A 286,319-nucleotide genomic window follows, 5' to 3' on the forward strand; every position below is an offset into this window, starting at 1 on the left:
ATTGATATACTATTATAGTTTTTAATATTTTGAATTAGAAAAATATATATTTTCAGTTAGTAAAAATGTTTTGTAATTTTCATTAGATGTAAAATATTTCTATAATTTTATTAAGTTTTAGTTTTTACATATTTTAGTACTTCAACTTAAACTATACAAATATTAGAACTTTTTTTAGATTTTATTTCAGTTAATGTTTATTTTATTTGAAGTAATTAAAATGTTTTATATGATTTTAGTTTTAGATTTTACTGTTGATCCTGATTATTTTGCAATAATGAATGTCTGACTGAACTTCATCCTTTATATGTGTACTATCACAATTTGATCAACACAGAGATGACAATTGTCCTTTGGTATTTCTCTCTTAGACCCTCAGGAGTTGTTTGTACCTTCCTCTGATTATTACGAGGTCATTCAGCTTCGCACTAACTGGCCCACCGTCCTGCCCTGTCAGGTGACTTCTCCGCTAGCAAAGGTTAATTTACACCGGGAATTTCCTCCAATGGAGGTGAATGTGGATGGACAAGAGATCTCCTTCGACGTTAAGAAGGGCTTCACCATTCACAGGCCGAAACAGTATCATGCTGGCTCTCTCTACTGTGTGGCAAGCCTGGGGAACCTTCGCCAGAGCTCAACCAAGTACATGCTCATCTATGTCAACTGTGAGATTTTTGTCTTAATGCAGTATATTGCACGTTACTATATAAATCAGATTGCAGAAATGATTTCAGAAAGCCTGTATATACCCTTGCAGATCCAGCCGCCCCTCCGTCTCCTGCGATCCAGACCTCCTCTGACACTGTGGCAGTGGGACAGAATCTCCAGGTGACATGCACTGTGGTGGGAGAGCAGAACGTGGTGGTGGACTTAACCTGGGAATATCCTGGACAAAAGGTTATATAATAAGTAAACCAAATAAGTACACACAGCCTCACTATATTTAATAATATTTTAAATATTTTTTGTATTGACAAAAACAGTGATTTTTAAATAAACCCTATAAAGCCTGATATTTTCAGGAAAAATAAAAATTATTGAAGTTTATAGAACTTTCAGCCAAAATATATAATAGATAAGAGGGAAAAAACACCTTAATGACCTTAGCAAAATATTCAATTATAGGTACAGCTTCTGCTGATATTTATATGGCCAAAAGGTCAAATTGAATTCTGATAGCTTGTAACGTATATCAGATCTTTAAAACAGTATAGCAGACTTTACTTTCATGAAATGCATATATAAATACAGTAAGTTCAGTTGTCACTCTAATAAGTCTTAGTAAGATGATATTTAAATGCTTAGTTTAAAAGCTCTGTAATTTTATATAATGCAATGCAATGCAATAATGATTGAGACGTACAAACGTTCCTCTTAAGCCTGATCCATCATATTTTGATACATTTCAACATGACCCCCCTCCCCCCCAAGCAACTTGCTTAAAATAAAAGTATAGTTTTTCATTATGTTGATTATGTTTTTAGCATGTTGATAATTTAGATACTTTTTTGCATTGTGCAATCAAATATTATACAGCAAACTTTTGTAAATTAAATAAAAAAGAAATACAATTTTAAATTGAACCCATTATTTAAAAACATTTATTTTAAATGATTCTTTTTATTTTTCATTATCAGATTGGGCGCCCGATGTACACCCAGGACAGCGTGCAGACAGTGCAGGTGGACGGGCAGAACCGACAGCGAACTCAGGCGGTTCTGCTGGTGGATGAAGTCAGAGAGGTTGACCAAGGAACGTACACCTGCACAGCTCAGAACCTACAGGGTTCACGTTCTGCATCCACCTCTGTCAAAGTGCAGTCAGCACGAGCCAACACCAAGCCTAAAAGAAACCACGAAGCCCGTCAGAGAAGTCCCACAGAAACCTGAAAACCTGGATATTCTTTCTTAGTCATAACATGCACTACTAAATGGCTGTAAATGAACAAGAATGTTCCTCACAGAACACTGTATTTTTACTTCTGTGTAGACACAAGCCAGATGCAACAGTCTGTTTGTTTATTTTTAACGCCATGCAAGCATCAGGGCAATTTTAATTATTATAAAACATTTTAACTTGACATAAGATAGAAAATCTAAAATACATTCGGGTGATACATAAACATAATAAACATGTTTCTGAATAAAAGCATTTTCTAGCAGTATATCATAAAAATTACAGTCCGCAGATGCAACAGAGCAAAACGGTAATAGTGCTTAAATTTGCACTACCACGGTTTCACTGACCCTGCTGCAAGAAAGCAAACGGGATTGTATATGTGAGAATAAATATCATCTGAGCACAAATTTACAATCAAACATGCAACTATAGAAATGCTGGCATTAATGGATAAATACAAAAGAGGGTCTAGAGTCTTTTTTAGAGTCTATTTAACAACATAGGCAAACTAGGCTATTTACACATTTCTAATATTGTGCAGTTTTGAATCCTGTACCTACATATGTTTTTATACTATGAAAATAAAACACATATGCCAGCTTCTGTTTTTTTTGTGTTCAATATAAACTATTACTGTTATAATCAGACTTTATAAAGCCATTGTTTCTGAATCAAACTGAATCCCAGAAATAGCACAGCTGTATAACATTACCATCAGAGGGTGATTGTGATGTTGAAAACACAGGACAGATGCTGAATCCGCAAAAGCAAAGTGTTCGTATCATCACAACAACCACTGGCATTACAGCCCATTAAACCCCTGACTGTATTTTAAACCCCCAAGTATTGATATTCATAATGGGTTAGCAAGCCATTGTTCAAAAAAAGAAAACATGTTTATTCGTATTTTCTTGCATAGGTGCACAGCACTTTAATAATACATTGTAAGTTAAAGTTGCTGAACTTCAGTAAGCTAGAAAGCTAAACCTCAGCGTATTATAATGATTTCTGAAGGATCATGTGACACTGAAGACTGGAGTAATGATCCTGAAAATACAGCTTTGCCCTCATCTGGAATAAATTACATTTCAAGATAGGCCTAGAAACAGCTCTTTTAAATGGTTTTACTGTATTTTTGATCAAATAAATGCAGCCTTGGTGCTTGGTGAGCATAAAAGGTCACCTTTCAAAAAGGTTTCTTTCAAAACATTAAAAAATCTTAACTAATCCAAACTTTTGACTGGAAGTGTTGTAATCCATATTCTGTGCAAATAGGTAGTCGTAACGAACCAGATTCCCCAGTAGCTGATCTCCTTTCACTCATTTACTGTTCCTTAAATGAAAGCATTCAGGACGTCTGTCTTCTATCCTTAAAGGGCAGGAAGTATAGTGTGCACTCAGGTGTGTGCCCGAAGGCTATAGAGTCATCAGAGAGCAGTAATGACAGGCCGCTTGTCAGCCATACTCGGTATAACAAGGTCTGGGGGCCAGATATGAGTCTGTGTCTAGATGCATCTGATTTTGTAAGAGTTCTGTGAATAATTATAACAACCAGATGTGTCAGGGCTTAGGATACACCTCTTTGATCATGTCTATTCTGTTTATTCCCATCGGAAGTGCATTATCTGTATAAACTTTTTATAAAGCTGATGCAGCTCTTACACAGCACAGCCTTAGCTCTCATTTGTGCTTCAAATTACAGATAAACAGCAATAATGAAGGACGCTTTACCATACTGGGTCTGCCTTTTCATATTACTATATATTACTACATTTTATACCATTGGTTTGGGGTCAGTAAGATTAATAAATAGGCTACTTTTATTCAGCAAGGATGCATAAACTTTCACATTGTTGTTACACAACATTTCAATGTCACATAAATCCTGTTCTGAACTTTCCATTCATCAAATATTAAGCAGCACAACTGTTTTCAACACTGATAAAAATAAGAAATGTTTCTTGAGCACCAAAGCAAATACTAGAATGATTTCTGAAGGATCATGTGACTGAAGACTGGAGTAATGATGCTGAAAATTCAGTTTTGCATCACAGGAATAAATTACATTTTAAAATATGTTCAAATAGTTATTAATTACAGTTATAAATTATATATAAAAGTAATAGTACTTTTTTTTACAGTAGCTTATGTTTGATCAAATACATGCAGCCTTGCTAAGCACGCAGTCTTCTTTCAAAAACATTAAAAAGCTTACTGACACCAAACTTTTGAACGGTATATGCCTAAAGAAAGAAAGAAAGAAAGAAAGAAAGAAAGAAAGAAAGAAAGAAAGAAAGAAAGAAAGAAAGAAAGAAAGAAAGAAAGAAAGAAAGAAAGAAACATCCAGCAGTTCCTTTATGTAGTCTCCAGGTGGCGCTATAGAGTCGCTGTGATAAATGACTGAAGCCTCTCCAGTGTGGATTTAAATCTCAGAGAGGGAAACCGAAGCGCAACATTACGCTGTGAAGGACTCCGATATCAGATCATCTCCGCCGCGTCTCTACAGATCACTATCGGCGCCGAGGAACATCTCTCTATTGTTTTCTTCTAAAGCAATCTAAAAAAATCTCTTGCGATCCAGAAGGCAGTCTCATTTGTCTTGTGACTGAGCGCGAGCAATTATGGTGAGTTCTGCTGTGATTTAAGAGTGTGTTTGCACTTGCTGCAGTGTCTCTATATAGACCGCCACATATAGGCTAGGCTGTATGCACAGCTTAATGATGCACATCGCTGATCTTTATTATATATAGAAAGAGAGTATGTATGTGTGTGAGTGTGTATATATATATAATCGGAGTTTACAGGTGTCTTCAGGTGGCTTACACTGAAGATTTGCAAAAGAATTTCACGTAGCCTACTATGCGTAGGCTATGTTAGAACATCTCATGTAGGCTAATAGTACAGCATAATTGGACAGCAACAGAAAATATTAAGAGTTTTATATATATTTACTTTTAAACAAATGCATGAATCAATTCATGTCATATATCTGTTTAAAATAAACATAACAGTATTATTTCTTAAGTCATGGTAGCAAGTTGTTATCTTCTCAGAGATTCTTACAGATTGGTACGCTCTTGTTTGAAAAACAATTGCAATGCATTCCTAGCAGGTCAGTTCCATTAGAGTAAGGTCACTAAGAAGTTTTCTCAGCACTTAATAGGTTGCCACAAACCATAAAAAGGCAATTTGCATAGCTGGAGTGCAGGCTGCCCGTTCCTGTCATCTGCTTTGGTGGTCGCGTAGCACTTGGACCCCCATCTCACTCACTCTGCAGTGTGCGATGTGTTTGCGGGCGACTGTTTTGAAATGTTTGGGTGGGAGCCCTTTCTCTAGACTCCAGCTCTGCTTTTGATGCCCTGAATTTAGGGACAAAAGGTTCTTCTCTGCTAGTCAGTAACCTTGGAAACCAGGGGCCATAATAGGACCCCTGACCTATGGAGTCACTGCCCATTGTGGGAGTGGCTCTCAAGTGGAGCTGGTCAGAGGGCGTGAAGCTCCTCCGCGGGTCTCAAATCTCCTTTCAGTTGCAGAATGTACAAACGGGGTGTCTAACAACATAAAACTGCACTTAGGGTGGCTTTTAGACAAGGCGGTTGGACGGCTGTCAATGGATTGCTTCTTGTGCAATTCACTGAATGTTCTCAGTGCATATGCAAACAGAGCAACCTAAAGAAGCCACTATAGGTATTTATTTTTAGGGGTTTCAGCTGTTCTGATTTTGCAGCAAACATGCATGACAGCTGTCAAATGAGACGCAGAAGCTCATGTCCTGGCAAAGAATCTGGCACAAACTGTCATGCCATCCTTGACCAGCACTGCTGAATTTATCATTGTTAAGTAATTGCTCTGCTATTCTGGGCAAGACATAATAACATTGGCTCAAACAATGGTGTGAATTTGGGGTGGAACTATTTGTCTGACAAATAAACAAAACAAAAAAGCCAAGAGGAGTGTTTGAAACATGTTTAAAAAGTCTTCTTTTTTTTTTTTTTGCAATTCTTCTGGATGACACTAGTGGCGCAGAAATAACACAATTCACTGAATGATTCTGGCTCTATAATGATTCGAAATGAATCTGCAGCAGTCAGGTGGTAGCTCTGTACGTTGTTGATGTTCATTATTATTGTAATGTTATGTGCTTTAAGGCATGACTCTACTAATTTGTCGTAAACATTAAGAGAGCAGGTGTGCAGCGAGGAAGGCGTCATTCAACAGTATCAGAAACTACACCTTGCTGGTCCTGCAGGGCTTTGGCTCAGCAGCTAAACCGTTCATTAGCATGCCATCACTTCACCTTTTTATGCTTCTACCCTGTAGCCCTGTTGTTTTTTATAGGCCACTTAATACTTGCTTTGCGTCACTGAAACCTGTAAACCTCAGTAGCATTTTGGGAATTAACTAACTAAAAAGTAGCAACAGTTGACAGTAGTTTATCTATTTTCAGAATACCGTAACTTATCCAGTAACAAACTACTTTTAGTAGTGTAGTGCAGCAAAACAGCACATCAGTGTTTTGAAATATTACAATATTTCGCATAAATATTTTGCTATAAAAAGGCCTCAAATACCACATTTTTGAATCTCTTACACAAGTCGCTCAAATGAATGTTTAAAAAATTTGTGGATTTCTTCTTCTTCTTTCTGCCCTCTTGTTTTTGTGCCAAAAAGTAGCTTGAATGTAGTTAGCTAGTAGCTACTTTTTGTTTGTAGTCCTTAGTAAGACTTTATGAGTAGCTACCGTTTCAAAGTTGCTTCCCTAACAGGGTGTTTCAGGTTACTCATAACTACATTCTGTAGATACCTCCAGCCACAGGACTTTGGTGAGGACAGTGGGTAGCATAGCTGAACCCATGGAAAATGAGCTAATCAAGGTTGTAATCACCCTGGTGATTTTTTCCTTCTCTTCACCTCTGCTTGCTGGCCTGCCCCGGTGGCTCATCTGACACTGCGTAGAAAGTCGGATTAGTCAGCTTTCTTTCTCAGGACAACATCACACACGCTCACACTTACCACTGAGATTCTCCTTTTGCCTTTAGATCCTTTTATCCCTTGAGAGAAGCGTCTGCCGTTGTAATTAAAGATTTGTGGCTTTGGAGAACAAATAGAAACTCTGATCCTGCACCATATTACCTCTGATGCAAAATGATGAGGACGTCATTAAAATGTACTCTATTTTAGTAATGTATCCTGCTTGGCCAAAAGTCATCTGGACTATGTTCGCCTTTAAGCACACACTGTAGCTTTGTGCTGATTCTTTTGATATCATAAACAAACCAAGTGCTGATTGTGCTCTTGTAAAGTGGTTCCACAACAATCTTTTGGTTTCACTGACAGTGCGAAACATTTCATTGGCACTATCATGTCTATCCAGCGATCTACCGCTTAGAAAAATGGTTAGTTTCACCTTCACTGCCATTGTGAACCTTTTTTGCTTAGAGGTTTTGTTAAAGTTTGATGGCAAAAAGAACAGTGTAAAATAGTCTTGACAGCCAATGTTTATATCAGGTTTCAGTTAAGAACATTTGTATGTGGGGTCTATTGTGTACTGAGAAAGAAGAATGCAGTAGTAGTTTTTTGTGGCTGTTGTATTGACATAATTATGTAGGCTAATAGTCCTTTAGGTTGCTAACACAAAGGATCAGTTTTATTCGCAATAAGAATTTGATTTGGCTTAATTTTGCAACCTATATAACAATTAATAAAAAAATACAACAAGGCCTGTCACGATTATTGATTAATCAGTAGTCTGATGGTTGTCAGCTATTAGCCTACCTAATTATGTCAATCTAAACACGATTATTTTAGATAACCGCAATAATTTCGCAGTTTCAATTTCAATCATATTTTCCTATCCAAATAAGGAAAATGTATGTACTTTAATGCCATCGAATACATGATATTGTGTCTTTTTTGGTGTGGTAGGGAGAAGTATATATAAATATATCAAATAAATGATTTAGTTCCATTTTACTTGTGTGCAAAACATTTAACCCCAGGTTACTCCAGGTGGACTTTAAGCTGCAATTAGAGTACTACATGTTATTTTGGATGAAATTTCTGCACTAATGAGGAAGTAAATAATAATTTGTGTGAAACTTAGTTGATATGGTTTCATTTCCTCCTCATCAAATCTCATGCAAATCATAAACAACAGAAACCATGTCAGGGTAATATCGATTACAGCACTTTGTTTCCATCACTCAAATATTTTTCATAGCATTAAACCGGTTGTAATTCAAAACTACCTGGAAATCAGTTTGCCGTTTTTGTCTGAAGGTATGTTGGGCTGAGGAGTCAAACTCCTGTACTTATTGTTTCTTTTTATAGCTGTCTAATGGCTGCTCTCTAGAAATGTTGTGTAGTTTTGAAGAAGTTTGTAGTTTCTGAACATGCATCTAGTATAGAAAAAGTATAGTGTTTGTTTGGGTTTGGAGTCTGTTTGTTTTTCCACTTGGTTTGTAGGTTTAGGTTTAGGTAGGTTTAAAATTACTCATATTTGCTGATGAAAGAGGTGCTATGACTTTTCTAAGCAATTAAGCTAGCTTTTCATATCTATTCGAGGTTACATTTCTTCTAAGGAACACAAAATTTTGGTTTGATGATGGGCTGAGGCTGAGGAAACAGGTCTGGCTCAGTTGTCTCTCATCAGGAGTCAGATAGATAACTGAGAGCAGGCTTAGACTTGTCTACCTTACCACACTACACATCCTCATCCTCCCTGTGCTCTCTTTCTTCGTTTTCATTTGGTACTCCTCCTTCTTCTGTCATCTCGGGAAGGTCTTCTCCTGCCAGCCCTGGCAATGGTTCAATTTATGGAATCTTCTAGACTGACAAGCCTGGAGGGGAGAGCATATGCAACACTGTATTTAAGAAACATGACTGGGGCACAGTAGTGTTTACTCATGATAAAGTCTGCTTCGTCCTTCAGTAGCTATTTATTTTTATGTTTGATCTCTCAGCCAGCATGCCAGTGAATTAACCCTCATGTAAACATGGCCTTTCCAAAAATCTCCCTCCCAGAAAGAACATGTTTGTCTAGTTGATTCTTGGCCAAGAGTGACGTACTGTACTTTGTTTAAAGTGTATCATAAAAATCAGCTGAGGCATTCTAGAGGTGAGATTTGCCCTTTCTGAGACCTGTAACAAACTCCCTTATGAGATCGACTGATAATGTATCCACCAATACCAAATAGTTTTTCATTTGAATAATGACGAACATATATAAGAATGTATGTTATATATATATATATATATATATATATATATATATATATATATATATATATATAGTCTAACAGTAATTTTCAGGTACAGAAATCTAATATATTAAGCAAATGTAAAATAACACTGTCTTCACTGTATAAATTAAACATCATTATTAATGAATCCTTATTAAAGTTACAAAAGTCATTCAGTCAAAAGCAGTGAGTGATTTTTCTTAAAAACAGATGTTTGATTTACATTAAAAACAGACAGCAGCAATATTAGGCTGCTGTCACTTTAAGAGCAAATGCACAGATCTAATATACTGATACACATGCACGTTTTCCACTGTTTACATTCACTTAGACATAACCGACTATGTTTACCTGGATACTGTAATATAGTCCACTGAAGGCGAGCTTTTTTTTACAAAAACGTGATTTAACAGAAAACAAAGGCATGACATTGCATGAACCCAAAACATAAACATGACGCTTACCAACAGAGGTTACACGAAACAATACTTGACAATGACAAATGGTAAACATGAGGGCTTAAATACACAAGGACAAATGACAAGACAAGGGACCCCTGTGAGCAATGAACCAATGACAACACAGAACACATGGCTGGATCACATGAAACAGGAACATGAAAAAAAAAAAAAATCGTGACATATCCCTATATGGGCGGCTCCCGACGCCCAACATGAAACAAAACATTATAAAGTCCAGGAGGGCAGTCTTGGGGGAGAGATGGCGGGGCGAACAGGGCTCACGTGCTGCAGCCGATGTGTGTGCTGCCCACACAATCAAAATAGCCGTGGTGACTATGATGAGTGCTGTATCTTCCGGAGCTGACTCAGGTGCGGCGGCCATCTTGTCCGAAGACTCAGGTGCGGCGGCCACTTTGTCCGAAGACACACGCACGGCAGGCATGACGTGAACAGTCTCTGGCTCGGTAGGCATGACATGAAGAGGCTCAGGCTTGGAGGATACTGTGGGATTGCGGGGCTCCTCGTCCGCAAAGCCTACAGTAAATGACTAGCCGAAAACAAAAGGGCGAAGTCAATATATTCCTCTAGGGAAAAATGGGTTGTCCCCCCAGACATCTGTGAACCCACTCGCTATTTTTGACTATTTTGTGTGAATTTGTCCGCTCAAGTGCAATAAGACCTGAAAGAGAGCTCAGTTTAGTATTCGCTAAATATATATTAATACATAACAGGTACTGGTACAGAACTATATATAAATTCAAATGAATGGGTCTCTAGTCAGTCACGTGGATACCACAAGAAACTGATTCATTTGCCCCACAACATTCTCATGTAGAACAAGCCCCCCATTTTATTCAAGTGTCTCCCACCAGCATGATGTAATTTGACGCTGTGGAGAGCTTTCCAAGGCTGCCTGCATGGTGTAGTGCGCAAAGCCTATTGTTTAGACACATTGCAAGATGACAACACAATGTGTTTCCCACGAGTCACCAGGTTTTGCAGTGATCCTCTGAACTTTTCCATCACAAACAATGTTCTATTCTTTGGTCTAAAGCACTTTCTGTATTCTAGTTGGTTCCGCATTAGCAGCATTCAATATCGCTGTCCATAGCACAAGTAGTGTCCTTCACATTAGTCACAGAACAAGGAGAACAGGTTCTTCCACACCGGCACCATAGAAAGGCGTGCTTTCTTTACAAAAGGGAGAGAGGGGTGATCCGTGTAGCGGTGGCAGGAGAGAGTAACCAGAGACATTCCCAGTGGTTTTCCTGGCCCTAGTCTGGCAGCAGGTCCGTGGGAGTGAAGGAAGAGATGTTTAACTGCTGATGGGTAATTTGGAGCTCTCCTCAACGGCATTAGGAGGAAATCAAATATATGTGCATTGACTGGAAGAAAATAGAGCTACGGCAGAAAGCAGTCCTCAGGTGAACATCTTGTTTTGCATTTTATTTTATGTAGCCTTATTTTATTGTATATATATATATAAAAAAAAACTTCTCTTTATAGTGTTTGTACCATCATTAAATAAGAACCGGAGAGGTTGTTTGTCTCCAAACACTGCCTCGCTGTGACATTCAACTCTCTCTGCCTCACAGAAGGCTCTCTGCATCATAAAGGATCCTCTCAGCATACAAACCTATTATGGTTCGGTTGATTAACTTACATTCTGTTTACTGTCAAGAAAGTTGTGATGTGAGACTCTTTGTAGCCTTTGGGAAGCTTATTTGCAATTGAAATGCAATGCACCAATTTCTTTAATACTGACATCAAATGAAAAAACAGGATTTGCATTGTTGTTGCTTTTTTGCCAGTACAAGTTACATTCTCGTTCCCTGCAGGGGAAAAATTGTAATTCTAAAAACTATTGCGCAAGCGTGGCATTGTTACGATCCATGCTTTGTGTTTAGAGACCACTGACAGGGTTTAATTCTTCCACCTCATGGTGTGATAGATGTGTAAAGTCATAATTAAAGGCTACATACAAATTAAATTAAGTTATGGCATGAAATAAAATAATTCTCATTCTCATCCTTCAGTTCTAAAAACAAAACAAAAATCATGTTGACATTAATGCACTTACAATGGCAGTCTATGGGGCGAGACACTGGGATAAATGCTACAATTAGCACTGCTTGGAAGCAATACTTAAACATAATACATGTTAACATGTTAATTCACTCAATAATAGTCTAACTTTCACATAGAAGGCTACCAAAAAAGTTTACAAATTACATTGGTCCCATATAACAGTTCATCTGCCTTGAACTGTCCCATCTGTCAATTTGGACAAAATCACATTTTCATATGAGTAATTTGTATAATTGAAAAAAAAACAAGCTCCTCATTTTTTATTTTATGTTTGTAATGCCTTGCCCCATAGACTTCCATTGTATGTTCATTACTGTAAATCAGAATCAGATTTATAACTAGAGACCCATAATTGTTTTACATATATTAATAAAGATAATATGGATATGATGTATTAATATTAAAACTTGATATGGGTTGATACGATTTTTTTTATGTTTTTGAAAGTCTCATGCTCACCAAGGCTGCATTTATTTGATAAAAAAAAACTAATATTTTGAAATATTATTACAATTTAAAATAACTGTTTTCTAAATCTTGCTTTTACATACTGCGGGAGTTTAAATGGTTTACTGAGGTTATTGACAGGATGTCACAGATCTTTTCAATAAAGCTTAATATTTTAGCTTGTATTTTAACCCATAGCATTCCTTTAAAAATAATCCAAGATGATGTCATGACCTTGAGCGAAACAAGGAACTGATTGTACAGCGAATCTCGGACATAGTAAAAAATACATAAAGTGTTCATTTCTAAGAAATCCAATGCAGTTTTGTCAGTCAATTCAGTCTTAAACCAGATGGATGTGTCATTTAATATAATCCAAAATGTTTTTCCAAAGCTTTACCTCATACTGTGGTATCTCAACATCCCAGTCAGCCATAAAACCCATATTAATTATTACCTCCACAGAAATGTGAGGAATGTCCGTTTTTTTACCCACTTATCTAACTTACTTCTCGTAAAGAATGTACAATTCGGCTCAGGGAGCATGAATCCCACTGAAAAGGGTCAGATAGAAAGAAAGAGAGCAGGGGTGGCTCACATGAGCTCAATGAGAAAAGTAAACAGAAAAAGAGCTGGTTAAACAATACAACTGGTGCCCCTCCTCACCACTGACCTATTACGACACCGCCTGGACTGTAGATATAGTTGTTCATTTTGAAATGTTTGTTGGTACCTGTAAAGATGAAGGCTGATTTCAGAAGCATAGCATTGTTGTTATGCTTACTAGGCCTACATGGATTATGTGCAGGCAGAATTGAATTTAATAAATACTTTGTTATCATGTTATTTTGCCTAAAAATAAGTGTAGAAAATGCCAAGCAATGCCAAAAAAGAAAAGAAATAAATAAACATCAGTAAAACGAGTCTCGGCCTGCTTATGAAATATGACACACTGGACATATGGAAAATCTGAAAATATAAAAGTGATTTCCAGTCCTGGAAAACTCATGGATAATTATAATAATAATAATAGCCTAATATCTTAAGAAAAGTTCTGTACTAAATATTTCTAGTGGTACTCGGTTATAAGACATGAAAATATTCTAAATATTTCATAAAATGCTCTTTGTTATCTTTATAACATTAAAATCCTTATTTATTAATCACAAACTACTAGAAAAGTCATGGAAGTTTATTGGTGAAAAAGTGTGGCAAGCAACCCTGACCTACATTGGATTAATTTTAATGTGATTGCAAGCAGGGACATTTTGCATTTATTAGTCCAATTAATTACACAAGCTAGATTGCTGTAATATATTTGCAGATACTTCTTTTCCGCACCCCCTTTGAATGCTAATCAACCCTGCTGCATAATTTAAAAGCAGTGTATCATGCATTAAATACTTGTAGGTGTTAACAGGCGAAGCACATCCCGGCTATATTTACTGAAAGTTTTTAAAGGTAGGTGTGAAGTTTCCATTCAGTTGCCATAGCGACTGGCCAAAAACGCAGACAAGTGCTCTTAAAGTTGCATGTTGCAGTCGAGTAATGGAAAATCTGAATCTCTCGTTGCACTAATAGTTGTTTGAAAAAGTGCTTTGGGTCAGTATTGACAGCACTCAGCAGGTGGCGGACATGGATTCGGTCTGTTAAAACAAACCTGAACAGTTCAGGTCTGTTCAGGGCACTTCACAGCATTAGGGCTAATACGATTTAACACTCTCAGAGTGACCTCCACAAAGCCTCCTCGCAAGCTAATCTTCACTACATTAACGCACGTGCGGGATTTGACACCTCCACATGGCTTTGGTCCTGCTTCAGATCACATTTCCTAATTTTCTTTCTTGTTTTAGATGCATGAATCAAGTGGTAATTGCTGCAGTTTGTTAGATCAACCTGTGTATTTTGCGTACTGGATGTAAATTTAGATTTCCTTTTTATATATGCTAACCAACAGTTCCTGTGATATTGCGTGATAGCATTTCTTTAACAGAACAGATTCAATTTAATTTAATTTTAAACACATTATTGCCCGTATCTTTGTTTTTGCTCCGCCAATGAATATAAACGAATTCACAACAGAACTGTCGAGCGTCTTTGAGAAACAGTGTGGTTTATCGTTCTTAAATTAATTCGTGTTTCAAGTGAATGATTCAATCACTCACTTAGCCAGTTGCTTTGTTTCTGAATGAATCAGTGTTTTGATGCTCAAGAAACATCTCTTTATTATCAATTTTGAACATGTAACATGTATAATCTGTTTAGGTTTAGTTTAATTTTAAGTTGTGTTGCTGTTTGCCCATGTTCCCTTTGCTTGTCTGTCTCCATGTTTTCGAATTGAGTTTCTGGTTACTTTAATTATCCCTGTGTGTATTTAAGCCTTGAGTTCTTTCTGTTCATGGTTGTCTGAGTTTTAGTTGTTGCTATTTCCCCATGAGTGTTATTGTTTTGGATTATTGGATTAAAAGACTGTTTTTGTCATATTCTCCTGCGTCGTGCGCTTCACTGCAGCAACATCTGCCAGAATACAGTTGTGCAGTTTTACGGAGGCGCATTGCTGCCATATGTATTTTTAACGACATATTTTCTTGTAATAACGATGTTATGTCATTAAAACAACGTATTTTCTCATAATAACGATGTTATGTTGTTAAAATGCCATATTTTTCTTGTTAAAACAACATATTTTCTCGTAACAAGGCCATATGTTGTACAGTGACGTGTAATATGCCTTTATCCACATTAAAGATAATTGATATAACATATCGTGCTTTTATCACACTTCCACATTCGAAAATCAGAAGCAAATGGCATACGTAAAATACCTTCCACTGCCTGTATCTATGGCAGTGCCCATAGCACGAGATTGTTGTGATTTATTGATGTACAGTTCATCATAGATTGCCAACTTCATGTAAACCAAACTCAAACTTAACTTTTTGGGGCCATGGACTCAGAAAGTAACAGTGGTCATTCTAAATTTAGCTTTAATTTTTTAATTTGAATTTTTTACCAGATTCAACCATAGGTACTAGAGCAAGTATGCACATGCACTCTTCAAAAAACAATGCTTTACATCTCTTGACAAACTAAAAGACGTAAATTATATTTGTATATATTCTTTTTTTTTTATAATTTTTTTTATTGAAGGAAGAACAAATTGAAGTATCACATACATAAAGAGTTTAACAATACTCCTTGTTTTTACATTTTTTCCCTTTCCCACAACCCACCCACTGAACAGAGAGAGAGAAAAAAAATAAATAAATAAATAAATAAATAAAATAATAATAATAAAAATAATAATAATAAAAAATAAATAAAAAAATAAAAATAAAATAAAATACAATATATAAACGATGTAAAAAAAAAAAAAAAAAAAAAAAAAAAAAAACATTTCAAAGTTCTAATATTATAAACAGTGAGAAAATAATTGACAACATTGTCAGCCAACTGTGTCGGATTACGTCAACCAACCCAATGTGCACAAGCCTTTTAATAATAATTAGTTTTAGTTTGGGGGGAGAGTTTCATCCTTTTCAAAATAAGAAATTATTGGGGACCATACTGAATAAAAACGTTTGGTGGATCCTCTAAGAGAATATTTAATTTTCTCCAGTTTCAAAAACAGCATCACATCACTAAGCCATAGTGAAACTAAGGGTGGTTTACTTGACTTCCAATCAAGTAATATTCTTCTACGAGCCAAAAGACATGCAAAAGCACATGCGTCCTGACACTTTTTGGACATGACCGCATCTTGTTCAGGTACTCCAAAGACAGCCATCTCAAAACTAGGCCTGATATCCTTATCATATGCCTCAGACAAAATTTTAAATATAGCTGTCCAGTAAGCCAGCAGACTGGGACAAGTCCAAAACATATGAGCAAGGTCTGCTTTAGCAGAGCGACAACGCTCACATGTATCAGCCACATTTGCGTATATCTTAGACAGCCTAACCTTGCTGTAATGAAGTCTGTGGAGGACCTTGAACTGGATTAAACCCAAGCGTGTACAGGAGGTTGTTCCATTCACTCTAGATAATGCATTATTCCAGGTTTCCTCTGAAATATCCACTGCCAAATCTTTTGTCCACTCTGCACGGATTTTATCTAGATTAATATTTTTTATTGACATTAAAATATTATATATATTAGAAATTATTCCCTTCAAATGTAAGGGAATGTTTAAAATTGCATCTAATTCTGTACTGGGAGGAATGGATGGATATGTGGGACAAAGATTTTGAATTAGATGACGAACCTGAAAATATCTAAACATGTGTGAACTTGGCAGATTATATTTTGAGGAGAGGTTGGAAAAAGAGGCGAAAAAATCCTCAATGAAAAGATCACTAAATTTGACAAGACCTGTCTGCTGCCACTGACTGAAGATCGAGTCCAATTGAGCTGGAAGGAATAGGTGATTTTTGCATATAGGACTGGCTATGAGGAAGTCTTTAAAACCAAAACATTGTCTAAATTGAAACCAAATCTTGAGAGTATTTGCGACGACTGGGCATTGAGTATACATAGAAATACAAAGGGGCAATTTAGATAAAGCTAAAGCAGGAAGGGATGATGAGGTACAGGAGTTTGCCTCTGAGATACACCAGACATCTTTGGGGTTCTGAAGCCAATAAAGTACTTTCGAGATATTTGCAGCCCAATAATAGTACCTGAAATTAGGAAGCGCTAAACCACCTTGAGATTTCTGTCTCTGGAGAAACTCCTTCCTAATCCTAGGTGTTTTTCCACCCCAGATAAATGATGAAATAAGTCTGTCTAAATTCTGAAAAAAGGATTTTGTTAAAAATATTGGAATGCATTGAAACAAGTACAAGAATCTTGGTAAAATGTTCATTTTTACACAGTTAATTCTACCTGCAAGAGAGAGAAATAGCAAATTCCATTTTTTGAGGTCTAATTTTAACTTGTCAATTAGAGGGACAAAGTTCTCTTTGTAAAGGTTAGGGAAGCCCTGTGTGATGTTTATACCTAAATATCTAAAACCCGATGTAGACAACTGAAAAGGTATATTTGTATTCGAAATCTGGAGGCCCTTACTGTTTATGGGGAAGCAAACACTTTTCGAAAAGTTCAGTTTATAGCCTGAGAAAGTTCCAAATTGTTTCAAAATTTTAACTACCTGTGGAATACCTAAGATCGGATCTGAAAGATACAACAGCATATCATCGGCATATAAGGATACTCTATGTTCTATGCCCTTACAGATGATGCCAGTGAAATACTGTGAATGTCTTAATGCTATAGATAGGGGCTCGATGGCTAAAGTAAAAAGTAAAGGGCTAAGAGGGCATCCTTGTCTTGTACCCCGTGATAGGGGAAAATACTTTGAACATACTCTATTTGTAATTACAGATGCTTTAGGGGAAAAATATAATAACTTAATCAATGAGAGAAGAGATGTATCAAAACCAAATCTTTCCAGCACAAAGAATAAATATTTCCACTCCACCCTGTCGAATGCTTTTTCAGCATCTAACGAGATGACTACTTGAGGAACAGGGTTTTGAGAAAGTTTAGACGAGTGTATTACCCCTAACAATCTCCGGATATTACTAAAAGAGTGTCGACCTCTGACAAATCCTGTCTGGTCTTTTGAAATCAAATTCTCTATTACTGTATCTAATCGTAAAGCAAGGATTTTTGCCAAAATTTTTACATCTGAGTTTAAGAGAGAGATTGGCCTATACGAGTTACATTTCAGGGGATCTTTTCCAGGTTTTAGTAAGAGTATAATGTTTGCTTCATTCAAGGTTTGTGGAAGGCTACCCTTTTCCAACGAGTCCTCAAACATATCAAGAAGAATAGGGGCTAATTTATCTGCAAATTTTTTGTAAAAGTCTATTGGATAACCATCAGGGCCAGGAGTTTTTTTGCTCTGCATTAATGTGATTGAGTTTAAAATCTCTTCAATTTGTATTGGCTTATCCAAATTAGTTTTCTGCACAGAATTGAGGATGGGTATATCTATATTGTTTAAAAATTCTAAGATTTCAGAGTTAGATTCAGGGCTTTCAGAAGTATACAAATTTGAGAAGTAGTTCTTAAAAGTGTTATTAATTTCAATTGGATTAACTATTAAATCATTATTACTGTTTGAAATTTGAGGTATAAGTTGAGAGGCAGCTTTAGATTTTAATTGGTGGGCTAGAAGTCGACCTGCCTTTTCTCCATATTCATAAATATAACCTTTAGAACGTGATAAATACCATTCAGTTTTATTTGTTGATAACAGATTGTATTGAACTTGAAGGTTTAACCTCTCTTTATAAAGTTCAGGTGACGGAGACGTAGAGTTGAGGCAATCTACCCTTCTTATAGAATCAATTAGATCGTCCAGTTTTTGTTTACGTTTTTTATTGAGAGTTGAGGTATATGAAATTATTTCTCCCCTAATAACTACTTTAAGTGTCTCCCACAATGTAGATGCTGTAATAGATTCGGATCTATTGTGTAATAGGAAATCGTCTATAGCTGTTGATACGAATGTACAAAACGCAGGATCTGATAACAAGGCCGTGTTTAGTCTCCACAAAGGCCGTTCGTTATACCTCAAGTTGCAAATAAGGTCTAATTGCAATGGAGCATGGTCTGATTCCACAATAGGTAGATATTCAATTTGTCCAACAGAAGGAAGGAGAGATTTATCAATAAAGAAATAATCAATTCTTGAATAGGAGTGATGAACATGTGAAAAATAGGAATATTCTTTGCTGTGTGGAAATTGAAATCGCCAAGGATCAACCGCCCCTACTTGCTCTATAAATGTAGATAAGGCTTGGGCCATCTTAGAACGGGATAAAGATTTGGGATTAGAGCGGTCAAGGGACGGATCCATTACGCAGTTTATGTCACCACCAAAAATCATAAGATGGGAGTTTAGGTCTGGCAATAAAGAGACTAGCTTATTAATAAAACTCACATCATCCCAGTTAGGCGCATATACATTAACTAATACAACAGGAACATTGTATAATATCCCAGAGACTATAACATATCTTCCTTGAGGATCTGCAATAGAAGCAGAGGCAGTAAATTGAATGCTTTTGTGTATCAAAATGGCAGTACCCCTTGCCTTAGAGTTAAAGTTAGAGTGGAAAACTTGCCCCACCCATGATTTCCTAATTCTGAGATGATCAACAATGCGTAAGTGGGTTTCCTGTAAATATATTATTTCAGATTTTAATTTTTTTAAGTATGCAAAAATTCTGCCTCTTTTGATTGGGCTATTTAGGCCTTTGACATTCCAGCTAACGAATCTTACTTTCGACCCCCCATGAGATTTAGTTAAATCGGCCATATCAGACATGAACAAATATACATTTAGTCAAGAGTTCACTGATCAAAAATGCAAACAACAGCATAAATGTTTCCTCACTATTCAGTTTGTATAAAAACATAACATAAAACAAAACTTTCCCAAAACTTTTTAGATAAATGAAACTTAAAACCAAACTTCCCAACATTTTCCTAATGCTTGCTTCCCCAACTGAAACAAGCCGCAGAAACCTATAACTTGCATGGCTCCCGATTATCCAGTCTTTACCTCTCGATCTTCTTGAGAGACTTCAAACCACAATATTGACGTTGAACAGCATAGCGTCAATTTTACGCAATGTACTGAATGAGCTTTGAGAAAATAAACAAAAACAAACATGCCGTCTTTTCTTGAAGTTTTAGATAAATTTGCGATAGAAGAATAGGTAGAGAAAGTCACCTTATTACTTGAAGTATATTGTCTGTGCCATTTAAGCTCATAGACAACATATTAAGTTATGGCCAGAGTTGTCTTTAGTCTTGTACAAGGACACGTTGTTTGTAAAAAGCCTCGGCCGCCTCAGGTGAATCAAAAGTGTGAGTTTCCTCTCCGAATTTCACACGGAGACGTGCAGGGTGCAGAAGTTGAAACTTTATGCCTTTTTGATAGAGGGATTGTTTGACTTCTTTGAATCCGGCGCGTTTTTTCGCTAAAGCTGCACTCGTATCCGGGTATAGCCGCAGTGACACTCCGTTGAATTTAGTATCATGTCTTCTGGCCCAGTGAAGTGCTTTTTCCTTTTCCTGAAATCGGTGGAAGCAGACAATGAATGGTCTTGGAGATTGCCCTGCTCCAGGTTTGGGGCGAAGCGCGCGATGCGCTCGCTCAAGTTCAGGAGGTTTGTCAAACACGCTCTCCATGGTATCTTTAAGCAGCCCAGATATAAATCCGATGGGGTCTTTTCCGTCCTCAGCGCCTTCCGGAAGGTTGATAATACGCAGGTTAGCCCTTCTGGATCTATTCTCAAGATCGTCAATTTGGTCGAGAAGAGATGAATTCTGTGTCTTCAAGGATTTAATCGTCGCTTCCGCGGCGGCTAGCCTTTCAAAGTTTTCACCGGCCAGTACTTCAGTAGACGTAAGTCGGTGCTGAAACGAGCCGACTGTCTCGCGTAGCGTCTCGAGGGAGGCCTGTAACGGCTTGATTGAATCTTGAATTAAACTTGCCATGTCCTCTTTTAAACTGGCCCGCTGTTTTGACAGTTCGGAGACTAGTTGACTCATTGTCAAGTTATCCGTATTGTCTTTTACAGGTATATCCTTGTTGCTAGTAGTTGTGTCGTTAGCCGCCATTACTGCTAGTTTACTCGCTAGGGTTGCACCTGACCGTGTTGCTGGTGCGGTACTTTGCTTCTGTTTAGAGTTGCTCATTTCGCTTTCTGGGCTAGGTGTAATACTTATATGTTATGTTGCAAAGCAATTAGATTAGAAAAAGAAGACGCATAAATATGTTTTAAAGGAGTGTGGTTAGGAGGTCCTCGCCTCTGCTGCCCTCTCTTACATCGCCAAACCGGAAGTCCTATTTGTATATATTCTAAACAAAAAATATAGATTGTACTGAATGTCAGCTTGCTTATTTTGCTCAAGATTTTGCTCAAGATACAGGTTTATTAAGTTTACATGTCATGTAAACAAGAAACTATGCTTCAAACCACAGGTCGAGAGCTGTCGTTCCACTTCCAACCACACAACTTTGCGCTGCTGTTTGCGAATGTTCGTTGGAACTATGGTTTCGGGAAACATAGACTCGTTGAATGCTGATAACGACGGCACTTGCAACCACAGTTGGCTAGCGATGCTTTTGGGAATCGCACCCCTGGCTGATGTATTCAGCTCATTAACTCAAAATATTAGCACCATATCACAGGAGAGAGGACTTGCAGTGTGCTGAAGGTCTCTGTGGGGCCCTAAGGTCATTATTTTGTGATAAGACATCCACTTTCCTCTTTGCCCTCTCTGTCTGACCTCTTACCCTGAAGGGGAAAGTTTATGGCGCTTTCCTAATGACTAAATGGCCTTGTACTCTCTGAAGAGAATGTCTCCAGTGTGCGTGCCAGTGAAAAATGAATGGTGCTCCTATGCCAAAATAAGACCTCTAAAGAACTTGATGCAATCCCTATAAAGAGGGCTAGTGTTACATTAGGGCCTTTTCGGTGAATGAAGTCGCCACCATTTGACTCATGTCATATTTCACAGAGTCATATTCAACCAAATGACTGTGGTGCTAAATTGGTGAATAATGAAAGGGGGCCCAGTGTCACCTTGGGTCTTACATTTCCAGCAGTTTTACCTCAACAGACCTATTACTTACATTAGTAAACAATAAAAGAGACTGTTGTTATGTGCCCATAATTAAGTGAGCTGTCTATGGAAGCAGAATTCAAGAGACTTTTGATGCAAAAGCTGTTCCAAAAAGTAGGGAGAATAATTAAGCATTATCATTCTTTGCCGGGGGAAAACAAAACAAACAAAACAATCCAAGATGGCGAACAAGGCAAGAGAAATTTTGATTATAAATATACTAGGGACACTGATATTAAAGTTTTGGCCAATATAAGACAATTATATTCATGCTTTGATGAATAGATGACTGATAAATGCTTGATCTTAAAATGTATTTACTATTTTGTCTAATTCAATTTAAAAAAAGAATTAAAAACACTAAAAAACGAAATCATTTTAAATGCTACAAGTGAATTTATGCATCATAGCATTATAATGTACGGTATGAAAAGGCATATTCACTTTGGGATTTGCTAATGATTATATTTAGCAGTGTTATTAAATTGTTAGAGTTCTAAAAGATTAACTTTAAGTGAGCATTAGATGATATCAACTATCATCTAAATAGAAACAAATATGAAAAACAAGCAAGCACAATTAAATATTCAATACTGACCAACAAATATTCAGTAAGCCAAAGTGAACAATATCAATAAATAAAAAATTCTCTAATATTAGCCCATAGTCAGTAGGTACTGATATATTCTGCATCCCTACTTCTGTGCAAATAGTCAAAAATGCTGGTGCTGGCTGACACCTTTTTTTTTTTTAAACGCTGGAGGGGAAAGAGTTAAAGTACATTTAAAGTTATATTTCAAGTGTACAATTTAATATCTAAATATAGGAACATAGTAGAATCATAACTAAGTAGCATCATAACTAAGTATGATGTTAAGTTCGCTTGAAGACAGCATACAAGTATACAGTATAAAACTACTAAACAAGTAGTTTACTGAGAGTAAGTGTACTTTCATAAACTAAAAAATGTGCTACAAGTATTTGACTAAACTATAAGTTCACTTGTAGTATAGATGCAGTACAAACGAAAAAACGTATTTTTAAATTAGTGTGCTCAAAATTTACTACTGTTACACTTAAAGGACACTTAAAAGTATACTTTTATACACTAAAAAGTGGACCAATTCAGTCCCAATAGTATTGAAATAGTACACTTACAAGTATACTTCTAGTATATTAGTAGCCTACTACATAAGTATACTTAAATATACTTGAATTTTACTTAAGTATACTTAACAAAAATGAACTTGAAATATACTACTTATTTTTTTTAAGGTATCCCTGAAATAAACTTCAAATTCAATTCAGTATAGAAATGTACTAATTAATTGTACCCATTTTTTTTGTTTCTGCCTGTAAAGCACTGCAATGAGCAATGAGGTTACTAGACAGTGAGTTTGTGTAATGTTTGTGCCCTCAAGACACACTTGTCATGTTCATTAATGCAATGATATGCAGAAGGGTTCATGTCTAGGTTTGTCCATGGTCTCTGGGTAAATGATACTAATCACAAAATGGCTCCTATGATTTAACATAGATCATTGACCAGAAAGCTGTGAGTGAATAAATAGTCCTATGGTTTTTGTGTGTTTTTTTAATGCCTAGTTGAATAAAATGTGTCATTTCCTGTGACTGCCAGCAGACCAGCCCCTTCAAATTCAACAGTTTATGGGATACCAGTCATTTAAATTGTACATTTTTGTATTATTTTTTAAAAAAATATATTATTATTAATGTTAAAAATAATATTAGGCTACCTTAATATTAATATTACCCTTCTTAAATATTTTTGAGAAAACTGCATTGTGGGATACATTACACACACTACAGCAATTTTCTTTTTTTGCCAAACGTAGGCTCCTATAATGAATGCAGAAACTTCATGCTGCATATTGCAGAACTATTAAGAGTAGTATATGCTAGTCTGAACATAGCCTGCTTGCCTGTGCTGGAATAAGGTTGTGATGGTCTGTGCACAAAAATGTGCAACAAAGCAAGAATAAGGCTGTATTAATGTTTAGAGCCAAAGAAGGAAGTAAACTTCTGATATATTTAGAGATTCGTCCAGCTAGACAGGGAACAGTCTTCATGAGAGAGACTGCAAGTCTTAACTTGATTTTTAGAAGTATGATTGGAATTTGAAGGATCTTTGAGACCTGCTAGCTTTATCTTCCTCACTTGTGCACTTCTGTACTGAAGCTATTTAGCCAACATGTATGTGTTATGCCAAATAGTTGGACCAAATAATAGAAGAAAAGAAAGTATATTGGTTCAGAAACAGTTACATTAGAGAGAGTTGTAATTTACTTGAAATATTACATTAAGAAGATTTTACATCCTCTCATCTTTTCCAAATTTGTACTTTTATAAAAAGCATCCCGGAAAAATTGAGTCCTCGCAGAGAACACCAGATTTTGTCTCATGATTTTTTTGTATGTATGTAACATTTAAAACAGCATGGTGCTCTTTAAACAAATGAACTGATCACTCGCTGTGAGGTAGACAGGCCTCTAATTAAAGCTTTTCCATTGGGGGGAATGTGTGTGTGTGTGTGTGTGTGTGTGTGTGTGTGTAGGGCCACTGGCTCTGAAGGGCCCGACTAGGCTGTAAATCAACTTCGGTCTCTCAACCCACTCCGGCTGTTCAATGTCTGAAGCAATTATAGAAAAAGACTGGATGCAACATTTTTCCTGTCCTTCAAGATTTGTGGACACTTTCAAAAGGGTTTCGAACCCTAGCTAACCCTTCATAAAAACTCAGGCTTTTTTAAAACAGACCACAGACGGCTGTCAATCAATTAAAAATGCAATTGAATTAATTACATAGCCTATTATAATAATGAACTAATCACATTAAATCATTTATTAATAATAGTTCAAAAAGGTTGTCACCTTTATTTAAATAGCGCTTTATAGAATACAGATTGTTTCAAAGCAGCTTTACAGTGATAAACGGGAATATAATGATCAATGATGCAAACAGAATTCAAATCTGTAAAGCGTTGCTTAAAAAAGACAAGTGTTGTTATTCAGCAGAAGTCAGTGTTGATTCGGTTCAGTTCGATAACTGTATAAAAAATAAGATCACCAATTACGAAACAAGTTCAATTAAGCTATAAAGCAGTTCTGATGTCATCATCCAGGGGTGCGTTTCGCGAACAACGACGTAACTCGTTGAAGAAATCAACTAGCTAGTCACGACTGTTTCCCAAAACCATATTGTCGCAAATTGGTCGTTCAACCACGTTGGTTGATGTCACGCATGTGGAGTAATAATAACTTCTTTTAATGTAGCTGTTTGAGATCGAATTAATGCTAGATGTTTTGCTATAAATTACAGACATCTGAGGACTATTTCTCATTTTTCTCATTTATTTTGCTTTATTTATTGTGCTTTTTTAGAGCACATTCGCACTATTCAAAAACTACACTTTAAATCTCTTGACAAACTATATAGGCCTACTGTATGTATTCTAAATAAAATACATAGATTGTAGGCTACTGAATGTCAGCTTGCTTATTTGACGATAAGGATTTATTGACTCCACATGTCATGCAAACAAGAAACTATGCTTCTAACCACAGGTCGAGAGCTGTCGATGGTTTCGTGAAACACCGACTCGTTGAACTCCAAAATGAAAATAGGGTGAATTCGGGTAATGTGGGACACTTAAACTCCTGTTTATTTCCTGTTCTAACTTCTTGTTCTTAAAGTGTTGAAAATGTGTTTTAGTTTTTTTTATTTCAAGCATTTTTGTTGTTGTCCCACTCTATCAGATATGATTGAGAATGTGGGTCGGCATGCTTTGGGTAATCTGGGACATTCTTCAAATGGGGGAAATATGCAAGGGCATAGGCTAGATCTCATTAAAACTAAGGGGTGGACCACTTTAAAATGAACTCTAATATAAAGCTAATCAGGGTTTGAAATTAACACCCGCCAAATGTGGGTAAAAATCAACGCTGTCAAATCACAAGCCAATTTGGCGGGTTACTTATTAGGTTACTTTGTTGAGTCTCTCACCTGCAAAGAGTGTTTGTTCCCTGGGTAACCCCAATTTAAATAGAATGGAGAACTTAAATGAATAACCAAATGAATACTCCGTTAATCAAATTGTTGCTTGCTGTTGTTTAAATTTAAGTTGATTTTTTTTATGTTAAATGTTTAAAATGAATTTAAAGGGATTAACAGTAGACGTAATCCTGGATAGAGATGGAAATTATTTTTCCTGATATTGGAACACTCTTTATGAAAAAATATGACTAGCCTATGAGTGTATATTAATTAACTTGTCATTTTTTCATAATGCTTTTTAAAAATGGGTGATATTGTGTTTAAGGCATGCATAAAGTATGGTGAATATAGGCTTTTTTTAGGCCTAATACACATGTCCCAGATTACAAAGTGACCTGTCCTAGATTATCAAATTTAGGCAGAATTTTAGTTTTTGGCACAAAAACGCTAATAAGTGTGGCATGTCTCCTCTAATATCTACATTCTTTCTTCTGGTGTGGTTAGAAAACATTTTAGGGATTTCAGAAAAGCCTAATGTGTTGATCTTATGTGTTAGATAGATATCGAAATACATTACAGAAGTCAAAATTGCAAAAAAAAATTACCCGAATTCACCCTAATTCAAAGCCGTTACTGTAGGCTAAGTAAATCATTCAATAGACGCTACAATGTATTGCAAAAACATTGTGTATATATTAGAATTTTTCACAAAATTAATTAATTATCAGCATAAACTTTAAGTGCACTATACAGAACTGTAAGCTTTGAAATATATTAATCAAGCTGGACATCAGTTTCCTGGTTCTGTGTCAACATCACTTTGATTTGCCTGACTGCGTTTTAAAAGGAAGTATGGCTATCTGAACATAATTGTGTTCTTCACTACACAGGGATATAAAGATATCAGTCAGTGTTTACTCATGTTGTGACGCAAAGCGCCATGTTCTATATATATCAACCCTGAAATGAACTCGACTCAAAATGTATTTCCCGAGTCCCGACATGCCCACTTCCTTTCACATTCAGAGTGTAGTCACCTAAGTTTCCCCATTAGAATACTTTTATCCAACCTGTCAATCATAAACTAAAGTGGCACTCCAAGTCATGGCATATTTATAATCGGCGCTTGCGCAGACGCAGGTCTTTTGCAGTAAGTGTTGTAGTTAGCTGAGTGCTGGGATGGCATAAAACAGAGGAGAGTCCAGCCACATCTCATGCATAAAATCATGAGGTGCTTTTTGATCTCTCTATGGGTAAAAGCCAAAACTTAAGTGCCATACTTTTTTGCCTCTTCTACTACTATTTGCATAATCACTCGAGCAGCATTAGGCTGAATTTGGTAGGCCTAAATTATCATTTTGTTGATATAAGGAAGATCCTGGAGGGAATGCTGTGCTTAACTGTAAGCGTAATGTAATGGCATCTGGTGAAGCTGTTATTGCTCCTTTTAAAACGAAGCTGTATTTTGTCAAATTTTTCAGGGAAACCAACAACACTTGTTATCAGAGAATATATCTTCCGATAAGTATTTGTCTTTCTTCATTGGCAAATATTAAGTATAAACAATATTAAGTTAAGTTCACCAAAATTAAGTGGTGTTTTTGTCAAATTTTTCATGAAAACATAAAAAAACAAGACTTGTTTTCAGAGAATATAACTTGATATAAGATACTGTATCGGTACTATTTAGTTTGAAACTTACTTTGCTTTCTATGTATGCAATACATATGTATCTCTCCCGTTGCCTTATGGGATAGTAAAGTGACCATTGAATGTGCACTTTAGACTCTCGCCGGCAGTAGTAGGTCATCCAGGTACTTTTCGACTACTGTGAATACTATGAATTCGGACATACTACTCGGCTCACATACTGTTTTTCGCCTACCATATGAAATAGACATATTCAGATGCAGCGTGTGGGCTTCAAAAAACAGTTTACACTGGCTACTAATCACAGATATTGTTATGCTCCAGCAGGAGGGTATTAATTATTTTATAAAGTGAGCAAATCATAAGAATGATTAATTCTTTGATCTTTTGGAATAAAACAGCTCAGTTTTTATAAACCCATCCTGTAACTAGGACAGAGAATCGAGAAGGATGGGCTTATGTAGAAGTCTTAAGCACAGCAGAAAACAACAACAACAACAACAACAACAAGGGTCAGAAAGAGGGTTGAAAAGTTCATTAGAGTGTTTAACAAATAATAATAATAATAATAAAAAACTTTACTATCACTATAATTGGTCTTCAGGAAACAAAAATCAGATAAAAAAAATTATAGCATGACTCCTTACCCTTTCACACGTAAGTTTTATTCTGTCTAACCCCCCAGCCGCGTGAATTTTTCAAGGCGACCGTTATTCAGAACGTGTCACTTTATGGTTTCCATGGTGACGCGTCATTGCTTGTCACGTGACACACCGCAGTAACAGCCGAGTAACAGTGCTGAATGAATGATTATCTGCTTTTATGTCATTTTTCCTTTTTTTATTCAAAATATTCCTAAATTTGTTAGCTATGGCATGAAATATCTGAAATTCCGATTGTCAATTATATGCAAGTGGATGTGTTTTGTTGTTGTTTAAACACCTTTATAACGATCGCGTTAGTTGAGCTGAATGCGCATGTTAGTTTGAGTCGGATCTGTTGGATTTACAACACGTGAATTCACCCACTTCTCCCGAAATACATGAAAGTAAGTGGACGGTGAACAGGGAGAAGAACAGAGTAAACTTTAAAGTTACTTAACTTACACAATGTGTATCTGATATGAATAAAACGTGTCTAATTATTATGGAAATGATTATTATTGCCTCTTCTATAGACATCGGTGTGTATTTTACAAACTCTAAATGTATTGTTCTTTTAGTACTTATGTGAATGTATATGTCTGAAACTTAAAATAAACATTATGTGTTTGAAAACACTGAAAAGTTGTGATATATGACAGCACTGAGCGCGCCTGTCTCTGGCTCAGCGCCAGCCAAGTGAGCCAACGCGCGAAAAAGCACATTTGAATTTAGCAGTTGATCACGTGATGCACTGACCGTTATAGAGAGCCTAAGTCCCGCCCCTCCGCTTCCGGCTCATGGGACCTTACTTCGGAAAAAATATGTATGGAAGTCAATGGCGAGAGATAACTTATCTTTTTATTCCGTCTGAACTGTGCCCTGAACTACAGATATGATGTTTGTCAATTTAAAAGGTAATTATGAAAGTCAAGAAAGTCGCAGTTTGTCATAAAACAGAAGAGTAACGTTTAGTTTTATGTGAAAATCGCTCAATGAACTACATCTCTCGTCTCGCACTATGTACGTCACAAGATCCGTTGCTCGTATGTGTGTATTCTGGCCAAGCGTGCCGCACAAGCTTTGAAAAGTGAAGCCAAAACGTCTCGATCGCCCCCCGGTGACTGGTCCTAGTATAGGTTATAAGCCCCGCCTCCCCGTGTTATTCAACGGGACGCGAGACCAACTAAACAATTAAAATTACACTTCAAATATCTTTTTCCAAAGGTGGTTTCTTTCATTTGCTGTCGTTTTTATCACGCTGATGTAAGTTCAAGTGTCTGTTTCAAAAATAAGTTGGTTTTTAGTTAGTTACGTGATGCGGTGGTGTATCGTCATGATTGACAGCTGTGATTGACAGGTTCTCCGAGTGAAGTAGTCACTGAAGCACCAACGGACATTTTTTTCGGGATCTTCGGAGGACTGAGGTGATTGTATTTACTTTATTTTAATAAGCCTCTTGTCGTACTGCAATCAATTTTTAAAAAAGTGTGCAGAATGCACTTTCCCTGCGAGAGTGAGGGCGGAGTGTTGATTTCGCGGCTTTACTTCCTGCTCACTACTGCGCAGGTCTGGTCCCGAAATCGCTACTGCGCAGACTCAAGTTCCAATATGTCAGCGCCATATCGGGACTCTGGCGGCTTCAGTTCTCATCAATGGAAGAGAGCGAAGGGGCGTCGTCCATCTTTTTTTACAGTCTATGATTCTGGCTCAAAACACTCAGGCATGACGGCGTAACGTTACGATTATAATGTAAGACTATAGAATAAAATGACAGACGTTAGCTTCAGTAAAGTTAGCTTCATTCATTGAGAGAAAAGGTATGACGTCGCATGTGCGCCTTCTGGGTTTGTAGTCTTTGTAATTACGTATTTTCACAGTCTTATACCTCAGCAGTTTTACATCAAGCTGCGACTTTCTTGACTTTAAAATGTATCTTTTAAATTGACAAACATCATATGTGTAAATCAGGGCACAATTCAAACGAGATCAAAATATTTGTTGTCTCTCGCCATTGACTACCATACAATATTTTTCCGAAATAAGGTCCCATGGTGGTCGACCGGAAGGGGAGGGACTTAGGCTCTCTATAATCACAACGGTGTCCTGTGATCCTACCTATTGTTTACAGTCTATGGATCATACCCAGGGACCAGCCTAGACTGATCCCACCAGTGTGATCGTACTGTGCGAAAGGGTTTTAATAGCCATAGGGGGAATGGTGTCAATGTTTGCTTTGAGTGAGATGCACTAGACAAAAAGGAAACTCTCAGAGACGCTCTCAACCTGACCCAGAGGTGCTGAGTAGCGGTCTGGCAAAGTGCTGGAATATTTTAGGCCTTCAAGCAGATCCATTTCTCTGTATCAGCTTGACTGCAAGTCAGAATCATATGCCTAAGTGTTGTTCAAACAAGGTCATTATATCATTTATGACTTTTTCAGACTCAGGTTTTTTCAGTCTTATTATTAGTTACAGAAATGAGTCCTACATGCATATGAGAAAGTGAGAGTATATTCACACTGGATGTGCCTGTAGAGGAGTGTATACAAACGCAGAAACACTCAAGGTCATTGTATTTTATCTTTACAGCTGTTTGAGGCCAATAGCCTACTTTTACAGAAATGAGAGAGAAGGTTGTTGAAGTGAAATCAATACAGCCTCTTAATGAGGTTCTCTGGAAAGAGAAAATTGATTGAGAGGGAGGGTTCGAGAGAAACAAAGAGAAAGCAAGAGGGTGGCACTGCTAAACAGATATATTGAAACCGTTTGGAAGCAGGGCAGCACTGAGCGAATAAGTGGATCAACCTCACTTTGAGTGAGTTTTTCTTAGTAGGGAAAGATTAGTGATTACCAGAGGACATTGATTAATGCAACAGTGTGGCAGTGTAAATTAAAAGTAGTTTTTTTTGCGGTGCAAATGCATCTGCCCTCATTTTCAGTGTATTTGGCTCATGGGATGATTCCCAGCTTGTATCATCTCAGTTATATAACAGACTTGTGAACTTCTGTGTGTACAGTAGTTCTCATTTCAAAGAGGAAAGCAGATGCTTTCGACCCATTTTCTTGTTAGACTACATAAATAATCAAGTGCTTATGGTGGCTGACATTTTGACATTATTGTTTATACATTGTTTTATGAGCTTATATTTAGAGCCTACAAACAACCTGCAACAGTATAGACTAATGGTCTCAGACCTTTGAACCCCTATCGCAGGTATTTGTATAAAAAATTTTGTTTCACGCACACCTGACCAAATGCCCCCACAATGTCAAAATGTTCACATTTTACTATCTTTGTGTGGACATTTGGTCTTCTCAATGTAGGTTAATGTAGAACACACACACACACAGATACACACACACAAAAATATATATCTATATATATATATGTGTGTGTATACTGTTGAAAATAAGTTGGATGGTTAAAGGAATATCTTAATTCATGATGTCCAACAAGAAGATGGATGCAACCAAAACAAGAATATTCTGCAGAAGGATTCAGGTTTCATATTTGATCCTCTGAAGGGTTCTTCATTGTTTTTCCTTTCTCTTCCTTCAATTTAGAGATCCCAGTGGAGCCATTTGAACCAGTAACCAATGGCAACAGTCCAGGCCCTGTCCTTGAACCAGGACCCCAGCAAAAGCATCTGTGCCGTTTATCCGACATCCTCTTTGGCATCAGGCCGCTGCGTCATGGGAAGTGTAGGCAGCCTAATCGAGAAATCAGACGTGTCACCAACCAAGAGCAATAGAGCAGTTCCACAAGTACCAGGACGTCATAACCACGGCCTGCTCAAGAAGGGTTTCAACCAGAGAGAGCTGCTTAACTATCTGAACATAACCAAGAAGGAAGCGAAGGGCAGCAAAAACATCATCTCTGGCACATCCTCCATCAAGAGAGAGCACAGGAGCGAGGAGAACGACATCTACACTAAGGTCTACCACCGAGATGGAAAAGAGCTTGATTTGGGAAAGAACTCACTTCCCATAGGTGGCAAGTTTGATAAGGTAAACGACTGTGAAAAAGTTATGCTTTGCTCATTTCATGTCAGAATTACAGCATTTGGCAAACCTGGCTGAAAACAGTTACTAGTTTTGCTACAGTGTTTAATTATGCTAGTGGTGAGAAAATTATGCATGACCAGTAATATAATCTGAAAAATAAAAAATTAAATAAATATATTTGTTATATTTAAGACTAGTGACAAATTATTTTTTTACTGTTTACTAACTGTACTAACAGATTTTTTTCCAGTTACAACTTATAGTACACAACTGAACATGATCATGAATGTATTCTAATTTTGTGTAAAACCAGCTAGTAAAAAATATATAATTAATATAATATTTGCTACCATCAACAACTAAGCACCAATCTAAAAATAAAAGACTGATTTTTAAAAATTTTGAGACTGTGTTGAGACTAAAGATCTGACTGCAGATTTATTTCGAAAAAGACCTGAATGCAGCAAAAATATTATTTCATTAAGAAATAAAAAAAAACTTTTGCAGAAAAGTAAGGGTGAATTCATCAAAGTTATAGACTTTTTTTTTTTACCCAGTAAGTATTCAGCAAATCTCGGAAGGAGCAGGTATTAAAAACACACTTCACAATGACTGGATGAAAACAAGATGAATACGTTACTCGTTGTAGTTTGTAGGTGAAATGCAGAAATTGTGACAGTGTTTCAAGTCCGGCTCCATATTTCTTCCTGAGGCAAGTGTAATTTATTGATAGGTGGGCTACTCCCCCCAGTCGCAAATGGAAATAAATCATATAAACTGTTCGGGCCAGCAGCGTGTAGGCTAACTGACTGGCTAAATTTATCTTTGTAATCAAATATGGTCCCCCTCAGGTGATGTTATTGAGCAGGAAACTCAGCGAGACAGAAGAAATATGGAAGTAAAAGTGGTCTACATTAAATTACTTTATGTTGTTTGGCATGGCTCCAGGATTTAAGTGTAGAGCTTATTCTCCTGATGCTCATGCTGCAATTGACTTATCCCTGTCATTTCACAGCCACGTTTCAGGCCTTCCGCCTTTAAACCGGTCACCCCCAAAAACTTCAGTTCCATGCAGAACCTCTACCCTTCCAAGTCGGAGGAGCTAGAGAGCGGCTTAACCAACGGCATGCATCTGTCCTATGCCAAAGCAGCGCCCAAATCGCTGTCCACCTCGTCCTCGTCCTCCTCCCCTTCACGGCCAGGCACGAGCACCAGAAAAGGAGTGCTAGCAGCAGCAGCCCGGGGCCTCAGCCAGGAAGAGGAGAACACGTCGGACTCGGGACACAACTCCATGAACAGCCTGCCGCCCTATCGGCCGCCGTTCCGCCCTCACTTGGGACAAATCAGCGCCTCTATGGGTCACATCAACCACATCGGCTCACTGGATCGCAGTTCGCTGGGCTCCAAAGGAGCCGCTTCCACAGTCACAGACGTGTCCTGTCACAGTATGGCTACGCTGAACCGCCTGCAGTGCTACGGAAGCGAGGCCCCGCCCCCCTACGAGCTGTCACACTCTATGGAGGACGTGGTGAGGGACCTGGAGGAACGTCTGCAGGAAAAGGAGCACGAGCTACGTCAGATGAGGAGGAACTTGGATGAGAGCGAAGATGCCATTGCACAGGTCAGCATCTGCAAGAACGCATGATCTATTAAACATACACTACCGTTCAAAAGTTTGCGGTCGGTAAGATTTTGATGTTTTCAAAAGAAGTCTCTTATGCTTACCAAAGGCTGCATTTATTCGATCAAAAATACAGTAAAAACAAAAACATTATTACAAGTGTGAAATAACTGTTTTCTATTTATTTTATTTATTTAGTTTTTAACTGAGAGATTTAGATTTTATTCTAAAAACATATATTTCTTACAGAATGATGTTTAAATCATCTTAAATACAGACCTTAAAGGGATACTCCACTTTTTTTGGAAATAGGCTCATTTTACAACTGCCCCAGAGTTAAACAGTTGAGTTTTACCGTCTTCGAATCCATTCAGCCGATCTCCGGGTCTGGCGGTACCACTTTTAGCATAGCTTAGCATAGATCATTGAATCGAACAGGACCATTAGCATCTCTCTCAAAAAAATGACCTTTGATAATGATATTTTTCCTATTTAAAACTTGACTCTTCTGTAGTTAGTTACATCGTGTCCTAAGACCGACAGAAAATGTAAAGTTGCGATTTTCTAGGCTGATATGGCTAGGAACTATACTCTCATTCCTGCGTAATAATCAAGAAACTTTGCTGCCGTACCATGAGTCCAGCAGGCGTAATGATATGACGCAGCGATATCAGCCATATCAGCCTAGAAAATCGCAACATTTCATTTTCTGTCGGTCTTAGTACATGATGTAACTACAGAAGAGTCAAGTTTTAAATAGGAAAAATATCAAAACTCTTTGGTCATTTTTTTGAGAGAGATGCGAATGGTCCTTTCCGATTCAATGATCTATGCTAAGCTATGCTAAAAGTGGTACCGCCAGACCCGGAGTTCGGCTGAATGGATTCGAAATCGGTAAAACTCAACTGTTTAACTCTGGGGGAGTTGTAAAATGAACCTATTTCCAAAAAAAGTGGAGTATCCCTTTAAAAACATCTAAAAGATGTTTAAAAAATAACACTGAAAAACTAAACAAACCTGAAAACACTGAAAAACAAAAACTAACAATCTTAGAGGCTGTCCACACAGAGCGGGTTTTTCCATTCCAATGCGCTACTTTTCCATTGTTTCTCTATTTAAAGGAACCGTTTGTAAGAAATGTATTTCAATTAATCATAAAATGGCCCTGATATGTCACTAGACATTAAGAAATCATGTTCATTTCAAATACTTATATCACTGACAACAGTAGTCCGGCCAGGATATTGTCATTTAAAAGTGAAGTTGCAGCCCTCAACTGATGTTGATGTTGTCATGTTGTGTTTTGGCCTGATGCGCCACCCTCCACCTATCTACTAATCACGAAGTCAGTAGTGTTTCGGCATCTGGGTTGCCAGCTCTGCTCTAGTTACCACAGCTGCAGCTACAAACGTGTCGGATAAAAAATGTCTAACGTTACGAATTACTTCGCAAAACATCTCTCATGAAGCATAAACATAATTAACAGAAAAAAACTTACTGTGTAGGACTCGTCACTTGCCATTGGAAGCTCCTTGGGGGAGGGGGAGGGGATACACCGCTCTACAGTAATTTGAAAGTGATTGCAGTACCAGTTTTGGCCACAATCTTACATACGGTTCCTTTAAACATTTGCTAGACGGATGTGTATAAACTGTTGCACTCGCGTCTTTTGCAGCGTCTCACACATGACACAGCGTTCTAAAAACGAGGCGCTCAAGTTAAAATCAGTTCAATCTTTTTTCCCGATTCCACAGCCCGCATCTCGCATTTCTCAAAGCAAAAAACGCGTTCTGTGTGATCCAGCCCATAGAATGTACACAAAATTGGAATGACAAATAAAGCTGAAACAAAAAAATTCAAAACTGTGTTTGTGTGCTCTTGTAGGTTTTTGAAGGGAAGCAGCGGCTCTGGGAGAAGGAGGTTACAGAACTGAAACACCTGTACACCGCCAAACTCCGCCAGGTATCCCAGCAGTCCCAGCGTTCCCAGCGAAACCTGCAGCTGCAGCTGTATAAGGTACAGCAGGAACGCAACCGGCTGCAGGAGGAGCTGGATTCTGTCAGGCTGGAGTGCCAGACCCTGAAAAGTCAAAGCCCAGCGGGACAAAGCCAGAACATTAATCCCCAGCTGGAAGAGACCCAATGGGAGGTATGCATTAAGTCAGAGCTATCTGTTCAGAGCTTTGGGGATTTCAGAAAACTTCGGAGGAGATAAAAGAAAAAAGTAACCTTTAGTTGGATGATAAATGAAGGAACGCATCATGTATTGCTTGTTAGTTTGTTCACGCTGACCATACTGAAAATCTAAATCAGATGTTTAGAGCTGACCGTCCACACTGTCATTTTACAAGCAACCAGAGCTGTTTGTTCAAACAGTGTAGCCAATATCTGATATATATCAGTTGCCATAGTAATGACTTGAGACGTAAATGCAAAAAAAAGAAATTAAAAAGTCAATATCTTTGTAGAGACAGAGAGAATGACGAACGATAGAAATTTTGCCTCTGAGATTGTATGGGAATCTCGTCACAGAGATGATAAACATTCAAAAAAACAATTAAATTGTTTACAGATCACCACATACATGTAGGGGCTGTTTACACGACACCGTTTTCAACTAAAAACGTAAAACATTTTGAAAACGATACTGTTATCGTCTCCGTGTAAACTACAAAAAACGCAAATTTGGGAAAACGATGCGCATGCATCAGTCTATAGGTGCGTGGTGTTGCTTTACAAAGTGACATCGCCATCTATTGGCCTGGCATGCATAATACAGCGTTTTTAATCGTTTTCGCTGAGCCTTGTGAACGGAGATCATTTTGACAATGGTCTCTCTACGCAAAAAATGCAAAGGAAAAACTTTTGTTGTACTAGGGTTAGAAAACATACGTAAACATATGTAAACATACCCATAGTTAATCACATAAAAAAAAAAACGTTGTCATGGAATGACTACTTGATTACTACTATTACTACTATTACATAAAAACTACTTGAAATATGATCTGACTGTTGAGTATTTAAATGCAATTCCAAAAATCAGACTTTAATCACATTTCTAACCACATAACTTCATATGGATGTGGTTCAGATTTGATTAGTTCAGACATCAAACAACTAAATGGATTTGAATGAGTGATAGAAAGAGAGATTTGTATTGCATATCTGGACAAACCCCTAATAAGCCTAGCATTATTAAAACAAAGGATAGGAACTATCACTGACAGCCTCTTGTGAACAATATTCTCAAATAGTTTTTTGACTATGTATATTTGCGAGAATGACTCAATTTTATTGATTTAATAGGTCTGCCAGAAGTCTGGAGAAATCGCTTTACTGAAGCAACAGTTCCGGGACTCTCAGGCAGAGGTCACTCAGAAGCTGAGCGATATCTTCCTCTTAAAGACTCAGCTGCACGAGGCGCGCAATCAGATTCAGAGCAAGGACGGCCAGATCGACATGCTACAGATGGCCCTACAGGGCGCCCGCCGGAAATGCCCCTTGCCTGCTTTCGAGGACACTCGAGCGGATGCGGGTGAGACTGGAGGAGCCAGTGCCACGGAGGAGCGTCTCAGAGCTGAACTGCTGCTGGAAAGACGCCAGAACGAGGCGCAGACTTCAGCTTTTGAAAATGAGAGAAGCACATGGCAGAACGAGAAGGAGAAGGTGATACGCTACCAGAAGGAACTGCAGGCCAGCTACCTGGAGATGTACCACAAGAATGAGGCCTTAGAGAAAGAACTGGCAATGCTGAGAGGGGGCTGGGCCAAAGTGGAAGAGGGGGGAGCAGGGGGCGGAGAAGAGGAAGCAAAGCCGCCCACCGGTCTGCCCTGGATAGAGAGGATTGAGTCCTCTGAAATCTGACTTTGCAAATGATCTTTGGCATCTGAGATTAGATTGACGACAACAGCTCTGGATCCCGTTTCACTTCTGAGACAATGAATAAACTATAAATAAATAATCTATACAAGTTTGACCAAAAAGTGTACCAAATAGAGGCGCAAGCTGAATATTATGTGCTGTTTTGTATGACAGAAGGATTTAAATGAATTTTGTTGAAAAATCGGAATCATCAAAACTATTCTTTTGGCAAAAATTAAATGATAAATAATCTCAGATTTTATTTTAAACACAATATTTGTTTTCAGATCCTAAATAATTTACAATTGTGTTTAATTAAAAACCAATAGATGCTTTAAATTAGCTTGACTGGAGTGTTCTAGCACTATTATTTCATTGATTCTATATTTTGGGCTTTAGGTACCGGATAATACGAGACATCTTATTATTCAAAGAATGAAATCAGTTAAGTGTGCATTCCCTAAAACGCATGATGCACTTTAAATGCACACAACTTGTGCAAGTTGTCCTTCGCATTGGAAAAAATGTCAACAGCTGATCCATATAGAAGCATTTCTGCTACTATGTCTTATTGATGTGCGCTGCTGGGTTTTTCTGTTCTTTTGACCCAAGATGTTTATATCTGCATGAATGTGAAATGAAAATTCTGGTAAGTTTGATGCCATTGTGTGCACAGGACTGTCGAAAAGTCTTCAGTAATCGTAAGAGTAAGGTTAGATCCTACGGTATTAAATCTTCACATAGACAACTATACTGTGACTTAATTGTTAAATACTACTGAATTTCATATTATATTTCATGAACTAATTGTATAGATTTGTACTATACACGTATGGTGTTCTTTACCTCAAAGTTGCATAAACCTTGCCATTTCCTTTAAATTGACTGAAGATTATTCCCCCCCTTGTTCTGTAAAAAAGCTCTAAAATGTGTCTTCCAGTTAGTGTAAAATAAAAGTGTAAAATGTGTCTTCCAATTAGTAGTTTCTTTCACATACACTATATTTTATTGGGCTGGACTCCAAGCCCAGACAGACACTGCAGAATATGCAGAAAAAACCTGCAGATTCAAATTGAGTCCAGCCCAATTAAAAGATTTATTTTACTTTTATAATCAGATTTTGGTGGTGAATACGTCAACGTATGTGCAATACATTTAAAGATAGACTATGCCACACCGTTTTATAACATCTGCCGGATTAGACACGCCCCCTCTTTACAAACCTGCCGCTTTGGTGTAACCAAGCGGGAAGGAAGTCGACCGGAAGTTGAAGTCGGCGGGGTGCCGCCATCTTGAGCGGAACTTCACTTGCGTTAGCAATCCCATTGACTTCCATTCATTTTGGCGTCAATTTGACAGCGAATAACTTTACATCTGAGGCGTTTGAAGACTCCATTTGTCCATTTTTTATTTCTAAAGAAACACGACAATGTATAAAATGCTCCATTACCTTGTAGCTTATGTTATGGCCCCGTAGAAGCAGTTTTTGTAAAAGTAGGCTAACAATTGCGTCATAACCAAGCGACTCTTTGTCGCACATTAGAGAGATTACCGTATGGACAGGAGGAGAAGCTCGCGGGCAATCGGGGGGACGTAGAGGCAAAATGACAATATAATTAATCAGAATACTTAGCAAAAGTTTCTCCTGCTCCATGCTCATGGACAATTCCTACTCACGCTCTCCATCTCTGCAAGATTCGGAAGGGAATGATTCCGATTTCTCTTGGCACAGCTACTAGAAGACAGACGGGTTGCTCACGTGGACCGTGTAACGCTTTGCTCGGTTTGAGTCTGCGCGTCAGGAAAGGAAGTGCTAAGAAATCGCTAAAAATGGGCTTCACTTGTCTCAATTGAGTTCCAATGGGGTCGCTGTGTCCATTTCTTTTACTGTCTATGGGTGTAACCAGGGGCGTAGCTAGGGACGTGTGCGTTTCGCTCTGCTTCTGTTTTCAAGCGATTTTCACTTTTAAAGGTCCTGTTCTTCGTGAACCCATGTTTCAAACTTTAGTTACTGTGTAATGTTGTTGTTAGAATATAAATAATATCTGTAAAATTATAAAGCTCAAAGTTCAATGCCAAGCGAGATATTTTATTTAACAGAAGACGCCTACAGCGCACGGCCGGTTTGGACTACATCCCTCTACTTCCTTCTTTAATGACGTCACTAGAACAGTTTTTTGACTAACCTCCGCCCACAGGAATACACAAAAGGGGGGCGTGGTCTTGTTGCGCTCCCACGGAGAAGAGGAAGAGTTGCGTTTGTAGAGTATGTTTGTCGCCATGTCGTCGAGACGCTGTTATTTTCATCCCGAGTCAAATCCCCTTTGTTTGGCCTTCCCTGAGCGCATGCATCTCCACATTATGGTAAGAGGCGTGACCTTTCCGGGCAACGTGCGCTAAGCTGCTGTCGAATCACAACCATAGAGGAACCGCTGGCACAATCAGAACTCGTTACGTATTTTCTGAAGGAGGGACTTCATAGAACAAGGAAGTCATCAGCCCGTTCAAAAGACAGTGAAAACAGCGGTATACAGATAAGTAAATTGTGTGAAAAATACTGTTTTTTTACACGCGAAACATGAACACATGTTATATTGCACACTGTAAACACAATCAAAGCTTCAAAAACACACGAAAAACGGGACCTTTAAAGCTCCCTCCAGCTGTAAATGTTTTACCGATTTTTTTTTTTTACGTCGCTGTGTTCTCTTTATTTTTCTCTTTTTCTTGCGAGCATAGACTTTAAGAACTCACGTAAGACCAAATTCATCTATCGCGCTTCCGGCTTCCCATATATGGACAGCCCACTTACGTGCAAAATGATTGACAGGCAGAAAACGCCTTCTGAGTGGCAAAAAATAAGAATTTCATATTTTATTTTAGGTAGGCTACTAGGTCTACTATTCTGCGTGATATCTCAGGACAGGTATCTCCATATGATAAGAAATTAGCCAAAAAAAAATTTTTATTAAACAAACATGTAGGGGCAGTTGTGGGAATCCATGTGAGCCAGCCCAGCTCTCAGAGGAAGAATGTGACACAGCCTTGCACACCTGCACATCAGATCCAGCTTTTACCGAGAGGAATTTTGTGCTTCGTGGATCAGAATGGGCCATTGTCAATCGGACAATAAGGAGTCTGTCTATTCTGTCTTCAGGTAGAGACTTAAGTTGCTCCTTCACTGGTATTAAAAGTGTGAGAAAAGCAACAGGGCTGAGTTTAAAAACAAGCTTTTGAGAAAAAAAAATAAAAATAAACATGGAACTTATTTTCAAAAAAGGAAAAAATACTGCTTTTATCTCATCTATATTCATAGCTTTGCCCCCTAGGGTTCATTATCTTCTTAAGCTCTCTTTTTTATGCACCATGACCAGATTTAAGAACCACTGCTTAAAGGCGAGAACCTGTAATTTTTTTTATAAAGGTTTGTGAGAGTTAGATCCTTAATGGGAAAAACATAAACTTTGCTGTACGTTATTGTCACAATTTCAAAGGAAGTTTTTAACAGATTGTCAACTTTTTTATTACAACAAAGATTAAGCTTTAATAGTATAAAAAGAATCTAAACAACTTCTGCAAGTCTTTTTTTTTTTTTTCATAAATCCCAGTAAATATCCTTCTGGCCATTGTGACTGTAGGATGTCTTGACATGGTGAGCCCTTATAGCATCTCCAGTGAACTGAGGTTTCCCTCTTGTGGGAGTAAAGGGTCAACATCTCATTTAAAACAGTTTGCTGGCTATTGTTTTCAAGTTTCAGTAAGGAAGTATTTTTATGCCCTTAATATCAACAAATAAATCAAAGCCAGTTTATAGTGAAGCAAAGAACATGTCATAAACCATTAACCTACAACAATTATGAACATACATTATGAACCGTTCATAACTGTTTTTAAAGAAGTCTTTTATGCTCACCAAGTCTGCATATTTGATCAGCAAAACAGTAATATTATGCAATATCACTGCCATTACTCCAGTTTTCAGTGTCACATGATTTTAATGGAAATCGTGATGCATTTTTTAAATATTCTTTGAAAAAGGAAAAAAGAACAGCATTTGTTTGAAATAGAAATCTTTGTCAACAATGTAAAAGTCTTTTATCCTATATAATCATTGCATTTGCATTATTGCATAATAATAGATAGTAAAAAAGATAAATGATTGCATAATAATATTCGGTATAATGATGGTTAAAAACTGCATCATGCTTCAGAGGACTAAAAGAAGACTGTAAAATGCATTCATTTATAAAACTTGTTTGTAGAGGCAGACAGAAAACTCAAAAGCTGAGTATAAATCTTTTTATTATTTAGATGCAAGTATAATAAACATACTGTACTGTTAGAAGATAAATATTTACAATAGTTGCCTTGCAGTAGTTAGTAGAGAAAGCAGAGTCATTTCTCAATCACTGAATGAAAACACTTCCTTAAACTCACAATACTCTGCTTTGATCTTACAAATTTCAGGGAGGTAATAAATGATTGTCTACTAAAAGAAATAACAGACAACGTTTATTATCAGCACGTCAGTGGCCACACAGCACTCACACACCTCTTAAAGGCTTTAAACAAGAGGACAGCCTTTGCCTTTACCAAAATAGAGGGGGGCGGGGGGGAATCAGACATCGTTTGCTGAAGAACATAGGTGTGCTGGTACATGCCCGACCTTCGAGAATGTCAAAGAGCTCTGGGAAAGGTTCTCTCTCTCTGATAGGTGACTGAGTCTCGGGTCTGGATCACATCTGTCAGAAAAGCTTGAGGTGGGCAGGGCTTTGAAATGTCATTTTCATTCAATCATTGTAAAAGAGCAATTTACAAACCACACATTCCGCTTCGGCATGCACATTTCCAGATATCGATCTCAAAGTGGAACGGGACAATTAGCAGTTGCATTGTGCTAAAGCCAGTGAGCATTTGATGAATATCCTGAGGGATACAATATTATTCAACGGTCTCCCTTCACCTATACGGATATAAACAGAGAACTTTACATTCAGGGATAATGCGAAACATCTGGAAAGTCTCATCTTTATGGGGGAACGTCAAAACACAGTCAGTCTACCATCAAATGTACATTAACGGGCATATAGTTTCATTACGTTATGCTGGCAAAGATTCAATCGCTAATGCAACTGTCTGCAGAGGATGCATTTCTCGAATCAGCGTGTGTGTTTGGATTATGTAAGCAGAGGAGCCCAAAGCTGTGAGAGCTAATGTAAGCCCAGTCCAATCTGTGTGTGTTTAAATACATTACATATGTAATTATACTAATGAAAAGTTATACCATCACAAATCACTGCTTTATATTTATTCAATTTAAAAAAAAAAAAAAAAACAGAGCAAGACACATAGCTTGGACAAAGAGGTTTCCTCTGACATCCGACCAGCGCAAGGAACAAGATCACAATCTGCACGCACAAATCCTCTGATCTCTGATGAATATTCACACTGATGCACTAATCAAAACGCCATTCACTCCAATTACAGCCTTTATTACATTGGGAAGAGAGACGTCATTTGCTTAGAATCAACAGGCACCCGTTCACCAATCCTTATTTTTATTCTGTCATTCTTAATATACATACTGAAAACCCATTTCAATCACGTACACGTGCAAAGAATCCCCGTTCATGAATTTAAATGTGATCTCAAAAGAGGAAACTGTGGATATTTTCTGGCAAGAAGTCACCCACACAGATGCATCACGCCCATTCGCTTAATAAAAGTCACAAAGAAAGAAAAAGAGAGGTGATATATCATGGAAACTTAAAAATACTCTGCAATTAAAACAAACGAAGAGGAAGCGAAATGCGCGCACACATACATACTCATAAAAGCCTGTTTATACTAGGCCATGTTAACAAATGAATGATCCGCACAATCTTTTCCTCGTTAGGTACACTTACTGACTCGGGTTCTACAGGTATGTTGCCATGGCCACCGGCCTCTGTCAACTAAAAGCTTTGGAGAGGGAGGTGGCGTCACGGGGGAGAAGCCGCCACAGAAGGCTCGTCATGCCAGTGAATGAGGATCATTCTAACCGCGGCTCCAAGAGGCCTTCAACACGTCATTCGGCTACGCTCCGAAAAAATACATCAGAAGAAGATCTGTTTGGCATCTGATGGATTCTGCTCCATAGGACAATATGGACATTTAAGCCTGGGAAGAGAGTTTAAGACATCGTCAGTGAGGAAAATAATACATTTATAACTGAAAACATTGAAGAACAACAATGAAATTGGTTCAAAAGGTGAAGTGTGATTAATAGCACCAAACAATGGATTGCTATGTGGTTGCTAATAGGTTCTCATGCTTGAATGTTCAGAAAACACCTTATTCTTCATATTTTTTACATTGTTGCCGCACCTCTCTTCCCAGTCTGTCACTAACACTGTTTAGTTCCTGTCTCTACAAAGTCCTTCCTCCCAAAAAGCGCAATGTGTTCAGATTAGTCAGCTGGACCAGCGTGTTGTAAGCTTCAAACGCGTTTCGTAAATGTTACTCCCCTTACCATAAAAGCGAGTTTCAACACACTACTAACGCAACTCAACCCTGCATCATCTCTTTGTTTTGCATTGCCTTGGGCGGGAATGATTGGAATGAGGAATATTGTGACGTGTACAATCCCGCAAGAAAACTCAATGGAGGCGTTTCAGGGAGTTCAGAAACAGTGTTTACTGATATAGAGAATAATTCGCTTAGGAGTGACTGTGTTTTGTGACTTTGCAGACCTTTTTCATGCTCAAACAGCAACATTACATACTAAAGAAAGTTGAAATGTAAGAAAAGCATAATAGGTCCTTATTAACATTGACTACGTTTACATGCAGCCAATAACCCGTTCAAAACCGGGATATTAGCAATAACCCGGTTGCGCACGGCCATGTAAACACAGACAAAAACCCGAATATGCTCATATCCCGGTTTTTAAAAACCCGGATATGATCCCTGGGGTACCCCTTTTCTAACCCGCATATGTGGTCATGTAAAGGTGTATCGGCATATCCCCATCAAAAGGAACATTGATTTGTGTTCTGCGCATGTTCTATTCGCAAGGAATCTTGGTCTTTTGAGTACAGACGGCGCATACAAAAACCCGCGTGCAGTATACCGGAAGTAAACAAGAAGTAGAGGTAAACATGGCGGGACGCAGCACAGCAACACACTTTTGGAGCGAGGAGGAAAGCGCAAACAAAGGCGATCGCTATCTGCCCCCAACTATTCATTATCTGCGTGCTGCTGCTGCTGTTATTGTTGTCTTTGGATACAGGAAGAAGAATCGGAAATGACGCATATTGCGTCTTAAGGTTGTCCGTACGTCCAGACGCTAACCGTGCGTCGCCGTTTACATCGGGATATTACCAATTGATTACAAATTCCATGTAATACAGGAGTAACTCTCTCTGCTCACGCATGTAAACGGGTTATTCCGAATGTTTCAGAAACCCAAATAGTGACCTTAACCCGACCATAACCCGATATTTGACAGCTTGTAAACGTAGTCATTAAAAGAATGACACACTTCATCTTTAAAAAGTGCAGAAAAGCTTAATCTGTCAATTACCGCTACTGCTGGTAGCAACAACTGCAGAGTGCAATTTTTAAATCATCAGGTATCAGGATTGGGGTCAGTTTGCCAGCACAGATTAAACTTTAAAAGTAAATGTAGAGTGAAGTACACTTCGTTTGTGTCTAGGTGATGCACAAGTCAGAGTCTTACTTTCCAGCATTGGTGAGTTTGTTAAGAGCGTCTCTGGATATGACATGTCCACAGATGAGCTTCATTGGTGGATTGCTCTCTGATGTCTGCTGCCTCAGGATAGGACAGGCAAACACAGAGTGATACCAGCACTTCTTCCCCAGGTCTATTTCAATCTAACACACACAAACAAACACAGAGAGCAGGGATGAATTGATAAAGCATTAATGTCTTTGAAATTACCACAATTATTCATTATTAATTAGCAGATGTATTCGCCAATCATTGGCCAAGCACATATCAGACATGGATATAATTAATTAATCCAGTTTATTTTATGTTTCAGTATTTTCTGTTTATAATAACTTAGAACAGTCTGAATAAGGAGATGAATAGAATGTGTTAATTTATCAATCTTAATTTTAGTAGTCCATTGGTTTAAATTTGTCTGCCATATACAAATGAATATCACTTTATTTTCCATATCTCAGCTGGTCATAAAAACATACTATAGAGATTATTTGATTTGATTTTATTGTGTAAATAATCATTTTAATAAATTATTTGTTTTGTATAATTAAAGGTTGTATCAGCGATTTCAGACCCAAACATAAATGATCACATTCATCTAATCTTTCCTAACGATCCGCTAGCTGCCCGCCCCATAAGCGGGCCGTCAAAAAAACGCGTCTCTGTAGGCAGCCTAGGCTCTGAGATCTGCACACAAAAACAATTGGTTTCACCAACCACTCAAAACCAAAATAAATAGTGTTCCAACCAATCACCGACAGGGGGAGGGTGTTGTGAGGTTGATAGACGCTGGCTTCTTCTTCAGCTCCGACTTCGTGTGCACGAGCGCAAAACCTCACAACACCCTCCCCCTGTCGGTGATTGGTTGGAACACTATTTATTTTGGTTTTGAGTGGTTGGTGAAACCAATTGTTTTTGTGTGCAGATCTCAGAGCCTAGGCTGCCTACAGAGACGCGTTTTTTGACGGCCCGCTTATGGGGCGGGCAGCTAGCGGATCGTTAGGAAAGACAGGGTTTCTGCAGGTTTCAGTAAGTCAAATTTAAGACCTTTTTAAGACATTTTAAGACCATAAAGATTGAAATTTAACACCTACACGACGCACTATCCAAGTTAGATAGATAGTTACCTCGGGATCATTAGAGTATCTATCTATCTATCTATCTAGAATTATCTGATGTGTGTGTGTGAGAGAGAGGGAGAGGTAGATATTTTTTAATAGAAAATTGTTCTTTTGCATATTATACTGTAAAAACACAATTATTGTTGATTTTAGTTGATCATAGTTGATCATAACTAGAAAGGAAATGATGGGATGATTAAAGTGACCAAAATGCGATATGTGAACGGCCTCTGGCGAGCTAACGTTAGCTCATATCAAGCCACGAGCTATTGGTAGCACGCGAGCGACGCGTTGGAGACCCCTGCTAGAGCTCCGCTTTGTAGGCTACAACTCGATACTTTTTTGCTACTTTGTAATAACTTTCTGCGCCAGCGTTTCTGGAAATGAACGAGGGTAAACACTTTTTTAGACCTGACTAAATGAAATTTAAGACCTAGGATGAAAATCTGGCCATTTTTTAAGACTTTTTAAGGCTTTAAATTTAAAGTTCAGAATTTTAGACTTTTTAAGACCCCGCGGAAACCCTGGAAAGATTAGATGAATGTGATCATTTATGTTTGGGCCTTTTTTGGGCCTGAAATCGCTGATACAACCTTTAATTATCAGGGTTTACAAAAACTGTTGGTATCAGTAAATCTTGTTCCAAGTCATTAGTGCATCCCTAATTATACTATAAACATTTCACATTACAATTCATACAATTCAAGTAAAATATTTAAAGACATTTAGACATTTAAAACCTTTAGATCAAACATTAAAGGTAAAGAGAAAGACTTACTGGCAGCTCATCCTTGTGTGTCCAAACACCGCTGCACTGTCTCTGTTCAATAACCTGTTTGATGTTCATGAGAACAGGCAGCGCCATACAGCCGGAAGCAAAACTGATGGAGAGTCAGAAAATCAAAACAGGATTTAGTAATAAAGCATACATAATTCATGCAAAGAAAAGCTTTTACTGTCAATACAAATAGCAAGTAATTGCCTAAAACAGAGTACGACTGTAAGTCGATAAATTTTAATCTAATTAATTACATGACGTGCCGAATTGCAATCGATCATATACATCAATATTTACAGAGAAAAGCCACCCATGGAGATAGATAAACTGCAAAAGTTTAAAAGTTTTACAAAAGATTTCCATTTCAAATAAATGCTGTACTTTCTTACTTTCATTTCAACAAACAAGAATATTAAACAGCACAACTGTTTTCAACATTGATAATTAGAAATGTTTCTTGAGCATCAAATCAGCATATTAGAATGATTTCTGAAGGATCGAGTGACACTAAAGACTGGAGTAATGATGCTGAAAATTACATTTTAAAATTTTAAATGCAGTAATTTTTCACACAAGAGACTTTCAAAAACAAAATCTTACCAATCCCAAACTTTTTAACATTATGTACATTATGCAGATGAGTAAAGCACTGAATAAACACTAAAAAAGTGGCCTTTCAAGTTAAACCTTTTTAACGTTAAACTTTTAAAAGCTTGCCTCAAGACCCTTGCGTTTTGTTCCATTCTATTGATCTCCATCTAAAACTTGTATAAAGACTTGAAGACATGAATGAATTCAGACGTTCTTCAGAAGGCTTGATATCCAAGTAATCATTGGTTAGGGCCTACGTTTAAAATCCTACACGATGAGGAGAGATTTAAGACTTTTGTTCTGACCTGACACTGAGTGGGGACTCCACAGAGAGTCCAAGCAGGGCGCAAGCATCCCGTGTGAAGATGTTACAGATCTCTGCCCACTGATCCGTCTCCAGCAGACTGCGGTACGGAGAGTTCTCGATCCCATGGCGGAGGTACACTAGACTACCCATTAAGATCTGAATATCTAGAGAGCACACACAAACAACGCTCAGATGTCATCTCAGACTTTGTTCATAACAATGAATCAGGTAGTGTAATACAGCTGTCAATTCATTAAGAACTTTAAAATGAACAAAATAACTGCTTCAAGTAATGACATTACTGGTAAAACAGCCTCAATTGTGATTTGGTTCCACCCACATGTTTACATAAAAGCCTTGTTGAGGTTAAAGTTTTTCATCAATTAAGGGCTGAACCTTTCCTCACCTCTCTGATGCTGTGAGGCAAACGGTTGGAAATGGCGTGCGTACTGTAAAGCTTCCTGCTGTTTGCTGATGCCCCCGTTGAGCAGGCTGATGAAATAGAGTCTGTGAAGCTTGAACTCAAGGGTGCTGTTCAGATCCAGCAGCCTCTGACGGTTTGTCACCGCCCACCTACCACAGCAATCATACAACCAAAATAACCATTAAACTACTAACCTGAAATATACAACAACAAACCAATCTTGTAAACCACACCCCATCCAATGCAATGTTCTGAAGGAATCCAGGGTATGAGAGGATGTGCATAGATAAACTACCATAAAAGTTTGGGGTCAGTATTTTATTAAAGGATAATTCCGGTATTTAACACTTTGAGTCTATTTTGTAGTTGGTTTTGGATGAACAAGAGTGGTGGACAAAGAAATTTTGACAATGGTTCCTGTCTCGACTTTTTGACTATTTTAGAATTGCCCATGACCGCTTTAGAATGGGAGTCTATGGCCATGCACGAACATGTCCTTAAAACAACCCTTAACGTTCGTTTTCAAAACTGTGCAACTCACCGAGTGGTTAGTGGTGTTCGTTGATGATTAAAAACAAATATATTGGCGCAATGTACGATTTCAGTCCGTTTATTTTTCTATGGTGGAACTATTTTTTCATATACCTCACAACCGCGTATAAACTTCCGATCGATATTTGAGTCTGAAGCGCAGTAATATCAATAGCAATGAGTAATAAGTAATAACGAGCAATGAGTCCTCCAACAGAAATCAATGGGATTTTACAAAATGCCAAATAAAACACGACAGAAACTGTATTTCGCTACGCTACTTGTTTTGGAACATCAACGAACACCACTAACCACTCGGTGAATTGCACAGTTTTGAAAACGAACGTTAAGGGTTGTTTTAAGGACATTTTTGTGCATGGCCATAGACTCCCATTCTAAAGCGGTCATGGGCAATTCTAAAATAGTCAAAAAGTCGAGACAGGAACAATTTTCAGAAATTTCTTTGTCCACCACTCTTGTTCATCCAAGACAAACTACAAAATAGACCGGAATTATCCTTTAACATATTGAAAGAAATCTCTCATGCTATCCAAGGCTGCATTTTTTTTTATAAAAAAAAAATTGAGTAAAACAGTAATATTGTGAAATAGTATAACTATTTAAAATAACTGTTTTAAAATGTAATTTATTCCTGTGATGGTAAATCTGAATTTGAAGCAGCCATTAGAAATCGTTCTAATCTGCTCAGTTGGTGCTGGTTTTATTATTATCAATGTTGAAAACAGTTGTGCTGCTTATTTTGTGGAAACCATGATGCCTTAGAAAAATATAAAAAATAAAAAGTTTAAAAGAACAGCATTTTTTTTTTAAACATAGATGTCTTTACTGTCACTTTTGACCAATTTAATGCATCCTTGCTGAAGTATTAATTTGTTAAAAAAAAAAATAATCTGTACTGACCCAAAACTTTTGAAATGTAGTGTACATGAGGATAAAATAAAAAGTAAAAGGGGGCAGTAGAAAACAGACAGACAGGACACATACTCTAAAGCTGGTCTGAGATCTTGTGTTCTTAAAGCCTCTAAAATGCGGTTGAGCTCCAGAAATGGCTGTTTCATGCTCATGTCGATTACTACACCAGACTCCTGTGAAGTCAGATTGAAACACTCAATGTCAATGCCAGGATCAAATTTTCAACAAAATACAAGCACTTATACATCCAGAAGTTAACAGAAATATGAAGTATAGCAATGTTTACAGAAACACACACTCATTTTTAGAATAATATAAAAGAAAATCACACCTGGCAGAGGTCCTCTGCAACGCTCAGCATGCCTTGTCGATACAGGTGCTCTACGATAGTTTCACTGAGGTATTTCTGCCTCTCTGGAGAGTCCCAGACATTCTCAGCTACAACTGCACTCACCTCCGCATCAAAGTTCTGGACAAGAGAACACAGCATTTAATACACATTTTCAATCACACATGGTAAATCATACTACAAGGCAAATTTCATTATCAATGTAGTACAGAATTTGAGCAGTTCTTTATTATTTTTAACAAAGAAAGTAGAAAGCAGTCAGAAACTACTGGGAAAAGAGAGGAGGAATGGGATTGGGAATGTCCAAAGCAGTAATATTTCAATAATTTAACAACATATTTTCATGTTCACGGTTCTCTCCTGCCAGATAATGGTCACATAAACAAATAAAATATTTATCCTTTTATTAGTAAGTGATTTATTTCAGCATTTTTATGGTTTAATTATTTATTAGCTTTCATCAATCAAGAACGACCTGCAGTTCCCTCACGAAACTCCTAGGGGTTCGCAAACCCCCGTTTGGGAAACCTCGACTTAGATAAACTGTTGAATGTGCTGTTAATATTGATGTAATTTAACAACATTAACAATTCAGATAGCAAACTCTTACTCTGTCAATCGCTTTTCCCACTTTCGACACACTGCCATGGATGTCCTTATGCCTTGAGGCGAGCATCTGCACAGTTTCTTTGATTTCCTTGCAGCACTGGGCCATTGTTTGATGGAGCACTGACAAATCCGCATCTTGTACACCTAGGAATGGAAGTTCAATGAAATATAGCAGCTAAGCGAACTTTGATCTAAACAGACATTTCTACTGTGACTCATCTATGTAACAGAGTTATGCTTATATAACCATCTACAAGCGTAAAGTGTGGGCTAGGAGGTTATTCAGCTAAACATTGCATGTTTGTTTGCACTGCAGGCTATTATTTATGCAGGCATCTAAAGTACACCTATTGTTCCTGACTTGATGTCACTGAATAGGCTTTTTTCAAAGCTGAAAAGGCACTTGGTTGACTTCCTCCTCCTCCTCCTCTTTAGACTTGTTTTCATATATAAGCACTGACATATGAATCACTCTCTCACAAGTTGATAACAGGCTATAACAGTACCACTGTACCACAAATTTACCAAAGTATGATAACATCATTTAGCAAATTTCAGTACGAATGTGGCACTATTCAGCGGATGAGGCATTGTAATTATTGTCTATCACGAATGAAAGGAGGAAGGAAATTAATGAAATACCATATTCTTCTACAAATTAACTTTTGTCCCTTGTCTTTATACATATGCACATATAGGTAACACTTTGTGTCCTTGTTACACGTTACATGTAGTTAACACAGTAATAACTATGAATTATGCATAATTACATGGGTAACACTTTACAATAAGGTTTCATTTGTTAACATTAGTTTATGTATTAACCAACAGGAACTAACCATGAGCAATACATTTGTTACTGTATTTGTTAACATTAGTTAATAAAATACAGATGTTCATTATTTGTTTATGTTACTTCACAGTGAATTAACTAATGTTAAAGTTACCCAGTAGTCAATCATTTTATCCCTTAAAATTACATATTTAAGCGTTTTTTTTTCAATGAAAGAAAATTCTTTATGCCTTAAAGTAGCTTGAATCCAACTCTACACCCTTGCTTCATTTAGTATACGCGGAACCATGAATATGCTAATTAGCCCCGCCTCCACTCACGCCAGCTCACAGATTCACTCGGCCAACTTACTGAGGTAAACGCTGCACAATGATATCGCTCTTTACAATGTCGGACACATAACAGTAATTAATATGATTAGCCTTTTGCTTGACTCTGTTATCAAACAGCTAATAATGTGTTGCTAATGTTACACAAACTATGTTCCCATTCGCCATCTCAGTCTGCCTTCTAACAATCATTTGAATAACTCAGAACGTCAGTGGAGAAAGGCATTTAGTTCATAATAACATCATAATATACTTCATACACCCGCTACATTACTAAATCTACCCGGATTTTCATATAAACAAAGAAATATACCGGGATAACCTGGCATCTTTTGAGACTCCCCTTCTAGTTCGCTGTTAATGTTTTACTAAAGCCCGCTGGCACGTTGATGTGATTAGTTGCAAGGTAGTTTGTGACGTCAGAAACACCAGCGATTTCAAACCTCGTCTTTTTTAAACTGCAGTTTAAGGAGAAAATAATCAGCAATGGCTCAGCATATTAAAAACACCACATATATTGACATATAAACAACATTAAAAACTTGATTTTGACCACAGGGGGACTTTAAACACAACTTTTGATTTTAATAAATGCATTAGTAAATGTTGAAGTTTTTAACATTTAGAAAGATTAATAAATGATGTAGAAGTGCAGTTCATTATTAGTTCATGTTAACTAATGTAGTTTAATAATGTTAACTGATGAAACCTTATTGTAAAGTGTTACCATTGCATGCAACCAACCCTAAATCAAACCCTAACCCTATAGCATGTACATGTAGTTTATTAAAATAACTCACTTCTACACTCTAACAAGGACATCTTACAATAAAGTGTAACTACACATATATTCTGATTGATATCTGACTGATGTCACATGTGTGTCATTCAAATGAATCTCCAAGAATTGATTTCATCAGTCACCAATAGCTGTTTTGTTGCCTAAGGTATAGATATCGAACTACCAGAGGCTCATATTGTACCAAAGCACAAACGATGGTGTCCAAGCAGACTCAGAGCTCACCGTAGGCAACCAATCGACTCCTCAGCTCACAGACGTTCCTCAGGAGTTCATCCAGCCGTTCTTCTGACTGATGCCCATACGTGACAAACCTGTGTAGCACCTTCTCGAGCTCCCGTTCCACACACGCACACTGCTCCATCAGCACAGCCGTAACAGCTTACACACACACACACAACGTCCTGCAAAACAACATCAAATAAAAGTCAACCTCAAAATACATAATACACACCTACCACATTAGGTGTCTACTAACACATATCTAGGTTGTCCGTTCCAGGAATTAGTTGAATAAAACACAAAATGCAATAACATAAATTTGTTAATCATCTGGTTCAGTTTGGTATGATGGAACTTAGGACTAATATATATGTATATATATATATATATATATATATATATATATATATATATATAGTATGACTGAGTGCTGATTAAATCAAGCCAATGGGTCAGTAAATGGATTCCAGGGAAGGCAAGATTGCCAAAAAAAATCAGACTGACACCTTGAGTAAAATATATATATATATATTTTTTTACATAGAATCTAGAGAATCTAGTACAAAAGCAATACTGTATCAATGCATAACTAAGCAATGATAAACAACAGTGAATTTCTCGGTTTAAAACAAATGTATAAAAAGCCTCTACCGGGGTCAGGGTTATGCAGCCCAAACACTGCATAATGATGAGCTAAAATAGCCAACATCTATCATTCTCAGTTTATTTCAACTGTTTGAGTAAGCCACTGCAATGGCATTTATGTCAACTTGAAGTAAACTGTGAAAATTTTGAAATTGTAGGTTGACATTAGATACTACAGAATCAAAACAATCAGTTAGCTTGTTAGCATAACCGGGACAACATCAAGCCATTGGAACGAGTCTAAAACTCGCAAATTCAACATATTCTTTGACGCTAACGATGGTATTTAAATCATGTCAGCCTAGTACTGACCTCGAACGAATTTTAGAAGGTTGTATCAAACGCGTAAATTAAATAATACATGATGTTCTTGCCTGTTTTGACACCACTTGACCAGCAGACGTCCCTGAAGCGAAGCAGTGGGTCTGTTCTTCTGGAGTGATGTGCGTGTTCGGCGCTCTGCTGCCACCCGCGGCCTGGAGGTGTAAATGGATTTACCTCAAAAGTAAGATCAACAAAGCACAAACACACTTTCGATACATGTGTACAAATCACAACTTTGGCCAGCTTGATGGTCTTGGATGGTTTCCCAGTCTTACTAGTTTAAAAGTTGTCTATAAAACCAGGCACCACACTGGAGACCTTTTAAAAGCAGCAAACTAGAAGGGTTTAGTGTAAAACAAACATATGAAGCTGTAATAAACAAATTTCTGAGAAAACATGCCTGTACCCAGGGACTTAAATGATCTAAACTTATGGGGGTACTAGTATAGAGGATTTTCACTGGACCTATTGCAAAATATTGTATCGTATAACAGCTCTTTACAACTGAGATGCAAGTTTTATTTATGGTATGCAGATGCTTGTTGGTCTTCAATAACATGCCAAGTTAAAAACAAGAGAAATGTCTAGGATATATGCAAATAAGTCTTTGACTTTTGATTTTGTCATTTCGACGACATTGTCAGCAATCATTATTGAGCATTTAAAGTTCAGCATTTATAAACTACTCTCTGGTGTGATCCACATATTCCCAATAAGGACAGTTGAAGAAAAAAAAACATGGCAAACTGGTTTCTATTGTAAAATTTTACTTATAATATTTATTATGCACAAGGTACAGTACAAAATCATGGGTCTCTAACATGGCAGCAATCTTTTTGCCCAAATGTCCTCAGGAAACTGTCATCTGCATTTCGTCCTCTTCATGGTATCAAGGGGGTACAGCGCTGAAACACAGCAGCAGATTTAGCAAACATACAAGAAACACAAAAATGAGTGAAAAAGATTATACAAGGTCCATAAATACAGCGACAAAAAGCACGACTTTGAAAGAAACACAGCTAAGAAAACAGAAGTACAAAGGTCGATGATGATGATGATGATGATGATAAAGATTTAAAAAAGCTTTTTAAAAAAGCATCTGCATGATTAGATTGCAAAAAAAGAGCTATAGAACCAGAAATGAGTTAAGGCCTAAAGGCATTGAAACATAATCCATTGGAACATATCTCTGTTTCCAAACATGTTCTGTTAATACAAACATTACTTCATTATATGAGGCAGTTTTTCAATCAGGGATTGTACCTGGTGCACAATGATATTGCAAAAAAAAGGTGCTTTTATCATTTTTGAGAATAAAGTGATGGTGAAAGAAATTTCAATATTTATAATCCTAAATCATACTGTTGCAAAAGTTAAACCATGATATGACTACTGGAAACAAAAATGGGTTCCAGTATGAGAATATCATAAGGGGAAAGACGGCATTTATTTGTCAAAATATGCATTTTTAAGGGTCATTTGCATCCCTCAAACATTAATGCATATATTACAGCTTACTTGAGTTTCAATGGAGGACGACCAAGCAGCCACAATGAACTTCCATAATAATTTTCATCAGCCAGATCTACAGAGAATGTTGAATGAGCTTTTAGCTTGGAATTATTAAATGGCAAAAAAAAAAAAAAAAGTTACGGGCTTCATGAATATAATTGACGCTTTGAGATTTCTCCTGATCTCTGAAAGAGTGCAAAACATTCAGAGGCATCTTTTAAAGTTTACCAGACACATACAAACATGACTAAACAGAGCAGATCATATCCCGCAAATTTGTAACAACGTGTGTGTGTGTGTGTGGGGGGGGGGGATTTCTTTGACATTCAAATCTAAATGGATACCGCAATGAGGCATCTGAAGATTTTTGATCAGTATTTTGAGACAGTGGTAGAACTAGGGGAAGTACAGATAGGCCTCGTGTAACATCCATCTTATCTAAGAAGTACAAGCTCATCTTTCCTAAAAGAATCAAGACTCAAAGACATGGCACAAGCATGGAGAATGAAAGGTGATACAATCACTTCTCTAGACTTAACAAAAAGTTAAAACTAAAAGTTTCTTTAGTTTTGAGAATTTTCTGAGAAGTTAAGAAAAAAATGACAGGTTTCACAAAAACAAATGCAACAAGTGCATGACTGAAATCAAGCAGGGTGCTGGGTATGTCACACTTTGTCCTTCTTTGACAGTAGCACTTTTTTTTTATTCACAAATCAGCTGAAACGATGTACTAGGACTCCTATTACTCATTCTCATGTAGCCACTCAGCGATACTAACAGACAGACCTGAAGAAATCATTTCAAGCACCATGACCCGTGGAGCATAAAGCCTGATGATGTGGCTATGTCATTGTAATCACACAATTAAGGGTCTGCTGCTTTGGGGGGGGTCTGTGTTTTCTTTTTTAGAAATGATCAGACATGTTCTTGAAAAACCAAATTGGTTGGTCAATGAAATGTAATCAAAATCTATGCATGGCAGATTTCGTACGCAAGACACAGCAATATGGTTTGTGGTGCCCCATTTCAACCCCTGTGAGGTCATCCTTCTGTTTAGGATCAGAGAATGTAAACAAGTCGAGGAGGAAAATGTAAAAAAAAAAAAGCACAAAAGAGCACCAGACACTATATACCAACAAAAGGACTGTGAAGCCACAGTCCCACAGCACCAGGTCCAACCCTCTTTATGGACTTTTCCAAGAGGACTTGGGTTAAGAAGGCTTAAGAATGTTGCACATGTCCATCTTTCTCAAAAGTTGCTCTGCATTTAGCTGGGCATCGACAGAAAAAAATGGCAGCTGACTTTCCCTGCAGGTCACCCACTGAGTTTGTGTGTTCGTGAGATGGATGTCTAGCAAAAATGCAGGAGAGCTCACTTTTCTCCTTCAACAGACTCATCCCATGATGATTCCTGGTCATCCTCCTCTACTTCCCCTAAGTCCTCAGTGCCTTCAAAGTCATCATCCACATATTCATACTCCTCCTCAATCTCGCCTCGGACCACCTCCTCTTCACCTTCTTCCTCAAACCCCATCTCTGCGTAGTCTATTTGTTCATCATCATCATCATGATCATCATCATGATCATCATCATCATCATCATCATCATCATCATCATCCACGACCTCAAGGTCTTCATCTTCTCCCTCATCCCCGATCACTCCTTCCACCACCTCGCCTTCATCGCTCATATCTTCCTCCTTGATGTCCTTAGAAGGGGAAGAGGGTGGCAAAACCACATTGTCCACTACCTCGTCTGTGTACGTGTCTCTTTGGGCTTGGAACGCGGGTCTGTTTGGGGCAGGAATGAAGAGCGGAGCAGCAGGCGGTAGGGCAGGCTGGGGTATCCTGCCAGATGCCGCCATATTGGGAAGTGGGGTAAGGATGCGCGCACCGGGCACATACTCTCGAATCTCGCCCGGTTCCAGAGGATCGGGGCCACACGGGTCGTGCTCGCTGCAGGACAGCTTGCCGTCCAGTTTGGATATGAACAGCATTCCCTCACGGTGCTGTTTGCAGTAGGAGTTGGGACACATCTCGCAGTAGGACGCTGCCTCCCTCCCGCACTCGTTACACTGATGCCACGGACACTCCCAACGGCCTAAAAAAAATTCACATGAGGCAGATTCAATCATGATTCAGCTTGAATAAAATCCTGAAAAGCTGATTCAGCCACATTCTCAGATGTAAATTTATAAATAGCTGACTAAATAGCCAGTAGCGGAAGAGTTTTTTCCACTATTTGGCATTACAAAAGCAAGAAAATTCCTTTAAGTGCTAAATTTTTTTTTGAAACATTCAACAGTTTGTAAAAAAAAATATTTTTTTCTGTTTGTTTACAAGACAAAACAAATGTTAAGTCATATTTAAAGGTATAGCGGAGGATTTTTTACTTCCAGGTGGATCACCTATACTATTGGTCCTCCTAATTGTCAATCATTCTGGTGAATCAATCAAACTTTTCAAAAAGTGGAGAGGGCGGGTCTTATCTAAAATTCGGAAAGATCCTCCACTATACCTTTAAACTTTAAACTGCGGCCCAGGGACCCCCGGGGTGCCACAAATAGGTGTGTAGAAAATTAGAAAGAAAAAAAGCATATTTCACTAAATAATATATTTTTAGAGTTCACATTTTTATATATTAAGCATGTTAACAATTTATTAAAACATTTAAATGCTACTGTTTAATACTTCTTTCTAAAGACTGGTCGGAAACCAGGAGATTAATTATGAATATTTTACTCTTGACAGCCATAGCCATAGAAATAAATTAATCTGCATACTACCTCTTTTCACAAACTAGTAATAGCATGCAGAAAATTATTATTTTGTCATTCTGTAACACACAACCATTTGGGGTCAGTAAGATAAAAGTAAAAATAAAATTAAGACTTATATTCCGCAAAGACACATTAAACTGATCAAAAATATCAGTGCTCTATTTCAAATAAATGAATTTACTTTCATTCATCAAAGAATTCTGAAAAATATATTACGGCTTCCACAAAAATATTCAACAGCACAACATTAATAATAAAAAGAAATGTTTCTTGAGCAGCAAATTAGCATATTAGAATGATTTCTGAAGGATCATGTGACACTGAAGACTGGAGTAATGATGCTGAAAATTCATCTTTGCATCACTGTAAATGACATTTTAAAACATATTAAACTAAAAACAGTTATTTTAAAATATAACACAATAATATTGTTTTTACTGTACTATTCAATAAATCCAGCCTGGGTGAGTATAAGAGATTTCTTTCAAGAGCTTACTGACCCCAGACATTTGAACGGTAGTGTAACGTAAAGGATTTCATCTATTTTTCATCACATTTTTCCCCCAAAACATATCAACAAGGAAGAAAAAAGGGAGCCTACCATGAATGAAAAGCATCACGATCAAACTTCAGAGCAAGGTATAATAACATAAGACAATGAAACAAGTTAAACAAGTTAGATACAAGAGGCTCGTGCTGTTTGAAAATGAGTCACTCACCTGCAGGTCTCTTGGACAGATTCAAACAGTCGGCATGATAGACCTTAGGACAGCCGGGCTTCTTACAAGACACAATCTGTCCTCCATCACCACAGTAGAAACATTCATCCTCTCGCTCCTTGGTGACCGCCAACTGACTCTTCCGCTTCACAGCAACCTTCTTCTTCAGTTTCCGTGCCTTGTCGTCAGATGTGGGCTGATTCTGAAGAGAAAGTTGTCACATGGAGTATGATGGAATAGGTAAATAATGAAGTACAACATACAAAAAGTGCTCAACTTTGATCCTGATTATTCCTTTAAAAACAAATTTATAGTAAATGCAGAATGCCATACCTTAGGTCTGACACCAAGGAATCCGCTGCAGTTAGATGCCCCACATTTACACACCGTCTTCCCGTTGCCCAGACACTCCAAATTATAGTTGAAAGTGAGTTCAACACCTGAGAACAGCCGCCAAACCTATTAAATATGCATTCACCCACTTTCTAGTACCATATTATATACTTCAGATTTGAACACACCTGTAGGAATGTCCTCTAACGCAAACAGTCCGACCCTGGTGTCTCCATTCACCGTCCACTTCTGTGTCTCACAGTTTGGCTGGCAGCTGTGGTTCATAAAACGAGCTTGGTTTCCTTTCGGCCCGGCATCTATGATGCGATCCTGCACGTACGTGGAGAACACAGTCCGGTGTCAAGTTAAGAGGAGAACATGTTATCAGGAAGATTGAGAATCGACTCAGGTGACTGACCTTATCCAGTGTGAGCATGTAGAAGTTACAGATGTCGTTTTCCTGTGCGTGTTTGATCCTGGCTCGACACTCCTCTTCGTCAATGACCTCTCCAACATATTCGTTCACAAAAGCTCCCTATTGGTGAAATTATGCAATTAAATGGGGAAGTGAGACATAATGTGCACAAATAATGTAAAAAATATAACAATGATATATACATGCATATTAGTGATGCGCGGATCGCGGTAATACCCGCGGAACTCATTTTACAGTAACACTTTTTTTGAAAACACTCTTTTTAAAACTCAATCTTTTACTTTAGTTTTCAACAACTATGTATATCTCTTCGGGGAAAACCAGGGATCAATCAAGTGCTAGATATGCGATATCTAAAGGCTGTAAAGCTCTGTATATGACTTATAAAGCATATATCCAGCCTTTGCTTGGGTTGAACATATTTAATTTCTTGTGTGTGCTTGGGAAGTTGCAGTGACGGAAACAGTGACATTCCAATTCAAGTTTGAAGGAAGAGTTAGAGAATTAGTATAATTGCAATGTGACAATCGTGTGCAGATGTCTGAATCAGAGAAAATCATAGGTTCGGGTGGATGTTAGGCAGATGATTTATTTTCAACAGCGGATTCGGGTGACGTAAGAGCTGATCCACGTATCTCTAATACATATACACACACATTTATATTTATATAAAAAACAGTTTGGCAACAGTTCTTCTAAACCTAATTGATTGAGAGTGAAGCTTTTCCTTTCTTAAACAAACATCATAGCCATATTCCAGGATGAAAAAGCCAATATTCATCAGGCTCAAAAAGTGAAAGAATGGGCGGGAGGGAGCATGAAGAATCATTTTCACACATGAATATTGGCACCTCTGAGTTCAAACTCATTGAAAGTCTTTGGGATGTGCTAGAGTAGACTTTACAGAGCGCTGGACTATTGCATTGTCAATACAAGATCTTGACCAAAAATTGATGCACCTCTTGATGGAAATAAATGTTGTGATGTTATTTCGAACAAGAGGTGCATAGATTTTTGGTCAATTCCCGACCCCAAAGGCAGGACGACCTTAGCCTAGAAATCTAGACGCACCCTAGCGGCAGCAAAATGTATTTTGCAGCCAGGTCAGTCTAGCAACTCTCCATTGACTTTCGTGCTGGAAAAACCTAAATTGGGTCAGGCCAATCACATCGTGTATAGAGTAGGCGGGGCGGGCTTAACATAATGACGACAGAGTTGCAACGGTTCACTGCTACTTGAAAACAAAGAATGGCTGCTGCTGGCGAACATCTTTCGAATCGGCTTTGGCCGCGACTCTGGAGGACTTGGAGTTAAGTTTTTCTTTGAGAAAAGAGCAGCACTTAAGTCATCGTAGTTTTGCCGGCCAGATTCAAAAGTTGAATCTATCAACTAACGTTAGCTCCACTGTTGGGAAAACGCTCTGGTTACTTGAAGCGCTGTTCTATTGCGTGCAGAGGGAATCTGAAAGACAGCCGTTTATCCCGCCCCTCGGATTGAGTCGTGTCTATGGTGAGTTGCCAGACCTAACATCTTGATGTGGGTCTGGCTTGCAAGGCTAGGATGACCTGTCACTCACATAAGATTTTAAATATATCATATGTCAGTGACAGAGTGCAAGCATATTCCTCTAAAATAATTCTGTATTTTCAGCTTCAGAATCATGAATATTTTGATTCTGGAGTTACCAATGTCCTGTGCATTGGGTTACCAGCACCAAGTCCAAACCTATTCATTTACACCAACAATGTAATATGCCGTTTCACTTGGATATACAGGGCCGGTGCTAGCCATTTGGGTGCCCTAGGCACAAATGCTTGGTGGTACCCCCCCTCCCTCCCCCTCGCGACACGAATGGACCAATTCTACAAATAAATAAATCTCCAGTTAACTGACAGAGCATTCATTTCGTTCGTTTTTTAAATAAGATACTAGCGCTGAAATGTGTTTTTTTAAATCAAGTGCTCGTTGCCGCCGCGATCAGTGGCACTATGGATACAGAGTTTTCTCGCGTGGCTCGCGCACACACCGCACTGTTTTCACTCGACGCGCGCTTCAATCGCAACGCAACGGATTGAAGCGCGCGTCGAGTGAAAACAACTTGCGAATATAGCCTAATCGTTTTGATGAGAGAAAAAAAAACTATACGAGAAAAAAAAAACCTATACAAGAGCGGATTTGAACCCACACCCTCTGACACGGCTGGCGAAAGCTCTACCACTGGACCATTGAGATACACGTTAATGTTGATGGCGGATCTATATATTGTGACTGACAACATGTATTAGGCTACATCTCATTAAACGACAAATTAAACCCCATGTAACCTACTATTTAAATCGATTGCTGGACATCGTAATGTTATTTGCGTCCATCGTCATTGAATTTTGAAATCAGATAGAGCCGGCCAGAGCGCTGCATAATAAGTAGCCATGCCGGCTTATTCAGTGGAAATACACACCGACAATGACACGCCCCTACTGCGTGCTAGAATCTCCGAAAAACAAGCCGATTTCAAAATCAAAATGTACGCTTTTAAATATACCAATACTGCTATCTCAAACATACAGAGGCTTGTAAAACTAACAGATTCTGCAAAAAAACGAAAATCACCACCAAAAAAAAAAAAAAAAACGCTTCTTTTTTTTCACGACCCAGATTTTTTGGTGCCCCCCCAAGCACTTGGTGCCCTACGCGCAGTGCGTGATGTGCGTGTGCGGAGCGCCGGCCCTGTGGATATACATCACAATAGGGAAGAAAAGACAATCGCAACTTAATTTTTTTTCAAAAGCAAGTAAAAAATGCCCACCTTCTTGATGTCAGACACACTGCGTAAACCCCACCCACGTGACAGTGTCCTGAAGATCTCCACCTCGGTGTATTGCCGTTTGGTGAAGCTCTGGTTCTGACAACTCTCCCCTGCTGGACACACTTGAGGATGACACTCATACAACAGCATGCGATTGATGCACTCCGAGTCGATGCCGCACGGGTTCTCGTCTGAACCTTTGCAGTTGCAGCGTGGTATCTCTGACTGATCTGCTGTGATTATTTGCACCTTCCCTATTGGTCTGTTCACCTGAGCGAAAATTCGATCAGTGTACATGAGATCAGTTTTACTATCTGAGAGGGGAGTATTATACATTTTATTAACACAAAACATGTCTTAAAGGAATAGTTCACTCTCACCTTTATGCCATTCAAATGTTTTTTTTTTTTTTTTTTTACATTCAACACAAAAAGAGAATTTGAGTAATAAGGACTTGAGTAAAATGTTCCTTTTTGTCATCAAGAAACTGTTGCTTTATGGAAAAGAGCTACAAATATAGTTCTTTAAAAAAGTCTAATTTTGTGTTCCAAAGACAAAAATAACAGCATTTGGGTTAGAAACGACATAAAAGTGAGTAAATAATCAAAACTTTGATTAAATAATAAGTTTTGTTAACAAATGATTTAATTTAATTCATTATTGTCATTACCTTAATATGTTTGTATGGAGGAGGTTTCTTGTCGTTCTTCCTGTCTTCTTGAAGCTGTCTCATCTCTTTCTCTGCTAGCAGTTCCCTGAATCTTTCGGCTGCTTCATTTAAAGCTAAGAAAAAGAAAAAAGAAAATTCTTTAAACCAATTTTCTCTCAATATCGAAAGAATACATATTTTAAATCAATCATAACATTAACTAAAATGACTCCTAATGTTCACTCAAAAAAAGCAAATTTAGAAAAGCATTCTGACTCTGTCTAAAATTAACCATTTTTGAGGGGCGGCTCTTTCAAGGCATGTCAATAAATGGCCACTGTTATGATTGGCTAACATCAATGCATAGGAAAAAGTATCCAAACAAACATATAATCCTCCGATACAATCCGGAACACATTAAAAATAAAGCATCCACAGAGACGCAAACAAGCTGTTTAAACAGGACTTGTCGAAGCAAACATTCTTTTACTCTTCCCTTTGTCCTGTTGTCGATAGACTCGAGCGCATAGAGTACATCAGAAATTGAATGGGAATCTGTATCCACCTTATTTTTCACGCAAGAGTGGGTGGGGCCATTTGTAAATTTAATGTGTCTTGCTTCTGGTCTCATCCACTTCCAGTTATTTTTTGCTGTACAAAAAATCTTGTAATGCTGCTTGATACTGCAATTCACAGAAAATAGCTTACTTCTGCTTTGAAAAATAAGGAGGATATTATATCCAGTGTAGACAGTGTCAGTGATTATAATGGGTTATATTTGCTTTTGGCCCGACGCTTGCATCCGGTGTAGACTGATGTCAGCCTTTAAGCATCTGAATTCCTGTGGGCGGGGCCTATTGTGCAATGATTTAAAACGATTTGTCGATGTCTTGCTTTAGAGGCAGTCATATGCAGATTTATTTGCCTGTGTGATGTCTCAGAGATACCACAAAATTACCATCAAAACAAGCTGCTTTTGGAGCTTGATTACATAAATGTTTTTTTTTTAAATAATGGAAGACGTTGAAACTTGCTGTTTTATTGGTACAAAGACCTCTTATTGTCAAAAGATCAAGGAATTGATTAGATTTCTCATGTCATGACCCCTTTAAAATATAATCAACTGGCATCCTCAACACGATATGGTAGCATACAACTTCTATAGTGACTTCAACTTTTATGTTTTCCAACTAGGGCTGTCACTTTTGTGAAAAAATCCTGTTCGATTTTTGAGACATATGTGTTCATTGAATTGATTGTAAAATCGATTTTCCATGTCTGAAGTTGTTTCCATTTTAAACGCCAAATATGGGCAAATCCACGGACAACTAACAGGCATTAGGACGAATGCATTAGGACGCGCACAAGTCAGCAATATTCCTGTTGATTTATTGGAGTGAAGTTTCGTGCACAATGACAAACAGGAGTGCAACATTCTCGAAAAACAATAAGCAGAGTGGACTGCCATAACATCAACGAAAAGAGCAAAATTTGAAATGTATAATTTAAAAAAAAAACTATATATATTGATCAAAATATATGAAATATTACTATCATTGGGGTGAAATAATTTTTTTTTTTTTTTTTGACAGTTTTGTTTCCTGACTCATGTGGAAGGGAAGGCAGAACGTCCTCGGTTAAGTTACTTGCGTAACCTCGGTTCCCTGAGAGATAAGGGAACGAGTATTGCGTTGCAAACGCTATGAGAAAACTAATTTTATCGAGAAAAGAACGGCCAATATGTAAAGCAGAAACAGCCTGGCCAGCGGCGCAGTATGCACGATCCGCGAGTGCTGAAGACGCTCTGCACGGCTTTTTTGGGGCGACCGCTTCTTCCAGTGGCGGGAGCTTCACATATCCTTTTTCCTCAGCGCCGTCAACAGATAGAGCATTAAACTGTACGTACACACCGCCGCCGACTTGAGCTGCAAAGAAGCTCTGTCAAAAAGTACAGGAAAGCTTGACGCTTGTCCGCTCTGAATAGTGAGTGCGCGCGCGCGGCCGGGGCTCACTCACTCGCGCTCTCTCTCTCTCTCTCTCTCTCTTTGCTCGGAGGCAGAAGAGCGCGTGCGCGCTTACAATTTTATTATTTTGGTATATGAACATTCACCCGCCACTGTGGCGGATAGCCTTTTGAGATATACTCGCCAAACGGAAAATCTACCCGCATTTGGCGCTTGGCGGGTGTTAATTTCGGACCCTGAAAAGACCGTTAAAATCGATTCCCTATTTTCGTTTTCGAAACTTGTGTTGGTTAGTCTGATTGATTGTGCAATCGATTTTCGAACGTAAAGTGACAAACACTTTTGAAATCAGTCAAATATCATAAGATAATAAGACCGATTTCTTCCACATTACAAAAGGATCCACGTCAAGCTTTTGTCCAAACCAATGTCATCATGTCATATATCTATTATTGGTCCAAAATCCCTCTCCACATAGCTTTATTTTAGTCATCAAATATGTTCTGACTGGTTGTGATGGTGTGGAATCATTAGCATTAGCACTCAAAACATGTGATTTAATTAGGACACTGTGTTAGATAACTGCTAGAACGTAAAACTACCTTTCTTATAGATGGCATCTGTACCCTTTCCCATTTTTTCCTTATTGTTGGCATCCCCTTCCATGTAGGGAAAACAGCGAGCCTGATATGTCCACACATAGTCTTTGGAGCCAAAGAAGTGTACAGGAAACTCCCCCACCTCATGCCTCATACGGTGGATGTTCTCAGGAACGTTTTTCGGTTGAGTCACTTCAGCAGGCCACCACCTGGCACAAATGCATCAGTAAATATCATCAATTTTGCACTATAATTTTTTGAGGAAAAATTAGTGAAACACACACAAACCTGTAGCGGCCCACTTTCACCCACAGAATGTCCTTGTAATGGGGTTTCTTTCCTGCTCGACAGTCGTTACAAAACCAGCTTCCCTGGGGCATGTCAATGTTCAGACACTCACGGTGAAAGGCAGCAGGGCAAGATTCACAGCAAAGCAGACTTCCTCCTAAAGAAGTAAGGGCCCATTTTTTGACCGTTTAATCACCAGCCAGGTAAATATTGTAAGTCTTGTTAAGCACCACTGATAGAATAGTGAGAGAATAGTTAAGAGTGATGTACGTACCTTCAGAACACACAAAACACCAGCTGACATTAATGTGTTCATGGTTTTTGCACCCTTTGCGTGGAGTGAAGTGATTGGGGCACAGGAAGCTGTTATTGGCCAACGGAACGCTGCCAGCAGCCATACAGTAGTCATTGGCATGGTAGGCCACAGGGCAGCGCACACAGCGGGTCAAACGGCCTGTGAGATCAGCAAGTTATGATCACTAACACATCCTTTTGTTATATTTGAAACAACAGATTTTTATTTCTTTAAGTCAGTGAGTTCTTAATCTTTGCATATGTAATAGCTGAATGATGGGCACCTTTGGAGATACCAGGGTTGGCGGGGTTGGTGATGTAGCAGGACAGACAGACGTGGAGGGAGCAGCGGAAGCCGCGGTTCTGAGCGATGGTGGGGGAATGTTTTAGTATGCATTCCATGTGATAAAACTTTCCACACACAGGGATCATACACCTCCTGACCTCCTTGTCAGGCTTTTTACACACAAAACATGTGTGCACACCTACGGGAAGGAAAGACACAGACATGCAAATCAGGATGTTACAACTCTTAAAGTCACTATGAAATCAAAATTGACAATTCTCATTTTTCTTTACAGAATACTGCAGTATTTATTTATTTGTTTATCCGTGCACATCTTTTTTTTTTTATTCATGCGCCCTCGTAAATCTTTAATCGAAATAAGTTCCCCTCCCTCTTGCAGCAACATCTCTTCTCTGATGACGTCTTTACTAGCGTGAGGGTGGGACAACCTCTCAGATCACAGCAATAGCAAACCACAAACATCCAATCAAATCCCGATGGTCAAAACCAAGTCCCACCCTACATTTTTGCTGGTTTCACTCAGGCATATGTCACAATAGGGAAGAAAAAAACTATGGCAACTTCCGTTTCATGCTGACTTTAATGTGTTTAATGTGATTTTTGAGGACTGACTGCCTCATGAATCGATCGCAATCTCATAATCTGAAGGAGTAGATTTTGGAACTGACACAAGATAGATCCTGTGTTAAGTGCTGGTCACTCACCCGTCTTACACTCTTGGCAGATAAACCGGCCTTTAGGTGTCTCCGTGAGGCCAATGCACTGCAGATGGAAGGCACCACAGCACTGCCCCTCACAGAGGAGCAGTTCACCTGTCTTCTCACATACCTACACCATATAGTCCCAAAAGTTTTACACTGAACAGCTATGATCATTTTTTAAGCTATACACTACCATTCAAAAGTCTGGGGATGGTAAGAGCTTTTAAAATGTTTTTATGCTCACCAAGGCTGCATTTATTTGATATTATATTTAAAAAATACAGTATAAACAGTAACATTATTAAATTTTAAAATTAGTAATTTATTAAAGTTGTAAACTGCATTTTCAGCAGCCATTGCTCCAGTCTTCATTGTCATGATACTCAAGAAATCATTCTCATATGCTGATTTGGTGATCACAAATATGGTGTCTTTTGTGAGGATCTTTGATGAACAGAAAGGTATAGGCCTGGTTTCAAAGACAGGGCTTAGATTAAGCCAGGATTAGGTCTTAGTTTAATTAGCACATTTAAGTAACTTTTATAAATGTTGCCTAGAAAAAAAACCTTACTTGTGTGCATCAAACTTTTGCATGGTAGTGTGCATCAATATATGACCAAGTTCCTAAAGCAAAAGGGCTAAAAGAGGGCAAATTATATTGCTTAAATCTAATATTATTATTTGCATTTAACATTTGGTAATATCTAAAAAATTTACCTGGCAAACATTCTCCTTCAACGACGCACCTCCACCTCTCTCCCCTGATTTTCTATTGGTCAACAGTCCTGAGAAGTCACCTGACAAAGAATCTCTGCTTGAAAAAGCACTGTCATTGAGTCCTGCTCCAAAAACCTGAAAATTAAACACAAAAACAGTTATATATCTCTATAAATAGAGTTGACGAATCTAAAACATGGGGAAAATGTAAAAGAAGGTTTGGAATGACACGAGGGCGAGTACATTTTGACATCATGTTAATTTTAGGCTTATAATAATAATAACCTCAGAGATCAGGGAGTCCTCGCCATCGGTGTGTGGCTCCTTTGCCTGAGGCTTTGCCGGACTACACTGCTCTCCTTCAAGCTGGTTCTGGCAGACAGTGGGTGTGTCCGGCTGGATTGGGGACAATGTTCTTATCTCATCCTCTCTTTGTGCAGCCGCTGAGGATGGAAATAAATTTCATTGCAATTTTTTTTTTAAATACAATGGTGGATCACTTATAATATTCTCAATAAAATACAACAAATACACAGCAGAATATAGTCACGCATGAAAAACAAACCTGATACAACACAAGGGCTTGATGCCGTAGGTTCAGGCTCTTCTTGTTTCTGTAAAAACATCAGTATCATTGCTTGTCAGATTGTCTAAATCAGTGGTTCCCAACCTTTTTTTGTCTGAGACCCCCTTTTCCCCAAGAAAATATTTTATGGCCCCCCTTCACATTTAATGATATTATTGCTCTTGTAAACTTGCAGCAAGGATGACAGAATATGTTGTTTTCAAGCAAACGGTATGTTTACTATAACCAGATATGTTTATGCACAAATAATAGCCTATAATATTGAAAATACAATAACAAAAACATCAGTAGGCACTTTGTAATTTAAAAACGTAAGCCTAGGAGTAGCCTATAAAGTGGCCCTATTTAAAAATGCAATAACAAAAATATTCACACTGGAGTGTAGGTAAAAAAAAAAAAAAAAAAAAAAAAAAAAGTATATAGGCTATTACTAAATGACTGCTGTCTGGGACCTCAATACTTGCATGTTATTTGTGAGGCTTTATCAATGTGAGGCTTTATTTTTGACGCTTTTGGCGCTATAACGAGCGATAATAAACTTGCGTTTATAATAATGCGTCTTTCGGAAGAACATTGTAGCCGGAACTACTTCTCTCTGTGTACGTCTATGACGAGTCACGCAGGTACTGGGCTACTCCGCAGCGGCAGCGATCCGAACCAGTGTGAAATAGTCCCAATGTAAACACTTATTATAGGTGTACCATAGTGGTTCAGGATAAGACAAAAACACGGATTGGAAAATGGATTCATGATGAACTCGCTCATAATATACATTTTGTAAATTTTGAACAGAAAAAAGTTAAGGACTTGTAGGCTATTTAATGCTCATTGCTCAAAACTATTCAAAATACGACGCGACCCCCCACAGAGCTCGCTGAGGCCCCCTTGTGGGCCGCGACCCCCCTGTTGGGAACCACTGGTCTAAATTACTTTTTATAATATTACTATTTAAAAATGGTTAAATTACTTTTTGAAACATTACATTTACATTAGTAATTTAAAAATAAATGTAATTTAGATTGAATGCCTATATTACTATTAAAAACATTCGGTTTAAATGGAAAGTTCACCCAAAATTGAAAATTCTGTCATAAATCACTCACCCTCATGTCGTTCTCAAAACGCAAATTTTCATTTATATTTGGAACACAAATGAAGATATTTTTCTGTCCCTCTGTTAACAGCTACACAACTACCACTTTGACTCCTTAAAAAGTTCATAAAGAGATCGTAAAATTAATCCAGATGAATCAAGCGGTTTAGTCAAAATTTTCTGAAAAGTCACGGTCGCTTCATATGATGAACAGATTGAATCTAGGCTTTTATTCACACATAAACATTTATCAACACACATCAGTTGTGGTAAACGGAAGCTCAAGCATGTTCGCTTGACGTGCGAGAACCAATTAGGTTCATTCTTGTGTGTTGCACAGGACATTTAAGCTTCGGCAAGGACAAATGAGGATAGTTCTCGTGCGTCAAGCAGATTCGGTTGAGCTTCTGTTTATGCTTGCTGATCAATGTTTAAATGTGAATAAAAGCCTAAATAAAATCTGTTCATCATATAACGTGATTGAGTCTCTTCAGAGAATTTGGACTAAACCGGTCAATTCATATAGATTATAGATTCATAGATTTTAGTTTTAGATTGTTGTTATTATTAATGCTACTATTACTATTCTTACTATTATATATATTATCATATAAGACTATATTATCATATTTTCCTCATCCTCCAGTTATTATTTTTACTATTATTGTCATCGTCATCATTATTATTGTCATCAATATGTTTTTTAAATTTATTATTATTTATTTATTTATTTATTTATAATACATCTGTTGTACATCTGTAAGATGTTCCTCTGATACTTCCACTCACACACCCAGTTACACTTGCGCACACACACACACCATGTTGGCTGTTGTTATGTATGTTTTGTTGGCCTTGGTGTTTTTTGTTGTATCTGTCACCTGTAAGAATTTGTTTGCATAAAAAAAAAAAAAAAAAAAAAAAATTATATATATATATATATATATATATATATATATATATATATATATATATATAAAATCTTTTTTTTTTTTAAAGATCTTCATTTGTGTTCCAAAGATGAACAAAAGTCTTATGTGTTTAGAAACAACATGAGGGTGAGTAATTACTGACAGACTTTTCATTTTTGGAACCCTTTAAAGCCCATCCCAAAACATTACCTGCAAATCTTTGACACCTGAGTCGTCTTGGCTGTTATCGTGTTGTTTACTCTCCTTATTTGGCAGAGATAAAAGAAAAACAATGCAAAAGACCCCAAAATATGTAATAATTTTTCACGAATCATACGGAGACCACAAATTCAGAACTCACCCCTTTCTTTGGGACCTTTACAGAATCCCCCTCAAAGGTGCAGTCTAGAATTTTATGCACAGGCTTACGTGGCCTCTTTCTATCTGAGGATGCTGCAAGAGCAATATAAAGTATGTTTATACATAGAGCAGAGATAAAAAGTGAAGTAAGGCGTCTTAAACTACACATTCTTACCAGATTTCTTCTCAGACGACTCTCTATCTAACGTTGTGCCTTCACAGGATGGCGATAACGGTAAAGGAGGAGCGAGACCATCTGGCTGTTGTTTCTGCTCATCTGGTGTGGCCTGCTCAGAGGGTTTTTCAGGTTCGATCTGTTCTGATGCAGGCTGTGCAGCATTAGTGTTGGTGATCCAAGATCCCTTCAGGAAAGGTATGAAATAACATTATTCATATACAGCAATACAGTTTGCACACTTCAGGAATACCTCACCCAAAAAATTTTTATGCCATCACTTGGATTTTTTTTTTTTTTTTTTTTTTAATTTTCATCATTTTTCATTTGATATTTTAAATTGCACCCTACCCATCTCCCTAACTCTCAAATCTCATTTGCAAACTTGGCACCTCGGGTTGCAGGTTGCATTTTTGAGGCTTGATAGCTATTGTATCCATTTATTTGAACCATATTAAAACCTCTAAAAATATTTTTTTTGTGTCTGTGGAAAAAGTAAAATATCATTTTAAATTACATGAGGGCGAGTATGATGACACAACATTCATTTTTGGGTGAACTATCCCTTTAAATACCAAAAACAGATCAATGTATGTAGGTTCAAGTCCATTGGGTCAACAGAAAACAGTGTAAAGTGTTGAAGAATTAGCTTACCGTTTTACAGGATTCAGGGATTTTCTTTGTTTTCTTCTTTGTGGAAAATATTTGATCATATTCCTCACTCCATTCAATCAGCCTCTTGCTTGGTTTTCTCAGTCTTTTGTTTTCTGAGAACAGAATAATTCACTGAATTTAACGTAAAAGATTTATGAGATTTTTTACTTTTGAGACTTAATATTTCAGGATTTACCTGAAGCATCTTTTTTATCAGGGCTATCAGAATGAGCAGTTTCTTGAAGACTGTCTTTGAAGACTCCATTTATCTCTGTGGACACCTTCACTACATCTTGATTCAAACAAACCAATTCGTTTTTTGGCTTGGTGCTTTTCCCAATGCCAGACTGAAACGTCTGCCATCGCTTTTTAGGAGCGACCTTGGAGATGGTGCCCTTGCCACAGACATCAGGAACAGCATCATTGTGAGAGTTGGAAAGTTCCCCTAATTGAGGCAAACCCTTTTCAAGTGTATCCAAACCTACTGATGAGTTCTGCTTCTTTAGTGGAGATCCTAAACTGTTCCCATCATCGTGTTTTTGCGTCTCTTTTTTCACCACTGATTTTGGCTTGGCCTTGCTCTGTTTTGAGCTGTTTGGCGTTGACGTCTTTCCCTGCTGACTGTTCTGATCCGCAACCGCCTTCCAGTCCTTTTCACAAAGCACCTCATTCGTTGAGTCTTCTCCGGGTGGGATGAGAGAAGGTTCTTCCCTGATGAGAGAGGATGGAGATGTGGGAGGGAGAGTTAAAGGTTTCCCTTCCTTCTCCCGGCTATCGTGCATGTCCTTCAGGAGCATTAGGAAAGTGCTGAATTTGTAGTTTGAATCCGCACGGAGCGAGGGTTCTCCTGAACTGCATTCCTCTTTGACAAGAGACCTGAAAGAAAGCTCCTTCATATCCTGGAGAGCATCCATGGGAGAGACAGAGGGAGACGGGAAGGACGAAGATGATGTGTCCGAGAACATGCTCTCGTTTTTAATTTTTGTGGAATTGAGGGAGGATTCAGTCACCTCTGACTTGGGTCCTTTATGTTGAGGTCCATTATGAGCACCATTTTTCTCATTTCGGATTCGGGTAAACTTAATAAGAGTTGGGTTTGGGGGTGTGTGGGAGATGGAGGCATCTGTGGACTCTTCACTGGCCTCCGTTTTTACCTCCCATTGTTGTTTTAACAACTCAGAACGGTCAATGGGGGACGAGCACTTGAAAATCTCTGAGCATTCATCGCCAGCACATGGTGAGCGAGACTTTGGCTCCTGACTTAAGTCTTTCTCCTCGGTTTCTTCGCTGGCGGCAAGTGCTCTAGACATTAAGCCACTGCTGGCAGGCAAATAGAAGGAGTGCATGGCGAAAGACCCATCTGACGACCCTGGGGAACTGCTTTCCTTCTGTTTGGAGTTCGTAGCCCTAAGTGTTTTTTCTTTGGGCGTTGACTTCTTTAGCTTACTGTTTGTTGTGCATTTTATACTAGACTCTGTTTTCTTCACCGGCTTGTTCGCAATGGCTTTTTTCGTCTTTTTACTTGGCTGTACTTTTCTAGGTTTAGTGCTTGATTCTTTTGCCACCTCTACCTGCAGTAATTCCTCTGAGCGTTTGGGGCACAGAATCCTCGGGACAGAGTCAATATCTGAATACGGACTATCTAGGAGGTCTGATTTGTGCCGTTCAGCAGCTGTGGAAGGTTTGTAGCTGTCCAATGATGGGTTTGATTTTGATTTAGATGATAAAGAGCACTCATTTAGTTTCACAAGAGATTTTACAGTTGAGCTATTCTTTTTAGTTGCTTTCTTTTTGCTTCCAGTGACAGGTTTTCCTCGGTTCTTAACGGATGCATCAAGTCCATTGGACAAAAGTGAGCTTGATGATGTGGACTGTCTATTAGACGTTGGACAAGTGGGACTTTTCGGTGCCTTTTCTTCTGTAATAGGCATGTGCACACCACGAATTAAAGACAATGAAGGTTCACTATTTAACCATTTGGTCAGTGCTGCCTCTGCCTCCGAGACACTAGCTTTCCATGATGACATTAGACGCTTGGGAACCTGTAGAACAAACAAAACTTGTAAACTTTCTATCAAAAGCATTGATGTCATTTAATGATATTCATTCATTGTTCAAAATATAATAGCATAAAAAGTTGCAACACTTTACCGTGTATTTGTAATCTTTGTCCTTCTGTCTTCCTCTCCGTCTCAAAACCGGGAGTTTTTCAAACTGATAGCCTCCTTCAAAAGGAAAAGTGGCTTTTGCCGGAACCCAAGCTTGATCTATGATCTCCCCAAACATCCTGACAAAATAGAGGCGGCATGGCCGACGACTGGGATCTGCAAGAACATGTCATCATTCTGTGACAATATGACAACAATGGGTTCTGAGAAAAGTTAACCTAGAAGATGTTTTGGTTTCAGCGGTAATAATGCTAAATATTCTGTTGCATGCCAATTTGAAATATAAATTAGTACATAACCATTTACTTTCTTGAACAGTGGAAATAAAAAAACATTTACACTTTTTATTGACTATCTTACAACATACTTGTGGAATAAATTCTATTGTTTTAATGATATAGACAAATGGTCTGCAGAAAGTCAAAATTAAAGGATAAAAAGTGCTAATACTTTATTTTAATGTGACGCACACATTACATGTACTTACTGTAGTAATAACAGTAAATAATGCATAATTATAAGTAACTAAACCTAAAGGCCCGGGTATTCTTAACTTTCCCCTTTCCGCTCTGTCTTCAAAGTATACTCCTTTGGCAGTGAGTGCGGAAAGACACGTTCGACGCATGCGTACTATCTAGTGGACTTTGTTTTCAAATGTTCAAGTCACTCGCATATGAGCTGTTGTACATGCATCGTCCGTGCAGACACAAAAATTAGGCTGCATGCGGACAATGTGTGCGGACCCTCCTGATGATGAAAATGAAATGATGTCACATGGACAATGCAAGGACCGTCTCGAAATGTGGAGGGACGAAATATACTTTGGGCTTAAACCAAAGTAAACTTATCCCTATAGTAAGAGCATGTAGTTAATTCATATTACTCTGTACTTATTTGTGTTATTACACTGGAACAACTTTTCAAAATAAAGAGTAAACAAAAACAACACATATATCATGTCAATAACATGTCCCGTCATCACAATGTCACATCAGATGAAAGGATATAAACAAATTAGGCATCCACTATGAATAGTCTTACAAAAGGATATCATTACAAAATAAAGCACCTTTCATTTTGGTGTGGACTTCAATCTGTGGGTCAGTGGTTACATGACAGGGCCACCAGGGTCTGCGGTTGAATTTGGCCCACACAACATCTCCATCAGAGTACTTTACACCAGGGACCTGCTTCTTCTTTGGGCTGTTGGACTTTGGGTTAAAATAAAAAAATACAAATTTCAATCATCACTCATTAAACATCAATCACATGAGACAAGACTGCTTAAATTGTTTGTTTAGGCTACTCTTTTAGCATTTCCGATACTCTCACCTTTGAAAAAGAGCAGTTTGTGGGTGACAACTTAACTGCAACCCACAAGAATGAGTAAAATACAGGTCTAGTGTATACTCGGCCTTTGTCCTTACTGTGACAAAGATCGTGGCCAAATAAAGTTAAAAAAAGAAATATCAGCCAACAAGCACTTGGAGTACACCTCTGCTTCGCTGGAAAAAAATGAAGTTGAACTACTAGTCAACAATTCAATGCAATTTTGTGGTTCAGCTTAAGGGAAGGTAATACAAATGACTTCTGTCTATGACAACTTGCAATTTAAAAACAACTGGGCAATACAACTATAAATAAACATACCTCAGCCTACAAGTAGCAAATGTGTTGCTGATGTCAAGTTATATATAGTCAATATAGAATTGCAAAAATAATTAATAATAATTGCAAAAAATAGTTTTCAAACAAGTTACCTACACACTCCTGAACCTTCACTGTGTGCTACTGGTCAAAAATTCACACTATTGGTTCAGCCGATGTTGCAGTGGCAAAGCAATGTTTGACAGAGCCATTGTCAACACTTTTAAACATTTTAATGATAGACTAACAAATTAGATAATTCAATTGTTGAAATTATCGGCAATAGCCTGTTACTGTGGTTAATTGACAGAAGTTTTTCTGCCTGGTGTCAGTTTAAAAATGTTTTGCGATTTGTTATACTGCACTTTGGGTTTTTCAATGTCAATTTTTTTTTGTCAATTATAAACTAATTTTATTTTGGTTTAATAACAACAGCACTCAAGCTGCCCCACACATTTGTGTAAAACATGATTTGAGATGATCTTAAGAAATGTCATATTTCTTTGAATTTAATGTTTATTTCAAGGTTTAAATATAATTTTGAATCAATTTTTTTTGTGTGGTTTCAGACCTTTGGATCCCACTATGTGTGCATGAATATGTATAAATATACACTGCATATATTTTAGGGGTGCACCAAAATTGCGGCTATTCAATGTCCACAAACTCGTAAATGTAGAGAAGGGCATTTTGCTAAATATCTTCACTACATGTTCATTTTATTTTGACTAGTGATGTCTTCATTATTTAATATATGTTTGAATAAATCTGTCATGAAATAGGTTATTACAGTTTACTGCCGTTTAACTGTTTATATTTCACCAAGAACCTGAGAAGCAATTCTGTTATAACTGCCTAATGTGCAATTTAAATGTGTTTTAAAAACTGAGTTTTAGCTATTTGAACGTTGATTATTAAATAACTTTGATTAATTAATTGATTCATTATTTTCGGCTTCGGCTGCATCCTGAATTTTCGGTTTTGGCCTAGGATTTTCATTTCGGTGCATCCCTTTGGTGCATATATTTATAAATGGATTTCCTTTAACTAAACAACAGCATGATCTTAAGTGGAAACTCTTTAACAAAATATCTCTGTTGTACACCTGTTAGGGCAAAACCACAATCAAGACAACAAAACAAGTCAGCTGAATATAAAAATATCTTACAGGATTTGAATGGGAGTCACTAGGTGAATTTGGTCTTTTAGAGAGACCAGAGTTAAATATTGAAGCGCTGTTCCCAGTGCTGGGTAGATCACAGTCACTGTCTGAATAATCATCCATACTATCAAAATCCTCCATCATGACCTCAACAGGCAAATGCGAGGGACTAGCAGGAGGGTCAGACTTCACTGTATTTTTAGCAACAAGGTTACAACTTCCATGTTTGTTTGTACTTAGGTCCAGCCTGTGGCTGCTTTGAGACTTTGTATTTGCCAGATTTCGTTTCTGGCATTTCTTTGACGCGTCTTTAAACTTTGCCACCGCTTCTACCCCACCATCCTCGTCATTATCCTTGCTGTCCCCACTGTCAAACAGTGTTGACTCAAAATGCAAAAATCCATTTGGGATGGATGGAAAGTGTTCCAAGCTATCAGAGCTTACTGGTGAGAAACCATTTTTGTCCAAATCCTGAATAGTAGTCCTGTCAGTGTTTCCTTGCGAATTGGACGTGTGGTAAAGGCCTATTTCAAACTCACTGCCACCGATGGGATTGTGCATGAGCAGTTTATTTCGCCCGTGAAAATCCTTGTCCTGCAAACTCATGTCCGCATGGTTCACCATAGTGGTCAGGTCCTGAAGTCTCCTCAGCGGGCTGTAGTTGGAGGTGGATTCTCTCTGATTGTACGCGAACGGCGATGCGGAGAGCTTGTAGCCAGAGTTCAAGAAATGCATGGCAGACCCCTGGTCCCCCTGTCGCTTTGTGCTCTGGTGTCCACAGGAGCTGATGCGGCTATCAAGTGCCTTGGACTCCTGTGGATTGCCACGACACTCCGAGCCATCCCTGCCAGCCACTTTGTAGGACTGATTCATGTTGTCATGGCTCCATTCTGCAACAAAATAAACAGGAAAAAGCTTTTAGAAGATGTTTTTAAGTTAAATGACCCGTAGAATTATAACTCTGGGTTTTCTGAACTTCTAAGCGGTTTGTCGCAACTGGCTGCAGAACCCTATTGAGTTGTGCATTAAAACACCAAACGAGATGATTCCACATTAATGACATTTCTTAAAAGCAAAAACACTGTAATATTGCAAAACACCAGCAAGCACATGCAATATCCCTGCTGAAAATACAGCTGAAGCTGTTAGCTGGAGCGAGTTGGAAGACCACCTCAGACCAGCAATAAACCAGATGCCAGTTTAAGGCGGTCAAGATGGTTTACTGGAGCATGGTAGCCGGTCGACCTGCTACTGACAATCTTACACCGTATAGAAACCAGCTATCGTGTTCCAAAACACAGCTAGCATCTTAAAGTGGATTTTGTAACAGGGTCGCTACTCGGGTTTAAGCCGAAACCCTAGTAGGCCGTCTCCCGTCTTGTCAAGAATCCATCAAGACAAAGATAAGAAAGCTTGAAAAACTCAACATGAATCGCTATGTCGAAGACACTTTGATATGCCCATACTGGACTGTTTAAAGATGACCTCTGCCGCGAATTCAGTGTGAAAACGCTGGTAAAGTATGTATGTTACATTATCATCATGTGCATCAACAGTTCCCATACAGCCGTACAGCAGTAAAGTCACCCACGACGGTAAGATAAAAAACGCAACAAATACAGAAAGAACAGGAGAGAAATCGCCGGTTTCTTACCATTTACGACTCGGTCACGACAAAATCACTGGAAAGCCCTTCAAATTCGAGCATGTAGCGTTACTTTTGGTCAATTTGTGAAAGCGGATCTGCAAAATCCCAGCAGCATTTGCACCAGTAGGCCCGGCCTCGGCGGCACTCATTTCTATCCAACATCAAAAATGGAGATGAATAAATAAACGAGACAGAAACTGAGCGCCTGTCACTTTCCCCCGAAGCACCACGTCAATACATCGAAAGCACGTTTTTCAGCGGCCACGATTTCTATTGAAATACATGATTGTTTGCCCCGCTCGCCGAGTGCCCCTGGTTGTATGTGTGTGTGTGTGTGTGTGTGTGTTAAAACAAGCCCTGACTGACTGCCTGTGTATGTGTGTGTGCTGGTGAGAGCGACCAATCGGCACAGCACACCCAACCCCCAGTCAGTATACATTCACATCCACTTAACCCGATTCACTATTTCCCTGGTACATCTCTCTCACACGAAGTAAATGCATGTGGACAACGTGCAAGCAAACGCAAGTTCAACTTTGTCCAAAACGCGTCATGCATACAGTCACAGTCGAAGCGGTGCTTGTTGGGTGCATGAAACGATACAACAGTGAGCATTTGCTTTTTAACCCTCACGCCATTTGTTTCCTTGAGCTAACAAAGGCGTAACTTCCTCCATTTTAGAGAGACGGTCCGTGCTTTGCCAGGTAGCCGAGCACACGAAGTTATATGAGGAGAAAACACAATTTATTAGTCTCGATTAAAATACACAAGCTCCAGCATGCTTCATTTTCTAAGTTTTCTTAGCGCATTTTGTGGGTGGTTGGAAATTAGGCCATGCCACGCATAAGTGTAATATGTCAGACAGTTATGGCAAGCGGATTTAACATGTACCTTACTTTGTAACTATTGTTGCCTTCACCAGCTAGCGGACATTTCTTACTTCCCACTTCTGAAGTCATGATTATGAGCTCATCATTTTGATTATGAGCTCACCAAATTTTGAATTGAGAGGGCGTATGTTTGCAATTTTTTAACTAGGAAACTATAATAATTCCAATAGAGCATGAAGGCAGCATTACGGCCTTTTTATGTTATAACTTATTTTTATTGTTATTAGCCTATAGTTATTAGTCTATGCTCCAACTGTATGCATTCTTACTAGTAACATTTTTAATTACTATAAATTAGCCAGGCTGACATATGGCAAGTAAATAGTGAGATAAGAAATATTACCTCGATTTTTATAGAAAATGGTGTCTCATAGGTCGACCTCTAATATCTTATTTTTAAATACTAATAAACCTGAATTAGATACCAACAAAATGGGGGAAACTGTCCCCACAGAATTCAATAGCAAAAAAAAATGTAGCCTAATTAATTTCTGTAACAATGGAATAGTTATTTGTAGGCTATCCAGTGAATAAATAATATCTCATTAAAATTAAAATAAATAAAAAATATAAAATAAAAACGATAGCCAATTAATCGTTACTGGATTAGTCAATAGTAATTAAAAAAACGCTGTGTACTACTAACATAGAAACTGATGACAGTTAGATTAAGGGAATACATGTTAAAATGGCTTGCCACATACATCAGTCAACCTCTATTGTGTCATGAGATCAAATGTAACTCATTTTTAGACCTATTACCCATACGAAATACGGTAGATATAGAAGTGGCAATATATTTGCAATTAAAAAACTATAATAATTTATCAACTTTCCCTTTTCAGAATTTGGTCGTTATAGCTTATCCGCAGTCAGTGTTTGTATAGACACTGATTTAAAACCAGAACAAAGACAGTAGGAGAGAACCCATAATTTGGCTGCTGTTTCTATAAAATTTTAGTTAGTTGAACAAGAATGTAAAACTTTTATTTTACCTTACTATATACAATTATGTGCATTGAAGTGTTTATGTAATTAATGTTCAAGGCAGTATTTTAGTAATGTGTTTTGTCTTAGAATATTTTTGAATAGTTTCCTATCCAGCCAATGCAAATTCATTTTTTTTTTTTTGTCTACGTATATTTTATTATTGAAACAGTTAGTCATACATTAATACTAGAGTCACATCATAAAGAGAAATTTTAATACCAAGTCAATTGGTATTTAAACATTTTGTAAATCATCTCTTTTTTTGTATAGAAATGTGGTTCAGCAGTTTTTCACACAATTTATATTTTTGGAGTGATAATTGTTTATTTTTATCAGATCAGGTGTATTCAATTACACAAAACTGAGACTTGTTTTATCCCAGCGGTTAAAAAAACAACAACAGTAACATGGTATGTTAAATGGGATTATTAATCAGCAAAACAATTTTGGGTGGAACAGTGCACACTGGCTGATATAAACTCACAGTTATATTTACAAAAGCATGTGTAAAGGTTATGCCATTGCTGAAATCTGTGATTTGACTTTTTATCAAAAATCCACATCATCCTCTGTCTTAAAAGGGCACCAGACATTTCATAAATACAACAACAACAACAACAACAAAAAAGATAAACATATTGTTAGACATTACAAACAAGAGCACTTTCACATACACATCAGGGGAACAGAGGAATTATTACTGCTGATCAGATTTTTCAAGTCAAATGCTATGTCCTAAAATCTAGAGTGAAACAAACCAGGTGTGATGAAGACTGTAACTTTACATCAAAACCTTTATGGAAAAGGTAAAGTTAAATGTAAAACAACACAATTGAAGTTTCTCTACATTTCACTTGAGCAAAGTCTAAGGACCAAAAAGATTAATATGTGTTCAATACTGTAACTTTATTTCACAATACTACCGTCATGCACATCTGTACAATAGGATAACGTACGTCATAGCGAGAAAGGTAATGCTAATGGTCTTTGGAAAAAGATACACAAAAGGATAACACTGGCACATACACATGAGTTTAGGTATCAAAATCCATCTTTTTTTTTCTTCTTTTTTTTTTGTTCCTTGCAAGAGTTTGACATTGCAAACACAATTCACTGTGACTTTGGACATGCACCCACATCCCTAGTCCCTCCTTGCAATAAATAAAAAAAAGGTTTTCACTCTGTAGTGTCTTTCTCTTTCACAGCAGCTTCGCACAAGGCCCTCTTCTGCATCATGGTGTAAGGGAACGGTGCACCATTGCAGGCGCCATAGTCCAGTTTATTAAGCCTTGATAGTGTTTTGATGCTGCCTGGAGGCCTACCTGGGCTCACCTTGTAGCCTGCAGCTTTGGTAGTGCCCAGTGGCCTTCCTGGGCTGGTTTTAAAACCTGCTGCTCTGGTGGTCCCAGGCGGTCGTCCCGTACTTGTCCTGTACCCTGCAGACTTAGTGGTACCTGAGGGCCTGCCTCGTCGTCCGGACTTCCCAAGGCCCTTCTTTTTCTTAGAGCCCTCTGGAGCATCTGCACCCCTCATTCGAACGGTTTGGGAGTGAAATTCATTCTGGGAGTCTTGCATCTGGCAAGACATGGGCTTGATCATGCTCTGTGGCAAGGGGGGCAAGTTTGGGAGTGGCAGTTGTAGCGAGGGAGGTGGGACAGTGGGGTAAAATTTGTTGGACTGTGAACTGCACAACTCAAAATGACTGGCTGGGTGTTGCCCATCATCCCCAATGCTACCCAGACCATAGTCGTTGCTGTTGCTGGCTACTTGGTGCATCATTTTCTGTTCAAATAAAATACATTTTAAAACGTTAGATTGGAAAAAGATAGAGTGGTTGGTAAAATGTTTATTTCTATTGTAAAATAACAACCGAATATAAAAGTATTGCAATTTATACTTTCCAAACATCTACAACAACGAGCGCGTGCATCGCAACTGAGTGATTGACGACGTCAATCAAAAAGAAAACAACAGGCCTGTTCAATTAACCATGGAAAGTTATGCAGAGAGAGTCGAACTATGGAAACAGTCAAACTTTAAGTATGTCACAATGTACAGCTGGATAAGCAAACACAATGTTTTATCACAAAAAGCCAGGGACCGCAGAATATCTCTTATGCAAGTCCATCGTTGTCCTGTCATTCTGCACGTTTGGTATCTTGTTTTCCCTGCGCTATTCGGTTTTTAATATATAATATAATAGTCTAAAATAAAACGAAATGTAATATAAATTAGATGTAATTTTGCGTTAAATAATGCAATGAAGAAAGTACTTTACCTCATCTGGAACGCGGATCACGGAATGTAATGGGTTAAACATGAAACAGATCTATCTTCCATTCTTGAAAGCAAAAGCATCATTTTATTAACGCACTAATATGCACATTCTTGAAGCGCAAGATGCTTTCTTTCCGAACGATCGTGCTAATTCTGGTTTAAGGGATGGATATTTTTTCCCTGAACCGCTGAGGTTTAAAGCTGAAAGGCAGCCATTTTCACTAGAAAAAATAATAAAATAGTATGAATTGCTTATACGCATGCGTCAGCTACTGATAGGAATTTATACTGTTCTTCAGCAAATACCAGAAGGCCCTGGTGTCAGCTCACGCGCCACTTTTGTCCTCGATATTCATTCATTTATATGAAAAAATTTGGTGGTAAAAAATATATTTTTTAATTATTATTTCTATTAATTTAAGTCAGATTTGTGTTTAACGAAAAGCTCATTTATTGTGAGAGCTTACAGAGAAGAAAGCGCAGTCAGTTCGCCGTCACAGAAATAAAACAAACTATAGATATATGAGAAAATATATATTTTTACCATAACCACATTATAATGTATGATATCGTTAAATCAGTATATGGATAACAAAGTGTAAATAAAGAATGTTAAAGAGCATAATAATAATAACAACTCAACATTATTATGATTATTTACACCAGACAAACCTATGTAGCAGTTCTCAAATTACTGTAATTCCCCTTGTACATCAGTTGGCGGCACTAAACGCACAAGAGACAATAGATCTGCGACAAATGCTACTATGGCGAAAACTGCCCTGGTCAATATTAATAAGGTCAGGCTGACGTTCATTGACAGCCTTCCTATTGCGAACGCCTAATTTATAAATATGAATTAGGTCATAAAGGTGCGGCATCGTAATCTACCAATGGACCAGGTTTGACTGCTTAATATTAAGCCTCAAGCCTTCGCGATAGTAGGATTCGTTATTTTGAATGCGGATTAGGTGACGTCAAGCTACATGAGCGGATTCTTCGCCGCTGCTGCGCATCATAACCAGAGTCTGACCGAAATCAAAGGAGCTTTCAGGCTGTAACGTTAGTTTTAATCGTTTACTTCTCACAAAGAGCTGCAATCATCGTTTTATTCTTGAGGGAGTCAAAGTTTCAGGCCATTTCAAGTAATCAAGGAGTCGACAGCTTCATTTTAAACTGGGATTGATTACTTTGACGCATGACGCCAAACCCATATAAAGCATTTTGACTCGTTTCACCTTATTTTTAACATTACTTGCATGATTTAAGGAAGTGTCGAGAATGGACGAGAAGGTATTCACGAAAGAACTGGACCAATGGATCGAGCAACTGAACGAGTGCAAACAACTAGCAGTTCCGCATCACAATCCGTACACTAAATCTCGCTTCCGGGCACGTAAAAACGTCAGAGCGACCCTTAACGGATTAGACCAATGAACTTTTGATGTGTCATTTACTGGGGGAGGGTCTTGTCTTCGTTTCTTAGCTTTGATTGGTTTATTTTTGGCCTATGAAATGCTCGTAAATGGCGATTTGCTTGAGGCGGCGCTGTGTGGGGAACTATGTTACGCGTCACAAGATTCCGTACAGTCATGTTGGGAGCGTAACATGAAACCGTACAACGGGGCGTCATGATTTCAACGACGTGAAGGTATCGTTTCTATATAAATTTATGTGAATTACCTTAACTTTTGCTGTTTGTTACTTCATATGCTATGTATATTATCTGTTGTCAGGCCGAAAAAAACGTTTTGAATGTGTATTTAGTTTCAGTATAAACGTGCACGTGTTTTCAACGGTGCGTAGGTAGCTGTTAATGTTTTATTTGACAAACTTAGCTTCTGCTGTTTATTATTTGATAGGCTGTGTGTATTATGAAAGCTTGTATCCTCCACCAAAAGTCCTTCATTAGATCATCATTTAGTTTCAGTAGTTGCTATATATATTTTTCTGAGGTAAACCCGTCAATAACCCGTCAATAACGGTCACTGTTTCAAACATGGCTTTAGGTTTTAGGAAACTGTGTGCTACAAGAAAACACTGAAGCACTTTTGATTTTGAAAAATGTTTTAGGAACATGAACACATTTATTAAAACACATAAACAAAGAATGCAGTATATATATATATATATATATATATATATATATATATATATATATATATATATATATATAAAATAAAACAAAATATGTAATTGATATATGCTATATAACAAAACTATATACAAAACTATTATTAAAACAAAGAATGCAGTATATATATATATATATATATCAAATAAAACATGCAATTGATATATGCTATATAACAAAACTATATACAAAACTATTTACAAACACATTTACAAATCCCGACTCGTGGCACACTCCCTGCACAGCCATGCCTCCTCTGGTACCACATGAGTGACACACTCAGTGTGGTACCAGAGGGTGCAATTTTCGCATTGCACCCACTCCAGTATTTCTTCTGTTCCAGATCCTGGGGGGCTTGGGTGCTTGCACGAGGCACAGATGTCATTTTGGAGCCGCTCCTGCTCCCTCTCTCTCCGTAGTCTTTCTCTCTCTTGTTCCCTCTCCCTCTGCTTCTCTCTCTCTCTCTGCTCCTTCCCCCTCTCTCTCTCCCTCTCTCTCTCCAACTTCTCCCTCTCTCTCTGCGCCTTCTCCCTCTCTCTCTGCTCCTTCTCTCTCTGCTTCCTCTTCTTCTCTTCCTCCATCAATGCTCTCCTTTCCTTGACTTCCTCCATCCTCCTTCTCTTCGCCTCCTGCTTCTCCCTCTCTTCCCTCTCCTTCTCAGCTTGGTGAGATGCGAACTCGTCACTGGTTATGCAGCGTGCTCCAGCAGGATGATGTCGGGAGGGGCTGGGTGGACCTGGGCCGTGGAGATGGTGGTGCTAGGAGGGGCTGGGTGGATCTGGGCCAGGGCGATGGTGGTGCTAGGAGGGGCTGGGTGGATCTGGGCCAGGGTGATGGTGGTGCTAGGAGGGGCTGGGTGGATCTGGGCCAGGGTGATGGTGGTGCTAGGAGGGGCTGGCTGGACCTGGGCCGTGGAGATGGTGGTGCCAAGAGGGGCTGGCTGGACTGCCACTGGAGGGATGATCATCATCTGAAATGTAAATTAGTGAGATAAAGATATTAGTATATCTGGGCCTATTTATATAATATAAAGATATATTATCTGTAATATTAAATGATTAAAATATTAAATATGTATTTCCATATTAAATATTATTATTTACCTGCCAAATATTAAAATATATTTAATATCCTTACATTATATCTAATATAAAGATATTAGTAAATTATTGTTTGCATTGTTTCTATTGCATTTATGCAGTGTCTATTTTTGGTTGTTGTGTTTGTAGCTACCTGATCACTGTCCTCCAGTGCGTGCCTGTTCAGGGGGAACAAGCCTGTCAACCGGAACCCCTTCTTTATGTTCTCCACGGTGGCCGCCTTTGGGTAAGCAAATTTTAATATCGAGGAAAAATGCTTTTTCCCCAGGACAAGGTCTCCCCTAACCAGGCCCATATTTGTTGCCAGCTTGGTGAAGGCCTCTTTCAGTGGCCCGAAGAGGGACACATCGAGGGGCTGAAGGGCATGGGTGGTGTGGCTTGGCAGGCACACCACCTCCACACCATTGCCCCGACAGAGGTCCACCACGTCCTTGGACATATGGGTCTCGTGTTGGTCGCAAGTAAGCAGGAGTGGACGCTCTGCCGGAGCATGTTTCAAGAAATGTTCAATCCACCTCACAAACAGGGGCCCATCCATGTAGCCCTTTTCACTGATGGCGTACAGGGCGTTTGGGGGGCCATCTAGCGCATAGCTGTTACTAGGCAGGCATTGAGCATATATTATCATGGGAGGGATGCTCACACCTGCCGCGCTAGCACAGCAGTGGACACTGATGTGCTCCCTAGTAACCACAGTTTGCCGATACACATGTTTTTGTCCCCTCTGTGCATAAACTTTCTCCTTTCTGCTTTTTTGTTTGTCCCCAAAACCTGTTTCATCACAGTTGAATACCAGGTGAGGACAATCATGCCAGCTCTTCTCTGCGAACATGGGCTCCAAAATGTTGAAGAGTGCCTCCACCCGAGGCACCGTCACACCAAAGACCCTCTGCCGGTCCAGGGGGTCGGGGGTCCTGGCCGACAGCTCCGGATGGCGTTCCCGGAAACGGCACCACCACATACGGCTCAGACCATGTTCGAAGTTCACCATTGTCTGGCGTCCTGAGGCCTTCACAATGCCAGTGGCCATCAGCGTTGCTACGGCCCTTGTCACGGGGAAGCCGTGCCTGCCCATCCATATGATATAAGCAACTAAAGATGCCTCTTCCTCCGGGAGGAGGGCACGGCTGGGGTGGGGCTGGTAGGTGTAGCGGCCTCGTCGATGGTCCTGAAGAGTGTTGTGGGGGATGCCGTAGCGGGCCCCCACCGTTCTCAAGCTCCCCCCTGCTTCCAGCTCCTCCAGGGCCACCTTCATGTCCTCTTCGGACCATTTTTTATAACCTTTGTTTTGTTTTGGCATTTTCTAAAACACAAACGTTTTTTAGTTTTCTGTTTTGTTTGATTTAAAAAAATGATTAATAAATGGTTCATTCATTCACCTGTGCATTAAGTTCTTTGCTATCAAAATGTTTACATTTGTCTTGGGTGGCTTACATTATAGCTATGTATATAAACTTAATAAAATGGGTATAACAATGTTTATTCATGTATTCATTAGTTAGTTCTTTGAGATCACTGAGTTGAAGCAAAATGTATGTGTTAAAAGCATTTAGCTGCTAGCAGCGCTGTTCATTGAAGTGTACAAAAGCTGTTTCTAGCGCACGTCAAAGTGCACGCCAAAGTGCAGTTTCTTCTGCTTAAGCTAGCTTGCTACTTACTTCGTTTATGGACACTCTGCCTCATCGTGCAGGGTGTCTTATAGTAGTTAGATTTCATTATGACACAATTTACTTCACATTTGACTCTTTGGTTCACTTTAAAGACCTTATATCGCTGATCTGCAAAATATTGTTCATTACAAAAATGGCGCGTTCAGTCACCTCAGGTCGTTTACAAGACCTTGTGAGCATAGTTTTTAAACCGCCGTTTAAAATGGGATTTTTTATCCTTATAACACACATTTTAGGTTACAAATGTTAAATACCCAATAGCCATTACATTTAAATTCAGTACTATAGACCACATGACCAAAACTTCATTCATTTCATTCGCGGACTCTCTTCCCTCCTTCGCCGGAGTCAACGCGAGATCCCCGCCCACTGCCATTTTAAAATGCCCCTCGGGTGTCATTGTACTTACCGGTCAAATGCCGTCTTCAAAGGGCGTGGACTTCAACGATGCGTGAAGAAGATTAAAGAGGACAAAACACAGTTTCCAGAGGTATTTATAACTTTATTTGACCTGGAAGTGATTCATTGTACATTTGATTCAAAGCGTCACTGTACGGATTCATGTTACGGAAGAGCCGCTGTACGGATTGTGATGCGGAACTGCTATCGGAAAACCAAGTGAAGATTTTATGCGAGAAGGTGAGTGACGATCATCGTCACCTGTGTCAGTGTTGCATTGAATGTTAAGGTTAAAACACGTGTTATGACAGGCGGCCCATGGGTGCAGCTGCAGACTGTAAATTTGTTATCGGCTCAGAGACAGTTGCAGTGCGCCCTTCCCACTGGCCGCAATCCGAAGATGGCGGTGCCGAATTATTCTATTATTGGCCGTCTGTGCGCCATGAATGTGACTATTGGTTGTCGGCTGTGGAGCGCAGTTAGCAACCGGAGCTCCTCAGGTTATGCCCACTTTTGTTATTCGTTGTCAGGCAGAGATTGGGGTTTGTCTTTGCTTTCTAAGCCAACATGGGACGGTAAAGGTCCAGATACGCCAACCTCAGAGGGGGAAACAACAACGAAAAAAAAAAAACAAAACTAATTTTGTGTCGTATTTAAAATATGTTGTTTTAATGTGGTAAAAACAAAGCCATTCTTGTTGCTTAGCAATATTATAACTGCCCATTATTTCAAGTGCGCATCTAGAAGTAGTCCACATGCATTAATCAGTATGTCCTTATTCTTTTAAACCATTTTTTTATGTTCTGCTGTAAGTTTTATCCCCCACAATGTAACAAAAAATTGTTTCCTTAAATAGTTGACCTAAAATTGAAATTCTGTCGTCAAGTACTCACCCACACAATGTTCAAGCCTGCATGATTTTCTTTTTTCTGTGGAGCACAAAGGGAGATCTGCCTCAGTTTGTATTGTGGAAATAAAATTTATATTTTCATATGTTAAAATACATTAATAACAATAACAGTTATTATTATTATTACAAATGAATTTAGATACCACTTAAAGCACATTTGGTTACTCTTTATTTTACAGTGTCCTTGTTACATGTTACATATAGGGACTGTATGATTAACTATAATATATATATAATTACTCTGTAACACAGACACCTTAAAATAAAGTGTAACCGCACATTTGAAGGCTATTAGACAAACATTGTTTAGTGTATTTAGTCCCTCTTAATTTGTTTCCAAGAACACATGCCATTATTATTAATCACTGGTCCGTGACTACATTGCCACCCACAGTTTGTTAGAAATTTTAAATGCACTTTAGGTTAATAGTTGAGACCATTTCTTGTTGTCTAAACTGCTTGTTTTATCTATTGCAGGCTAAAGAAATTTTATCCAAAGAGTCAAACGTCCAGGAAGTGCGTTGCCCGGTCACAGTATGCGGAGATGTACATGGCCAATTTCACGATCTTATGGAACTGTTTAAGATTGGGGGTAAATCACCAGATACTAATTACCTATTTATGGGAGACTACGTGGATAGAGGTTACTATTCAGTCGAGACAGTCTCACTGCTGGTGTCTTTAAAGGTATGTGACAGCTTTAACATTGATCTGAAGTTACTAATACAAGAAAATGTGAATTTGCATTGTGTTAATGGCTTGTTTTTGTAATTGTAAATCCTGCAGGTTCGATATCGAGAGAGAATCACCATCCTCCGCGGAAACCATGAAAGCAGACAAATCACACAAGTTTATGGCTTTTATGACGAGTGCCTGAGAAAATATGGAAATGCGAATGTTTGGAAATATTTCACAGACCTCTTTGACTACCTTCCTCTTACAGCCCTCGTAGACACACAGGTAAATTGGTTGGTGATTAACAGTAACAGTATTTCATCCATTGTAACGGTCTTATGACATTTAGATCATTAGTAATTTGAGTGCGCATTAAGCTTAAACCCAACTCTGTTTGCTCTGTCTGCACAGATTTTCTGTCTCCATGGAGGATTGTCACCTTCAATTGACACACTGGATCACATTCGCGCATTGGACCGGATCCAAGAAGTTCCCCATGAGGTATAAATTCCACCTGTGAATATCAGAAAGATGTATAGTGTTACTTTAATATTCAACATTATTAAGAGTCCCAGCTGTGAATACTACTCACAGGAGCTTATGAAATCTTGTTGGCAGGGTCCCATGTGTGATTTGCTATGGTCCGATCCGGATGACCGTGGAGGTTGGGGGATTTCCCCCAGGGGGGCTGGGTACACGTTTGGCCAGGACATCTCAGAAACATTTAACCATGCCAACTGCTTGACTCTGGTCTCAAGAGCTCACCAGTTAGTGATGGAGGTAAAAGAGAGGTTGATTACCAATGTTTATGTAGAGAAAAAAAAAATCTAATATGTGTGTTTGTGTGTGTACAGTACTGTGCAAAAGTCTTAGGCAAGGGGTTTTAAGCCAGCTATTTATATCTTTTGCTGTAGTGTGTAAGTGGGAAATGTCAGTTTACATTTCCGAACATTCATTTTGCCATTAATTGCAATAATCTAGTGAGATTTTTGTATGCGTAAGGAGTCCGACTGCTCCGCATGGAGATCAGGGCCCGTATCCATAAAGATTCTGAGAATCCTCTCAGAGAGCTCCTAACTTAACCTAAAAATTCCTTGCCAGGAGTTTTAGCTTAGAAGTGATTCCAGAACATTTTCAGTGAACTCTGAGCAAGGAATGGATGGAAAATCCTATCTTAGTGAGAGGTGTGGTTGACCCCGTTGCTAGGTATGAGTCATCATTTCAAAAGCCGTGATTGGTTGATCCTACAAGTTTGATGAAAATGAACTTTTGGTGATAATGAGCAAAGGATGTACCCTCAAATCAATAAACATAATTATACACTCTAATCTTATGCAGACTGTAATTGTAAATAATATTTCACATTCAAGAAAATATCTGGAAAATGAATAGTAAGCTGTAGGGGTTATAGCCTAACATTAGAATCTAAAATATGTGAAAACTTAAGCTCATTACACCCTGTTCAAATAATGATTTGTGTCTTATTTGCTCATATTAATATCCTAGCTGGCATATTTTGTACTTTCACTCCCATATGGACCCCATTGAAAACAAGATGGCCTATCTCAAGGGGCTGTCCTTAATGAAGTAGAAATTGCAACGTTACAACTCAGTGTGGTCTTAACGAGGGTAACACGGCTCAGCTTTTATCAATGTCTGTGATTGCTGGCTGGTCTATTTATGAAGGCTTGTTAACAAATATCCTACAAACACAGAGAAAATGGAGAAAAAAAGGAATCGCAAGCCGAACTGGACTGAGGAGCAAGGTTTGTTGCTGGCCCAGTTGGTGAACGAACATAAAGGTTGCCTCCTCTGTTGGCCATTTTGTGCAGCTGCTTAGGGGAACTCCTAAGCCACTAAAAGTCCTCTTCCCTGCTCTTAGCAGATCTCGCCTTAGGAGCCCTTTTAAGCGCTAGGAATCTTGAGGAATAGCTTTTATATTAACTGGGATTTTCGCATCACTTTTAGGGGAAATTCTAAGAAAACGTCATGACTCTGAGAATTTTCTTAGAATTTGGCCGCTAGGAGCCACTTTTTGCACAAAAATTCTTTAGGGAGACGGGCCCTGGTCTCACCATATATCATATATATATATATAGAGAGAGAGAGAGAGACAGATAGTTAGAAAATATATATATATAAAAAGCAGCATTATTATATTAGATAGAGATACTACGTGAACTATATAGAGATACTATTATAGTTTTTATATTCAGATTTTCCAGTTTAATTAAAATTTTAGTTAAAATGTTAGTAATTTTGTTTTGTAATATGTCCATATAGTTTTTATTAATTTTTATTTCAGTTTTAATTTGAGTTATTTTAGTTCATTAAGTTAAACTAAATGAAAGTAAGAAATCTTGCCTTGGCTATAATAATATTATATATATAATATTATTATATTTCAGTTAACGCTCATTTTATTTCAAGTAACGTATTTTTTTTTTATGGTTTTGGTTTTAGTTAACTACAATAACCCTAAAGTTATTACATTTATTGAATTTGTAGCTCATGGATAATAACAGACCTACTAATTGTTGATAAGCTACTGGCTAATATATTTTTAAAACATTTTCACAGGGTTATAACTGGTGTCATGAACGCAATGTGGTAACGATCTTCAGCGCACCCAATTACTGCTACCGATGTGGAAACCAGGCTGCGATCATGGAACTTGATGACACGCTGAAGTACTCCTTGTATGTATATGACAAACAAAGCATACTTTTTTTATTGATAATCCCCATTTCCTGTCCCTGTGTTACATTTCTCTGATTTTACAATGATGAACATTTATATTAACAGAATGATTTCCTTTAGTTTACAGTTTGACCCGGCACCACGTAGAGGAGAGCCTCATGTTACTCGTCGCACTCCAGATTATTTTCTGTAAAATGGGAAGGCTTTTTTTAAATTACAGTATTGCAGCACTATCAGTGGACTATCATACTACCAGTGGACAATGATTATTCATAGAAGACATGCTCATCTGTTAAAATTTTCTAACACAAACCCCTGTCCTTGGACCAAAACGTGCCATATCTAGTTACTGCAACAAGATAAATGCAGTAATCTCAACAAACACACAAAATGTAACTGTACTCTCTCATCTCCATCATGTACTTTTCACTCTTCTGTACTAAAAAAAACAGTTGTGTTTTTGATCAGGATGTAAGGGTTTCATCAGACTAATGGGTTTTTGTGCATTCTTCTGAAGCGCTGTGTTTTGGAATAACAATATTTGAATTTACCGGTACACACTAAATGCTTATGACTGGATAATGTACACGTTGTGATGAGCTTAAAATAGTGCTGTGTATTATAGCTGCATTTTCATGCTGCATGGCCTCGGGTTCACAGTGAGCTGTCATCTGGCAAATGTCCGATTGCTGTTTTAACTGATTGCCTACTGCAATGTTTGTTGCAGGTTGGTATGAAACACTTTAGGTTTAGTCTCTTTTCAATGTCCTTTAAGCACTTTTTCAATGCAGTATTTGTTCTTGTACTTAGTTTACAGAGCAGTGGTTTTGTTTGTTTCTGCTTTTGTATGTTACTGCATTATTTCCCAATACTTTGTAATTAAATTAGAGCACAATTAAATAGGGATTTGAACAGCAATAAAAATTCATGCTATTTATCTATGTAAAGTCTGTTTCTTTTTAGAAAAGAGCTGTAAAGGTATGTTCGTCCTCTGTTGTAGGATAGTGCAATATGTTATCAGTGTTGCTGATTGATTTGAATTGTTAGGTCATTCCTGTTATGCAGTACAGTTGAGCACTGTAACTATTTATATATATATATTTTTTTTTTTTATGTATTGGAATTCAAGCAAGTATTGGTTATAATAATATAATACAGCAGACTTTTAAAAAATGATCTGGCCAAGCTCAGGAAACATTAAAAATGAATAAGATGGAACCTAATGTTTTTTTATTGAAAATTATTTTCAATAATTTTATCTATGGATGGAATATTTTAAAGGAAGACTTCATAAAATCCAGAAAAATATCTAAAAACGTTAATTAAAAATGTATTAAAAATATTTTTTATTTAAAATTCACACCTATGCTCACTTACTTTCGATACATAAATAAAAAAGATTTACATGTTAAAAATGTGTGAGTTTAATACACAACATTCCAGACATGCCGACATGACAGTGCAATACATGACAGGGATTACTTGGTTGGTGTTTAAGATATCCGCTAGATGGAGCTATTTTCTCAGATCTAACTCTTGTTAATTACTGTCATAAGACTAAACAGCTAAACAGTTTTACATGGCTCAAAGAAGTTAATGGCATTTCGAAAATATTTTTTTGAAAGGAATTAAATTCGTCTCTTTCTGCAGAGAATCGATCCATACATTGATGCTAGGTTAAAGTGTTCATTAATAGCTTCTGTAATACATTGAAATGTACTTGCAAATTGGATTAAGAAATGACATACGAAAGTTAGTGCAATTACTTATTCGGTATGAGTGTCTGTTTACACAGATTTACACTAAGTGCAAATAGCCCGTTATTTGGAGAATACAACATTCATAAAAAAAGATGAATGATTTACGTTTTAGACAGACAACCAACAGTTAAAAATTAATGTCATAATAAACTGACTTGCCCAAGGCTTATATTAGACCTGATCTGGCGTGTTTGAAGATATTCAATTTCATGATCAAAATATTTTATTTCATTAGTTTTCATAGTAAAAGTCCTTTCGTTGACTGACTGACTGACTAATGTATTGTATTTAACTCCGTAAACGTAATCAACTAAAATTCCGTTGCCTCATTGGTTATTTTTTTTAACCAATGTCTTGGATCGCGACATAAATCTAATAGTCTCACGTTACAAATGTTTCCCAAGATATTGGAAACTTTTATTTTGAAATATCAGTAGCGCCGCTGGTTGGTTGGGCTTTTGCTGCAGCGTACTTCACGTTCATTCGTAAATACCAAATTAGCCTCGGTGCGCGAGACAGATATCTGCTGCGGATTGCTGTGATTTTGTCTGACGGCGGGCTTTGCACTGTTGCACTGTAAGTAACAGGACCTTTCGTTTTTTTTTCCCACGGATGTCATTTTCAAGATATATTTCTTTTTCTTTTTTTTTTTACTGGATGCATTAGAATGTAAAACCTTATGCTGCCAGTAAGTGGATTTGTGATGTGGCATCCAGAGGTTGATAAAGAGGTGCACAGCTGGAGTTGTACAGATGGTTTTGAAGATAAAGCTAAAACGTATTAAGACATTTATCATATGGAGCAACCCTCCAATATATATTTTTTATCATAATATTTAAACATATTATAATTCATATTTAGGACATATTGAAAGCCCCAATGGAAGCCACCCAACCGGTACCGACTGGTTTTGAAGCCATTCTTTGCCAATGGGCTACAATGATGATATTCTAACAATTGATTTCAAAACAAGACACCATCTAAATCATTCCATTTATCCCATATTGTTTTGCTCTTTAAAGAGCATCAATGTTTTAACACATCAAATAAAGCATTAAGATGCGTGAATGCATATTATTACTAGATTATTTAAATAATACAGAGTAATAATACAGTCATGAAAGCATACTATTGGGCAAGAAATGGGTTGTTTAGGGAAAGTGTCATAAACGCTGCGTCTCTGTTCAAAGTTCATTTCGGATCAAGAGGCCCGTGTATCGGTCAGTATCTTATCTCTCCAATCCATAGTGTGCACTAATGTTTTCATGTTTAGAAAGCACGATATGAATTCTTGCTTTGCAGCGATGTCTGATTCGTGAATGAATTGTTCTTTTGAGTCGGATCTTTAATTAATGAATCGGTTGCACAAGCAGTCAGAATGATTTGTTCACGAAATTGACTGAACGATTCATTTACGATTCAGTCCGAATCACCGAAAATCGTCTCTTTTAATTTGTAATGAGACATAAAACGACAGAATGAGCATTCGCGTAGACATGCGGAGCAGAAATAACTTACTTCATTGTCAAAAGCAGAAATATTCAAAATATATATTACAAATAAAATGTTAATAAAATGTTTAGAATTTAAGTTAAATGTTTTTATCAGTAGTTGGTTTTCTACATTGCTTGAAGTTTTAAACCACATCATTATTTTAAAAAAGTAATTAAAAAAAGCTATGTATCCCTAGTTGCCTACAAACCAAACGTTTGATGTTAGTGACCACGTGATGGCGTATCGCTGAATCCCTGTTATGTTTTTGAACCGGTTCTTTGAAACGAACTGTTCAAAAGAACCGATTAGCGAAAATGAGTCAGACTTTCTTTCACTAGCGTTTAACGCAGCGCAAACCAAAGCATCAGGCTCAAGCAGACTCAAGTGATCTCGTGCAAAACACTTGACTTGAACCATGATTTGATTTAAAGAGACACAAACCCACTTTTGTAGCCGTGTTTAAGTGAAACGCGTGATTTATTGTCCTCCCTTTAGCTGTCTTTGGTGTCTTCAAAACACTGTATTTTCTAAATAAAATTTCACCACGCTGCACATTTACAGCGTGTGGTTTATTTAATTTTGCCTTTGTGAATGCCTATTCTTGGAATATGCACATGCAAATAAATGGTTAAATCCTGTTTCTCTCCCCCCAGTTTTATCTTACATTCAACCTTGAAACACTTACTGAAATTGGTTTTCCTATTCGTCATTGGAAAGTTAACAAGGACAGTCAAAATCAGAAAGTTCGCAAGGACAGTAAAAATCCCCCCCAAATACTACCCTCGTATAATTTAAAACCCACATAGCTTTCTTTCTTAGTTAGGCAGAATGACAGCCTCAGTACAGTAATCTTCACTTTCATTGCATGGAAAATGATGCAATGAAAGTCAAGGACTGTCAGTTCTGCCATTCTGACTGATATTTTATTTGTTTTCCACAGAAGAAAGTCATACGGGTTTAAAATAAATGAGAAAGAGTAAATTGAAAGATTTTTTTGAGTGCACTACCCTTTTAAATTCATCAACCCCCTCCCCTGTGACTAAATTTCTAATCTTATACTTTTCACAATTGTTTATAGAAACACAGGCCGTATATACACATAGCTCACATGTAGCTGCTTTACATGGGGACTAGCAGAACCAAATGTCATTTTCAGAGTGACTGATGTTCGAACCTTTCTTTGCTTGGCTGGTCAGCTGTGTCTTTAGAAACTACATGCTGATTCAGCGGTGGCCTAATCGGGGGAGGAATGTCATGTGCAAGCATTATTCAGTTTTTTTTTGTGTGTTTTTTCTTGCTGGAAAAACAAAAAAGGCTTTTAATTCTCTCTATGTTATTTTAGTAAAGTCTTTTCTCCATATAAGACATAAAAAACTTACTTCTCACCAAGAAATGTACATTATCTATCAAAAGTCTGGGGCAAGTAATTATTATTATTATTATTTTGGGAGAAGACAATACTTTTATTCAGCAAGGATGCTTAAAATTGCTTAAAAGGTAAAAACATTTACAATGTTATAAAAGATTACCATTTCAAATTAATGCTGTTCTTTTGAACTTTCCATTTATCAAAGAATACTAGAATAAAGTATCACAGTGTCCACATAAATATTAAGCAGCACAACTGTTTTCAACATTGATAACAAGAAATGTTTCTTGAGCACCAAACCAAAATGATTTCTGAAGGATCATGTGACACTGAAGACTGGAGAAATGATGCTGAAAATTCAGCTTTGCCATCACAGAAATAAATAACAATTAATAAATTAGTTTTTAAAATATATTAAAATAGAAAATAGTTGTTTTACTTTTAAATGGTAATACCATTTCACAATATTAACATTCTTACTGTATGTTTATACAAATAAACGCAGCCTTTGAGAAACTTCTTTCAAAAACATAGAAAAACCTTCCCAGCCTTTTGAACGTTAGTGTACTCGCCATTATTCCAAATGTTGTAATTCTTCTGTGGAACAGAACAGAAGTAGTTTTTAAGAATCTTTCTTCAGCTTCTTGCTATACCAGTCATGTTACCATCATAATGTTTTAAAAATAACTTGTTTTCAGAGACATTTACACTAGGGTGGTCCTTATCAAGTCCAATTTTTTTTGTGTGCAAAATGTTAGTGTCTTAACCTTTTAAACTGTTCCTTTTAACTTCAAAATTAGAAATATGCAAAAATGTAGACAAAAAAAAAGATATTTAGAGGTAGCTCAATCATGTGGAAGATTGCCTATGTTAAGCTGTTAGGCGTTATTGTGATATGCAAGTAATATTAAAAGTTGCTGCAAATGAACTACATTTTATTGAAATCAGAGCAACACTGACATGACAACAATGACAACAATCTCAAAAAAAGCACAAAGTTTTCAACAATCCCTCATTTCTGATGCTCAGCAGCCAGTGTTGACTTTTTGCAGTCTGGATAGATCCGTCGGTGATCTTCCACCACGTGAAGGAGAAACTGCAATTGTTCTTCAGAGTGTGTGAGATAGCCATTGTATTCTTGAATCAGAGCCACTCCTCTCTCGGCGTGATCATTGACTACTTTCATTGCATGTATAATTGCCTGTGCCTCCTGATAATCTGCTTGATTCGGCCAAAGTTCCGGGTCAATTTCAAGGAACGTAATGTCATTTTTTAAACCAAAAAAATGTGCTCTAAACCCAAACAATAACCAAGGTGATCATCAATAGAAATATGTATTGATTCCACCAGGAAAGGTAAATCTGCTAAACCGGGTCATGGATGGATTAATTTGGATTTAGCTTCTACAATAAGTAAACTGAGATATGTGTCTAAAATACATATTTAGGAATATATGGTGCATTAGATGCTTTTATGGAGATTTTTTTGGAATTTTACTAGCCAGGTACAATACCAAATCAAATGATCTGTTTTTACGAAAATCATCAAAATCTCAGAAAGTTTAAAGCTATTGAGCTACCAGTAATTATTATGTTACTGCCATAAAAAATGGCATGCTGTATTTTCTTATATAAAGGAACAATTTGAAGGGTTAAGAGCATGACAATTGGAGACTTTAAAAATAAGGACCACCCTAATTTACACTGTTGTGTGTTAAAAGAATAAGTGAAGCGTTTCCAAGGTTTTAACAGTGAAATATGTTCACAGTGTACCATGGCAGCCGTGCTCTCCACCTCCATAAACATTAAAGAGCCACGCTGGGATCAGGGAACATTTGTGGGTCGCGCAAAGCATTTCTTCACTGTCACAGACCCTAGAAACATCCTCCTGTCGAATGAACAATTAGAAAATGCACGTCAGATTATTCAGGATTACAAGTAAGTCTCTACTCTGCATTTATTTACAGCATGTGCTTTTGTATAGGATTCATTGTTACATATGCTGAGTTTGCCAGATACCAAGTACGCCATCATCTTCCATTCTCTTATCCCTGAAGAAAAGGGGTGGTATCACCGAGTCTCACAGAAGATGAGCTATGGAGGGCGAAGTATGTTTTTGACTCGGCATTCCATCCAGACACAGGCGAGAAAATGCTCCTGATTGGTCGCATGTCTGCTCAGGTTCCTATGAACATGACCATCACTGGATGCATGATGACGTTCTACAGGTAAATCATGCTGGGTTTTGCTGTGTAATCCATTATTATAGTGGCTACAGTGTAGCTATAAGCTATATTTTTTCTGGATAATAAACAATTTCACCACATATAAAACTGAATATTTATACTCTCTCTCTCTCTCTCTTGCTTTTAGAACGACTCCAGCAGTTCTGTTTTGGCAGTGGATCAATCAGTCTTTCAATGCAATAGTCAACTACACCAACAGGAGTGGAGACGCCCCCATCACAGTAAAGTGAGAGGACTTTAGATCATGCATATGAATATTTGTTTCACTTTATGCAATTCTTATTTCAAATAATTTGCAATATCCCTAAATTCCTAATATATGTCCTTGCAGCCAGCTTGGCACAGCATATGTATCAGCCACCACAGGGGCCGTGGCTACTGCTTTAGGACTAAATGCATTAGCAAAGGTAATGGTCTGTCATGGCCAGTGCTCGAAGTGGGCCGGTACGGACCGGTACACAATACCGACACTTCTTTATTTTAACCTGTAGCCTACCCTCACTTTTTCTTGTGTACCGGCACTTCTCACATGTTGCCGGTACTCTGACCACTCTGAACGCGATTTAACCCCCCCACCCCACTTCGATCACTGGTTATCGCTTACTAACAAGTTTGAACTCTTTCACATCAAAGTATTCAATATTATGCTCAGTGCTCACTATGTGTTCAGTAATTATGTTTAATTTTCTGTCTTTCAGCATGTGTCCCCACTCATAGGACGCTTTGTGCCATTCGCTGCTGTAGCTGCTGCTAACTGTATCAATATTCCACTCATGAGACAACGGTAAATTATTATCTAGAACAAATCATTTGCATAAAGAGGTTTGACCTTATTTTACTCTATTGGTTGTTCGGTAGTCATGGAATATTGTGATCACAAAAAGATTCTCAATGCATCACAACGACTCCATTTATTTGATTAAAAATACAGTAATATTGTGAAATGTTATTACAATTTAATATACCTGTTTTCTATTTTAATGTATTTTAAAATGTAATTTATTCCTGTGATGGCAAAATTTTATCAGTGTCACATGATCCTTCAGAAATCCTTCAAATATGCTGATTTGATGCTCGAGAAACATTTATTACTATCAATGTTGAAAACAGTTGTGGTTCTTAATATGTTTGTGGAAACTGTGGTGTTATTTTTTCTCAGGATTCTTTAGAATTTCAAAAGAACAGAAATAGAACTCTTTCGTAACATTATAAATGTCTACTGTCACGATTGATCAATTTAATGCATCCTGGCTTAATACAATTATTTCCTTAAAAAGATAAAAATCTACTGACCCCAAACCGTCAGCAGTGGTTCAAAACAGTAATGTTCAAAACAGTAACGTAATATTGTGTGTTGCTGTTCATTTATAATAGACATGAAGTGAGTATGTCATATGGAGCGCATCTTTCCTTTTGTGTCTCAGGGAACTCAAACATGGCATTCCAGTAACAGATGAGAATGACAATCGGTTAGGAGAATCTTCAAATGCAGCTCAACAGGCCATTACACAAGTGGTGGTTTCCAGAATCCTCATGGCCTCTCCGGGAATGGGTTTGTTTACTCTAAAAGGCTTGAGATTGTCGTTCATTAAGCTGACATTTCACCTGTGCTTATTAAAGGTGCAGTTAGTGATTTCTGGATTGAAAGTAAATTATTAAAGGACTAAAACACACTTGTAGCCAATCAGCAGTATACAGTATACACTCATGATAGGGGAGAAGAGAGAGTGAGCAAGAGGGAGATTTGAAAAAAGACTGTAGAAAGAGAGATGGCTGAGAGACATTACATAAGAGAAAGGGTTAGAGGAATATTACTGGAAAAAGAAGGGTTGTGATGAGAGCTTTAGGACCTGTCCTGCGTTAATATTGAAAAGCTTTGCTAGCGCTGGAGAGACATTAGAGAGCGGGATGACTTGAAAACAGATGCTGAGGTTGCTTTGTATCTACTCCATATGTGAGTAACATTGGTTTTGCTACGTTTCACAGAACAAAGATATGCTGTTGTAGTAAATATTAGCTAGTTTTCAATGTCATTGTTTGTCTGGAGCTGCTGTGCTGCTCTTGTTTGTATATACTATAGTTTACTGTATGTAAAATACAATTTTTTTTGTATTTTTGTCCACTCGTTTATTAGTCATCTTTGTTTTATTTTCCGCGAAGCATGATTTTGCTTCACTCCACTCATGTTTGTGCATTTTGTGGGCGGAGCAATAAAGGAGGGTGTGTGTTTGTTTGGGTTAATATGTTTCTCAGAAATTGCTTACTGCACCTTTAAACCCAGAAATTAAGTCTAAGGATTTTATATATAATAAAATATGTGATATTAAAAATATCAGGTTTTTCATGAGTTTTCTCAAACTTTCAACCCCCATTGTCTTATGCAGACACAATGTTGCATATCTGGTTATGGGACACTGTAATTGCAAGCAAGTAATATAACTAATTGTTTTCGTCCTGTAGCAATCCCTCCATTTTTAATGAACTCTTTGGAAAAGAAGGCCTTCCTCAAGGTAATTTCAGAATTGCATTCTAAATGTTTTGTTTACGTGACTGAAAATCTTAATGAAAATTGTTCAGCCTTAACACATACCCGTCTACAGTGTCCAGTCTGCTTGAATGCTTTAGCCCTTACAATGGCCCCATAGAATCATGGGCTTTGTTGCCAGGTTGATTTTTTTTTTCTCTCTCTCTCTTTATTTTTTCAGAGGTTTCCGTGGATGAGTGCACCCATTCAAGTTGGCTTGGTTGGGTTTTGGTGAGTTGCCAAAGATAGATTGATGGTCTAATAAACTGTTATCTTCTGAAAGACATTCAAGAATTTGTGACCCACTCTTTTGTACTTTCTTTCCTCTTAGCCTCGTGTTTGCAACCCCATTGTGTTGTGCGTTATTCCCACAAAAGAGGTGAGAACGTTTTCAAAACAGTTTGGAACTAAATGCATGTATGTATTTATGAATAACTTCAGAAATTGCACTTCATAATTCCAATTTGTTCACACAGCTCTATGGCAGTGAGCCGCCTGGAGCCAGAGCTGCAGGAGAAGATTCGAGCCAGTCATCCTGGAATAGAGACGGTCTACTTCAACAAAGGACTGTAAAGACAAACGTTGGTGAATCTCCTCTCTACTGTAATGGTTTCACGTACCATCTAAAACATCTTTTTGTGTGCCAAAGTTCACCCGTTCCTCTCCAGGACATACCAACTCAGTCATTTTGTAGGGTGTTTTTACATTTTTGACCGTTTTAATTGTTTTTAAGCTAAATCCTTATTGTCGTTGCCAATTTGTGCCGGTCTTTTGTCTGACATGTATATGACGGTGCTCGCTACTGTATATACATTTAGTATTTTTTTTCATTTCTGAAATAATTCAGTTTGCTGCCAGATTATTGAAAATTATTATTCCATGTGCCACTCAATGTCATTTTCAGTAAGGATCAAAGATGGCAGATGTTGACCTTGTTTTTTTATTAGTCTGTATTGCATTGTTGTCAGTATTTCGTGTTTATCTCTTCATGATGGTTGCTGTTTATACAGTACTGCCAAATCTCATTTCAGTTACAAGAAAAGTCAAGGGACGTCTTTATGACAGTCGTGCAATCCGTTTAAAACGTTGCCAAATACAAACCTCTGCTGCAAATTTCCTTAGATCCAGGTTTAATAAACCGATAAACAACAGCACGAGTTTTAAGAAGAGTTTTATCTATTTTACTATCCTCAGTATTTGAGTTTCACTCTTAGGGTGTTATACAAGAATAGTGCGTATGTTCATATAATTTATTCTGCCTGTCGACGATGCATGAACAAACTTTTTGTAAGTGAAAATAGTGTGAGGTTAAAGTTCAACGTGTTCTCATTGACTGTTCCAAAGTCTATTCCTTTAGCAGTTCAAGGAAATGCATTGTTTTTCTACACAATCTTGTCAAACCTCACTTGTTTTCTGTTTAATGAATGGCCATTTACTTTGGTTCACCCTCCAAAAATTCTCATGAGCCATATTTTGTTACATATGTTAAAGTCCTCACACAAAACAATCAACATGAAACTTTCTAGAATAACTAATAGAATGCTAATGTACTAGTCTCATTTTCTGTATCCTTTCCCACCAATTTTGAGTAAGGACACAATCTGTATAACGATTTTATAAAAGTGTAGTGTAAATTTTCCATTTATGAAGTGCAACATTGCCTTTCCGTAAATCCTGTTCCTATTTTCCATCTACACTACATGGCCAAAAGTTTGTGGACAGCTCCTTCGAATAAACAGGTTTGGCATTTCTGAGGCCAAATCTTAATGCAACTGCATACAGTGACATTCTAGAGAACTGTATTTTAATCTTTATGCCCAAGATCCATAAAGAAATGACTTACCACCTTTTTTTGAACTATGTTGATTGGTCTGCACAAATCACCGTTCTTTAGGATGAATTGTAACACCGACTGTGAGCCCTGTCCCATCGCTGGATCTAACAACCTCGTAGAAAGCCGTCCTAGAAGAGTGAAATGTGGTATATTAGCAAACGGATCAGTTAATGTTTAATATTTTGAAATGGTGTATTGTGTACGGGTGTCCATGAACTTTTGGCTATGTTATATATTTTTAGAATTAATGATGTTAATCTTTGTGAACTTTCCATTAAATTGACTAAGTCTTCATGTGTTGAGGTATTTAAATATGTTTAATGTTTAATACGTAACGTACTAAGAGAGTGTAACAGCCTATGGATAGCTGTGTGTTGAGCGCTTTGATTAATGTTGTTGTTAGACTGTTGATGTGCCACATTTGTTCAGTTCATGAATGTAGTGTTGGCAGTAATGAAATCAAACTAAGAGCGCATACATTTCTGTGAATATGCTGGTGGTTATATTGGTAACCACTCTTTGTTTTTGTTCTAATTGTGAAAAACGGTCCTTGTTCTTCAAGATTCCCTTAAGGTTTTCAGTATTATTCATCATGATTGAAAGACAGTGTCTCTGTGGAAGACAATGGATAGAGAACAATTTTAGGTTTTTATCATGTGTTGGATATTATTTTGTGGTAAGATCGGGGTTATTAGCAACACAAACATTAACAGGCTGCCCCCCTCAACAAAGGTCCTGGGCAAGATAGGTGCTCAGATCTTTGATCGTTCCTATTGCATTTGAGAAACGTGATACTTATGGATCTTGTATCTTGCATGAATTGAATTCATAGGTGATTTGACAAAACTGCTCAAGGAGAATCACAACAGCCATGAGGATCTTTAGACAGGAAATTACAGCACACCTTCTTTTTTTTAACTTTATGAGGTTGTTGACTTTATTATATACTAAGTGAAATGCAAGTGAATATGTTCCCTTGTGCATTAAACACAGCATACCACTGTTTATTTCCTGATCCCATAATCAATAATTCAAGGCGTCTGCATACTTGGAACAAAACGGAATACTTTGGGGTGGCTCAGTAGTCTACTCTTTAAATGAACAAGTTGCTCTGATTCGTACAATAATTTGTTTACAGTGAATGAGACGGGTGTAAGATTTTCAAGATGAATATTTAAAAAATGTTTCTTATTTCACAGTGAATGGGGAAATTGTACTGTGTAGATTACACTGTACTGTGTGGATTACCTAAATAAAGAGTATTATAAAGCAATGGATCGTTTTTGCAGCTTGTCCTTATTTAGTTAACTTTTTAATGTGTCTCACTAGATTTTAGGCCTGTGTCTTTTCTTGCAGTTTTTCCTCAATATTAATTAAAAGATGTTAGTTCACTTACCGTCAGTTGGCTGTGGTGCGAATGTATCGATGTCATTTCAATTAGAAACATAAAACAAGTAAAAGTTATTAAAAAAAGATATATAGCCTATTTAATATATATATATATATATTCGTGGCTACGGAAGTGCGTGGAACATTTTGATAGTTGCCTAATGTGATGATAATGTGTAAAGTTAAGGGAAACTGACTTATAAATCGTCCTCTAGTCAGCTATTCGCATACAATTCTCAGAAAAGTGAAGTCCGTTCTAAGAAAAGCTCTAAAATATATATTTTTGCAGGTGTGACTTGATCTGATATTTTGTTATCTTTGAAATTTTATCCTTTTTTTAAACGTTTCCTGAGTATCCAAATATCCCCTTCTGTTGGCTGATTGACATTGTAAGGTGAAAATGAAGCGGATAAAGGGCGACACCTACTGGACGTGTTGCAACGTCAAATTGCGTCCATTTCAGGCGGTTTACAACATTACACTAAACTTTACAGATGATAATTGTTTAATTAGATTTTATTCAAATGTTTTTATTTATTTATTATTCAAGTCATTTGAAAGCCTCTGGGTTTTCATTTTAGTTGCCTCCTGGTAGGTTAGCTAGCGGAGTATCTGGCCCAGCACTGAGACTTGATTGGACACTTGAGAGAAAAATAAACAAGTCTTTTCTGAAACAAGTGCGTTTGTAAGTGCACTAGGGAGTGAACGTGGGGAAACACGGACAGCATTAATTCAGCCGAGGGGTGTTTCCATCATAGAGGTTTCCATCAAGTGTCCATGTTGGAATGAGAGAGAGAGAGAGAGAGAGAGAGAGAGAGAGAGAGAGAGAGAGAGAGAGAGAGCATACTGTCAGTGTCAGTATATCTGCATGGCTGCCACAGATGTAAACATCTATTCTGTAAGTTATTTGCATCTTTCATTTATATTATTCACAGTTTAACATGCATGTTTATTTTTATAAAGTTGCAATGTGTGCATCGAGAGGTATGACGACTGGATTAGTTGGTCAAGAATATTTAACTTTTTTTCACATTTCATAATTTCCCTATGTTTATGTGCTAATATGTGCAAGATGTCATATGCAACATGTGTTAAGATGTTGGTTGCAATGGAGAAAAGCGTGAGAGCTTTGTCGAGTTTTTTTTTTTTTTAATTCGAGTTGGACTTCATCCTCATATTTGGTCCTACTCTAAATCACTGTTGTGATTCTTCACAATGCATGTTATGCATGTCTGTTATTGGCTACTACTAAAAAGCATTCATATGCTTGTAGTTTATATTTATAGTTGAACATTAGGGTCTAAATCCATTGTCAAAGTCATTTAAAGCTGATTAGTTCTTGTAAGCAGATCAGCATTGCTGCTTCTGTTTGCCGCTTCAGTCAGCATGTATCCCACTGTCCCTCAGTCTCTCCCTTATGAAGTTTGAGATGTTTTTACATTTGTGTAAGAGTATCATCCTACTACTGTTCGTGTTCAGTTATGCTTTTAAAATAAATAATATGCTTTGCACTTAAAGGATGTTTCTCAGGGCAATGGCAGTGGAAACCCTCAGTAGGCTGAGAAACACAGGCTGCATAAAGAGCCCTTTGTGCCCCAGCGTGTGTGTTAAGAATACTGGGGCAGTGGAACAGATGAGGGCTGTGTGAAACACTTCCTTGTGTTTGTACAGAGTGAGGATCTCTGAATACCTCAGCATGCTGCTTTTCTCTGTGATCGAGACTCAAACCCTGGTCCATGCATACCAATATGCTCAGTTACAAAATGGCATGGTCTGCTTCTCCGCTTTGATCACTATCTCCATATATTTATAGACATATTAGGGAGAACAATGGAAAAACGGGACAGTTTTTGGTTGTGTTGGAGCACTGACAATATTGTGAGATATTATTCAATTTTAAATAACTTTTTATTTTAAAACATTTTAAAATGAACTTTATTCCTGTGATGGTAAAGCTGAATTTTCAGCATCATTACTCCAGTCTTCAGTGTCACATGATCCTTCAGAAATCTTTCTAATATGCTGATTTGCTGCTGTAGCAAACACTTGTGCTGCTTAATATTTTTGTGGAGACTGTGACACATTTTTTCAGGATTATTTGATGAGTAGAAAATTCAAAACAACAGCATTTATTTGACAGAAATCGTTTGTAACAAATGTCTTTACGGTCACTATAGTTTTGATAAATTTAATTCTTTGCTTAATAAAAGTATTCATCTTTCTTACCCAAACTATATGCAAATGTATTATTACATTTACTTGTATCTTACTTGTAATAAACGTCTATACATTAGAGTACACTATAGTATTAATTTACAGTTTAATTGATTATTAAAACCATTATTATTACTGAAGACAACAATAAACGTTTTGTTAGATGTTACATTCTCTATAATGTCATTTTTACAAAGACCCTTGTGGCAATTATTCATCATGACACAATCAATGTTTTCCTGGTATGTCATGTCAAACTTTCTTGATGTTGTAATTTCTCAGTGTGAGGAGATGAGGACTCTCTCTCTCAACGGTCATGTCGGTTTTGACAGTCTTCCCGATCAGCTGGTCAGCAAATCAGTGAGCCAAGGATTCAGCTTCAACATTCTATGCGTAGGTGAGGAAGAAGGGCTTTTAAAACCCTGCAGAGCTGGCATTTAAATATTAAGATTGTTGCTAGAGACTGCTTCGTTTCTACAGGTGAAACTGGGATAGGCAAATCCACTTTAATGAACACACTTTTTAACACATCGTTCGAAAATGAAGAGGCCAGCCACTTCCAGAATGGCGTGCATTTACGTCCCAGAACGTACAACCTACAGGAAAGCAACGTGGATTTGCAGCTGACCATTGTAGACACTGTGGGATTTGGCGACCAGGTTAATAAAGAAGAAAGGTAATGCTTATATGCATTGAAAGGTATGTGAATGACATTGATAATGAAATGTCAGGATCAGTTCAAAATCTTACACCTTTTATTGTTTCTGCAGCTATAAACCGATTGTGGACTACATTGATGCCCAGTTTGAAAACTTCCTTGAAGAAGAGCTTAAAATTAAACGTTCCCTTTATAACTATCATGATTCACGCATCCATATCTGCCTCTACTTTATTGCTCCCACTGGACATTCACTGAAATCTCTGGACTTAGTCACCATGAAGAAACTGGACAGCAAGGTATCGTATTCAGAAAGTGTTTGTCATTTATTGGCTATAAATTGTGCATTTATTGTATAAATTATACTGAGAATCATATCATTCATGTATATCCATATTTTTCCATCCCAACCAGGTCAACATTATTCCCATCATTGCAAAGGCAGACACTATTTCCAAGAGTGAGCTTCAAAAATTTAAGATCAAGATCATGAGTGAACTGGTCAGCAATGGTGTTCAGATCTACCAGTTCCCAACAGATGATGAAGCTGTGACTGAAATAAACTCTTCTATGAATGTAACAGCAACTTGAGAAAATATACATATACAACAGATACACACTATGTTCCTATAGAGGCACCTTTAATGTTGAGCCGTTGAACTTGTGTTGCAGGCGCATCTGCCTTTTGCTGTGATTGGAAGCAGTGAAGAGGTTCAAATTGGGAACAAAATGGTGCGAGCCAGACAGTATCCATGGGGAGTGGTACAGGGTAGGTACTGCTGCTAGCAGATAAAGGGATTATCATTGTCTTACTTTAGGTTAGAAAAAATTGGGCATTTTTCTCTCTTTTTTATTTACTGTTAAAAACAGGAAATGTTTTAGTGCAAATGCAAATGAATAGCAAAGGATGCAATTACTTTGTATATTATGCTTCTTGTGCAGCCATGGGGAATTATGTAGATAAAAAAAAAAAAAAAAAAAAAAAGTATTCATCAAGGATGCTTTAAATACTACACCAGATTATTAAAGTCGGCATGAAATGGTAGTTGTGATGTCTATATCAGTGAAACGTCTTCTTGTACAAGAAAAAATAAGGCGGGACTTGATTTTGTCTATCAGGAAATGATTGGACCATTGGATGGTTGTGGTTTGCTATTGGTCGATCTCATGTGAGTGACAGGTTGTCCCGCCCTTACACCCGAAATCACACACTCTCTTTAGTAGGTACTTAGTTTGAATAAGTAATTACTTTGCGACCGGCAAAGGTAAAACGGTATGTTCTGTGTAGTATGAGTGAGTGTAGTATAAATGTAATCTGGACGTACTACATTCGCCATGTTGTCATTATCATGTGACCTACAAGTGTCAGTTACGTCGCTTCACTTTCATTCATAAATCTTCTCTCATGGCCTCATGGGATAGTAAAGTGTCCATCTTATGCACACTTCAGAATCTCACCGGAAGAAGGTCATCCGGGTACGTTTTGTAATATGCGTTTTAGAGTACTGTAATTCTGTCGCACTATTCTTGTCACATAGGCCTACTGTTTTTCGCTTGCTATAGGCTATAGTAGGCCATTTCGAATGTAGCCATCATCAGAGAAGAGATGTCACTGCAAGAGGGAGGGGATTTTAAGGCAAAAGAATAAAAAAAAATAAGGATTGTCAATTTTGATTTCATGGTGACTTTAATGCTATGATGATGTCTGGGCTTTGTCCTCAGTGGAGAACGAGAGTCACTGTGACTTTGTAAAGCTGAGAGAGATGCTAATCCGTGTCAACATGTTGGACCTGAGGGAACAGACCCACGCCAGACACTATGAGCTGTACCGCCGCTGCAAACTGGAGGAGATGGGCTTTAAAGACACGGACCCTGACAGCGAACCCTTCAGGTACTGCAAGGTCTCATCCAAGACACCTCTGCAACGAATTGCTTACTAGTCAGTCTTAGTCTTGCTGTAAAAAAAGCTGTAAATTGATTTAAGATGCATCATATGATCATGGAAACATTACATACACATTCATTGCATCAAGTGCAATCTCTTCTCACTATCTGTCCTCACATTCAGTCTGCAGGAGACATACGTGGCCAAGAGGAGAGAATTTATCGGCGAGCTACAACTCAAGGAGGAGCAGATGAGACAGATGTTTGTCAACAAAGTGAAGGAGACAGAAGCAGAGCTAAAAGAGAAGGAGAGAGAGGTATAAACCACTGGTTTTAACATTTGGCGTCATTTCAAGACAGTATTAAATGTGCACTAGTGTTAGTTTAATATAAATGGTCATGTAAAAGTACAAAACTAAATAAAAAAACTATAAATAAACAAAAATTGCGAGCATCTCAGCACTGAACTAGGGGTGTTAATCGATTAAACATTAACAGAATTATTTAAATGATACGCTCATAATAAATAATTTATTGCAAAAATCTAATTTCTGTATTCCCAGCTTCATGAAAGATTTGAGATGTTGAAACGCACACATCAGGAGGAGAAGAGGAACCTGGAGGAGAAGCGTAGAGATTTAGAAGAGGAGATGAACACCTTCAACAGGAGGAAAGTGGCTGCAGAAACCCTACAGTCTCTTCAAGGCTCCTCCGCCATGAAAAAAGACAAAGATAAGAAAACGTAAGCCTTCTCCTCCCTCTGAGACTATCTGTTCCCATCTCTGGTAGTCACCGTCTGTGAATGAGCCTGATCTGTGTCTGCATTCACAAGCGTCTGAGGTCTTTTTGTTTGTCTGTGTTGGCTGGGCTCTTCTGGGCTCTGATGCCAGGGCAGAGGATTCTGGGATAGGAGAGCTTCAATGCTGTAATATTGGAGCACACTGGCAGATGGGGTTTTGGCATGTTTAAGGATGGAGAGACAGATGATGACACTAGTTGCCTGGTACTGCCAGCTGCCGGATCAGCTTGCATTTACGCCCCATGATTAAGTGTGTTTGCCACTTTTTGCACTCACTCTGAATAAAATGAGTGCTTGGTTTCTTGAAATATGTGTTAGTGCTCTGTTTTTTGGCTGGTTAAACATTCATTTTTAATCTAGCTGATTTTATTAATGTCTATAAATGTTTTCTTTTCAGTTGATTGGCGACCCAAGAAAGCATCAGCATCATCACTGCTCACTAACTATGTGATGATCCACTGATGTGTACCTGATTCTTCTGGATTTACATTTTTATTAAAGGGATAGTTCACCTAAAATGTAAATGTTGTCATCATTTATTCACCCCCATATCATTCCAAACCTACCCTCTTTTGTGGAACATTAGATATGTTTGTTCAAACAATGGAAGTCAACGGTAACCATAACTTAACCAAACATTCTTCAAAATATATATTTTTTGTGAGCCACAGAAAAAAAAAAAAAGGCATACAGGTTTGGAACCTCAGCAAGGTGAGTAAATGATGAGATAATTTACATTTTTGGGTCAATTAACCCTTTAAAGTAAACATAAAGCTCTGTTTAACTTTGAATTGGTTTGATTAAAACCAGTTAACTTTGTCATTGTCTTATATTCATACAGAACTGGACTGTTAACATATCATTTAGAGTACTGTACTGTAAGATTAATTGTTTGATTATTAACCAGCATAATGATGGTATTTTTAAATGTTAAATATCTCTACTGATGTTACACAAATGCAACTGTATATTTTAGAATTTTGAAATAAAAAATACTTTGTTTTTTCTATAAGAGAAATACTCTCTATAAGAATGGGGATAAATATAGGAAAACTATATTTCATTTTATTTGAATAAAAATAAAGATAAGATAGCACAAATAAAATATAAAGTTAAAAATAAAAATAATGTAAAAAATACAAAAAAGTAATACAATAATTCAGGACTAAAATATTAATTGTATTCATTTTATCAAGTCATATATTCCTTTATTTATTTTTCAATTATTTTTCATTTATTCAGGTTTAGGACTCCATATACAAGAACCACTCGATAATTAATATAAAGAAAGTTTTATTTTATGCACGACCAATTCAATTAAGAGTATACTACAAGGCTTTTCTTTGAGAGAATCTGAAAAAAAATATTCTTTTTGATTAGTGCCTCAAAGTTTGGTGTCCTCCCTTTACTTTCCTTTAGTCCATTTATTTATTTATTAGCTTATTTGCTCCCATCTGCGTATTCTCTGACCTCTGAAAGGTATTGAACTAGAAGATTTGTGTCAGCCTTAGTGGCTTTTGCCAAAGGATTACCACGTGTACTTAACCAAATCCCGAAAGCACTTAAACCACCAGTTACTTGCTGAATTCTCCAGAGCAAGAGATGCATTTCCAGATGGTGTTTGTTATTAGTGAAGCAGGTGCCTGAACTGATTCTTTACAATCTTTACACCTCAACCACCTACTGAAATGCATTGTACATCATGACAAAATGGTTTAAAAACATTGCAATGTAAAATGAGGAAACTTAGCTTGTGTTCACTCTTGAATCATTTATTGTTCTGTTGAAAATGTGTTGCTCATATGACTCAGAGTCAGCGGCATTAAAGGAATACAGAAGGGTTAAAAAGAGTCTGCATTCTTCCCCAAAACTCAACACAACAATCTAACCGTCATCTCTCAGATCCAGTATACAGACTGAAATACCCTTGATAACAGTTAAAAAGGCATCATAAGGCCATGGTGGAAATGACAAAAGATTAAAAAAACCTTGCATGTGTCTCTGCATAAGCGGCTTTTATATCTTACACTGACCGGCCGCTGGTCCTCAGACCTCAAAAGCCAGACAAAAGACGTGAATGACCTCTGATCTGAACCAAAAGGATAGCTGGAATGTGCTCTTGTACAGTCAGGTAAGTTAAACTAAAATTTCACACTCATTCTCTCACATAGACGAATACAATCAAACTTATATATCTAGGAGGAGATAACTGCACTCTGGTTGTTTATTTTAACCAATGTCCAGTTTAAAAAAAAAACACAACTAAAAAACATAAAAGAATGAAATTTTAAAATCAATGTCCCCATCCATATGATGGTCCAGCATGTACTTGCACTGGCCTCTTCTGGCTGAATAAATAAACTCTCTTGTGATTGGCTGACCATGTGTCAAGAGAGTATCTCCCTTGATTGGTGGACACGCTGACACTAAGTTACAATTTGCATACGATATCTTCAGTACTTATTCTAAATGACCTTTCGATTAAAATGTTGTGCTCTAGTAACTTGTGTCTTCAGATACATTCGCTCCTACTTGCCGAGTGTGCTATCTGTCATGAGTCTCTTTGGCTGACAATTTCATCTGGCTGATGCAGCCATATAAATCTGACAAACACCTTCCCACCTAAAACAAACAATCATACATCATATATGCCTGCATTTTAATATTATCTTCTTTATCAAACGTTATACTAATATACATCTGTACCTGTATAAAATAACAACAAAAAAAGAACTAAGAAATAAATTAAAGGAATAGTTCACCCAAAAATGACAGTTCTGTGATAAGTACACATGCACGCTTCAAATATATCATGTCAACAACACTAAATGCAATTCTTGCGTTTTGTGCTCGAAGTTTGAATATGCGTATGCGAAAATTCAATTTGAGAGCTCTGACCGATGGCAGAATTTGTAGTTAATAATGACTTAAGATAGCTTTTGTGAGGAACAGATTGAAATTTATTACTAGGGATGCAACGATATGAAAACTTTGGCCGATACCGATGATTCTCTATATTTGAGAGCCGATAACCGATATATTGGCCGATCAATCTAGATCCAAATTTGTATATAATTTTGGAGAGCCTGATTACAAAAACAAAAGTCTCACCATTAAAATCCATTTCCCAAACACACTATTATAATGTTCTCATTATAATTTTATGTAGCCTTTATGACAGACTTGCACTTAACTGTATTTTCCTTTTTTGAAGTGATTCCAATCATATTTCAAGCAATTCAAAACCATCTTGGCGAACAGTGTGCATTTGAATGTCTGTTCATCTGTGCCTCAGCTAAAGAAAAAAAAAAAAAAATCCATTATTTATAGGCTTTAATATATCTGCCAAATTTTATTATCAGGCAGATAGCGATAACATTAACAATGAACGTATATATATGATATATCGTGCATCCCTACTTATTACTTTAGAACTCGTATGGACCACATTTATGGTGCTCTTTTTGTATTTGCTGACACTGGACACTTTTGTCTGGAAAAGAGCATTTGTTAAAATATCTTCTTTTGTGTTCCACAGAAAATAGAGGTTGAGGTTGTTAAAGGAGAACTCCGGTCAATTTTAACATTGAGCTCATTTTTTTGTACATTTGGAGTGCTGTCAATACAGAGAACAACGACAAAAATCGGTGTTGCCTACACCGAGTTATTCTATTTTTAAAATTTGCACCCTGTTGACTTCAATAGGGCAAGTACTAAACCTGCTTTTAGCCTCTTAACATCCTTGATGTGATATTACAAGTGCACAGAAAATATGAGTGATTCCTTCTGAGTGAACACGAGTGAATCTGACTGCAGTAGATGTGAAAGATATGTATAAAAATGATGTTATTTAAGCCAGCGCAAATACCTGTATTTTTTTCCTGTTTTCGGTTGAAGTCCAAAGTAATCGACTGCCGAGTTCACGCGCATAGGTTTAGTTACCTATGATCACGCGCGTGAACTCGGCAGTCGATTACTTTGGACTTCAACCGAAAACAGGAAAAAAACACAGGTATTTGCGCTGGCTTAAATAACATCATTTTTATACATATCTTTCACATCTACTGCAGTCAGATTCACCTGTGTTCACTCAGAAGGAATCACTCATATTTTCTGTGCACTTGTAATATCACATCAAGGATGTTAAGAGGCTAAAAGCAGGTTTAGTACTTGCCCTATTGAAGTCAACAGGGTGCAAATTTTAAAAAGAGGATAACACGGTGTAGGCAACACCGATTTTTGTCGTTGTTCTCTGTATTGACAGCACTCCAAATGTACAAAAAAATTAGCTCAATGTTAAAATTGACCGGAGTTCTCCTTTAAAGGATGACAGAATTTTAATTTTTAGGTGAACTGTCCCTTCAAAGGTTTGAAACTGTGGAATATGCTAGATTTAACAGTGATTCATGTCCTAAATGTTTCAAATGCTTATTGGCTGACTGCTGAGAGGTTTGTGGGTTCTGTTGACGTCATTCTGGGTGAGACAGCAGTGTGTCTAACATGGTCCCGCCTACTAAGGCTAAATGTCCACTGATCATCTGACAGTCTTGTGTACAAATCGATAGATAATACATTGAAGTACCAAATGATTCTTTAAATAACTATGAAAGTCTGTGTTATTTGTGTACCATATTGATATTCAAAAAATCAAATGCTGTAAGACTTGTCTTCACTGGTCCACGTTCTCAGTGTATGTCCTCCACAGTGACTGATGAAGTTTGACTGGGAAACACTTACGATTTGTGTTTGTAGTCCTTTCTATGCTTTTTTGCATGTGTGGTTGAGCAGCTTTACACATATCTGATCGAGGCTCAGAGGGCAAAAACCGCAGAGTGAATCCTGATTCTTTCTTGTCAGTAGTTCATACTGAAATCTCATAGGTTGTTCCTCCAACACCAGTCACTTTCTTCACCCCTCCTGCAGGTTTGTGTGAGTGGACGTGATGATTGGCCACGTTTTGTTTAAAAGTCGAGCTGAATGGTTGGTGGGAGGGGAAAAAAAGAGAGAAATGTGAAACAAAATTAGATAGGATGCATGTGGAAAAGGTAATAATAAAGCCAAAAACACCTTAGATGCACTGAAAGTGTTGTAGGAATATATGTATTAAATGTAACAGAGACCAAGCAAGCAAGACACATTCACAAACAAGGTTTCAAGTCAACATTAAATTACAAGCCAATTTTTACCATAATAGCTTAATGGTGACGTTGAAGTCAAGTGAACATGGTGTAGTTCATTTAAAGTCTACGTTTAGCTTTTTACTTCTGCCAGTTGTATTTAGGCTTAAAAATTCATAAAAGTTGTGTTCATTTGTGAAGATTATCATGATGAACAAAATGTGTTCATTGTGAAACCTTTGTTGTACACAGCTTATTTCTGCAATAATCCAAAAGCCAATGAAAAATTCCTATTGTGTTTTTGGCAAGGGAACCAGGGTGACACTAACTTCAGTGCTGCCTACAAAAATTCATCATCCCTGCAGAACTCTATATTATTATATTCAGAAATTGCTGCATTAAGTATTTTAGAAAAGCTAATTGAACTACAGAAGCTGTCTAATACGCCTTGGAAATGTCAGGCGAAAAGGAAGTTGTTTCAGAGGTAGAAATGTTAAATATTACGGTTTTCCAATATGTTGACTTTTAAGACATAAAAATTAGCAAAATAAGACGAACCTTAGCACAGAGACATAGTCATCCTTATGGCCACAAGGCAGGAGGAGGGAGAGTAGAAGAGAGCAGACGAACGTAAAGAAAGAAAACAGAGAAGGAAAAAGGGCAGAGAAAGATAGAGGGTGCGTACAGAAATTCGAGGGACAGTAGAGTGGCCATGGGTTGCAGGAAGAAAGAGACAGTGTTACTGAACAAAGAGAAGAAGAGAGACCAAACCAAATGAACACAATCACGAACACTGGACCTCAATGTTCTACTTGACCATCACACACACAGGCGTGCAGGTTTTTTTTTGGGGGGGGGGCGGGGAAAGAGAGAGACGGCTAAAATCTGCAGGCATTACTCACTTCGGCATCGGAGTCCCGCCCCCTGATGTAGAGGGGCGGTGCTGTAATTCGGCGCCACCTCCGTAGGACAGTGATTTGCCCAGAGGTGTATGGCCAGGGGCAGGGCCAGGAGGAGGGGAGCCCAATGAGCGAGCGCGAGGAGAAAGGGGTGGAGCTCGAGAAGGGGGTGAGCTTGTTGGGCGCAGGAAAGCTCTGTTGGGGGAGGGTCTTAGGGGGGCAGGGCAGGCCTGGAGAGAGCCCTCCCTTTGCTGAGCAGACAGGAAAGGGGACGTGTACCCCAAAATAGGCGGGGGCCCCGGTACTGTGCTAAGAGAGTTCGGAGGGTGCGGTCTGGGCGGGGACAGCTCATGAGCAGCAGACTCAAACTCTGGACTTTCGGAGGGCGTCAGCAGGCTTTCGTATGACAAGCTGCCATTGCGCGTCTGATTGGCTAAACTCTTGTAGCTAGTGGAGGTCGTACCCTCAGAGATGAGGGGCCCGAGGGCATTGTGGGCCGTTTGGGCAGAGCGAAGGCTTGAGGAGCAAGAGGCTGCTGCTGATTGGAGGAGGGTGTCTGTAAAAGAAGGGTAAGATCGCCCGCCAAACGCAGAAGCCCCACCCAGCCCCCCCGAGCCTGCTCTACCCCCCTCCCCACCCCCACGGCACCCTGCACCCCCACGGCTTGACAAACTGGGGTCTGAGAGGTAGCTGGGCTGCCCAGTGGTGACGGGGACAGAGGGAGACTCGGTCATACTGTTCCCTCGACTCATCTGAGAGGAAATAGAAAGACAGAAAGTGTACACCAAACGTTCCTGACAGCTGAAGCATCACCGAAGAGATGAAGGATGACACACAACTGAAAGTTTGAGCAAACCACACTGTATAAAAGGGACGTACGGAGCCCCTAAGGGGACATTGGAGATTGTAGGAAAAAGTCTATTTAAATGCTTTTGCTTGTGCTTGGAAAACGTTTGCGTTCTTGTGCAAAGTTTTGCGTTCGACCACATTGAAAAGCACATAAAAACTATATTTTAGAGCTTTTGATAACAAACCGTTAATCTCAACATAAATCCTGTATCTGAGATTCTTTTACTTGATTAAACAGACTTGGGCAAAATACAGTCACTGCAAAATAGCACATTATAAAATGCAAACGTTTTGCGAGCGAATGCAAAAGTTTGTGAGCGGACGCAAAGTGTCTCAGCAAAATCCAAAGGTTTTTGTGAGCGAACGCAGAACTGCTGAAGCGGTTTTTCTTCCCATCTCATATTTTTTCCCATCACCATGTCCCCTTGGGGTCTCCGTAGGAACGTATGGAGGCACAAGAATTATGTTTAAAACAATCAAGGAGGATTTGACACTAGATTCATGCCATTTTTTACAGAATGGATGAAGGAAAGGAGTCAAGTTATGCTTCAGAATGAGGAAAACGGCAACAGGAAAGAGTCCAGCTTGAATAAAACGCAACAACTGCAGAGTCAAAATGACAAAACACAAGAGCAAGGTGCAAAACACACCATAACAACAGACGACTCACATCTAAACTTACTCGCTCACTGACTGCCAGTGATTTCAGATAATCAAGAAAAATAATAAAAGAAAGGATTAACAAAAAAGGGGAAAAAATGCAATGCAAAGTGCATCATGGTTGTCTTAAACTAAAAAAATATATGTGACAGTTTCTGTACCTGAACTTGTGTGTACTCCACTTAGACTTACCTTGCTGGAATGTGTGGAGGCCATTTGTTTTTTTCCTGGGCTGCTGTAGGCCGGTCTATATTTATACAATGAAGGTGTGGGTGGAGTCTCGTTCAGCAAGCTGCACTCTGATTGAAAGAAAAGATTGTTATAAAAGTATATTATATTTTCCTTTTATCTTTACTTGACCTCATTGGAAAAAGTAATATTACTCATGATCTGACATCTATGATGCATGTGCACTAACCTTCATTTTGTGTGTGAGGCAGCCCAGGGTATCTGTGCTCTGGTTTGGGTGGTGGAGGTGGATCAGCATCAGTGGACTGACTCTCCATTATCTCCAGACTACTTTTAGACTGAAGTACACACACACACACACACACACACACACACACACACACACACACACACACACACACACACACACACACACACACACACACAGACAGAGCAACTCTTATCAAAAATAGCTTGTTCGTCTAAAGGGTTTTTATGAACCTACTCTTAACAGAGATCTTTAGCATTGTGGGTCAATTACTTTCAAAAAAAAGTTGATAATTTCAGCTGTAGAGATGGCTGAAACGAAAAGACTAGAGCATGACAAATATTAAATAGTGTCAAGTTTGGAGGTAAGAATGGAAAAGGGTGACTGATATTGATTTTTTTTATTATATTATTTTTGTTTGTAAATGTTAGAAAACCAGAACCAATATTTATTATTTTTGTATTCATGATTTTTTTTTGCACAGCAGTATCCAAATAATTACTAGGCTACAACAATTACATTTCAAATTCATTGTGAATATTTTAATTATTATAATGCATTAAATAAGCAATTTAATGACCACTTATTGGCCGTCCAACAATAATAAAAACAAATAATTTAATATAAAGTCCAAATATGGCTCAAAAACACTGCTCAAATTATTATCAATCAATGTCTAATTATGTTTCGCTTTATGTTTTGAACCTACAACCTTTCTGTTACCAGCACAAATCTCAAAGTTGATCTATTATAGTTTATCTATTATATTATATTTATTACATTATCTTTATTTATTTACTGAATCAATTTACACTGCGCAAAAACAAAAAAACTATCATTACAGACCTACTCCGTTTGGAAAGCACTGCGGCTGCAAACCATGAATGTTAGAATGATGATAAAAGGTGTGATAAGATGTTTGTACCTGCTGGATGCCATTATCCAGGACTTTAGCAGCTAGCTGGGCTTCAGATAGAGGTGGCCGCAAAAATGGTGGCTGGACCTGAACAGAACGAGGCTTTCGTAAGCGACCAAGATACCTGCCCAAAAAAACATTTACATACAATTAGAACTTCATTTTCAACAAAATCTGCAAAACACATTTTTATTTGTATGGAAATACGATTTTTGAACCTGGGAGCCTGCGAACTACACAGCACGTGTGCAATGTTTTTCAAACATCCGTGTGTGAAGGGGTTAACGCCGCCTCTGAACTTCCCGGTCACCTAAAGGGTGAAGAGAGGAAAATTGAAAACACGCCCTTGGAAATCAGGCAGAAAAATAACATCATTCTGTTCGACTAAACACACTCAATGTGGACAAAAGACACACCCGAACACACCTGTTCATTGGTCGTTCTCCCTCTGGCTACAAGAACAACATGGAACCCAGTGAGTCCCGCAACCGGGACAAAAAACAGACCAGCTACACACATCACTGCCATACTGAGTAGCGTGTTAAGGATACCAACAGAACAGAACAGGTTGATGTGTATTTATGTGCATATGCGTGCATTATGTGTAAAGGATACGTGACTCCAGCGTGGACCTGGTCCAGTTGTTTAGTGTGATGGAGGATGTATACCAGACTGAAGCCAAACACATTTATAATGTGAATAGTGAGCGAGAACAGGAACAGAAAGAAATAACGATAGTTCCGCCTCCCAATGCAGTTGTTCACCCATGGGCAATGATGGTCAAACTCCTAAACACATGCATACACACATTATAGTCTTGACAAAAAAAGTCAAGACTATAACCGAAACACTGAAGACTTTTTTAGTGTGAAACTACTATGAATATGTGAGTACCTCCACACAGTTGTCACACACGGAGCAGTGTGAACAGCGCGGTGGTCTGTAAAAGCGGCATGTGGAGCACCACTTCATCCGCACCTGAATGCCCCTCACCTCCACCGTCTTATAAAGCGGAGCCCGGAAATCATCCTCTTTATCCTCATCTTCCTCAGCTGTAAGACATGTGTACACACGTCACAGGTCAAACTAAATAAATACTGTCCGGGTCATACTTTTCCAAAAAATGAAAGGGGGGGTGAAATGCTATTTCATGCATACTGAGTTTTTTACACTGGTAAAGAGTTGGATTCCCATGCTAAACATGGACAAAGTTTCAAAAACTAAGTTGTACGTTTGAAGGAGTATTTTTGTTCCAAAAATACTCCTTCCAGTTTGTCACAAGTTTCGGAAAGATTTTTTTCGAGTATGGGTATGTGTGACGTAAGATGGTGCAGAATTTCCTTATATGGGTTCTAAGGGCACTTCTCCGGTAAGATCGCGGGCACGCCCGCACTCGTAGACCAGAGAGAGTGAAAGCAGTTCGCCATCAAAGCGCCCTGCCCGGCTTTTGGGAAGTCAATGTCACCAAAGAAGTGTGTTTTTGGTTGCCAGGGCAAGACAACCCTGCACAGATTCCCAAAGAACCCAGCGTTAAGGCACCCGTGGATGGAGTTTGTTTTCCTGAGCATAAACGGAGTTGTATAAGACTGTTTGTTCCCTGCATTTCGACGATGCTTGTTTTATAAACAAAGCCCAGATCGACGGATTTGCAGATCGTCTAATGCTTAAGGATCGAGCAGTCACAATGATAAAGGTTCGCGGTCGTGCGTTGGAACGGTGAGTAAAACTGTTGAACAAATGTCTCTGTGTGTTGTTAGCTCAGCGCGTTAGCACAGCTTTAGCTTCGCCCACACGGCCGCCCCCAGCCGCTCGTTTTTTTCCGGAAAGACTCGGTACAGCCTATCTTTCTTTTATAAATATAATAAAACTAAAGACTTTTTGGAGATATGAAGGATGCAGTACTACTCTATAGGTACTCAAGATTAACAGGAGATTGAGTGAAAATGAGCATTTCACCCCCCCTTTAAAGGAAATTGTAATTGTAATTCAATTACAATTCAATGAAAAAATGTTGCTTATGATACATGAAATTTTATATATATATATATATATATATATATATATATATATATACACAGTGCTATGCATAAGTTTAGACACCCATGCTAAAGTTGACTAAAAAGAGGAATAAAAAATCATCTTTTGGAAATTAAACTTAATGCCTTAATTAAAAAAAATAGGAAAAATCCAACCTTTAAGGACACCAATTTTCTTTGTGAATGAATAATGTATCGTAAATAAATAAATGTTCTTCCTTAAAATACAGGGTGCATAAGTCTGGACACCCCTATGTTAAATTCCCATAGAGGCAGGCAGATTTTTATTTTTAAAGGCCAGTTACTTCATGGATCCAGGATACTATGCATCCTGATAAAGTTCCCTTGGCCTTTGGAATTAAAATAGCCCCACATCATCACATAGCCTTCACCATACCTGACTATACTATATCTGGTATGGTATAGTCAACTTTAGCATGGGTGTCTAAACATATGCATAGCACTATATATATATATATATAAAATTTGTACAGTAAAGTGCACTAGTGTTAAAAGTAGGGATGCACGATATATATCTGTTATCGGCTTTCAAATATAAAGAATTATCGGTTATCGGTGTCAATATTTTCATATTGGTGCATCCAATTAAAAGCTTGGGGTAATAAGATTTTGTTAAATGTTTTTGAAAGAAGTCTCACCAAGGCTGCATTTTATTTAATTAAAAATACTGTAAAACATTGTAAAATATTTTGGGGTAGCCCCAACCCCTTTAATCATGAAAGTGAAAGCGAAAGTGCCCTTTCGATCATATTGAGGTGCCCCTTATATCCAGAGCCACCCACCTTCACACAACTAAGCAGGATTTACTCACATTTTCTCAATGTAAATTACATAAAAATAAACTGAAGTGCGTACCTCTAGGAAAGATGCCGGGGTCCATGAATGTGGCCATACAGAAATTGGCCAGTGTGAAGAGGAAGACCACAGCACTATAGAGCGGAATGGTGGAGGAGATCCGCTCTGACAGCCACGGACACCTGCACAGAGATTTCTCTCATTACACGTACAGTAATACTGAGACACTGACTTTCTGAATTAATGCATTTAGGTTCTACTCACGTGAAACAGAGAAACAGTGTAGTGGCCCCCACAAGGAAGGCGGTTGCTGCGGACACAGGCACATAGCGACTGGGGCGGAATGGGCGAGATGGGGAGGGGTCTCCAAGAGCCCCGCCCACACTGAGAGCCACAGGCATTTGGAGGAGTAAAAACAAAAAAAACTGGGGAATAGGGGAAGCTGTCAGAGAGAGAAGAAAGCCTGTCTCTCACCTGAGTGAGGATGGTGTGTAGCTATGGCCATAATAACTTTAGTGAAACTGATATAAACAGATTTATGTTCTCACAAATCAAGGTGCATTTCTGTCCTTAAATCAAATGTTAATGTAAAATAGTGCAGATGTTTTTTTGTATACGTCTGTGCTGATACATAGAAAATAGACTCAATTCATATACACATAATTTGCGATACTACGACTTTACTGTAATACAAAAATAGCTCTAGTTTAATCAAAAATAAGTTCATATGGCTTGAATGTAACAAGATTTGGTCATTAAAAGGAAAATCAAGTGACAGCAAAGCTCTTTTAGTGCAAATCTCTGGTAAGCCCCATGTTACACCAAAAAGAGCTCAAAGGAAGCAGCAATTTGAGTACAGCCATTCATACAGTATATCGCTCAGAGACCAATCTCATATTTCTTAAAGCATCACAGCAGATGAGCCCATGTGAGTATGATGTCAGACTTCAGAAAGAAAAAAGTTTTGGTGGGAGGTATACAATGAAACAAAAAAGTATGAGGAAAAAAATAAACTACAAGACAAAAAAAAAGAAAAAAGACTTTCTTTCTACAATCTCAATGGGAGTCTGGATTCCCCCTGGAGCAGTCCGTCTAAGAAAAGATTGTAATTACTAGAACAAAATATAAAACAGAGCTCTTGATGTCTTGTGCCCTAAATGAGAGCTCATTTTCTACTCTTCTGGGGTGAACTATTCTCACACTTCGATAAGAGACAAACTGGCCGAAAAGCGAGCAGAAAAACAGGTCTGGAAAAACAGTTTCCCAGGTCGCAATCACACGAATCTTGCAAGTTTAGAGATCCACATGATGATGTGGCAGAGTTGTTTTTTAGAGGTTCATATGAAAAAAAGCAACGCCCGCAACTGAGTGCGTGTCCACCACAGCAATTGCACGCAATCCGTATATGTCCAGGGTTGAAAACTCCAAGTCTTGGTGACACATGAGTGTGCAAAACCATTTTACCCCTGCATAGTGTCCCATGAGGCCTTTCTTTCCTCACATGGATGACACTGATGACTCTAGAATGCTGCCCTGCTCCTTTCTGATTCCTTAACAGGTCTGAGCGGTATCTATAAGAAGAGGAGATAATAAAACACGTAAGATGTGAACTCATGACCTGATCTTACAGATTCTTGACAGTCTCCGTACCAGTTCCATTTCATTTACAAGCAGCCCGTATCAAACGAATGATCACATGAACAAAGCGAAACATAAAGCAATGAATTGTGAAACCTGTATGTGTACAAACACATCGTGTTGAAACCTGATCATGCTTTTGCTGCTCTGTGTCACAACTTCTGACTCACCAGGAAAGGGTGTGCCTCTTTTTTCCTGTATTCTCCACCAGGTTTTTTTGCATACAGTTCCCCCCAAACCCATCCCCCTGTTACAATCCCCTTTTTCTCCTTGGCTTTGCTGTCCCACTGACCACGCAGTGCCCTTGAGCCTTGCAAACACAAGCCTTATTACACGACTCATAATCTGCTTTTCTTGCAGCTACTTCTGCTGTCTTCATTCACAGTAACAACTGAAAACTGATTCAGTTCATATGGGAATTATATCTTGATCTGATTAATTAATAAACATGTTAAATCATATCAGACCATCAACTTTTAGGCTAATAAATAATTAACTGGATGATGGATGTCAGATGATATCTGACCAGACCACATAATCAATAATAAACTGGAAAATTATGTTAGGATGTCACTGACCTACAACAGTCAGTTTAACAATTAAACAGTCTTGTAAAACAGTGACTACAATGTTTTTTCACCGCCTAGCTGTAATGTTTACAAGACATGTCCAGGTTACTATAGATGCACTTCAAGGAAGAGAAATTTACATTTAAATTTGTTTTGAGCTGTCCACCTACCAAGACATTTATTGGCTTTATATGTGCATAGCACGCGTTTGAATATTATAGAACTATAATGCATAAAAACGCTGTCTAGGTAGGCAACTCGTTAGCGGACGCAGTCATTCACTACAGCAAAAACACAAACCAAACTGGTAAATTAAGTCCCAATATTACTTAAATATCAAAACAAACTATTTCAAACATAAAAGCAAAATTCAGAGTAAAAAACCCTACGGTTTTGTCCCGTGTTGGTAAGCTTATCACCCCAGCTAAGAATATAGTCCTCCAAAATATTACCTTACACAGTAAAACAAGACTTCAAAACACAGAACGAATGCATATTGATTACGTAGTAGCACAAATAACTTATAAACCAGAGTAAAATACGATAATTTAACTTTTCACATCGTGTTTTGCCTTCGGTTTAACTAGGCCGCAACGTCAAGCCTGGGACTCCATTTGTTACAGCCTCGACTGAAGGAAATTGAAACGCGGTGCTATTGATCCGATTTCAAAACAGAGCAAAAGCAAATCGCAACTTGAGCCTAAACGCTTTTAAATAAATAACACATCTATTTTGAATGACATCCACTGGTATCTACTCACTCTGTGTCGTATATCCCCACTTTACGTACTTTAAATGGATAGCTGCTAGCGTTTATTCACACATCCTGTGATTTGGAGACTTGGTTTCTCTTCTGCATCCTGGCCCGGGTTAGCGGTAATATCTGATGGGAGAGGAGCTTCAGCTCTCTCTATCCGCTCTCTCCCTTAATCTCCGTGTCTTTCCACGGCCCGGGAAACGGCTTTTGATCTGTGTATACGCCCGGGGCTGAAAACTCCCCAAGTCGTTTATCCGATGCAGAGTCTGATAAGCCAAAAATAAAACCCTTAACAAGGCATCATCATCTTCTTCTTCGTGCCCAGCATCATTTCGGGACACCGGCATACGACATCCAGACTGAGATCCGGAATTGATTCGTGTCTACTACACACTATGTAGCATGTCAAATAATAATTGCTAAATTTGTTTGCTCAAAGGATGCAGTTTCAATGAAGAAAAAATGGCATGTATAATAACGTAGTCAAACTGTTTTTGGTTTGTTTTATTGTATGTTCAGAAGGACATATACAATTGCAATTGAATTTATTAAAAAATAAAATAACAGCAGCTTTTACAAATGTACAAAATTATTAAAATAAGCCCTTTGAAACCAAACATTGTGACAAACACTTGTATGCTTCTATTTAAGGTCGATGAAGCGAATGTCCATGATGAGCAGAGTGTGTCGTGGCAGCGGTCTGGGTGCCGGTGACAGTACTGTCATCACTTGAGCTTGTGTGTCCACCGCTGTCACCACTATAAAGCCACACACCGGACTCTCTAGAATCCCTCTGCTCTGACCCGCACCCACCTCGGTTTCATCCTCCACCGAACTCACACTCAGCACGTGGTGGGTCAAATCCCTGCCGGGGCTGACTGGGACGAGTTTGAGCTGGGTGTCGTCCTGAGACATGCCCAGGGGGAGACAGGAGTCTGGGATAGAGGGCGCACCAATCTTGTAAATGCGCACATCTGAAAAGCGCACATCAAAGGCGTGAGGGTAAAAGGAAGTTCCACGGAAACCATAGAAGTATTCCCGGATCTTTTCGTCCCGTGACTCTCGTCGGCAGTCCTTGGAGCGTTCCACCACGCCACCGGATTTTGGCAGAAGGACGACACGTACAAAGTGTGGCAGGTCACGTTTAAGCTCATTGTAGAGGCGCTCCTGATCCAGAACTAGAACAACATCCACCTGGAAGGCTGAGGCACAGTGGACCAGTGCCTGGTAGCCTGAACCTTTGACCCAGCCACATGTGTTGATTATACAGCCACCCACACTAGCTTTGCGGTTCACTTCGCAGCGCTGGGAAAACACTTCTGCAAGGCTTGAAGTCAGCTACACACAAAGAGAAAAAGAGAGACATTCATTATAACACATTCTTTTAATTTGTCTGGATGATGCATAGTGAAGTCAACATGAAACAGCATTTACAACCTGTTACTTCAGTAATCTGACATACACTACCGTACAGAATTTTGGGGTCGGTAAGATTTATTAATGTTTTTGAAAGAAGTCTCTAATGCTCACACAGGCTGAATATTATAACAACTATTAATTAAATATTTACTCCTGTGATGGCATAGCTGGATTTTCAGCATCATTACTCCAAGTCTTCAGTGTCACATGATCCTTCAGATATCATTTTAATATTCTGATTTGCTGCTCAAGAAACATTTCTTACTATTATAAATGTTGAAAAAAGTAGTGCTGGTTAATATTTTTGCGAAAACAGAGATACATTTTTCTGGATTCTTAAATAAACAGAAAAAAATAAGTGTTTTTGCAAACATTTTTTATCAATTTTTATCAATTTAACGCATCCTTGCTAAATAAAAATCTGCTAAATATAATAATAAAATAAAAATAAAAAAACTTTACTGACCACAAACTTTTGAACAGTACTGTATTACAATCAGACAAAAAAAAAAAATCACACAAAAATATTAATACAAATATAAAAAAAGAGAAAGAAACACGTCATATTATACATAACAGTATACAACATTAAATATTTAGTAAGTACTATTCATTAAAAAAAAAGACAAAAAAAGGCTGACTTTTAAATTTGGAATAACATGCACTAATGGACCAAGCACCATAAAACAGGAACATACATTAAACAAGTTAATGGGTTAACTATTTTATTACATGTTTTCTTTAACAGTCCTACTACTCAAAGCTAAGATGATTATTGTTACTAAACTCTTTCACCCTAGTAATACTGATACCGTTTCTCTGAAATAATTTTAAAAATGAGCACAATGTCACAATGCAACCAGTGAGTACTACTTTTCCCTCAGTTACTGCTACAAAAACTGACTTTGCGGTTTCTGCATCAACAATTACAGAAGAAGAGTGAGACTTTATAGCTGCGTTTAAGTGAAAGATGAATGCACTACTTCTCGTTATTATTGATTAAACAGTGCCAGGATAGTTTAGGGCCAAGATCAATCTGCTCCAATAATTTATGGCCCAAAGCTCAGTGTATCACTGAAGTATAAAGACAACAATCACTTAAGTGCAACTTTGCCATTACCTTATTGTAAAGTTTGATGTTTGTTCCAGGTGTGGTGGAGCCAAAGTGAAAGACAAGCGGAGCCTGCACAGAGAAGCCTTCTTCTACATCAGCAGGACGCTCAATGCACAGCGCTGCCATGGTTCCAGGCACAGAGATCTAAAGACAAGAACAATTAAACATGCATATGGCGTTTCATTTCTTACAATTCTGTAATGTTTAGCAGACCTGCACTGATCCTTCAGGCATCCTTTACTCACACTGCTCTGGCCGACATCCAATTCTACCAACGTAGGTCTTCGTCCCAGTCGCACAGCACAGTTCAACAACACTCGACATAATGTTGTCTTTCCCACATCAGTTGGTCCGACTACCATTACCTATGACAACAAACCCTGTTTAACCACATATATAGTCGAATAAAAGATGCATCCAGATGCATTGATTATCGTTTTATCATCATCGCATCCCTCTGAATCGTAATTGAAATCCAATCAAATTGTGAAGTGCCTAAATATTCCCACTTTTAATACAATACAATACAATTGAAGTGCCTTTGTCGTCTTTGGCTTTCTTAGTTGGGGTGGGACACTTAATATTCAACATTATTATTGATCTGCCAGAACTGACACCATTATATGAGAACTATATATATAAATTAACTAAATTAAAAACTTTTCACTGTTAACAACCATCACTGAACTAGACTATGACGCTATTTTCTTCTAGATCTTCTGTGCAGCCAAAACAAACCTGGTTGCATTATTTTCCTCTTTTCACTGCAAAGCTGCTTTGAAACAATCTGTATTGTAAAAAGCGCTATATAAATAAAGGTGACTTGCCTATTCAAAAGAGGGTATTATTTTTATTTTATATTTTTGAAAAAGTCTCTTTTCTTTATTTGATCAAAAATACATAAAAACAGAAACACTGTTTCAGCATCATTACTCCTGTCATCAGACTCACATGATCCTTCAGAAATCATTCTAATATACTGATTCGCTGCTCAAGAAACATTTCTTATTACCGTCGATGTTGAAAACAGCTGTACTGCTTATTATTTTTGTAGAAACTGATACTTTTTTTCAGGATTTTTTTGATGAACAGACAGGAAAATCATTCATTTGAAATAGAAATCTTTGGTAACATTGACTTTAATGTAATTTTTTATCAATATAATTCTTTTTTGCTGAGTAAAAGTATTCATTTCTTTCAAATAAAACCTTACTGACCCCACACTTTTGAAATAAACTGCCTGTTAACATACCCGAGGGCCTCTCTCATTGTCTTTCTCCGCTTGACGTCTCATCTGCTCTAGAGCTGCATGGGTGTTGAGATACAGCATCATGGGTGTATCTTTGGACACATAAGCCACCTATATTTATGGAAGACAGACATGTTTGAATTGATTCTTCGTTCCTTGTCATTAAAGCCTCTGACATCATTTTAACTTCTCTCACCTCTGTCTTGCCTGAAAGTGCCACAGTGCAGCCATGCCAGGTGAACACAGCGATCTTAGAGCCTGGCCCGAACGTGTACTTCTTATTTCGGTTCAGCTCGGATCCGAACACCTCTGCCATACCGGAGAACAGCTCGAGTTGGACTCGTTCTCCTGTTTCGACCTCAAAACGCAGTTCTGTCTCTCTCTCCAAGTCGAATCGTGTGCCTGTAGTCCCAGCACTGCCCGACGAGCTCAGGCCCTCCTCGGCTGACTTTTCTGGGGCTTCTGCAGTCATGGCTCAGGCTGTGACAGAGAAAGAACTAGAATGTTTAAAATTTGCGAGCTACTTGTATTCTTAAACATGATAAGATAACAAATGATTGTGCTATACCTGTTTGAATTCGTCCCCTCTATGAAATATTTAGGCAAAAAACGCGTTTTATTTGAATTATGTCACACTGAATTAGCTTGTTTACCGTTAGCTACACAATTAGCTTGTTAACGTGGCTTTTGCAGATATTTTTAATGTATCGTAACGTGTCTACACTATTCCAAACATCCACTGTTCAAAGTACACCTCGTTATTTACAAATACTCGCTTATTTCTTCCCTGCTGACCAGATTGTTGTCAAACCAACATACCGCACTGATGAAGCCGTGCCGTGTCGCGTGTAGATGATGTCATGCGATGGTTGACCAATGACCAACATTCTCTCAGCATGCAGATAACATTGCACCGATTATTTACTGTATTTTGTTCCGTAAATTTCATATAAATAAAGAATAGAAAAATCGGACTATTCTAAACCATGTGTTCAGAATCAGAAAGAGCTTTATTGCTTACAAGTCCATATAGTCCATATACAAGGAATTTCTCTTGGTGACAGAAGTAAAAAAAAAAGTCCTATGTAATGTCACTCTATTTGTTCTAGGCTATTTCTTAATTTAATTAGCATTATTTATAGTCTCAATACAAATGTTGGGGGTATGCCTATGCTTTGTCTTTTACTTGTGAAGATATATATTTAATGCATTAAAGTATACGTTTTATATATTTAATTAATCACGACTTCCGCTTCTGAGAAACCTGGAAATTGGAAAAAGTGTCCCAATCAACCTGAATACACACCCCCATATTTTGTGGTCTCTTAAAGTAATAAAATGACTTGGCAGCGGTGTAACTCTCTATTCTCATCATCTCTCATATTTAAACAAATGAATCCTGTATAACACATGACACCCTTATACCGGGACATTTTCAATGTTTTTAAGCACCAACTTCAAAAATACCTTGACTGCAAGACTGTCAAGACTTTCCACACCAAAAGGCGGCACTGTCCGTCTAACTTTCACAGCATTATTCAACATTTTTTCTGCAACAACATACATAACCCGCCAAACTCTTCAGTCTTCACATGTTGCGGGCTTGCAGCAATGGCGACTCGGGCCAAATCAGGTGTGTAACACTGAAAACGTTTAAATGTGATCTTGAAACTAGAACTGATTACTTTAATCTTTTGTGCTGCGCTTCACATTAGCAGGTTATGAGTTTTCGTGTTTGTCAGGTTCTGTATTTTCAGTAGGAGTCAATGTGGTTGTGTTAGGTCACGCCTAACACAACCACATCAGGCAATATCTCTTATACAATCCCTCAAATTTAAGATCGTCTAATTAACTTGCGAAAGATTATGAATGCATATCTTATATAACCAAAGAACTAGCCTATAGGTTGACTGATTGGTTTGTTCACAACTGATGGGATGCAGATTTAAATGTCCTATAACCTATATTCAGAACCGATTTTTAAATCGCTTTATTTTTGTTTTTAACACCATAATAAATTATTAGATTACAACTATGAATATTATTTAAATGAGTTTTATATATATATATTTAATATATATATATATATATATATATATATATATATATATATATATATATATATATATATATATATCCTTGATTACCAGTTTATCTTGATGTATGCAAACTAAAAACACTGATCCACCTAAATATGCAGGTCGTGGTCGGAAGCGTAAGGCTGATGTAGATTCAGAAGCAGCTGCAGTGGAAGAGAAAAAAGAAAAGCTTGATGGAGTAGAGAAAAAAGATGAAGAAACAGGACAAAGGGTCATCATCGAACATTGGTGAGAACACATGGCTAGTTATTTAAAATGAGTTCATGCTGTTTACACTGTGTAATAATATTTTGTGTGTTATTTACAGGTGCTTTGTTTTGCTACTTTGATTTTATAGCCATATTAAAAGAAGAAATATATTCAATCAATTGTAGGGTTTTACATATATTGTTTGTGTCCTCTTATTGTTAGAAAAAAGAAACTCCCTCAACAAGGTAAAATCGCCCCTTAAAAATTACTTGCAGGTGGCAGATATTGCCCTTTAATAATAATAAAAAAAGTTTTATATACGAGTGTTTATATTCTTGCTGTTTTACAGTAAAAGCTGACGAGTCTACGGGCGGAATGCGGAAGGTGTGCGTGAGGCACTTGCGGCTTCGCACCCTGAACTTCACGTGGTGCTCAATCCAGAGAAACCTCGGCGGAACAGCTTTGAGGTCACACTGATGGAGGGAGATAAAGGTAAGACTGCTAACCAGTATCCATGTCTTTTTCTGATGCCATTGAGTAACAAGATTGTACAGCCACAATCTATGGATGTCCAAAGAATTATTTACACATGCTAGCTCTCTATTTCTTTCTCCTGAACAGAGTTTGTTTTGTGGTCTGGCATTAAGAAGGGTCCTCCACGCAAACTGAAGTTTCCCGATCCTGCTGAAGTGGTGTCTGCCCTGAAAGAAGTGCTGAAGAGCAAGTAGAAGTTATAAGGAGACAGGTTAGAAGATGCATTTTTTTTGCTATTAACTTGTTTTTAACATTATAGCTTTGTAAATCGCAATAAAGTGATCTTTTCCTAATTTATTTTCTCCTTCTAGTCAGTCGTCTTTGTTCCTGGACATTGGATGCATAATGATGTTAATGGACTAATGGGAAAATCTCCCCGTCTGTTTTCTGATGATCAGCTCTTTTGTTCTGGACTGGATAATTGACCATGCCTGGTTTCTTCTGTTAAGCTCTTAAACTCATGTTCTGTTTTGACATGACTAGTTTCCAGATTGCTGTTACCTGTCTCTCTATAGAACTCCATGTTATAGTTTGGTAAAGCACTTTTTTTTTTTTTTACTGTTTGAATACAAATAAATCTCGCTTGATCTCCCTTTAATCTGCACCATCATGTTAATCTGTGTTGGGGAAAGTTACTTTTAAAGTAATGTTACAATATTGCATTACTCCCTAAAAAAGTAACTAATTGCTTTTTATGAAAAAATAATGCATTACATTACTAGTAACTAATACTAATAAGTACTAACAAGTTCTTTTTTTTGGGAAACGTAAAGGCCCTTTCGCACCAAAAGAGAAATGAATAAGCCTCGGACTGAAGGAAATTTCAATCACAATCTGGAACTAGTTTTAGAAAAATATTGCATTTACAGATTATACAATTCCTTTATCAACATTGACTTCCTGAGCATTTGTGCTTTCAAGAAGCATGTATAACAAAAACACAGCATCTCAATACAGTTTAAAGAGAACTTTATTGTCAAAAGATGGTCTCTGCTGTAAGCAGTAAGTGCTGTTTGTTATAAGACTGAATCGACTGAAGACATTATGCTCCCAACGGCTCTTCTGAGTAAAGCTAGAGTAGAAACCGTAGCTTTGTCAAGCCATACATCCCTTTTCTTTATCCGAAGGTGGTGCTGTTCCAAGCCACATTGGCTCCATCCATGTCAACAAAGTTTATATAGATCCTGAAAAGCAATACAAGAAGCTTCATTAAACAAAAAAAACCTTACGCTAAATTTGACACATACTCATCCTCCACAATATGAAGAGCAGATCTTAAATTTAATATAAATGCATGCATAAGCATTTTAACAACTAAAATTCATTTGAAGTTTGGAAGCTAAAGCTTTGTGTGGATTTACAGGTACCTGTCAGGTGAAATGCCAAGGTGTTTGTTGAGCAAGCCCATAAGAAGTTTGGAGTATTGCTTATTTTGCGCGCCCCCGATCTTTCCGATGCTGGTGAGGGAGCAGAGCGCGCACGGATCTCCTTTTCCACCGAACATCATCATCTGATCCGGGATGATGTGTACGGCAATATACTATCACATATGAATACAAAGACAGACAAGATTAAACAGTTAATAATTCAGTTCTTTTGAATAAAAACTGAATACTTTTAGTATCGTGTGATTTAAATGCATATTTGGTTAATTATAATGTTGCAGCAAAACACTGAACTGAAATACACAGTAATTTAATACGAGGGATCGTATTGGTAAATCCTGATAAACAGCAAAAAGTCCCTACAAATGGATTAATTGGAACGTTTTAGATTCATGATGTGATGTAACGCGATATTGCGTCATGACGTAAAAGAATCAATGAATCGGGGTTTTTGAACTGGTTCTTTGAAACGTTCGAAAGTATGATTCAAGGAAATGAGTCGGACCCATCACTAAACTAGCTTAAATCTAAACAATCAATTATGATACATAGGCTGCCTAAATGTCTTTAGGTTTAAAACAATTTTAATCCAATGACATGAGTTACAGCTAAGAGGATAACAGAGTCTCGTGTATGTTTCGTAGACTCGTAATAACAGTAGTCCCTCATTCCATGCAGACTGATATGCAAAGTCAATGCATATGCAATATGTTTTTATTTTATTCTAAAAACAAGAAAAATGCAGTCTGCTCACCTGCGCGGGTTTGCCCATCGCTTTGGCGAGCTCTTGCGTGGCCTCCGACAGCAGCTCACCAGGAACCGAGTCCTTTGCTACATTTGTGTTGACCACGAACATCGGCATGACTGCAACGGAGAAACAGGCAGCACGTACTGCTAAATAGTGCAAGGTAGAAGGACCAACGCCTTCGGGAATGTGTCCAGATGTGAGCCCTGGTTGAATACGGCAAGTAACCACGATGCCAGTACTTTTTGTAGGTTACCGTAAAACACCGTATGACACAAAGATTTGACTGTGTAGTTCCGTTGCATTCCACTGTTGCTCGGCTGGCGCGAGCAGCCCCAGAACTCCGAGATGCACAAACTGCCATCTTTTCTTTTTGGGTATAATTTAAAGTTTAAAATATTTTTATTTATTCATTTTATTTATTGTTTATATTTTCATGAAATGCTGAAACATCTGTTTTAATAATGATAAACTTTATTTTTATAGCATATTTTATACGAGGAATGCAGCTCAAAGTGCTTTGCAACAAAAAAAGGATTTTATTTTTTTCTCTTTAATGTGTTTTAATTTTGTATGCATAATTGTATAGTTGTCAATATGTTTATTCAATGGAGAGAGAGAGAAAAAAAACTACCACCAGGGGCTAGCTGCCAAAGCTAGCCTTGACCCTTCGTGGGTCCATCTTTTCGGGTAATTACGGTAGCTCTGTGCATGCGCAGAACGCGACATCCGGAAATAATATTGTAGGCGAGAATTAAAACCTCTTGAGTTGAGAGGGGTGGTCGCGACTGGTGAAATTGTTCCGTTGATAGCGCATAAACACCGGTAAAACATGAACACAGATCTTTTTTAGCCGACCACGATATTTGCGCGGTCATCTGGAGTGGAATTTCATCTTTTGAGGGTTTGATTTGTGTGGTCGCTGGTTTAAAGATAGAGGAACAGGGTTCATTCCATTGGCTGTGTACAAAGTTACGGGTGCCAGCCGTTGCCACTGTTGATGTCAGATTATTTTAACCACATGCGCATTTAAATTAAGTCTTGTTGTTGTTGTTGTTGTAAAGCGGATGTTTAAAAACATGAAGTATAACTGGTGCTGATATATGGCGTAACAGGGATTCGTTGATAGTTTTTTGGGCACAACTTTATTCATTATATGTGCGACTGAACACTAGTAAAGCTATGGCGGAATCGGTCAAGACCTTTCAAGCGCACCTGACCGCTGTCATGGACAGTTTGGTCCGCGCATCTGTGTGCGAGATCACCAAACTCTTCCAGGACACGGTGAACGACTACCTGGTGGAAATCTCTCTTAACAGAAAAGAGAACGAAGCGCTGAAATTGAGACTGAGGCTGACGGAGAATAAATTGAGAAACGAACGCAAATATGGCATGGGCTGGGCGGCCAGTCGGCGCGCGTCTGGTCTGCTTGGCGCGGAGGACACCGTGCGCAAAGCGCGAAGGACGGATCTCCAAAGTAAGCGCACTGGCCAACTCGGATTCATTGGGCGATACTGTTTTATCGTGCTTTAAGAGAGAAACCATAATGGCGACTTGCTCCTCAGTTCTCAGGTTTCTTTCTCCTCCCTCTCCTCCTCTTTTGGATTCCTCCCTCCCCCTCCTGTCCTCCTCTCTCCTCTCTTCCCCCTCCCATCTTTCTCTCTCAGGAGGCAAGCAAGGGAAGGAGTGGAGTGCTAATGCGTGGGATGAGGGGACTGGAGGAGTGAGGGATGAGAGGAGGGACGTGTTCCGTGTCCATCTGCCAACTGAAGGAGGTGGGGAGGGGGAGGAGGAGGAGGAAAGGATATGCGTCTCAGGGGAGAGGAAGGAGGTGGCCGGCATTAAAGAGGAGGTGAGTAGCCAATCGGATGTTAGGAATGAGCTGCAGGGAGTGGAGGAGAGAGAGGAGATGCAAAGGGCTACGGACAGAAGGATCTGAAGAGAACAATTCCATTTTGAAAACTCAAACTAATTTCAAAGTATATTTTGCAAGTGCAAAAACTGCCCAAAGATCATAACCCATCATTGTTGACAACAATAATAGATGTCACTGTCTTTCCCTCTAGATTTGAGATCATGTTATTTATGTGTAATTCATATTCCCAAAATATGCAAAGACGGCTAGATAGATCAGAACAAAATTGGACAGTTAATTACTAGTGTAAATAGGGTTCATGCATTTTATCATCTTGTTGCTCAAACCACAAGTGGACTATTGGAGGTTGTCAGAAAAGCATATGACCGTTTCTTCAGGACCGCCCACTTACCTGCCAATCAAACTAAAATGCCACCATTGCACTAAAACAAGTTTAAATGTTAAAATAACAGCACATAAGTAACACGGTTACTCCCACCTCAGATGTGTCTTAAGTGTTTATTAGCAGTTTTAAAAGAGATGCATTATTATGAGCAAAGGGAATTTATTTCACACCTTGCGTTTTCGCTCTTTCTGCTTCTGTGGGATGATGGATAAAGGTGGAAGGCTACAGATCAGACTCCCTGAGGCTGTTGCAAGAGGCTCTACAGATGAACCAAAGTGAAACCAGCCCTCCCTCCCCCAGTCCCACCCACGGTAAGCACTGCAATGCTCTGTTTTGGAAAACGGTTATTGTTTTTTGTGATTGCGAACATGAACAGTTGAAGGAATAGTTTACTCGAAGATCACAATTCTGTCTTTGGTTACTCCATTTTTATATTGTTTTAAATCTGTATGTTTTTTTTTTTTGTGAAAAAAAAAGGAGAAATACACTACACTTACAATATGCATGTACACTTTTTCTCTATACATTAACAGTATTTATACCATGGTCTGGGTGAGTACTCGATTCTGATTGGCTGCAGGGTGTCCATTAAAAAGTGATAGTGGACACCTAGTAAATAAACCGTCAGGCGTAACCAGGGAAACCAAGTTATTGTTTGTAAAAACTTTAGATTTCAATTGTAAAACTAATTAAAATATAAACTAATGTTTTAAAAATGTGTTATTTGGCAAGTGACCATGGTATAAGCGGGTTAATGCCCTTCGAGGTGTCCATTGTCAGGTATTAATGGACTCCGCTGCACGTCAGACGGTTCACGCCTCGCCGTCGTCCATTAATACCTGACAATGGACTCCTCGTCGGGCATTAACCCTTACATAGGGACCATGGCTATGTCATGTTGCAAGGTTTTTTTGGAGCTAGTTGACAGTCGTGGGCACCATGAATTGCTGTTGTATAGAAAAGTGTGTAAATTCTTCAGAAGTTCCTCATTTGAAAAAAAGAATAGCATACAGGTTTGGAACAACATGATGGGTGATTAAATACACACATAAAAAAGTTTTTATTTCAAAAATGGATTTTTTGAAAAAAAAATATTTATTTTTTTAAGAAATTAATATTTTTATTTAGCAATGCTGCATTAAATAGATGAAATGTAGATCCTTAGATTCCTAATGTGCAAAGTAAACTGTACTAAAATGAGTATTTGTGTCTGCAGGAGAAATGGGCCCCGCCTCTACTGGCCCTGAATCCACTGCTGCTGAAGTGTGGGAGGGGCAAGCGGCGGAGACGATGACTGTTGGAGACGAGCTCAGTGGACTGGAGACGGCCCTCAAGGCGGAGCGTGAACGTGAGGAGGCAGAGTCCGGTCTGGGCAGCCCGTCTCAGGAGGCGTGTGGATCCGAAGGTGTGGCGTTCATCGGACTAGACGGTTTATGCAGCTCTCAGCAGGGTATGTCGTCCTCCTCACATAGGGCAGACCCTACAGAACTCCCATCAGCCCCTACGAACAAGGAAGAGGAGTCGGGAGGAGAGAGCGGGGACATGCTGCATTTCTGCGCACGGTGCGGCAGCGGCTTCAACTCCACGTCTGACCTCATGAAGCACTCGTGCCCTGCGGCCGAGGATCGGCCTTATCAGTGCTCCGTGTGCGGGAGAGCGTTCGGCCACGCCTGGAGCCTTAAGAACCACGAATGCGTGCAGGCGGGAGAGCAGCCGCACCACTGCGAACTCTGTGGCAAACGCTTCACGCACTCGCGGTCCCTCGAACGCCATCAGCTGGTTCACACAGGAGAGCGTCCTCACAGGTGCCCGCAGTGTGGCCGCAGCTTCAGTCGTCTCGGCAACCTGGAGAGGCACCAGCGCATCCACACGGGTGAAAGGCCGTACGAGTGCGGGGCGTGCGGGAAACGATTCAGTCGAGTGGAATACCTTAAACGGCATCAGCACATCCACATTGGAGATGCAACGGTGAAACTCCCACCGCTGCGAAACTCCCACCACTGCTCTCAGTGCAACCAGACATTCAGCGATACTGAGCAGTTCAAGCAGCATCAGTGTCTGTATAACACTTAATGTTATGCACTGTTGGTGAGAATCTTACACAATACTAGACCTTAACTAGTCAGATCTGCAGCGCTCAAAAGACCTTATTCTTCATATTATTTTCTGTATTTCTAATTTTTCTATTTGCATCTTTCCACATGCTTCTTTTAATTACCCCAAACATGATCTCATTACTTACTGACTTGTACACAAACCCTAAACCTCAAAGCAAGGCACACTTAACCTAGTGCAATGACAATATCATGACAAAAAAGTGGATTTTCTTATTTATTGCTATTATTCAAAAACTGTTTACTCATTATTCAGTTAGAGTGTGTATATATATATATATAGCAACATAACAAGCACCTCTGTTCCAACTCCAAAAATGCAAACAGCTCTATTTTATGTCAAGCAACTCATAACAGGCTGTGAAATATTTTTTGTGAACAAGGACATTTTTAAAAACTTGTTTATTATTAATAACCGATTGTGTTATTCATGCATTCTTAAGTATCTTTTGTGTTGTTTTTAATTCAGAAGTGAAATATTTGTTGTGATGATAACAGTATTGCTTAAGGTCTTGTAATTAAAGGAATAGGCTAGTTCATGTTTTTTCAAAACATTTTGTCATCATTTACTCACCCTCATATGGAAGCTTGTTTCCGCCACAAAATAAGATATTTTAAAAGATAATTGCGACTTTTTATCTCGCAATTGCGAGTTTATATCTCGCAATTTTGACACATTTTCTCAGAATTGTGAGATATAAACGCACAATTGTGAGATATAAAGTCCAATTCTAAGGGGAAAAAAGACGGACCTTTTCGTTTTTTTTGTTTTGTTTTTTTTTACCTCAGAATAGTTTATATCTCACAATTCTGACTTTATAACACGCAATTGCGACTTTATCTCATGCAATTATGACTTTATATCTCCCAATTGCAACTATTTCTCAGAATTGCGACTTTATATCTCGCAATTGCGACTTTATTTCTCAGAATTGCGACTTTATTTCTCACAATTCTGACTTCATATCTCGCAATTCTGAGAAAAAAAGTCACAATTCTGACTTGGTATATCGCAATTGTGAGAAAAAAAGTCAGAATTGTGAGATAAAAAGTCACTATTATTATTATTTATTTATTATTCAGTGGCAGAAACAAGCTTCCATACTCTCATGATGTGCCAAACCTGTATGAGTTTCTTTATTCCGTTGAACACAAAAGAAAAATATTTAAAGAATGCTGATAACCAGACAGCATTTTTTTCCCTACTATGGAAGTCAGTGGCTACCGTCAACTCTCTGGTTACCAACATTGTCACATTGTTTAAAATATGTTCTTTTGTGTGCAAACAAATCATGACCAGCAATCAAAGAGTCAAGAGTCAAAGGTAATATTCCATTTACCAGAGATAAACGTTACTCAAGATTCGCCGAATAGCTCAACATTGTATGCCTTCAACACCTCATGAAATGCGCCTTGCTTATTTGCCTGTGATTTATAAGTAATTTCCCCCTCAAGTTTAATGAAAGGCGTTTGTAAATGCTTGATGATATTGTTTGCACGTGGATTTTCAGTGTTTGAAAATCCTTTCCCCCAAAAATAGCAGCTCTGGGGCCTGTTTCAGAAAGGAGGTTAAGTGAAAACTCTGAGTATGTTAACCCTGAAATGAGGGAAACTCTGAGTTTTCTGTTTCAGAATGGGAGGTATGTTAAACCTGAGAAAGCAGAGTAAGTCAAGCCTGTTTCAGAAAGAGAGGTAACTTATACTCAGAGTCAGTTACCATGGTAACTTACTCTGTGAACCTAACCTGGTCGGGAGCAGGTTTTCTTCAGTAAACCCAGAGTTTCTATCGGTCTCCTCCCCTTTTTTAAAGGGGAAGCGGTGTTTAAACACCTCATTCATTCTTTTAGTAAATTTTTATTAATAAAATTAATATTTTATTAATAAATAAAATATTGCTATTTTTACTGCAGTTTTTTTCTATTTTTTTTTTTTAATAAGATGAAGTCTATATAACTCCTTAACTGGCAACTGAAAATACAGTAGTAGATTAGAGTTACATAATGTAGTTCTAAACAAATTCTACAGAATTAAACTGTGGCATTTACTGGAAATCACTGAAATGTGTTCATCTGTGCAACAGAAGTTGATGGACCGTCCTCCTGCTGTTCTTCCACACTCTGAGGGCGGAGGGAGAGATAAGAATACCTGTTTATACTTAGATTTAAACTTAGATTATCCACATAAAAATTTGAAAAAATGTGAATGTGTAGATTGTTTGATGTGTAGACACATAATATTAACATTACCTCTGTAGGCCTCTCTGTGGCAGCAGAAACTATTTATCCCCATCGTCCTGTGAAGATGAGCATTTGGTCGAGTGCACTTTATAGCACTATTTAATTTCTGGTGTATTGAGTCAGTGACTTACAACTGCCTGGGGTTCTGTTGGGACAGGAGGCTCCAAAAGACAGATATCACCATCAGAATCTGTTAGGACCAACAAAAAACCCAACCTCAAAGTAAAATAAATGGAAATATCAAAAATAGCCTATCTAAAAAATAACACATATGTAAACCTCTTACATTTCATGAAGGCCCTTGAATCTTTGGGACTGGCTCTGAAGTCCCTCCTGGAATTCCCTCAGCCAAAAATGCTGCTGCACTGCTGGACACTGGATGTTATTTAGTTATTTAATATGTCAAATGTTTGTAAAGTCAGGTAGCCTTCACCCATGATATGCTCAAGCCTTACTTGATTGAATTATGTTTTTATATTTAATTTTTTTATATTAAAATTAGGTTGAATAGCATAGGCCTACTGTTCTTCCAGTTTCACCTCTGATATTATAACAGTTGGGTAAGTTACTGTAAAATAGTTATCAATGTTATCTTCAACAGTGTAATTAGATTAATGTAATAATTACTATCTTTAGAAAGTTTTGGTCTACTTATTACTAATTACTAAATCCCATATCAACCTCAACCATTTGAACAATACAAGGAGAGACAAGAAACTGCACTTTTAATGCTTTCAAATAAACAATATACAATTGCATGAACTATTCTTGATTTGACCAAAGTGTGTAGAGGGAGAAGGTTACATAAAAAATATACCTTTTAAAAATGTATGTTAATCCACTATTGTTTTATACAGAATTGTTCTCTATAGTCTATGCAGTAGCCTATTTAATGTAATTACATCAGATTTTATTTTAAATTACAGAAGAATTAAGAGTTATCCCTTTAATTAAATCACAATATTTAATTACTTGGTAATTAATTACACCCAACACTGTATAACAGTAATTCCTCTTTTTGTCTGGCGCTGTTGCCATGGTGACTCGTAATATCTGCGCTCCATTGATAATGGCTTTTTATAGTTGTGGTGCACGCGCTAAACTCAGAGTAGGTCAACTCAGAGTTGATTGAACTAACTCATTTCAGCTGTTCTGTAACCGAAAACTCAGAGTTTCCCATCTCAGGGTAAGTCAACTCAGAGTTCAAGTTTTAACTCAGAGTTGGTTGAACCTCCTTATTGAAACAGGCCCCAGAACGTTTCGTTGGAATTGGACCGAACGATTTGTTCCCTTTTTGTATTTGAGCAGTTCTCGAGTCAACCAGAGCACTAGTTTAACGAAGTCACGTTTTTGTTTTGTTTTTTGCGAAAAAAGAAGCATGAGCATACAGTGATATAATAAAAATACTGTACGAAACATCACACAATAATAATAAAATAAAAACAAAAAAATAAATGAGGGTCAATGTAGTACAAAATGGTCATTGTCCACAGTTTTCTTTGAGTCTTTATTTGCATTAGTTAATGTAACATTTGCTCAGGAAAATAACTACCTTTATAATAAAAGATGTTTTTTGTGGGATCTAAAGGGTTAATTTCACCGGTTAATCCCTAATCCATGACGTCAGACTCCAGAAGACATCGCTGTGCAGTGTGACACCTCTTCATCCGGTCTAATTGCACATTTTAAAGGTTTGGGTATATTTAATTTATTTATTTTTATTTTGTAGATTTATATGAGTATATATTTAAGCGAAGCATATGAATTGTGCTTCAGCAGTGTGTAATGGGCAGTGTCTTGGTTTATTTACCTCATCAGCTGTGTGTCAGCTAACCGCAGCTAAACTGAGTAGCAGCAGTTTTACAATAAGATATAAAACTATTTTGCGCTTTATGTTGTGTATTTTGACTTCGGCCATCTACAAACATATACAGGCTACTATTATGTTACATAAAATAGACATAACGTTACACAATGCGCATGCTTTTTAGATATGTAGCGCCTAGCATTGCAGCATCAACGAATAAGACACCGTCCATATCTATGAATGAATGTCTTTTCAAGCTCCTGTTTTGTTTTATTTTTTACAGTTTCCATCAGGCCTTGTGCTCATCCTGAAGTGTCCCCACTCGAGTCGCAGCCCTGCATTTTAAAACAGAAGACGAGTATTTCGCCATGAATTCTGACATGGATGGTAAGATCCAATGTGGAATGTGGATACATCTCCACATTTTTTCTTCATATTCTTAATTTTATTAAGGTATAAAATGAATCCCAAATTGAAACAGTTGACAATAAACAGAAAAAGGGATGAAAAATAAATATATTTTTTTTCAAATGTAAATTCTAATCAATACATGTATACAGTAGTAGGGGCATTATATTGTAAAAAAAAAAAAAAAAAAATCCATTAAATTTTAATAGTTTCATTTTTTGTTAATAATAAGCATTAAGGACTTTCTCAATGCAAGGTGTTTAAAGTCGGCATGAAACAAAAGTTGTCTTTTCTTTCCTATTTTTACGTATATCTGAATGAAACAGCTTTTCGAACAATAAAAAATGTCGGACAGGACTTGATTTTGTCCATCAGGAATTGATTGGATGGTTGTAGTTTGCTATTGCTGTGATGTCATGTGAGTGACAGGTTTTTCCGCCATAGCGCTATTAAACACGTAATCAGAGAAGTGAAGAAATGTCGCTGCAAGAGGAAGAGGTACTTATTTTGATGGTGACTTTGTCTTCCAGGGGACATAGAAAACCAGGTGGAATTGGAGGAGAAGACCAGACTTATTAACCAGGTCCTTGAGTTGCAGAATACTCTTGAAGGCAAGTAGCCAGCACCACTTGGTTTGTTACCTAATATTAACAGATTTACATTAACATTCATGCATTTGGCAGAAGCTTTTATCCAAAGCAACTTGCATTGCAATTGCATTGAAGGTATACATTTGATCAGTTTATGCATTCCCTAAATCGAACCCGTGACCTTGGTGTTGCTAGCACTTTTCAACCTTTTATTAAATAACAAGCTTTAAGTCTTTCTCTCTCTCGTTTTGGTAGATCTCTCAGCTCGGGTGGACGCAGTAAAAGAAGAAAATCTGAAGTTAAAATCAGAGAATCAGGTTCTTGGGCAGTACATTGAGAACCTCATGTCGGCATCTAGCGTGTTTCAGACCACCGACTCCAAAAGCAAACGGAAGTAAGAGAGCATCCCTCTCTCCCAGACCCACAACCACACCCAGATAAACCCTTCCACTAGACTCATTTTATCCCTATGTCACTAAAATGGTAAATGTTTACATTTTATTTATCAGTATTAATATTTGTTTACATTTAATGTTTAATGGTTTTGTTCAACATGCTAAAAATCCTTTTAGTTAGGTTGTTCTTGTAGTTTTTTTTTTAATGTTCAGACAGGGTCCGATATTAATTTCGTAATATTTTAAATTGTTTTTAAAACATGTATTTTGTATTTCACACTTTTGTTTTGTAGTTGAGAGTGCAGTTGTGATGGCATGACAGTTGCTCTCTCCCGCTGAGCTGTTTGTCTGTATCAGCACTGATTATACTCAAGTTGAGAGAAAACATTTCAGGTCATTCTGATCAGGGAATGAAATTTAGACCCTTTTCTTGGTGCTATCAACAGAAGGGAGTTCTCTGGCTTGCATTACATCTGTGCCTCTGAATATCTTTATGCATTTGTTGTGTTTGTATGTGTAGAATCTTACCATTGTGTGGCATTGCAAATGCCTGTTTTAATTAAAAAATAATAATAATAATTTGCTGTGCTGTGAGTGAGTCCTTCCGTTTAGGTTCTGTAGGCCCCTGTGGTTGTTCGCTTCTCGTTCAGTCACCTCACTTCATCTGGGATTCAAGTCTACACATATTCCACCAGAGTTTGGAGGACTATAGTCTCTGGTACCCATCTGCTTTCATCAGAGGAGTGAGGAACTGAGTCTCATAGAATAGCATTATTATCCACACGCCTTCCTCTCCTTCACCCTTGCTCTCAATCGTGAATATGCATCTGAATGTGTGTCTTCATCTTTCACAGGGTCACCAAAGGTGTTCGGAAGGACAAACAGTCTAGCGTTTAACTATGCAGTGACCAATGTGTTGGAATGATTACCTACAGCAAGACCAAGATTAAAACTGAAAACTGTATATTTCAGTTTCCCAGTTTGATTCATTTCTGTTATCTGAAATAAAATGAAATTTGAAATAAAACTTAACGAAAATTAGAAATGTTGCCTTGGCAATAAACAAACAAGTTTAAGCCGAAGCACTAAAATAAAAATAAAATATTAAACCTAAAAAGCAGGGGGAAAAAATACAGAAAATTTGTAAAGAAAATTGCAAAAACACAAAACGAAATGATTAAAAATCCAACTAAAATTGAAAACTAAAAATATACAAATTAAAGCTAATTATTAATCAAAATATTAATAAAACTACAATAAAACTAAAATAACACTGTTAGTGCAATCAATCACCCCAATTAGTCTGATACAATAGCACTGGACAGGACTATGTTTGTCTGACCAATGGAAGGTGGGGGTATAATTTCATTTTTTGAAATTATTTTCTTACCTGCATCAAGTGGAATTGCAAAGATGAGGTGAAAAAAATAAAATAATAATCAAGAATATTATATCAGCAGAAAAGCACACATAATGATGAAATTAGAAGTTGAAAACAGTTGGTGTTACTGCCATTTATTGACTTAAATTCAATAGAATATAAAAATATGGTCAGATACCTTGTGTGTGGTCTCTTCAAGTTGTTTTTGCAACACAAAATAATGGATTAAATTTAAAAAAAATAATTTAGACAGAAATAAAATAAAATAAACAAACAAAACAACAGACCACAATAAAACAACAGTGTAAAAACTTTGCTCACATAGATGAGGGAAACATCCTGTAATTCAGTAATTACGTTGGACCTCAAGATCACATAACCGTTCAAGCATAGGGAGGTTCCTTTCCAGACCAGCAGTGTGTGCTGTTGTCCACGGCAGGGGGTATTACACGTTACCATGCGGCTCAAATTTCTCCTCTCCTCAACTCATCAAACTTTAATAAAGATCTGTCAAAGAAAGAGAGACGTGACTTTTAAGCAAACCTTAGATACTGTGTCACAGCTGAAAACAAGGCTATTGAAACTGCCAGAGACTTTCTCAAAAAGGCTTTTAAAATGTAAAGACAAGATTTAAATGACTTGCTACAGAACTAAAATGTCAATAAAATTATTTAGATCCATCTGCGATGATTTATACTGTGAATGAATTTTCAAGAATTTTGCAAAACGAATGCAAATTACAGAGTACAGAGAACTGATGACAGAGATGGTCATTCATTGTTGTTGATCTCTTAACTAGTAAAAGTACACACATACATTGTTTCTATTTCTTTTTTCTGTTTGGTTAAATTACACACGTGCTAATTTTAAGTGCAACGATGTTAAAAGAAACTCAGCAAAGATAAAACTAAAAACCAACAAATATTTGTCAATTTAACCCTTAAAAGGCATTTAACCCTTAAAATTAAGCCAGTATTAGGCCTTAGTTCAATAAGGACATTTAAGTAGCTTTCATAAACGTGTCTTAGAAAGAAACATAACGTGTGCAACATGAGACAAAACAATGGCACTGACATATTTTAAGATATCTTAGTGCAAGTTGCTTTCAGTTAAAAGAGCTCAAACATGCATTTTAGTCTGGGACTAGACTTAAACCTTGTCTGTGAGACCATGGGTATAATGCAAATTTATCATGTGGACAATTTGACTTAAAGGGATAGTTCAGGATTTTAGACATGAATCTCTATAGCTTCCCCATAAGCAGTGTGGTGCATTGACCATGACTTACCCCCTACAGCGTCCTGTGAGCCGAGCTCCGGTCCAGTTTTGGTCAAGATGAAATTAGTCCGGCAAGTTTGCTGGGGTCACGGCAATAAAGCTTTTTTCTTCTCAAATCAATATGTGTTCAAAAGAGTGATATATTTGCGTCACAAAACCGCTGTCTATGGAGAGGTCAGACCTCGTAATGGCTTGGCACTATTTTCTTCCCCGTCATATCACAGCCAGCTGGGACCCGCGCACGTGTCACTTTGTTTACAGCTCGTAAAGAGAACGATAGTCGCCTCAGAGCAACATCTGCCACAGGAAATCTTTGAAATGTGTGAGGAGAAAGCGCCACATCTTTGTTTGTACAGTCCGGATAGTCACAAGTCCGCACCATTTTCTACAAAGCTTGTACAAACTGATCGCTCTTAGTGAGTAGCTATGTTAGCTCGTTCGTGTAGCTGTTCTGAGCACGTAAACACTGCTGTAAACACTGCCGAACAACTGAAAAAGTGGTGTGCGCCTGCGCAGCTCGCAGTATAGCGGCAGCGCGCAGTGATATGACAGGGGAGAAAATAGTGCCAAGCCATTACGAGGTCTGACCTCTCCATAGACAACGTTTTAGTGACGCAAATATATCACTCTTTTGAACACATATTGATTTGAGAAGAAAAAAGCTTTATTGCCGTGACCCCAGCAATCTTGCCGGACTAATTTCATCTTGACCAAAACTGGACCGGAGCTCGGCTCACAGGACGCTGTCGGGGGTAAGTCATGGTCAATGCACCACACTGCTTATGGGGAAGCTATAGAGATTCATGTCTAAAATCCTGAACTATCCCTTTAAGTCAAGTTTTTGTGGTTATACAAAGGCAAAAAATTAAGGGACTATGTGTAGCTTTTTAGGCATTTTATTATCTAAAATCAATATTTTTATTCATAAATATGCCCTCAATGGTGTACAAATACCTATGCCAATGATCAGACTAATCCTCGTAAACGAAGAATTTATTATCTTTATATACATGGGACGGGTAGGTCCACGGAGGCTTCCATGTAGTTCCGCCATCTTGAAAAACTATAATAGCAGAGAGGGACAAAAAGTACTTGGCCAACGCGTTTCCGTTCAGAACCAGCGTCACGTGACTGAACCCAGCAGAAGCGTAGGAGCAGAGCAGTGAGAGGCGCTTGTCACATCACCGTAAAATAGACCGTAAAAGGAAACGTGACCGGAGATTACAAAAACAAGGGTTAATGTCGGGATAGCTAATGCAGGAGAAAGCTTTCAAAAGAGACCCTGAAGTTGCCTGCTTTCTTCTCGACAGGTAAGTCAATGTTACGGTCTTAATTACAAGCTTTTTTTCATTGCTTGGTTGTGTACTTTATTATATAGACAGTAGAACATTTATAGTTAAAAGTTAAACAGGCTCTTTGATGAATAGCAGCTATTGAGTAAAGTAACGTTAGAGAAGGCTCTGATGATGATGATATCTAACAATGCACGTACTTCAAAAAATATAACGAGTAAAGAAGGCATTACTACAAATTACCATAGTTAATGTTTTTCACAGTCAGTAATTCATACTGTAACATTCTTTTTTTCGTTCTTTCAAGTTTCAGTTTGTTTTAAATAACAAACCTGTTCACCCGAAGAAAAACTCGAAGTGCTATTATAAGACATCCTGTCATAGCTTTTTGGTACATAACGGCTACCGTAGATGCAACGCGCATTTGAAAAAGTGAGGCGCTGGAGAGCATTATTCGTTTGAATGCAAAATACAATTTCACCACTAGATGGGAGAAATTCCTACACACAGTCCCTTTAAAGAATATTAAAAGAAATATGTCGAAATTCTAAAGGGCCTTTAGAAAATCAAACATGATGTGAAGTTCCTAAACGTAATTTCAGGAGGAGCGAACCCATCTAATCTTTCAGTTAACTGCCAGAGCATATACTGTAAGCAGCCGCTCAACTTGCTCCAGCATCAACTGTTTTGGCATCCCGCCACCTTAACCAACGTAATTTAAGCATCTTGCTACCAGACTCATCTTCTAAGCATTAGTAGTCCCACTGGGGGGTATATCTAAGCTCCAGTTGAAGCTGCTGCTGCAAATGAACTCATGAAATGGTTATTTCAATAAAATAAGTTTTGATCAAAGATTTTGTTTGGAATGAGGGGCATAAAAACAATTGTGGCCATTTCTGTTAAAGTGATAATGATAACGATAATCTACTGAAAGATACCATATTAAGAGTCCTTAGTTTCTAATGATATGAAATTTTAAGATATAACTTTCCACTTTTCTATGAAGGAAATGACTTGAGCTGGAGAAAGCTAAACTAGCTTAGCATTAAATTTTAATGAAAGACCCAATAAACCGCCCTGACAAGCCCTACGAGTACTTGACTGGATTTGTTTGTCACACAGATGATTTGTGACCTCTTCCTTACTTTCATTTGATTTTACTGTAAGGGAGAAAAACCTCACACATACATATGTGCAAACGAATCATTGTGTTTTTCCATTGTGTAATTCCCTGGTGAAACGTCAACATAATTGGGTTGGGACTGCATTTCTGTGTAACCCTCTAGGTCTCTTAGCCCGAAAACAGGCGAAAACTTGAACGTTTCGAATTGTTTCATTTTTTTGCTTCATCGGATGGGGGTGAAACTTGGTGACTTTGGTTTTATTACCTATATAAACACACAAAAAAAAAATCAAGGAGATGATTCTGATATGTTAAAGGGTCGTAAAAAAAAAAGTCACACTTAGCTTCCTCCCGCCCGAAAACGGGCGACATAGGAAATGAATGGGAAATACGAAAAAATAGGAAAACTCAGAGAAACTTTTGGTGGTACAAGCTACAGATCAGCCACTGTGCTGAAAAAAAGTGTACAGCAATGAAGGGGTGACACTCTAAAGCATCAAGAGTGCAAATAAGACCCCCCCACCCCCCCCCCACACACACACACACACACACACAGAGAAATGAACTGGTAAGACTGAAACAGCGAATTTTGCCCCAAACTATATAAAAATTATATAATCATAATAACTCCAAAACTATAGCAAGGAGAATCAAAAGGTAGGTATCGTTTGAAAGAACTCTTTTTTTGAAAATATAAATTACATTACATTTGGACATTGTCCTGCCAAGAAACAGCGGATAAAAGACAATATATATATATATATATATATATATATATATAATTTTTATTATGATTTTGCATATCTTTCTTATTTGTCATGGAATAACTCAGGAAGGAAATAAGGTAGGAGGAAAATCATTTTTTAGTGAAGTCCCCCTACATGTTAGCTGCATCTGGATAAAAAAATAATAATTTTTGGATAAAGGAAACAAAAGTTACAGCATTTGGAAAAGAGACAGCCTTTTTGACACCCCCTCATGGGCATTTTTTTCTCCATGAAGAATATTTTGTCATAAAAGCAATAGATTGTTAATTTTGGGCTCATTTTAATTGTAATAATATGCTGTAAAAAATGAAGTGCCATTTTCAATTATCTGAGAATGTTTCATGAGCTGTATGATGTTTTTGACACATTGCAGTACATTATTTTATAGATTATGAAAAAAAAGAAATTCTATTTATCAGCAACTAACTCAGCAATACTTAAGAGTTTTTCAAAGTGGATACATTCACAGTAAAGTTCAGACTCTAAGCTTTCAAATGACATCAACTTTGTGTTAATCAAGGCAAGATTTTTTAAAAATATGGTAATGAATATTTTCGCAGCTAGGTGGCGCCTGCTGGCGGTACACTCGGTTTTACTCAGCACTCGTTAGGAGTTAATAAATGTAATACGATGCAATAAAAAGCTGAGATCCTAAGCTTTAAAATGATATATAATTTGTGTTGTTCCATACAGTGGTTGCTTAGTAATAAAAAAAAATATTTCCGAATGGGAATAAATCAAATAAATAAATAAAAAAGCTATAGGCCGCCTATAGGCGGTTATAGGACATGACACAAATTAATACATTTTGAAGCCACTAGATAGCGCTCCTCACTTGAAAAAAAAATTTTTTTAGGCCTGCACTCTATTTTGATGTGAGATGTTGCATTTATTGAAAAATAAAATAAAATAAATAAAATAAAATATATATATTAATTCTAATGGAAAAAATAGCTCATAAAAATTATATAATTAATGCAAAGTATCAAAAAAAAAATCGAAAAATTCTAAATAATAATCAGAAAACATTATAGAACAAAAATATATTTGATTGGTTATCCTGGGAAAAAGTAAAGTAAAATTTTAAGGCTTCGCCCGTTTTTGGGCGGGAGGAAGCTAAGTGTGACTATTTTACGAAGAAGCCCAGAGGGGTAATAGAGTTATGCAATACACATGTGAACATGCCTTTCTCCGAATTAAGTAATTGTTATCTCAAGCACTTCCCAATTTAGTGAGGCATGTTTCTAAAGCAGGGATGGGCAACTTCAGTCCAGGAGGGTCACTGTCCTGCAGGGTTTAGCTCCAACCCTGATAAAACTCACCTGCCTGTTGTTTTCTAATAATCCTAAGACGCTGATTAGCTTGTTCAGGTGTGTTTGAGTAGGGTTGGTGCTAAACTCTGCAAGACAGTGGCCCTCCAGGAACGAAGTTGCCCATCCCTGTTCTAAAGGTTATATATAGATGATACGAATGTGGTTCACCTCACTGAGAAGAACCCAGACATCAGAATCAGAGTGAACCAGTAGTCTCATGGCCGCTATTTCTTCTAATGCTCCATTCACTTCTCCCTCAGCCACTCCATTCTTGAAAGAATCTACAAACACAAACATTGTTAACATTTCATCACAAAGAGCATTGAAACCTCGGCCTCTTTCAACTTACATTGCATGAATGGCGCTTGATCCCAGACATTGGCCTCACATTTTTACATACCCAGTTTTTGTTCTCACATTTCTTACTGTGGTTTGTCCCAAGGGATGAAATTGAAGTGGTTGTGTGTACTACAGACACACACATTCATACTAGCTCACGTTTCCAACCAGTTATCGACAAATAGTGTTTGATCACCCTGTTTGATCATTAACAGCTGTAAAATACAATGTCATGGCTGTTGCATCATTAAATTTGATCCACAAATCAATAACCATTGTTATCATGAAACCAATATTTCAGTAGTTGATACTAAAAATCAAGAAATCTAGCTGGTTCTTAATAAATGTAATACAATTTAGATTCCAGTTACTTGATGCTTCCATTAATAATCCTATACAGTCTTTTAGAGAACAAAAATATTGACCAATTTAAGTCTCACAAGCTTCAAGTACATGTAGGCCTACACTACTGTTAAAAAGGTAGGGGTCGGTAAGATTTCTGAATGTTTTTGAAAGAAGTCTCTTTATGGTCACCAAGGCTGCATTTGATCAAAAATACAGAAATAAAATATAATATATATGCAATATAATTAAAATAAGTGTTTTCTATCTGAATACATTTTAAAATGTATTGCTGTGATGGTAAAGCTGAATTTTCAGCATCATTATTCCAGTCTTCAGTGTCACATGATCCTTCAGAAATCAATCTGATATGCTGATTTGCCGTTCAAGAAGCATTTCTTATCATTCTCACGGTTGAAATTATTTGTGCTGCTAAATATTCTTTGTGGAAACAGCAATACTTTTTTTAGGGTTCTTTGATTAATCGAAAGTTCAGCATTTATTTGAAATAAAAAGCTTTTTTAATATTATAAAAGTTTTACTGTCATTTTTGATTAATTTAATGCATCCTTGCTGAATAAATATAGATTCTGGTAGATTCAGGAAATACACTGTCATAGCTTCAGTACACTCAGCTTCAGTGCTCAGTGCACTAGGAGAAAAAAATGCAGACGTTCAAGAACTGTTAATGAAACAGGACGTCATGAAATTCATTCAGCACTAAAAAAAAAAAAAAAAAAAAAAAAAAAGGATGAAAAAACAAACCAACTGAACCAGCTCTGAATAAGAACCGGTTCTTGATACCTAACCCCACAGACTTCACTTGCTGGCCAAATCTTTCAGGAGTTTCCTGTAATAATAATTATCATCACAGCTAGCTTGATGATACTCATATCTGACTAGTATCATCACTTTCTTTTTTTTTTACCATGTATTTTACTTGGTAAATTACTTAAATGAGTGAACTGCTTGTATTTATGCAAACTTTTACAACTGAGGGACAGAAAAAAAGAAAAGAAAAGAAAGAAACAGGAAATCAATAATTGTTGTGTACCTATCTCAACAAAGCCATCGGATGAGGGTTTACAGCAGGATAATTCTCCTCTCTCCACCTTCTCTTTCACAGAGTTCTGTAAAACAGACAGACATGCACCTGTCAGCACTTTGTACTTGGGTGCAAATTAATAAAAAAGGATGTCCGTAACATATCAGGAAGTGTGTACAAAAATCCTAGTCTAGCAGGTTTGAGATAAAGTTTGAATGAACTTTAACGAAATCTCAAGTGATGCAAAGCCACATATTTGTTTATGGGTGTCAGCTTTCTGTTGGTTTAGATGGGTGACTAACAAGTAAAGGAGAAATGAATTATCACTGCAAGCAAATGAAGACAAATGTACAGAGAGTTAAAGGGTGTAGTCACATACGTCCCAATGCACAATGCAACGTCTGTATGACAATACCTATATATCTTACACAAACAACACAGACTAAACACAAACTGAAAACCACCCATTTTTCTGAGGAATTGGTTCTGGCAAGGGATTTCAAAAAACTTTTGCCAACCAGCCAGCTCTGAGATGAATGGCAAATAATAATAATAATACTGTATGCTTAACATCTTTTATGAGAAAATTAATTACAGTCCCATGAATCACAGTAAATGATGTAATCAAATAAAACACAACACAATATAAAACTATTGTAGGAAGACTCTATTTCATTTACAATGTTAATAATGTTTAATAATATTTCACAATTTGCTGAAAGCAGATATTTTGAGTGTTACTTTGGTAACTTGACCAGAAAAAGTGTTGGCATGATACTTACATTATTAGGGAGCACCTCCACTGTTGTGTTGTAAAACCGGTCACCGTTTGTCTCAATATTGCCAGATCGAAAAAGGTACCTGGAAGTGAGTGGAAGATATATATACACAAGTTAAATCAGTCAATGGAAGTTTCATTGTAAGTCCATTTGTGTTACACTATGTTTTTGTTTTCTGAGTCGAAATGTTTCTCATTCCACAGATGCTGTTGTTAGAGTTAAAGTTAGAGCTTGCGTTTAACCCAGAAGATACCTTTAAACTTCACTGATGACTGGATTAGGAGGTTATGCATAGTTAAGTTATGTGTACAATTTAAACAATTCATTGTTTCTCTATCCTTTTTATTCGTTTAAGCAGCCAGGAATTTCCCTGTGTTCATTATGCCACTCTTTGTCAAGTGGCAAGTTCAGATTTCTTTACAAGGCCATCGTCAAAAAGCAACTAAATTCTTATTTAATAAATTTAATAGATCCTAACTTAGTTAATTTGATGCCATTTTAGAGCCTCCAAAAGCTCTTTTGTGTGTGCTTAAGGGGGATTCAAAAAGATTGCTGTCACAGTGTATTCAGCTCCTGAACAGGCATGGGCTAGGCCTATATAGAATTTCGTGCTCAAAGGAGCTTAAACTGAAGCCAATGGTTTTCACTTGAGCAGACAGCTGGGTACATTTACACTGCTGCTGGGCTTTTACTTCTATATTTATACATTCAAATAAAGAGATATTTACAGTGCACACAGATAAAGGGATAGTTTACCCAGAAATGTACCTGTAAGACAAACTAGAACTTTAGCAAGACTGCCTGTACCAGTTTAAACTGATGTATACTCATCACATAAATGTCCTTTGCTGGCGTCTCACCTTTTGACAGCTTGAGGCTTGGAAAAAGTGAAGAGAATATAATCTCCTCTTTTGGGTGTGAGGCCCCAGAAGAAGTCCTTTCCATTGTAAGCTCTCTCCAGAGAGTGAGACTGATATTTCTCCAGACTGCTGCTGATTTCTGCAGATGGGTTATTATTGTGGCCTTTAAACAGCACCTGATTCCCAAAATTTTTATCCTGCATATGACATATAAATACAGACAACACATAAGCTCTTTTCCAAAACTTAGTGAGCTTCCTTGCTGTATATTGTCAACACAAGCAGCTGCCGTCGAAGGAAACATCCTTACTGAAATGGAATCTAATTAGTGAGTGGTTTAGAACGCTCTCTCAATAGGCATCATGTGAAGCGCACAGTACAGGCTGGTATAAATTCATTTTTGACTGAGTTTGCTATCTTTTCTAGACACGTTATGCTGCACCTGCACCTGCACCTGTACTGCTTCACCTGTACGAAGTGTGTAATTCTTTTTGACGTTATAATCATCAGTCTTCAACCTTGTTCCAGCGGACCCATTGTCCTAAAGAGTTTAGCTCTAACTTTAAACAAACACACCAGAACCAGTTAATCAAGCTTTTCATGAAAATCACATGCAGATGAGCTGAAGCAGATTCGATGTAAATGGGTCAAAAATCACCCCTTATACCCTTAAATAGGGCACTATTTGAGGGGACAGTCATTTGTAGTGATGTCCCAAACCACAGTGGGCATTAGAGTGCACTCATTCAATCAGGTTAACAGTCTGACTCTCTAACCATTAGTCCACGTACACTCAGTATCTGAGTTCGCTCACTCGGTTTCATTCACTCCTTCAAGCGACTAATGTAGGGAATGGTGAATGAGGGTATGGGGGCCATTTTGAACACAGCTCATGAGAAGGCTTGAAGACCTCTGGTTAAAATTCTTCCTCCTTCCCCCGATTTATTTTCCATAGAGAACTACATGCAACCCATTTGTTGGGTGACTTCCCAAAATAGATAACAAAACAAATGATGAAAATAATAAAAACCATCATAATGCATTGGCACAGAAGAAATAACACACCTTCCTTTAAGATGAATCACTTGAGCTGTGTTATTCCGAATTTGTAAGTCTCTATGGAAAAACGTGCCAATATAAATAATGTAAATGTCATGTTTGCAATGTAGATAAGCTGTTGTCCAAACCTACAGACCTATACTACTGTTGGATGGTTTAGTAGGTAGCCACTATTCTACTAGTAATGCTTCTTATATTATGCTACTATAGTTTTTAATACTATTTTTATATATATTTTCCATTTACTTGGCAACTAGTCTAAATGAAATACTTTTTTTTTTTAAATAACAAAAATGTTTTTTATGTTTTAAGTTTTAGTTTACTGAAACTAAACCCTAGCATTTACAGTATACACATATGAAAAGCTTCCTACAAGGAAGTGGAAATTTAAATTACCTTTAGGTTTTGTATTTTACCGGGCAGCGAGGAATGCAAACCAACATGCTGAAACAAGGAGGGTTTGTAAGTTCTCTTCAGTCGGGCCTTCTCATCACTGCAATGTTTCTAAGTGTAAAGAATTATAATGATAAACAATGATATGCCTTACATCAATCTCACTGAAAAACAAACACACAAAAAAAATTATACCCAAACTTACTGAGTCTTTCTCTGGGTTACACACTTTAACCCACAGGATGTGATCAAGCAGCCAATCAATTGGCTTGTCTTTGTGGAACATCAGGATGAACTCCACAATCATTGGCAGATCTGACGAGCGAAAAAGCTTGCCTAGAATATGAAAATCAGCGATATGCTTAAATTCATGCTAGGACACAAATAGTATCACAGATTTGGTCATAGTAAATAGTATGCTTGCGACCAAAGTTGGCTAACGATGCTTTTGGGAAACGCAACCCTGGTTGATTTAAGAAACTATTTAAACTGAATTGTTCTTTTAAGTGCAAATACGTCCGTAAGCAAATTCTAGCAGTAGATGTGTTTGTTTTCAAACCAAGAGGGCTTATTTTTCCTTTCCACTTCTGGAACTGACACTGACTGTTATGTTCAAATAAAAAAACGGTGCATAAATGAAACTGAACAAACAGAAATGGTGGGAGAGAAGAGAACAGGATAGGACATTAATGAACAGAGAGGACAACACACTGACCAATGAATCCCAGCTGGGAAAACTCCAGGAAAAGCCACTCCTCAGAAAACACCAGTTCTATATATTTTTTCATGGACTCAAAGAATCCTTGCTTTGCTACAATATCATCTTCTAGCTGAAACACAAAAACGCAAAAAGACTGATTATAAAAACAATAAAACATAGAGCTATTAATGAGTTGTATGGCGTTGTCTTGGCATTACCTGGAGATAGTATGTGCCCTTAAACTGCGCATACAGCATGAGGAAACTGTAATCAAGGTTCTGTTTGGTCCTCCATCTGTGACCAATAAAACAAATGGATCACATTAATAAACCATCTATTTCCAGTTACTTACAGTATTTGTACAACAGCACAAGCGAATCTCTAACCTGACTCGCTCCTTAGGGTCTCCAAAAGTTTCCTTCAGGTTACTGAAGTCTGGGTAAAAGTGAGGAGATGGAGAGATCACCTCAATCAATCCAGAACTGACAGCATTTGGGAGACTACACAGAGTGAAATTGTGATCAGTTGCTTGCACAGCCATCTTACAGATGAAACATCTCATATGAAACAGATGAGTTGTTAATGAAACACTTACTTGGTCTGTACACTCTGTACAACAGCATTCACAAAAGTTGCATTTGTCTAAGAGAAGAATGAAAATACATATCAATGAAAAGAACAATAAAATAGTACCATTCGAAAGAAATTGTACGAATGCATGAAACTGATCAAAAGTAACAGTAAAGACATTTATGTTACAAAAGATTTCTATTTCAAATAAATGTTGTCCGTTTTAACTTTCTATTCATAAAAAAAATAAAAAAAATCCAAAATATTAAACAGCATTTTCAACTGCTTATTAAACTGCTTTCAACATTGTAAGAATAATAAGAAATGTTTCTTGAACACAAAGTCATCATATTACAATGATTTCCATTGCAGTGTTTCCCCTAGGTTTACAGCTTTGGGCACTCATTGGGATAATTGTAAACGTGCAAACACAGACAGAAAAGACATGCCATCATGGATGTCATGAATAAGAATAATCAGAAGAGTTGTCCAAGAGCCAACACCCAAGTTGTATGGTGTTTTTAGGGTAATGTGCACTGGCATTTCTCCTCCAAATATGGAGTGTATTATGGCATCCAAACAGGTCAATTTTGCTCTCATGTGACCACACTATATTCTCCCAGTATTTCACTGGCTTTTCCAAATGTTGTGCAGCAAACTTTAAATGAGCTTCAACATGCTTTTTTTTCAGTAATGGAGTTTTGCGTGGTGAGCGTGCATACAGGCCATGGCGGTGGAGTGCATTACTTACGGTTTTCTTTGAGACAACAGTACCTGCTATCTGCAGGTCTTTTTGAAGCTCTCCACAAGTGATCCTTGGCTCTTGGACAACTCTTCTGATTATTCTTTTCACTCCTCTATCAGAAATCTTGCGACGAGCACTGGTCGAGGCAAATTTATGGTGAAATGATTGTCTTTCCACTTCCGTATTATGGCCCCAAAAGTGCTCACTGGACCATTCAGAAGCTTAGAATGGCGCCTATAACCAATGCCATCATTATGTTTTGCAACAATTAGGTTGCGAAGGTCTTGAGACAGCTCTTTGCTTTTACCCATCATGAGATGTGTCTTGTGTGACACCTTGGCAATGAGACCTTTTTGTAGGCCATCATTTGGGACTGAACCAGCTGTTATTAATTTCCACTGACAGGGGGCTGGATTGCTTTTTAATTACTGTAAGTTTTCAGCAGTTGTCTTGGCTTTCAATGCATTTTTGCGCCTCCCTTTCTTCATGTGTTCAATACTTTTTCCCTGTGTCATTTCACATTATTACACATAACTTAATTTCTGAACTTATTTTTGTTTGTTTCTTTGCATGTATGACTTACTTGGGTTGTCAAAAGCACCTTTGGAAATACAGTGCTATGCATAAGTTTAGACACCCATGCTAAAGTTGACTAAAAAGAGGAATAAAAAATCATCTTTTGGAAATTGAACTTAATGCCTTAATTTAAAAAATTAGGAAAAATCCAACCTTTAAGGACACCAATTTTCTTTGTGAATGAATAATGTATCATAAATAAATAAATGTTCTTCCTTAAAATACAGGGTGCATAAGTTTGGACACCCCTATGTTAAATTCCCATAGAGACAGGCAGATTTTTATTTTTAAAGGCCAGTTACTTCATGGAGCCAGGACACTATGCATCCTGATAAAGTTCCCTTGGCCTTTGGAATTAAAATAGCCCCACATCATCACATAGCCTTCACCATACCTAGAGATTGGCATGGAGTACTTTCCATAAGATCATCTCTCAATGCAAATCAACTAACAAGGCTAACTGAAAGTACCCCATGCCAATCTCTAGGTATGGTGAAGGCTATGTGATGATGTGGGGCTATTTTAATTCCAAAGGCCAAGGGAACTTTATCAGGATGCATAGTATCCTGGCTCCATGAAGTAACTGGCCTTTAAAAATAAAAATCTGCCTGCCTCTATGGGAATTTAACATAGGGGTGTCCAAACTTATGCACCCTGTATTTTAAGGAAGAACATTTATTTATTTACGATACATTATTCATTCACAAAGAAAATTGTTGTCCTTAAAGGTTGGATTTTTCCTCATTTTTTAAATTAAGGCATTAAGTTCAGTTTCCAAAAGATGATTTTTTATTCCTCTTTTTAGTCAACTTTAGCATGGGTGTCTAAACTTATGCATAGCACTGTATATTTACTGAGAAAAATGATGACGTATTCAATACTTATTTCCCCCGCTGTAATGGTAGGGGAAACACTGCATTGTATGGAACACATACATACATTGCATGTATTTAAAATTGCATTTTAAAATATATGAAATGAGTTATTTTAAATTGTAAAAATATGTCACTGTTTGTACTGTATTTTTAATCAAATGAATGCAGCCTTGGTGAGCAAAAGAGACTTCTTAATGCTAGTGTATTGTAAATAATTATTATGTGTACTAATTCAAATAAAGTTCAAAATAAAAAAATAAAGAATCAACAAACCAAATCACATATTTAATAAACAGGGCCAAAAGTCCAAGATCAAACAAGTAAAAAGTGCACTAAAAAGGAGAAGAGTTGAGATAAAATATAAGAAAATGAAGAAGAAAATGTTATGAAGAATACTTAACAAATTTTTAGCACAGCTACAACTTTTAGTATTAACTGTGCCAACAAATTCTTATTAGATCAGCTCAGCCAAGTCAGACTTTTATTACTTTTTGTTGTAAACAATTTTGCTGATGTATACAACATCACCAAAATCCTTGGTTAAAAATCATTTAGGATTCATCTCTATTGGAGAAGAAAGTTAGGCCAAAGACCCCATTCCTCTTCTTTTTTGGCCAATAGGCATTCATTTATGTGAACCAAGGTTTCCTAAGTGCTATTGGTAGTCAGGGGCAAGTGATATTTTGGAAGGGGTTTTCTCCTTCTAGAGAGCAAGAGATTGGACAGAAATTTGGAAACACTGCAATTGACAGCAATACTGAAAGTCACTAGCATATAGATAGCCTCAAAGCTAACGGTCACACAAAGCTTCTTCATTCACAGCTTTATCAAAAATCCATATCTAAGGTAAGTCAAAACATACAAGTATTTAAACTACAGAAAACAGAAAAACAACAATGAAACCAAATGAAACAGAGAGATTAAAGGAACACTCTGACTTTTTGGGACTTTAGCTTATTCACAGTATCCCCCAGAGTTAGATAAGTCCATACATACCTTTTTCATTTCTGTGCGTTCTGTAAGTGTTATTTGACGCACCCACCGCTAGCCTAGCTTAGCACAAAGACTGGATGTAAATGGATAAGGTAGCATACTAATCCCAATAAGTGACAAAATAATGCAAACATTTTCCTATTTACATGTTGTGATCTGTATAGTCATAGCGTGTACAAATAACAAGGCTATATGAGACAGAGACCATTTTTAATCGTATAAATCATAGGTATAAATACTGGGAACTATATTCTCACTAGGCGTAGGAGCACAGCTACTTGGGCGGAGTGATTAGCGCAGCACATGAGACGCCCTGTGGTGAGGAGCAGAGAGTTCGCTCAGAGTTGGAGTAATAGAGTCAGCAATTACTAGATAGTAAATTTATAGTTTACAATCATGGGTGTTCGCTGTATCTTGTCTTACAGCTTCCAAAGTTTGTAACTCCTCGTCTGTGTATTCTGGCTCAAAAATATATGGTTCTGGATCTTGGTTTGATACCCAGTAAAATTCCTCTGACAATTCCTCAAAGTCAGCCATGATCACGAGTCACGTTCGCTACTAGCTAGTTAGTCACGTTTGTTTTGTTTACGGAACCATCAACAGGGCGTCTCGTGTGCTGCGCTAATCACTCGGCCCAAGTAGCTGTGCTCCTTCGCCTAGTGAGAATATAGTTCCCAGTATTTATACGATTAAAAATGGTCTCTGTCTCATATAGCCTTGTTATTTGTACACGCTGTGACTATACAGATCACAACATGTAAATAGGAAAATGTTTGCATTATTTTGTCACTTATTGGGATTAGTATGCTACCTTATCCATTTACATCCAGTCTTTGTGCTAAGCTAGGCTAGCGGTGGGTGCGTCAAATAACACTTACAGAACGCACAGAAATGAAAAAGGTATGTATGGACTTATCTAACTCTGGGGGATACTGTGAATAAGCTAAAGTCCCAAAAAGTCGGATTGTTCCTTTAAGAGGAATGAGATGATATAATACATATATAAAGTTGAATGCAGCCTTACCAGAGCAGTAAAACAGATAAAGCCAGGAAAGATTTAAGAGAACAAAGAGCAAATGTTAAGGGTTACCTCGGCAACAAAGACTACAATGACAATATCTTTTCTCTCTACAGATGAAAGGTCATATAGGAGAGACTGGAGTGTGTTCACTAGATAACTCTGTTTCTGCCTGTACACGGTGGGCACTCCTAACACCAGAGACACTGCAAAAACAGTTAAACACTGTGTCAGCTTATGTCAGCCTATGGTGAATGCATTACAGTGATAAAACATTTATTGTGTATGTTGTAGCAACAATGGCATCTGCTTTTCAAATTAAGGAATCATGTGACGTCAAAACACATCGTCTGGTTAATAATTTCCCCAGAGGGACATTTGAGCCATAAAGAGGACCCTGTTTTTAAGACCCCCTTTGTAAAACCCCCCTAGTTCAGTATTGACTTCCTGTGATTTTACAGCCTCAGGACATTCCAGAAGACACACACACACACACACACACACACACACACACACACACACACTCGTGGACTTTCAACCAGAAACCCACCACGAGATGCAACTGAAGCACATTTCCATATATGGACTTCCACATAGTAAAATGTCATTTTACCATTCATTACAAATTTATAATAGAGGTGCGACTTGCTAGAGTAAAATCTTTACTTCTGAAGGTTCATTGAAAGAAAATTACTCAATAGTGTCTTGTAATACGACCTCAACCTGGTCATAAACCTTTATGGTTCCAAAGCTGCAGCTCATCCTTTTCCTCCAAGCCCACATTCCATACACTTCCACACAGGCGATCCAAGAACCATGTTTTTCATATGTATTTTTATGTGTGTATAATTTCCATGGCAGATTGAGATTTTCTATGTTCTATCATAGAAATCCATTGACTCTTAAAATGCTCAGAATCCTACATTAGAAATGCATATCTGTATTCCCATGTCCGTACACCATGTCTGGTATCATTCTAACCGTAGTGATCTCACGGAAATGTGTATATGTATTAGATTACAGTAAAACGTATTATTCTGTATGTACAATCTTAAGAGGAAGTATGAAACCTTTCCCTCATAAGACATATGGTAAGAGGGGGCGTGTTTTTCTTCACACAAAGAAGACGTCTTCCCGCTACAGATTAGAAGTTTGATTCGCTCTGTCACAAAACAAGGCGTAAACAGATTGTCTGTTAAAAGGAAGAGACCCCCACTCTTCTCTCTCTTCCTTCTTCGACCCCGCTGATTCCACTTCCTCTCTTCTCCGGTCCCTGGACCTCCTCCTCCTTCTCCACGTGCAGCGCTGCTCCAGCTGAACGGGCCTGGACTTGGCCTCTGGGACACATGGCCCGCGTCATGTAAAAGCCTGCCGTCGCTGCAACAAAGACTTTAAACCTCTTCCGCACGGAAGACGAACCTAATTTTCGCGGTAACTTAAATTCAAGTAAGCCTTTACATCGTCTTGCAAAACGACCCAGAAGACGAAGCCAGACGCAAACCAGCCGGACACGCGCGCCTCTTTTACAGCATCGCACTGAAAGAGCACAGAATACTGCAAGTATATTGAGTTGATAAAAGCGGTTTTCCTGGTGTCTATCTCTTAGGACTGTGAATTAAGTTCCCTTTCTTCCTCTTCTCTTTTCTTTCTTTCTTTCTTTCATTTCATTCTGATCACTTATGTTATTGTTTGGTTATATGTTGTTTGTTTATTGTTTGCATTTTTACGTACGTGTATACTCGTAGCTCATAATCTCTAATTTTGCATTTATTAAAATTCATAAATACTTTTCACTGCCTCTGTGTTTGGAAATCCACCTTATAAGTCAATGAAACTGTAAAAGATCTTAAGCTACAAGCTCGAAATATAGACTACTTGAGTAGTTTTAATTAATAAACTCAGGAAGTTTGATGTCCGTGGCCAGGACATAAACTCTCTCGAAGTTTGTGAATACCTCTTCTTGACTGTAATGATTTTACATTTGTTTCGCTGGACGAATTAAATGTTGGTCAGATAGTTATAGAACAAGGTAATCTCGATAATTGATAAAATAAATGTACATGCGACTTATGAATTATGACCATGAGTCATAAATATTAATATTCCCAAGATTCCCCATATTCTTGAGCTAATTCACATTTACCCCGAGTCGTAAACGCTACAATGTAGAAACAACATAACTGACAAAGTAAAAAGAAACATAAAAGCATATGTTCGAAATTATATATATCTAAAAAAAATTAAATACAATACAGGACATTAGGTTTGTAGGGCTTGCTAGGCAGGAAAAAAAAGTGTTTAAGTTTCAGCTAAGCTTAGGTTTAGGTTTAGCTTTAGGTTTTGATTACAAATGAAAGGCTGCAACAGAGATGCTTTGCTACTTTCATAACACTAAACAAGCATCAGGAAGTTAAACAATGCATAAACACCATCTGCAGTTTAACAGCAGCAATAGGTCATTAAAAAGATGTACAAAAGAGCAATAAAAAGCTTTCATAAACGTGTCTTACAAACATAACTGGTGTGCATCTTGAGACAAAACAATGGCACTGACATATTTTAAAGGGGTCATATAATGGTACATGCACTTTTACAAGTTGATTGTACTGAAATGTGTGTTGGCAGTTCCTGTACACAACCATCATAAAATGATAAAAATCCATCCAGTGTTTTTTTTTTTAATCTTCTTATTTGTTTTCCCCTCTCCTAAATCAAGCCGTTCGACCGTGTGACGTCACACGGTCGGACGCCCCTCCCACAATGGTGATTGACAGACCCGTTTCAACACAGACCCGCCCTCGCGCCCTCGTGAGCGAGCTGTCAATCATAGCCCGCGCCAACCGGCGCGTTCGTTGCTGATAGCTGGAGCACTGAGCAGAATGGCGTCTAAGCGAATATGGTGTTCTGTTCTTGGGTGTAATAACGAACACAGCTGTCATTTTGATGTTCCTAAATCCGTAGAGCTGAAGACGCAGTGGCTGAGTTTGTTTTCAAAGGGAATATTCCCCACGATCAACGTCAATGCTTTCATGTTTGCGCGAATCATTTCACACACCAGAGTGCTTAACAAACGAGGTCAGTAAAAAGCTGGTTTTGCTAAGAAGCTGCTCCTGAAAAAGGATCGGTACCAACTATTCGTGTTCCTGCTGCACCTCCAGAAGAACTGAAGTGAGTGTAACGTTTTAATAACCTTTATATTAATCTTTATATTAATCTTTGCAAATCGCTTGCTGCACGCTTCACGATGAATGCGGCTATTTTTACATTCAGGGTACATTACGGCATGTTTTCTATGTATGACGTTCTCAATATAATTCATAATCCCATGTTTATAATAAACAACGCGTTATGGTTATTGTGTTACAAACGGTGTACGCACAGAACAGAGGGGCGGGGTGAGCAAAGCTCATTATCATTTAAAGACACATGCACTCAAACGGCGTGCTGAAAACAGAGCTGTTTTTGACCAGGTAAAATTAGTGTTTTCTTACAATACTAATGAGAATTTTTAATTAAAGTATATTACAAATTTTTAATTTAGACCCTAAAGAATCATATTAGCTTGTACAAAAATGACATTATATGACCCCTTTAAGATATCCCAGTGCTAGTTGCTTTCAGGTAAAGGGATAGCTCACCCAAAAATTTAAATTCTGTCATCATGGGTAACCAAAGAGTTGATGGGCCACACTAACTTTCATGTATGGGAAAAAAAATACTATGGAAGTCAATGGGGTCCATCAACTGTTTGGTAACCAACATTATTTAAAACATCTTCTTTTGTGTTCAGCAGAAGAAAGAAATTCATACAGGCTTGGAAAGAGGGTGAGTAAATGATGACATCATTTTCATTTTTGGGTGAACTATCCCTTTAAGACAGCTCAAACATGCATTTTAGTCTGGGACTAGGCTTAAGCCTTGTCTGTGAAACCGGGCATAAGACATGGTTTAAATTTAATTCAATTGCAAATTGCAAGCACTGCAATTATACAGTCGCAAAAAGCTATAATGGGAGACAGACCTCCAGTGCGTCGCTGCCCCAGGTGAACGATGGGTTTCAGACTGTCATTGTGCTCTTTCAGATGAGGCAAGTAGATGAGGGCATTAGGCTGTGAAGGCAACAAGTGCCGAATGATTCGCTCTTCTAATACAGCTGAAAGGCAGATAAAATGATTTGAATGAATGTAAGAAATGAGTGAATAACCAAACAGACACAAATATTACAGAAGGAAAAGTGCTTGGACTCACCCGAGGAGTTGCTGATTGAGAGATCAGATAGAGCACTGCTGCGGTTTTGTAGGTGGCCCAGCACTTTAAGCAGCTCTTGTGATAAGAACTCCCCGCGCTGTTCTGCCCGCAGTAACCTCTCATAGACCATATGCAGCTGCAATGGCAAGTTCTCTGGAGAATAGAACACCAATCATCTCTGGATGTGAATTAAAGGGATGTTGGGCCAAAACAAGTTAAGCTTTATCAACAGCATTTGTTGAATTCACAGAAAATAATTAGTTCCTAAAAATATGGGGGATCATGGTACATAAAGGACATTATAATAGAAATAAATGTGACCAAAAAACAAAACTGTGCATATGATGGAGGCCCATAAAATACACTTTATATCGAACATCATGTTTAATTGCTGCCTACAGACACTCCAAGCAGCATGTTTCCTTTGCCTTTCTGCAGACAAAAAACACAAACAAAAACTATGCCATATAACTTTATCTTTTAAGGAAGTCTGTAGTTTAAGGAAGTCTGCAGTGTTGAATAAATACTGCAACAGATGGTAAATACTCATCAATGTTAATGAGCTCCAGAAATTCCTCTTTGCTTTGCTGTACTTTGTTGTTGTGGTTGTTGGCATTTCAAAATATATATATGATTTGATATATGTGAATACACAAACGATTAATTAGGCTACATTACAAGTCCGTTCTGACATAATTAGATCTCCATTATAGAGATTCTGAGTTTACTCATCCACCGGAACTAGACTTGCGTACAGCCGTTACCGAAAGCAACATTATAAAGTTATAAACATGGATATTTTTCTTACAAAAATGTATTGCTTCACTTCAGAAGGCCTTTATTAACCCCCTGGAGCCATATGGATTACTTTTATGATGGATGGGTGCACTTTTTTGGACTTCAAAATCTCAGGTACCCATTATAAAGCTTGTAAGAGCCAGGATATTTTTTTTAAATGATGTTTTATAAACAAAGTTCGGGAGGAGCACGTTCAAATAAGCAATCCAATCTACTCGTCATCAAACAATTATGTCTACCCTAATCAGCATGACAAGAAGTATATATATATCCACACTGTCAACTCACCTAATATTCCTTGACAGTTTTTCAGCATCCCTCCACCACCCCGACTCCTCACTCTTGGCTTAATCTTTACAGCCAGGAATACGGGGGGAGTACTCTGGGTTCGGGCCGAATACCGAGCCCGGAGCCCTCTCCTCGGACAGCATGCCAAATACGCATTTATTCTATCTAACTTATTTGTAAGTGTGAACTAGTGAAATATAACTATGATTATGTTTGGCTGAAAGAAGAAGGTCATATACACCAAGGATGACTTGAGGGTGAGTAAATTATGGGATCAATTTCATTTTTGGGTGAACTACCCTTTAAGAAATGGTAAGCTACACACTCCATCAATTAGAGTTAAAAGAACTGTCACCAAACATGCTAGAAACATAATAATCACACTAATAATGATCTGGGCATAGACTTAAATCCAAACAGCGACTTTGTTTTTTGGCTGGTCAGTGTGTGTGTGTATATATATATATATATTATACCCCCATATACATATACCTCCATACACACACACACACACACACACAGACACACACACACACACATGATGTCGCAATTAATTAACGTGTTAAACACATTATTTGTCTAATTGAGTGTTTAGAATCTTATTTTCAAAATCACCTTTTTCAAAATATTTTTCCATCTTGGAAAGGCTGAACAACTTTCAAGAACTGTTAAGAATGAGTTCCTGTAATGCGATGTGTCTGGCGATAAGGAAGCTGACGTTCATTCCACCACGTCTTAACTCATCATTTGGTAACAAGTGTATCTTACTAGAGCTATTAGTAAAAGTTTAGTAAAAGCTATTTCAGTTGTGGTGTCTGGATATATCTCTAAACCAGGGGTGATCACATCTTCCCGCACAGTTTAGATTCAAACTTATGAACATGGTAGCTTTAAAACGAACAGGATTGGATCTCTTTATTAAAAAGCCCAAGATTGCTTCTTATTTTTTACCCTCACTCCACAAATAAATTAAAATATAAATATAAAATAATTTGAAATTAATTTATAGGCTATATTTCTGTTTATACAACTTTCAAAATTGACGTATCTATGACAAGGTTTCCATCTCTCAAAAAGTATCAATTACGGTATCATTGGCATTGATTTACACTTAAATCAGACTGTCAATTAAGAGCAATTAACAAACATATAGCAAAGAAAAGAAAAAAAGTTATCTAATCCGAATAATTTAGAGGCCATCCACCCAGGCACATTATAAGATAATGACACTCACCTGACTTTGATGTGTGCCAGGAGGTTAACAACAACACACATAGTACAAAACCCGCGAGGAAGAAAAGTTTGCCATGCCAGGGCCTCATCTCATCTCATCCTCAGGAATACAGGAACACACACACTAGCCTACTCGTACGCTCTTAGGAAGGCAAAATCCTCAAGATATCACTATGAAAGTGTTAGCTGCCGTTTCTTCGTCTGGTTGAACTGGAATAATGTTTAGCATTTAACAAAAGTCATTTTAAAAGGACTCCTACTTTGTCCACACCAAGCCAGCTACATTCATTGTCGCAAAACGAGCTGCCACCTGATAGCATGGTATTGCAAGAGGAACTAAGTTAAAAAATAATCCGCTCACACCTTTAAACAGTAGCGGCGCCACCCTCCACCTGTTCAGCTCATGAATATTAATCCAGTCGTTGCATATTCATGAGGACGCTGCTGCTAGTAGGGTACTGTTAATTTTAACCTGTTTTGTTTTAAATGCCTATATTTCTGTCAGTATTAGATTTTGATATTGGAATTTTACGTGGATCTGCTTGAATTTAAAGTAGTTTAGAAAACAACTACACTTATAACGATCCCGTATACTGTGTTTAATGAATGTCAAGACCAAAGAGTTTTGTTACCTTACATAAATAACCTAGAGAAACATTTTACTTGTTAAAAATATTCATTTACAAATAATATTATGATTTGCCTAACTACCAAATCTGTCTATAACTAACCAGAAACAGTCACAGTCAGACATGCGTCAGATAAGTTGGTTTATAAGTCTCTCAAAACTGTTCTTCAGGGTGGTCTAACTGGACTTCCAGTCTGACTGATCTGTTTGTAAGGCAATGGCGCCACCAGGGGGTGGCCAGGGGTGGCCGTGGCCACCCTTGGCCGACTCCTGGCCACCCCACTGGCCACCCCGCTGGCCAGTATAAATTTTAGTAGCATCAGTTATGCATTTCACCCCTAATGCACAGCCAGGCAGGCCGCTCTAGACCTTCCATCGCACACAGTAGCCAGTACTCCCCCGCCCATAGACTGTAAAAAAAATAGCCCCCGCCCCTCCGTCAATGCCGCTGTTGCGCCCTTTTACAGTCTATGTGTTGCGCGCTCAGACAGCAACAGCTCAGCGCGTGCCCGTCGGTCAACAATTTCAAAAGAAGTTAAGAAAGAAGACGAAGAAGACTACCGCGTCAGTTTGGGTGACAAAGTCATCTGAAGTCATTCCATAGCTTAATGTGAGGGACTGAAGTCTATTTAGGCCTACATCATTTAAGTTTATGGAAACTCGTTTTCGCTCCTCTGTGGCGGTCAATCATTCTCCATTCAGTATTCAAACAGCGCGCGCGCCTCTTCCGGTTGGATGCATGGTAAAACTCTCCAATATGATATATGCACATTATAATGCATTATCTGTAGATAAAAGGTTGTGGATTTGCATAAAATGACTTTATTTTGTTGGAGTTTGTTGCTGTTTTTAAACGACTCACTACCGTGTGCTTGTTAGATCACACACATCACAAGGACTATGAATCGACATCAAACGCACAATAACTGGAATTTTTAAACTGTGAAACAAATGATCAATAAACTGTTGGACAGATACACTGTAGGATTTGTGCGCTCGACATTTCTTCGCTTTGTGCCGTGAACTTTATGCTCACTTGTGCAGCGCAGCGCTGCACACTGTGACTCCATGTTGCTTTGAGCACATCATTCTGCATCCGCGATGCGCATACGCGCTTTGTGTGCTGTTTTGAAGCATTTCATATTATCATGGTTTTGCGCACTGAAAGATTATTAAAAGCCTATATTTTTTATACCTAGCCTGCTCAATAGATTTTAAATAAGCATAATTTAATTGTATATTATTTCTTTGTAGTGTAGGCTATATAAATATATACACTTCTGAATTCTTGACATTAATATATAAATATAATATATTTGTGTCTGCCAGTATCTGCTTTTCCCCAGTAACTGTTTTGTTTGCAATAAATGTACACCTTATGCCAAATATAATTGCAAAATAAAACAGAATTGTTGTGCAACTCAAAATGTTAACTGTACTGTTATTAGTCTATGCATATTATATCATTAGTAACATTAAATATAACACAATAAACCATCATATAGTATATCAGTAGGAGTTTCTTTAAGTCTTTCTGATAGTTTTCTACAGGCCGGTTTACTACAACAGTAGAAAAAAAATCTGAAATTATGGTTCATAGTTTTGGTGTGCCACCCCAAGATTTTAAGTGGCCCCATCTGGCCACCCCCATGAAAAATTTCTGGAGGCGCCACTGTTGTAAGGCTATTGGCGACAGTTTGGACATTTATATGAGTGACCTGGAGATTTCGGATTCCATGGAGGATTATATGGGGAGAAAGTGACACCTAGTGGTGAATGGTAGTCAGTTTTGAGTAAGTTACTCTAAAATAGTAATTCATTGCTAGCTACCAATTACATCTTCAACAGCGTCATTATATTACTGTAATTGCTATCTTTAAAAAGTATTAGATTGCTTATTACGAACTAATCTCTAAATCCCATCAACCTCGACCAGTTGAACAATATGATTCTTTCCAAATAACAATATACAATTGCATAAATTATTCTTGAAATGACCACAGTGTGAAAGGGGAGAAGGTTTCTAGTTTTGGTTTCACTGATTTGCTTTGAGGTGTAATTGTAGTTGCTCTTGCAGCTTCTGCATTTTTTGTATCCAAATGCAAGACCAGATGTTTTAAATAATTTAAGCAAAATTCATATCAACATTCTTCTTTATGGTGAGCAGCATGTTAGTTTCACCTGAAAGCATCTTCTGTATTTTATACTTGCACAGAAGGTCTGTTTCTCTAACATGCCTGCCACATTTATCTTTCTTTTCTGAAGTGATGCAACAGGTTCTGTGAATTGGAATCAATTGAGTGCATAAAACTGTGGGCATGCCCTTGTCAAAAAGACCATGAGCCTTTAGAAAGGAGGACAATCCCAAAAGATACTAAACTCACCCACAGTCACATTTATAAATAATGTGATTTATAATTCACAGATAAAGTTTTATGAGGTACGAATGTGACCTTTTTTTTTTTTTCAATGACGGTTAATTAAAAATACACGCCAAGATGAATAACAGAGACACAATGTTCTTTTTCTTATAGTGGTTCTTACATTTTATTTATTTTGTGCAGAAAAAAAAAAAAAGATTCATTGATCTGATTTGTCCAAACTTGGCTTCTTGTCAGATGGGCTGTACTTCGACACAGAATTCTGCAGTGAGAGAAGAAAGAAAAAAGCTACATTTAAAGAAAAGAAAATGTCAATTTACAGTGTGCATTGTATATGTAAATAATTGCATATCAATTCATTATGATTTCTTTTTTATTTGAGAGTTAAATTATGACCTTCACTGTAAAAATGAATACGCTGTATCTAATCAATAAAATTGTGGCAACAGATTACAAGCAATATTATTAATTAAATTTAACAAATTAGAATTGAGTACTAATTAATCAAATGAATTCCTTAAAAGTTAACCATTTAATTTTTTTAAACAAAAATATCTGAATAACAGACAGACGTCAAAGATGAATTAAGAACTCTTTATTTTTTATTGGCAACATTGAAGACACCTGATGTTAACAAGCAGAATCACTGAAGGAGAAAACCATAATTTTAAGTCACCATTATGGTGATCAGTGCTTGTTTTAGTTGGGCTCTTGGCCCTTAAATCATGTACTTTAGATTTTGTGTGGCTGCTGTACCTGAGTTATAAAAGCCAGATGAACAATGAGAAAAGGTAATCTGATGGTATTAGTTGTGTTTTAACATAATCATTGTTTCACAATCATTTAACCTGAATCACTGAACTCATATACACTCACCTAAAGGATTATTAGGAACACCACTAATACTGTGTTTGACCCCCTTTCGCCTTCAGAACTGCCTTAATTCTACGTGGCATTGATTCAACAAGGTGCTGAAAGCATTCTTTAGAAATGTTGGCCCATATTGATAGGATAGCATCTTGCAGTTGATGGAGATTTGTGGGATGCACATTTAGGGCACGAAGCTCCCATTCCACCACATCCAAAAGATGCTCTATTGGGTTGAGATCTGGTGACTGGGGGCCATTTTAGTACAGTGAACTCATTGTCATGTTCAAGAAACCAATTTGAAATGATTCGAACTTTGTGACATGGTGCATTATCCTGCTGGAAGTAGACATCAGAGGATGGGTACATGGTGGTCATAAAGGGATGGACATGGTCAGAAACAATGCTCATGTAGGCCGTGGCATTGAAACAATGCCCAATTGGCACTAAGGGGCCTAAAGTGTGCCAAGAAAACATCGCCCACACCATTACACCACCACCACCAACCTGCACAGTGGTAACAAGGTTGTGCGTGTTGTGGCTTCACAAATGCTTTGCTGCATACCTCGGTTGTAACGAGTGGTTATTTCAGTCAAAGTTGCTCTTCTATCAGCTTGAATCAGTCGGCCCATTCTCCTCTGACCTCTAGCATCAACAAGGCATTTTCGCCCACAGGACTGCCGCATACTGGATGTTTTTCCCTTTTCACACTATTCTTTGTAAACCCTAGAAATGGTTGTGCTTGAAAATCCCAGTAACTGAACAGATTGTGAAATACTCAGTCCGGCCCGTCTGGCACCAACAACCATGCCACGCTCAAAATTGCTTAAATCACCTTTCTTTCCCATTCTGACATTCAGTTTGGAGTTCAGGAGATTGTCTTGATCAGGACCACACCCCTAAATGCATTGAAGCAACTGCCATGTGATTGGTTAATTAGATAATTGCATTAATGAGAAACTGAACAGGTGTTCCTAATAATCCTTTAGGTGAGTGTAGAGCCCAAATTCTGAGTTAGGTTGACTTTATTAATTATAGCAGCTCTGTCCTTGTACACCATAATATTTTTAGCCTTTTCAATGAAATCCATATGATCAAATCAATTTAAAAAAAAAATTAAAAAAGGTTTTTATGTAGGCACACACAGACATCAAGAATTCACGTTTGAATCTCAGCAATGGTGACAAACAGATCACCTCTGATCATAAGCTCATTATTTATTCATACAGCAATGTATGAAGGGAGCCATGAATAAGTTTTGATTGGTGGCACCCAGAATGCACTGCAACATGCTTTATAATTGTCACCATTGTTGAGATTCACAGGCTGATTACTGATGTCTGTGTGTCTAAAAAACCAATTAAAAAAAAATATATATATATTTTTTTTGTATATGAGACATGTTTAAGAAACCTTCGGATTACATTGTAAAAGTTCAAAATATTATACAGTGCAAGAACAGTGCTGCTATAATTAAAAACCTAAATTGGTAAATTAGGTTCCCAGGTAAATTGGGATCTATATGAATTCAGAGATTCAGGCCTAATGATAGTGAAATAATGATTATGTTAAAACACAACCAACACCATCAGATCACCTTTTCTCTTTGTTCATCTGGCTGTTATAACTCAGGTACAGCAGCCAAACAAAATCTAAAGTCAATGATTTAAGGTCAAGACAAGAGCCCGACTAAAACAAACACTGATCACCATAATGGTGACCTAAACTTACGGTTTTCTCTTTCAGTGATTCTGCTTGTTAACATCAGGTGTCTTCAATGTTGGCAATAAAAAAAAATGTTTAAAATAAATTGTTGTAGATTTTACTCATTTTAAATGGTTAACTTTTAAGGAATGAATTTGATTAATTAATCTGTTGCCACAATTTAATTGATTAGATATAGCATATTCATTTTTACAGTGTTGACATGTTCGTGAAAGATTTTGTGAGATTTACCTGTAACTTCTGTTTCATGAGTTAAAATTAAACTGAATAATAATAAACTAAATTAAACTGAAACCCATACTGACCTGTCACACCATCATAGGAGTACTGGGCTTCTCTTTTGAATCCAAGACACTCTGCTTGCTTCCAGTACATGTCCATGTCAGACTCGGTTGGGTTGCTCTCTCTCTCTGCAAGGAGGGAAACATCACACACAATTTGTCATGAAATGCATTACTTTAACCTTATGTTATGACTGCATCTATATGGATTTTGTGACTTACTGAAAAAGTACAGCGTTTTTATGGTCTCATTTTTGAATTGGCTGATGAAGCTCATGGTGAGACACTCTGGACAGGATGGCAAGAATTTTCCCTCTGATATTGTGTCAGTCTCTGTGGATCAAACAACAGTTTAACATTCCTTAGTGCTCGAAACTCATGAGTTTAGACTGGAATGAATACGCTTTTGTTAACTTACCATTGGCATAAAAGGTACTGTCTTTAAGAACTGTGTTGATTTTGCTAAACTCACATTTTCCTTTCCTGAGGGGGAGAGTAATCTGATTCAGAATTCTGGTCATGATGAAAATATAGCAAAACATGTTAAAAACAGGACTTACAGCATGTTCCCTTGACTGAGAGATAACGTGTTTGCAAGTGTAAGAGTGCTTGGGCCAAACTCCACCCATGAGCTGTTAACAGACTTCAATATCTCTGTAAATAAGTGGTGATCAGCAATGCCTTCAAGGAAGATCCATTTCCCCATGATCTGTTTGGAAGAAAATAGAAGCTGTGAAATTTAAGTGCCTTATTGTCCTATATAAGCTGCTGTAGTATTTGTTTACTTTGAAAGAATACTTGCTTTAAAACATATTAATAATGCACTTACAATTTTGGAGTCATCCCCCAGGGTTAGTGGCGTTATGAGCTCCTCACAGCCTGGCAGAGTGGCCTGATTTAAACTAAACAGACCCAGAAAAGCAGTCAAAACCACCAGAGACGACATTGTAGAACCTCAGAAATCTGATTTCAGAAAGTTATGCGGCATCACCTGGGGAACAAGTACTTTAAATAGAACTGCTTATCACACATTATCCTCTGTTTTTTCTGAAGTGACGCAACAGTTGTTTGTGATGCTATAGTGCCAGTAAACCGAAATGATTAAAGTTGGAAAATTTTGGACTTTAGGGATCAGGAAATTCCTGAAGTAACAGAACATGCCAGTATTTAATACAATAATGCACCTATTTCTCTTTTTATTGCCATAGTTTTTGGGTGCATGAAAAAATAAAATAAAAAAAGAATAAAGAAATTTTACATGAAATGTAATATTTATAAAATATATTATTGATAAAAGTAGAATCCATAAAATATATTAAAACAAATGTACATATCATTTTAATTTAGATTTTATTATATCATTATTTAATCATCCATCCCACAGTAATAAATAATTTTTTAAAAAGTACATTGGTATTTACCAGTAGTATGACAAGCACAGTCATTTTTCTTTGCACTGTATCTTTAATCAAAATTGTCACACTATTTTAATAAGGAGAAATCATGAATAAATCACATTTTGGAACCCAATGGATGCTCTCTGCATCTTCATGATCAAAATATGTATATTATCATTATACTTCCTTTGGTCAGAGATTAAAAGTCAAGGAAAATAGAAGTCATTTTCGGGTATGATTGTGAACTTGAAAGTGGTAATAATTAAAGTGACGGTTAACAAATCACAGTGGTCAGAAATAAAATGGGCAGAAGTAAAATAGGTCCAGTTTGAGTCACTGCACTGTTTAGACATGGACAGTCCCAGCTATGAGGTTTATCTCTTGTATTGTCTTTGTGCCTGATTTGGTCGATTATTCTTTGCCCTTTCTGCTCACGAAGCTCCCGTTGACCATAGTGGGAGATCAAAGAGATGTCACCGGGGCTGTAAGAGGACGGCTGAGGGCAGTCCAACCAATCGGCGGCCAGAAGTCGGGGGTATCCTTCTTCAGGGGCTGAGCCTGGGTGAGTAAATTTCCAATAGGAGTTGCCTTTGAAAACGTAGGTCGAACCTGATTGACGTAGAGGATAAAAAAAAACCAGTAGTGCTGTGAAACACTGTTACACATACCTCCACATGCAATGTTGTATTATTGTATAAATATTCTAAAAGCAACACACCCTTGAAGTCTCCAGCCCTTTCTCTCTCGTCATCATTCTCAGTGATGATTCCATTCACTCCTCCTTCAGTAAGCTCTCTCCAGACTTTGCTTTCCTCTGGGCTTTCTCCTTTCTCTCCGTCCTTTCTCAAAGACCCCCACCCTGAGTAGGGTCCCAGTGCAATCCTTGCCACAGTCCCTCTGGGTCCTCCAGAGTAGACAGAGGCTGAGGGAAACCGTCTTGGAGTGACAGATCCTTGAACAGCCAAACCTGGGAACCTGCACATTTGTGTTAAATAAAAGTAGCAGGGGTTTAGGAACCATCTAAAAAGTGTGTTTTCATTTTATGCGGATATATCAGCCTGTGTCTATTTAAGTTTTTTTACAGAGTGTCAGTTTACAAATAAACACTCGTACAAATAGCCCATCTTGTTGGCAAAAGCTATTTACACTGGCTCCGCCCACCATTGTCTGTTTGAGCCAGGCCAAATTACAAAAGAATTCCATCTTGTAACAAGAACAGTTGCATAGGGAGTAAGTATAGAGGATTTAGCTTTTGACACAACCAAATCCGCCTTTTTCTGATGCCATTCTTTATTCTTTTTTCCCATTGCATGTCAGATCGGAAGGCATTTATTTTAAATAAAAATTTAAGAAAATATTCGAAAAGTGGAAATAGGTGTAGAGTTGTGCTTTAGGAATAGGCACAAGTAAGGTCCCAAAAAGGCAGCATCCATTTATGATTATAACTAGATGTACCGCATCGCGGTACAAAATATGACCACCGCTCAGGCCTGCACTGGCTTTCCACAAAAATAAATGACGTGGAGTAATTTGGCTGTATTGCGCGTTTATGTATATACCTAAAAAAAGTAATAGTATGTGCATGTCTGTCTGTGTGTGTGTGTGTGTGTGTGTGTGTGTGTGTGTATGTGTGTGTGTGTTTGTGTATGTGTGTGTCTGTGTGTGTGTGTGTGTGTCTGTGCGTGTATGTATGTGTGCGTACATGTGTGCGCGTGTGTGTTTGTGTGTGTGTGTCTGTGCATGTGGATTTGTATGTGTGTGTATGGGTGTGTGTCTGTGCGTGTGGATGTCAGTGTGTGTGCATGCTTGCGTTTCTTTGTATTCCTGCATGTGTGTGTGTGACAGTATCATCCTAAACCAGCAACCCTTCGCTCAACAGCACCATCTACAGGCCGATGAGTGTACAGTCACTAAATGTGCACATAAATGAATTTATTTTATACCCCCCCATGGATGAAATTCTACAAAACTTAGCAGAGGATACCCCCAGAGGATGTCAAGTTAATCATACACATGAAATATGGTGCAGTTCTGAACATCTCCACTGAAGATAGGGGCGATTAAAGCAGAATAATATTGCATTTTCATTTTTTATGGGAGGGGCGCAAATCACAAATGAGTGATTATGGGCTAGGTTGATGTGGGCCCTTAAGAGCAACATACCATAAAAATTTCTTCATCCTCGTTGCCACGGTTCAGGTAGTTATTTAGGAAAAACTGCATTTTTTTGGGTTTGGGGGGGCCCAGCGCGGGGGGGGGGAGTGGCCCCCGGGGACCAAACAAAATTTTTCCGTAGAAGTCTAGTGGGGCTACATGCCCACCAAATTTCATGTTCCCCGGTGCTTCGGTGTCCCTGGTATCGTTGACGAAAAATTTACGGGGGCCCCAGCTCAGGGGTGGAAGTGGCCCCCGGGGACCAAACGAAATTTTTCCGTAAAAGTCTAGTAGACCAACATACCATAAAAATTTCTTCATCCTCGGTGCCACGGTTCAGGTAGTTATTTAGGAAAAACTGCATTTTTTTGGGTTTGGGGGGGCCCAGCCCGGGGGGGGGGTGGCCCCCGGGGACCAAACGAAAATTTTCCTTAGAAGTCTAGTGGGGCTAAATGCCCACCAAATTTCATGTTCCCCGGTGCTTCGGTGTCCCTGGTATCGTTGACGAAAAATTTACGGGGGCCCCAGCGCGGGGGGGGAAGTGGCCCCCGGGGACCAAACGAAATTTTTCCGTAAAAGTCTAGTAGACCAACATACCATAAAAATGTCTTCATCCTCGGTGCCACGGTTCAGGTAGTTATTTAGGAAAAACTGCATTTTTTGGGGTTTGGGGGGGCCCAGCGCGGGGGGGGGGGGGGGGGGGAGTGGCCCCCGGGGACCAAACGAAATTTTTCCGTAAAAGTCTAGTAGACCAACATACCATACAAATTTCTTCATCCTTGGTGCCACGGTTCAGGTAGTTATTTAGGAAAAACTGCATTTTTTGGGGTTTGGGGGGGCCCAGCGCGGGGGGGGAGTGGCCCCCGGGGACCAAACGAAATTTTTCCTTAGAAGTCTAGTGGGGCTACATGCCCACCAAATTTCATGTTCCCAGGTGCTTCGGTGTCCCTGGTATCGTTGACGAAAAATTTACAGGGGCCCCAGCGCGGGGGGGGAAGTGGCCCCCGGGGACCAAATGAAATTTTTCCGTAAAAGTCTAGTAGACCAACATACCATAAAAATTTCTTCATCCTCGGTGCCACGGTTCAGGTAGTTATTTAGGAAAAACTGCATTTTTTGGGGTTTGGGGGGGCCCAGCGCGGGGGGGGAGTGGCCCCCGGGGACCAAACGAAATTTTTCCTTAGAAGTCTAGTGGGGCTACATGCCCACCAAATTTCATGTTCCCCGGTGTTTCGGTGTCCCTGGTATCGTTGACGAAAAATTCAGTAAGGTGACGAAAAAAAAAAAAAAAAAAAAACTTTGACAATCCCTATATGACCGCTTTCGCTAGCTACGCTAGCGGCGGTCATAATAAATGTAATCATGTACACTGAATATGTTATTGCATACTGTTTTATAATGACACATACAACACTATTTACACTTAAAAATACTGCTATTTACACTTAGTGTCAAAATTATTTAATGCTATTTGCACTTAACAATATTTTTATTCTTTGCACTGAGGCCAAGTAAAATAAATCTTTATTCTTTAAATTAAATAAATGAACTCACAAAAGTGGGGTTGAAATCAGCACAAAAATGTGGGTTTGTGATGTGATTGTGCAGGGAAACTGACCACTGGTAAAGATGATGGCATGATCTGTGTGTCTCTCCAGAACCGCTTGTAGTGGAGGCAGTGAAGAAGGAAGAGCCGACCAAAGTCTCTGTACAGGAACAGCCCTGACTGACACGAGACCAGCTCTGCTCACTCTCCACATGTTCTGCCCTGCAAAATGTGTGAGGGTAAGAGGGAGGAATAAGAATAAATATAGATGCGAGCAGCGATTATGGGCCCAAGCCGGTGGCACCGCAACCCCGGTACCTTTAGTTCTTCCCCGTAACATCTGGTTGATCTGGAATAATGTTTAGCATTTAACAAAAGTCATTTTAAAAGGACTCCTACTTTGTCCACACCAGGCCAGCTACATTCATTGTCGCAAAACGAGCTGTCAGCTGATAGCATGGTATTGCAAGAGGAACTAAGTTAAAAAATAATCCGCTCACACCTTAAAACAGCAGCGGCGCAATCCTCCACCTGTTCAGCTCATGAATATTCATCCAGTCGTTGCATATTCATGAGGACGCTGCTGCTAGTAGGGTACTGTTAATTTTAACCTATTTTGTTTAAATTTCTGTCAGTATTAGATTTCGATATTGGAATATTACGTGGATCTGCTTGAATTTAAAGTAGTTTAGAAAACAACTACAAGTAAAAGTAAAAGTAATTAAATTACAGTAATCGGGGTTACTAATTATTTGCACCCAACATTGAGGGTAGTCTCTAACAACACTGAAAACATGAACCTGTTTCTAGTTTTGGTTTCACTGATTTGCTTTGAGGTGTAATTGTAGTTGCTCTTGCAGCTTCAGCATTTTTTGTATCCAAATGCAAGACCAGATGTTTTAAATGATTTAAGCAAAATTCATATCAACATTCTTCTTTATCGTGAGCAGCATGTTAGTTTCACCTGGAAAGCATCTTCTGTATTTTATACTTGCACAGAAGGTCTGTTTCTCTAACATGCCTGCCACATTTATCTTTCTTTTCTGAAGTGATGCAACAGGTTCTGTGAATTGGAATCAATTGAGTGCATAAAACGTTTCGGTTACTCACGTAACCTCTGTTCTCTCTAGAAGAGGGAACGAGTATTGCGTAGTTTGCTTACGCTACGGGAAAGCCTTTCTTTCTCGAGATACTGAAGCCAAAAATTATCCTTAATTTTTATAATCTTGTCAACGCAGTGCGGCAGCCTGCAGACCTAGGGCAAGCTTACTAGCGTGCCCATTGGCTGCCCTGCGGCAACTGCAGCAGCCTACCGCTGAGCCCTTGGCGTGACGTCACGACCAATGAGCGCGCTTGGCGCGCTTAATGCGTCACAGCCCGCGAAAAGGGGTGTGGCTTAGCGTATATAAACAGGGCTCGGAGGCTGCTTCTCTGGTTTCTGTCGCATGAAGCGAAATGAGCTCGTGGCGCGAGCACGGCGGGCTACGCAATACTCGTTCCCTCTTCTAGAGAGAACAGAGGTTACGTGAGTAACCGAAACGTTCTCTTACGAGAGGTTCTCTCGTATTGCGTAGTTTGCTTACGCTACGGGAACGCCCTTGTCAACGCCGTGCGCGCCCAGCATCCACTGAATGAGTCCCAGGGAGAGCCCGGGGAACGTGATAGCGGAGAGCCGGGCAGCCCGAAGAGGGCTAGCGCCGTACATAAGCACACACTAGGGGGTTAGGAGCGGCACGGCCGGTCCGAACTGACAATTCCCTGCATAGTGCAGCTCAACCAGTAGAGCTAAATCACACAACGTAGCCCGCGCACAGATAGTGGGCTGGCATACGCGAGACTTAGACTGATAACACTTTCGCCTGCAAGGCGGGAACATCCAGGTTGTAAAACCTAACAAATGTGGAGGGGGAGGCCCAGCCTGCCGCTGCACAAATGTCATGAATGGGAATCCCGCTGGACCACGCCCACGACGAGGCCATGCCTCTGGTGGAGTGAGCTTGAATGCCCAATGGGCACTGCAGGTCTTTAGACGCATAAGCAGCAGCAATAGCGTCCACTATCCATCTGGACAGGCTGTGTTTCGAGGCGGCGAGACCCTTGGTGCGCCCGCCAAACGAAACAAAGAGCTGATCCACCACTCGTTTGACTGAAGACAGTGCTATCAGAAAAACGGTTTTGAGCGTGAGGTATTTCATATCCACAGTTTCCAAGGGTTCGAAGGGATGCGCTTTCAGGGCCTCCAAGACCAGTGAAAGATCCCACATAGGAACCGAGGGGGGTCGCGGGGGGTTCATCCTCCTGGCTCCTCTAAGGAAGCGGATGACGAACTCGTTCCTTCCTAATGCGCGGCCCAGCTCTGAACAGAGAGCGCTGAATGGCCGTGACATAGACTTTGAGCGTGGAGGGGGACCTGCCCGCGTCCAGTAACTCTTGAAGGAAACACAGTACTCGCGATACCCCACATGTCTGTGGATCGAGCCCCTTAGCAGTGCACCATCTGTTAAACACTGACCATTTCGACATGTAGAGCCGCCTCGTAGAGGGGGCTCTAGATTGTATGATCGTGTTCATGACCCCGTCTGGCAGATCAGCGTGTAATCGTTGAGGCTCCACGCATGCAGAGACAGCGCTCTGGATGGGGATGCCATATCGAGCCGCGGGCTTGAGAGAAAAGGTCTCTCTTCACCGGTATCGGCCAGGGGGCTGAGTCTGCCAGCTGTATTAGATCCGGGAACCAAGCTTGGTTCTCCCAGTATGGGGCTAAGAGGAGCACTGTGTGGCGCGCTTCCCTGATTCTCTTGATGACCTGAGGCAGCAGAGAGACCGGGGGAAAAGCATACAGCGGGCCGCTGGGCCGGGTCTGGGCCAGCGCGTCCTCGTTCTTCGAGAAGAACTCTGGGCAATGAGCGTTGTCTTTTGACGCAAAAAGGTCGACTTTCGCTTTGCCGAAACGGCGCCACAGTGACTGGACTGTTTGGGGGTGTTGAGACCACTCGCCAGGGGGAACGCTGTCCCTGGACAGTCTGTCGGGGCCCTCGTTCAGGTGGCCAGGCACATGCGCGGCTCTCAGCGAGCGCAGAGAGTGCTGAGCCCACACGAGGAGGCGTCCCGCCAGGGTGCAGAGCGTCTGATCTGACACCGCCCTGGCGATTCACATAGGCCACTACCGATGTATTGTCCGTGCGGACTAGAACATGGTGACCGTGGAGGAATGGGAGGAAGTGTTTGAGAGCTTTCTCGACCGCGAGCATCTCTAGACAGTTTATGTGTAGGAGATTCTCCTGGTCTGACCAGCGGCCATAGACCGGTCTGCCTTCGAAGAGCGCTCCCCAATCTAGGTTGGAAGCGTCTGTCGAGACAACTTTCCGGTGTGAAATCACTCCCATAGTCACTCCTGTGTGATACCATTCGGCTGCCAGCCAGGGCTGCAGGGCTGAAAAGCAGCTCTGATTCACTCTGACTCGCAAGCCGCCGGCCGCCCAGGCTCGGTGGGGCACGCGCGCTTTCAGCCAGCGTTTAAGCGGGCGCATGCGCAGTAAGCCCAGCTGGAGCGCTGCTGCAGCTGAGGCAATATGCCCCAGGATACGCTGGAATGTCCTCAGCGGAACCCGGCTGCCTATTTGGAGGGATGCGGCGAGGAGGCGGATGCGGCGCGCGCGCTGCTCCGACAGTCTGGCCGTCATAGCCACCGAGTCCAGTTCTATTCCAAGAAAGGAAATTGACTGACGGGGTGATAGCGAGCTCTTGGTCCAGTTGACCGAGAGACCCAGCTCCTCCAGATGGCTGAGAAGCGCTGTTCTGTGAGACACAAGTTCCGTCTCTGACTGCGCTAGAATAAGCCAATCGTCCAGATAATTCAGTATTCGCATTCCCTGTTTCCTCAGGGGAGCGAGGGCCGTGTCCATGCATTTCGTAAATGTACGGGGTGCCAAAGACAGGCCGAACGGCAGGACTGTGTACTGATATACTCGACCCTCGAAGGCGAATCTCAAGAATGGCCTGTGACGGGGAGTTATCTGGATCTGAAAGTATGCGTCTTTTAGATCGAGAGAGATAAACCAGTCTCCTGGGCGAATCTGCGCGAGGATTTTTCTGGTTGTGATCATTTTGAACGGCCGTCTCATGAGGGCTTTGTTCAGATGTCTCAGATCTAAAATAGGTCTGAACGCTCCGTCCTTCTTGGGCACGAGGAAGTAGCGGCTGTAAAAGCCCGACTCGCTCAAAGAAGGATGAACCCGTTCTATAGCCCCTTTGCGCAGCAGCTTCGCTATTTCTGCTTGAAGCAAGTGCGCAGCTTCTGAACTCACTCTCGTCTCCGTCTGTGCTGTATAGCGCGGAGGGCGACGAGCGAATTGAAGCGAATAGCCATGTTTTATAGTTTTCAGCACCCATTCTGACGCGCCCTGAATCGCTTCCCATGCTTCCGCATGCATAGCTAGGGGTCGAATGGTCTCTGGGCTCAGATCGCCGCGCTGCGCGGGATGGGGAGCCTGTATCAGAGAGAAAGGCGCGGCGCGCGCGCCGCTGGTGCTCGAACACGGGGGCTGGTAAACAGTGTTGGCCGACTGTACAGCGTTCAGTAGCTCGGTCCCATCGGATGGAGCGTGATTTGCTGTCAAACATCCCAGGCGCGAGAGAGGCGTGGGGATTATCATGTCTACAAGTTAGTGCGCGTGCTCGTGAGCGGGCGCAGGGTTTACACTTATGACACGGCCAGTGTTTGGGAGCTTTAGAGGGTCCGTGACCCAAGGTAACTGGCTGGCAGAGCGAGCAGCGGGTAGGTGTGAGCACAAGGTTGTGGGCACATTTCCTACATTTAATACTCGAGCGGCTTGTGTCCGCTTTATGAGAGAGCGCTCTGTAAGCGTTACCATGGGGACCCTGTTTGTGTGAAGCAGTGAGCACATGGGAGTGGGCACATTTTCTACACCTATAACACCCTCGGCTTGAGCCGCTGTTGCCCGGGGTAACCGAGTGGCAGAGCGAGTTACAGGTAGATGTGAGCACAGAGTTGTGGGCACATTTACTACACTTATTACTCGAGCGGCGTGTGACCGCTTTATGAGAGAGCGCTCTGAACGCGTTACCATGGGGACCGTGTTTGTGTGTAGCAGTGAGCACGTGGGAGTGGGCACATTTTCTACACTTGTAACACCATCGGCGTTATAGAGCAAATGCTTTGATGGCTCATATGTTTAGACGCTCATAAATACTCAAGCACCATCCTGTGAGATGCGGGTTCGCTTTCTGTATGTAAGAAAGCTGGCCGCGAGCTCGGAGAAGACAGCAGAAAAAATATTTTCTGCCGCCAGAGCCGGATTTGAACACGGTTCTCCAGTGCAGAAGCGTAAAATTCTGCCACTGAGCCACAGGGGCACACATGAGCTTCCAGTTGGTGCGAGCATATGACCGAGCGTCGTGTTTCGGCGTTTGTTTGCAGGCGCGCGTGTATTAAAACAGGCCCGTTTACTGCAGCATTAGTATTTCCAGCCGCCTAACTTAGAGGGGACTGAGAAATATGTATCCCGTGAGATGCGGGTTTGCTTTCTGTATGTAAGAAAGCTGGCCGCGAGCTCGGAGAAGACAGCAGAAAAAAGTTTTTTTCTGCTGCCAGAGCCGGATTCGAACACGGGTCTCTGGTGCGGAAGCCTAATGTTCTGCCACTGAGCCACAGGGGCACACATGAGCTTCCGGTCAGTGCGAGCATATGACCGAGCGTCGTGTTTCGTTTCGGCGTTTGTTTGCAGGCGCGCGTGTATTAAAACAGGCCCGTTTACTGCAGTATTAGTATTTCCAGCCGCCTGAACTTAGAGGGGACTGAGAAATATGTATCCCGTGAGATGCGGGTTTGCTTTCTGTATGTAAGAAAGCTGGCCGCGAGCTCGAGAGAAGCAAGCAGAAAAAAGTTTTTCTGCTGCCAGAGCCGGATTCGAACACAGGTCTCTGGTGCGGAAGTCTAATGTTCTGCCACTGAGCCACAGGGGCACACATGAACTTCCAGTCAGTGCGAGCATATGACCGAGCGTTTGTTTGCAGGCGCGCGTGTATTACAACAGGCTCGTTTACTGCAATAATAGTATTTCCAGCCGCCTGAACTTAGAGGGGACTGAGAAATATGCGAGGATTGGAGGAAGTCCGGCCTAAGCGGGACGAAAACACTCTCTCTTCCTCCTTTCGCCGGTGCTTGTGACGTCCGCTCTGATATCCCTTGAGAACGGCGCAGTTGCGCGGCTCGAACAAAGGGAGAGAGAGCGGGAAGATGTCATTATGTGCTGTGACATCGTTTGTTTGCAGGCGTGCGTGTATAACAGGCTCGTTTACTGCAATATAGATATTTCTAGTCGCCTGAGCTAGGAGGGGACTGAGAAATGTGTGAGAAACGGAGGTGGCCGGAGAGTGACGCGCGCGCCCGAGACGCGGGGTAGCTTTCTTATAACGTAAAGGAAGCCAGCCCGTGACCGTCTACTTCTGACATCCCTTGTGAGTGGCGCCTTGCGCGGCTCGAACAGAGGGGGAGAGGGCGTGCGTCATCCGGGGGGGGTAGCTTCCTTGTAACGTAAAGGAAGCTATAGCCCGTGACCGTCCGTTCTGACATCCCTTGTGAGCGGCGCCGTTGCGCGGCTTGACAGAGGGGAGTAACCTGCTGGTCTGCTTCATCCCCTGAGGCGACGGCAGTGCGGGCAGAGGCCGGCCGCTGCGCGTCGGTGAAGGGCGGGGGAGAAGGAGAGAGCGAGGCTCGCGGGAGGGGCTCCGGCGAGCGCTCAGCTATAACCACCGGCTCGGAAGGCCTTTGAGAGCGGCGTTTTTTTCTTACGCGGCCCGGAAGAGGCAGCCGGAGAAGGTGGAGGATCGTGAAACATGGCGAGTCGAGCCCGCAGGGTCGACATCGGCAAGTCCTCACACTGTTCGCAGCCGCCCGTGAAGGGCGCGGGCTGCGTGGTCGAAACCCAGGCAGAGAGCGCAGATTACGTGGCGGTCTCCGTCGCTGAGCGCGGCTCTGCACGAGCCACAGGATGAGCGAGGCATTTGCAACAACGCCTCGCGCTCTTTTAGATGCAAAGTGTGTCGCGGGGCGAACACACAAACACATACAACACAGAGCAGTAAAAGGATATATTCGCCGGATAGCGAAGCAGGCAGGGAAAGCTGAAGGCGGCGAAGGCGGCCGGCGTCCTCAGGCTGAGATCCTCGGCGTGCTGGTCGCTTGATTCGACGGCGGCTTCCTCAGAGAGCAGCGATGCGTAGAGCTTCGCTGAAAAGACAGAAATCAGAGAAGCAGCCTCCGAGCCCTGTTTATATACGCTAAGCCACACCCCTTTTCGCGGGCTGTGACGCATTAAGCGCGCCAAGCGCGCTCATTGGTCGTGACGTCACGCCAAGGGCTCAGCGGTAGGCTGCTGCAGTTGCCGCAGGGCAGCCAATGGGCACGCTAGTAAGCTTGCCCTAGGTCTGCAGGCTGCCGCACTGCGTTGACAAGATTATAAAAATTAAGGATAATTTTTGGCTTCAGTATCTCGAGAAAGAAAGGCTTTCCCGTAGCGTAAGCAAACTACGCAATACGAGAGAACCTCTCGTAAGAGAACTGTGGGCATGCCCTTGTCAAAAAGACCATGAGCCTTTAGAAAGGAGGACAATCCCAAAAAGATACTAAACTTACCCACAGTCACATTTATAAATAATGTGATTTATAAATGATGTGATTTATAAGTCACCGATAAAGTTTTATGAGGTACGAATGTGACCTTTTTTCTTTTTTCTTTTTTAAATCACGGTTTATTAAAAATACACACCAAGATGAATAACAGAGACACATTGTTCTTTTTGTTATAGTGGTTCTTACATTTATTTATTTTGTGCAGCAAAAAAAAAAAGAAAAAAAAAAGATTTATTGATCTGATTTGTCCAAACTTGGCTTCTTGTCAGATGGGCTGTACTTCGACACAGAATTCTGCAGTGAGAGAAGAAAGAAAAAAGCTACATTTAAAGAAAAGAAAATGTCAATTTACAGTGTGCATTGTATATGTAAATAATTGCATACCAATTCATTATGATTTCTTTTTTATTTGAGAGTTAAATTATGACCTTGACATGTTCGTGAAATATTTTGTGCGATTTACCTGTAACTTCTGTATCATGAGTTAAAATTAAACTGAATAATAATAAACTAAATTAAACTGAAACCCATACTGACCTGTCACACCATCATAGGAGTACTGGGCTTCTCTTTTGAATCCAAGACACTCTGCTTGCTTCCAGTACATGTCCATGTCAGACTCGGTTGGGTTGCTCTCTCTCTCTGCAAGGAGGGAAACATCACACACAATTTGTCATGAAATGCATTACTTTAACCTTATGTAATGTCTACATCTATATGGATTTTGTGACTTACTGAAAAAGTACAGCGTTTTTATGGTCTCATTTCTGAATTGGCTGATGAAGCTCATGGTGAGACACTCTGGACAGGATGGCAAGAATTTTCCCTCTGATATTGTGTCAGTCTCTGTGGATCAAACAACAGTTTAACATTCCTTAGTGCTCGAAACTCATGAGTTTAGACTGGAATGAATACGCTTTTGTTAACTTACCATTGGCATAAAAGGTACTGTCTTTAAGAACTGTGTTGATTTTGCTAAACTCACATTGTCCTTTCCTGAGGGGGAGAGTAATCTGATTCAGAATTCTGGTCATGATGAAAAGTATTCAATATAGCAAAACATGTTAAAAACAGGACAATCTTACAGCATGTTCCCTTGACTGAGAGATAACGTGTTTGCAAGTGTAAGAGTGCTTGGGCCAAACTCCACCCATGAGCTGTTAACAGACTTCAATATCTCTGTAAATAAGTGGTGATCAGCAATGCCTTCAAGGAAGATCCATTTCCCCATGATCTGTTTGGAAGAAAATAGAAGCTGTGAAATTTAGGTGCCTTATTATCCTATATAAGCTGCTTTACTATTTGTTTACTTTGAAAGAATACTTGCTTTAAAACATATTAATAATGCACTTACAATTTTGGAGTCATCCCCCAGGGTTAGTGGCGTTATGAGCTCCTCACAGCCTGGCAGAGTGGCCTGATTTAAACTAAACAGGCCCAGGAAAGCAGTCAAAACCACCAGAGACGACATTGTAGAACCTCAGAAATCTGATTTCAGAAAGTTATGCGACATCACCTGGGGAACAAGTACTTTAAATAGAACTGCTTATCACACATTATCCTCTGTTTTTTCTGAAGTGACGCAACAGTTGTTTGTGATGCTATAGTGCCAGTAAACCGAAATTATTAAAGTGAGAAATTTTTGGACTTTAGGGATCAGGAAATTCCTGAAAGAACAGAACATGCCAGTATTTAATACAATAATGCTCCTATTTCTCTTTTTATTGCCATAGTTTTTGGGTGCATAAAAAAATAAAATAAAAAAAGAATAAAGAAATTTTACATGAAATGTAATATTTATAAAATATATTATCGATAAAAGAAGAATCCATAAAATATATTAAAACAAATGTACATATCATTTTAATTTAGATTTTATTATATCATTATTTAATCATCCATCCCACAGTAATAAATTATTTTTAAAAAGTACATTGGTATTTACCAGTAGTATGACAAGCACAGTCATTTTTCTTTGCATTTTATCTTTAATCTTTCTCACACTATTTTAATAAGGAGAAATCATGAATAAATCACATTTTGGAACCCAATGGATGCTCTCTGCATCTTCATGATCAAAATATGTATATTATCATTATGCTTTTAAACTCAAAAGCTTATGAAGGAGGAGAAAAGTATTGAGCTTATTTGCCTCCTTCACAAGCTTTAGTGAACTGACAGACTCTGAACTGTAAATCATTAACATTTTGTTGATGTTTGTTTTATACCTTTTTGGTTGATAATATGAACAAGAATGTGCTGCAGTATAACTAACCTAACTTAGTAAGGAGGTTTAGCAACTGAAACTGGAATTAACAGAGAAACAAGAACAGCGTTTCGGTTAGGAGTTACTGTACGTACAACAACAGAACTACTCATCTTGCCAACTATTTCCATATGTCTTCCTTTGGTCAGAGACTAAAAGTCAAGGAAAATAGAAGTCATTTTCGGGTATGATTGTGAACTTGAAAGTGGTAATAATTAAAGTGACGGTTAACAAATCACAGTGGTCAGAAATAAAATGGGCAGAAGTAAAATAGGTCCAGTTTGAGTCACTGCACTGTTTAGACATGGACAGTCCCAGCTATGAGGTTTATCTCTTGTTTTGTCTTTGTGCCTGATCTGGTCGATTAGTCTTTGCCCTTTCTGCTCACGAAGCTCCCGTTGACCATAGTGGGAGATCAAAGAGATGTCACCGGGGCTGTAAGAGGACGGCTGAGGGCAGTCCAACCAATCGGCGGCCAGAAGTCGGGGGTATCCTTCTTCAGGGGCTGAGCCTGGGTGAGTAAATTTCCAATAGGAGTTGCCTTTGAAAACGTAGGTCGAACCTGATTGACGTAGAGGATAAAAAAAAGTCAGTAGTGCTGTGAAACACTGTTACACATACCTCCACATGCAATGCTGTATTATTGTATAAATATTCTAAAAGCAACACACCCTTGAAGTCTCCAGCCCTTTCTCTCTCGTCATCATTCTCAGTGATGATTCCATTCACTCCTCCTTCAGTAAGCTCTCTCCAGACTTTGCTTTCCTCTGGGCTTTCTCCTTTCTCTCCGTCCTTTCTCAAAGACCCCCACACCACACCCTGATTAGGGTCCCAGTGCAATCCTTGCCACAGTCCCTCTGGGTCCTCCAGAGTAGACAGAGGCTGAGGGAAACCGTCTTGGAGTGACAGATCCTTGAACAGCCAAACCTGGGAACCTGCACATTTGTGTTAAATAAAAGTAGCAGGGGTTTTTAGGAACCATCTAAAAAGTGTGTTTTCATTTTATGCGATATATCAGCCTGTGTCTATTTAAGTTTTTTTACAGAGTGTCAATTTACAAATAGACACTCGTACAAATAGCCCATCTTGTTGGCAAAAGCTATTTACACTGGCTCCGTCCACCATTGTCTGTTTGAGCCAGGCCAAATTACAAAAGAAATCCATCTTGAAACAAGAACAGTTGCATAGGGAGTAAGTATAGAGGATTTAGCTTTGACACAACCAAATCTGCCTTTTTCTGATGCCATTCTTTATTATTTTTCCCATTGCATGTCAGTTCGGAAAGGCATTTATTTTAAATAAAAATTTAAGAAAATATTCGAAAAGTGGAAATAGGTGTAAAGTTGTGCTTTAGGGATAGGGACAAGTAAGGTCCCAAAAAGGCAGCATCCATTTATGATTATAATAAATGTAATCATGTACACTGAATATGTTATTGCATACTGTTTTATAATGACACATACAACACTATTTACTCTTAAAAATACTGCTATTTACACTTAGTGTAAAAATTATTTAATGCTATTTGCACTTAACCGTATTTTTATTCTTTGCACTGAGGCCAAGTAAAATAAATCTTTATTCTTTAAATAAAATAAATGAACTCACAAAAGTGGGGTTGAACTTAGCACAAAAATGTGGGTTTGTGATGTGATTGTGCAGGGAAACTGACCACTGGTAAAGATGATGGCATGATCTGTGTGTCTCTCCAGAACCGCTTGTAGTGGAGGCAGTGAAGAAGGAAGAGCCGACCAAAGTCTCTGTACAGGAACAGCCCTGACTGACACGAGACCAGCTCTGCTCACTCTCCACATGTTCTGCCCTGCAAAATGTGTGAGGGTAAGAGGGAGGAATAAGAATAAATATAGCTGCGAGCAGCGATTACGGGCCCAAGCCGGCACCGCAACCCCGGTACCTTTAGTTCTTCCCCGTAACATCTGGTTGAACTGGAATAATGTTTAGCATTTAACAAAAGTCATTTTAAAAGGACTCCTACTTTGTCCACACCAGGCCAGCTACATTCATTGTCGCAAAACGAGCTGTCAGCTGATAGCATGGTATTGCACGAGGAACTAAGTTAAAAAATAATCCGCTCACACCTTTAAACAGCAGCGACGCCATCCTCCACCTGTTCAGCTCATGAATATTCATCCAGTCATTGCATATTCATGAGGACGCTGCTGCTAGTTGGGTACTGTTAATTTTAACCTATTTTGTTTAAATTTCTGTCAGTATTAGATTTCGATATTGGAATATTACGTGGATCTGCTTGAATTTAAAGAAGTTTAGAAAACAACTACAAGTAAAAGTAAAAGTAATTAAATTACAGTAATTGGGTTACTAACTATTTGCACCCAACATTGAGGGTAGTCTCTAACAACACTGAAAACATGAACCTGTTTCTAGTTTTGGTTTCACTGATTTGCTTTGAGGTGTAATTGTAGTTGCTCTTGCAGCTTCAGCATTTTTTGTATCCAAATGCAAGACCAGATGTTTTAAATAATTTAAGCAAAATTCATATCAACATTCTTCTTTATCGTGAGCAGCATGTTAGTTTCACCTGGAAAGCATCTTCTGTATTTTATACTTGCACAGAAGGTCTGTTTCTCTAACATGCCTGCCACATTTATCTTTCTTTTCTGAAGTGATGCAACAGGTTCTGTGAATTGGAATCAATTGAGTGCATAAAACTGTGGGCATGCCCTTGTCAAAAAGACCATGAGCCTTTAGAAAGGAGGACAATCCCAAAAGATACTAAACTTACCCACAGTCACATTTATAAATAATGTGATTTATAAATGATGTGATTTATAAGTCACAGATAAAGTTTTATGAGGTACGCATGTGACCTTTTTTTATTTTTTTTTATCACGGTTTATTAAAAATACACACCAAGATGAATAAGAGACACAATGTTCTTTTTGTTATAGTGGTTCTTACATTTTATTTATTTTGTGCAGCAAAAAAAAAAAAAAAAAAGATTTATTGATCTGATTTGTCCAAACTTGGCTTCTTGTCAGATGGGCTGTACTTCGACACAGAATTCTGCAGTGAGAGAAGAAAGAAAAAAGCTACATTTAAAGAAAAGAAAATGTCAATTTACAGTGTGCATTGTATATGTAAATAATTGCATATCAATTCATTATGATTTCTTTTTTATTTGAGAGTTAAATTATGACCTTGGCATGTTTGTGAAAGATTTTGTGCGATTTACCTGTAACTTCTGTATCATGAGTTAAAATTAAACTGAATAATAATAAACTAAATTAAACTGAAACCCATACTGACCTGTCACACCATCATAGGAGTACTGGGCTTCTCTTTTGAATCCAAGACACTCTGCTTGCTTCCAGTACATGTCCATGTCAGACTCGGTTGGGTTGCTCTCTCTCTCTGCAAGGAGGGAAACATCACACACAATTTGTCATGAAATGCATTACTTTAACCTTATGTAATGTCTACATCTATATGGATTTTGTGACTTACTGAAAAAGTACAGCGTTTTTATGGTCTCATTTCTGAATTGGCTGATGAAGCTCATGGTGAGACACTCTGGACAGGATGGCAAGAATTTTCCCTCTGATATTGTGTCAGTCTCTGTGGATCAAACAACAGTTTAACATTCCTTAGTGCTCGAAACTCATGAGTTTAGACTGGAATGAATACGCTTTTGTTAACTTACCATTGGCATAAAAGGTACTGTCTTTAAGAACTGTGTTGATTTTGCTAAACTCACATTGTCCTTTCCTGAGGGGGAGAGTAATCTGATTCAGAATTCTGGTCATGATGAAAAGTATTCAATATAGCAAAACATGTTAAAAACAGGACAATCTTACAGCATGTTCCCTTGACTGAAAGATAACGTGTTTGCAAGTGTAAGAGTGCTTGGGCCAAACTCCACCCATGAGCTGTTAACAGACTTCAATATCTCTGTAAATAAGTGGTGATCAGCAATGCCTTCAAGGAAGATCCATTTCCCCATGATCTGTTTGGAAGAAAATAGAAGCTGTGAAATTTAAGTGCCTTATTGTCCTATATAAGCTGCTGTACTATTTGTTTACTTTGAAAGAATACTTGCTTTAAAACATATTAATAATGCACTTACAATTTTGGAGTCATCCCCCAGGGTTAGTGGCGTTATGAGCTCCTCACAGCCTGGCAGAGTGGCCTGATTTAAACTAAACAGGCCCAGGAAAGCAGTCAAAACCACCAGAGACGACATTGTAGAACCTCAGAAATCTGATTTCAGAAAGTTATGCGACATCACCTGGGGAACAAGTACTTTAAATAGAACTGCTTATCACACATTATCCTCTGTTTTTTCTGAAGTGACGCAACAGTTGTTTGTGATGCTATAGTGCCAGTAAACCGAAATTATTAAAGTGAGAAATTTTTGGACTTTAGGGATCAGGAAATTCCTGAAAGAACAGAACATGCCAGTATTTAATACAATAATGCTCCTATTTCTCTTTTTATTGCCATAGTTTTTGGGTGCATAAAAAAATAAAATAAAAAAAGAATAAAGAAATTTTACATGAAATGTAATATTTATAAAATATATTATCGATAAAAGAAGAATCCATAAAATATATTAAAACAAATGTACATATCATTTTAATTTAGATTTTATTATATCATTATTTAATCATCCATCCCACAGTAATAAATTATTTTTAAAAAGTACATTGGTATTTACCAGTAGTATGACAAGCACAGTCATTTTTCTTTGCATTTTATCTTTAATCTTTCTCACACTTTTTTAATAAGGAGAAATCATGAATAAATCACATTTTGGAACCCAATGGATGCTCTCTGCATCTTCATGATCAAAATATGTATATTATCATTATGCTTTTAAACTCAAAAGCTTATGAAGGAGGAGAAAAGTATTGAGCTTATTTGCCTCCTTCACAAGCTTTAGTGAACTGACAGACTCTGAACTGTAAATCATTAACATTTTGTTGATGTTTGTTTTATACCTTTTTGGTTGATAATATGAACAAGAATGTGCTGCAGTATAACTAACCTAACTTAGTAAGGAGGTTTAGCAACTGAAACTGGAATTAACAGAGAAACAAGAACAGCGTTTCGGTTAGGAGTTACTGTACGTACAACAACAGAACTACTCATCTTGCCAACTATTTCCATATGTCTTCCTTTGGTCAGAGACTAAAAGTCAAGGAAAATAGAAGTCATTTTCGGGTATGATTGTGAACTTGAAAGTGGTAATAATTAAAGTGACGGTTAACAAATCACAGTGGTCAGAAATAAAATGGGCAGAAGTAAAATAGGTCCAGTTTGAGTCACTGCACTGTTTAGACATGGACAGTCCCAGCTATGAGGTGTATCTCTTGTATTGTCTTTGTGCCTGATTTGGTCGATTATTCTTTGCCCTTTCTGCTCACGAAGCTCCCGTTGACCATAGTGGGAGATCAAAGAGATGTCACCGGGGCTGTAAGAGGACGGCTGAGGGCAGTCCAACCAATCGGCGGCCAGAAGTCGGGGGTATCCTTCTTCAGGGGCTGAGCCTGGGTGAGTAAATTTCCAATAGGAGTTGCCTTTGAAAACGTAGGTCGAACCTGATTGACGTAGAGGATAAAAAAAAGTCAGTAGTGCTGTGAAACACTGTTACACATACCTTCCACATGCAATGTTGTATTATTGTATAAATATTCTAAAAGCAACACACCCTTGAAGTCTCCAGCCCTTTCTCTCTCGTCATCATTCTCAGTGATGATTCCATTCACTCCTCCTTCAGTAAGCTCTCTCCAGACTTTGCTTTCCTCTGGGCTTTCTCCTTTCTCTCCGTCCTTTCTCAAAGACCCCCACACCACACCCTGATTAGGGTCCCAGTGCAATCCTTGCCACAGTCCCTCTGGGTCCTCCAGAGTAGACAGAGGCTGAGGGAAACCGTCTTGGAGTGACAGATCCTTGAACAGCCAAACCTGGGAACCTGCACATTTGTGTTAAATAAAAGTAGCAGGGGTTTAGGAACCATCTAAAAAGTGTGTTTTCATTTTATGCGATATATCAGCCTGTGTCTATTTAAGTTTTTTTACAGAGTGTCAATTTACAAATAGACACTCGTACAAATAGCCCATCTTGTTGGTAAAAGCTATTTACACTGGCTCCGTCCACCATTGTCTGTTTGAGCCAGGCCAAATTACAAAAGAAATCCATCTTGAAACAAGAACAGTTGCATAGGGAGTAAGTATAGAGGATTTAGCTTTGACACAACCAAATCTGCCTTTTTCTGATGCCATTCTTTATTCCTTTTCCCATTGCATGTCAGATCGGAAGGCATTTATTTTAAATAAAAATGTAAGAAAATATTCGAAAAGTGGAAATAGGTGTAAAGTTGTGCTTTAGGGATAGGGACAAGTAAGGTCCCAAAAAGGCAGCATCCATTTATGATTATAATAAAAGTAATCATGTAGGCCTACACTGAATGTGTTATTGCATACTGTTTTATAATGACACATACAACACTATTTACTCTTAAAAATACTGCTATTTACACTTAGTGTAAAAATTATTTAATGCTATTTGCACTTAACCAAATTTTTATTCTTTGTACTGAGGCCAAGTAAAATAAATCTTTATTCTTTAAATTAAATAAATGAACTCACAAAAGTGGGGTTGAAATTAGCACAAAAATGTGGGTTTGTGATGTGATTGTGCAGGGAAACTGACCACTGATAAAGATGATGGCATGATCTGTGTGTCTCTCCAGAACCGCTCGTAGTGGAGGCAGTGAAGAAGGAAGAGCCGACCAAAGTCTCTGTACAGGAACAGCCCTGACTGACACGAGACCACCTCTGCTCACTCTCCACATGTTCTGCCCTGCAAAATGTGTGAGGGTAAGAGATATATTTAAAAAGGGAGGAATAAGAATAAATATTTTTTTACTGTATATGGTGACACTGAATGGATGGATAGTCTCTGGTAGACCAATAACAAGATAAAAACACAAAGTGGAGGAAGTATATACTCCATAAATTAGCCCTAAATTATTTAAATACTTCAAATATCTACCTTTGAAGAAGAAAATCTCTCCTCGAATCTTGGCAACTGCATCAAAACTGGTGTTACAGCGATCCACAGAACTTGATTGAGATAAAGTGAGATATTTCAAAATATATTTCTCTTCATTAAAATACATTTGAACAAACTAACAAACATTTTTCCAAGAGAAGTTTCCAAGATATTTAAATATTCAAATTTAGATTCATGTCTTTAAAATCAGCATAAAACAGTGTTCAGAACACATATAGTTCTGTAATGTGATGTATCTAGTTAAGGCAGGAATACATCACACAACTTTTGCCCAAATGCTGTCGTTTAGTGTATTTCCATAGTGTTTTTATTTTGTAAAACATACTCCAATAATCAAAAAATTAATTTGAGATACAGTACAAAATACAATTTAAAATCCTTTCATATTATATTTGTAGTAGTATTCCAGCATTAGGCACAATAAGGAATGTGCATTAGTAAATAGGCTCAATTTTGATTTGATGTTCAATTCAAAAAGTTTAATTGATCCTCTCTTACCTGTCCAGATGACTGTGTGCATGTCTGTACATGTGTGTTAGTCTGTGTATTCCTACATGTCGATGACGCAACTGGGCTTCCGTCACAAGAAGAGGCTTGTCAGTTGGAATATGGTCACCCCTCTTACCTGAATTCATAAACAGACACACACACACACACACACACACACACACACACACACACACACACACACACACACACACACACACACACACACACACACACACACACACACACACACACACACACACGTCTCGTACATGATATTCAGATTTCCCATGAATCCCATGAGCTATAACTGCCGAACAGAGATTCCAATCGAGGAGTTTAATGACAGTTACCATAAAGGGCTGTGATGTGTTGAAGGTCGTGATGGCCCAGGCTGAAGTGGAGTGGGTCTCCCAGGGGCCCTTGGTAGTATGGACGCATTACAGATTGCCGTGCTGATGAATGGGTCAGTCCGAGGGCGTGACCAAGCTCATGCACCAGCACCGTGAACAGATCTGTGCCCTCAGTTGCTGTGTGTAAATATTAAGAGCACATTGAGCTTTTCGGAAGGAGGGGCTTCATATGCCCTGTCCCAAATGGCACACTTCATATGCACTTTTGGTCTTGTGGACTTACAATGGCTGCTGCGGGCAGCATTAGGCACAATAAGGAATGTGCATTAGTAAATAGGCTCAATTTTGATTTGATGTTCAATTCAATCCTCACTTGCCTGTCCAGATGACTGTGTGCATGTCTGTACATGTGTGTTAGTCTGTGTATTCTTACATGTCTGTTAAGTCCATGAGACCGTAAGGTGTCCCATTTGTCATTTTAGGTTTCAGAAGGGTGCTTGCGAGCGCCCCTTTTGCGGTTGATATGCGCCCTCGATGTGCATTTTTGCCGAGTCTGCACTGATGCAAGCTCCGCAGTACACTTCTTCCCGAAAGTCAAAGCGGTGTTATGTCATGAAAGTGCGGACTCGTAGGAAGAACGTGAGTGTTTAGGGTGCCATTTGGGACAGGGCCATAGAGACAGGAACTAAACAGAGCGTTACTGACAGACTAGGAAGAGAGGTGCAGCAACAAAGTAAAATATGTGAAATTTTTTTGTGTTTTTTATATATTCAAGCATGAAAACCTAGTAGACTCTAAAAACAAAATCAAGACTGCAAAAGGGCATTATATGCCCCTTTTAAGTTATTATCAATACTGGATATATACAGTATATGTAAATGAAGTATATTGGATACTTCATTGTGGATATTTAATTACTAATTTCCTCCTATTTTTACATTTAGATTAAAGGTGTGTTCACGCCATGTTATTACGCCAATTATGAGATTACGATTTGTAAAAAGCGTTCACAACCTTGTAAAGTGCATAATTCAGAGGACGTAGACAGCTCTGAGTAGAACGTCATGTGTTATTGCGTAATTACGATAATTACATCATGGCGTGAAAACAAAACTTAAGCAAGTGTGAGTTGGGGAGGCTAATCTCTAAAAACAAAAATTATTTAATAACTGTTCAATTAAATTATTTAGCAAATCTCATATTTGATAAAAATATTTGTCTCTTATATTGCACATTATAAGTTTGTGACGCTTAAATTCGCTTGTAGCAAAATGATTGCTTTTTTTTGGTCATTACATGAACATTATTGGCCATTATATTAATATCATTGGATAATGTACTGATCTACCCTGCTGGGTTTTATTTTGGCTTTGTACATTATTCCTTATCTATGCATTACCTCTGAAAGCCCATTCCTCCTCTGCATCCAGGTGAACTCCACCTGCCCTGTCTGGGTCTGATGGAAAGAAGGCATGGCCAACAGATCCACCTGCTCCATCAAAGGGATATCCATCTCCATGGGGACCATGCAAGAAATCTATTTGGAGATCTGCTCCCTCTGGTCCTCGCACCTATTCAAAATAGTTCAACATGTATTTACATGAACCCATAAAAACAGGAACATTGTTAAGGTCAGAAACACAGTGCTAATTTTTGAGTTTTAAAAAGTATAGCCATAACCTCGTGAAACTCAAGCAATGTTGGATCGGCCCATACTCGGAGGGCATAGTACACAAGGGAGCGAATCATTTCACGGGACAGCTTAGAAGATGCAGGGTAAGAGCGCAACCTGGGAAAAAAGAGAGTTGGACTAAGAACAAAATTTTTGTGTTTATGTGTTTTTAATCTTTTTCTACAGTCTTTACTTTATTTTGATACTGTAAACTAACTATCAAGTAAGTTAAGGCTGACGGTAGAAAAAGCAGGAAGAAAAACACAGCTGGTAAAATAATCAGTCTAACCTCCAGTTGATATTTCTTCTCGTCCAGGTAGAAACTGCTCTTTTCATCCTTTGATTTTCAATATCACCGTGTAATGCCGAAAGCTGGATGGTTTGATCATCATCATCCGGAAGTGAACAACGGGGTGTCTGCATCAACTGAACAGTCGCTTCATCTGTGACAGGAAGGTGAGGGAATTAAGGAAGGCATTAAATAAGACTGAGATTTCAAAAGAGTGGGGGAAAGTGTTGTTCATACCTAAGACTCCTGTGTCATCCAAACCAGCAAACCTCTGCATTTCCTTCACTGCTTGAGTAACAGCTGTCCAGGCCTGTAACTGACCTGTAGAGGGATCAGGGGGTGGGAGGTATCCATACTTCGTGAGCCAATCCTGCCAAACAGAACAACATTTTTGAAAGAAAAATAATACTTTTATTCCACAAAGATGCATTCAATTGATCAGTAAAGACTTTTACATTGTTACGAGATGAATCCTGAAAAAAAATAAAAAAGATAGTTTCCATAAAAACATTAAGCAGCAGAACTGTTCATCACTGATAATAATAATAAATGTTTCTTGAGCACTAAATCAACATATCAGAATGATTTCTGAAGGATCATGTGACTGAAGCCTGGAGTAATGATGCTGAAAATTCAGCTAAAATTTTAATTTTAATTTTAAAATATATTCAAATAGAAGAGTGTTTTTTTTTTAAATTGTAATAATATTTCACAATATTACTGTTTTTATTGTATTTTATTGTACATCTAATAAATGGTGAGCAGAAGAGACTTAAAAACTTTAAAATGAATGACCCCAAACTTGGCATAATTACTAATTATGCATTGTTAATCATTTATGGAAATTTAACTAAATAATGTGGGAAAACATACACCAATGGATCAGGCACAATAAGTCTAGAAAGGCACATTAAGGATAAGGAAAAGAAAGAAATGGGTAAGAAAATAGGGTCATTTTCATGTTGAATTTTAATGGAACACATCAACAAAGAAAAGTCTTTTCCAACTGAATCGTGTAGAAGTTCAAGACACGTTCTCACCACAAGTTTAATGCTCTCATCTTCTGTGGGTATGACAGTGGGTAAAGCAGTAGATGTAACTGTTCTTGCCAAACTGGTTGGCAGTACATCTTTATCAGCCGTTCCATAAACTTCCACTGTACATCCACACATGTAGAATACAACTGCTGTCCAAAACATCGCCATAATACCAATGTTACCCAATGTCAATCCTCCTCAGTCAAGTGATTTCAATGACATCATCTTTGCTGAAACTGAGATGTTGGCCTCTCTTGTGTTGAGGAATTGTAGGATTGATGCCAGCACTGTAAGTTTGGAGATAATTTAGTAATGATTATTTAAGATTGTGTTCTAAAGGACAACAGCAACTTCCTAAAAGAATGTAAATTAGTTGTGCAATCTCATTACAAGGGATTGCTTAACTCAGGACCTCTTTCACTCCTAAAATAATTTATACTACTACACTGCTGACTGCTTTGGTTGTAAAGCTGCATGATTGAATTGCAGATGGCAAGTATCAAAGAGTGAAGGATGAAAAGGCTGCAGAGGTTTTATGTGTTTCATTTTAAAAGAAAAGACGACAAGCATAGCGGATGTGGGGCTTTAATTAAATTGGCAGGTGTCATTTCATTAAAGAAATGAGACAATGTGGTGGGAGATGACGGGTTGTTAGAGTAGAGGAGGGACGGGGGAATGGGGCACAGAAAAGAAGAGTAATGGAATAATGGAATTAAAGGAAAACGCTGCCAGTCTCGGGGGACAAGGACAGAGGACAGTGTAAGAAAAGGAGGGAGACTGACAGGAAACAATGGGCAGAGACACATGTCTGCATGTAAATGTATATCACGAGTGTATGACCCAGTCACAGAACGACAGTAGGGGAGAACCTGCATAAATGCGCTCAATAAATACAATAACATATTGCACAATGCATCCGCATGTGTCATTTACGATCTGCAATTCAGTCGATCAACCTTGTCACAAAATCTCTGACAGTTTCAGATGTGTGTGTGTGTAGAGGACAGTGTATGAACTTATGAAACTTTTAGGGTCATTTGTCATTTATCATATGCTGCCATTACAATAATACAGACTAAATGATAACAAACCTCAACCTTTGTGTACTTCAAGTTTAACTGTTTCTGACTTCAACTGAATTGACAAGTAATGACTGCTAATATATGAAAGCATATTTCAAAGCTTTAGGTTAAAAAATATTTGTGCCAATTTGTATATTACAAGTGTTTTCTGGGTGTGTGGATTCAAAGCTTTAAGCTAAACATTTCCGAAAACATGAGAAAAACTAAAAAAGTGTTACACTTATACATGCTCTACCACAGTCTGTTGACATAGGGATCAAGGTGTGGTAATAAATTCTCAGACAGAGATTTTAGCTTCATGTAATCCTTGATGGGCTGCATTTCTTACGCGTTAGCGCTCATTTAAAGCCATAATTTACGCCACAATAAAGAAAAAAATATTTATGAGACATAACAATGAATCCATAATCATTTTAATCTAATTTAAAAAGCTCAAAATATTCAGACGCCATCAAAGAAAAGTTACTATTAGTTTTATGCAAAGTCGAAGTTAATGCAAGAAATGATATCATTCAAAATAGAAAGAATTTGGACATGCTTACCGTCCCAACAAATTCTTTCTCTTTCTCCCTTTGCACTCGAGTGATCTGTCGTGCTTGCCCTCCTTCTCTGTTCCTGAACAGATGTGTTCCTCTCATCTCCACCCCCCCACCACCCCCCTCTCTCTCCTTCTGCCTCTGCACTTGCACAATGGACTCCTAATACCCCACTCAATGACGTCCCCACCCACCCCTGCTAAGTGCATCGGGCATTTGCTCACTCTCTCTCTGTGTGTTTGGAAGATACCAGTGTAAAAAAGCCTCTTTATATGCAGTGAAGAGATTTAGAGACATGCTTAGTTGCACATGTTTGTTGCCAAATTTCATATACTTTATATTTAAAACTCAAATGTCTTCCATCAAGATTCCATCACATGCCATTAAAACACTAATGAACACAGTATGAACATTTACATATATATGGATCCTTTTATGTGAGATCTGAGTCAACTGCCGGATTAGGGTTACACTTTATCTTTGGGCTTGTGTGTAGTTGTGGATATGTCTGGATTAAATCCTCTTAACGGAAGGATTAAAAAAAAATTAAAAACGAAGATTTGAACAGATCTAGCTAAATGCATTGTTGCTGTTTGGTCTACGACATTCCAGAGTGAGATACACAACTTTTTTGTTACAATTTCTGCATGTAAAAAATGTAAACATTTGTCGGCGCACATAAAATTAATAAAATATAATATTTTTTTCAGTGCTGGAGTTAACTTGTAGTTTGTGTATCATGGCAGAAAGCAAGAGCGAAAGCACATTTCCAGATGGGCTATCTATCTTTTTCGCTGGATAATACTGTGCGAGTCCCAGGGGAATATCCGGATTGGAAAAGCATACTTACATGGGCAATAGAGACGTGTGCTGAATGTTTTTAGTGTAACTTGACCTCCTGATCTGTTAAACTTCTCAGAGTATAACCTGTCAAAGGGGCCAGAAACCTTATCACCTCAGTGCTCGATCTTATTGAGATACAGTATTACAGCTTTTAATAGCTTTAAAATGGCACAGGCTATACTGGTAATTTTAGCTATTTTACAAACAACTTTCCAGAGAGAGAGAGAGAGAGAGCGGAATAAGCAAAGGGTGCATTGATGCCTTGTTGTCCTAGTGATCATTTTGACCCACAGGTCAAAGTGTGCGGGCCAGTGGGGCAGATGTGTTCATCGTATTTTTAGAAAGATGCACAAGGCAGGAAGTTTATGTGTGAATGGATGTGAGTGTTCAAAAAGAGAGTGATCAAGAGCCACAAAAGGCCAAGTGAACTTCCTTGTCTCCAAGACAACTGGGATCCCTTTAGAGGAACTCCGCAATACAGATAATCATTGTGCACCCAGGACATGCAGGCCTCAACATTGCTGGTGGCACTGGAAATATTTTACTAGTCACCTCTGATTAATACCACAACATACAGACTCCCAGTGAGTCACTTATGCTCCTGTTTAGGCAAAAGTTTTGTGTTTGATATAAATATATCAAAAACATAAGAAAATGTAATTATTACAAACTTTTGAACAAAGTATTTTATGCGCAGTAAAAACAGTACGAAATTATGAAATAATTATATTATTGTAGATAATTGTAAATAATTATATTATTGCAATTGAAACTTTTTTTTCTATTATATATTTTTATTCATGTGGTTGCAAAACTGAATTTTCAGCAGCCATTACTCCAGTCTTCAGGAATCATTGTAATATGCTGATTTGGCTCAATTATTATTGGTGCTCAATTGTTAATAATGGTTTTTATTATAATCAATGTTGAAAACAGCTTTTGCTGCTTAATATTTTTGTGGAAATCGTGATACTTTTTTCAAGATTTATGCATTTCAATTAATAGTAAAATTCCATCAAATTGAATTGAATAATATTATTATTTATATTATACATTAAAGAATGAGTTTTAAAGGAATTTTGAATGAGTAAAAAAACATTTTGTATAAATCTTAAATTTAAACATATTTTCATTTTTTTGTGTAATTTATACGAATCACATAAACTAAATGGTCCATTCCTTTGTTCCACTGAGATTTATACAAAATGTTTTATTAAGCTCTAGTTCTTTTTTACTCATTTAAAATTCTTAATTCATAATACGAATAATATATTTGATTGAATTAACTGAAATGCGTAAATCTTGAAAAAAATGCTTTTTTTTAGTGTAAGAACAGCATTTATTTGAAATATACTTTTATAACATTATAAAATAACATTATACATTTCTTTACCTTTGATCAATTAATGCATCATTGTTGAATAAAAGTATTAATTTCTTTTTCAATCTTATCCTTGGGCAACCCCAAACTTTTGAATCTATCACGGTTTCCACAAAAATATTTAACAGCAAAAAGTTTCCAACCATAATTGGACATAAACATAATAAATAATTGGATAATAAAATGTTTCTTGAGATTCAAATCAACATATTAGAATGAAAGAGGTTATGACTCTAAAGATGGAGTAAATGGTTGCTTAAAATCACATGAATAAATGACATTTTATAATATTTTAAATAGAATCCATTATTTTAAAATCCGTTATTTAAAATTACGCGACTTTGACAACAGTCCAAGTTATATTCTAGACAACAACAAGAAAGTGGAAAAAAAGTGGAGATGCCGGGGATTGAACCCGGGGCCTCATACATGCAAAGCATGCGCTCTACCACTGAGCTACATCCCCGCCTCTTCCAATGGCAAGATTAAAGCTATTTGTGCTTCAGGTCAAACTGCATATGAAGTTGGAATTTCATATAGGCTACATATGGAATGTGACAAACGGGTATCTATGCTTGCGTACAGCGCAACTAAAAGCATACCGATACATACAAGTATAAAAAATCAGTCCGGTCCGTAAATCCACTAATCCAAACACACTTCCGCATAACCGACACTTGCGGAAGTTCCTCCTTCATCAAATCCTGCAATAGTGAAACCAAAACATTTAGATGACACTAGTATTGACATTTACCTGCGTGACTACTTTGTTTTTGTGGAGGTTTGTTTGACAACAGTAACTATCAACTTTTAGTGCACTATTCATGCACTCTCCTGGACCCACTATTTTTGTTGCTCAAGGCATCTGTCGGCACAAACATGACTGATGGGACAGGGTGAGGCAGAATTATGGAGGATATTATTTGTGTCAGCTCGGGCAGCAGCAGCGACGACGACTCTGATTTAGAGGTTATAAGTAGTTACAACGAAGACAAAGAAGATGGAGTTCCGTTCATCCGAACAGAATGGCTCCCAGTCACACCAGTAAGTTTACTATTTGCACTGTTTGTCTTTATCAGAGTCTCAAGGTCTTGATTGATTTTGTCCGCTTGGGCTTTTATCGATTTCTGTCGATTACACATGCAAATCGGAGATTTGTTCAGGGTGTGCGTGAACTTACACTTGTTTCCAACCGCACGTGCTTTTCGCTTTTTACACATTAGCTGCAGGTACGTTGGAACGCGCGCAAATGACGTCACCGAACATTTAAGAGATTTTGATAGGCTTGCAGAACACAACAACCTAAAAGTGCATAATAAAAAAATAAAATAAATAAAACACACACACACACACACACACACACACACATATATATATATATATATATATTAGGCATTTCTATAGAGTTATATAAAATAATGTGATAAATTATTATATATAATATAATAAATCGGCTGATATTGGTGAATATGTTTAGTAAATGTCGGGTATTGTGTGAAACAATTTAATTTAAGCGTGTATGATGAATGTGTGTACGTATCATTTGCTGTTTACGCGGTTCTCTGGAATAAGTGATTCTGATTGGTCAAACGTAGCTCAATTGAGAGCTCAGTATGATAGCTGTGCAGATCTTGATCTTTCGCTCCACCTTCTGTGCAAGTAAGCTAATAAAACTATTTCAACTTTAATAAATATATAGCCATGCATTTATTTGTTTGGTTAAGTAGCAGTATAATAAGTGGGATGACCCGTTTACAACAAGGACGGTAACTATAACGATAAAGATATTGTTTTAAAAATCGTTTCAGATGTTAAAGAATAGCACAATTATAACGGCATATTATAACTTAATTATAATATCGATAACGGCACAGATAAACATATTTTGTCAACGATTTCTCCACAGCTAATAACGGATAAAAACATCGACAGCCATTTAATTGAGCATATAAGTTAGCGGCTAACGACTGAACTGCAGCGCGCGCTTATTATAAACAAAACGATATTCTGCGTTGGTGTGGTTGCTAATATAGCTACGGTGTTAACGGAATTTAACCCTAACCTTTTCCCTTTCAGTATTATTTTGTGATGGTAATCAACTGTCTATATGCTATATATTACATATCGTCCATTAGCCACCTGGGGCTGGTTGCATAAACTGCTAAGACTAGTCTTACAAGTTAGTCATGAACCGGAAGTTACAAACGACTTTTCTCCAGTGTTGTGAGTATTTCCAAGTGAGACGAAATATTGAATAGAGGGCAGGGTTTTACTGGTTTTACTTTAGCACTCCTCCTCTCCATCGCTCGCTTAATGGTTTGAGGGGCACATGACAGGAAGAGAAGAGAAGTCGAGGGGGGAGGGAAGGATAACATATTTGATTAAAGAATATAAGGGCACATGAATTAAAAAAAAATAATGTGCACAGATAAATAATTTGTAATAAACACTACAATATTACATGTAAAAATATGAATTGTAAAATTTGATTTCATGGTGACTTTAAGACTGTTCAGAACTGTTTTAAGTCAGTTACATAAAAACATAGATTGGTCTAAGTAAGCCTGATTCCCCCTTGACTAACCGCTAGTTTGTCATTCTAGTAGGGCTGGTCCGAATACCATTTTTTGAGCTTCGAAGCTTCGGTAGTAATGAACATCGAATATTCGAAGCTTCGGAGAGAGGGGGCTGAACATACTCTTCTCTCTAATAAAGGCAGGAATCCCTGTGTCTGTCTGTCTGTTTGCATTGGTTTAAGTAAGCCTGATTCCCCCTTGACTAACCGCTAGTTTGTTATACTAGTACTTAAGATGCAGTCTTATTATAATGGCTATGTTTATGCAACTGGCCCCTGTTCTGTAGTTGCCAATAATGGTGGTAAGCCATTGAAAAGTCCAATTACCACTATATTTCTCCTGATTTCTCCTACTTTCTTCATTGTTTGTTTGTCTCAGGTCCTCATTGATATCACAGACCATAAGTTAACCCCTCCAAGGCGAAGATGCTCTAGAAGAGATACTTGCTCCTCCTTAGAAGTTATAGATTTAAGTGAAGACGATCCTCCTGATGATGGCGACGTCCAGCTTCAGAATCCGTCACCGACTCTGTCGTCAATAGAAAGCAAAGACAAGAGAGTGCATGTAACACTGGCATCTTTTGGAAAACCTCTAGAATCACAATCTCGAACAAGTGTTGGAAAAGATGTAGCTAATTCAGGGTGTTTTGTAGGGAACAGTGTGCAGTCTGTCGTCTCTAAGTCACTCGCTCAGGAGAATGCTCTCACAGACGTGCTCCAAAGAACAGAAAATCATTTGCATGAGGACACAAATTGTAATTCAAGCTTGTCGTCTGAGCAGTTGAGCTGGGACAAGTGTTTGGAACGTTGCAGCTCCAATGATACAAGTAAAAATTCGTTCAAAAATGTATCTGAAGTATTAAAGAACTCTATTGCAGATATATCGCAGAACACTAAAGACACACAGCTCAGTACACCAGCTGTCTGCAGCATAGACACAGACCAAGAAAACAAAGAAAATTTTGACTCATCACAGAAATGGGAAGGCAGTGTTCATTCTCCTTACAGTCTTGACAGTCCATACTGTCCGAGTGAGGTAGATGCTTATATATTTTCGGACTCATCCAATAAATCTGAAGATAATCACCCATTTACAACATACAACAGTCAACTGTCACCTCAAACCTTTGAACATCCTTCTGATACTTTTACTGCATCAATGTCCAATGCACTTTCTTTGAATGATAACGTTGAAACGATGAATATCTGCAAAAATGAGGGTCTACATACTCCGGTTTGGCCAGAACCTTCTTCCCCCTCCATACCTACCTCATCTAGGGCCTCGCCTCACTGGAGTCTTGAACTTAGATCTATCCAGAGTAAACCCTGCAGTCCCACTTCCACGGAGATTCTTGCCAGTGACACAGTGGCACATTCCCCTGATCTGTCTACGCTGAGCTCACCAAGTAGCACCTTCAGCCTCCTCCTCTCGCAGCCCTCCCCGCCAATGTTTTCAGAGAGAGCAGAGCTAACGAGAAATGATTTAGATGCAGTATCCTCACAAAGCCCTTCCATCAGGCTTTGGGAGACAAGCAGCGATTACGACAATGACAATGTGCTGGATAATGTGGTTTCAGATCTCTCTGAAAACAACTCACAAGATAGACAACATATTTGTCTGGCTCAGTACAGAAAATTAAGTCAGTGCATGGGTGGAATGGTTCCACTGATGGTAAGATGTTTTGATGTGCACATTGCTTTTTTTTTTTTTTTTTATAAGTACATTCAATAGACACAATAATGATATTGGTGTCTTCTTAATTTTATTCTGTATGTACTGTAAATCTTAATCTTAAATCACATTTAAGGCCTGTCAAGATTCTTGATTAATCACAATTATTTGAAAAAAATTCAGTCGCATTTTGCTAAAGAATATATAAAACACAAAAGACTTCCCTCATATTCAATTCAGTTCAATTCACATTTACTTGTAATTTCATATGAAATGAGGGTTTGTGGGTTTAAACAGACTGCATTATATTATGTTAAATTCTATTATTTTATATAAATATCATCACAACATCAAGGTATATATATTCGACATAGTTATTTGATAATTAATAGTCAGCACAGAATTCATGATTGTGACAGGCCTAGCCATGTTAGCTCATTTTAACAAATGATACAGTAAACTCTTACTTCATACTTCAACTCTTAAAGGGATAGTTCACTTTGAAATTAAATTTTGGTATGTTTTAGCATACCTCAAGGGCATCCAAGATGTAGTTGTCTTTTTTTCCACAGTAGTTTCAATTTTGATATTTTTAGGTTAAACCGTTCTTGTCTGTCAATCATATAATGCAGGTCTATGGTCACGGTCTCAAAGAGCAAGCACAGAGTCCAAATTAAAACAATTCCCCATCGTCCAAATTAAACAATTCCCCATCGTAAGTACACATTGATGGCCTAAGACACGAAACGAGCGGTTTGTGTGAGAAAACGAACAGTATTTATATAGTTCTTACCTCTTATACACAGCCACGTCCAAGTGACTTGCGCATCCTGGTGTGTGACGTGTACGCAGACTGGTGCATAGATATATACACTAGATGTCGCCTTGTCTACGGCAGTTAATTGGAACGAATGTCTTTAAGGCGACATCTAGTGTATATATCTATGCACCAGTCTGTGTAAACGTCACACACCAGGATGCGCGCGCGCCCTCAGATCACTTGGACGTGGCTGTGTATAAGAGGTAAAAACGATATAAATACTGTTCGTTTTCTCACACAAACCGCTCTTTTCGTGTCTTAGGCCATCAATGTGTACTTACGATGGGGAATTGTTTAATTTGGACGATGTGGAATTGTTTTAATTTGGACTCTGTGCATGCTCTTTGAGACAGTGACCATAGACCTGCATTATATGACTGACAGACAAGAACGGTTTGACCTAAAAATATCAACATTGAAACTACTGCGGAAAAAAAAACACCTACATCTTGGATGCCCTTGAGGTAAGCTAAAACATACCAAAATTTAATTTCAAAGTAAACTATCCCTTTAAGGTATGATCACATTAAAATGTTTGCAATCGTCAAAATGTTGCAATGCATGAAGCATTTTAAATAATTTTCAAACCAAGCAGCTTTCTGTTGGTGAATGTGAAATCTGCATAGGAGCAAAGTTTTTTTTAAATATTTTCATTAAAAAAATATTATGTTTATTTATAAGACTATATTATGAATTATTTTACCTTGGCATTTCATTTTAGAAAACTAGTTAATGCTGCTGTGTAAGTGTTTCTAATACAATGACTGAGGGAGTGATGGCAGATTTTACAGGAACGATAAATGTGACCGCAACCAGACACCCTTGTCTCCTGAACTTGCCAAAACTTTTGTGAAAATCATTATTCATACAGCATTCCTAGCGAAATACATTTCAGTCGGTCACTTTTCGTTTTTAACAGCATGACGATGAGGAGGAAGGTGAACACTATGGTCCCGCTGAGCCCCTGTGCCGACAAAGCCTTAGTTTGGTTTACAGCACTATTGAGGAGAATTACCCAGAGGGCACTCTTCAGCTGCTCTCTGACTTCATTCAGCCTCGGTTTTACCCACCGGTGGACATTACGAAACATCTGCTCAGGGGGATTTTCTTGGACCCACAGAGCACTGATGTCCTAGTCGTAGAGGCCTATAACCTATTGATGAAGACTCAGAGGTGAGTGGGATCACATCTGAAACTACTTTGAGTTTTTTCCCCATTTAAAACAGTTTTGTGAAACTATTTTACCTGAACATTTTACATTTTCATGAAAAAGTCATGAGTAAGTCTAGTGTATGTGCTCCAACATGTGATCCTATCTGCCCTTCCTGTTCAATGAAAATGGAAATATCCACCCACCCCCAACTCCCCCCATAAATTAAGGTGTTAAACGTACTATTCATGTTTATTAAATAATTTCAGTTTGTTTTGTATGTTCAGATACCACCCTGTGGATGCTTCTACAGTCCCATGGGATTGGGAACTGATGAAGACGGCTATGAAGGATCAGGTAGGTACTTTTTAGCACATTTTAAATACTTCTATTTATAAGTAATGCTCTAATTTTCTTAAATGTTCCACTCTTCATTCTTCCTGTCTTAAGGAGGACATTAGGAGGTTGCGGACAGAGGTCCGGTACATGCTCCTGCAATATGTGTTGCAGGTTTTAGAAGATGACTTTCATTTTAAACTCAGGACTCAATGTCTTCAACACTCTGTTGCAAAGAAGATGCTTTCATGTGGCCCTGAAACGTTTGGGCAAGTCAGGTGAGTTTAAGCCCCAATTTTTGCAATCGGCTTTACTTGACTTTGCATACAGTTATAAATAATGAACTGTCATATCATATTATGGGTGCAATTATGTGATTCTTGTTCTTAGGGATCTAATAAATTGGATGATTAATGCTGCTAAGGAGTCAGTGAACAACTCAAAAGATGTGGAATATCCAAAGAAAGAGGACAACAGTCTTAAGTATATGAAGTGCTCATTTTGTTATCATTAATGTTCAAATATTTGGGGTCAGTAAGATTTTTTTTAAATGAAATTAATACTTCTATTCAGCAGGGATGCATTTAATTGATCAAAAGTGACAATAAAGACACTTATAATGTTTAAAAAAAATGTCATCTTGAACTTTATATTAATCAAATAAGCTTGAATAAAAATGTATCGCATCAACAAACATATGAAGCAGCACAACTGGTTTCAACATGGATAATAATAAGAAATGTTTCTTGAGCAGCAAATCAGCATATCAGAATGATTTCTAAAGATGTGACACTGAAGACTGGAGTATTGACTGCTGGAAATTCAGCTTTAAATAAATATACAATTAAAAAAAGAAAACAGTTATTTTAAATTGATAACAGAAAATCATACAGACCCCAAACTTTGAACAGTAGTATAAAATAACACATTCTTAGGGAAATATATTTTTAATATATTTATAACAGTCTACGGAAAGCACTTTGGATTGTACTTTCCTTCTTTTCTTTGCAAAAGAGAAACATTTACTTTCTTTGTTACAGGATTGTATTATCTCTTCAGAGGATGTTAACATTGGCCCTAGAGGTGGACAAGAACCCCACCTACAATTCAGACAAACTTTCAGAAGAGCTCTTCAGTTGGCTTAACAGAATGTGTTCTTGCAGGAAGATAAGGTGAACAATAAAAAAAAGATAATCAATATACTTAGAGGTTGCACAGAGCTTAATTGAATGTTGAGTTTTTGCTGCCCTTTGTATTGTTTTAGACTCTTATTGTTGAGTACTCTGGAGAGCAAGCTGCTGAGATGCAAGTTGTTGAAGCTGCTGCTGGATGAGGCTTGTTCTCAGAAGACACGCTTGCCCATGTCTCTAAGCTTGCTGCTACACTACCTTAAGAGCTCCACACTGACTTCAGAACCCTCAGTAAAAGATCATTACAGTGTTTTATTCCAGATTAACAGTTTGCATTGTTATTCTGCATAACAGCTGAACTGATATGATCTCCCTGCATGGTGTGACAGGATGGAGCAGAGAAATGGAGAAAATGGGATGAACTTCTTCAGCTTCTGTGGATGTTGATGCTCAGCTATGAAGAAGTGGTGACAGGTGACAAACTAGTGCTATCACAGTTCTTTTAAGGTTATACATAATAAGGCAAATAGAAAAGAAAATTAAGCATTTGAAAGAAATTTTAAGTGATAAAACCAGGTGATCATAATAGTTTTTCTCTTTACCATTCTTTCAATCTTTGTTCCCCAGGTCACCTACACTCTCCCATCACAAAGCGCTTTGATAGGATGCATGCACTGATTTGGACACGGGATGATCAGGTGATAAGCTCAGCAGTGCAAGAGGCAGCAGACGCCTTCCTGTCACGAGCAGCGGATGACATCGGCCACGCTCTCCCCATGGGAATGCAGGAATTACTACGCCAACTACAAGAACACATTACTGACATGTCCAGTGTTACTTCAAGTCATTAAGCCTTTTAATAACTTTGACATTTTTTTTTTAAATACATTTATTTTTTATACAATTTGAGTTTTTGTTCACTACACATACCAGCCAAAAGCAAATAATAATAATAAATGGAGCCACAACCACAAGCGCTAATTGTCGGGGTATATAAGGCATTATATAGCATTCTGTTGACAATTTTAGGCAAATGGATAAAATGAGAATTATTATTTTATCCTAGTAGAAATTAGAATTATGCCTTGTGCTCAAAGCCCTAGTAATGCTGTCCTCATGGAAATGCAGGATTTACTAAATCAACAACAGTATAGTAAATCCTATTACTTGAAGTCATTAAAACCTTTTATAATAACTTTGCTTTTTTTTATATAAATACATTTATTTGAATACAATTTGTTTCACTACACATACCAAACAAGAGAAATAATATAATACATTATTATTATTATAATATACTTTTCAATAGCAGACATAAAATAATAACTTTATATGGTTTTGTGTGCGAAAAGGAATAGTTTTCCCAAATTTTGGCTACCCAGATCATCATGTATTCTCTCTCGTGTTAACAGTAAGTAAATAAGTAAATGTTTTATAAAATTGGAAAATCCGTCATGTTAAGTTCAGTTTGATTTTAAAACATGTTTCCAAAACACCTGACGACATTATTACAAATGAAATGGTAGAATGACTGTCAAATGCTATTGAGCTGCATCCTAGACAGCATGTTTGAGCACCACAGGTGCGTTCTAGGGAGGCAGCTCATTAGGGGTTGAGACTTGAGACATGAACAGCATGACATGGGCACATGGACCCTTGTTTTGGGCAGCTGCACAAAAATCCTCCGCCATGATGCTGCGCTGCTTCCCGTATCTGCAAAGCCGACACGAACGAATGAATTAAAGCCTCAGCGAGACAAACAACTGACTTCAGGAGTTGGTATGCTATTGGAGGTAATTCTGAAAGACAATTTGCAAAGATTTGCTGTTCCGAGTTCCGGTTTGGGCTTGTTTCCAAGTTAGCTATAGCTACACTAATTAGCTTCTCTCTGTTCATTTAAAGAGAATGCAATTTAATAAAAGTGTAATTGTTTTAAAAACAAATGTGCACAGTATTTCCCAAATATCAGTGTATTAAACACATGTTAGAGAAATGTATATCTTTTAGAGTGTTGAATCTTAAGTAGCCTGTGGCTAATGCTGATACTGATAGCAAACCAGGTTAGCTGTGGTAAAATGTTTGTTTTTAAACAGGCATTGTGTGCTTATTATTTCAAACGCGTGTGATTAACATGATGTTTCATGTTATGTCACTCTGTGGAAGCTGCGTTTTAAAATATTGATAAGTTTAACTGGGGCATTAACATAGCATCGAGCTAACTTAGTTGTTTGTTAGCTTGCGTTCTTTGTGGCATGTCTTTGGTCTTCTTTGACATGTATGAAATTATCTAATTATGACGATTAAATATTATTAGACATGTTGCTTATCTAATTAGTGTTGTAGCGTGTGTAACAGGTGTGTTTTGTTCTTGTAAGGAGCTAACTTAACTTAGTTGTTGACAAGTTGCGTTTGTTTTGACAGTTAGCGATGTCATTTAGCTGCCTGTTTATTTATTAGGCTGCTTTTTAATTAACTTATTACCTAAACAAAGGTAAGACGAAAATTTGTGGAAAACAAAGGACTGTGCTTAACCTTTTGAGCTGTCGAATTTCTTGGGCTGCTGTCATATGATGCAGCCTAGATCGGCAGCTCGTAAAGTTTTGAGACAAACAAAATGTTTGGTCTTATCTGAATTATTGAATCTAACTCGTGACTCGTTATCTTGGCTAATCTTATTTCATATAGCCTTTAAAGTCTAACTATATTTATTTACAGACGAGTTGTGTGTGTGCATATATGTGTATGTATGTATATATATATATATATATATATATATATATATATATATATATATATATATATATATATATATATATATATATATAAAAACATGCTTTAAGATGGCATATTGTTTTCTTGTTATATAAATCTGATTATGTATTTGTCCCACACAGTGCTCTAGGGATGCCCAAGGAGAAATATGACCCGCTTGATTCCAGGCGGATGTACACTATAATGTCCAGTGAGGAGGCAAACAGTGGGAAAAAATCCATTTGGGATGGGCTTGAAATAACTGGTATGTGTCTTGAATTAAATCCTCTGATTGATATCTATTTAGATTAACTCACTTCAGATCACTTCTACAATGGAAGTGAAACCAATTAAAGAGAGATCTTTTTATTAATATTCATATCTGTTTCTGTCTCAGGTAATGTTCGGAGTCTCAGCTCGGGCCTTTGGTCACTCACACACCTCACTGCTTTGCACCTCGGTGACAACTCCCTGTCACGCGTCCCACCTGAAATTGCCAAGCTGCACAACCTTGTGTTCTTGGACCTGTCGTCCAATAAAATCAGGAGCCTGCCAGCAGAGCTTGGCAACATGGTGTCTCTCAGGTGAACTACTTGGAGCAAAAGCTGTGTTATTCTCTCCATGGATCATTTGTTCCATTTAATGTGTTTGCAATACAGAGGGAAAAAAGGAAAAACGTTCTTATGACCGCACTTGATGAAACTAGATCACTCCTAACACGGTTTCCACAGTCATGGGAATGCCAGGATGATTAAAAAAATAATAATAATTGGTTGTGACATATGACATGAAAATCATGGTAATACATTGGTCAATAGGTTTTATTCAGAAGTTTTTATTGTTATTGTGTTTTTAATCTAGCATTAAGCGCACAGCTGATTAGTTTATTGGTCGTTAACATTCTTTTTCTGTTTTCCACAGGGAACTGCTTTTAAATAACAACCAGTTGCGGGTTCTGCCTTTTGAATTGGGGAAACTGTTTCAATTACAAACACTGGGGTTGAAAGGTGAGTGTCATTGTTCTGGGGATTGCAACATCTTGAGATCATCACTTTGTAGTGAAGGTTTCCTACTGACTGTTTGTTTGTGTCTCTGCAGGCAATCCACTCACTCAAGAGATTATGAGCCTCTACCAGGAGCCAGATGGCACCCGGCGACTGCTGAACTACCTTTTGGACAATCTAGCCGGTGCTATTAAACGCAGTAGGTGTCTCGGACAAATGAACTGTTTAAAATCTGTAGGGCTAGTCCGAAATACCATTTTTTTTTTTTTTTTTTTTTTTAGCTTCGAAGCTTCGGTAGCAATCAACACCCAATATTCAAAGTTTCGGAGAGAAATAAAAAAAATAAACAAGGCTTAAACATCCATTTCGTAACAGACATGCGTGTTTATTTGAGCAGTTCCGTCAATGAAACAACACACTAAAGCATTAAAAATAAATATCAGTAAATAAAGGTAACTTAAATAATATAATTAATAGGGGTGTAAGAAAAAATCGATACACTTGAGTATCGCAATATTTTATTTTGCAATACTGTATCGATTTTTTTTTTTTTACGTCCAAAAATATTCATGGTAAGACCGTAAGACAGTGGTTCACGTTTATGTTGTTTAAATCCCTACCACTAGATAGCTAAGCTGAGACGCACCACTAGTGTCCTCGCCAGGCTTGCCTATAACGGTGCGTGTCCACTGGACATTTTAGGATTGACAGCGGACCGGAGAAAGCTTTGAGAGCGACCGAGAGCGTAAAAAAGTTGGGCAGTTCTCGACTTTATACAAATATCAAGTGAAAAACGCAGTCGGTAGCCAATTGCTGTGAGGTTCGGGGTGTGACGTCTGTCTTGAGAGTTTAAACATATGCAGATTGTGCCAGAGTTTATGCTGGATTTAGTGCGTAAATCATTTTGTTTACAAATTAGACGTTGTGCAGTTGTTATGTTAAATATTTCATTTTGGATGTGTTTATCGTGATTATATTGGCTGGTTTTATAAAAGTTTATACAATTGAAAGGATATCTTTGCTTGGTGCATTTGGAAACAAAGCTTGTCTATTTCTAAATGTAATCGCGTGCATCGTTCACACCAAACGCGAATAGAGCGTCTGGCGCGAGTGATTTCAATGTTAAGTCAATGCAAAGACGCGTTTACGCGTGTCTGGAGGTCTTGCAGCACGAATGAGTCGTTTAGCGTGGCGCGGTTCGCCTCATTCGCGCGTCCAGTTCTTTTAAAATCTTTTATCACATAAAACTTTATTTCAATATATGACACATTCATTTTGTTCACTTTCATCCACTTTCATTCATTTTCGTCCAGTTCACGTTGTTGTTTTGTATTGTGACAGGGGCTATGTACCTATTTTCTTTTGAGCATATAAAAATTTGCTCACTAAGAACCTGTGAACCACAATCCCAAACTGGCAGTTTGATTTTCTGTGTACTGAATTGTTTACCTAAAGTAAACTTCTTTGACTTTTATGCACATCATGTCTTTTTTTAATATATTTTACTTTAAAAAAAATCCCAATATATCGCCTTATGCACAGTATCGAAATATATTGCAATATATTGAATCGTGACCCATGTATCGTATCGCCAGATTCTTGCCAATACACAGCCCTAAAAAGTTAAATATTTAAAAAATATCCGTTTTTATATTTCCACACAAAGACGCGTGATATAGCCTAAGCCTACCGCTCTGCGCTTTGAGAGGGATGTGGGACACGAACAAGAAAGAGACCATCTTTCTAATATCTTCATGTTTTCTACTTGTTGTAAAATGTCTGAAGAGCGAATTTTATCTTCCACAAGGGCAAGACATTTAGGCTGTTTGATTTTGTGCTGCCAGAGAAAGCGAAACTCAAATCACCCGCGTGTGTGAAACGCGCTTGACAAATAAACTTGACGCGCCTTACCAATTCTAATAACAAGCAAAAACTAAAAGTAAAAAATTAGACTACCTGTCCTACAGCAGTTTTTCTACTTTACCACAGTAAAGAATGTGAATATAATAGGCCTAATTAAATGCGAACCAAAGGAAGAAACATTTATAATTCCCAGCGAAAACGGGGATTATAGACGTGAGTGAAGATTTGGGAGAAATAGATTTGGGAGTGAAGATTTGGGAAAATAAATAAAAGTAAAAAGGCTAATACATTTTGTTTCTATTATTCTATTTTCCACAATGTCAAAGCAACGCAGCTTAACCCAAAATACAAGCTCATGCAGTTGTGCGCTCTAGACAGAGAATACTCCAGTTCCAGGGAACACTTAGTAGGCTAAGAAGCAAATATATTTATTAAGTATAATGAGGTTGGGCTCCTTCAACTGTCCATTTTAATAAAAACGGATAAAGATTTTATAGTGTAAACATATTCAAGCGTGAATGAGAACTGTTTCGAGAGGGATGCCAGGTGTGAGGGGAAAAAAAGAATATTCAAATCCCAAAATTTAGAATCGAATACCAACCCACTGATCCAGCCCTAAAGATCTGTCCATGTCTGTTTTTTCCCTCTACATTTTCTCTCTAAAATTACTGTAGTATCATGGACTGTTATCCATGTTTTACAGTATTCACTGTTAGTGCTGAGCGATTATGTCAAATATTCACAATATCTTCATGAAGCTCTTGTTGATGATTTAATGCACAATCAAAAAGTCTAAATATCAAAATACTATTACAATGTAAAATAACTGATTTCAATTTTAATATATTTTAAAATTGAATTTATTCCTGTAAAGGCAAAGCTGAATTTTCAGCATCATTTCTCCAGCGTCACATGATCCTTCAGAAATCATTTTAATATGTAAATTTCTTTTAATTTTGCACAACAGTTCTTTTGTTTTAAGCCCGTTTAAATGCTGATACAATTGATTTCTAAATTGTGATTCAACTGAAAAATCAAAAACCATTGTAGAATTGCACAGCTGTTTTTTTTTCTTTTCTTTTTTCTTACCTTTACAGATTAAATTCAAATTATTGTCCTGAAATGCATGTACTTTGCCTTCACAGTCCCAACAGAGCAACCTCCATCCAGATCCTGGATTGTGCTGCAGGAGCCTGAAAGGACGAGACCAACAGGTAGATGTTTCTTGAAAACCGTAGAAACATAATTTGAAACCTGAGGACACTTTGCCTGATATTTTGCTCTATCCTCTTTGCTTCACCAGCCCTGTTAACTGTAATGTGCTACAACGTGCTGTGTGAAAAGTACGCCACACGCCAGCTTTATGGCTACTGCCCATCCTGGGCCCTTAATTGGAGCTACAGGAAAAAGTCCATTATGCAGGAGATCCTCAGCTGCAATGCAGATATTATCAGTTTACAGGTATAAAGAACTTATGCAAGCCCAGGGGTACTCAAATTTACGTAACTTGTGGTTGCTTTTTAGTTTTAGAGCACCATGTGCAGTAAATTACAGCAATGTCTCAGAATAGACAAAAATGCAGTATTTAAAATGTATCTTAACTGTAATTTTTTTTTTTCAATACTTGCATTTTCTTCACATAATAATCCACTGATAACCTTCTGGTGTATTTGAGAATGCCTCTCCTAATAGATGAAGTGTTCTCCCTGTGTTTTGTTTCTTTAAAGGTCACTTTTTTTTTTAGCTCAGTGATGCACAACAGGTAGCTGTGAATAGTCAATGGGTTTACCCCGACAGCACTGTTTGTCAGAGTCACTTAGTCTGATGTTTCATGCACAGGAAGTGGAGACGGAACAGTATTATAACTACTTCCTTGTGGAGCTGAGTAAACGGGGGTATGATGGATTCTTCAGCCCAAAATCCCGGGCCAGAACCATGTCTGAATCGGACAGGAAACATGTAGATGGATGTGCAATATTCTACAAGACTGAAAAGTGAGTAAAGTAACACTCAAGTGTTGAGAAGTGTGGTGTAAGACTCTGTCTGACAGATTTGTTTCAATGTTGTTTTGAATGAAAACATGGAACCAGATTTGTTTTTGTTTTTTGCTTTTAGGTTTAGCATGGTGCAGAAACACACAGTAGAATTTAACCAGCTGGCTATGGCCAATTCAGAGGGCTCAGAGGCTATGCTGAATCGGGTCATGACCAAAGACAACATTGGTGTGGCTGCATTGCTGGAGCTAAAGAATGAGTTAATAGAGGTGCCATGTGAGTATCTGCATGATACCCCCCCATTCATGACAATTGAGCAACCTTTTTCCCACATAAATGGAATTTAAAGAAATAGTATTGCCTTGAAATGTTACTATAATACAGTAAAAAAAAAAAAAAGAGAAAGAAATTAATACTGTTACACAAAGTTGATTAAAAGTGACGTTAATGATTTTTACATTGTTACAAAAACATTTTTTTTTAAATAAATGCTGTTCCTGAACTTTCTTTTCATCAAAGAATCTGCTTTCCAAAATTTTTTAAAAAAAGTTTTCAACACACTGAAGACTGAAAATTCAGTGCAATGCCATGTTAATTTCTTAATGCAAAATATAAAGTCCTATTTCCACATTTCACAAACAGCCTTTTCCCCCCTTCCTACAGCAGGTATGGAGAAACAGCTCCTACTAGTGGCTAATGCTCACATGCACTGGGACCCAGAATACTCTGACGTGAAGCTGGTGCAGACCATGATGTTCCTGTCCGAGGTGAAGAATATCATAGACAAGGCCTCCCGCAGTCTGAAGCTCTCCTCTGTGTCTGGAGAAACCAACACCATCCCTTTAGTGCTGTGTGCTGACCTCAACTCACTTCCTGACTCAGGTAAGCCTTCTTAAAGGGTCATTTCACCCATTTGAACATTGTTTTTTATTTAAAGTGGGTCATATATGTAGTCGAAATGTAAAATAATTTTTGAATTTGGTGCCTTCGTGACCGAGAAAAGACAAAAAATAACTTCAGAACGCATTTGTATGAAAGACAACAACTCCCACAATGCACCACATTGCACAGCTCTGCAAGCCACTCCCACTAATCCAGAAAGCGCATATCTGCCTATAAGAGAAATCACTCTTCCGTCTACAAGGCTAGCTACTACCAGAGCTTGAAATTCATTTCACATTCACACAAAATGTCTAGTTAGTTGGCGAACTCATATAGTGCATTACTCCTCGTTTGTATTTCTTTTGAAAAGGTGAATTATTGCATGGTACCTGGATGTTCAGTCAGAACATAAATGCGGTGCGAAACTAGGATAGTTCTCAACACAAACGTCCGTGTCCTCGTCTGATTCAGAGATTTCGTCCAGGAGAAATTGTCATCGTTGAAATTCTTTGCCGCAGACGGACTCTATCTCTGTGTTCGTAGCGGTTCGTAGCTGCATAGTGAGATCACCGGCGCCACCAGTCCGCCCTAACTCGAGCCAGTCCGGGCTCCTCGTCCGCGGCAGGCAGGTCTTCTGCCTCGGCTGCTCTTCGCTATAATGCGGCTTGTAAAGGTAGCCACAAACACCTGATTCAAGCATCAGACTTCCGAAATCCTCTTCTTCTATATCATATTGAGCACTCTCCTCCGCTATTGTCATAACTTTACATCTGTCTCCACAGCGCCTGTTAGCTTAGCTTCAAACAAGATGGAGGATATTGCTTTCAGTTTCAGAGAGTAAAGTCCCACCCACTTATCTGTAATAGGTCTGTAGCGTGAGCGCGCCCCACCCTGGGAAAGATGAGAAACTAGTGTCTGTAGTCTTAACAGAAATCCCCCCCTCTAACACTTCCTCCTACAATGACGCAAAATGACGATTTTTGCGTCATTGTAGGAGGAAGTGTAAGAGGTAAATAACAGATTTCTCCCGTCTCAGGGGAAAATGAGAGAGTGTTGCACGACCATTCAATAGTATGACTGGGTTTCTAACAATGCAAAGCTTAATGCAAATGGGTGAAGTGTCCCTTTAAAGCCAGTCTCATTTTCTCATTTGTGTTGTTAAAAGTGTGTTTTTGAGTCCTATAATAAATTGACTCATGTGAGTTTGACAAAATTATGTACAAATGCTATAAAAAAAGCATACTACAAAATAAGACCAATGACAAAGTAAATTAGATTGATTTTTGATTTCATGTCCTTAAACCATCTGTTTAATAGTTGTGTCTGTAGACATGTTTAATGAGTTTCGGTTCTGATTGTAGGTGTCGTGGAGTACCTGAGCACAGGTGGGGTGGACTGCACACACAAAGACTTCAAGGAGCTGCGCTACAGCGACAGTCTGACCAACTTCAACTGCAACGGCAAGATCAACACATCTAGCGAAAGGATCACGCATGGTTTCAAGTTGAAGAGTGCCTACGAGAATGGGCTCATGCCTTACACCAATTACACTTTTGACTTCAAGGTAAGTACAGTGAGCTAAATAAAGTTACCGCCATTGTTCCGAGTTTACAACTAGTTATGTCAAAAGTATCAATACTAAGATGATGATTATTTACTATAAAATGATGTATTGATACAACTTTGTCTTTTTAAACTGTGTCATTAGCACCCATTTCCGTATCTGAAACTCTAGGTCCAAAATCTCACCCTCCAAACAGGGGTGGATGTATTGATATTGACTAGCGTTTCATTTTGTTAACTTGACATGCATGCAGTGTCATGTCGTGCCATTTCTTGCTCTGCCATGTGCGGTAACATAACAGATGAACAGCAGAAAGAATGAAAACAGCTCTTGTTGTGTGCTTCAACTGTGTGTGCTCACAACTCCCTTTTTTAAACCCAATTTAGGGTGTCATTGACTACATCTTCTACTCAAGGCCACAACTGAGCTTGCTGGGTGTCCTCGGGCCTTTGGACACAAACTGGCTCTTGGATAACAATATCAGTGGTTGCCCACACCCTCACATCCCCTCAGATCACTTCTCCCTGTTTGCACAACTGGAGTTGGTCCTGCCTTATCCTCCCCCTCTTAATGGGATCCACTTACCTGGACACAGGTAGTGAGCCCTCCCGGGCACTAGTGGCGCTGCAGAGTCCCAACTCTTATAAGTTTTTTGAAAACGATAAAACCTCTAAGCTGTTTCTTTTTTTATATATATATATGTGTATATGTATGTGTGTGTAATGTGTATATATACATATATATTTTTTTCTCTTGTACCTTTATTAATTTTTAGGGTCCAACATGTTCCAATTTGTCAGAGTTTTTTCCTCTTCTATTTGTTAAGCTATAGATTATTTTTTTATTTTTTTGAATCAATCCCTCCCATAAGCTGATATATTATCATCATTTTTTTTTTTTTTATTGTTGGACATAGCTTGTGTGCATGCAATGTATCAACTGTAAGATGAGGCTAAGACTTGGTCACACACTCAAAGGGATTGCAGATTGTTTTAGTTCCTTTTATGGTCAGATATTAATACTATAACCAGCCGTTATTATATTTCTGCAAATAAGCATTAACCAATTTCTTCATGAATTCAGCCTCAATTTAAACACTTTTTTTTTTTTTTTTTAAGTTGACATTCCAATGAACAGAGACATTAATTTCAGACACTTACATAATTCGCCTTTGGATGAGTGACCAATGTTTTGTGCAGACCAAACTCAGTAAGTAAAATTTGTCCCCAACCGGGAAAGAGAATGGAACCCCAAAAGCTTTTCCACTTGCGCGGTGCTGAAACTCGCTCTACATCGGTGCTTCATCTCCTGATGTTTTAATCTTCCATCAATGGTGCAATATTCAGAACGCTCTATACGTTCTAAGCGAGTGCACTGTTACGGAATGTTTTTACACGCTTATATAATGTAAAAAAAAAAAAGCATTTATTTGTCTTTCTCTCTCCCTCAGATGGGAGTTGGAATGGTTTGAGCTTAATATGTAAACCAAATTATTTTAGAGGTCTCGATTCAGCGGCACTGCTTTTTGCGCACTATTGTTTTAACCAGTTCTATGGGGGTAGGCTCTTTGTACGACAGGCTATGTGAATAATATAAACTGCGCTTGATATCACTGTGGTTATAAAAGGGACATTTTTATTAGAAAGGGAGGTTTTATATAAGGGAGTCTTTTAACCAGCGAATTGTCACTATATTAGGTTGAAAAGGATTTCCCATACCTTTTTATCCTCTCATTACACACGTCTTCGAAAGATCTGTAGCACTGTTCTTGAGGCTAGTAATGTTCCGACCTAGCCGTTACCACCCCCTACATTGTATCAGAGGGGTTCTCCCAGGTCTTTGTACAAAATGTAATTGAATATATTAACAGAAAAACTTAGGCTTGACTTGATTGTATATGAGCCACATTCAAGAATATTATTTTTTTTTAATTTTATTAAATGTTCTTTTGTACTAAGAATAAATTATGATCCAAATTCAGAAAAATAAGATTGTGTTGTAAGCTACATTTTTATAAAAAAAAATAATCAAAAAACTTACCAGCTTGTATAAAAGACAAAGAGGTTGTTCCTGGTTCTCACTGCCATACTTTTGCACTCATCGCTCATTTTGCACTTTTTTTATTTTCTTTTGTAACTTTCAGAGTACATGCTTTTCTTGTCCATTCAATCATTCATCTCGAACTATTTTTTCAGTGTCTTGGTGCTGTATATGTAAAGGGAGTGGAGTTGCGAAGCTCCGTAACATGCCATCTGTCTATGTGAAGTCAAGTCAGTAACACTTCTGCCATTCCTTTATATATAGTGCAACTGTGTTTCTGTTTTGCACAACTCCACCTGCAACAACCTGTCTTGAAAAAAAACCCTTTACTATTGTTGTGGTGGAAATTTTATGTAGTTTATTTTTCGGATTGCATCATGCTATCAGTGCATCTTCATCTTCTTGAGGTCTAAGAGTCTCAAGAAATCAGGTATAAGACATTTATTTTTGCTTCAAGAATGTTTTGAATGCTAAAGTAAACTTTTGCAACACACATTTTAAAGTCAAGACTGTGTATACATTTCCATATTTACATCTGTCTAGAATCGGTTTTAAATGGCCATAATCTTTCCTGTTTAGTGCCAGCTTGATACACATTCTTCTGAAGCCAATTGTAAAAGTTAGATTATCCTCTTATGGTACTTCACGTGGCATTTTTAATTTTGAAACTATCTTCCTAACCTAGTTCTGAGCCTTTGGACCAAATTATCATCTCTAAGACTTGTAAAGGATGTCTGGCAGTGGTCTGATTGTGGTTAGATGTTTAGCACTTAATTTATTTTGTTCCACTAAACTGATGTCAGCATGACCGTCACACGTTCAACATGTCACGATTCAGTTTCTTTCAACAATGCACCAGTATCGTTTTTACGTCTTGCTTTATTTTAGCAGTAAGAACCAGAGCAGTCTTCTGTTATTCGGGGCCTCTTCACAATATTTCTTTAGTTCTTTGTTTTGTCTTGTCTTAAGTGACCATGAATTGTTAATGGTATTATAGTAGAAATGAGATTAGCTTTTTGTAAAATGTGAATAAAATGTGCATTGAATATTTCCTTTCTACAAAACAAATGAGTTGTGTGGTGTGTGTATAATGCATTCTCCTGTATTATTGGTGTCTCTTTTTAATGATCTGTTTCGCATTGCTTATTGGTCCTATAACAAATTTGCTCCTCTGATTGAAGTAGGTGCCCAGAGATGGATAATGTTAAATCTGTAGGGCATCCTGCTTTGAGAGTAGACAAGTTTCCGTGCAGTTTAATGTCATGATGGAGAGCAGTTTGACATCAGTGGCCAGTTGCATAAACTTAGCCAGATTTAAGACTGTCTTAAGAACTAATTTGACACACTAGCAATTAGTCAAAAGGTAATCAATGTTACTTTTCTGATTCGAATTAGACCAATCGACCTATTTATGTAACTGACATTAAAAAGTTAGGACCAAAGGACTAAGCAGGACGAAGTTAGGACTAAGCAGGACGAAGTTAGGACTAAGCAGTTTATGCAACCGGCCCCAGGTGTTATCGGAGATGGTGTCTCGCTTACATAAACTGTATGGTTAAGTATTAGACTTATTAAATATCGGTGCATTTCATAATAAGTGGTTGTACCTGACATTGCCGCTTAAAGTGATCGAAGTAACAGAATAGGTAATGGAGGCTAAATTGAAAGACCCATGTTAAATTGATTTAATTCATCTTTCCCAAACAAAGACCTTAAATGTCAATGTATTTTTTTAATTAGTACACATCCAACATCTACGCTTAAACTAGTGAGAAACTGCAAATTATAATCAAATCTTTCTTTACTGTCCTCTTATTTTCCAGTACCTCTTGCCTTCCTCCTGCTTTATCCTTTATATTATAACAGATCTTTTCCAGCCTTTGTTTTTGATACTAAAAACCTGCTGCAATAAAATTGATAGATTAGCTGGGCTGTTTTAGTTTTTACCTACCGTGCGTTTCATAGAGGCCAGTGACTTTTTATTGTAGTTTCTCTTTGACTAACACTGTACTTACTGTCATGAGCCATTATGTAGTACATGGGATCAACTCTTGTTTACCATTCAAGATAATGCCAGCAGAGATACACACTCATAAAAAAAGAAAAAGAAAAGCTTTCATGATATTCAATGAATGTTCGGTCTCTAATAAAACCCAAAAAAGGCAGCTCTTCTCAGAAAAAATCTCTGGAAAAGAATGGTAAGCAACTTTTTTCTGTCTTTTCTCTGTATTTTTAGTTTAAGAGATCTGTACATAGAAGTTCCTTTACAGTAATGTATTTTCCTATATGGTTGATAATAAATTCTTTCTGCTTTATGACCTGTTGTATTTTCTTCAAATCTGCCACTTTGTACCTTTTGATGAATGTGCAAAATGTGATCATTTAAATGCAGTGTTCAGTATGCTACTTTCAGCTTAATGCTTTATTATTATTATTATTATTATTATTATTATTATTATTATTATTATTATTATTTTTCTGGCACTTTTAGTAGTGACTTTTAGGTTTCTTCTCTTTAAGAGGCTTAGTGAGGTATTATCCACAAGGTGGTGCCATGTGAACAGATTGACCGTAACAGGCCACAACCACACATCCAAGAGTTACAAATATGAGCTGAGAACACAAAACGGTCTTTAGGGTTTAACAACTAAATGGCTCTTAGCAACACTGGTGCTGATTCATGAACATCTTTTCTCAGTGGACCGTTGCTTATTCTTGTAAACATTACTTTTGGACAGAATGATAACACTGAAGTCAGAACAGTGGAGGATTTCTTAGCAATCTTGTGTGGTGTTAATTTTTATAGCTTTTTTCTTATAGTCATAGGCTTGATGTTCTTTGAATATAGTCAGTTTTCCTTGATTTCCTATTGTCCATTTTACTTTTACAGAAATATAAGTTTTGTCAATAAAATTAATTTTAATAAAAATATTGTGCTATGACAAAAATGTGTCAGACTGTAACAGTCTAAAACTAAATTAATGAATTACTTTCAATTTTAAATGCATGTATTGTAACAACATCGTTTTTGAAAACCTATGAAACCTATCATTTAAAGGGGTCCTGTTATACTTTTTTACGAAGTCTTTGGGTCTGTTTTTAGGGTGTACTAGAATGTTTTCATGCTTGATTGTTAAAACAAAAAACACATTATTTTTCACATATTTTTACATATTACAGTTCTTCTCTCCCCAGTCTGGTTGAACTTTGCTTTCAATGAAGCCCCTCCTTCTGAAATACGAAATGTGCTGTGATTGGTTAGCTGTTTTTTTTTTCTTTGAAGTTTGCCATGTACTGTACCAAATTAACTGACATTGAATCGAAATCTAATCAAATTTGACAGCCTTAGTGTCAATAAATGTGCTTTTTTTATGTGATTTTGTCTTTTCCCTTTTTTTCTTGAGTGTACCAGAATTTACATGTTGAAAATCACAATTTTCTTCTAAGGGGTAATGCCCCAAAACCCCATACAGGAATTTAATTTATTTACATTTCACCTTTTTCACCTCTTGTGAGTTTTCCGGTCTGTATATTCCGGACCTGTTCAAATAACTTGGGACACTAAAGAGACCTTTCTACTGGCTCTGAAAACCAGATGCCCAAGCCCCTGATCAACTCTGTGAACATGCCATAGTCCTGCTGCAGAGAGACATGAGGACTGCAGATATGGCCAGAGCAATAAACTGCAATGTTTGTATTGTAATATAAGACACCTAAGACAGTGCTACCGGGAGACAGGAGCGACAGCTGATCATCCTTGTATTGCCAAACCACGTGTCCCAGCAGATGTGTTTGAGAATTTGCAAGTACCTTGGTGAAAGAGAGGAGTAACATTTCACAGCAAGAACTGGCAGATCTGGTGCCGTCCATGAAGATGAGAGACTCTGTAGTTCTTAAAGCAGCTGCTGGACACACCACATACTGACAACTTTTGATATTGACCCCTGCTCTGTTCAGGGACTCATTCCATTTCTGTTCACCAAACATCTGTGAAATTTGTTGAGTTTATGTCTAAGTTGTTTAATCTTTTTATAGTAATACAATATATCTGTTGAAAATGGGAGGACACACACACACACACACACACACACACATATATATATATATACAGATATACTGTATACTGTATGAAGAGTTCAGATGCAAAAGCCTCTAAGTGCCAGCTGCAATTTTCTTCTAGAATGATAATTTTTATCAAGCTTGTATATTTAAGTTCAGTAATTTCACTTAAATGACAATTAATAGGTCATTTTTATTGCCATTTAAGTGAAGTTACTGAATTTAATACAAGTTTGATAAAAAAATAATCATTCGAAAATTTCAGATGACACTTAGAGGCTTTTGCATCTGAACTCTTCATATAGCCTATATATATATATATATATATATATATATATATATATATATATATATATATATATATAGATAGATAGATATATATATATATATAGATATATATATATATAGATATATATCCTAAAAACAATGGCTTAGGGTGGCAATGCTTTCTGCTATCCTTGCAGATGCACACTTTTTTTCATTCATGGCAGTTTCAAAGCATTACATTTTTTACTTTTTTCAAGCAGGTTCCTGTGCTACGCTGGAAGAAAAACTGTTGTAGGATTTACTTTGAAACAATTTTCACTCCATAATTGCTAGTAAATTTCAATGGAAAGTAACACATTACATTAAACATGAAATCTAGAAGTTTTATTTACTTTAATGCTTGTTTGCTTTGCTTCCTCTTCAGCTGCAATCCGTCTGCACCGTATAGAGTGAATAGTCTGCATGCCGATGGAAAAATGCCTCTTTACCTGCTTGAAACCAGTACATGTCAAGTTAGTTAAATCACAAAATCAAATGCACCCCCTGGCTTGCCTCATGCCTTGTATCCAACCTGTGGCACCATGTGAATCAGGACTGCCTGAGGAGAATAAACTAACCCAAAATTACACACAGTTAAACTGCCCTGACAGCTGCTTAATAATCATGAAGGTTAAACAGAAAATCAGACACCATATCTAGCATATGAAGTATATGCATGCAAAATTTAACTCTGCAAATTTAGCCTACTGTTGTAATTGTCATGATTGTTGGAGCCAAATCCATTATCATTAAATAATAAAGTAAAGGCATGCTGGAGTTGCTTTGGTCTATTCCTGCAGACTTGTGTCTTCTGTTTTGGCTGTGCTATTCCAGGTCTTTCATCTCACCGCAGTATAGGCCTACATTGATGGTTGGAGAGTCCAGTGTTTGGGTTTGTCGGTTATTGACGTGGCAGAGTTCAAAATCTTGATAAGTGTAAGCAGATGTGTCACGCCTGTTAGTGTCCTTTCTCTTTCCAAGGATTACAACAAGACCTGAACACAGTTCATGCAAAGGCCTGTGGAAAACATGACTGACGCTCTTTATAAGTGATCTACTGGTCTCAAAGTACTGCTTCAGACGTTAAGCAAACCACAAATGAGGCCAATAAGAATGAGAAGCCAAAGCTAACTTAGCTCTGATGTAGCTTAAAAACGAACAGCTTATTTACACTACTAGGGTCTAAAAAAAAAAAGAAAGAAAAAGAAATTAACTCTTTTATTCAGCAAGGATACAATAAATTGCTCAAAAATTAGAGTAAAGACATTTATAATGTGTTACAAAATGAAATTCTTTATAGTTTTTGAAGGAACATGTGACATGGAATAGCTGCTGAAAATTCAGCTTTGCCATCACAGGAATAAATTGTTAAATTAAATACATCAAAATAGAACCATACAATATTACAGTTTTTACTGTATTTTCTGATTAAATAAATCAAATAAAAAAACACATTTAAAGAGTCTTACTAACCCAAAACTTTTAAAAAGGTTGTTTTATTTGTTTGTGTCACATAAAGTAGCCTAATTTGTTGGTTAGTTCCATTTTCATGGACTTTGAGTTTGTTTATCATCAGTTTCCTTTTTCAAGTTTCCCGCTCTTATCAGTTACATTTAATTCTTTTAGTTCATTGTGTATAGTTCCTTGGTTTCCTGTTTATTGTAGGATATTGTTTGTATAGACATGTTGTTACACTATGTCAGATTATCTGAGTTTTTTTTTTATTTTTTTTTATTGGATACCTTTGGATTGGAACTTTTGACTCATCTTCGTCTTTGGACTGTGACAGTTTGTTGTTATTTATTTACGTGGTCTATATAGGATCTACTATGATATTAGATAGGCCTACAGCCTATAAAATATAATGAATTTCAAACCTGAACCAAACATATTTTTATTCAAAGATCAACATTCTGTCAGTCTTTAGTCTGCCACAAAAACAACAACATTAAAATCATGAACTCAAATGTCATTGCGAAAAAAAACAAAAAAACAATGACTGTAAATCAGACCTTGCTGTAGCCTAACGCTAATAAGCCAAATGCCAAAATTATGATTAGGCTACAACTAAATTGTCGGTCATTAAATAAGAAAACTAAATAATTGTGTAGATGATTTGCTTTGTGTAACCCGACATCAGACATTAGGCCGAAGTATTTTTTTTTTTTGCACAGTGCCGCGAACAATCAATCACTCCTTTACGACTGTCTGCCTGCACTTTCACTGTCCTCGCGGGCCGCGGCTGCTGCAACTTGCACTCGCTTATCAGTGCATATCTAAATTCGCGCTCAAAAAAAAAGAAAGAAAAAAAGATGCTGCAGCCAATGAGCAGCCGGCGGGGTCGCTGCAGGACGACTCAACCTCCACGGACAGTTTTTAATGTTTTATCCTATGGTTTTATCAGACAATAACTACTCAAGATGTTGCTTTAGTATAATTTTCGGTTTAGTTTAAACAGTTTAGATTTCGGGACTGTCCCGAATTTTTCGGGACGTCTGGTCACCCTATCGGCACCCCTTATTTTTCACAGGATTGTAAATGCAACACACATTTTTGTTCATTTACATTTATTAATTTTTAGCATTAAGTAATTTATGTGTAATAAACACTTTAAGTGGGCTATTAAAAGGTTATTTATATGTTAAATTATTTATATATATAAAAAAAAACATACACGCAGAGTGTGACGTCATATTGTGACAGTTGAAGTATGCGTAGAAAGAACTCGTCTGCTCTTCTCCTCAGCCCAAGATAAGTCCACCTTCGGGGTTGTGTAAGGTTGGTACGCAGTTTTTTTCTGTAGTCATTTGTATTTCCTGTTGCTGTGCTGGCTCTTTTATTGTATATGACACTGTAAACAGCTCAACAATCCTTTTATTTAAAGGCTTATTTTATGTTCCGTAGAACGGTCCGTTGCATTACGATTGCAAGCAGTAACGTTAGCCTAGTAGGCTATCATAATGTCAAAAATGTGATGTGCAGTCAAATGTTCCAGTGTGTATGCTGTTTAAACTAGTGTTCTCATCGATACGCGATTTGATGTTTTTATTGTAGATATTTTTTCTTATTCAAATGTGGTGCCCCCCCCCCCCAACTCACAATAACACAGCACCCCCAAGCCCAATTTAAAACATCTTCCCCCACCCCTTGACTGTTTAACAAGTGACTGTCATTGAATCATTCATTCATTCAACTAATTTTTAAAAAAATAAAATAATTCATTTAAATTATTTAAACATTTTATATAGACTTCAGCAATTAACATTTTGTCAGAATCTCTAAAACTCCAGTAAACACGTTATGTTTAGTTGTCTCTTCTGTTAAGAACCATGGGAGAATTGTTATCTCAATTTGGATTTTTTGTTCTTCCTCTAAATTTATCCAGAATCGTACAGCTCTAGGGTAAGTTTATAATCACTTGCAAACATCTAGTTTTTTCCCTCCAAACAATATTTAAAGGGCACCTATTATGCAAAATTCACTTTTACATGGTGTTTGAACATAAATGTGTGTTGGCAGTGTGTGAGCAAAACCACCCTAGAATGATAAAAATCCACCCAGTGTTTTTTTTACAATCTCAATAAATCATAAGCACTGTCTCAGAATGAGCTGTTCTAAGATTCTATGCAATGTGATGTAGAATTGCACAGGCCCCTCCCACGACTGTTGATTGACACTTCAGTTTGAGCATAGACCCGCCCTGAGTGAGCTGGACACAGAGTCCGCCATTGTTTCAATGCTTGAGCAGCTGTAGACAAGAATGTCTCCTAAGCGATTGAGGTGTTGTTGTTGGATGTAAGAATGAACATAGCAGTCTTCATTTACTCTCGTTGTTACTCGAGGATGGATCTGTACTGTTTGTGATCCAGCTTAGGCCTAAAAAAAAAATTTGTTTGGTTCCGGTTTCCGACCGACCCTGTCAATTTATGTGCGACCCAAATTTATTTTATGAGACTGGGGAAGAACGGTCTTTCACACATCGTTAATTAAATTACAGTTTCCTTTAAATGCTGTTTTACACTTAAAGGGGCTAAATGCAACTTTTCCCCCAAAATGAACGTAACAATAGCCTTTTTATTTGACCATGTATGACTCAAACATCTCCTGATGAGCATACTGACACCTTGTCAGCTCACAGTGGGTGCACCTATAAGCCTGTATCCTATTTTTCCTATTTTCTGTCGGGTCGGATTTTTCGCGCGCTGTCTGCGGATGTGACGTCAAGCGCGTTCATGTTAAACGTTTCAGATCACTCTGCCACCACCGCTAGTCAGCAAACAAACTTAGTTTCTCAAACAATATATGTATTTGACTGTTCTTACCTCTGTAAACATAATGTAGACTTCTTTGCAGCGGATGACTTGTGAAGTGTGCACTTACGAGAGCGAGCAGAAAGGAAGAGCAGTTCCGTTTTTTGGCCACAGGTGTCAGTCGCGAGTTTAAATTTCAGAAAAACGCATATAGCCCCTTTAAGTAATCCGTTAAAAACCATTAAGTATTGCATCAAAACCCTTTAACTGTCAATTCCTAAAGTGAGCTATAACTTAAGGTTTGGAAATCGTAACATTAAGAGGGGGGGGGGGGGGGTCAACAATATATCGCGGAACAGAGAGGGCACTGACAACACATGCTGACAGACAGGACATAGTTAACATTACCAGCTTACTTTTAATATGAAACAAAGTCTCATTTGGTTATTTCACCTTTCAAATGTGGTCATTTTTTAAAGAAATGTAAACAATAAATACCGTTTTGTGGCTCTTGAATGTGTCGAACAGATCGCTGTAAGTTAGATCATCAGTTAAAACTAACTGATCGTCTCTTGCTTCTAGTTAATTTATAGCATCAAAATCAAATAAACCACATAAATGAACATAACAAAGAATGTTGTTTGACTACAAAAAGATGTCTGTACACTCCGTTTTTCAAGTTCAAATCCTCCATGTTAATCTATTATGAGATCGCCTGTCAAACTCCCGCGAAGGCTTTTTGTGTGTGTGTGTGCGTTTTGCGTGTCTATGGCAACAACAGACTTTAAACGGGAATACAGAATCACTGTCGTAAAAGTACCGGTACACACATTTAAAATCAGCACGTGTGTGTGTGTGTAAAACCTGCCACTGGAGGAAAATAAATAAATAAATAAAATAAAAAAAAATCCCTACCGACCCATGACCTCAACTGACAACCAACCGGAACCAAACTTTTTTTTTTTTAGGCCTTACGGTCTTCAGAGCGACAGGCGTAATGTCCTATTACTGACCACGGCAGAAATGAAAGTGAGAGCGCACACTTAATGACAGCTCATCGAGTCATTTCACGGATATAAAGTTAAGGTTTACCAGTTTATTTAGCACCCACTGAAAAGGTGTTTATATTTGTTTACTGTTAGTTCTGACGAGTGTTTTGTGTATTTCGCTGTGTATGTTGTTGATAATGAAAGGGAGAGAGAGAGAGTTTATGGATAAGACTTCTTAGACTGTGTTTATTCAGCTCTTACAGTGATTCTCTGGAGTAAAACTAACGCTCATCTTTTGTGTGATGTACAATAAACTTCACTGAACTCGTCAGTATATTTTGGCCATCATTCGGACGGGGTTTGCTACAGCAGGCTTGTATTAGTGGATAAAAGCAGATGACAAATAAGTTATAACCATAATTAAACTAAACTATACCTGTTCTATCACCATGCAGCATATATTCTCTGGCTCTGTGGGCATTATTGTCCGACTCCAAGTCAAAATGAACACCGCAACTGAGAGTTTCTGTTTTGATATTGTCCTGACTCTGAGCGCGAGCTAGTGAGGCTCCGCCCCCTGGGCCGGCAGCAGCAGTTAATTTGCATTTAAAGGGCACACACTAAAACAGCGCGTTTTTCTGAGCCCCAAAAAATGACAATTTAAACATGCTGTAAAAATGATCTGTTGGGTATTTTGAGCTAAAACTTCACCTACACACTCTGGGGACATCAGAGACTTATTTTACATCTTGTGAAAAGAGTCATAATAGGTGCCCTTTAAAGGTAGGGTAGGCAATTTTTGTAGAGGCTAGCAATAGCGAGCTAGCTTTAAAAGCATGAGATTTCCAAAGCCACGCCTCCTTCAAAACACATGAACGCACACAGCAGAGTCTGCAAAGCATCACGAAGAGATGCCGTTTAATTACCTCATGTCTCAAAGCTAATTACATTACAATAATAATGAACATTTACAACTTAAAGAGCATCAACCTGTACCACCTGACTGCTGCAGATTCATTTCAGTTGAAAGGCATAAATTCGAGTCACAAACCGCTCAGAGTATAACGTCACAGGTTCCATCTTTTCCAAATTACAGTAGTTATGGCATGAACGCAGCATAACCGTGTTGTTTTGGTTCAGGAGGAATTGACCCTTCGCTAAGCACGGCCTCCTTAGTTAGTACTCCTTAGCTCCCTACTTACTGTTGCTACGCCTGTCAAGCTTTTGCGCCTGGCACGTCTATTACAGTATGTATGCACCGGTTTCAGACATTCCTAAGGAGATAATTAGTCATTTTTGGCGAACAGGTGAAAATATGAGAGAGCAAGACTGCAGTATGCATTCAAGGGCTATATCCACGACATAATATGCAAACGATTAGAGAATAATTTAATCAAAATTTAAGCTAAAGTCTATAACGTCAGGTCCCAGCGCAAGCAGCAGCCGCCTCATACGCTGACACCTCCAAACTTTTAGGATACCGGGTATCAGATTTGCACAATCCATACGCACACCGCTTCGGCATGTTTCCCTCGCTCGAAAGCTTGCCAGACCTCCCGCGCCTAGTTACGGTTGCTAAGCCACGATTGGCCTGTGGTGGTTTTCGGGCGTGGCTTAGCGAAGGGTCAATTGTAAAAGGGGGCTGCTGTTTTGGTTGTGGTGCTTGGTGTATAACGTCTGTCAAACTAGCATGAAACGCGCTGATGCCGTGTGATGTCTGCGCGAGCAGGGTGTGCGGAGGTATGGAAATACATGTTGACAGGCAGGTAGGACATCCATACCATTGCAATGATTGGACGAACATTTTATGGTACTATGCCTTCCACAGGCGATATAAATACAATACATTTAGATCACTTATTAACTTAGTGATTGCTGTCAGGATGTGAAGAGACTTTCAAACAGCATAACAAAAAAATAATAAAAAATCTGGTACAAATCAGACCTACCCTGCTTGTAGAAATATGTTCACAGTGCATTTATTCAGAGTACCTGAATATACTACTGAATAACTACCTGATACAAACTAAATCTGTAATATTGTAATGAGTATCTCTAGGGTCACAAATGGCTTTTGTCAGTGATGCTAATAAATGTTAGGCAGATGAAAAGGTCTTATTTTTAATTATCAGTGTTGAAGACACTGCCTTTCTCATGATAACTCTGGTATCCCTTTGTCTTGGTAAGGAGGGCCACCTGAACTTTCACGGATTAGCCGTTGTCAAGGGTAAGCCAGGCAGACTAGCTCTCCACAGCAACCATGAAATTAGATGTGAAATACAAGGGTTTAGGTAGCCTTGACGACAACAAACAACAGCTGAGGCTTTAAGGGGCTTCCAGTGGCGCGACGCCTTTCCTTAGAGTGCTTAAATGTCTCATCTTAACTATGAGCCCCCTTCCATTTCTTCGTTATGATAGATGAGAGGCCTAGTGGACGTCAGGCTCACCCTGAATCTATTGATTCATCTTTTTTTTTTAATTCATCACTTTGTTTTTTCTTTGCCCATCATCTAGAGTTGCACGATTATTCGTAAAAAGATCGCGATCTCGTTCAAACGCCCACGTGATCTCATTCCTACCGTTTCGCCTGTGTCTATTAAACCTTTGACATAATCATACCAAAACATTCAAATCTGCATTTGCGCTGCCAATGACCTACACTGTTAGAAAAATCTGTAGAAATTACAGTATTACTGGCAGCTACTTGCCAGTAACTTACTGTAGATTTAAATTGATGTTATTTACTGGCAACAATTTGTTCAAAATTAAATGAACATTAAACATTAACAAGTCTTTATCTTTACAGAATTAAACTAAAATAACATCATCATGCAAAGCATTCTGGGAACCAAAATCTGAAGGAAAAAAAACAGAAAAAGGTTGATGAAGATTTCTGGTTCCCAGAATGCTTTGCATTAGATTGTTATTTTATAATTTTATTCTTTAAAGACAAAGACTTGTTAATGTTTAATGTTCATTTAACTTTGAACAAACTGTTGCCAGTAAATAACATAAATTTAAATCTACAGTAAGTTACTGGCAAACAGCTGCAAAACTACAGCAAATTTTTTACAGTGTAGAGAAAGCATTTATCATGTGTAGGTATATGAAACATCTTCACAAATAGTCTTTTCAACCACACAGCATCGTTATTTCTGTGTTTATTCATATTAATCACAGAGGTATAATACAGGATAAAAGTTTATAGTTCTGCTAGAAAGACTCGGGAGAATTAATGCTGTAGCATAGACATTTATTAATAAGCTCAGCAAGCAATCAAATTCTTTGGCGGAGGCCCCGTTCATGACTCGAATTCCAGGGGTATTGAATCAGCGACTGCTGACTGAAGATGAAGGCAGGGGCGCCGCTCACCCCCCGAGGCGATGAAGGGGGCCCTTTGGTGGTGGTGGGGTGGATGGAAGGGAGGGCGTCTTGAAGACTTCAGGTTGGAGAGAAGAGCCCATCTAGTGATGTTAGGGATGGTGAAGGTGGACACCTGGGTGGTCGTGATGGGGGGGATGGAGGAGAAGATCCGTCTTAGTGGTGGTGGGGAGGAAGGTGGTGGCTGGAGCAACAGCATCTGCGGACTCAGATATGAGTAAGTGCTGCCCTTTTATACTACAGCAAGGAAATGATAGGGTAGTTGAAAAGGCAATTAGTGACGTAAATGATTGAGTCTCCCTGGCAGAACTTGCGCTAGCTTTATTTCAGATATAAACACTTATGTCTACGGAAGCGATTAAAATGGAGTTAATCGCCTTTTGAAAGTAATGTAGCACTTCAAATAATGATTATATCGATTACATCGTTACGATAAATATACTACATTAATTAGCCCAACATTTTGTCGGAACCTCTGGTAAATTACATGGTATTTTGTTAAGTTGTCTGTTCATAATCGTGATCTCTGTTTGAAACAACAAAATCGTGATTCTCAATTCATCCAGAATCGTGCAGCTCATCCTCTTTAAAGGCCCATGTGATTCCTGAATCTCTTTCTCTTTTTTTCTAGTCACAGTTCTCTAGATTAGAATGTCATACAGGTTTGGACCGACGTGAGTAAATGATGACAGAATGTTGAAAATATCCCTTCTTGAATTTCACGCCGTACATGTTCTCATTTATATTGATCAGTGGAGTAGGTTTCATTTGATCTTCGGAGGGAACACACTGTTCGTGTGTCTTGCCACAAGACTTCTCAAACGGTTATAGCTTTGCTTTATACTACACATTAACTTCAAGGTGAACACCCACCCACCCAAAAATATGCCTATGATATTGATCAACAGATTTGGCAGCAAATAGCACACAAAATAATGGAGTTTGTTAGAGGATTTCATGTTGTTTCTATGGTTACCTAATTAGGGTTCTTTTAGGACATTGCACTGGAATTTGCTTGGTTAAGTTCTTTGTAACCAAACAAGTGCATGACCATGATGTTTAGCGAATGTGCCTCATTTTCTGTCCCTATCTTTCACAACAGTTATTGTGAGCAGGCAAGTTGATCAGTATTAACTATTTAAAGAGACTGGAACTTGATCATTATGATGAAAACTGGTCCCATAATATTCAAATCAATCGCAAGTTCTTCACAAACTGCATTATGCGGCCTGCAGTGTTACACCTGTCAATGGTAATGAAGATGTGACAAGTTAGGGATTGACTACTTTAACTAAAAGAGCTGGACACTGGCAAACTGGGCTGGTTAACTCTTCTTGAGCATGCAGTTTTAAATTTACATTTAAAGGACACTGAAAAGGCCCTGATTAAAGCTTTACGGTTCTCTGTGAGTTCTCATGGTATAAGGAAAGAGGTGATGCCAAAGTCTAACACGAGTCTAACATGTCTGCCAGATTTAATCACCCTAGTCACGACAGTCTGGAGGAAAAATTTTTGAGTTATTGTATCATTTGGATCCAGTGCAAGTAAGACTAAACTTGGAAAGTGGGTTTTGCATAGTTATGTGAAATTGGACACAGATTTCAACACCACCTATAAATAGTGATTGAGATTTTCATTCACAGATTTCATTGAATATAAATGCAGAAAGCACAAACTCGCCATTGAGGGAAAATATCTAAAAAACAGGGTTGCTTGTTCTGTATTAGATGGTATATAGACGGCTGTTTAGCATTCACTCAGAAGCAACCAGCCACAGACCCCTGATACGCTCCACTCATTTCCAGTCTCAGGGTCGGCTGTGTTTTCAAAACATTGGCCCACCATGTTTCAGTTACAGCTCTGGCTGCCTGTCTTAGTCTGTTGTCTGTCTTCGGCATGGAGCTGGCTTTTCTTTGAGCCTGTTGCTGTTTTTGCAAGCTTTAATGTGGGACAGATGTCATTGTTTTGGGTCTTTGTTCATCGCTGAAACATTGCGTAGAAAGGTTTAAATGTTAATCAGATCTAAAACCAGCATTTTAACCCTGCCATCGAAACGTTTTAAACTGAAACATCTCAGATATTTAGATGTAGAGCCTATAGCTGTCAAAACTTTGGACACACTTAAAACCTAAATACTATACTAAAAATAATACTGTGTATTAAATTGTTACATATTGTATATAATGTTTTTTTTTTTATTTGATAATACTAATACTTAATACAATTATTATTAAAGGTGCATTGCGCAAGTCTCTGAATTTTTGCAGAACTATGCCCCCTTCTGGCGACACGCGAAACTGCAACCAGAGTTGTGCACGCAGTTACGTGGAGTTTGCGTTGGGGTTTGGGATGAACTAGAAGCCGGTCTCTTTGAATCCATCTTCTACTTTTGCCAAAGTCGCTTGAGTTGTCTTCGCTGATGCGGATAATGGCAGCAAATACACAAACCTGCCAGGCATAGCCAGGTGAGCGTGAACGCGCATGACGTCACGCCCAGTCGATTCCGTCCCGAATCCCTCTTATTTATTTTACTGTACAGGATTATAGAGGCAATCGCAGAGATCATATAAGGGCTCATTCAGCCCATCAGGCAATTGTTTAAGCATGTATGGGTTAGAAAAACGGGTATTTTTAACATGAAAAGTTGCTTAATTCACTTTTAAGGATAATAATGTAAAAATGAATTATATTGTGCAATTATAAAAATAGTTGTTATAATATAATTTATTGCTGTTATTATTATTATTATAGTATTACTGCTAAATACTTAATTTCTAGTAGTAAACAATAATATATGTTATGTATTAAAAAGGTTTTATAATATATAATAGAATGTATTATTAATATTATTTTATAAATAATAATAATAAATATAAGGATAAATATGTTTTTATAATAAATAATTTTTTAATAAAATATATAGGCTATAGCCTATATTTTTTATTTATGAAGACTAGAATATGAAAGGATTGATAGCTTAACATTTTTGAGGTCACTGTAATTAATTTACTTTTAATGACTTACTAAATATACTAATATTGTAAAATGCAAAACAAACAAATAAAAATAAAAAGAATTAATAATAAAGAATTACTAGGTGTGTCCATACTGGTATATGTTCCTTTATCATCTTTTTGTCTATTTGTGTGTATGATTGTACAGGTAACCACCTTACCTGTAGACAGCCAACAACATGATGAAAGAGACAGCTGAAAATGTCTATTGTGTAATGCTGAAGTCTTTGAACTGATTCCTGAGCAAAATTCTCAGAACAACAACCAAACCCAACTTGAGGTCACTTAAAGGGGTATGTTCAATTAAGTTGAGCGATGGTGTCGGTCCTGTGCAGCTTGAACTCATATTTCAGTTTTCTGAGAGCTGACGAGATTGGAGCTGGTGCACAAAATGTCAGTGAACATTGTAATCACATCTTCTCATGTCCATGGCTGTCATTATGTCCCTGAAAAATATGGAGCCATAACATGTACTGAATTCCCCACTTTCTTGGGGCTTTGGTGTAATATATGCAAACGTTTCCTTGTTTGTTGTCTTAACTCTTGAAATAATTTTTTATAAATCTATATTTTAACTGTTATTTCAGTTGAAAATTGTTTTCATGTTAAATGAGCAGTTTATTCAAGAAAATTCCTCTAAAATAGTTTTCCATACAATAAAAGACAGTGGCTGTTAAGCTCTATAAAAACAATAAAAAGCAGTCCATATGGATTGTGTATACTTTTTTGTGACTAAGATAATGTAATTTATAGTTCAACATCCATCTAGTTTACTTTTATATCATACTTTTTATGGAGCTTGTTAGTCTTTGGTAACTGTAATTGAAAAAATAAATGAACTAAATAAGTTTGAAATGACGTTAGGGTAAGTATGATGACTGTTGTATCATTTTTTTGTATCTTTGTGTAACTTTTTGAGTATCTATTCTAACCCTTTTATGCATGAATTATGACAACCGTAGTCAGGATGTATTTTTACTGCTCTTAAAAAAATAGATATTTTTTTCAAAGACATTTTCAGATATCATCTTAAAGGTGCAGTGTGTGATTTTTAGCGGCATCTAGTGGTGAGGTTGCGAATTGCAACCAACAAAAGTTACGGTGGCCGAAAGGAAAAGATGTCATCATCTGAGACAGCAATGAGTTTTTTTTTTACAAAGATAAATTAAGAAATGATGTTCACTTTTTTATTCAGTAAAACGAGATGTTTTGCGAATATTATTGTTTCTTGTTCATCATTGTGTTAGTGTTTTATTCGCTGACTTTAGCTAGCTTCCTTGCACTAAGAACAACATAGTAACGAAACACGTTTGTTCGTTTAGGGCTACTGTAGAAACATGTCGGCTTATTTCAATGTAAGGGGATCCGCGGTGTATGTAGATAGAAATGGCTCATTCTAACGGTTCATTAAGTAAGGTCTTTATACACCACTGAAAACATAGTTATGTATATGATATTGCATTTCTGTCAACAGATCCTCCTAAATATCACACAATGCACCTTTAAGTGGACAGTATGCATTTTTGGTTTTAACTGAAGAGGTAAACATAACACAGTAAAAACAGTAATACTGTAAACCAATGAATAAAATGATATAATAAAATATAATATAGCTTCAATTTTGTTCTGTCGCTGGACGCTACCCATCTGGCCGCCAGCTATCTTGGATTGGAGAAAACAGTCCACACACAATGGCTTGCCACTTGGTGGCAGTGTATAGGATGATGCACCAGTGTCTACTGTAGTGGTTGATTTGCAACTGTGCAATCAAAACCAGAGCCATAGAGAAAACAGAGACAAAATGTTGCTCAATGTGTGAAAAAGCAACAACCTGTAGGGGGCAGTCTGTCTCTTTGCGCCCGAATTTCACGATCTGAAGACGTGCACGGACCTCAATATGTGAATGTGTTAAAGATTTTTTTCCTAAAGTTGAAGTAACAAGCACAAAATATTCACCCACATGTGTAATCATACATTAGACATTAATTGTACTTTCGTTTGGGGTGTGTGTGTGTGTGTGATCCTGCAGTTTAATGTTTGTTTCAGTGTCATCCATTCTTGATGAAACTGCCTGTCTTTGAAACATGAGAAAATCAGATCTGAGATAAGTGGCTGAACAGGATTTAAATATTTAAATATTCAGTAAGGTGCCAAAGCTTTCTTACCTGCTGTTATCACACACCTAGGCTTACCCCACTTGTTTCTATGGAAACGCATGAGGAAAGAAAAGAAGATTCAAGGACAAGTATGTTTGTAAACTAGAACATCAGGTCACCTTTGTGTACACAAGCACACATGCGCACTCACGAAAGCCAAGCATTCATCCTCGTCAAGGTCAGTTTGATCATTAATCAATGAATTTATCAGACATGATCTTCATTTCATCTCAAATATTTCAATTTTTCCTGTTGTTGCTGTTGTAAATAATTAATACATTCATTTCTACTCAGAACCACCACTGTAGTGTTCTACTGTAGACTTCATATAAAGAGACTGGGACAGGTTTGACACAAGGTTTTGTGCCTCTAGCAATGATTTGTTGGTTTCAAGCACCTACTTTGTATCATTTTTGTTATGCTCTAAAATTTCAATATCTTTATTTGTAATAGCTGTTGGGTAAACTAATAAACATAATAAAATGTGCTTTATGGGATGCGTCCCACACTGCTTGAATACACAGGGTTGAAATGCGGCTTTATTTGAGGGTAATCCAGAATCATAATCCAAAATACAAGCAAGGGACCGATCCACAGGGCAAGCAGGAAAACCCAAGAAACCAGGCATGAAAATCAAAGCCATAAATGCAGAAAACCAAAGACAGAGTGCTCAGAAATGCACTTGTGAGACATACAAGACTTTGCATCGACTGAAATAAAAAACAGGCTTATATAGGTAGGCTACGTATAGAGTTAAAGGGGTCATATAATGCCATTTTTGTACAAGCTAATATGATTCTTTAGGGTCTAAATTAAAAGTTTGTAATATACTTTAATTAAAAATTCTCATTAGTATTGTAAGAAAACACTAATTTTACCTGGTCAAAAACAGCTCTGTTTTCAGCACGCCGTTTCAGTGCATGTGTCTTTAAATGATAATGAGCTTTGCTCACCCCGCCCCTCTGTTCTGTGCGTACACCGTTTCTAACACAATAACCACGCGTTGTTCATTATAAACGTGGGATTATGAATTATATTGAGAAGGTCGTACATAGAAAACATGCCGTAATGTACCCTGAGTGTAAACCTTAGATGCATTTATTGTGAAGCCTGCAGCAAGGTTTGCAAATTTCGCATAGATTATTATAAATACTAATATAAAGGTTAATAAAACATTACACTCACATTTTCTGGAGGTTCAGCAGGAACACGTTGGTACCGATCCGTTTTTTTCTCGTTTGTAAAGCTGTCTGGTGTGAAATGATTCGCGCAAACATGAAAGCATGGACGATCGTGGGGAATCCCCGTGAGGGAATCCCCGCGTCAATCCTTTGGGCATATCGCTTCAAAAACAAAACTCTTCAACGGCTCGGATTTAGGAACATCCAAATTACTGCTGTGTTCCTTATTTCATCTAAGAACAGAACACCACAATCGCTTAGACGCCATTCTACTCCAGCATATCAACAATGGCGGACTACAGACGACAGCTGTCACAGCTCACTCAGGGCGGGTCTTGTGTTGCAACACAGCTGTCAATCACAATAGCGGGAGGGGCGTACGATCTTATGACGTCACAATATCGAACGGCTTGATTTCAGAGATGGTCAAACATATAAGGAGATTAAAACAAAACCACTGGATGGATTTTTATCATGATAGGATGGTTGTGTACAGGCACTGCCAACACACATTTCAGTGCAATCAACTTGTAAAAGTGCATGTACCATTATATGACCCCTTTAAAGTCCAACTGAAATCAAAATTTACCCTATTTACTTTGTTAGCGCATATTACTATTCTTGTGGTGAAAAATTAATCCGTGCAAGTTAATACACAGAAAAAAAATGTTTGCCGTCGTAATCTTTAATCAAAGTCTGAAAAGTTACTTCCGGTCTGGAATGGCATTCCTTCTCTGATGATGTAGGTTTGACGGCTTGGTTTGGGAAACGCTTAACCACTCCCCTCAAAACGTTAGTCTGTTATGAGCAGAGATGGAGAGAAGGAGCGCTAGAGTAAAACCCTGCCCTCTGTTCAATATTCCTTTTCACTGGGAAATACGTCAAAACACTGGAGAAAAGTCGTTTGCAACTTCCGGTTCACGCGGACTTTAAAACACAGCTGAAGACAATCGGGGATGATGAGTCCAGGCAGTGAGTTCTGGGAAATGTAGTCCATTTTAGAATGACAATGAACATCCAAGGGGACGCTGGTGATCGTAACAGGACACATGCATCACCGTTTGGTGGTCAGTAATATTTTTTCTCTAAAGAAGTAAATATTTTTCTTCAGCCAGGGATTCATTAAATACATTTAAAGTAAAGACAGTAAAAGCATTTACACTACTGTGATTTCATTTTAAAATGCATAACTTTTGCTTCGGTTACGCCTGGCGTCCACACTACGGAGTTTTTTGGAAGCGCTGCAGACACATTCGCTGCCTGATTGGGTCTTCTGGATCATTGCGTATCCTTCCCTGATTCGTCAAGCCCCTATCATATGGCCATTATGCTTCCGGACCAGCCCCGATGACCGTTTAAACAATAACATGGAGACGAAACTGCAAGCTTTGCTGACTCTGTTGTCCTTTTTAGCAGTCATTGTGCAGTTAAACTCTGCATTTTATAATACTGCAGCTGCCTACATGCGCAAGAGGCAAGCTATTATTAGAGCAGTTGGCGACGATCGACAATCGACAAATCAACTGTTTACACTTATACACGTGTAATGCCCAGTGTGCATGAATGGTCATGTGACATGCGCTTTCGGTCCACAATACGCTGATTTCACGCAGCCGCCATTTTGAAATCGAAAGTGAGGCTCCGGTGGGAAAAACCCCGGAAGTAAAGATAAACAACAATGCCTTTGGACTACCAACCTGAAGCTGCTGCCGCGATTTACACTTTTGGATGTTAATATCCAATATAGGATATGTATATAGTTAATTCCTGCTTCTTTTTTTACTTTCTGAATTATATAAAAAAAAAATTTATTTATAAATGAATTTCGCTGTATATAGTCTAAAGTATTAAAGAAATGTGTACAGTTTTAGAATTGACACAACATCATTAAACACAACAATACGCCACCGCATTCAAGACTCTCCTATGATTAAAGGCGACACTTCCGGTTTTCTTCCCACCGGAGCCTCGCTTTCGATTTCAAAATAACGGCTGCGTGAAATCAGCGTATTGTGCCTTTAATATTTTTTATCATATTTTTTTTTTATTGTGTTTTATTATATATGTTGTACTTAACAACACACCTTAATCATTGCTCTATTTACAGTTTACAATAAAGGCTTCTTAATTATTGCTTAATATTTTTTCTTTACCGGTATTGTTAATTACTTTTGATAATACCTTTCTCCAAACCATCTGAAGACAGGACAGCAAATGTGCTAAATCATTCACTAACAGAGACTGTTTCTTTTGATTTTCTGTTTTTAGAACCTAGTAATGTCTCAAAGACAGCTGTAATTTCACAAGACATCTGTCTCAGTGATATTCAGTCAGGTAGTAAGGACATATTGGTAATGTTGACAAAGATGGTAGCAGCAATAAAACCTAATGATACTAACAAAGATATTAACTCTTAAAATTTAAGTTACATAAAATTTAAGATTTTAGATTTTTGTGTGTGTGTGTGTGTGTGTGTGTGTGTGTGTGTGGGGGGGGGGGGGTATGTAATAAAAGATATATTTTTTTATATGTTAAAATTTAATACAATTCATTAATTCACATTTTTACTTAATAATACTATACAATATTTTTATTATAAGATATTAATGTTTTTTTTTGTCAAATATATCTATTTTTTTATGTTACCTTACTGTTTAAACTTCACTGACTTATCTGATCCCATGTTTCGGTGTTAAGGGAACTGTTTTTATTAAGCCTGTAATACATACTGGACCATATGTACTATATGCCTACTTTATGTATGTTCATACTATATAGCATATGTTCATAAACTAAAGTTATTTTTTTGATTATTATTATACTAGAATAGGTTATCATGCTTGGTTTTTCAAAAACACATTATTTTTCACATATTTTACATTGTTGCAGCACCTCTCTACCCAGTCTGTCAGTAACGCTCTGTTTAGTTTCTGTCTCTATGAAGCCCCTCCTTCTGAAAAGCGCAATGTGCTCTGATTGGTCGGATGGACCAGTGTGTTGTGATTGGCCAACCGCTTCAAGTGTGTTTCAGAAATGTCACGCCCTTACCATAAAAAAATCATAATAGGAACCTTTTGAGACTTTTTTTTTCTTGTCCAGTGTGCTGCTCACATGTAGACTGAATGCAGATTAGCAATGCATGTCAAAGGGTCGGTTTGGCTGTTAGCAAGAGTCAGTTTGCCCTTGCTGGGATGCTGAGAATTGATTTTTCGTCCTTCTTTCCCTTGCCTTTTTGTACAGATGCCATCCCCCTTTTTGATCTTTAGGAGACATTGCTTATTAAAAGCTTACTTGTGTGTGTGCGGTGCACATGCTGGGCCTCGTCTCCCATGTTCGGTGTCTCTGTGACTGATGAGACGAGTTCATTATCAAAATATCAGCTGGGTTCTGGCTGGATTCTGAGTCCAGTCTGCCCCCCCACCTTCCAGCTCTCTGGTTCTGTGTTTCTTTTGCTCATAAACTATATTCAGCCACACACATACACATCTTGAGAATTTATTGAGCTTGAAATGACTGGAGGGAAAGATGAAGAGTTATGTAGGGTAACCTAGTCAGCTAATGTGTCATAATCAGGGCTAAGACCAGGCGATGATTCTGCTAAAACCTCTTACATATTTCTTTTTATTGGAGAACATTATGAAACTCCAAAGAAGAGCCAATTGAGAATTTGGTTGTTAAAATACACTTTTAAACTGATCAGATGGTATGTTAAATTCATTAGTGCATTGCTAGTAAACAAGCAGATTTGGTTGTACCATGTGACTTGTAATGTACAATCAAATGTGTCAAATTTCAATGCAATTTCACACTTGCTAATGTAAACTTTTCTGCTTTGACACAGTGTTAACACTCTGTTTTATTATTAAACAATAAGGCATGAGATGTCAAGCCTTTTGTGAACATAGTAATTGCCAAAGGGGAGTTGCAACCCTTTTAGACATTTTTTTTTAGCCTGCAACCCCTTTGTTAAGCAAATAATTGATCTGATAAACAACATAGTCCCTATATTATATTTGACATCATAACTGTTACTTTACATTACTTGACATTAGTTTGTCTCTTTACTTGCACATTAAATCTTTGTACAATTTTTGTTTTGTTCTTCACAGATGATGGCAGTATGGTATAATTTTAAATTCACACATTAATACACTGTCTAAAAAGCAAACACCAATTTTATCACTTTTCATCCTGCATTTTTTCTTATAAATATAATAAATTCCAGTTAGAATGTCTCAACGATTCGAGGCTAATCGCTATGAAGTGTCGAAGCTGTAATTTATGGCATGCTGTGTTGCTTTGAGGGACATCTAGAGCCTGTGGCCTTCAGCGTTCTGCAGATGTTTACAGCTGTTGCTGCTGCTGCTGTGCGTCTGCCTCTATCAGCAGGTCCAGCCATCGAGACAGAGGCATGGTGTTGTTTTCCTTTTACTCACTCTCTGTGTTTATCTGGAACCCTGGTTCTGGCGCAGTCCTGCCCACATGGAAGTACTCAGGCGCTGATACAGCGCATATGGGATCCAGGCAGTTTGGCCTAACACATTATCACAACATGTTATTGGAGATGGGAGAGGTCAGACACAGAAAGTTGACTAATAGAGAGAGAAAATGAAATAATAATTAACTCATGAAGACAGATTGATAATCGTGAGGGTGGGGGAGTTAGATATTACTATTTTTTTTTTTTTTTTTGCAAAACCATCTGGTATTCATGTTTTTGAAAAACAGGGTACTAAACATCCATTACTTATTTGTGCATTAGGCCTACTTGTTTAACTTGATTTATTATTTTACATAAAAAAAAAGGATTGTTCCAATCCTGGATGCTGATTGGTCAATGCAGCATCCCAGTTGTGCTAAAGTAACAGATTTTTTGAAAGAGGTCTCTAATGCTTTCCAATGGTGTATTTTTATTTGATCAATACAGTAAAAACAGTAATATTGTGAAATATTATTACAATTAAACTTTTTTTAATTTTTCCAAGGTTTATTTTGTAATATATTTAAAATGTAATTTATTCCTGCGATGGCAATGCTGAATTTTTCAGCATCATTATTCCAGTCTTCAGTGTCACATGATCCTTCAGAAATAAGTATTAATATGATGATTTTGTGCTCAAGAAACATTTCTTATTATTACCAATGTTAAAAACAGATGTGCTGCTTAATATTTTATGGAAACTGATATTCTTTGATTAATAGAAAGTTGAAAAGAACAGCATTTACTGTATATGAAATAGAATTTTTTTTGTAATAATGTAAAAGTCTTTACTTTCTCTATTGATTTAATGCATCCTTGCTTAATAACTAGTAATTTATTTCAAAAGACAAACTGTCTTTGCACTCTGCAGCACCAATAGAAGTACTATAACTATAATTGCACTCTATGGTCTAGGCTATGTATTTCTATATTTCTATTTTGCTCATTCTATTTCTGCTAATTTTCTGATTGTGGCCCACTCCTCTGACTTTTTTCTTTTGTTTTTTAGAGCCTAGGATTGTCAGAGAGACAGTTGTGATTTTACAAGACAAATCTATTTCTGTGGTTTACACTCAGGTTGACATCTTTGTTTTTTTTACAGTATATATATTTTTAGTAAAATCATTCACACAATAAAACTGTTGTCTTAAACTTTTGATAATTTTTGACAAACTTTGATATTTATGAGACAGTCATTAAGCATCTGTGCACTTGAAGTGAGTGTTTTGAAGGCTGTAGAGCATTACCATCCCATATGTGGCAGTATGGTACAGCCAATACAAATCTAGTGGCCAAAGGCTGTTACCTTGTTAAAGTAGTTAGTCAACTGTATGTTTTTCTGTTGCTCAAGATGTTTCAGCACACATCCAAGAAGATTCATCAGTTGGGACCTTATTGAGGAGATGAAGCCATTTGGATGAGTGGTGAAACAGAAAAACATGTCTTGTTGACTAGACTAACATCCAGCCTGACCTGGATAACTCTGTAGACTGTTACCTTGGCAGAAGCATTCTTGTTTATAGCGATTGTTGTGGCAAAGAAAACTGTTGGTATTGCATTTGTGTGTTGCTGTTTTGGACCTTCATGAAGGGATTCCATAGCTCATTTTCATTTTGAGTCACGGAAATAGTGTTTGTTTCCCTGAGTGCCCTTAATTCGGTCAATGATGCTTTTTTGTTGTTGTATTGAGGAGCTCTTTAGGTGGACAGTGAGTAAACAAAAACAAGGGATACTAAACAGACACAGAAAAGCCAGGCTTTCATTTGCAAAGAGGACAAACATTTCTGACGGCTACAAGTCTTTATTCTTAGTCATTTATTCTTGCTCTATTTCTGTTCGGCCATGGCCCTGCTGTCAGTTTTAGTTTTAGGGCTGAGGTTGTGGCAAGTTTTATATATACATTCTATTTCAGAAAGCTGCTTTCATTATACTCTGGTTTGTCTGTAAAATAATTTTGAACATTGAGCAATGGACAAAAGTCCACAATAAAGGAATAAGAACAATCACAATGACAGAATACAGGAAGCGTGGACAATGGCTTACCATTAGAACTCATTGGAAATTATATTATTTAAATTATATTATTTTACTTAATTACTTAAATATTTTATAATTATTGTTGTATTTACATTATTAAAAAGTATTGTTAAATTATTTCATGTTGTGCCATTCAAATCTGAATTGAGAAACTTGTGTTAGACTAATTAGACTTGCAGTTTAGCAAGTTCCATTTCCTGTCATTCCAATTCAACTTCCTGTGGAGTATAACCATTTCAACTCGTGGAACTGAAATGGAGCACATTTGGAATTTTGACCAACACTGTTGTACATTTTGTCTTGTGGATTGAACTATGATGTGGTGTCATAGTCAAAGGTCAAGAGTTATTTCAGCTATAGATCAATCAATCATGTTCACAGTCTCTAGAATACTAGCCGTATCTTGAAGCAAACGGCTCCAGCTTATTGCATCTGTCTGATCAGTACATTTGGAGTTCATATACAAAATAAAATCCCAGTGTAAATCTAAAGACACCCTTGTGCTTTCTTCATTTAATATTTGTTTGTTTTAGATTATGCGAGGAAGAAATCATTCTGATTGAGATGAGAACTTCATTTGCCTGAAATGAATTATTAAAACAGGCTAACAACATCATTAACATAGAGTTGATGAAATAGAGGTGAGAGAAAAGGTGAAAGAGAAAGAAAGAAAGGAAGTGTGTGTGTGTGTGTGTGTGTGTGTGTGTGTGTGTGTGTGTGTGTGTGTGTGTGAGAGAGAGAGAGAGAGAGAGAGAGAGAGAGAGAGAGAGAGAGTGAGGGCGCGCCAGGGTTTGTTTGTACAGACATTGATCCACAGCCTCCTGGGTCTGTGGCTGCCGTTTACCAATTTGTGTCTTCCCTTTTTCTCAGCACAGCTCGGCGGGAACAAACAGTCATGCTCGCCAACACTAGACCACACGTTGCTCAGCAACAGCACACTGGTCGGAGGGAGGGTGGATAGGGGGTGGTGCGACGGGATAGAGATTCGTGAAGAGGGAATCAAGGCCTTTATTAGCCCTGAGTACAGATCCCTGACCAAGAACTCTGCACTCCTTATGTCATGACCTCATAACAGCAATGAAGACATTACAAAGTTTTTCTAATGGCCTTAATGTAAAGATGCACATTGGTTATGTACTTGTCAGGGCTGTCAAAGTTGATATTTATTTGTTTTGAACTATTTTTTTTTGATCAGCTTCAGCACAGGAAGATTTTATAAAACAAACCCAGAAGTGATGTTTAACAAAGTCAGTTGTGTATCATATTTTATGGTGAAATTAAGTGTATAAAAGATTTGAAAAGTTTTTTTATTATTGAAATATTGCAATAATTTTCAGGTTGATGAAGTTTCAGAAAACAGATATTTTGTTGTTGTTGTGTGCAAGTGAAACGGGTAGCCTAAAGAGTGAACCTAGTAATCATAAAATTCTATTCAATTCACATTTAGTGCTTTTCTACATATCGTTTCAAAGCAGCTTTACAGATAATGCATGTTTCTGGGTGATCTGTTATCAGAAGTGACTGTGTCAAAGTAATGTCCACATGGCCCATTTTTTTGAGTTTTTAAAAATTTAGTTCGCTAACATTATGTATTCATTTAAGCACAAACTGAGTATGTTTAAATGTTGTGATTGATAATAGCATGTTTAGTTTTTTTTTTCCTTAAAGGGATAGTTCACCCAAAAATGAAAATTCTGTCAGTAATTACTCACCCTCATGTTGTTCCAACCCAGTAAGACCTTCGTTCATCTTCGGAACACAAATTAAGATATTTTTGATTAAATCTGAGAGCTGTCTCACTCCTCCATAGACTTCTAAGGGACTGAAACTTGCTGGCCCAGAAAAGTTCTTAAAGAGATCGTTAATATAGTCCAAGTGACCACAGTGGCTTAATCTTAAGTTTATCAAGCGACGAGAATACTTTTTGTGCGCTAAAAAAAACAAAAATAACGACTTTATTCCACTATTCATTTCCTTCTCTCTGGGCCTCAAGTGAGTTAACGTAGTATTTTTGCGCAGCTGATTTGCTGGTCATGTGTGTGATGCGCTGCGCAAAAACACTACGTTATATTAACGATCTCTTTAAGAACTTTTCTGGGCCAGCAAGTTTCAGTCCCTTAAAAAGTCTATGGAGGAGTGAGACAGCTCTCAGATTTAATCAAAAATATCTTAATTTGTGTTCCGAAGATGAACGAAGGTCTCACGGGGTTGGAACAACATGAGGGTGAGTAATTACTGACAGAATTTTCATTTTTGGGTGAACTATCCATTTAAAAAAGAACTGCTATTACAAAAAAATTTGATTGATAATTTGCATAGTAGCCAAGTAACTTTAGAGGGTTTTTTTTGTGAGGAGCTTCAGCATTTGTGAAGTGTTCTACTTTCATACATTTCTTTCTTTGCACATTTCCACCATGTCACATTTAAACTGAACACAATTATAAACACAACACTTTTATTTTTGTCCCCATTTTTCATGAGCTGAACTCGAAAGATCTAAGAGTTTTTCTATGTTCACAAAAGACCTATTTCTATCAAATATTGTTCACAAATCTGTCTAAATCTGTGTTAGTGAGCACTTCTCCTTTGCCAAGATAATCCTTCCACCTCACAGGTGTGGCATATCAGATGCTGATTAGACAGCATGATTATTGCACAGGTGTGCCTTAGGCTGGCCACAATATTTGAGAGAAATAGGCCTTTTGTGTACATAGAAAAAGTCTTGAAGCTTGAAGCTTCAGCTCATGAAAAATGTGGGCAAAAACAAGTGTTGCGTTTATAATTTTGTTCAGTGTAGATTCCAAAGATGATCATTAATGCAAGTTAAGAGTTTTTTTTAATAGTAACAAGGTTTATTAACAGACACCAACAAATCGAGACAGAGTGCATAGCAAACACCAACAATACCGGTCCAGAACCCAGACAGAAAGGAAATGAGGAACTTAAATACTCAATCAGTAATGAACTCAATAATGATCAGTTGGGATAATTAAATGAATATCCATGGTAACAGATGACATAAGATGGGAAAACTAGAACAAAGGTAACAGGAAACAGACGATAAACAAACTAAAAGTCCACGAAAGTGAAACTAACTGCAAATAATCGTGACATAAATGCTCATAATATAATAATAACAATGAGAACTTGACCTTATTAGGGGCCCAACCGCTTCCTGTCAAATGTATTTGTTCTTTATAGCAAACTATAAGGTTTTTTTCATATTAAAATAACTTGGTGAGAAAATGGTCAGTGAAAATTTTGACAGTGTGCTATTTTTCATTGAAGAGGTTATTGATTAGGTTTTTTTTTACATTGGTCTGTCTCATTGCATAGTATTTATTTTCCTCAGAAAGCTTTTTATGACAATATGCTCAAAATATCTAAGAATTTTGCTTTTGTATGAGTTCAAACCAGACCACAGTGCAGCTGAAGCCACTAAAAACATTCAATTAGCATTTTGGGAAAGACAGTATGTCTGAAAAGTCTGTTTGGCCCTAAAACTTCCAATTTAGTGGCGTGAGGCTCAGAATTAAACTACTAAATCAGAGTAGCCTACATGTATTAGGATACCTTTAAGAAGAGACTATTTAAGTAAAATTAGCATATTTATGTTAGTATAGGTAAAATAAGAGTTTAGGAATAGCCTATTTAATTATAGTTATTTCCTACTCAATAGTCTATTTAATGTGAATTTACTTAATATTATAATGTATTACTCTTTAGAGACTGTACAAACCATGATTTGTCCAAGAACAACATCCAAGATAATGTTCTTGAGTTTTAATAGATTCCAGACTTGTAGTCAGCCAGATGTTTTCATAATATCAAATTAATTTTAATCACAGTAAAATATGATCATTGTGTTCAGATTATGTTCAGTGCCAGGTGTAAATTTCTGATTTGATTGTTGTTTTGACTATGTGTGCATGTGCGAGTAAATGGATTTCTAAAAGAGACTTAAGGGAACGGAAACACAGGAATAAATGATCAAGTACATCAAGTATGAAGTAATCTTCAGATATTACGAACAGATAGTTGGATATGCTTTTGTGACAATCTCCAGTTTGAAGTGTTGACACTTTTGTCATTTTGGTTGAATGGTCTGGCTCCCTCCCAGTACGATTTTAAAATGATTTGAATTACAGCCTATGTGCTTGGTTATTAATTCGCAAGATATTATGTCAACATGAGGCTTTCCACCAAAACAATCTGTAAATAACAGTCTCTCAATAACGAACGAATACTTTTATACTCATTCAGAATAATTCAGCCCTAAACACTCTAGCCGTTCCTATCCATTCCCTGCATGGCTTACCGGATATGGCAAACATATGCTGAGGGCTGTCTGTGTAAGGTTTACCTCAGTCCCTGGACGAATAAAGTAGAAGGATTATTGGATTAGGAAGGAGAGAGGGATGAGGAGATTGCTTTTTCCTCTACATTCCATTTCATTTCATATTCTCGTATATTTTCAATTAAAGCAATGCAGTCATTGATTAAAAGACCTCATAGACATAAAGCCAGATATGACGTGTCACTTTTACATTCATTATCTTTTCAGTATAAGGTTTAGCTTAACCCTTAAATGCATGAATGTTTCGCAAACCATTATTACTTATTCGGGTCTTTAGCGACCCGGATCTACAGTATATCTAACACGGATGGATCTCTACCTGTCGCTGTAATATAAAACTCTCCTGATACTAGAGTAACAATTACAGACGAATAAAAAAGCATATTTTATTACCTTTTAGAGCTTGGATTCAGTTTGAGCAGATGTTTTATACCATCATCACTGTCCTCATCAGAGCTCATTTCCTAGTACATTCAGCATCTGGCTCATATTTGCAACCTCAAACATATAAAAACTATCAAAACTATCATTTTCATTTCCAAAACTATCATTATTTTGATCGCTGACAGCTTCTTCATCAGATCCACCATGAAGTCACTAATATTTGATTGCGTTCAGTACTCCGCAGTAAATTGGTGAGCCATTTCAAGTTTTGCTGATGATACTTCATATTCTTTTATTCCCTTTCAGTCGTTCACGTTCAACATCGACTGAATGGGATCACGCTAGGGAGCCTGTCATCTTCGAGTATTATTGAACGAGCCAATGCATTTGGAGTGCGTGATTCGCATCACACACTCGCCCCGCAGCGTGGGTATAAATACAGAAGTGGATGCATGCACTGGTTGCTTTTAGCTTCAGAGCCGATCATTTTTGATGTCTCTGAAGAGTATTGTTGTATACAACGAGCGAGTGTGTCGGTGTTCTTCTAGGAAGACTCTCCCAGTTGGTGGTTCTACAGCGCGAGTGCAGCGGTGATCGCGAGCTTTGAGCTCTCAACTGCTGTTTTAACAGCATCAAATTTCTGTGTTTGTTGACGGCTGGTTAGAGGGCGGAAAAATGAGTGCTTCACTGTTTCAGTTCACTGTTCAGTGTTGCCGCGGTCATTCCCCTGTGTGCTCCGGCACTGGTGATGGGTCCCATTTCCTGAAAAAGCAACACGGGTGCGTTTGCATCTTTTTCAAGATGCCATTCCAGCCGTGCATTTCTGGATGCGATCGTTCCCTGTCCCCCCAAATGGACGGTCACAATAGTTGTATCACGTGTTTGTAGAATGTATGTATTAGGGCTGGGGTAAACGATTATTAATTAAACGATTAGTCGGGCGATTATTTTATCGATTAGTCGACTAATCTAACGACTAATTGGAATTAATTATCCTGTCTGTTATTCGCATATCTCTGTCGAACCGTTACTCCGATGGATTTCAAACTCGACAGCTGTCTGGCCACGAGTAAGTGCAGTGCCAAGTTTGACATTGTTTGGTAAAAGAAGCACTTAGAAGGTCTTCTTTAGGTTATAATAACATAAATAATAAAAATCCAGATTTAGATTTTCAAAGATTTATTATAAAAACGGATATTTTTTCCCCCAAAATGCAATAAATTCATGACACGTTTTTTTTTTTAAATGCAATTAATCCACTGAATCAATATAAAAATTATTTTTCATATTGAAACTGTTGAAAATACACAACAAAGTAAGTTGATCCACATATGACAGCCTCTGAACTCGATCAATACTAATCTTATATACAGGCATACTCATAGATATCGGCATACTGGACTAAACATAGGCTACATTCAATCAGCCATCGCTAAGAAATACCTTCTTAACTTTTTTGACGGCGATCAGCTGTAAAATGGCTTGGTCCTGCTCGGTTTTCGTTGAATTTGAGTACAAGAATTGAACGTTTTTTAAAAGATCCTCTGGGGTTAACGTGCCAGCATTCGACAGAAGTTTGATGCTGTCGTGTGAGAACAAGCAACAGTTGGCATTTCTCTTCCTCCCGCGTGCCTCATCTTCTTAATCTCCTCACGTAAATTTCGTAGATTTCGATGGCTTACGTTTCTTCCCTACGGCAGAATCCACCACAAGTTCATCAATGCCGTCAAATGTATTATTTTTTTTTTGTTTGTTTGTTGATCAAAAAGTACAAAGTAGATAAGGAAAACTAGGATGCCGGGTGTATTCAAAGCGCCACCGTTACTGTTCACAATGCGTGGAATGGTGCGCTGTGAATGGTTGAGCGGATTTATCGCATTCTGCAGAGAAAGGAGACTGGTGTTTGTCGTGGTTTGGAAAGAAAGGGAGAAAACATGACAGAATAACACGGCGGGCGGTGTGTGTGGCGAGCTGTACCTCCGGGAATGGTGCAAAAAATAAATAAATAATAAATAAAGAAGTGTCGACGCAAAAAATATGACGTCGATGTCATCGACGCACCGCTACAGCACTAGTGTGTGTGTGTGTGTGTATATATATATATATATATATATGTATAATATATAGCCTATGTGTATATAATGTATGTGTATTAGGGCTGGGATAAACGATTATTTTTTAAACGATTAATCTAGCGATTATTTTTTCGATGCATCGATTAATCGAACGATTATTTTTTTCGGTCCGATTCGATTTCGATTCAATTCGATTACCTATTATCTCCCCATTAATTGACTAATAGCAATTTATGCATGTTGATTTACATATCTGAATGAAAAAAAAACTTTTTGTTTTTACAAGTGCAAAGTAATGCATTCTTAGTCAGAGGTAGCATTCAATAAAACCTTGAAGCCTTAAACACATAGGCCTAGCTTACTAAAAAAAGTGCATCTTGTAATTCTTTTTTCAGATAAAAATAACAACAACTTGATGTCTAGTATTCAATAATAAAAAAAAGGTCACCCAAAATACTTGTTTAGAGCAATTGAAAGAATACAGTAACCAATGTAAACTTGAGGGCCTTTAAGCTAACACAGAGATTCTGAACCAACAGAATTGACCATTTGTTGAAAACACATAGTCCTAGCTTACTGAAAAAAGTACATCTTTTAATTCTTCATTCACATAAAAATAACAACAAAGTATAATACACTCTGCCACTCACCCTTTTCTTAAAAAAAAAATACTAATGTAGTTAACTAGAATTTAGTAAATGGAACATTATTGTAAAGTGTTACCTTTTGTTATACACCGATTCAGACGCCTCGTGAGTTCAGTGTTGGACAGATAAGTTGTTTCAACCATTCATTAAAGTGAATTGGTTCAAATGAGTCATTATTAGTTCGCGAATTGGACGTGTCATTAGTGGACGTGTATCCTACGGCAAGCGTTGTATGATTATCCCGGCAGTTTATTTTTTAGCACAATTCACACTCTACACTCCACTCCACGCTCGTGTTGTTTGAAGACGTTGAATGAGCGCGCATGCGGCCGGGGCTCTCCCTGGAATGGTTATATTACTTATTTCGGGTTGAATGGTGGTCGTTTCGGACCCCCCTGGTGCCTGTGGGCGGAAAATCCGCACTTGCAACTTTGAGCCCGGCGGGCCGCCGCGTCAGGAAGTATCGCGTGATATCAGGTCTCGCGATGTAAACAATTGCTTTACGGCCAAAAGAAATCTGCTAAAATGCTGTCATTATTGCGCTCCCTCACGCTGTTCGAACCCGAATGAAGAAGACGTTTTTAAGAATGTCCCATCTGCTTTGATGTCGTTGATCTACTAGCCTCTGGTATCTGAGAATCGCCAACAAGTTTTTACAACAGCGTTGTCAAATATCTATTCCGAAGCTGTGGGGGGAGCTCTAGAGAGAAACCTGCGAGCAAAAAGCGAGAATACAGCGAAGAAATCCCGAAACTACTGAGCCCTGCTTTAAAGTCTGAGGAGCCACTCGTGTTCCTACTACTCTCTGGTGCCGCCCATCTTTGTTTTGGGTCTGACGAATCGTCGCGCATATTTTGTGTCGACTCATTTTTTGCGTCGAAGTCATCGATGACGTTGACGCGTTGTCCCAGCCCTAATGTGTATATATGCAGCACGTTGAAGCAACTTTTGTGTATAGTTTGTGTTCTCATTGCGAGGATATGACTATCGCAGTGTTGAGATCGAGACTCGCCTTCATGCGTGAAGGTGGAGTCCCCATTACCACGCCCCGCTACGGCGCCATGTGGGATAGGTGATCAGAGGATCATAGTGAGGCTTCCCCGCCCGGTAATCAATCCCTGCGGGCCCCTCACTCCTCTATCACATTGCAGCCGGTGGAGCCCCCCGTTGAGCGTGCTGGTCCCTCTGTAATGGACCGACCAGCCGTTTCATTCGGGGCCTCTCCAGAGGACAGGATGCCGATTGCAGCATCGGAGGGTGAGCTGACTCGGCTGCGTTATCTTCCACTGGGAGTGTAACGTTGCCCGAGCCAGATTCAGAAACATCAGCTATGCTGAATCGGGCCACCGAGGCTGTCGGGCTCGAGTGGAATCCTCCACCGTGTCCCGAACAGTCTCGGTTGGATGATTGGTATCTCGGGACGGGCCGCGCTGGTTCTCAGCTCGCCGCCCCAGTGCCTTTCCTTCCCAAAGTGCATGGAGAGCTTACCAGGTCGTAGACCTGAGGGAATAGTACTCGAAGATGACAGGCTCCCTAGCGTGATCCCATTCAGTCGACGTCGACTACGTCTCTGTTCCCTCCTTCAGGGAACGAGGGTTGCATATGCAACCGAGACGTTTTCTGCCTGCGGTAATAATGAGTGAAACATCACTTTATCATGGTGTATCAGCCACCTTGTGGAATAAAGGTGAATTGCACTTATTCAGTCACCAAAGATTAAATTAATGTTGTGCAGAAAAAAAATACTTACACTGTTACACATCTCGGGTCGTTAGCGACCCTATACCATTTTTACAAAAAAAGAATGGGAAAACAGGCAGTCTTTTTCTTGTTATATTGTTTATTATGAATTGATTGAGGAATACTAAGAAGGTTGATGTCATTCGATTTTCATGAAAACGCATCGCAGGGAACGATCGACTCGGTAACCATGTGTTAATTAACCCCAGGTTCATTTTTCACTTGATTTGTCCTTTAATGATAAAGGCGTTAAACGTTACTCGATTCAGTCTGCCTATCTGTGACGTCGTCACCATGCTTGACACGCCAGCAGCAGCGCGACAACAGTCAAGCAGTGCAAAAAAGTCACTGAATTGATTTCAAGTCTCTGAATCGTTTCAGATCGTATCGATCTAAATGAACCAATTTCGTCCTTGAATCGTATCGACAACCACGAATCGCGATACGAATTGTTGTTAAAACGAATCGTTACACCCCTATAATATACTAGCTATTTAACATTTTTTTTAAATAAATTTCTAATTTGTATGTATTTTTTGTTTTTTAGACAAAGCCAACAGCCTGCGTGATTGTAGATTGTGTTTTTCTGGACATACTGCTTCTTGACCTATAAAGGGGAAACTACCATGTCTATGTTTTCACTGCACAAACCTTACTGGATCACAGATTCTTTCACATATGCACGCCACCAAACAGCTGAACAATACCGTGCTGCGAATTGTATTGCATTCTTTTGTTTTCTTTTTTCTTTTGTGGTGCCTGTTTTCGTGTGGCTTCACTTTTAAGGCTGATATGAGATTTCTTTGCCAGACATAAGAATGTGATCACATGCTCCAAACAAGCTAAAACAGCATTATCAAGGGCCTTGAAGCTCCCAGTTCCACAACCCTTCCAGCCACAAGATCATAGCCTCTCCATACAGCAGGAAATATAAAAGTGCACTTTTTTTTTTTTTTTTTTACAACACCTACAGTCTCTTAGGGCTCCTATTTGAATGACGCTTCTTAAAGTCAAGCCATATGTGTGCTTAACTCTTACTTGTGCAGTAGACCCTTGTCACCCAGCTGGAATGCCTTTTAAATGCATAGTAAAACCTAGACTCTTGGCAAGGATTTCGTACGTGTTCAAATAATAGGTAGGCTCTATAGCAGGGGTGGGCAAACTTTTTGGCTCAAGGGCCACACTGGGTTTTAAAAATTTGACAGAGGGCCGGCCCAGTAGCAGATTATGAAACACGATCTCATGAAAGTGCGTATCTATACCACAAATTTTATTTCTCGTGCCATTTATATGCCAAAAAGGTTTTTTTTTTTTTTTTTTTTGCGTGCATGCTACACACTGTAAACCCCTTGGTTAGGATTAGGGGTGTGGAGTGCGTGCCTATTACACGCCATAAAGTGCATATCATATGCACGCGAAAACATATTAGCCTATGCACTACAAATACAATTCGTGGTATTCACACTTTCATAAGATCGGGCTGAGCAAACAGACAATGTTGTGGCAATGTCTGTGCGAAATTCAACAACTGAGAGACGATATTCTGACAATACATTTTTTTATGCTAGATATCCCCCATTTAGCATGTTATGTTTTGATGTTAATTTTTAAAGATGTTAGATAATTATAGCCTATACTTTTTAAATATTGTTTATCCTTATTATTATTTAATGGCCTAACAGTAAATTAGAAACAAAACATCTGCAAGTGTACACTTAGAAGAGAAAAAAAAATTACAGGTTACATTAATTCAACTTTATTAAAACTGAATGGCAATTTGCACTTCCAAAAGTCATACATTTGTGGAAATAAACGAATATACAAATTTATTTTAAGAATAATAAAATAAAACATAAAAGGCAAAGGGAGATCAGAACATTTAATGAAAAAAAAAAACGGGTTCTGTACATGGCAGACAGGGGAGCGTAGTCGAAAGCCGGACGATAAAGGTCGGTAAAAGGAATCGGGCAGGATACATCCACAAATCCAGAGGAGCAAAGAAACTAAATAGCAGACAAATCAAAGGAAAAACTAAGGTGTGCAAGCGGTTACCAAACATTTTTTTCTCATTGAGTTTCCAAAAAAGGAAAAAACATTAACGTGCAACAAGTCTATGCGCTTAAGTCGCTGTCTGTTTGGTTTCCATGGTGACGCGTCATTGCTTGTTACGTGACACACCGCAGCCACAACAGCGCTGAATGAATGATGATCTGCTTTTATGTCATTTTTCCTTTTTTACATTTGTTAGCTATGGCATGCAATATCTGATATTCCGATTGTCAAATATATGCAACGCTATATATATATATATATATAACGCAAAGTATTGCAAGAAAAAAGGCAAAATTAATGCGATCTTAAGACAATTTTTTTAAATAGGCTACTCGGCGGGCCGGATTAAACAGCCTAACGGGCCGCATGTGGCCCGCGGGCCGTAGTTTGCCCACCCCTGCTCTATAGGGATTTTTGGCTTTGCATATACAGAATGTATTTGTGAAAGATAGAGGTAAAATCCTGTTAATGCATTAAAGAGTCATGGATAGTGCAGCACTGATGGTTAGGCTAATCCAAAATTAAACGGCTCGGGAGGGAACGTTTGATGGCTGGGGCTGGATTAGCTGGACCTGGATAGCTATTTGACATGACATGGTTGTATGGACTGTTGTGAAGTAGTAAGGAATGCAAGTTTAAGTTTGACTTTGTACATGTAGGGACAATACAACATTACTTAGAACATGCTGATGTTTTTGAAATATTAAAAAATGTACTTAAATAATATTAATATTCTTTTTTTTAGGGGTGGGGAGTAATGATAAATATAAGTAATAAAACGCAACTAAACAAGATTATTATTATTATTTGTCACTATTATGGATTCTGTTTGGTTTCCTTTATTTCCTGTTTCCCTACTCTGTTTAGTTTTGGTTTTCTTGGTTTCTGATTATGTACTGTTTGTTTCTGTGACTAATTGTCATTATCTTATTTAGTTCCTGATTATCCCCTGCATAAATATTCTCTATTCATAAGTCCTTTGTCGGTTATCTTTTATGTTTACATTGGTAGTTGTGTTTCCAGTGTTCTCCTGAGTGTTTGTCATTAAAGGATTAGTTCACTCAAAAATGAAATTTATGTCATTAATTACTCACATGTCGTTCCAAACCTGTAAGACGTTCATCTTCGGGAACACAAATTAACATATTTTTGATTAAATCTGTTGAGCTTTCTGACCTCCCTATAGACAGCAACGTCATAACCAATTTCAAGGCCCAGAAATGTAGTAAAGACATTGTTAAAAATAGTACATGTGACGAAAAGAACAACTTAATTTCTTCTCTTCCCAGTCTGTCTCCTACGCTGTTCACCTAGTAAACACAGTGCAGCATTTCTGGGTTCTACGTCAGAATGCTGGCTCATTATTGGCCCGCTCCTGCGTCAGCATCGCATGCCACACGTATGCGTCGTGGTGCTCACGTAGACTACACAGCGTTGGCCAGGAGCAGGCCAATAATGAGCCTGCGTGTTTTTTTTGCGCACAAAAAGTATTCTCGTCACTTCATAACATTAAGGTTGAACCACTGTAGTCACATGGACTATGTTAACGAGAGGTTGACTATTCATCGGTTTTGCAGATATATCGGTACTGATAGTTGATTAATGGAACTATCATTATCGTTAGTGGCTGAGAAGAGTGCGCAGTCATTACACAATATCAGAGCGCTGAGAAGAGACTGCTGGCATTATACAGAGCAAGAGCGGCCTCTAGAGGACAAATAACAAACTATCACTGGCTGAGTTGTTTACGTTAACAAGTGAGGCTGTGCGAAACACGGAGATCACACATTACAGAGAGCTCTGACACTTCAGATGCGCATTTAAAACACTGACAGCGAAACGGTATGAATACAGAACACAAGTATGTTGCCAATGCCATATCATTATAAAGAAATGAATTTGTTGACTAGATGCTGCATTAGCAGAGAAAGAACAGCAGTTTGTTTGCCATCGAGGCTGAGAGGACTAACATTAGTAGTGGCTACCTCAAGCAGTTAAAACAATGTGACAAAAACACACGCAAACCTGACCCAAATGTTTTATGTTGCAATTGTTACCATCTATTTGCATTAGTATATATCCAGCTGGTCACTTAGGCCATCCTTAAAAATATTCTTGTTTGCCGTAACCCGACCGACCCTGTCAATTTAGTACCGACCCAATTATTTATTTATTTTCCCTTTTAGTCCGACCGACTTGCCGGTTGTAAACTTGCGTTAAGACCGACCAATTTTTTTTTAACTCTTTAAACAACTAATACAAATGCAATAAAATAATATTAGTTATTAAGTATTGTGAATATAAATTGCTTAGACGTATACAAACATAAGCTACGTTCTTTCTTTTAAATAAAAACTCGTGGCGCGTCATTATGTTTACACCAGGTTTACGCATGTCACACTACGGCCTGCAGGCTAAGATCGCTCCGTTTCATTCACTGTCAATGGTTCGCGCTTGGTAATGATGGCTGCGGCTTTACTCTAAAGATTATTTCATTTTTATATGTTGTTGATTATGGTTTATTAAAAAATAAACATGTGAAAGCGTGTTATATAGGCTACATGTCATGTTTTAGTCAGTAATGACGACGCTACTGCAACACGCATCGCCGCAGATGAGAAGCTGCATCAACGTGCTATCGCAAATCAAAGTGAAAGTAAGTCGCAGACGCTTAACACACGATCATCTTCATTAAATGTAAAGAAACGAAATGATCTTACCAGGGCTGTTTCCGCTTTCTCTTATTGCGGGCTTTGATTCAGAAATTTTAGCTGTTAACCAATAAAATAATAACTGTTGCTTTCGGTGCACTGCATTAAATCTGCATATAGCGGGAATTGAAGATCGGTTATATCCGCAAAAAAACAACAACACACATCTATGTAACCAGGTGTAAATAATTGAATCGTTTTGATCAATCAGATTGCAATCCGATCTGAGAAAACGCAAAGTGGCCTGGTGTAAACAGCCCCTAGACATCGGTGAAAAATGTTCTCTCAAGACCCCCCCGACCCCGATTTTTTTTTTATTATTAAAAAAATATACTTTTTTATATTATTTTTTATATATATAAAAAAATATAGACCTACCTACCGACCCTTTTTTTCTTTTTTTTTGCTGTTACTGCAAACCAAAATATTTTTAAGGATGGCCTTATGCATTCATTAGCCGGCGAACTTGCATATTTAAAGCTAGTGATGTGATTGCTTTCTCAACATTGATATGTTCATGCAGGCGACAGAAACATAAACATCAGAAATCAGAAACACATTCGATTTCAGTTCTTTTTTAATCACTACAACACATATTGTTATTTTGATTAGATAATCATCAAATGTTCTAAAATAGAAGCCAGGGCTCCAGACTAACTTTTTTTATTAGGAGCGCTGTAGCCCCTGACTTAAAATTTTAGGAGCGCAAGCAGAAAATTTAGGGGCACACCTTAAATCACCTTGCAATGCAATTATTCACATTTTCCCCCAAAATAACTGTATTACTGACAAATGCTTTGATAATAAATAGCCTTAACGTACAGAAATTACAATGTGCAGTTTTATTTTAAGTTCACAGGGCTCCAGACTAACATTTGAGGGCAGCGGCACTAAGTTCTACAGAACGTATTTGGTAGCACTGTGGGATGACAAAGCACTGAGCTTAATTTGAGGTGTAGATAAAGTTAACTTTAATTATTATCATTCATAATGTCTTAATATTAATTCCAAAGCAAAATGAGTGACAAAATAGATATTACGGAGTGAGGGAGTGAAAATAGCCAGTAAGCGTCCTCTGCAGCTATGTTTACAATAGTAATTTAATCTTTATCTTTTTTTTTTTAAATAAGTGTGAGTTTTCCTACTTTTTGAAACTTTTAGTTTTATAAATAGGTACAATCTTTAAAGGAAGAACAAAAAATGTTTTGGTCAACACATTAAAAAATAACATTTAAATATGATAATATAGTTTTGAAGTGCTGGAAAAATGTGTAGGCTACTGTTATAACCACAGTATACCATAGTTACAGTTAGAGTTACTACATTAAATCCAAGGTGAATGTTGCTGATCTGTGGACCTAAAGCCTTCTATAACTTGTTCGCTCATTGCACAAGTTTCTCCTGGTTTCCACGTCAGCGCTTTTTGATCTGATATGGTTTATAACAGAGAATTCTGCGTCAAATCTGAATGTTTCTCACTGGATCTCGCAGCAATGTTATGTCGCGAACTCAATGGATTTCTTCACTGGATCTCCACGATGTAACTGTTTCGCGTGATCGCGATCGGCCCGCGACTGGCGAGAGGAGCTCTGCGCTGTCTATTATTGGTTCGAACTATTAAACGGTCTGTGAAGCAGAATGAGTGCTGAGTAGCGCAGTTTTTTTTCCACTTTCATTTTGTTTTTATTTATTAACATGTCACGGCACACTCTATGCTTGAGGCTGAGATTGAGTGTTTAAACTGCGAAGTGCCTGCACTGTCTGCAAACTTCGTTTTCCCCGCAGTTCTGGGGTAGCGACTGCAACATTCGCAGCTCATGGAGTTCATCTCCTTACAGTACCTCAACCAGCTGAATTCTCGTAGCCAGTCTTCCCGAAAATAGTGGGTTCAGGCTTTTATCACCTTACAAACCTCTGACTCTGAATCATCATCATCCGACTGTGTCTGTCCGTGACATTGATATTTGTCTCCGTCTCCTTTCCACGGACGTTTACGCGCGCTCGATTATCTCTAGGACCCTCCCCCTCCACACATTAGCCAGTTACAGGGGCCATTCCCTTTTCTTCTCACACTCATTGGCCTGCCACACATTCGCGCCCCTTCCACGTTTAAAGTGAAAAAAATAAAAAAATAAATTACTGGTCGCACATGTGCGACTGGGTGTAAAATTCAGTCGCACACTCTCAAATTTTGGTCGCAAAATGCGACCATTTGTTTGCAGTCTGGAGCCCTGGAAGCAAATAAAGTGAGAGACTATACATGTAATATAGGTCTACATTTATGTAATTTTAATGGCCATCTTTAAGCATGACTATGAATTTATATTAAATGGGAACACTTTACAATAAGATTGCATTTTTATCATTAACTAAGGTTAATTAATGTTGTAGAAGTATTATTCATTGTTAGTTTGTTTATTTCAACATTTACTAATACATTTTAAATTGAGTTTTAATTTTAATTTGATCTGTTATTACCTTAGTTAATGTGCTATGAACTAACATGAATGATAAAGGTACAATTGTATTGCTCAAATATTAATGCATACATTAAAAACGTATATAGTTCATGAAAGCAAACTAATACATCCTTGTTAACAAATGGGACTTGCATAGTGTTACCTATGAAATTTACATGTTTCTAGGTTATAGCTGAAGAAACACACATTTGACCTAGAGGGCCCTATCTTGCACCCAGTGCAATTGACTTTGTACACTGATGTAGAGTCCTGCACACCCACGGGAACCGACGCAAAACAGAGCGGCGCGGGACAAATTTTAAAAGGTCATTGCGGGAGCGGGCGGGATGATGAAGGTGCACTTGCGGGTGCGGGCGGGCGGGATGATACGCTGCACTCCCGCGAATTAAATATGAGTGTAAAGTAAAATATATAAATGATTAAAGTAGCGTACATACTTTGTAGTTGTGAGGGAGATTCTGTTTGGCAGCAATAAAAACGTTTTAAGCAGCCTAAACTTGGATGTTGCCGTTTAGGGTAGGGCGGAGCCTAATCTCACGCACACTTGTTTAGAGAAAATTTCCTTCACGTTGCGCCGTGTTCGAATTCGAAAGCTTCAAGTTCAAAATAGACAGCATGCTCCCGGCGCCAGTTCAGTGAAAAGAGGAGGTGTGTTCCGGCGCAAACGTTCCCTGGTGCTATTTTGCAGTTCCAGAAAACAATTCCGCCACAGACCAGGAAAAACCTAGTCTAAAGTCAGTGGTGCGTTTTCAGTGGCGTGTTCAGATGCTATTTTAAGGGCGCATGCTTGGCCATAATGTAGCGTGTGCACAACACGCATACTCTTTGCTTGTCTCATCTACACACAGACGCAGCAGTTGCCATTTTTGCAAACCATACATAATTACAAGGAAAAATATTCCACATGAGGGAAATCATTGTGGTGTCCATGAAGATGTGAAAAAATAGGCATAAATCTAGCTTACACATTTACCAAAATTATTATACGCCTGTTTAACCGAAGCTAATTTGGGTGGGTTTCTCCCATCCCCATCCCCTCACTTCTCTGTCTTTACGGCCCTAATGAGAACGTTGGTCTCCTCAGCTGTGAACCGCTCCTGGTGTGCGCCTGGCAAATCCGCCGTTATAATAGCAATCCGCCATGGAACTTACACCCATGAGTAATGTAGCCACTTCAGACCAACCCATTTTAGATTTGCGTTGGGTGGAAGAGTAATTTATCCCGCCGGTATAATAGCAACAGCGCCCGAGATCCGTTACTTGCGTTTCGAGTTTGATACTTGCGTTTCGGATTGTTAAAATATGGCCGTAATGAGAACTTCTCATTTTAATATATTCATATTATTCATTTAGCACATTTCATTTCAGCACTGTTTTACTTGGAGTGTTATGTTTGTTTTTAATTATCGGTACTGTCAAACCTAAATATCGGTATCGGTAAAATCCACTATTGGTAGACCTCTAATGTTAACGATGTCTTTACTACCTTTCTGGGCCTTGAAAGTGGTAGTTGCGTTGCTGTCTATTAGGGGTGTAACGGTTCTCAAAAAAAATAAAACCATACCGTTCGGCACGCATTTGCACCGTGTGCAAATGCGTTCATATAAAATCTGATGTCGCATCTATAATATGTCCTACAGAAAATGCAAAAGCTGCACATTTGTCCTGTGCCTTAAATCCTGAGGCATTTTTCCTTTGGGATCTTTTATTACATCTAGCATGTACATCTGGACAATCACCTAAAATAACTTTTGCATGCATTCCTCTTTGGTTTTACTGAGGCGCATCAGCATTTTTGTGTTAACTTTTGTGGGCCCAGTCATGAACATCTTACATTAGAGTACAACCATCAGTTTGTGATCTATTTAACCAACATGTGAGGTCAACAGTCAGTTTTCTAAGAGGCAATTGATTTGAAAAAAGGGTGTTTAGGTGTGCGTGTATGTTAGGTCAGGTTTTATTGAGTCACCTGACCGTGTGTCTCGCTAACTAGGAGGTTTCCTAGCAGGTTTCACGTTTCAGCCATGAGCTTCTCGCATGAGAAGCTTCAATTTGAGACCGTTTTGACCAACATATTGGGACAGCAGTCGATCTATCCATGTGCTAAAGATTTAACATTCACTCTATGTTATAATTGGAATGATTCAAGTCTTTTATCGATCATAAACATTAACTACTGAACCCACTTCAAGCAGCTACCCTATCAGATATGGACATCTGTGGGTACATCACACCGCAGGTCCAGTCAAGGCTTTAGCAGTCCATTTAATAAGCACCCAAACAAAGATGATGTAAGTAACAGATTCATTAAGCCTACACAATGCTGAAGTCTCTGTCTCAAAGTTGATCTTCACTCCTTTTCCGGATAATGATACAGTCGAAGGTTTTTAAATATAGAATCAGTCTTTATAATCGCAGATCTTTTAAATAGGGGAAAGCGGTGCTTGTGGGGGCGTCTTTACCATTTCTAATGTTCACACTCCTGTATCAGGTCAATTCTGTACAACCCAGATACAGAGACGAAGCGTTACCCTGCTTACCCGACCAGAGAACTATTATCTGATCAGAGACAAGCCGCAAGACTGTAATCATGTTTTCATGTCATTACATGCCATCATTGGTTGGCAGTGAAGAAGCAAGCCTATTTCTATCACCAAACCATACTGTGTGTTACATGCAAGGCCCATCTGCCCTACAGCCTCTGTTTGTCCGCGTATCCATCTATTTTATTTATTTCCTCCAGTTGGACTGGGTTAAAAGAACCACTAAAAACATCAGAGCCAGATACACAAGCAGATTTAAATGAGAGTGTAACACATCTTCTTTTTCATTTTGGTCCAAGTGATAAATCAGTCAAAATCTTTGTCATTGCACTCAACATTCTTGAGATTCTTCAGCTTCTAGTCACACGACTGTGTAGAGAAGTGTGACTGGAATATCTTAATTTTAGCCTATAGACAGACAAAACTAAGAAGTAACTCACCTTGGTGCAAGATTCTTGGAAATTCATTGTGTGTGTGGATGTGTTTTCAGCTGAGAATCATTGAGTGTTGGAAGAGTTTCAAGAGTCTTGTGATAGAACAGTGCATGAAAAGAGTATTTTCAGGCATATGATGTCCGTGTTTAAATTAAGATTGATGCAGGAGAGAAAAAATGTATTTATTTTTTCGTTGCTGTCATCTTTGTTATTGTAAACATATTGTTCAGCTTGGAGAGAGAATTACTGAGATCACAAGAAGTGTATTGTGATTGTCAAAACTTTTAGTAACTGAACAGAATTGTATTAGGTTTACTGACAACGTTACAATGTTTACATGGTACACTGACTAGTACGAAGTGTTTTTATTAGTGCTGAGTGTCTGCTGATAATTAAAAACTAGCCACTCATAACAGTTTGTATATGGGAAAGTTTGCAATTTTACAATATTAGAGATAAGGCAGAAATATATAAGGGATAGAGAAGTTGGTTAAATGAAGTGTGATCCCATTCTACCATTGTGGTGTAAACCATAACATGTTCATTAGCCTGCACGCAAGGTCTACTACAGTTTATCATCAGCCATGGTCCCAGTTATTTTGAACATTTGAAGATAACAGGATTAGGCTATCATGTCGTAGCTTGAATCACAACCCTTCTCATCAGTGTCTATAACGGTAGACTATGTAGGCTACTGCAGACACTTTGGTTAGCTTTATGCTACTCACTTGAGAGATCTTTCAAAAAGCGTTGTACTTCGGCTGGAGTGGAGAAAAACTTGACTGTTCCCAGATGTTTGATGCGAAGTTGGGCTGGGTAGATCAGCACGTATTCCATCTCCTTCTCTCGCAGTATCTTCTTCACGTCACGGAACTCGTCTCTCCTACTCTGCAGTTCTGCGCTGTAATCTGGGTAGAACGATATCCTTTTGTTCTCGTATGTCATCTCTCCTTTACCTCTGGCCAGTCGAAGGGCTTTTTCTTTGTCTCTGAAGTTCATGAATTTGGCGATAAGGGGCCGCGCTCTGTCAGACTTCTTCCCGATGCGGTGTGCTCTTTCCAGGGTGACAGGTGAGGTGAAGTTATCCTTACCCAGGATTTGCGGTATAAACTTTTCCAAAAATCCTACAGTATCACTAGACCTGTCACGATAACAAATTTTGCTGGACGATAAATTATAATGGCGATAAACGATAATATTGTCGTTCTGAGACCATTTTCATTTAATATAATTATAATGGCATAATAATGCAGGTAGCCTACACCTTTTCAACGATCTATAAACTTTTATTTCTAAAGAATATTAAACATTCAAAACGGAAAACATTTTAAATATCCAAAAAAATGAACAAAACAACCAAAAACAATGAAAGCAATGGACTCTTAAGCGGGTCGCACACCGGACGCGCAGCTCAGCGCCGCGCTGCGCCGCGCCACGTCTAGGACAACTGTCACCTGAAAATCCGATAACATCAGCAATTTTCTGATTTCTGTAAATAAACATAAAACTAAATGTATATTGCAGCACAGGATTAGGTCCATATATACATTACGATTTGAGACACATAAATGGAAATTTTATATAAAACTATGTAGGCTAAATGGCGCTCTGTGGCGCGGCAGGATTTTGAACACGGTCCTGAGCCGTTGTTGGGCGCCGCGGACAGACGCCGAAAGGCGCCGCCGGTTTGTGTACTCTAATATAATAGAGAATAATGTGTTCGAATTTAAAAGACGTGGCGCTGCGCGTCCGGTGTGCGACCCGCTTTAGTGTCTGTTAACAAAAGAAATGTCTGTTAATAAATAAAATAGATGTAAACAAAATTGCACTTCAAAAAATATTAAACATTAGGCTTTAGACATTAGGCTTAAATAGTGATACATTCCATAACAGGCAAAACTGACAGTTAGGACCTTTGTAAACAAATAAAAAAAAGCCTCAACAAGCCATATCGCACAATTTTGCACTGTGTTACTTTGTCCTCCTGTTACTTTGTCAAGTGATTGTGTACTAACGGGAAGACGGAGACGCACTTTATTGCGTGTATGCTACGCACTGAAAATACTTGGTTAGGATTAGGGGTGAGGAGTGCGTGCGTATTACACGCCATAAAGAGCGTATCATATGCATGCAAAAACTATTTTTGGCGTATAAATGGCACGAGAAATAACATTCGTGGTATAGATACGCATTTTCATGTGATCGGGCTCGCTGTCGCAACTCACAACTAATGTAATATTATGCAAATGTATCATGCCAATTGTTAATGACAGTTCATCTAGTATAGGCCTTTATCACAACACAATAGAACGCCGGAAGTAGCCGCGAAGCAGTGTACACAGGGTACCCGCGGGGTCTTAAAAGCATTGAAAAAGTCTTAAATTTGATCATCTCAAATTAAGGCCTTAAAAGCCTTGAATTTGGTATACAAGTCTTGAATTTCGTTTCAAAGGTCTTAATTTTTTTTTTTGCCTTTTCTATGATTAAATTCATACCGTAACAAAATTAGCTGTTGTTACTAATGTAGACTTATTAAAAATTAGTCGCGTAACGTTGAGTGCACCTCGCGCTTCACGTCATAGAAGAACGCGCGAAAGCGCGCGCACCCGTTACGATGGTTACTAATCAGAGCTTTTCTGTTAAAAGAGCATGTTTTCTACCCGGTCTTTTCAGTAGTATCTGGCCACAACCATCCACGCGCGCTCTCTCTACATTGTTGAAGAAGCGCGGATGATCTGAAAACACAGACAAGCTGGAGTTCAGCGATCTTCATTTGAGAATATCTGTCACGAGCCGCTTGTGCTGTTTGTGCGACTAAATCTGCGATCAAAATGCAGGCTGATATACAGCAGTGTTTTTAATGTTGATCATTATGCGAGCAAGAATGCAATGTTTCCCAACTATCCACACGATTTCAAATGTGACATTGATTTTATACAACAGTAAAAAAAAAAAAAAAAGGGTAACATTAAGTGATGTACTAAATTTTAAACAGGCTTATTGCTCTATTTTGCAACAAAATCTGTGGCTTTGACAAAGACAATGAGTTACCGCCACCTACTGGCGATTTTAATATCATATTTGTATTAATATTAAACGTTTTTTAACATTGAATATTTATTGAACATTGTTTTATTCAAAGCATTATTTATTTTTAAAAGTATTATAAAGGTGAAAAATGAAATGGAAAAATCAAATATTATTTGATTGGCAAATAATATGGCAAATATTGTCCCTTAATGGAAAGATGTGACTGCAGTCGTGGAAGAGTACAGCACGCTAAAAAATTGAAGAACTAAGGAAAAGGGATAGGCCTATGTAGAATTGCACAAGTGCTACTGCTAAAGAGTGCAATGTTAATACAAGTGCAATGTTAGCTTAATTTTAATTTCTCATAAGCTAAATTGAATTGGCCTAGAGAGAATAATTATGACATTTTCTGTCTAAAGACTACATATAAAATAGTTACCAAAATTAAAGTAACTGCAGTTTGACTAAAAGTAATGACTAAAAGTTGACAAAAAATGCAAACACATTTCGTCAACTAAAACTATGAAAGGCAGAATGACTCAAATGTGACTGACCAATAAGCATTTTCGTCTGAAGATGAAGAGTAAGGCTGCGTCCGAAATCGAATACTTCCCTACTATATAGTATGCGAAAAACAGTACGCGAGCAGAGTAGTATGTCCGAAATCATAGAATTCGAAAAACAGTAGGCGAGAAGTACCCGGATGACCTACTACATCCGGCGAGATTCTGAAGTGCGCATACGATGGACACTTTACTATCCCATGATGCCACGGGAGAGGAGTTGTCGTCGTTATATTTGAAAATGGCGGAAAACGGAGACGCGGCTGTTTTCAAGTGGAAGTACTTTACAACACACTTTTTGTTTATTTGTGGTTAAATTGTATTCGTTTAACATCATACAAGTAAACGATTGACTTGTTAAAAGTTTAAATAATGTAAATTGAGGGTACAAGTTTGTGAATTGGCTGCAAAATGACAATTTTATCATTATTATTATTGCCGAACAGAACGAGCTAATGTCTGTCAGTTAACACTGTTTTATTTAAACAACGACGTTGTTTCTCAGATAAATGAGAGGGTTACAAAACTTTTCTTTTTTAATTTTACAACGGTTTTATTTCTTCTTTACCAGTGTTGATATGTAATATGTGTTGGCTACAAAGCAAGCTACTGAAATCAAGTGTACCTCAACTTGTCCAACATTAATATTAATTTAATAATATAGATTGAGCATGGTTCATCACTAATGTTAAATTCTGTGTTGATTTTGCAGGGGCTGATGACCACACCTGTGTTCTTTATAGAGTGGCTAATGAAAGGGAGGAAAGAAAAGAAAGAGCGACGAGAGAGAGAGGAAAGATTCCTTCAGCTTTTAGAAATTGCTAAAAAAAAATATAATAAAGAAAACAAATGTTACACACTCTCTTTCCATTTATTTGTTAGTAAGTTCATTTTGTAATGCTGTTGTAGCAAGTTTTATTACAAAACACTTAATTCCCAGGGATTTACAGTACCGGTAGTTAGATGGTCAGTTGTAAAGTATTTAATATGTGGCATGGAGTAATTAATATTTTTAAAGGGTGTTGTGTGTGCACTTATTTTGTGACAGATTCCAGATGTTTTTTTCTTCTTTTTTTTTTTTTTGAAAAGCAAATTGCAGGTATATCTGAAAAATAGTGCCACACTGAAGAGAAATATCCACACACCCCAGACACCTTTAAAATGTATTTGCTTTATTTTTGTATATTATTTAACTTTTAAATGGATACAGAATACAAAAGTTTAAAACAAAATCACAAAACTTTGGCACAAAGTAGTATAATATAGCTTAAAGCACCACCAAAAGCAAAAGTTTTAAAACTTTTTTTATTAAAGTGTCATCTTGAGGGAAGAAAATCAACGTCAGCAGCTTCAGTAAGGTAACCTTCACAGGTTTCTAAAGATCTAAAGGGACTTTCTTACTAACAATCTCATTTGTTGGGCATCACTTTCAAATAATTTAAAATCTGTTTCTTTAAAAGCATGTGTACAAGATGAGAACTTTACACCCTGGGCAATTTTTGGATTTCCACATTAATTTTTCCTACCTAAATTTAAAGTAAATAATTTGTAAAAAATTAAGCTCAAATATGTGATGTGTAGCTAGAGCACCAGCACCTCGATGGCCTTTTTTTTCCACCCATGGTCGCAATCAGTGACTGGATGGACTACCGTGAGGGGTGGAGGTCAGCTCCATCTTTAAAATATAGATGAAGAATTGGCGTTGTAGGGCTCACAATCTGTAAACGTGTTCATAGTTTATTTTAGAATACGATTTGAATCAACAAGACACTTGTTTTCGGTGTTGGATTATTTATATGTATTATATCTGTATATGCTCCATTTCTTATATGTGTGTGTGTGTATATATATATTATACACACACACATATATATATATGAATACTTAATGTAAAAGCCTCTAAGTGCCATCTGGAATTTTCTTTTAGTTTGATTATTTTTATCAAGCTTGTATGTTTATGTTCAGTTATTTCACTTTAATGGCAATGAAAAGGACCTATTAATTGTCATTAAAGTGAAATTACTGAACCTAAATAATACAAGTTTGATAAAAATGCTCATTTTAGAAGAATTCTTTTCTTTTACGTCTTAAGTCTTCATATATACACATGTATGTATGTATGAATGAATGTGTGTGTGTATTGTATCTGACCTCGAGTGTGTTACCCTATTGTTCACTGTGTGTGTGTGTGTATATATATATGCACACACACACACACACACACACACACACACACACACACACACACTGTGATATTGCCATCTATGAATGAATCGACAGAGATAAACACACGCATATTATTGATTCATTCATGTTTATTCATTGATGGCAATATCACAAGCAAATAAATTATTTTTTCCTTACCAAAAATCAACCTCTCTCATTGTTCACAGGTTTGTGTGTGTGCGAGCAACTGACCGCGACGACTCTGAATTGTGAGCACGAACGACGTAAAAACGCAGACGAAAGCGGAAAGAACAACTAAAAACATTGCTCTGGTGCAGTCAGTGGAACGGGCTCTTTAAATTTTCGCGCTGATGTGACCGCGCATGTTACGTGACAATACCAACATGGCGCATGTAGTACGTCCGGACTCCATTCATACTACCCGTATTCATACTATATAGAACGTACTTTTTTAACGGCCGCGAAGTACGTTCTAATTTAAATGTAGTACCTACTCACGAAGTATGCGATTTCGGACGCAGCCTAAGACTAAATCAAAAATGGCTGCCAAAATTAACATTGGCCTACACACGTGCACGCTACAACGCTGCCACGTATGTATTAAATATGACTGATAATTCAAATAAAATGTTTTATTTAATTCAAATAGTCTACTTGTACATAATTATTTTTTAGGGTTTAAAATGTATACAGATTTGACATTTTCCCCTCATACTTCTGTCGGAATTGGTACGAAGTTGGCATTGAATTTCATTTGAAATGGTATTAAAAAGGTCTTAAAAAGCCTTGAATTTAAGTTGGAGGATCCTGGGGGTACCCTGTGTACAGCGTCTTCCGGTTATTGCAATCACCATGGCTGCATGTTAATTATCACTGGACTACTTCGCTCTCGCGTCTCCCAAAAGTTTCATTTTTTTGTTGTTGAATGGTTTAATTAAATTGGTATAACCAATTGTTTAAAATGTAATGATTTAAGCAAAAAATTCTTGAAAGGTTAAACCAAACTTTTATTTTGACGGGTTGCCGTGTAGACCTTTGAGTCTCTCTGTGTTTTATGATGATAGTTTCTCTCAAATAAGGCTAAATTGACAGACACTGGTCTATATCGCGATTTTATTTAAGTTTACTGACCTTCTTTTCATCTAAATGTGTAACTAAGTAACCACCGGAAGTGCAAGTACACTGCTTGGCGATTTCGAACGTTCCGAAACCAGGAAATGAGATAAAGGCCTATTAACTGCCACAAAAGCTCAAATGTCCTTTGGTGTGACAGGAAATGCCACAGGAAATGTCCTTTGGTGTGACACTTTGGCCTGTCACACCATAGGACACAGATGTCACACAATAGGACAAGACCTCCTTAAGAAGCTATTAAAACGTATAAATAAAGTTTCAACAAAAAAACAAACGTCCTCCTTTATTATTGTTACAATAAACACTATAAATTCTGACTCTTTTTATGCAATGACTATCTTTGTCCTTTGGTGTGACGTTTTGTCCTATGGTGTGACAAACATAAAACAACAGAAAAATATACTTATTTTAAAATATCTTTAAAAAAAGAGTCAAGTTTGGCATTAGGGGAGTTACAATAATATCTCCTCTTAGATAGGTACAATTTCAAACAGTTTTGTAAGGTTGGCGAAAAAGTTTTATTGACATTCGAAGGGAAAAGTTTATCAAGTTCATCTATTCATGGTGAAAATGATTCTAATTAGTACTTTCATGTAAAATAAATATCACTTTAAGAAAATAATGTTTTAATAATGTGAACAATTCTGTCTCAAGTATTTTTTATGTTATTTAATATAATTTCTATAGTACTTTTTAAATGTCACACCATAGGACACATTTACAGTACTGTTGAGTGAAAACGAGAAATAAAAATGTGAAGTCATTGACAAAATGAGTGACCACTACTATTTTCTGAAACGGCAGTTTTTATACTCCATAAATATATGTATTTTTTCTTAAAAAGTTATGTTTTCCAAAAAAAGTACTTTTTCTTGGCCATTTGTCAACTACCCATATATATATATATATATAGTGTAAATCTATCTATCTATCCATCTATCTATTATAAATCGCACATTGTGCACACGGCTTAATGCTGTAAACTATAGGCTACAGGGAACCCTGTCAGCTGGTACTATAATATTAAAGTTAAAAATGAACAACTTATTTTTATACAATTGCATATAATGCAGTTTTTATAATAACAATTATTATTACAATAATTAATAGTAAAAATATATGAATATGTTATAAAGTGCATAGTTTTTGCAAAATGCTACTCTCTCTCTTTATTTTTGTAGCAAACTGTCAAGTTTATGGTCATTGAACGGCTTTTCTGAGGTAATTGTAACGTTACGTGACATTGTTTAAATACTGTTTTATTGACGTTTTTCCGCCTTTGAAACACGGATTGAGCGATTCCATGAGACATGATCATGTCTCATGGAATCGCTCAATCCGTGTTTCAAAGGCGTTTCAGTAAGTTATCCTTTAAACACCTTCTAATGTTCATTCATGTTTATTTCGAGCTATAGCCTAGTTGTAAAGAGGAAGAGATGCCACTTGAACTAAGGCGCTACAGCGATCTGTCACGCGATTTTCTCAGCTTTTTGTTCAAAATGATGCTTTTTAAATATGAAATTTACCCACATTTAAGTGTTGATAAAAAATAATGCATGAAGCTAGAATAGAAAAGATTAGAAAGTTTTTTTTTATTTTTATTAAATTTTTATTTTCCTTTTTCTTTATTGTGTTATGTATCTGTTTGTGCATGTATAAGATCTGCAGATTTACAAAGCTCAAAGTCTCAAACCCAAAGAGATATTCTTTGTAAAGTTAAGGCTCAGCCACGCCTTCCTAAAACACTTCAAACACGCCCCCACAAATCTACGTCAGTGTGTGGGGGCAGAGTTTCATAACACCGCCCAAATGTATACTCAAAGAAAGAAGGCGTAACTTTTATTCTTGCTGTATTATAGACCCCTTTTCAGTTCGTAAACATGTTGACGTTTTTTTTTGTGGGCGGAGCTTAGGTGGTGGCAGAACAGTCCCTCTGGCCGCTTCACTAACGTTAGTTTGCAAGTTTTGTTAGCTTGTTTTTCAACAAAACAAGTCCAGGTCCAGGTGCATGCCCCCCCGCAGTAGAAAATTTTGTACGTTTTAAAGATAAATTCATTAATTTGGTGCACTTTGAGTCACCCGAATCCGCTGCAGTGTCTTATTATCCTAATTGAATGTACTGATCAAATTTAAGAATTTGAAATGAAATGTGGAGCATACATTTAAGAAAATTAGGGGGAAAAATGCTCTTTATAAAGGTAAAAAATAAATAAAAATTCTGATAAGAGTGTTTTCCAACAGTGTTGTAATGAAACATTGACAATTTAAGTTTGAAGGGAGTAAAGCCTCTGTTTAGACTATTAAGGAAATGTAGCCTAATTTTGCCAAAAGAAAATAAATGTTAATTTTAAAGCAGCCTACTTCAGTGTGATATGTTACCATATTATCATGCTTAACACTGAGAATATGAATAATTGTAATGTGATGATCAGATACAGATATCTAAATCAGAGAATATCATAGGTTCGGGCGGTTGGCGGGTGGATTATTTATTTTGAACAGTGGATTCGGGTGATTCAAAGTGCACCAGATTAATGTATTTATCTTTAAAATATACAAAATTTTCTTTCGGGGGGGCATGCACCTGGACCCCCTTAGAGGTACAGAGGTCCACCCACAAAAATACTGTGGGAAACAAAGTATATGATGGTCTACGAAAAATACAAATTTAATTATCTTATTATTAAAATACGTAGCCTACATGATCAGGATTTTACCACCTCCGCCTCGTTTTGAGCTCGTTTGAGCTCAGGCTCGGTAGGCTCTACCTCTGTCTCTGAGTCGGATGCCATCTCCGACAAAGGACCAAGGCTTGGCATCTTACCAGGGACTGGGGAGACTGGTGGCTGAAGTAGCTCCATGTCTGGGCTGTTGTCGGAGCATTGACCGGGGAGAGTGTTGGGGGGAACAGGCCTACTTTTCTTAAAGAAAAAACTCTATGGGTCTATTTCTTTTCATTGTTCGTCGTCTGTTTTCTTGCGTTTATTTTGCTGATGCTGATTGCCGTAACTGATTCTCTGGTGCTCAGGTCACAATTTCAGTCACACAGCACGGAGCAGTGTAGGCCTACAGGAATATCTGGACCATAGCCAATCAGAGGCAAAGACCCGCCCCATCTCTGTCTCTGATTGGTTTAGACCACGATATGATCCAACCATGAGTGTGAGTTCCGTCAAAGGAGGACAAACGCTTTGTTCGTGGAGAGGCAGCGAATGCGAGGACGTTAGGTGCACCGGTGCGACCTAGGAAAAATTTTAGTCACACTCTTACAAATTTTGGTCGCATGTGCTACCAAATTGGTTGCACTCTAGAGCCCTGTAACAACATGGCGGATGCAATACGTCCGAATTTCATTCATACTACCCATATTCATACTATGGCCCTGTCCCAAATGTCAGCAAAAGTGCACATTGAGGGTGCAAATCAACCGCAAAGGGGCGCTTGCGAGCATGACCCGTAGGACAACCTACGGTCTCATGGGCTTAACGGAAACGTGTAAGCGGCAGCCATTGTAAGTTCACAGTGCATATGAAGTGTGCCATTAGGGACAGGGCCTATTTAGAACGTACTTTTTAACGGTATCGAAGAAAGTTCAAATGAAAGTGTATTACCTACTCAGGCAGTATGCGTGATTTTGGACGCACCATCTTTTCCCCCCTATTGTGACGTATATCCAAGTGAAACGGCTTCCCAAGCAAGCAAAAAAGTCTTGACTTGATCTTGGCTGTCGGGAATTGATTGGATTGTTGGATGATTGTGGTTTGCTTTTGTGGTGATCTCAAGTTAGTGACAGTAAACACGTCATCCAAGAAGAGAAGAGATGTTGCTACAAGTGGGAGGTAAATAATTTTAAATGAAGATTACGAGGGCACAAATAAAATAAAATAAAATAATGATGTGCATGGATAAATCATTTATTATAAATTCTGCAATATTACAAAAGCAATATTTGTCTATTTTGATTTCATAGTGACTTTAATACTCCTGTTAAATCCCAGTATTGGAAATCCAATCCTGAATTCAGATCATGTCATTCCAAGAGCAGCTTGAGATGGAGCCATCCACAGATGGTCAGTGTAGTGTACACCCAGAGCACAGTGAACTGGGAGGGTGAACGGGCCGAGCAAAGGGTCCACAGAGAAGGGATGTATACGTTCAAATGGTAGAATGAGCACCAGCTGGCATCTGGCAATCTAAGATCAGCAGCTGCCCAATCTGGTGCACATACCGCTCAGTAATATGGAAGAACAGGACCACCGTGAATGTCTGGACACGTAAAAGAAGTTTATGCGGGTGAGAGATAGTTCTCCTGTACAGCCAAATTTCAGTTGCACATTTCTGTCTGATTTCAAAGCCCTCACATAAATTGGCTCTATTATCAGCTTTTATTGCATATAATTTAATAAAAATATGCCAAGAACTAACATGCCATTACAACATGCCATTATTTACTCACCCTCTTGCCAACAAATCGGCATGGCTTTCTTTCTTTTGTAGAAGGCAAAAGAAGATTTTTTAAACAGTTTCAACTGTTTCGTACCATAAAAGTCAGTGGGGTCCAAAAAAACAACATTGGACCATTTACTTTCATTGTATCAATAAAATATTTAACATTTTTCAAATGATCAGTTTCTGTTGCAAAGAAAAAAGAAAGTCATACAGGTTTGGAGCAACACGAGGGTGAGTAAATTAGGAAATAATTAACCTATCCCTTTAATGAAAAGAGCTTTGTGTTCCTGAGGTATTATGTTAAACCTCTACAGTCAAGTTGCCACATGTCATTTTATTTAGGTCTATTTTGTTCCATCCACCCTTGCCAGTGTAGAAGCTATTGCTGAAGCACATGGCACAATGTTTACTTTTTCCTCACTTGTTGATGCCTTAAAGACAGAATGAAAAACATTTAATTACTTGGTGTTGGAATATGTATCTAGTGTTCCTAAATATGTTTCTAGAGTCTGGAAGGGAATGTTCATTCCTGTGACTGCAGTCTTTCATAGACTGATGGATTCCTTGGCAACTGTTTCTCTTTTTTTCCGCTCTCACACTTTTTTCTCTACTTCTCCCTCTCCTCTTCTTTTAAGTAGAGTAGAAGATCAGTGAAATGCCAAGTGTCAGTACCAGAGAGGATGAGAATATAGCATAAACGACCTTTTAAACTTTGCTGATCTTTGATAAGGCCACAAATGGAGAATCTTGGTCCTTCCACCATGTTGTTTGTCTCACATACCTGGACTGTTAGGGGCGGTTTCCCGGACAGGGTTTAAATTAAGCCAGGAGTAGGCCTTAATCTAGAATAGTTAATCGTGTCTTAAAAAATGGCTTTCTGTAACACAGATTAAGCACGGATTAGTTACACCTGGACTATGGAGTCCTGAACTAAAATAAACCAGATTAATTTAAAACCAACTGTGCTAATCTGAATTAGCATGATAGAGGTTGCCTATAAAACATGGAATGAACCAAGAAAAGCTTAAAATTGCATAGAACTGAGAAGCAAATCCAAGGAAACAATGGAATCAAAAAAAGTTAAAAAAAATGTACTAAACAAGAGAAAATTATTTTAAGCAAGCCAAATAAACTGCACACACCAGCTATAGAATAAAAGAAAAGAAATGCCGGAAGTCTGTTTGTAATATATATATATATATATATATATATATATATATATGAAGAGTTCAGATGCAAAAGCCTCTAAGTGCCATCTGAAATTGTCTTCTAGAATGAGAATTTTTATCAAGCTTGTATATTTAAGTTCAGTAATTTCACTTAAATGGCAATGAAAATTACCTACGAATTGTCATTTAAGTGAAATTACTGAACTTAAATATACGAGCTTGATAAAAATGATCATTCACACATATATATGTATGCTTTTATAATAAATTGTCTATCTATCTATCTATCTATCTATCTATCTATCTATCTATCTATCTATCTATCTATCTATCTATCTATCTATCTATCTATCTATCTATCTATCTATCTATCTATCTATCTATCTATCTATCTATCTATCTATCTATCTATCTATCTATCTATCTATCTATCTATCTATCTATCTATCTATCTATCTATCTATCATAATAATGTATGATTTGCAAAAAGGATAACTGCTGCTTCTGTGTAGATTAGAGAATCAAAGTGTATGCGCGTTGTGCACACGCTACATTGATTATGGCCAAGCATGCGCCCTTAAAATAGCATATGAATAACATGCGCAACGCGCCACTGACTTTAAACAATTTTTTCCTGGTTAGTTGCGCAATTGTTTTCTAAACCTGCAAAATAGCATGAAGAAACGTTTGCGCTGGAACACGCCTCCTTTTTTGCGCTGAACCGCCCTGGGAGCGCAAGTTCATTCCCTAGTTTAGCGACGTGCTTCTGTGGAGGGAAAAGCGCGCTTTGCGTGGGTGCAAAATAGGAATGATACATGCGTCTGTGTACAAAGTCAATTGCGCTGGGTGCAAGATAGGGCCCACTGTGTTGTTCGTTCTACCGTGAAAGAGAACTTGATACTGGCGCGCCTCTATCTGTGGGTCGTGTGTATGTGTGTGTGTCAGGAAGACATTCACTGACAGCGCATTCTTTTTTGTCTTATCGCGCATGAATGGTTTAAAAGCATTTGCATGAATAATAGCGGGATCATAACACTAGCCAAAGGATGCCAAAAATTAACAGATGCTGCGTTAAGAGCGTTAAAGTACGTAAAGTGTGTTAAAGTAAGCATATTTAATATAAAATCGCAGCATTTTGTGTCATATAATCGCGTAGGCTTGACATCACTAAACGATTGCGATACGATTAATCGTGCTGCACTAATATATATATACACACACTACCGTTCAAAAGTTTGGGGTCAGTAAGGTTTTTAATGTTTTTAAAAGAAGTATCTTCTGCTCACCAAGGCTGCATTTATTTGATAAAAAACAATAATATTGTGAAATATTATGACAATTTAAAATGACTGTTTTCTATTTTAATATATTTTAAATTGTAATTTATTCCTGTGATCAAAGCTGAATTTTCAGCATCATTACTCAAGTCTTCAGTGTCACATGATCCTTGATGTATGTGAATGTGTGTGTGTGTGTGTGTGTGTGTGTGTGTGTGTGTGTGTGTGTCCAAGTAATACACGTGTCCACTTTGAAACACAAAATCTGAAGTTAAACCAAAGAGTATAAAAGTACCAAGAGGCGAAACTCAATAGAACATTCCATTGCAACAAACGCACCCATGCGCAGAGCTGCAGCTCCGCCATCTTGGACTGAACGCAACACAGCTGTCATAGAATTGAACGATACCGGTTTCCAATCCAATCCAATTCAAAAGCGTTTAAGGGAACTAAATAGTAGTTTCTAGTTTTTAATATCTCTATAGCAGACATCCCAAGTCTCCCGGAAGTTCCGGGAGTCTCCTGCATATTGATAGCGGCTCCCTGATGCCCGAAAATTAGCTAAAATCTCCCGGAATCTAGAGCGAGCGAGTAAGAGAGTGCAGCTCCAAACCATGTAGAGCACACGGCAGAAAGGGTGAGGGAGCGAGAGACCTTGCGTGTGTGTGCTAGTGTGCAATTATATTTAGTTTTAATAAACTCAAACTTATATAACTTTTTTCTGTTTCACTTTCATAATTTATTTCACTTCAACAATAATCTGGCAAATGTCTTCTTTAAAACAAGACCAACCATAGGTCTATATTCCAAAGCATTCTTGAATTACAACCATTTAAGTTTGGATAGTGATTTTCATGTTTAGTTGAGCTGAGTTTAAAAGTAATTTTTTGTCTGCAACTAAGCTAACACTAAAATGTATCTCTCTACAGACCTCGTTCCCTGTATAGAGTTATGGGGTCACGTCAATGTCATAAGGTAAGGTACAGTTTTTTGGTGTAAAGGTGGCTAGAACGATAGAGAGAAGCACCAGTTGTATGGGCTTCTTTTGTGAATATGTGATGGCTTCTCTTGTTGTCATATGTAAGATAAAGCGAGGTGTGCCACCGCTCATTCTAGTTGTAAAACTATGTTTATAGCTTAGGCTTCCTCTCATGGTGAGAGCATTTGAGGCCGCTGCTCATTCATATGAAATATGTTATCAGTGGAGAGTTAAGTGGCATAACGTCATTCTAGAAAGATGAATGGGAATGTTTATGCTACCGCTTGTTTTTTCTACACACACCTGTGTTAGCCCTCGGGCAATTAGCCACCTCAGGGTAGAGTAGTTGGTCTCTCTCAAAAAAACTCCCCTTGCTTAAAGGATACTGCATTTTTGCTGAGTACACTGCCATGGGGAATGTGATTAGGTACCAGGATGCTGTAGGCTCTGTGTAAACAGCTTATCTGCCAACGAAGGCTGCGCCGTAGTAGGCCTCAGCAGGCCTCCTTGAATGGGCAGCCCCCAAGAGGGCACGGTAGGCCAGCTTACTTCAGGTGGTTGGCCTTAGTAGTTCGGGCAGTAGACTCACTGACGGGTAGTAGGCCTTAAACAGGCCTCCTCGAAAGGGAGTCCTAACATTGTGGGACATACATTATAGCTGCGACCAGGTAGCTAGCCTTATTAGGCCTCCTGTGGGTGGCCTCAATATTTGTGTTGGTGTAGTATGGTTCCCAATGGTATATGTGTGTAGCAGAATAGACTGGCTATCAGCTAGTAGGCCCAACCAGGCCTCACTGATGGTGAGTCCCCGGCAGTATGATTTTTGCTGAGAGCACTGACTTTCTTCAGGCCTAGTAGGCCTCTCAATCTTCTAAGTGAGTCTTGAGTGACGGGGTATACAAACAGTGGTGTTTATGGTCTTGACCTTAGGAAGGCCTCCCTGACCCTGAGCCCCATCATGGGCTGCTCCACTGTTAATTTGCTAATCAGACAATTGGTTTCAGTGGGCCTCTCTGGAGGCTAGCCCCGATTATGATCAGCCGAATAGGATTGACCACTGTCGGGCAGTTGGCCTTATCAGGCCACCATGTAGCTCGGTCCCCAACCTTACGGCCATGGCAGTCAGTTTCTTACCTAAAGAAAACTTTCAGACGACCAGCTTTAACAGGCCGCTTCGAGACTGAGCCCCAAGACTGGCAGGCCTTAGCAGGCCGCCCTGGGACTGACAGTCGGAATCAGGGTTCATAGCAATAACCAGTTTTAGCTTGCTATCGGATAGTAGGCCTCTCCAGGCCTCTTTGAAGGCAGGTAGTAGGCCTCTCCAGGCCTCCCTGAAGGCAAGTTCCCACGGATGCTAGCTATCAGGTAGTAGGCCTCTCCAGGCCTCCCTGAAGGCAGGTAGTAGGCCTCATCAGGCCTCTCTGAAGGAAAACAAAGTCCCAAGGATGGGCAATTGCACAGCTAGCTTTACTGGCTGCCAGGTAGTAGGCCTCACCAGGCCTCCATGTAAGTGTTCTCCCAGCGATGCTGGGTTCCTGCAGCTAGTGGCCGCTTGCTATCAGTTCAGCTGACTAAAGCATGCATGACTAAATGGTCATTTTCTGCTACTGGTTCCCTCCCGGAACCTCTTTTATCTAGCCTACAGCCTGGTTTGCCTACCAGGCAGACCATGTGCTGCCCTCATTGAGGGTCACTATGAGTACTCGGCCTTCTGAGTCTGGTCAGACGGTCACTGCCAATGGGTATGTTAGCTCCCCCGTAGCATGGTAGCGTTGGTATATCGTTCCCCTTAGCGTCAATCGACACAGTGTGAGTTCCCTTTCGAAAGGGAGTGTCTAGGTTACGACTGTAACCTCTGTTCTCTGAGAACAGGGAACGAGACACTACGTCTTTTCGCCATGCCTCGGGGCCTGCCTACCAAACAGTCCCTTCAGATGAAAAGGTGATTATCATGTTTGCAAGGCGCCCTTATATAGTTCCAGGTCGCACGTTAATTATTAATGGGCTGTAACCGGTCAATAGGATTACCGTGATTTGATTGTGATTTCAGACACCTGTCATGCCTGAGGCGTTCCTCTTTAGCGTCAATCGACGCAGTGTCTCATTCCCTGTTCTCAGGGAACAGAGGTTACAGTCGTAACCTAGACGTTTTTGCACGTTACAGTTAAAATTATTTTAATAAATTATTTTTTTATCTGCATCTCAATTTAAGTTCAGTGCTTTATTGTAAAAGTTACAATAAACACGCATGTAATATTATTAGTAATTTCACTTATTAATGCAAAACAATAGTTATTTTATGATAAAATTTTGTAGAACTTAGTGGCACCAGTTCTACTTCTCTCAAATGTTAGTCTGGGGCCCTGTATGTGATAGCTAGCGCTGCTAAGCACATCACGAGACAGACAAAAGATCTGAGAAGAGAAATGGATGAATAATAATAATAATAATAATAAATGCTTATTGGTTTCCTTTTTAGCATTTTGTTGTTGTTCCTTTTTTTCTCAAACTTGAAAGTCATGTCCAGAAAACTTGCTTGCACAATTAGCCTATATTAGGCCTATTTATTAATATTTTGAATTAGCTTTTTTTTTTTTTTTTTTTTACAACACTGGAGCCCAAATCCTTTAAAGGGATAGTTCACCTAAAAATGAAAATTCTGTCATCATTTAGGCCTACTCACCCTCAACCTGTAGAGATTTCTTTGTTCTGCTGAACACAAAGGAAGATATTTTGAAGAAAGTTTGTAACCAAGCCGCTTTGGGGCACTATTGACTTCCATAGTAGGAAAATGGAAGTCAGTGGTGCCCCAGAACTGTTCAGCTTCCCACATTATTAAAAATATTTTCCTTTGTGTTCAACAGAACAAAGAAATTACAGGTTTGGAATAACCTGAGGGTGAGTAAATGGTGACAGAATTTTCATTTTTGGGTGAACTATATCTTTAAATCTTGATTATATTCTTCTCTCTAGATATGGCTTGGTGCCTCTTAAGTCATTGGGATTTTTGTGGGTAAATATAAAAAAATATGCCATATATAGTAAATATTTAATATATAATATAATAAAATGCGTATTATTATTAATAAAATATCTGTAAAAT

General features: G+C 38.2%; 23 protein-coding genes across 32 annotated transcripts in view; 11 read left to right on the top strand and 12 right to left on the bottom strand.

Moving 5' to 3' along the window:
• Positions 1-1,889, top strand: part of LOC308701256 (platelet-derived growth factor receptor-like protein) — a gene marked incomplete at both ends in the record, with an annotated part of 3,765 nt that extends 1,876 nt beyond the window's left edge. Inside the window, 3 exons of the mRNA XM_081383454.1 lie at positions 372-665; positions 758-897; positions 1,638-1,889. Coding sequence (XP_081239580.1) covers positions 372-665; positions 758-897; positions 1,638-1,889 — 686 coding nt within the window. The remainder of the gene's footprint in view (positions 1-371; positions 666-757; positions 898-1,637) is intronic.
• Positions 1,890-4,323: 2,434 nt separating this feature from the next.
• n4bp3 (NEDD4 binding protein 3) lies at positions 4,324-38,550 on the top strand. Its single transcript, XM_081383346.1, has 5 exons — positions 4,324-4,523; positions 31,652-32,095; positions 33,108-33,713; positions 35,598-35,861; positions 37,022-38,550. Exons 2-5 carry the CDS (start codon positions 31,685-31,687, stop codon positions 37,577-37,579), a joined length of 1,839 nt encoding a protein of 612 aa, XP_081239472.1. The 5' UTR covers positions 4,324-4,523; positions 31,652-31,684; the 3' UTR covers positions 37,580-38,550.
• Positions 38,551-41,861: 3,311 nt separating this feature from the next.
• Positions 41,862-54,237, bottom strand: rmnd5b (required for meiotic nuclear division 5 homolog B). Of its 2 annotated transcripts, XR_014031378.1 has the most exons (11): positions 54,111-54,237; positions 53,095-53,273; positions 50,950-51,092; positions 50,322-50,459; positions 50,063-50,163; positions 48,509-48,675; positions 48,101-48,266; positions 47,205-47,307; positions 45,297-45,451; positions 43,483-43,735; positions 43,054-43,291 (listed from the first exon to the last, which is right to left on the bottom strand). XR_014031378.1 is itself a non-coding variant. In XM_081382958.1 (10 exons), the coding sequence occupies exons 2-10, from the start codon at positions 53,231-53,233 to the stop codon at positions 43,672-43,674; spliced, it is 1,176 nt and encodes a 391-aa protein (XP_081239084.1). In that variant the 5' UTR covers positions 53,234-53,273; positions 54,111-54,213; the 3' UTR covers positions 41,862-43,671. The 2 variants fall into 2 exon arrangements, 1 of the variants encoding a protein (XP_081239084.1); XM_081382958.1 differs by having other exon boundaries at positions 41,862-43,735; positions 54,111-54,213.
• Positions 54,238-54,808: 571 nt separating this feature from the next.
• On the bottom strand, positions 54,809-79,386 carry nsd1a (nuclear receptor binding SET domain protein 1a). Its single transcript, XM_081381900.1, has 24 exons — positions 78,575-79,386; positions 76,927-77,810; positions 75,181-75,322; positions 74,095-74,267; positions 72,140-73,985; positions 71,944-72,056; positions 71,290-71,476; positions 71,116-71,207; positions 70,965-71,018; positions 68,730-68,778; positions 68,450-68,607; positions 68,165-68,299; positions 67,451-67,574; positions 66,724-66,924; positions 66,420-66,599; positions 66,146-66,302; positions 65,861-66,066; positions 63,316-63,428; positions 62,646-62,915; positions 59,822-59,938; positions 59,592-59,733; positions 59,404-59,510; positions 59,071-59,272; positions 54,809-57,672 (listed from the first exon to the last, which is right to left on the bottom strand). The coding sequence occupies exons 2-24, from the start codon at positions 77,791-77,793 to the stop codon at positions 56,945-56,947; spliced, it is 6,363 nt and encodes a 2,120-aa protein (XP_081238026.1). The 5' UTR covers positions 77,794-77,810; positions 78,575-79,386; the 3' UTR covers positions 54,809-56,944.
• Positions 79,387-80,763: 1,377 nt separating this feature from the next.
• LOC308700977 (UPF0461 protein C5orf24 homolog) lies at positions 80,764-82,897 on the bottom strand. The gene is made up of 2 exons (XM_081382942.1): positions 82,727-82,897; positions 80,764-82,230 (listed from the first exon to the last, which is right to left on the bottom strand). The coding sequence occupies exons 1-2, from the start codon at positions 82,766-82,768 to the stop codon at positions 81,625-81,627; spliced, it is 648 nt and encodes a 215-aa protein (XP_081239068.1). The 5' UTR covers positions 82,769-82,897; the 3' UTR covers positions 80,764-81,624.
• Positions 82,898-83,870: 973 nt separating this feature from the next.
• On the top strand, positions 83,871-93,253 carry ppp2caa (protein phosphatase 2 catalytic subunit alpha a). 3 transcript variants are annotated; one of them, XM_081382939.1, is made up of 8 exons: positions 83,871-84,077; positions 88,232-88,268; positions 89,416-89,625; positions 89,725-89,898; positions 90,025-90,114; positions 90,232-90,393; positions 92,194-92,312; positions 92,434-93,253. In XM_081382939.1, exons 1-8 carry the CDS (start codon positions 84,007-84,009, stop codon positions 92,504-92,506), a joined length of 936 nt encoding a protein of 311 aa, XP_081239065.1. In that variant the 5' UTR covers positions 83,871-84,006; the 3' UTR covers positions 92,507-93,253. The 3 variants fall into 3 exon arrangements, with proteins under 3 accessions (XP_081239065.1, XP_081239067.1, XP_081239066.1); XM_081382941.1 differs by having other exon boundaries at positions 83,871-84,072; positions 88,233-88,268; XM_081382940.1 differs by lacking the exons at positions 83,871-84,077; positions 88,232-88,268 and adding an exon at positions 87,989-88,119.
• On the top strand, positions 84,071-87,335 carry LOC308700978 (uncharacterized protein). Its single transcript, XM_081382943.1, has 5 exons — positions 84,071-84,376; positions 85,203-85,836; positions 86,089-86,185; positions 86,267-86,420; positions 86,745-87,335. The coding sequence occupies exons 2-3, from the start codon at positions 85,530-85,532 to the stop codon at positions 86,094-86,096; spliced, it is 315 nt and encodes a 104-aa protein (XP_081239069.1). The 5' UTR covers positions 84,071-84,376; positions 85,203-85,529; the 3' UTR covers positions 86,097-86,185; positions 86,267-86,420; positions 86,745-87,335.
• Positions 93,254-94,558: 1,305 nt separating the features above from the next.
• sfxn1 (sideroflexin 1) lies at positions 94,559-104,821 on the top strand. Its single transcript, XM_081382518.1, has 11 exons — positions 94,559-94,649; positions 98,704-98,873; positions 98,993-99,163; positions 99,309-99,407; positions 99,513-99,588; positions 99,880-99,965; positions 100,606-100,733; positions 101,642-101,691; positions 101,887-101,936; positions 102,037-102,084; positions 102,182-104,821. Exons 2-11 carry the CDS (start codon positions 98,710-98,712, stop codon positions 102,276-102,278), a joined length of 969 nt encoding a protein of 322 aa, XP_081238644.1. The 5' UTR covers positions 94,559-94,649; positions 98,704-98,709; the 3' UTR covers positions 102,279-104,821.
• Positions 104,822-105,716: 895 nt separating this feature from the next.
• Positions 105,717-111,491, top strand: septin8b (septin 8b). The gene is made up of 10 exons (XM_081381935.1): positions 105,717-105,826; positions 107,425-107,539; positions 107,623-107,818; positions 107,913-108,099; positions 108,215-108,376; positions 108,473-108,569; positions 109,523-109,691; positions 109,869-110,001; positions 110,248-110,426; positions 110,881-111,491. Exons 1-10 carry the CDS (start codon positions 105,797-105,799, stop codon positions 110,882-110,884), a joined length of 1,272 nt encoding a protein of 423 aa, XP_081238061.1. The 5' UTR covers positions 105,717-105,796; the 3' UTR covers positions 110,885-111,491.
• Positions 111,492-112,236: 745 nt separating this feature from the next.
• On the bottom strand, positions 112,237-122,760 carry zdhhc5b (zDHHC palmitoyltransferase 5b). Its single transcript, XM_081383068.1, has 12 exons — positions 122,477-122,760; positions 122,273-122,394; positions 120,255-120,412; positions 119,976-120,148; positions 119,787-119,889; positions 119,579-119,670; positions 119,370-119,484; positions 118,427-118,535; positions 118,201-118,307; positions 116,503-117,251; positions 114,838-115,456; positions 112,237-114,051 (listed from the first exon to the last, which is right to left on the bottom strand). Exons 1-11 carry the CDS (start codon positions 122,611-122,613, stop codon positions 115,345-115,347), a joined length of 1,977 nt encoding a protein of 658 aa, XP_081239194.1. The 5' UTR covers positions 122,614-122,760; the 3' UTR covers positions 112,237-114,051; positions 114,838-115,344.
• A 2,889-nt stretch (positions 122,761-125,649) lies between these two features.
• clp1 (cleavage factor polyribonucleotide kinase subunit 1) lies at positions 125,650-130,780 on the bottom strand. Of its 3 annotated transcripts, none has more exons than XM_081383074.1 (6): positions 129,778-130,067; positions 129,155-129,438; positions 128,962-129,069; positions 127,955-128,074; positions 127,716-127,853; positions 125,650-126,514 (listed from the first exon to the last, which is right to left on the bottom strand). In XM_081383074.1, exons 2-6 carry the CDS (start codon positions 129,428-129,430, stop codon positions 125,819-125,821), a joined length of 1,338 nt encoding a protein of 445 aa, XP_081239200.1. In that variant the 5' UTR covers positions 129,431-129,438; positions 129,778-130,067; the 3' UTR covers positions 125,650-125,818. The 3 variants fall into 3 exon arrangements, with proteins under 3 accessions (XP_081239200.1, XP_081239199.1, XP_081239201.1); XM_081383073.1 differs by having other exon boundaries at positions 129,527-129,854; XM_081383075.1 differs by lacking the exon at positions 129,778-130,067 and adding an exon at positions 130,426-130,780 and having other exon boundaries at positions 125,659-126,514.
• selenoh (selenoprotein H) lies at positions 130,282-132,739 on the top strand. Its single transcript, XM_081383076.1, has 5 exons — positions 130,282-130,591; positions 131,159-131,285; positions 131,596-131,738; positions 131,868-131,991; positions 132,092-132,739. Exons 1-4 carry the CDS (start codon positions 130,369-130,371, stop codon positions 131,972-131,974), a joined length of 600 nt encoding a protein of 199 aa, XP_081239202.1. The 5' UTR covers positions 130,282-130,368; the 3' UTR covers positions 131,975-131,991; positions 132,092-132,739.
• Positions 132,740-132,826: 87 nt separating this feature from the next.
• Positions 132,827-134,734, bottom strand: mif (macrophage migration inhibitory factor). The gene is made up of 3 exons (XM_081383077.1): positions 133,920-134,734; positions 133,148-133,320; positions 132,827-132,964 (listed from the first exon to the last, which is right to left on the bottom strand). Exons 1-3 carry the CDS (start codon positions 134,025-134,027, stop codon positions 132,898-132,900), a joined length of 348 nt encoding a protein of 115 aa, XP_081239203.1. The 5' UTR covers positions 134,028-134,734; the 3' UTR covers positions 132,827-132,897.
• LOC308701051 (uncharacterized protein) lies at positions 134,651-138,833 on the top strand. Of its 2 annotated transcripts, none has more exons than XM_081383072.1 (4): positions 134,651-135,387; positions 135,578-135,762; positions 136,386-136,482; positions 137,388-138,833. In XM_081383072.1, the coding sequence occupies exons 1-4, from the start codon at positions 135,093-135,095 to the stop codon at positions 138,242-138,244; spliced, it is 1,434 nt and encodes a 477-aa protein (XP_081239198.1). In that variant the 5' UTR covers positions 134,651-135,092; the 3' UTR covers positions 138,245-138,833. The 2 variants fall into 2 exon arrangements, with proteins under 2 accessions (XP_081239198.1, XP_081239197.1); XM_081383071.1 differs by having other exon boundaries at positions 134,656-135,387; positions 135,476-135,762.
• A 3,277-nt stretch (positions 138,834-142,110) lies between these two features.
• Positions 142,111-144,741, top strand: scocb (short coiled-coil protein b). Of its 2 annotated transcripts, XR_014031306.1 has the most exons (5): positions 142,111-142,213; positions 142,613-142,716; positions 143,268-143,348; positions 143,583-144,465; positions 144,577-144,685. XR_014031306.1 is itself a non-coding variant. In XM_081382069.1 (4 exons), the coding sequence occupies exons 2-4, from the start codon at positions 142,698-142,700 to the stop codon at positions 143,723-143,725; spliced, it is 243 nt and encodes an 80-aa protein (XP_081238195.1). In that variant the 5' UTR covers positions 142,111-142,213; positions 142,613-142,697; the 3' UTR covers positions 143,726-144,741. The 2 variants fall into 2 exon arrangements, 1 of the variants encoding a protein (XP_081238195.1); XM_081382069.1 differs by having other exon boundaries at positions 143,583-144,741.
• A 482-nt stretch (positions 144,742-145,223) lies between these two features.
• On the bottom strand, positions 145,224-168,180 carry LOC308700429 (alpha-1,3-mannosyl-glycoprotein 4-beta-N-acetylglucosaminyltransferase B). 2 transcript variants are annotated; one of them, XR_014031305.1, is made up of 15 exons: positions 167,739-168,180; positions 165,419-165,571; positions 165,192-165,323; positions 161,243-161,376; positions 156,989-157,035; positions 156,780-156,893; positions 156,612-156,687; positions 156,409-156,523; positions 155,899-156,029; positions 155,697-155,804; positions 154,242-154,380; positions 153,385-153,463; positions 152,612-152,687; positions 151,045-151,157; positions 145,224-145,610 (listed from the first exon to the last, which is right to left on the bottom strand). XR_014031305.1 is itself a non-coding variant. In XM_081382067.1 (15 exons), the coding sequence occupies exons 1-15, from the start codon at positions 167,824-167,826 to the stop codon at positions 145,593-145,595; spliced, it is 1,581 nt and encodes a 526-aa protein (XP_081238193.1). In that variant the 5' UTR covers positions 167,827-168,075; the 3' UTR covers positions 145,224-145,592. The 2 variants fall into 2 exon arrangements, 1 of the variants encoding a protein (XP_081238193.1); XM_081382067.1 differs by having other exon boundaries at positions 154,242-154,438; positions 167,739-168,075.
• A 2,715-nt stretch (positions 168,181-170,895) lies between these two features.
• Positions 170,896-174,602, bottom strand: LOC308701118 (saxitoxin and tetrodotoxin-binding protein 1). Its single transcript, XM_081383213.1, has 6 exons — positions 174,449-174,602; positions 174,180-174,328; positions 174,038-174,102; positions 173,842-173,952; positions 173,644-173,748; positions 170,896-171,008 (listed from the first exon to the last, which is right to left on the bottom strand). The coding sequence occupies exons 1-6, from the start codon at positions 174,563-174,565 to the stop codon at positions 170,980-170,982; spliced, it is 576 nt and encodes a 191-aa protein (XP_081239339.1). The 5' UTR covers positions 174,566-174,602; the 3' UTR covers positions 170,896-170,979.
• Positions 174,603-186,442: 11,840 nt separating this feature from the next.
• On the bottom strand, positions 186,443-187,928 carry LOC308700811 (saxitoxin and tetrodotoxin-binding protein 1-like). Its single transcript, XM_081382602.1, has 6 exons — positions 187,725-187,928; positions 187,456-187,604; positions 187,302-187,366; positions 187,106-187,216; positions 186,908-187,012; positions 186,443-186,664 (listed from the first exon to the last, which is right to left on the bottom strand). Exons 1-6 carry the CDS (start codon positions 187,839-187,841, stop codon positions 186,636-186,638), a joined length of 576 nt encoding a protein of 191 aa, XP_081238728.1. The 5' UTR covers positions 187,842-187,928; the 3' UTR covers positions 186,443-186,635.
• A 465-nt stretch (positions 187,929-188,393) lies between these two features.
• LOC308701257 (matrix metalloproteinase-25-like) lies at positions 188,394-190,757 on the bottom strand (the record flags this gene model as incomplete). The annotated part of the gene is made up of 4 exons (XM_081383455.1): positions 188,394-189,198; positions 189,308-189,571; positions 190,309-190,458; positions 190,736-190,757. The coding sequence occupies 4 exons, from the start codon at positions 190,755-190,757 to the stop codon at positions 188,864-188,866; spliced, it is 771 nt and encodes a 256-aa protein (XP_081239581.1). The 3' UTR covers positions 188,394-188,863.
• A 712-nt stretch (positions 190,758-191,469) lies between these two features.
• LOC308700812 (saxitoxin and tetrodotoxin-binding protein 1-like) lies at positions 191,470-192,928 on the bottom strand. Its single transcript, XM_081382603.1, has 6 exons — positions 192,742-192,928; positions 192,473-192,621; positions 192,319-192,383; positions 192,123-192,233; positions 191,925-192,029; positions 191,470-191,681 (listed from the first exon to the last, which is right to left on the bottom strand). Exons 1-6 carry the CDS (start codon positions 192,856-192,858, stop codon positions 191,653-191,655), a joined length of 576 nt encoding a protein of 191 aa, XP_081238729.1. The 5' UTR covers positions 192,859-192,928; the 3' UTR covers positions 191,470-191,652.
• A 363-nt stretch (positions 192,929-193,291) lies between these two features.
• LOC308700810 (matrix metalloproteinase-17-like) lies at positions 193,292-201,245 on the bottom strand. Its single transcript, XM_081382601.1, has 12 exons — positions 201,154-201,245; positions 199,533-199,816; positions 198,730-198,862; positions 198,493-198,646; positions 198,212-198,320; positions 197,931-198,102; positions 196,532-196,708; positions 196,191-196,317; positions 195,672-195,742; positions 195,330-195,479; positions 194,326-194,589; positions 193,292-194,215 (listed from the first exon to the last, which is right to left on the bottom strand). The coding sequence occupies exons 2-12, from the start codon at positions 199,695-199,697 to the stop codon at positions 193,881-193,883; spliced, it is 1,857 nt and encodes a 618-aa protein (XP_081238727.1). The 5' UTR covers positions 199,698-199,816; positions 201,154-201,245; the 3' UTR covers positions 193,292-193,880.
• A 2,772-nt stretch (positions 201,246-204,017) lies between these two features.
• On the top strand, positions 204,018-212,263 carry simc1 (SUMO interacting motifs containing 1). The gene is made up of 10 exons (XM_081382156.1): positions 204,018-204,415; positions 206,326-207,618; positions 209,358-209,611; positions 209,876-209,945; positions 210,039-210,202; positions 210,315-210,407; positions 210,965-211,096; positions 211,189-211,345; positions 211,444-211,528; positions 211,682-212,263. The coding sequence occupies exons 1-10, from the start codon at positions 204,281-204,283 to the stop codon at positions 211,903-211,905; spliced, it is 2,607 nt and encodes an 868-aa protein (XP_081238282.1). The 5' UTR covers positions 204,018-204,280; the 3' UTR covers positions 211,906-212,263.
• A 366-nt stretch (positions 212,264-212,629) lies between these two features.
• Positions 212,630-224,212, top strand: cnot6b (CCR4-NOT transcription complex, subunit 6b). Of its 2 annotated transcripts, none has more exons than XM_081383103.1 (12): positions 212,630-212,847; positions 213,949-214,070; positions 214,203-214,389; positions 214,727-214,812; positions 214,904-215,008; positions 217,818-217,886; positions 217,976-218,133; positions 218,512-218,666; positions 218,788-218,942; positions 219,330-219,548; positions 220,910-221,112; positions 221,499-224,212. In XM_081383103.1, exons 2-12 carry the CDS (start codon positions 213,959-213,961, stop codon positions 221,709-221,711), a joined length of 1,662 nt encoding a protein of 553 aa, XP_081239229.1. In that variant the 5' UTR covers positions 212,630-212,847; positions 213,949-213,958; the 3' UTR covers positions 221,712-224,212. The 2 variants fall into 2 exon arrangements, with proteins under 2 accessions (XP_081239229.1, XP_081239230.1); XM_081383104.1 differs by having other exon boundaries at positions 219,333-219,548.
• The last annotated feature ends 62,107 nt before the right edge of the window (positions 224,213-286,319 follow it).

This window comes from Scardinius erythrophthalmus (assembly GCF_964197995.2).
Source record: "Scardinius erythrophthalmus genome assembly, chromosome: 13".
In the NCBI taxonomy this organism is placed as follows: Eukaryota; Metazoa; Chordata; class Actinopteri; order Cypriniformes; family Leuciscidae; genus Scardinius; species Scardinius erythrophthalmus.

Bases quoted from the DNA above. Each gene is read 5' to 3' on its own strand.
- n4bp3 (XM_081383346.1), top strand. From the start codon at position 31,685: ATGGCAACAGTCCAGGCCCTGTCCTTGAACCAGGACCCCAGCAAAAGC. The intron at 33,714-35,597 runs GTCAGCATCTGC...GTGCTCTTGTAG, and splicing joins GCGAAGATGCCATTGCACAG to GTTTTTGAAGGGAAGCAGCG. The intron at 35,862-37,021 runs GTATGCATTAAG...TTGATTTAATAG, and splicing joins TGGAAGAGACCCAATGGGAG to GTCTGCCAGAAGTCTGGAGA.
- rmnd5b (XM_081382958.1), bottom strand. From the start codon at position 53,233: ATGGAGCAGTGTGCGTGTGTGGAACGGGAGCTCGAGAAGGTGCTACAC. The intron at 51,093-53,094 runs GTGAGCTCTGAG...TTCCATTCCTAG, and splicing joins GAGTCGATTGGTTGCCTACG to GTGTACAAGATGCGGATTTG. The intron at 47,308-48,100 runs GTCAGAACAAAA...ACTCTCCATCAG, and splicing joins GAGTCCCCACTCAGTGTCAG to TTTTGCTTCCGGCTGTATGG.
- nsd1a (XM_081381900.1), bottom strand. From the start codon at position 77,793: ATGAATCAGTCCTACAAAGTGGCTGGCAGGGATGGCTCGGAGTGTCGT. The intron at 74,268-75,180 runs GTGCTTTATTTT...ATGTTCTTGCAG, and splicing joins AGTCCACACCAAAATGAAAG to ATCCCAGTCGTCGGCCATGC. The intron at 59,511-59,591 runs GTGTGTTCAAAT...GGCTGTTCTCAG, and splicing joins GTTAGAGGACATTCCTACAG to GTGTTGAACTCACTTTCAAC.
- LOC308700977 (XM_081382942.1), bottom strand. From the start codon at position 82,768: ATGTTTAACCCATTACATTCCGTGATCCGCGTTCCAGATGAG. The intron at 82,231-82,726 runs GTAAAGTACTTT...TTATTTGAACAG, and splicing joins TGATCCGCGTTCCAGATGAG to AAAATGATGCACCAAGTAGC.
- ppp2caa (XM_081382939.1), top strand. From the start codon at position 84,007: ATGGACGAGAAGGTATTCACGAAAGAACTGGACCAATGGATCGAGCAA. The intron at 88,269-89,415 runs GTGAGTGACGAT...TATCTATTGCAG, and splicing joins TGAAGATTTTATGCGAGAAG to GCTAAAGAAATTTTATCCAA. The intron at 92,313-92,433 runs GTATGTATATGA...GATTTCCTTTAG, and splicing joins GACACGCTGAAGTACTCCTT to TTTACAGTTTGACCCGGCAC.
- LOC308700978 (XM_081382943.1), top strand. From the start codon at position 85,530: ATGCGAACTCGTCACTGGTTATGCAGCGTGCTCCAGCAGGATGATGTC.
- sfxn1 (XM_081382518.1), top strand. From the start codon at position 98,710: ATGGCAGCCGTGCTCTCCACCTCCATAAACATTAAAGAGCCACGCTGG. The intron at 99,408-99,512 runs GTGAGAGGACTT...ATGTCCTTGCAG, and splicing joins GACGCCCCCATCACAGTAAA to CCAGCTTGGCACAGCATATG. The intron at 101,692-101,886 runs GTAATTTCAGAA...TTATTTTTTCAG, and splicing joins AAAAGAAGGCCTTCCTCAAG to AGGTTTCCGTGGATGAGTGC.
- septin8b (XM_081381935.1), top strand. From the start codon at position 105,797: ATGGCTGCCACAGATGTAAACATCTATTCT. The intron at 105,827-107,424 runs GTAAGTTATTTG...GTAATTTCTCAG, and splicing joins CAGATGTAAACATCTATTCT to TGTGAGGAGATGAGGACTCT. The intron at 107,819-107,912 runs GTAATGCTTATA...TTGTTTCTGCAG, and splicing joins CAGGTTAATAAAGAAGAAAG to CTATAAACCGATTGTGGACT.
- zdhhc5b (XM_081383068.1), bottom strand. From the start codon at position 122,613: ATGCCTGTGGCTCTCAGTGTGGGCGGGGCTCTTGGAGACCCCTCCCCA. The intron at 120,413-122,272 runs GTACGCACTTCA...CATGTCTTACAG, and splicing joins CCCCGGCATCTTTCCTAGAG to CTGAGGAAGATGAGGATAAA. The intron at 119,890-119,975 runs GTATCCTTTACA...CACGCTACTCAG, and splicing joins CAGGTCCACGCTGGAGTCAC to TATGGCAGTGATGTGTGTAG.
- clp1 (XM_081383074.1), bottom strand. From the start codon at position 129,430: ATGACTGCAGAAGCCCCAGAAAAGTCAGCCGAGGAGGGCCTGAGCTCG. The intron at 128,075-128,961 runs GTATGTTAACAG...TTGTTGTCATAG, and splicing joins ACAATGAGAGAGGCCCTCGG to GTAATGGTAGTCGGACCAAC. The intron at 126,515-127,715 runs GTAATGGCAAAG...CTTTGTGTGTAG, and splicing joins ACATCAAACTTTACAATAAG to CTGACTTCAAGCCTTGCAGA.
- mif (XM_081383077.1), bottom strand. From the start codon at position 134,027: ATGCCGATGTTCGTGGTCAACACAAATGTAGCAAAGGACTCGGTTCCT. The intron at 133,321-133,919 runs GTGAGCAGACTG...CATATGTGATAG, and splicing joins CGATGGGCAAACCCGCGCAG to TATATTGCCGTACACATCAT. The intron at 132,965-133,147 runs GTACCTGTAAAT...ATTGCTTTTCAG, and splicing joins CTTGGCATTTCACCTGACAG to GATCTATATAAACTTTGTTG.
- LOC308701051 (XM_081383071.1), top strand. From the start codon at position 135,093: ATGGCGGAATCGGTCAAGACCTTTCAAGCGCACCTGACCGCTGTCATG. The intron at 135,388-135,475 runs GTAAGCGCACTG...CTTGCTCCTCAG, and splicing joins GCGAAGGACGGATCTCCAAA to TTCTCAGGTTTCTTTCTCCT. The intron at 135,763-136,385 runs GTGAGTAGCCAA...TGATGGATAAAG, and splicing joins TGGCCGGCATTAAAGAGGAG to GTGGAAGGCTACAGATCAGA.
- scocb (XM_081382069.1), top strand. The intron at 143,349-143,582 runs GCAAGTAGCCAG...TCGTTTTGGTAG, and splicing joins GTTGCAGAATACTCTTGAAG to ATCTCTCAGCTCGGGTGGAC.
- LOC308700429 (XM_081382067.1), bottom strand. From the start codon at position 167,826: ATGAGGCCCTGGCATGGCAAACTTTTCTTCCTCGCGGGTTTTGTACTA. The intron at 153,464-154,241 runs GTGAGACGCCAG...ACTCACTTCCAG, and splicing joins AAGCCTCAAGCTGTCAAAAG to GTACCTTTTTCGATCTGGCA. The intron at 152,688-153,384 runs GTAAGTATCATG...TCTGTTTTACAG, and splicing joins TGGAGGTGCTCCCTAATAAT to AACTCTGTGAAAGAGAAGGT.
- LOC308701118 (XM_081383213.1), bottom strand. From the start codon at position 174,565: ATGTCGTCTCTGGTGGTTTTGACTGCTTTTCTGGGTCTGTTTAGTTTA. The intron at 173,953-174,037 runs GTAAGTTAACAA...TTTGATCCACAG, and splicing joins CAGTACCTTTTATGCCAATG to AGACTGACACAATATCAGAG. The intron at 171,009-173,643 runs GTCAGTATGGGT...CTCTCACTGCAG, and splicing joins CTCCTATGATGGTGTGACAG to AATTCTGTGTCGAAGTACAG.
- LOC308700811 (XM_081382602.1), bottom strand. From the start codon at position 187,841: ATGTCGTCTCTGGTGGTTTTGACTGCTTTCCTGGGCCTGTTTAGTTTA. The intron at 187,367-187,455 runs GTAAGATTGTCC...TCTCCCCCTCAG, and splicing joins CTCAGTCAAGGGAACATGCT to GAAAGGACAATGTGAGTTTA. The intron at 186,665-186,907 runs GTCAGTATGGGT...CTCTCACTGCAG, and splicing joins CTCCTATGATGGTGTGACAG to AATTCTGTGTCGAAGTACAG.
- LOC308700812 (XM_081382603.1), bottom strand. From the start codon at position 192,858: ATGTCGTCTCTGGTGGTTTTGACTGCTTTCCTGGGCCTGTTTAGTTTA. The intron at 192,384-192,472 runs GTAAGATTGTCC...TCTCCCCCTCAG, and splicing joins TTCAGTCAAGGGAACATGCT to GAAAGGACAATGTGAGTTTA. The intron at 191,682-191,924 runs GTCAGTATGGGT...CTCTCACTGCAG, and splicing joins CTCCTATGATGGTGTGACAG to AATTCTGTGTCGAAGTACAG.
- LOC308700810 (XM_081382601.1), bottom strand. From the start codon at position 199,697: ATGGCGATGTTTTGGACAGCAGTTGTATTCTACATGTGTGGATGTACA. The intron at 195,480-195,671 runs GTAGATATTTGA...CACATTTTGCAG, and splicing joins AGAGATTTTCTTCTTCAAAG to GGCAGAACATGTGGAGAGTG. The intron at 194,590-195,329 runs GTCAGTTTCCCT...ACAAATGTGCAG, and splicing joins TGCCATCATCTTTATCAGTG to GTTCCCAGGTTTGGCTGTTC.
- simc1 (XM_081382156.1), top strand. From the start codon at position 204,281: ATGGAGGATATTATTTGTGTCAGCTCGGGCAGCAGCAGCGACGACGAC. The intron at 209,946-210,038 runs GTAGGTACTTTT...TCCTGTCTTAAG, and splicing joins AGACGGCTATGAAGGATCAG to GAGGACATTAGGAGGTTGCG. The intron at 210,203-210,314 runs GTGAGTTTAAGC...TCTTGTTCTTAG, and splicing joins GAAACGTTTGGGCAAGTCAG to GGATCTAATAAATTGGATGA.
- cnot6b (XM_081383103.1), top strand. From the start codon at position 213,959: ATGCCCAAGGAGAAATATGACCCGCTTGATTCCAGGCGGATGTACACT. The intron at 218,134-218,511 runs GTATAAAGAACT...TTTCATGCACAG, and splicing joins CAGATATTATCAGTTTACAG to GAAGTGGAGACGGAACAGTA. The intron at 218,667-218,787 runs GTGAGTAAAGTA...TTTTGCTTTTAG, and splicing joins ATATTCTACAAGACTGAAAA to GTTTAGCATGGTGCAGAAAC.